This window comes from Polypterus senegalus, chromosome 8 (genome assembly GCF_016835505.1).
Source record: "Polypterus senegalus isolate Bchr_013 chromosome 8, ASM1683550v1, whole genome shotgun sequence".
In the NCBI taxonomy this organism is placed as follows: Eukaryota; Metazoa; Chordata; class Cladistia; order Polypteriformes; family Polypteridae; genus Polypterus; species Polypterus senegalus.
The window spans coordinates 115,318,591-115,606,948 of record NC_053161.1 but is presented as its reverse complement, the minus strand read 5'-3'; the positions used below and the strand labels follow the sequence as shown (position 1 = coordinate 115,606,948).

Here is a 288,358-nt window from a genome sequence, read left to right as displayed (position 1 = left end):
CAAACCAAATGATTCATGAATCTAACAAGCTGAATTGAAACTCTCTAATAGAGGAGTGTGGATGCATCGCCTAAAAAAAAGGTAACGGCAGGATTAAATTAAGTACAGTGAAATATTCTGGTCTTTTGTGGCTTATTATGTTGTGTTTTCCTGTTTTATAATAAGACACTTGTTTAAAGAACAAACCCCTTTTGGCTATTACTGGTATTCTTGCTTGTGTTAAAAAGGGTGCCACAGCTACTTGAGGGCAACATATGACAAATGAGATAAGTCTAATTCATCCAGAAAATGCCTTAGTGCTACCCAATTCTATTCAAATTTAGAATATAAATACATAAAGAATAAATACTTAATGTTATTTATATCAGTATGATAGTCAACACTATGAAAACAAACAAAATTACTGCTTAAGGAAACTTGTACTGCTTAAGGAACCTTGTTGGAAAACATTCCCAAAATATCTGAAACCCTTTTTTTTGACTGTTTACAGTTCCACACATAATGATATGAACGCCAAGGTGGGTTCATGAATGATTTCACGAAGAGCGACTTGATCATTTACTTTAGCTTATCTCACTTTGGCAGAATCCCACTGTTAAAGTCTTTATCTTTAGTTTACAATATATTGCAACACAGAAGAGTCTTAATTAAATTATGCAGTTCACATTACTAAAAAACCTCTTATTTATTTTCTAATTTTCTAAGTGATGAATATTAAACACAGTTGCAGTGGTGTGAACATTAAAGCAGCTTTCTCTTAAATGCAAAGAAATGCACATTGAATTAAGAATATGCTCTCTATGTATTTATATTTACTAGTGGCTATGACTGTGAGATGGACACACATCCAATCAAGAAACTGGTCCTACTCTTGCTACCAGTATATAATGACTTTTATGTTTATCTGATTTGTTTTATACTTATTACTTATACTTACTGGTCTGCCTAGCTGTTTAAATTCATATTTAAAGGTGTTAATTATTCCAGATACAGTGGAACCTCGGTTTACGAGTAACTTGGTTTACGAGTGTTTTGCAAGACGAGCAAAAATTTTTAATAAATTTTGACTTGATAAATGAGCGATGTCTTGCAATACGAGTAGTATGGATACACATTGTCTGCTGAGCGTCATGTGATCACAACTGAGCTGATGGTTCTTCTCTCTCTCTCCTTATCTCGCTCACTCGCTCGCCCAGCGCGTCTCTCTCTCTCTCCTTATCTCGCTCGCTCACCCAGCGCGTCTCTCTCTCTCTCTCTCTGGCAATCGTCTCCTATTCTCCGTCTGAGTCTGTTTGCCTCACTCATATAGTCAACATCTGTTTACTACAGCATTGTGACTGTGTGTGTGTGCGCTGTGAAGTGCGAGTTCCCATCTTGCTCCCCAAAACACGAAGCTGAGTCTCAGTACTTTAACACCAGCTTTATTCAGCTTGAAACAGCAACAGCGCTGTTATTTATTGTACCGGGATCTTTATAAGGTTCCTTGTATGACCCATTGACGACACGCGCTTATAGCATGTCTGCGATCTTTTTGGATGCGCTTATACGGCGAACTGCTACAGCGCTGGGAGACTGCGATTGCTTTGGGTCGCTCTTCCGCGTATTGTCCCGTTGGGTGGAATCCCACATGAGTTTAGAAACTCACACCAGCCATAATTCTTTTTAAAGGTAAAGTGCAGGTTAATTTGTTTTATGTATTTTTACTTTATATTTTGTATTAATCATTTTTATGTGAAAAGTTTTGGGTTGTGGAACGAATCATCTGAGTTTCCATTATTTCTTATGGGGAAATTCGCTTTGATATACGAGTGCTTTGGATTGGGAGCACGTTTCCAGAACGAATTATGCTTGCAAACCGAGGTTCCACTGTATATTATAGTCGCAAGCTGGACAGGGGTGAGAACTAGATTATAATGTACTTCCTGGACGGAATGCATCTACCTGGCCTGGACAGCAGGTTGATAAGTCCTCAGTAAAAGTGCTTTAAAATCAGAGACTGCTGCAGAATTCTGCCACTGTGGTCCCGGGCCCTGTAGAGACTCCTAAAAAATATAAAATGGTATGATACAGGAAGAACTTCCTGAACTAGGAGGACAGGGGTGCTTGCCTCCTCAATGGATAAGCTGGGTGTTTTTAGAGGTGCCGAAGCACCAGACTGTTGTTTCAAGTAAGACTGGCAGGTAGAAATAGGCTACCCTCTATTTATGTAGATGGCCAGAAGAATTTAAGAAGTCCCAAGGAGGCCTGGCCTTAGTTGTTTTGTTATGTCCTGTGTAGAGTGTTTTCTCCTTCTGTTCACCCTTGCTGATATAGTTTTACAATCAATACCACACCAAGTCCTCCTCCTGTCCAAATATCCACATCTTAGAAAATGTACAAAAACGTGGTTATGCAAATACATATTCACACTGTAACAAATGTTTAGTATTTCTGTCACCACATTTGTTCTAAAGGAATACTCCACCTAAAAATGATATACTTTTTTATATGTTACGTAACCTAGTTTGTTTGTATTGGCAGCCGAGAATTATTTATAATCTGACATTTTCATGGAGAAAAAAGTTAACTAAGATTCAAATTAAACAGAACTAAATGGTGACCAACTATGGACAGTTGCAAACAATGTGAAATATGTTCATGGAAATAAGAAAAAAAAAACTTTTCAGGTATCTCATGTTGCATAATGCACATGTCTGGTTTCCATTCACATGCTCAGAGAGTGCAAAATGCATGAAATTTTTGCTGAAATACTATTGAAAAGGAAAGGCACATTCCTACAACACAAAGAGTTTCAATTGAAGACAGGATTCTTGACCAATGATTGAGGAGGAGAGGCAGATCTTCAATTCAAATGTAGTGGATTGCAGAAATGTGCCTTTCCTGTTGGTCTGTTATGATAAGTTTTAATAGTATTAACAGTATTTTAGCAAACAATGCATGCATTTTGCACATTCTTAGAATACAAACATGGTAGAGCCTTACTGAAAAAGAAAATGATAATGCAGAAAAACAAACAATATTACAATTGTTGAAAATGAAACTTAAAGTTGAAACTGATGTTTTTAATGTTTTAAAGAATTTCTGATGCTTCAAAATCTCTTATAGTAAAAGGAGGAAATAAAAAAACAAAACAGAACTTAAAAAATCTAACAAAGTTAGTCAAACACTACAGTAAGCGAGGAGTGTAATTGTAAAGTTGTCCCCAATTAACAAATTAGAAGCAGTAGAAAATGAAATAATACAAAATACTGAACTAAAGCAATTACTAATAAGAAAATTGAGGACAGTACAAATAATAAGTGAAATGTGCAAATAAAAAGGAAAAGATACGAAAAAGATACAAAAAAAGCCTAATCTTAACATGTGCATTTTCATAGTTTTTCAAGTTTTTTTTATTCTAGACACATTTCACCGTATTTCTTGAAAAGGAAGGCTTTAAATGCAGTATAATATTGAAATAAAAGAATTCTGTTTTGTAATTTGATGAGTCAATTTACTATACATCAGCAATTACAATACTGTAATTCCCAGGTTCCACAAATATTCTGCACAACAGGTTCTGCTCAGTGGTTGGTAACTTGTTAAAACATTCAGGCATTCAGGTACAGAAAGGGAAAGAAAAGTTTTGTCACATTATGCCAGCTTTGACAGTTTTACTTTTAGACAGATGAAAGACAAAACTGAAACTGAATCACTAAATGGAACTTGCAGATTTCCCTCTTATTGAAATGATAGTTTTAAGACATATACTGTATATATTAGCCCATAAGTAGAAAGTTAAATAGGATGTACATGTACAGTATAAAGGAAAAACAGAATTATCAATACACACAGAAAATATAAAAAAGATCAACACAAGAATGACAGAATTCTGAAGGTAGGAAACCTCAATAATAATTCTAGTGATTATATTGAACTCACTTGCAGATAGAAGGAAAAAACTGAGAATCCAGTCAGGATGACCTTCATGTTTAGTCACTGTACATGTTATAAAACAAAAATAAAAAATAACAGATAACCTAATGGAGTCAAATAGATAGATAGATAGATAGATAGATTTCATTTGTCCCCAGGGCCGAATGTGGATACATACAATATGAATTAAATACTATTAATGGTACAATAGTCAAAGTTTTATCTTAGAGGGAGAATGACTATGGTGAATTCCCAATCGAAAAGCATACAAATATTAAAATATTTATCCGTTGATTAAAGTCTGTCGCAGCAGCCACGAGCAAATTGGTATCCTCTGTCAATATACCAGTGTGCAGTAGCACAGTGCGACCACAAGCACACAGTGTTATCAAGGTAATTTAGAGCTGCCAATTTAACAACTACATGACTTTGCAGTATGGCAGAGCATTAGAGCACCAACTTAAAAAATACAGTTAATTTAAGTCTAATGTAATTGCAGAATTACTTATTGCATTTTATTTGAAAAAATATGTAGACATGTTTTTAATCTAATAGGAACTAGACATTTTTGTACAAATTTCCTAATTCATTCTTTTTCCTATATATCATTAGATTGTTTCAGAGCTATTATCATCTTATTGACTTCATCTGTACACAATTTTTTATTAACTTACTTGAAATTGTAAAACACGTACATTTTTTTGTGGTGTTTAATTCTGACTGGCAAGTTGAATTAAGTACAACAGAGGAAACATGCAAGCTCCATATAGACATTGTCTGGCCAAGAACTGAGCCCTTGCCCCTGGGGCTATAAAATATCATTTTAAACACTGCAACTTAAAAAATTTAGCCTTATTGTTGTTTAGCAAATGTATTCAGAAGAAAACTGTATAGCATCCATTTGGCTCTGTGGAGTGGTCTCACCATAGCCTTTTATTCCCCTCTAAACAATGAATATATACAGTAGTTTAAAGATTTCCTAAATTATGATCAATAAGTACACTCTCTAATGGCATGAAGTATGCATTTTTCATTATGTCATTGCACTACTTAAAGGAATGCCTTGTTGTCTCGAACGAGTAATACTGTGCAATATCCAGAACTGTCAAACATATGGACACTAGGAGCACATACTGTATAAATCCTGAACGTGAGGGTTGATTTTTTTGTCTCTTTTACTGCTATACCTCTCCAATGATACGGCACCTGATTAAATGTAAAATCACCACGGAGCACCACGCTAGATTACAAATAATTCCTTTAGTTATTGCTATTACAATAAAATGATATGTAGAATCTTAACAAACTAGAACAAACTATCAAGCACTGCACTGCAGGCAAAAAAAAAAGAACGGGGAGCACTCCCAGTTTCCTTTGGGATTTTTTTTTTTTTCAAACTCTTGCATGGGAAAAAAGAAATGATGTCCGCTTGTTAATGTACACCATAATGTACATTTATCGGAAACTGTAATTGGAAACACTTTAATTGAAAAAATAATGGTATATTAACTTTCTCTCACTTAGCACACCAATTTAACCGAAAACTCACCCTGTGGACTGACAGGTAAACTTTGCCACTAATCAGAGTTTTCTTTTTGTTTTGCCTAGGAACCAACCTTTCCATATACTGTTACTTGTTGAAACCCCTTTGAATGTGAGCACGTCTTCTCTAATTTTGCATGACACCACATTTAATTCTGCGTGTCACCTCTTTTGAATGTGTGCGTTACCTCAAGTGTGTGCGTCAACTTGTTTAATTGTGCGCGTCACACCTTTACATTTTTCGTCAATTGCCCTTTGGGGCCACCATAACAACCTGATGGAAACATTAGTCACCAGAAAAAAATAGGACAATATGAATTTAAGACAATAATTATTCAACTTCAGTAAAACTATCACTCAGATGTCAGCTAAGAGGTCTGTCTGGAAAATATCCAGCCATGTATGCCACCTTGACAGGATCCAGCAATCAAGCATTTGTTTTGTGAAGGAGTTTTTCTTTCTTAAAAGAATTTTTTGTTTTTATGGATTTTCTGGTTTCTTTGACTTATGTTGCTTCTATCTCTGGTTTTCTCTTACAAATTTTTAATCTGGACATGTTTGCTTCAGGAATATTTTTCTTGCTCATTTTGTGGATTTTCTTGTATCTTTTATTTTTTGTTAATAAATCTTCTATTTATGAACATTTTTAGGGTAGAAGCCAGGAAGCAATATTAGCAATCTGTCTGAGTTGAGGTGAGTCTCTTCTGGGCAGGTCCTGGCTGCCTTTATAGATCTTTTGGAGGCCTCTCATCTTTACACCATATTTGGAACTTCAGATCACAGCACACTGAAATATGGTTTTATAAGAAAATCAGCCTCTAGTGTATTATATGTAAGCGGAGAACTTGTCCAGTTCTTCTGCAGGCTTTGGCTGTCTAGCTTGCTTTTGTCTCTCCAGGTATTCCCACACAGCCTTTATGATGTTAAGATCAGAGCTTTGCATAGAACACACCAACTGTTGCAGAACTCCTTGTTGTAATTTTTGCAGAATTTGGTTGTTTATGACCATAGCTGTATGTTTATCATCATTTTTTTGCTGCATTATGTAGCTAGGACCAATCCGACACATTTCTTTTGATACTGCGTGATTGATAAAAACATTCTTCTACTTCTCAGCTTTGAGAATTCCATTAATTCTAACTGGACAAGAACTGTAGTCTCAAACCTATAGAGAACCTCAGTTGTGCTTTATTTCGTGTGTTTTCATGTGCTTCAAAAACACAACTATTCACAGAAACCTGATTTCTAAATGACATGTTAACCCTTATTCCATTTGCGGAAATCAGGTTACTGGCTTTTGAGAAACCTAATTTGTATAAGTAGATAGCTATGCAAATAATTCAGAGATGTGGCCATGTAAACCCTTATCCAGGTTACAGTTAAGGCTTTTGTAGTCTGCGCATGTCCATTGTTCTCTGTCAGAATGAGCATGTATTTGCTGTGCACACACTTTAAGAAGCCAATGCTGGAAGCACCTACAATATAATTTTCCAGATGGAGATGTTTGGGCAATTAAATCATTCCTTCTTCTGGCTGCAAAACTCTGACTCTATATTTCAGAAATCGCTAATATTTATGTTGATGAGCTGAACATACAATACTTAGCTCAGCACCACAATCTCCAGAGCAGTATGGGAACACATTAAAAGTAACTTGTGTATGCAGTATGATCACTTTTTAATATTACAAATAACTTAGTGTTTATCTTATTGAAGTAAAAATACCTGCATCATTATTATTATCAAAGCAGCACTGTGTGTAAGGCATGAAGCACACATACCTGCTCCACTGCAGGGCTTAGTCACACAGTCATGCAGAAAAGTTTGCTATATGCAATCCAATAACAGAAACCAATGAATAAAGTGCCAGGTTCACTAACCATATTTGTAAAACACAAGAAAATGATTACAGGCTTTGTTCTTGCTTTTCAATACACACAGGCCAATGATTACTGTATATAATGTGGAAGACGAATGTTCTCTTCGTTCCCTTGTACTAATTCATGTCTGAGAAGTAAGCTTTACAAAACCATGTAATAGCATGCTTTGTTTTAGCAAACAGAAAAATATTTGTGCAAAGGACTCAAGGTCTGAGCATTCTACACATGAGTCTGCCTTATCACGTTTTCCCTTAACTTACATCTGAACGCCATAACAAAAGGGGCCAAGAAATCAAGTTGCATAAGGGGCGTTGAAGGGGCTCAAGGATTGTGTATAATAAAGTGTTGACTGTTACATTTTATAATGATATTAAATCACGCATTCTAGGGGTATAAAACTGGACCCCACCCAACAGACGGGGTTCAGAAGAGCCCTGACACTGTCATGTATATTTGATTGTCTGCTTTTCTGAAAATCTCACCGTGACTCTGAAAATAAAGCTGCTTTATAACCGCACCTGCTGTCTGGTTTGAGTTTTCGTCCACAGTTTTGGCGCCCAACGTGGGGCAGGAGACGGCAGACGGCTCCTCGTGCAGGATCGTCCAGAGGACCGTGGTGGAGCCCAGCTTCGGTAAATGTAGGATTGGCCTGCCTTGGGCGTTTCCTGCGTGGGGAGTCCCTGACCTCCTCCTAGCCGATACGAGGCACGACTGGACGGGCATTTCCAGGCAGGTGGACGGAGTCATGGTTAGTTTGACTGGTGTGCTGGAAGTAATATGAATATAGAAGGGAAAGGAATAAAAAGCATATGCAAAATAAAGAATAAGAAAGCATACTGTATGGAAAATACATAGGAGGGTTCTAGGGGCTCACGGAAAGTGGCTTTGGGACCCTACGGAAAACGGCACAGTGTGAATGTTAGCTAGTCACCCCTGTGGAAAGGATTAGAAAAGGGGCGAGTGGCATGCTCCTATAATAATTTGAGGAACGGGGGTGAAAGAGCGTATTTAGAGAATGTGTGTCTAAATAAACGGGAGGTCGAGTTTTCATCCGCTGTCTGGTCATACTCTTGTTTCAACGGGTTGCTAAGGTGACGGAGACAATACCCTGGCAGACTGACGCATACAAACCGTCTGATGAAGTGATCTGGGTAAAAACCTCCATATCCCGGACTCCATGGGGCGTATTGATGTAGGATTCTGCTGATGCAAATAAACGGACACGAAGTCACCTCAAGCTGTAATCCGGGAATAGGAGAGGATGGCGGGTGGAATGGGGTTTATCGAGGGCTGAGTCACTTTCTGCTGAGATTCTGCCACTCACTATGGGAAAAACAATCAGCAAGCCAGTCAAACAGTCCCCCAAGAGTCCTAAAAACCTAATGTTAGAAGGATTATTTTCGGGGGATCGCCAGGCTCCTAGTGCGCTGTCGGGATCGAAAGGCGGGTCCCCTAGAAAGCTCATTCAAAAGAAGACAGGATTAGATTTAAAAACATGTAGGAAGTGGAATAAGGACAGTGGAGGTAGATGGCCAGTGGAAGGAATTGGAGATATTAGTGAGATACAGGGGATTAGAAAAATACTGTGCAGAAATACACAGGGTTGTTGTAATGGAGGTCCTTATTGGATGGATACGTATGACAGATGGGAATTGGTTATTAAAGACCCTACATTGGAAGCGGCACAGAAACGGAATGAGCTTTTAGTTGCTGAACTTAAGAATAGAAAGGTAAAAGAAGAGCTGCTTATAGCTTTACAGAAAGTGCAGGCTGATACGGGACCCCAGTCTGAAGGAAGGAGGAAGAGGAGTGATAAAAAAGACCCTTTATATCCCATGCTCTCTTCCCCAACACTTTACCCACAACCCCTTCCACGCCACATTCACTCATTGCCCCAACGGCTCCTGTGGTTACCGATGCCCCAGTTACTGATGATTTCTTTGATGAACAATATCAATGCGACCCCTTCTCACTTACAGATCCTGATGATGAGACTGACGGCCACTTGTTAGGGGCTATGGGAGGCTCTTCTAACTTACATAAAAAGCCCTCCATTTCACAACGTACTAGAAGCAAGACCCTCAGAGATAAGTCCCCTGAAAACCTTACCCCGTTTAAGTCCCCAAAACCTTTAGCACCCACATTTTCATGCCCTTTAATTGAGGTCCCTAACCCCCGACACGATTCCACACAATCCCCAGAAAATGCTTACCCCACTACTGTAATGATACACCGTAACTGGGATATTCAAGAGCTGAAAGACATAGTGTTTTGAATTGCCTGATCGTAAGGTAATCGGTGGGGTGAAGTTTGTGGAACAGATGCAGCAGCTAGATAATATGCACAAACCCAGTGCAGCCGAGTGGACCCAAGTGCTACGCAGAAAGTTGGGCACTACTTGGGCTACTGTCAATCATGGGCAGCATAACGGAGAACAGTGGCAGTGGAATGAGGCATTGCCTCGTGGACAAAATAATGAGGGTCTTTTCCTTGCCAATGGGAACACGTGAAAACTGCAATAGCTGCAAAATATAAAAAGGGCACCGACTGGTGCCTTATTTCAGCTGCCAAACAAAAGAAAGATGAGACGGTAGATGAATGGGCACACCGCATTCAGGACTTGATGACAAACCATTCTGGCTTAGACAGCCCAGACGACCGTGCCAAGGCAGCGGTTCCTCCTTTTGTGTCAGGACTCAGAAGTGATATCCAAAATAAAGTACGCACGTCCTGTATTTGGATGGGAAAGTGCCACTTTTGATGAAGTTAAATAAATAAATAAAAAGACAAACGGAGCATGCTGAACGACAGACTAAACAAAAAGAGTCAGACACTCAGACCAAGTTAATCGCGGCACAAATGAATTATTATGCAGGTGGAGCTGCCACAGGCAGGGATCGAGGACGTGAAGGACGTGGATTTTTCCGAGGACAGGGGCGAAGCCGGGGGAGAGGTCGTGGATTTTTACTCCTAATCCGAATTCTTCGTCTGCTCAGCCGCCTCTCCCCTCAGATCAAGCACCTACACATCTTGCCTGTTACGATGGGACACTTCTGCCACAATTGCCCACATCAGCTTCCTCCCCCGCCTTCCTTACCTGAACCTGAGGATATTCCTTTCACAGGGACCCCAGCCACTCTCTTCAGTTGCCTTTGCTCACTTGCCATGCGGACACAGATCCTTTATTGACTTTGCTGGTAAATGGCACTGAAACTGCTTTTCTAGTCTGCCTCGAACGATACACTGACTGTACTTACTGCTTCTGGACAACCACATGTTTTGCTGGTGTCTAAACCTCTTCGGGTTCAGCTTCATTTCAGTGGTTCCACTTTGATGCACCGGTTTTTATTAAATCAGCTCTGCCCTGTTAATCTGTTAGGAAGGGATCTGATGACTAAGCTCTCCCTCTCTATTTCTCTAACCGAATGAGGGTTTTACTATTCTATTCCTAAATTCCTGTGCCAAACCTCCCCCCACACTAAGCCCTCCTCTGCAGCTCGGACCCTGAACATCTCCTCACACACCATTCTCCTTAAAGCCCTACACTCTTTTCCTTTATATTCTTTTCCCCACTTGCAAGTCCCCAACACCCTCCACTGCACTGCCCAGTACTTCCCTGAAGTGGACACACCTTGGTTAGAATCTTTTCTCTTTTTAGGTACTAGCCCAGAGACCCTCCATATCCCTTGCATTTTTTTTCTCATCCAACAAAGCTGCTGCTCCAGTGCACTCACATATTCACAAAGCGTTTTCTATTTAGGAGATTCAGTTCCCCATGTTTTCTTTAGCCAATTCTAGCACCGTTCACTGAGTTGAAATTGGGGATTGGGTGGAACAATGTTTCGATAGGACGGACTGGCTGCACGTTGTTCCGGGTATTTTTGATACCTCAGATCATTTGATAACTAAAGTTGTGATTTTTAGTATATCGTGCATTGTGCCGTCCTTCCCTTTCTGCTTTTTCATTGCAAACCATCTCTCCCTCTTGGCTTTCCTCACTTCCCGATGCACTGTGGTCCCAGGGGAAAAATGATTATGGAAGGATAGCACACTGTGAGCCACTGGTGATTTACCCAAAATCCTCCTTCCGCCCGCATCGCTCCCAGTATCCTCTATCTCCAGCAGCAGAGGCTGGCATCTCCGTCGTACATTCCGATCTCGTGAAACGTGGAGCAATCATTCAAATTAAACACTGTCCAGTCAACTCCCCCGTTTTACCTGTTTAAAAGGCTGACGGTTCATGGCGTTTTTGTTCAAGATCTTCGACACGATAATTCTGCAGTTTTTCCTAGGGCACCTATTGTTACTAATCCTTCCACTATTCTTTCTACGATACCCTCGTCCGCCTGTTATTTCTCTGTTATTGACCTTGCTAACGCTTATTGTTGTATTCCTTTGCACCCCGACTCTCAATTCTGGTTTGCTTTTACTTTCTAAAACCGCCGTTGGACATGGACCGTTATGCCTCAGGGATATACTGAAGCCCCTTTTGTATTTGGACAAGCTCTTGCTCAAAATTTAAAAGGCTTTTGGCAGGAAAGAGACAGTGTATTGATACAGTATGTGGAATGTTGTGTAGTACTACGGAAGCAGATTGTGCACGGGATACTCAGCAATTGTTATAATTTAGCAGAAAATGGCCTTGCAATCTAAATTGGCTAAAATCTGTGAGCAAACAAACTTAACTTGGCCTGATGCTCTGCCTCTGGCCTTGATGGGATTAAAGGGGAAGAACACATCGGCAGTTAGGGCTGTCACCATTCGAAATTCTGACCGGACGGCCCATGCCAGTTGGCATGGTCATAGGTAATGTTACACTGCCTTATCACGTTTTCCCTTAGCTTACATCTGAACACCATAACAAAAGGGGCCAAGAAATCAAGTTGCATAAGGGGCGTTGAAGAGGCTCAAGGATTGTGTATAATAAACGTGTTGGCTGTTACATTTTATAATGATATTAAATCACGCATTCTAGGTGTATAAAACTGGAACCCACCCAACAGACGGGGTTCAGAAGAGCCCTGACGCTGTCATGTATATTTGATTGTCTGCTTTTCTGAAACTCTTCTCACCGTGACTCTGAAAATAAAACTGCTTTATAACCGCACCTGCTGTCTGGTTTGAGTTTTCGTCCACAATACTCACGTATAAGTCGGGTCTTGAAACCTGAAAAATCGATCATAAAATCAGTCCCCGACGTACGGCCGTTCAAAAATATGACACTTAATTTAAATTTTTTTTACATCTTCTTGCCCCCTTCAGACACATCGAATTTTGTTGCAGCAGCGCAGTTACCAATTTCTTTGACCACTTCAACAACTTTTAATTTAAAACCAGCTTCATATTTTCTTCTGACCAAACGCTCCATCGTAGATAAGGGATCCTCTTATGATAAAAGGGTATGAGGGTGTGAGATACAAAAAACACAAAACAGTGCAAACGTCACTTTAGAATAGTTTGGGTATTACTGTGTGGTAACGTAGGCGCAATACATAGAAAAAAATGTCTGTGTGCTCCGTGGTTACTCTCTCATTTGGGTGTTAGCATATCATAATCTCTTGGACCAATATTGTGAGTTTTCCGGATTCGACTTATACGACCGACATTATAAAATACCAGAAATTATACAGTAAAATCAGTCCCCGACTTATCCACAGGGGAACTTAAATGCGTGTATATACAGTATGTATAATTCTTTTTCACGCAGTTTAAAGATGTCAGAGCATTTTACCAAAGTAGAGCTCCAGACAACTCATCCTTGAAGTACTTTGCTATGGCAAACCTTTTCTTGTCTGGGCTAAAAATGTCAAAATTTGAATTGTGAGTTCAACATCCAGCCATTGCTTAGCACCCTGGTCCTTGTGTTTTTTATGAGTGAGTATCTTGGCTTTGAAGGAATGGCTTTTTAGAAGTAAGTGTTACATGAATACGATTTCTAACAAGACTTCTCCACACTGTAGAATAGTGTATTTGAGTATCAGTTATTTCTGTAAGTTCAGAACTAATAACAGTGTTGAACTTTTTCCAATCTCAAAGAAACATAAGTTTGATGTATGTCTCGTCGGCTGCACTCAGTTTCAGTGGCTGACCACTATATTTCTGGTCCTCAAACTTGCCTGTTTCCTTATACTTCATCAGAAGAGACTGGGTACCACATCGTGACCCAGTAGTTTCTCAATTTGATTCCTTCTACTCCTGTTTTTTGTTTCGGTTTATCAGCTTGGTTCATCATTTTATTCTTTCACTAATCATTAGCATTGGATTGCTATTTTTGGGCTATAGATGTACAAAGCGATCCAGCTTTTATCTGAAAAATTTACTTTTACTTGATCTGCTACTTTATTAAACCAAGTGCTATTCTTCTCTATAATGTTTACATTTTTTGGAAAATGTATATTTCAAAATTGAAATTTGCCCATTCCTACAGACACACTAATGCAGAAGACAAAAGAGCTAATATTAATATAAACATATCTAGGGTGTGTGTAACATTTGCACAGCACTATATTTACTAGTATATACAGTACAATTTAAGTACATACTGTATATAGTAGTACATAGGTACTAGTAGATGGCACATTTTAACAAACAGGGAATACTTGTATACTCATATATTAAAAGACTACTATATATCTTCCAAAATTCTTACAAAATTAAAACTGACAACCATGATTATTTTTACTCCAATGAGCTCCATTTAAAATGGTTAGAAAAGTGGCAACAACAAAACCAGTAGCCATGGCTGCACTTGATTGAATTTCTTAAGGTTTATTGTGCCTGTGTACGCACACATACATACTCAAACACTGAGCACGAAAGTTGCATTGAAAGTGCTGCATTTTTACTGTGACAGCTTTATAGCATTCTTAAATAACATTTTACTGATTCTCATTCTGAAAATGTCACATTTTAACGTATCTCCTTTTATTCTAGAATATCATGAGAATGCTATATTAATGTATTTCTTAGAGGGATGTTTGCCCTTTTTAATAGAAGCAATATATCACAGTGAGCACATTTTCTGCCAGCCTTCCATGATAAAAGTGTATAGCAGTACACCAAATGTCTAATGCAGTAAAACTGCTTAGCCGTCCAATAAATGTTGTGTTTTTTCAATACGGTGTGCATTCTAATCATCAGACTTTCATTTTCTTGGATAAATAACAAGCCTATAATATTTTACGTATATCAAAGCAGGATGATTATAGTAGTAATTATTGAAAGGTTCAACGTGGATAGTTTTCCTGGTACCAACAGCATCAAGAAATAGAGACCTGGGGCTTTCTTAGAACGTATTAAACCAAGAGCCGCTTTTAGTTCTGAATGTGAGATCGGAGAATCCGGTAGAGCATCATAGTTAACTAGATAGGGCCTGCTTATCTAGAAAATAGTGAAGGGAGTATGACAGTTTTTACAGGGAAAGCAAGAAATTTAACATCTTATTAAAGAAAGAAACACCCTCTATCAGGACAAATTAGAAATCAGGCAGGAGAAAAGTTGTTCATTGTATCTTTTAATTACTCCTTGGCAAAATGCCTTAGAGGGCATATTCTTCAAAAGCAGTCCATTATAACCTGGTCAGAATAATCAAGGAATAGAGGTTAATTTTATAAACTATTGAATTTACATACAGTGTCAATCAATGCATATCTTTTACACTTGCTGGTTCACTGGTTTATACCCAAATGACTTATATAAAATAAAAGTCTATTATAATATATTCTGGTTTTTCTTATGCCTTTGAGCTGAGTAACCACCCTTGAATTTTCTGTACATATAATAACTATCCATTCCTGTTGTTTACAGGACATCAGCTCATTTCTTAGTCATCTCTTAGTCAACTTTCAGTACATTTTGTTGTTCACTTGACCTTTATCTGGTTTTCCAACATTTATTACCACTTTAGATAGATAGATAGATAGATAGATAGATAGATAGATAGATAGATAGATAGATAGATAGATAGATAGATAGATACTTTATTAAGGCTTTATACTATTTCATTAAGATGAATGCCATGTTACCCTAAAATTATTCTTCCACAATGGATGCAAACAATTCACTTTTCCACAAACATAAAGAATAGCTTAAATGGTAAGTTATTTTTTCACAATCGTGGTATATATTAGTTTGCAATTGTTATGCAGTATCTGAAGTGTAGTTGTTCAAAGGAGGCATACATATTATTTATTTAGAGATGTGCAAAGATTTGTATGTGTGAAATCTTGGTGTAATTTTGAATTCAGATCTGAATTTCAACAGGCATGTGTTGGCAATTTCATAATCACCCTACTGCCATCTTAAAACATTGTTAGAATTAAAGGATTATCTCAACTCAAACAAACTTGTTCATGCATTTGTTTTTAGAAGGCTAGATTACTGTAATAGTGTCTCCACATGGCTCAGGCAGATGCAGCACATTCAGAGTCCTCAATAACACCACGGCAGTGGAGCCCATTACTCCAGTCCTTAAATCACTGCACTGGCTCCCTCTATGTCAAAGGACTGATTGTAAAATACTTTTTATTTGTACCTAAAACAGTAAATGGTTTTGGCCCAAATATATATTTCTAATTTACTTATATGAAGCAAGCCCCCTCACTGTTCCTGGGATCAAAACTAAGTAAGGTAAAATAGTGTTTAGTTTCTATGCCCCTGTGGATCAAATTTCCTGAAGACCTGAGGTTTATATTAACTGTCAGCTCATTTCAGTAATGGCTAAAATCATACTTACTTGCTGTGGCTTATCAATAAATTACATCAATAATAATTTTTTCTTGTTCTGTAATATTGATTTAGTCTTTCAATTATTTGTTTCTTTTAATAATTTTACTTTATTTTACATTTATATGTTTGTTAATGTTTTTCATTTCTTTGTAAAGCACTTTGAGTAGCCTTGTGATTGATTTTTACTATAAAAATATACTTGCCTTACCTTGGTAATTTCTGTGAATTTAATACACTATAGGTTAAAGGTTTTTTCAGTATTTGATTGCCCACCATTTTAAGACTAGCCCGCCTAGTTTCCCCTCAAGTTCTCTGTCTCTCTATTATATAAAGAAATACTGGGACGAGATGAGACTTTTTCAGAGAGATAATTTCAAGTCCCATGAGACAAGACTTTGTGTGAAGAAATGTAACCACCCCCATGGTCCACTCGCCTCTCATTCGTGTGAATGCTATTGTCAGACACAGTTCCTGTGCTCTCAGCTCTTATAAATTTTTACGTTTTCCTCATTTTAATAAAAAACATACAATCTATTTGTTTCCATCGATGTAGTACTTTTCTGGACAATAATGTCATACTGTACAATCTAGATGAAACGTCAATGACTAGGCAAAGAAGAAAGGGCAGTGCATCGAAAAGAGGCCAAACAGCATTTGAGAGAAAAGAATTCAAAAAAGAACAATAATAATCTAAGTGCAAATTCGGAAAATAAGGAAAGTTATAATCAGCCTGGTAACTATGTGGCATTGAAAACCTAATAGGTCCAAGCAGGGGTGGAAATAAAAGATAAAGAGTAGAAGACAAAGTAGAAAGTCGTAAAGAAAAAATGAAAGTGCTAAAATTTGAAAGTCTTAAAAAACTGATAGTAAAGATCGTATTAGTGCAAACAAACAGAAATTATTACTCGGTGAAACAACGGAACAGTGAAAAGAGATCCACTATATGGACATTGATAATATGACAGAAGTATGTAGATATTGTTCGGCTTTAAAGTTTAAGTCGGAGACTTGTAGATCGTCTAATTCGGGTTGCCATCAGGGAAACGTAGTGTTTCTTCCCAATGAAGAGGCATATCTTCGAGAAATAAAAGATTTATTTGGTGAAAGTGAAATCCACAAACACTACAGGCAAAATATCTGAATCTACAATAATCTGTTCACGTTCGCATCATTCAATGCTCAAAATGTAGGATTACACGGTTCAGAACCATACGCTATAAGAATCTGTGGTCCTGCAACAATTAAAGCTACTACAAGTTTAATTTCAAAGAAACCACAATTCAGTCAGGTTTATATTTATGATCACGCAGAAGTGATGCAACATATAATTGAAAGAGTTAAATGAAACGTATTAGAAATTCTACAGCCAATAATGGCTACAAATCCATATGTCCAGAAGTATCGCATTTTACACAAAATATATCTGAAAAACATGGACAAAGAAGATTTCTTGGATTTCTATATGAATCTGAAAGATCACACTCGCATGTATAATAAACCAACAGGTGACGAATTGTCAGCGATGATAGTTTCAAAAGACTGAGTTGATATTCATGTTTATCCAAAAGAACAGCATGATTCGTCGCAAGCGGCAGATCCAGGAAATGACTAGCGCTTAGGGCCCACACGGGAGTTGGTGAGTGAAGCGAGCAGGGGGCAGAGTCCCCTAGTTTTTTTAACAAAATTGTGTTTAAAAAGGTTATGCTTTATGTAATTGTTGGATAACAGCATAATGTAGCATTTGCATTATTGATTTTATGTATTATAAATAATTTATGATGAAAAGCACAGCTGTTACTGTATTTTTCTTTATTTTTTACAATTTTGTTATCCATGTCCATCAGTTCTAATCATACATTTTGTTAGATACTTTGTTTTGATCACAATGCTGAAAGACTAAAAAAATGTATGCTAATTTATTATTAATTAAAAAAAATGTTTCATATAGAAGAATATAGCATGCTAGGGCAGCTAAAACCAGAAATACATAGTTTTCCTCTCATGGCCTCATATTACTTTTATCATTTTTTATTTTAATTCACATGTTTAATGTGGCTACCGCAGACAAATATGATTTTCTTGATTAAACCAACCGTGATAACTAGCTAGTGAAAAACACAAAATAATAACCTTTGCTTGCTAATCAGCCAAGTATTTGGTGATTGATGTAATGCAAAGTCATTCAGTTTTAGACTAAGTTTGCAAAGAAAAAAATCCAACTGCACTACTGAAAGAAATGAAGGGAAAATGTAATCATCATGGTAGTCTAACACCAAGTCAGTTAATCTTCAGGTATATCAGTCTGTCCATTTAGGAAGCACAAGCGATTGTGATTCAACTTCATCTGCTTTGATACAAATGAAAGTGACGACCAGTGCACTGGAGAGGCAACAGCAAGACAACCCCCTAAAAGGTCCACAGACATTTGCTCTCACCTTATCCTTCCTGCCTGATTTGTCTCTAGTTTTGTGTTTTGTTAGTGTCCTTGTCATTAGTGGTAGCATGAGGCGGTACCTGCAGCCGATTCAGGTTGCACAGTGTTGTGATGTAAGATTTTGCGTATAACTTGATAAATGTTTTGTATGTCTTTATTTATAGTTTAGGCAAAGCAATGTAATTTAGTGTTACTTTGGTGAGAGTCATTTGTGTTTGCCCCACCCTTACGACTAAGACTCTTTGTAATTTTACGACAGGATTTGGGAGATGTGTCTTAAACCAGTTTGGCGAGTGTTTCTCTGCTAAAGTCTTTCAACCCCCCACAAGGAAGCCAGGATGTTTAACATATGGTTTGGGGGGTGGCAGGTGTTAAGATGTTCTATTTCCCTCATTGTCTGAGGTATGGCTGTTTGGAATTGGCTTGTCTCAGAGGCCTTTAAGTACCAGAGATATCCTATTGGCTGTAGGGGTTGGACAGAAAACCCATAAATTTGCTTGCTCAATCGCATTCTCTATCTTGCTAACCTGTGATGATGTAGAAGTATCTCTCTCTAACTAACATCTGATGAAGACCATCACACCATGAACTGACAAGAACAGCACAATGAAGAGCACAGCTCAGCAGACATATTGAACAGACATGTGGCTGAAAGCTGAGCACCAATGATGCCTTAACTAGAGACATTTTAAGTAACTACAAGTCTGTGTGCCACCTGAACAACACATCACCATTTAATCAAGTTGTATGGTTGCCAATATTCAAATGTACTTTGCATTTTGTTATTATTTCTGAATATTATCAGTAACTAGCAAAATACCCGCGCTTCGCAGCGGAGAAGTAGTGTGTTAAAGAAGTTATGAAAAAGAAGAGGAAACATTTTAAAAATAATGTAACATGATTGTCAATGTAATTGTTTTGTCACTGTTATGAGTGTTGCTGTCATATATATATATATATATACACACACACAGACACACGCACATATATAAGCATATATACATATCTACTGTAAAATAAGGACAGCATAAAGGGTTGGGGTTTCCGGCCCCGTATACTGTAAAGTAAGAAATCAAATTCCAGGTCAAACTTATACAAACAAAACAATCGTTCATACGCGCGACAACTTCACATGCATCTGTGGCCATTTTTATATAGGAGGAGCCGGAAGTGGAGGAATGCTGGGAAGGAGGCGTGAGGGATGACGGGATTCCTGACGTCAGAGAAGATGGCGGAGGAAGGGCGGAAGTGGACGTGCTGCGGTCAGGTTAAGATGGCGGAGCGTCTTTTTTCCTAGAAGAGAGAGCAGAAAGGTTAGTACCCCGCCATTCCCTACCCGTGAACGCCCTTCGAAGCGATTTCAGGTCCGTCCGCGGCCTCCTACTCGCGCCTGCGTGACACTACATATACACATATCTACACATACACATATCTATATATATATACATATACACATCTACATATATATACACATATCAACATATATTTACACATTGTGGTAGATAGGGAGCGCTCTCGCTCCCTTGAACACCTGTCCACGACTCCAAACACCAGGTAAAAGTCCAATACTTGACTTTATTAAATCTCCACAGTGCACAAAGCACCCTCTCCTCCACAATACTCATACAAATCACAAATAATCACAAAGAAACAATCCTCCAACTCCCTGACGCGTTGCCACCCTTCCACCCAGCTCAGCTTGCTGTCTGGGAGCACCCACAGTCCTTTTATATCTCCTGACCCGGAAGTGTGACTCTCAATCACTTCCGGGTCAGGTACAAGTTCTTTTCTTTACCCCGGAAGTACATCATTCCTCTTGTCGACGTGTGTTTCCGGGGCTTAGGGAAAATATCCATCACTCCTCCCTGCAGCGTCCCCTAGTGGGCCCCATGGCATCTAGCAGGGCTGTGCATAAAAACTCTATTGTCCATGATGCCCTGCTGGTCTTCTGGGGACCTCCATGCTGCAAGGAGGGCTCCACCTGGCAGCTTGGGGGTATTGGCCAGGATAAACGGCCGGCCATCCTCCACAACATACATATACATACATACACACACACATATACATAAATACTGTGAACTTGGCCCGGACACAGACAGGCGGACATGTTATCTTAAAACCACCACACGTTTATTAAACACAATATTTACAATAATAGGTCACTAAGACCCCAGCCAATGGTCACTCAGACCTCAGTCACGTGCACAAAACCCCAAAACAGTCACAGTCCTGGCCACAATGCCTTGTCTTCGGGCCGCCTCCACAGCTCCTCTTGCCTCGTCCTCCTTCCACCCGACTCTAGCCTCGAATGAATGGAGACGGCCCCTTTTATAGAGGACCCAGATGAGCCCCAGGTGTTCCTGGCATTCCTTCGTTGGCCACGCCCCAGCGTGGCGGAAGTGCCGGCTGTCCTCCCGGCTGCTCTCCGGGCGCCGTCATAAATCTTCCCCCCAGCACTTCCTGATGTGGCGGAAGTACTGGGGCAACAAGTCTCCAAGACATCGGGGTGCCTCCTGGCGGTGACCACGGGCCCCTACAGGGAAAGGCTTCCATGCCCTTGACCCGTGGCCCCCAAAGCAACCCGGAAGGCAAACCCCACGTGATCCAGGCAGGGCTCTGACCCTCTTCCGGTCCCTCCTGGCGTCCCGGCCGAGTCATGGCCCCTGGCATCCCTGACAATACATACATACATACATACAGCTAAATATACATATATATACACACATACACATATATATATATATATATATATATATATATATACACATACATACACACACACACATATATATATACACACAGACACATATATACAGATCTACATATATATACATATCTACATATACAAACATACATACATACAAACATATATATCTGCATATATATATACTGTATATACCAAAATCCCCGCGTATACCACGTTGTCAGTTCAGCAGTCCGGTTGTAATATGACCAAGCTGTGCACTGAGATTACTTTTGAGAATGCAACGTCTAGTTTTGTCCAGGAGGAAAGCAATGTTGCCTCAAATCAATGGCAACCTTTTTGGGGTATGTCCCTGAGACTTATTAATTGTCATCGCGAAGCAGAGTCTTACTGGAAATTTGAGGCATTTGAATTGAAATGGGAGATCAGAGGGTATAACGGTGATGCCAGGAATACATTCAGCGTGTGGCGCTCTGCTGTTTTTTTGTGTAGCTGCCTTCACACAGCTTCCCCGCTGCTTTATAAACGAACGCCATATAAGGCCATCGTTTCTCCTTGCTTTGCGGTTCTGTACTGTTTTATTATTCGTTTATTACGATTCTTATAGCTATTGTGTAGCTATTCGAGACTTACTGTACTGTTCAGGTACCCATTTCCTTTATTTAATCCGCGGCTTGTACGCTATTTTTTGTTCGTTTATCACGATTAGAGATATTTATTGATTCCCTTCTTTAGCTGACTGCCTGCTCATATAAGGCGCTCCACTGGCTTTTTGTGAAGCAGCCTTTACACAGCTTCTCCGCTGTTTTATAAACGAATGACATATAAAACCATCCTCTTTCCTTGCTTTGCCAAGAAAGCTGCCTTTTTATTTAATCCACGGGTTCTCCGCTGTTTTATTCTTCGTTTATTACGATTATTATAGTTCTCTTTATATATCACGTTGTCAGTTCAGCACTCTGGTTGTAATATGACGAAGCTGCGCGAGCTCACTCTTGAGAATGCAATGTATAGTTGTCCAGGAGAAAAGCAATCTTGCCTGAAATCAATGGCAACCTTTTGTTGGGCCTGTCCGTGAGACTTCTTACTTCTCATCGCGAAGCAGAGCCTTACTGGAAATTGGAGGCATCTGAATTGAAATGGGAGATCAGAGGGTGTAACGGGGATGCGAGGAATACATTGAGTGTGGAGAAACAGCGAGAGAGACAGCGTGTGTATTAACTTGTGGATTTTTCTGTGAGTATTTGGTGGCAGCGTGACAAAGTTGCTTCAACTCTGCGTTAGCTGCGGAGCTCAGCTCAGAGCGAAATCAGGTGAATGGAAGGGGAGAGGATGACTTCACTCCCCCACCCGCCTCAACTATCAATACCCCCACAAACACAGTCTATCGGAATTTGCATAAGCACAGCCCTTCACCAGCAATTTTAACTTAGTTACAAAGTGATCAAAACTCTCGTTTATACCCTGCGTCCTCTCATTAAACTTGTATCCCGCATTAGTCGTGGGCATGACAAACGCCAGCGGCAGCCTGTCTATGAACTTAATTTAAACTTTAGGTTTACACCGTGCTTTGTTTCTGAAGTAGCTGCAGTAATGAATATGCTTGTATGCGTCACTGTGCATGACAAACGGCAGTGGGAGCGTGTCTATAAACTTAATTTAAACTTACGGTTTACACCGTGCTTTGTTTCCGCAGTAAGAACTAACTTTCTCTCTTTCTTTCCTAGGTGACGAAGCGGAAGTAGAAGCAGACAATGGCCGACAGTGGGATGAATCGCGTTGCCGTCGTTGTCGAGGAACTCCAGGCACTCGACAAACAGATTCAGAAACTCCTGTCCAGACGAAGGTACCTCAGAGACTTGAAGACTCGGCTGCTGGACAAACCACACCAAACAACTGAAGTTGGCGTAACATCAACCCCACCTCGTGCCGCTCAAGTCCAAGGGCGAGTAAGCTTCACCCCCGCGCCTCGTAGGAACAACGACAATGCTGATGAAGACCTCGACGGGTTTCAGCTTTGCAGGCGGGGGTTCAAGGCTAGAACACCTCCAGCGGCACAGGCGAGCATTCAAATCCAGAACCGATTCGACCCTCTCCGCGTCCCCAGTCTGCCTTCAACCCCGGGTGATGTAATCGTGGTAGGTGATTCGATTGTACGAAACCTGAATATCACGTGCCCTAATCAAAATCCTTTGTTTCTTGTTTTCCCGGTGCTCGAGTTCGAGATGTGATGAGGCGGGCGCCGACCTTCTACCAGAAGCACAAGAGGGCAATTGGATCCATCATTCTACATGCCGGCGTAAACGACACAAGGCACCAAGAGTCAGAGGTTCTCAAGGCTGACTTCGCAGCACTAGTTGAAGACACGAAGGAGAGGACCCCATCCGCAAAAATCTTCATCTCGGGTCCACTACCTCTCGTCAGACGATCGAATGAATACTACAGTCGTCTGCTGGGTTTAAACAACTGGCTGAGAGGCTTCTGCGAGAATCAAGACATCGGGTTTATAGACAACTGGGATCTTTTTTGGGAAAGGCCGCTTCTTCAAGCGGGATGGACTGCATCCGAATAGTTTTGGCGCCCGGGTCCTCTCCGAAAACATCGCTAAGGTAATTCGTCTATCTTGACTGTCTACTTCTACTGTTAACCCCTTACGTAATGCTACTGGTTTGATAGGACATAATGGCTTAACAGAGTCTTCCGTTAAAGTGCACATCATTAATAATCTAATAACAAATCTTAATGCACGTAAAAAATCTAGGCAGTGCGGCATAAACACCAATAATTTAATTGAAATTACTACTTCAGATCAACACTGCATTAAGACTATAAAAACGGATTGTAGATTACATAAAAAGTACACACAGAGCGGCGTTAACAAAAATAACTTAATTTTTGTTCCGATTACCAATAACACGCATAAAATTCAGCTCTGCCCTTCAGAAACATTAAATATGGCACTATTAAATGTTAGAGCTTTAACTAACAAGACATTTTTTATAAACGATCTTATTAGTGATAAAAAGATTGATTTTATTGCGCTAAATGAAACATGGCTTAATTCAATGGGGCGGCAGTTTTAATCGAATCTGCCTCCGGATTACAGTTTTACTCGTGCGACCGCCAGGGAAAAGGGGGCGGATTGGCAAACATTTACTCGAGCGATTAAAATGTAAAGATGTTAGTTTTGGTAAATTTAAGTCCTTTGAGTATCTCGCCGTTGTTATTCATGGAGATTCTCACGTTCTCATATTATCCGTGTATAGACCTCCTAAATATAACGCGTCTTTTCTTGAGGAATTCTCTGACTTAATGTCAATTTTAGTTACAAACTATGACGCACTCTTAATAGTTAACTTTCATGTCGACAGTCAGTGTGACCAAAAGGTAAAGGAATTCATGAACCTCCTGGACTCTTTTGATTTGAGGCAGCTCGTAAATCAGCCTACACATAAAGCAGGTCATACGTTAGACTTAGTGATTACTAAAGGACTTAAAGTTGATATAAAGCAGGTCACTGATATCGGTCTATCAGACCATTTCCTTCTACTATTTAATATAGAAATAAAGATAGAAAACGCTCATGAGAAGCATTTTGTTAAAAAACGCTTCTTTGACTCATCAGCAGCTTTAAAGCTTACAACTATTCTAAGCAATCAGTCCGTTTATAATGCCAACTATAATACCGAGGATAATGTAAATAGTAAAGTGGAAAACTTTAATTCTAAAGTAAGAACTGCTGTTGACATAGTTGCACCTGAAAAGACAGTTAAAAAATCCTCTAGTATTGTTATTCCATGGAAGACCCAAAGAGTGTCTGATTTAAAAAGAACATGTCGTAGAGCTGAGCGTAAATGGAGGAAAACTAAACTAACTATCCATTATGAGATATTGAAGGCTAAAATAACAGAATACAATAACACAGTCCGTCTTGAGAGGCTGCTATTTCTCTAATATTATAAATAACAATGCTAATAATCCCAGAGTCTTATTTTCAACAATTGATTGTCTGTTAAACCCAGGTAACACAAAGGAATGCCCCCAGAATACTTCCAGTGAAACCTGTGAGAACATTGCTGTATTTTTCACTCAAAAATTAATGATATTAGAGATAACATAGTATATCTCCCCAACACTGCAGAACCTCCAAAGCCCGGTACTCCATTAAAAACAAATTAAATGCTTTCACCAGGATAGATTTACCTGAATTACATAGTATAATCTCTCAACTGAACCCTCCACCTGCGTCCTTGACCCAATACCAACCAGGTTTTTCAAAGAAATATCAGGCGTGCTAATTGACAATATTCTGGACATAGTTAATTCGTCATTAGATACGGGGGTCTTTCCAGACTGTCTTAAGACTGCTGTAGTTAAACCCCTGCTCAAGAAAAATAATCTTGACCCCTCTGCCTTTGAAAATTTTAGACCCATTTCTAACCTGCCCTTCTTAAGTAAAATTCTAGAGAAGGCAGTCATTATGCAGTTAAATGACCACCTCAATAAACATGCTATTCTTGATACATTTCAGTCAGGCTTCAGAACAAATCACAGCACAGAAACTGCACTCGTTAAAGTAGTAAATGACTTGCGGGTAAATGCAGACAGAGGCCATTTATCTGTTCTCATCCTCTTAGATCTGAGTGCTGCATTTGACACCATTGATCATAATATTCTTAGAAATCGCCTTAGTCAATGGGTGGGCCTCTCTGGCAGTGTCTTAAATTGGTTTGAATCCTACCTGGCAGGGAGAAAATTCTTTGTGAGTTGTGGTAATCAAATCTCAAAGACACATGATATCCGATATGGTGTTCCACAAGGCTCTATCCTGGGTCCGCTGTTATTCTCAATCTACATGCTTCCGTTAGGTCAGATTATCTCAGGTTACAACGTGAGCTACCACAGCTATGCTGATGACACACAGCTGTACTTATCTATAGCACCTGATGACTCCGACTCTTTCGATACACTAACACAATGTCTTACTGGTATTTCTGAATGGATGAATAGTAATTTTCTCAAACTAAATAAAGAGAAAACTGAAATTTTAGTAATTGGCAATAATGGATTCAGTGAGGTTATATACGCGTTATATTCCAAATCGTAACCTTAGATCTTCAAATGAGTGTCTCCTTAGAATTCCAAAAGCTAAACTTAAAAGAAGTGGTGAGGCGGCCTTCTGCTGTTATGCACCTAAAATCTGGAATAGCCTGCCAATAGGAATTCGCCAGGCAAATACAGTAGAGCACTTTAAAACACTGCTGAAAACATATTACTTTAACATGGCCTTTTTATAACTTCACTTTAACTTAATACTGATACTCTGTATGTTCAATTCTTCATAATAATTATTCACAGTGGCTCCAAAATCCGTACTGACCCCAACTCTCTCTTCTGTTTCTTTTTCCGGTTTCTTTGTGGTGGCGGCCTGCGCCACCACCACCTACTCAAAGCATCATGATGCACCAACATTGATGGACTGAAAGCCAGAAGTCTACGTGACCATCATCATCAGGTCCTTCCATGAAAACCCTAAATACAAAGAGGACCGTTTGACTTATGTTAGGTAGATTGCCCAGAGGGGACTGGGCGGTCTCTTGGTCTGGAACCCTACAGATTTTATTTTTTCTCCAGCCTTTGGAGTTTTTTTTTGTTTTTGTCCACCCTGGCCATCGGACCTTACTCTTATTCTATGTTAATTAATGTTGACTTATGTTTATCTTTTATTGTGTCTTCTATTTCTCTATTCATTTTGTAAAGCACTTTGAGCTACATTTTTTTGTATGAATATGTGCTATATAAATAAATGTTGATTGATTGATTGATTGATAGCTGCACTTATGAATATGCTTGTATGTGTCACTCGCTCGCTTCACTGCCTTCTCAATTGTATACTGCATGTTTTCTTCAGCGCTTTTTGTAGCTCTTCCTTGTTTTCTACGTATTGCGCTCACAGTCAGTTCACTTGATTATGTGGGAGACGTGATGATGTCACGCGAAACTCCGCCCCCACGGCCATCGTGCTGAACTCCATTACAGTATATGGAGAAAAATAGGATCCAGTTATGACCATTACGCGTAGAATTTCAAAATGAAACCTGTCCAACTTTTGTAAGTAAGCTGTAAGGAATGAGCCTGCCAAATATCAGTCTTCCACCCACACGGGAAGTTAGAGAATTAGTGATGAGTGAGTGAGGGCTTTGCCTTTTATTAGTATAGATACATTTTATGTGTAACTTAACTCCTGCTTGTCTTTTTACTACATCTAATTGCCTATAGATATAGAAGGGAAGGTGGGGATAAGTTATAAACAATAATACCTTATAAACAGTGGTAAGTCTGTGAGATTAGCCATTCTAAGGCTACATATTAATAATACAATAGGGGAAAGTAGAGCAATATATATATTACTCTGCCAAGATAAAACACACAGGTAGTCCAGCTACTCCAAAATGACACTTCTGGACGGATATAATTATGTCTTTATGTTTTAAAATTGATCTTTATGTTATGTACTTCTGTCCTCTTTCACCTCACTTCCAAGCTGGGAACTGCAAATTGAAGGAAAAACTAAAATTTCATTTGTAAGAAAAACATTCTACTCTGTGCAGCTCAGTGACAGAGTGCCTTGCAGGGTTGTGCCATGAGTTTGAATGTTTTTTTTTCCTGAGTCCGTGTGGTTTTTCTTGCAGGTTCTCCAGTTTCTCTTTCACATTTCCAAAGACATAACTACTTGGTTCTCTAGCAAATGTAAGTGGTGGGGAGGCATTTTGGGCTGTTTTTACTCTATTATTAACATGCATTGTACCATTTTTAACAATAATTGCTTCAATAATTATACATGCACAACAATAATACTACTATGACTAATAATAATAATAAAAAGGAGGCCACTATAAACACAGACACCTTTATCATATCAAGGGCGGAATTTGTTGAAACAATATATAGAATTTCTTACAAAGGTCATCAAAGTGGCACAGTAGTTAGCATTTCCTGCCGCACAGTTCCATTGTTGTGTGTTCAAATGTGGTACCAATTGCTGTATGTGAGAGACTTGCAAATTTTCCTTATGTGTAAATGTTTTTTTTTTTCAGGTTTTCCTGCTAAATTACAAAGATGTGTCTTTAGGTTGCTGATTCTAACTTGTCCCCATACTATTCTGTTAGTGAGTGGTTGGTACTCGAGCCAGGCTTGGTCTCTGCACTGGCTTCTGTACCACTGAGATAGGCTCCATACCCTTACAATAAGCCTGCTTTAGAATGTTAGGTTAATGTATTGCAGATCTGAAAAATAAAATCTTAATGACTCCATTGCTAGATAACTAGTTTTGTTTCTGAATTCTAGTATAGCATCCTAAAATATAGGCCACACAATATAAAAGTCACGTGTGCTTTGAGGGTGAAAGCCAAAAAGTGTTCCTACACTTAAGAAATCTAAATAAACAAAGAATTCAAACTCTCAAACAGAAAAAAATGAAATTATGGTCAGAATTCTAAATCTAGACAGTAAGTTTTTAAACACGTTTTTCTTTATTTTATACACACTGTTTTTTCTTTTCTGAATATTACATTTTAATTTTCTCCCAACTATTATTTTCTTCCTATTCCAAACCCAGTTCTTATACAGTGAGCAAAATGTCACCTTTCTTTTACATAGCAAAATTTCCATAATAATGCTCTGCCTGTCACAAGCTTACGGTATACAAAAATGGTGCCTATGACATCAAGCTATTCATCCAGACTTGTGCTACTCATAAGAACAAAAGAAATTTGACAAACAAGAGGAGACCATTCAGTCCATCAGACTTATTTGTTTAGCAAATAGCTAAACTGTCCAGATATCTCATCCAGATTCTTCTTAAAGGCTGTCAAGGTTTTTGCTTCAACTACATGCCTCAGTAGTTTCTTCCAGATTCCCACAACTCTTTGCATAAAGAAGCGCTTCCTGAGTTCAGTCCCAAATGCATACCCCCTTAATTTCCACTTGTGTTCTCAAGTATGTCATTCACCATTAGGTTAGCAAAATTTTGCTAGACCTGCTTTATCAATGCCTTTGAGAATTCTGAAAACCTGAATTAGGTCCCCAGGCAGTCTACTCGGCTCTAGACTAAACAGGTTTAATTCCCTGAGGCTGTCAGAGGAGGACATGTCCTTAAGTCCTGGGACGCACTTTGGTTGCTCTCCTCTGCACAGCTTCAGGTGCTGCTATGTCTTCCGTGTAGTGTGGTGACCAGAACTGCACACAGTACTCCAGATGGGGTCTTGCTACTCTGGGCATAGCGTCCCTTGATTTATATTCAAGAGTTACAATGAAATAACCTAACATTTTATTTGCCCTTTTTAATCACTTCAGTACTTTATTAAAGTTATGAAAATGTGTCAACATAAACCCCTATATCCTTCTCAGAGGTGGCTTCTTTTAGGACAGCGCCCCACATCTGATATTTATAAAATTGAGATCCAGTTTTGTAGGTTATCTCTGATGCCTTCAGCTTCTAGTTTTAGAATTAATCTCCAGAGTGAGACTGTATTCACAGGATAGAAGACGATGCCCAGGATTTATAAATAAAAGCAAACAAAAAGAAAAAAAACAAAACAAACAGCAAAGGTTAAAAGAAGAGTATTCAAGTACCAGTGGATCCTGACTTTTGATTTTAGCAGTGGAGCAATGAAGAGGCAACTTGAGAACCTAAACAAGTTATGTTAATGTGCAGTCCTGTGCACAAGGGAGTATTGTTTAAAGAAAGACATCAAATTGTAAATGTAGGCAGGTATTGTCACAGTGAGGATCTTTGTATCAAGAGACCTCATGCTGTTGTAGTGTGTCAGTCAATCTGCAGCTGTGTGCCTGTTCACCTACAAAAATACTGCAGACACTAACATCCAGTTGCTCATTACATCCTTAAAATGCTTAACAGATGTGGCAAAACAAAGAGCTATTTTTTTATTAAGGATTCCAGTATTTAATCAAGCACTGCATCAGATTCCAGCTCTTAAGTAGCCCGATGGTTTCTGCCTTTCTTTCTATCCATTTTTGTTTTCTGGGTTCACTGCTATATTTGACTAAATTCTTGCCTGTTTTGTTTGATTACTGTAATTCTCAGTTTGAATAGTCTATACTTTTTAGGTCCTTGCAAGTAACCTGTCAAAATAATGAGACATACTCAGATAAAGGTTTGTGGCAGCCTCCCGTATAATCTGGTATCCTGGCTGCAAAGTCGTTTTTTATGAAAATAAACAGCACTGATGTGCATACAAATGAGTCCAAAACAAGTATGAGGATTTAAGGAAGAGAGACAGGCTTTTAAAGGGGAAGACAGGAAGTGAGATCATAATGATCATGCCCATGTTCTTTAGCCATTGGTTCGAGCCCGGACGTGACATCACAGGGGCCAGAGCTGGTAAGGTCTCCTTCCATTGGCTCGAATCTGGAAGTGACATCAAGAGGGCCAGATGGAATCTCCTGGGAATGGTCTACAGGAATGAGAGAAAAAGAGTCAGTGCACTCTGCCAGCTCCCGGCATGCCTCAGAACTGCCGTCACTCAAGCTGTTCAGCTGCCTCCCATGCGCACGTGTGTGACAAGGCCCCCCCTTAGCCCAGACCCGTCGGGTCGGGCGACCCTAACCGAGAGGTCATGAACCCAAGAAAGAGCATCAGCATTGGCATGAAGAGCGTCTTGGCGATGAACGAGCGAAAATTTATATGGCTTTAGGTCAAGAAACCACCGGATGACCCACGGATTTGACTCCTTGTGCAGGGCCATCCACTGTAAAGGTGCATGGTCTGTGACAAGGGTGAATTCTTGGCCTAACAGGTAGTACCTAAGCTGAGTAATCGCCCATGTAATCGCCAAAGCCTCCCTTTCCACCGCTGCATACGTGGTCTCCCGGTCCAACAGTTTCTGGCTAAGGTACATGATGGGGTGTTCCACACCATCGACACTTTGGCTCAGCACGAACCCAGGCCTGTGTCCGAAGCATCCATCTGGAGGATGAAAGGCAAAGAAAAGTTAGGTGCCATCAAAATAGGTGCAGACGTAAGGGCCTGCTTTAAGTCACCAAATGCAGCGCCTGTCTTCTCAGTCCATACCACAATGTTCGGGGCCCTCTTCTTTGTTAAATCAGTCAAGGGCGCCGCTCTCTCCGACAACTGGGGCACAAACCGGCGGTAGTACCCCGCTAACCCGAGAAAGGCTTTGACCTGCTGCTTGGTTCGCGGACGGGGCCATTTCAAAATGGCATCAACTTTGGAGCACTGTGGCCTTACGGTACCCCGACCCACCAGGTAGCCTAAATATTTGGCATTTCTTGGGATTAATCCGGAGCCCGGCCTCACCAAGTGTCCGCTCGGACATGCTGTGGGTGTTCCCTCCATGTGCTGTAGTAGATGACCACGTCATCCAGGTAGGCAGCACTGTATGAGTTATGAGGCCGGAGCACTTTGTCCACCAGACGCTGGAAGGTTGCTGGAGCCCCGTGTAATCCAAATGGAAGGACACGGTACTGCCAGTGTCCGCTAGGGGTACTAAATGCGTTTTTTTCCTTCGCAGAGTCCGTTAAAGGAACCTGCCAATACCCTTTTGTCATGTCCAGTGTGGTCAAATATCGAGCCTGTCCAAGCCTCTTGAGGAGGTCATCCACTCGTGGCATTGGATAGGCATCAAATTGGGAGACTTGATTAAGCCGACGGAAGTCATTGCAAAACCTCCAACTCCCGTCAGGCTTACCGACGAGCACAATGGGACTGGACCAGGGACTACAGTAATCCCTCGCTATATCGCGCTTTGACTTTCGCGGTTTCACTCTATCGCGGATTTTAAATGTAAGCACATCTAAACATATATCACAGATTTTTCGCTGGTTTGCCGCTTTCTGCGGACAATGGGTCTTTTAATTTAGGTTACATGCTTCCTCAGTTTGATTGCCCAGTTGATTTCATACAAGGGACGCTATTGGCGGATGGCTTAGAAGCTACCCAATCAGAGCATGTATTGCATATTAACTAAAACTCCTCAATGCTATAAGATATGCTTCCCGCGCTGTGCTTGTTTGCTTCTCTCTATCTTTCTCGCTCTCTCTGCCTGACGGAGGGGGTGTGAGCAGAGGGGCTGTTTGCACAGAGGACACGGACGCTCCTCTACAAAATGCCGCTTTATCGTGGTGCTTCTGTATACTTAAAAGCATGTATTGATTTTTTGATTGTTTGCTTTTCTTTGCAGCTCTCTGACATTCTCTGCTCCTGACGCGCTCCTTTATGACGGCGCTCCTTTGAAGATAAGATATGTTTGCTTTCTTTTAATTGTGAGAAAGAACTGTCATCTCTGTCTTGTTATGGAGCACAGTTTAAACGTTTGACTAAAGGGTGTTATTTCATGTCTAGAGGGCTCTAATAATGTTAACAGGGTGGGAGAGTTTATAAGGGCTTAAAATATATAAAAATAACCACACAAACATATGGTTTCTACTTCGCGGATTTTCACCTATCGCGGGGGGGTCTGGAACGCAACCCCCGCGATCGAGGAGGGATTACTGTATAACTTTCCTCAATCACATCTAGTTCCAGCATGCGCTTGATCTCAAGCTCCACTTCAGCCCTTTTTGCCTCGGGAAGATGATACGGGCATTCTCGGACAATAACCCCGGGCTCTGTCACAATGTTGTGCTCAACCAGAGAGGTCCTTCCTGGGTTCTCACTGACTACCTCCCAAACGGATAACTGTTTCCAGCTCCTGCTGTTGTCTGGGACTTAAGTTAAGGCTGTGTCTGTGAGCGAAGAGTGAGAGGGGCTGGCCAGAGGAGGGATCGGGATCCCTGTCCATCCACGGTTTCAGTAGGTTCACATGATAAACCCTTCAGCCAACGATTGGGTTGACTCACCAAATAGTCGATGAGTCCCTTCCTCTCCTTAACTTCGTAGGGGCCTTGCCAATGGGCAAGCAACTTAGAATGGGAGGTAGGCACTAAACCCATGCCTAATCTCCCGGGTGGAACTCCCAGAGAGACGTGCTGTGGTTGTAGTAACAGACCTGTGCTGCTTGAGCCTCTTCCATGTGACTTTTAAGGAGGGGCTGAATCTTTCCAAATCTATTGCGTAATTGTGTGATATACTGTAATATGTTTGTAGAGGGAAGAGCCTCTTCTTCCCATCCTTATTTTAGAATATCTAATATGCCCCGGGGTTGTCGCCCATACAGTAACTCAAAAGAAGAGAACCCCGTGGAGGCTTGTGGGACTTCCCAATAGACAAAAAGGACGAGGGGGAGGAGCTGATCCCAGTTCCTTCCATCCTCGCTAACCACCTTACGCAGCATTTGTTTGAGAGTCTGATTAAACCTCTCCACTGAGGATGATACACTGCGGTCTTTAAATGCTTTATTTTCAGTAATATGGCAGTCTCCTTGAACATCTCTGAGGTGAAAGGTGTTCTCTGGTCCGTCAGGACTTCCTTGGGGATACCCACGCACGCAAAGACTCCTAGTAATTCCCGTGCGATATCTTTTGAGGTAGCTGAGCGGAACGGAACAGGGTATTTGGTAGCATAATCCACAAGGACTAGGACGTACTTGTGTCCTCTGGCTGAGGGCCCTAGAGGTCCGACTTTATTGCCCCCATTCGATGGAAGGGAATATCAATCAGGGGAATAGGAACAAGAGGAGTGAGGTCCTTTCTTGGAATTTGTTGCAGTTGACACACCGGGCAGGAAGCGCAAAAAGCAATGAACCTCCTCATTGATTCCCGGCCAGTAGAAACTGAGCTTGATCCGCTCCAGGGTTTTTTCGGTGCCCAAGTGGCCACCTAGGAGGTGGGCGTGTACTAACTCGCAGACCTGCCGCTGGAAGGTCCGCGGGATTAGCAGCAGCCTTCTCTCCTGCACGTCATGCATTGCTACGCGATAGAGAAGGTCGTTGTCTAACAAAGTGAGGACCCTGTGGCATTGACTGGTTTGTGCGCTGGCCATTGACTAGGACCACTGCATTTTTTGCAAATTTCAGGGAATCGTCACTCCACTACACCCTTTTAAAGGAAGCCGGCGTGTCTCTAAATTGGAACCATAAAAGGAAGAGAGGGTCTGGACTGACCTCAATAGCCGTGGTTTCCTCCCGCTCCGCCGTGGCGCTGGTGGATGATGTGTCAGCACGCGACGGCCCGGGAGTTGCCACGTCACCCAAGACAGCCGCTTCATCTCTTTCTGCCGGCTGATTACACAACAAGGAGGCAGCTTGAAACGGCTCATCTCCGTCCATAACTAGGCCCAAGTTAACCCCAGGAGTGGTATGTGTCTCACCGCTTTTGATATTAGGCCATTCCCTGCCCAGTATCACCGGGTGTGGAGGATCAGGGAGGATTGCCACGGTTAATTTCTGAACTGATCCTCCGTAGCTGATGACACTAATCGCGGTCCTGTACCAGCAGGTTTACCCATGGACACAGGTTATACCGGCTTTAAAGTTCAACCACTGTTGCGGTAGCACAAATCGGCGAGCAACAACGGAAATGTTGCTGCCGGTAACGAACAGAGCAGAAGTTTTATAACTGTTAACGATCACCACGCCTGTGTGTGGGACCGCCAACGGGTTTGTCAGAGCGCACCAACCCCTCTTCCCCCTCCACCTGCATTCCACCTCATTCCAAAGCGGTTTGCGTGCCCGCGGGCCTCAGGGACGTCGGCACAAGTTCTGGGTTGTACAGGGGGGGCTAGGTTTAAGACGTACAGTTCAGTTCGGCCAAGGGACGATTCAGCTCCCCCAGATTGTGAGGCCATCCTTTGTCTTTCTACGAGCTCTATGAGCTCTGCCATGTTTCTGAATTGTCTACCCCAGAACGGCTGGGTGAAGCCCCGGGGTAGTGTGTCCAGAAGCAGATAGCAAGCCACTTGCTCTATTATTTGGAAGGGCTTGAGTCCCTGTGGCCGTAGCCACTGCCCTATTTATGCCCATAGGGACCAAGCTTGTTGAGGGGTCGGCCGCTCTGGGTCGAACCTCCAGTTTTTCAGGCTACTCACCTGCCAGACTGGGGCACCCCTAGATGGAAATCGGGGCTCTGGCTTCACAGGGAGGTGGGCATTCTCCTCCGAGAGAGCATAAACAGCCCTCTTTGCCTCCCCCTTCCGAAGCAGCCCAATTCAGTGAGCCACTCCCTGGCCTGCCTAGGTTGCCTAGTGGAGCATGCCGGGAGCAGAGCCTGTACCGGGCCACTCAGAAACACGGGACACCCTCCCCACCTGGAAACTCAGCCCCGGTACGCTCCCACCTGGATGTGTTGCAGGTCCTGTCCCCTTTTCTTCCAGGACTTCTGGATCCTGCCGACTATGCCAATGTCACAATAATGAGACATACTCAGATAAAGATAAAGGTTTGGGGCAGCCGCCCGTATAATCTGGTATCCTGGCTGCAAAGTCATTTTTTATGAAAGTAAACAGCACTGATGTGCATACAAATGAGTCCAAAACAAGACTGAGGATTTAGGGAAGAGGGACAGGCTTTTAAAGGGGAAGACAGGAAGTGAGGTCATAATGATCAGGCCCATGTTCCATTGGCTCGGTCCCGGAAGTGACCTCAAGAGGGCCAGATGGAATCTCCCGGGAATGGTCTACAGGAAAGAGAGAAAAAGAGTCAGTGCACTCTGCCAGCTCCCGGCATGCCCAGAACTGCCGTCACTCAAGCTCTTTAGCTGCCTCCCATGCGCACGTGTGTGACAAATCCATTCCATTTTTTTGCATTATTTCTTTTTGTATGACTTATGTTTATTTCTTACCTTTATTCTCTTTCAGTAAACAATTTATTTTCTTATACTATATGGCTTTCAGTTTACATTTCCTAAAACTTTCTTGTAAATGTAGATCTCCTAATATAATCATTAACTTAATAGGTTCAATCATTGCACTGGGTGACATTTATTGTCCATTACGGTAAGGGCTGTTAGCGCACTTGGTAAGATATGCATTCTGTAGCTTAGACAGATGGCAGGATTAAAATGATTTTTATACTGTTCAGAATATAGAAAAGTGCATTTATACAGCAGGATTTCTGTAATTGTTTGGCATTTCATGACTGTTTTTACTACTGAAACCCCCAAATAAATTAAAAATGAGCACCTCAGTTTGGATTACTTTTCACTTAAACATGGATGGGGATTTTGTAGTTTATGACATAGACACACCAACATTTTAATGATCATGACCACATACTCCATTAAAATCTTTTCCTTTAGCGCTTGGAGATCAAAATCAGAACTATTCAGGTTTAAAAACAATTGCTGGTCTGAAGTGTAAAGAAGCTTATTTTTGCCACTCAAAAATGTAATTGTTTTTATTTTGCAATTGAGTGGATTATTTTTGCAAATTGTGTAATTTTAAAAATATGATTGTATTAATGGGTAGCACGGTGGCGCAGTGGGTATCGCTGCTGCCTCGCAGTTAGGAGACCTAGGTTTGCTTCCCGGGTCCTCCCTGCGTGGAGTTTGCATGTTCTCCCCGTGTCTGCGTGGGTTTCCTCCGGGTACTCCGGTTTCCTCCCACAGTCCAAAGACCTCCAGGTTAGGAGGACTGCCGATTCTAAATTGTTCCTAGTGTGTGCTAGGTGTGTGTGTGTGCCCTGCGGTGGGTTGGCGCCCTGCCCGGGGTTTGTTTCCTGCCTTGTGCCCTGTGTTGGCTGGGATGTGACCCCAGTGACCATGTAGTTAGGATATAGTGGGTTGGATAATGGATTGTATTAATTTGCAGATATGATATTTGGCAAACATTATTTAATGTTTTAATGCTTGTTTTGCTGCCAGTAGCACTTTAGACATAATTTAGAACAAAAGAAATAAAAGGAAATTCATCTTGTGTGTACTAGGTAATACATAAATCTACATTTTATCATGTTATTTTGGACATATACAATGTTTAACCTGTTTAGTACAGTTGCCAGTCTTTATGGACTTTGCCCGTTTTTCCTTGTCTATACAGATTTATTGCTATGAGTGAGTATGCATAAGCATCCCCTATAAGTCATGTTGTATTGTCTCAACAAGCAGGATCGAGAGGTGACATTTAACACATTTTATAAAGTTAGAAAAAAGTATTTTTTTTCATTTTCATGAATACACCCATCACTCCATTTATTAAAACCAGAGAGAACAACAATAAAGAGTTGAGGTGCCAAACTAGCCACCCTATATAATTGGTTTCAGCAAAAATCAAGAAAACACGCAATTATTGCAAAATTGTCTCGCAGACATGAGTTCAAAACAGAACTGTCCCAAGATGGCGGAGCTTCCAATTTTGGACATTTCTGACAGGAAGTGGCGAATCCAGGTGGATGGACACCAGATTTGACATAGGGGTTTTCTAACCATCGATCAACTGAACTGCAGAAGAAGGAAGAGAGAAAGGCATTAGGACACAGCACCAAGCCCTGGAGCATTACTAGGATTGCCATCACTAGAGCCCTTCAGCTGTCCCCTATGTGCATGCACTTGACAACATTTATAAGAAATAAGTGTCCAAGGGTTTCAGAGCCTAACTGAGAAGGAGGATGAGAACAAAGCCCAGACTCGGTGCCTGCCATATATATTCAATATTTAACATTTTAATAGAATGATTGGATTTAATGATGGTGCCCTGTAAAGGTTGTACCAAAAATGTCAAACAGAAAATATTCAAACGTTTGTTTTCTCCATTATTTAAGATTAAGATGCTCTGTAGTCTAAAAAAATATGGGAAATCCATCTCCTGTATACTATACAGTATGTAGGTTTTATTTTGCACTTTAGTTTAACAGGTAACTTCAGCTTCTTTCAGTTTTAATAAATATAGAAAGTTCCTCAGCCAGGGCTGGTTCTTGCCTTGTGCCAGTGCTGCAAGGATGAGACCCTAGTACTTTGGATTTCATTAAATGTGTTTAAGCAATTAATCAATATAGATTTTGTCTAGGGTCAGCATAGGCCATCAGGAAGCACTTACCCTCTGGTCTGTGTGTGAATCCAGATGCCCCAGTGCACTGGCAGGCACATTGTGCTGTAAATATGGCGCTATCCTTCAGATGAGATGTAAAACTGAGGTTCTGACTCTCTGTGGTTATTAAAGATTCCTGGGCATGTTTTGAAAAGAGTAGGGTGTATCCCCACCCTAATTGTATCTCCAATTGCCCACCATGGTCTAGTCATTCACCCACCCACCCAATGTTCCTCTGTCTCTAACTGGTTATCTCCTTTACCACTTCAGCACCTAACAGCTAATGTGTGGTGAGCATACTGGTGCAAAAATGGCTGCCATTGCATCATTCAGGTGTGTGCTACATATTGATGGTTGCTGAAATGGTTCCCCTCTGTCTCTGTAAAGCATTGTAATAGTGAAAAAAGCAATAGTTAAATGTAATTAATTATTAGTACAGTGGAACCTCGGTTCACAACCATAATTCGTTCCAGAACTTTGGTCATAAACCGAGTTGGTCGTGAACCGAAGCAATTTCCCCCAAACGACTGTATGTAAATACAATTAATCCGTTCCAAACTGTACAAACTGTATGTAAATATGTAAATATATGAAAAGATTATGCACAAATATAGTTAATTACACCATAGAATGCACAGTGTAATAGTAAACTAATGTAAAGACATTGAATAACACTGACACAAAACACCCAGGCTCCCTGCTCAGCCTGCTCGTGTTCTCTCTCTCTGTATCACACACACACACACATACACCACCCACCCCCTCCCTCCTCCCTTCCCTGTCAGCAGCACGTGCTTGCTCTCTCTCTCTCTGCGCTTGCTTGCCACGCGCTCGCTCTCTGCGCTTGCTCGCTCGTGTTCTCTCTCTCTCTGTGTAGCGCACACACACACACACACACACACCACCCACCCTCTGTCAGCAGCATGAGCAGCAGTTTTTTTTAAAATGAGTGTTAAGCACAGTGGAAAAAAAGGAACATTAGAAAAAATCGGAACTTTAAAAACCAACCACAAGCAACCAAAAAAAATTGCAGGAGTTCATGCTAATAGCCTTACAGCCCGATCGCTGTAAACACTTTTTTAAAAATGAGTTTTAAGGAGTTCATGCTAATAGCCTGAGCATGCTAATGAGTTTTAAGCACAGCGGAAAAAAAGGAACATTTGAAAAAAGACAAAAGTAACATTGCAACTAATTGCGCTATGAACAACTCCATCTGTAAACACTTTCATGAGTTTTAAGCACAGGGAAAAAAGCGAACATTTGAAAAAGAGAAAAGTAACATTGCAACAATTCACGCTACGAACTGAAAAATTAACTTTTGAAAAATCCGTAATACAAAAACCACCAAGAAAACTAACCTTGCATGAGTCGAGTTCTGGCATGAAGTGTTTTCCTTCAGGTGTTTTTTCTCTCTTGTGATTTCTTGGGTTTCTGGTGTTTTTAGCTGTTTAGCTGGTGGGAGCGAAAGCCTCATGCAGCCATTCCAAAAAGAAAGTTCTTGTGACCCAACCCTTCGTGTTTGCGCTCCACATTACTGGCAGTCTGGCTTTGTTTACATTGTGCTGCTTGAAAGCACGAGGGTTCTCAGATTGGTAAATGAGTAAACTGGTAAACAGTTTTTCCACCTCTTGTAATTTCTTTCTTTACTTCGATTTCAATTTTCTTCAGAACTTTCTTCTCACCACTCTTCACTTGCTTAGAAGCCATAGTTAACTGCAAAAGCACACAAAATACTGTAGAGCACAAAGAGAGTGCACGTCTGACTGAGATCAATGAATAAGGCTCTTGCAGGCATGCGGCTCGCTCGCTTTCTCTCTCTCTCTCTCTCAGCCTGCCTGTGCCAGGGTGAAATTGGGGGGATGGTTCGCTTGCCTGTACTGCCTGCAGATAGGCAGACAAACACGTGCAGCAATCTCCCTCTCCCCCTCCCCAGCAGGCACGTGGTTCGCTCGCTCGCTCTCTCTCTCTCTCTCAGCTCAGCTCGGGCAGGCAAGGGAAACTGGCTTGTTCGTATACCGAGTGTGTGGTTGTGAACCGAGGCAAAAGTTTGGTGGACTTTTTGGTCGTGAACCGAGTTGTACATGAACCGAGACGTTCGTGAACCGAGGTTCCACTGTATTATTATATCTTGCTCGAAACTCAACACATGCCTCCAAAGCAAAGATCTTTTGATACTTCAAAAATTAAATCAATTTCAACTTAGTTTTTTTGTTAAACTTCTCAATAAATATTTTAAACAAATTCTCTTTCATTGTCCTTCAAAAGAAAAAACAAACGTATCTGTACGGGTAGCTTTTCACTCAGTAAGTCCATATTGAAATCATGGCTATTTATTTTTTAATTCGACTATAAATTTACAGTTTTGTTTGGGCATTATCAGACATGTGCGAGTAGGAGTTATTCTCAGTGGTCTTTTGAAAGTGTTATGTATAGTGAAAGAGGGAACACTTGCCGACTCCTCCCTTTTCATCAGTAGGCATGAAGAAGTACCATGACAAAGGGCACAGAAACCCTGCCCATACGGCCCCACCAGTATGTAACGACAAGTCAGGCTGGAAGTTCAGTTGAGAACTGGCATCTGTGAGAGACACTACTCCTCAACCAAAGCACAATTATATCAATGGACCCCGAGGGTCCACTATTACCTATTCTGACCATTATTGACTGTTTAGATTTTTTTTTCATTCATTAAATGGGGATTGTCACAGAAATTTTATCGTGTCTGTTTTGTCTTGTTTTACAGTCTATTCTGTACTTATGATCTGGTATTCAATAGTAATGCAGCTCTGTCAAACTGCAAGCTGAAAACTGCCATGCATGCTTTTTATTAAACAAACCCCTCTGCGTTTCCCAGCAGCATCTGCTACACAGTATGAACAGTAAGAATTTATACCGCATTCAAAACATTTAATGGAAATGCATGGAGCAAACAAAAATATGTACTGTAGATGCAAATTTGTTTTCACAAATGTGTAGTGTAAAAAGCAAAAGAGAATTCTATGCAGTTTCAGTATTTTTATAAATTTTAGCTTGACAAATATTTTAAGCCACAAAAAGAGGGCATTTCCAGAAAAAAATAAGTCTGGGCATCTTATTTTTGTCAAAAATACTTATATCAATATATACAATAACGATAACATTTAATTATCATATATCAATTAAAACTTACCTAAAAATGAAAAGGAATTCAGAAAACAAAATAAAAGTTCTTAAAATTCTTAAACCTAATAATTATAGCAGTAGTTTAATTAGTGGGTATCTAGTCATGTTTAGTCTGTTTAAGAATGGGACTGAGGTGCAAGACACACAGAGGCCATCAAAGACTATTGTGGCCTTGGATCTGCTTCATAAGCCAAGCCTTTATATGTGAGAATTTAACAAGGGAGTGACCACAGAATAGTTTAAATGGCCACACCTTTGCTGATGGAGTCTGAGATCAAGAGTAAAGTTAAAGAAGTGACGTAGAGGAGCTGAAGGAGCATTGCATTGATTGTGCTGTCAAGCAAATTCAATGACCGGAGTAAGAAAAACATTAGGAGTTTCTTGCTTTGCTTTTGTTTTTGTGCAAATCTCACACAATTTCTTCCACAATCTCACATATTATTATTATTATTATTATTATTTTTATATTATTAATGCATTCTATAAATTCAAAATATAATTTGTCTCATTACAACTGTAAATTTACCAATGAAAATGGCATTTTGAAGTGAACCCAATCTCTTCATATTACTGTTTTTCTATTTTTAATGTTCATATATAATAAGCAATTAGAGCTGAAGCTTTAGTTCAAAGCTCTGGTAAACAATAGCTCTGCACATGAAATAAAGCACTGATGACCACGCTAAATCATGTGAGGACCCACTTCAACGCACTGCAGATCTCTTTGAAGTTCCCACAGCCTCTTCAAAAATTTTATCTACTTCTAATTTGTCCGATCATATTGTTTGAAAATAAATGATCTCTGTAGATGAATGGATGGATATTCTTATTTGTTTTTAAATCAACATAAATCATTAAAATGTCACTAGTAATAAAATGTAATATTATCAAGGTTCCCGCCCGCCCCATCATGGTTCAGGATCACAAATCAAGCTCAATTAAATGTTAAAAGAACTCAATATGAAGGCCTTACGTTCAAACCCAAAAGGACTTGCTTTGCAGACGTAAGTGCCTCTATAGGTAACTAACTTTAAAATGTGCACAAAGAAAATGTCACACTCCTAGAACTCCAAAACTTTTGAAAACAAAACTGTTTAAAAGTACAAAAAAAGAAACAGTTGTCTATAAAAGAATGAGGAAGAGACTATCAAAATGGTTCCTTTATATAAACAGCAATACACTAGCATAATGCCACACTGTGACTGTGACAGCCATTCTTTTTAAATTTTCTAACTTTTTAGTCATTCTGGTGTGAAGTCCAGAAGTCCATGTGGCCATCACCATCAAGTCGTTCCATGAGAACCCTGAATACAATGAAGACTGATTGAGATCATTTATGTTAGGTAAAATGCAAAGAGGGGGTTGGGTGGTTTCATGGCCTGGAACCCCTGCAGATTTTATTTTTTCTCCAGCCGTCTGGAGTTTTTTTTTTTTTTCTGTCCTTCCTGGTCATCGGACCTTACTTTTATTCTATGTTAATTAGTGTTCTCCGATTTTAATTCTTACTTTGTCTTTTTTCTCTTTCTTCATCACGTAAAGCACTTTGAGTTACACTATTTTTATGAAAATGTGCCATATAAATAAATGTTGTTGTTCAGACAATAGTGTGTATATATAATATAATGGAAGGATAAGGGAAACATTCTATTCAGGACATTGTCTCTCCAATCTGTTAGGTGGCAGAACCCTGGCTTATGATCCCACTACGGATACCCACAGGGCACTTTGGGAAGTGTAGTTACACTGGCTGTTAAAGACTGGAACCAAATATATGTTTTTATTTTAAAATAGTAAGAATACAAGCAGCTCACTTCTCAAAACAGACTCGTCGGGGATCAAACCCATGAAGTTTTGATTACCAGCCAACAGTTAATACTGTTGCACCACTGAAGCGGTTGTAGCAAATGCGTGTCAATGTCGCACCCTAATGCTGGTTCTTTTTCTGTAGTTATATTTTTGAATAAAAGCGCACTTGTTCTATTATATTTGTACCTTTTGTGAAAGTGTTTCTTTGATATTTGGAATTCAGGCTTCACACATTATACACTTCATGTCTACATTTTGTCAATTATTACTAAAACATTAAAAACATTTCTGTTTTAACAATATGTTTACATAGATCGTTGTAGACACGGAACACACATGAAATGCATGTGTTCCAAATAACGATATAGTATTTATAAAAGGTGTCATTTTGCTTGACTTCTCACTCTATACAGCTCTAAGCAACTGACACACAGGTGAACAGACTTGAGCTGAGAAAACTGTGTGGGGTGGGGGATGTGATAGCAGGCTGCTTGCTGTTTGCTGCTTATCCACACATTTACAGGACAAAAGACGCTGATGGAGAGGTGCGAAGCGATTTAAGGTGGGACGGATCTACGAGTTTTTTCGTAGGCTCTTGTAATTCTAGTGCTAAGTGAAGGTTTATGGATGTGGTGAGAGAGGACATGCAGGTGATGGGTGTAACAGAACAAAATGCAGAGAACAGAAAGATATGGAAGAAGATTTTCCGCTGTGGCAACCCCTAATGGGAGCGGCCAAAAGAAGAAGAAGAAGAAAATAAAAAAATGTTCAACAGGTTCAGGTTAAACACATAACTCACTTTGTTTCTTTTCTTTTCTGACTCATCTTGAAGGAATACTCCACCCAAACATAGTTTATATGTTACTTTCCCTAAGTAGTCTGTAGTGGTGCCTGAGAAAATATTTTAATGTCAAGTTTTCATGCAGAATGAAGATAAAGAAGTTTATGACATAATAGAATAAAACAGTGACCAATGCTATACAATGGAAACTATTGTATAGTTACTTCCAGAATTTTCAGCACACACATAAATAGAACACTTGAAACCTAATGGGGAAGGACTTTTTGAATTGAAGATATGACTCTTGACCAACAAATGAGGGGCAGAGGGAGATCTTCAATTCAAAAAATCCTTCCCATGTTTTTTTAGATTTCTCATTTATGTGCCTGCTGATAATTCTAGACATAATGATTTTGCACATTTTGAGCATACAACTGGATAACAGACATATAGATTATACTATATAAGTAACATGAGTTTGTCTTTTTTTTGCCCTTTTATATTTTCTGCATTGTTTGCAATTGCACATCATTGGTCACTGTTTATTTCTAATATGTCAAAAATGTCTTTCTCTCCATTCTGCATGAAAACCTGAGAAATAACGTACTTCCGGGATGAAAAGAAGACTTTTGATCTGACCCGGAAGTGATAGGAAGTCACATAGACTGAGCGTACGGAAACACTTCCGGGTCAGAGAATATAAAAGGACTGTGGGAGATCCCAGTCATTGAGCTGAGCTGGGTGGCAGGGTGGCAACGCATCTGGGAGTGGACGATTTATTGGTTACTAGCAAAATACCCGCACTTCACAGCGGAGAAGTAGTGTGTTAAAGAAGTAATGCAAAAGAAAGGGAAACATTTTGAAAATAACATAACATGATTGTCAATGTAATTGTTTTGTCACTGTTGTGAGTGATGAGTGTTGCTGTCATATATACATATATATATACACACACACATATAAACATATATATATACATATCCATACATATACACATATATATATACACACACACATATATACATACATATATATATATATATATATATATATATATATATATATATATATATATATATATATGTATATATACATATACACATACATCCACATATATATACATATTGTAAGATATGGCCGGCCATGTACCCCGGCCAATACCCCCAAGCCGCCAGGTGGAGCCCTCCTTGCAGCATGGAGGTCCCCAGAAGACCAGCAGGGCATTATGGACCATGTAGTTTTATGCACCTCCTGCTGGATGCCATGGGGCCACGAGAGGGAGCTGCAGGAGGACCAAGAGTTCTTCATGCCCTATGACCCGGAAGTTCGTCATAGGAAGAGCGACGGCTTCCGGGTGAGAAAAACATTATTTACCCTGACCCGGAAGGAATAAGGACTTGTGGACTGTTGGGAAGGAACACCTCCGGGTCAGGGAATATAAAAGGACTATGGGAGCTCCCAGACGATGAGCTGAGTTGGGAGGCAGGGTGGCTATGCGTCTGGGAGAGTGGAGGATTATTATTATTATTATTATTATTGGAGTATTTGGGAGTGGAGGGTGCTTTGTGCACATCATTGATATAATAAATATCATTATTGGACTTTTACCTAGTGTCTGACGTGGTGTCTGAGGGTGCAAGGGTGCGAGCAAGCATCTTATTCTGTTACAATTGGCGTAGCTCGGCAGGATTCTCTGGCCGTCAGTTTGGCAGAGGACCTGTATTTAAAAAATTTTATTGTGGACAGAATACCCCGGGAAGACAGCGTCACGACACACATAGGAAAAATCGCCAGAAACCTCACCTTTATCAAGTCCATCATGGGGAAGAAGAAGACAAAGCAGAGCGCCAGCAACAGCGGAGGTCTAGCGCTGACATTGCTTACGCCAAGACGAGCCATGGAGCAGCTACGAGTTTCGGGAGAGATTTCGAGGAAGACGCCTCCGACGCAGGTATGTGCTGGGAATGTACTTTACAATCTTTTAATTTAACACATGATGTCCCATGTACATACCTCCCAGATGTCCATCCGAAGGCTCTGCGGAGGCAGAAGACAAACCCAAAGCGATGGCGCTCTCGTTCAGGCAAACGAGCAACCCGAAGGACTTCCGCATTACGGGTGCCGGCAAGGGACACGTGACCTACCACGAAGGATTCCAGGAAGGTGACGTTCCATGTTCAGCTGTTTGTGGCTTCACCCAAGAAAAGACGGACTTGGTTTTTCCGAAGGGGAAAGGGAGATGAGCGGCACCGCTCTCCCTACAAAAAAGTAAGGAGGTCCGGGAAATGACTGATCGGTCTGTCGACAAATTGATGCAGACTGATTGCAGTCAGCCAAAAGCGCACCGCGTCCTCCAAAAGAACTCCAAATCCCAGGCTCCCTTGCGGGACCTGTCGAAGCACGCGCCAGGAGCGGCCGTGTTTATTGGCTCCCAGCCGGAGGGTAAGGCTAATGATGGCTTGAGCGTGCCTCCGGTTGCATTGAATAAATTTTTGGACGTGCACGAGCTGGAGAAGTTGCTTCAGCCCGTGCACAGTTTTTTACAGGTGGTGCAAACAATCCAGACGATCGTTGCAGACTTGAGAGGAGCGCTGAAAAGCCTATGAACAAATTAAATGAGTACCTGCGGCGATTGTCTCGGGAGCCACCTGTCTTAATTGATTTAGCGGTACAGGTAGGTAAAGCCGGTACCGTATATAATGAAATAGGGACGCAGAGTGACATGGGCCCGCGTTTAATCCATAGCGGGTGCCAAATGGATGCGTGCCCTACAAGAGAGGCCGGTACGATAACCGAAAGTGGCCAGCGGAAGGGCTAATCGATCCGGGCAGCTACACAGTGCTGACTCCCGGAGCGAGACAGCCCTAAAGACGCCGCCACCGGTAACTTATAAAGTAAAAGGGGTGCAGACAGTAAAGGGTCTCTCTTCATCTAGTAGAAAGACTCAGACTGTGGACAAGCCCAGATCAAGCAGGAGATCCCAAAATAAAACGGGGTCTCCTGACAAAGAAAGAGAGAAAGCACCATTAGAGGCGGCAGGGTTTCACTCCCAGCAAAACAAGGGCGGACCTAACATTTCCTAATTGTTTTCAGTCCCGCAGGGGGAGAATACCAGGAGGACGGAGGCAGTGCTACGGGTGCCGAAGGTTGGGCCACATTTGGCGATACTGTCCTTGGAGAGAGGGGGACAAGATATCAAACTGGAATAATATTCCCCCTAGGTTCTCCAAGGACCAAGATATTCAGATTAATCAAGGCTCAACCGGAATGTCCTCTTGGAGGAAGACTTCCCTCTCGGGGCAGGCGCCCAATCTTTATAATTCGCCGCTGGGGGAATACTGTAAGATATGGCCGGCCATGTACCCCGGCCAATACCCCCAAGCCGCCAGGTGGAGCCCTCCTTGCAGCATGGAGGTCCCCAGAAGACCAGCAGGGCATTATGGACCATGTAGTTTTATGCACCTCCTGCTGGATGCCATGGGGCCACGAGAGGGAGCTGCAGGGAGGACCGAAGAGTTCTTCATGCCCTATGACCCGGAAGTTCGTCATAGGAAGAGCGACGGGCTTCCGGGGTGAGAAAAAACATTATTTACCCTGACCCGGAAGGAATAAGGACTTGTGGACTGTTGGGAAGGAACACCTCCGGTCAGGGAATATAAAAGGACTATGGGAGCTCCCAGACGATGAGCTGAGTTGGGAGGCAGGGTGGCTAAGCGTCTGGGAGAGTGGAGGATTATTATTATTATTATTATTATTATTATTATTATTGGAGTATTTGGGAGTGGAGGGTGCTTTGTGCACATCATTGATATAATAAATATCATTATTGGACTTTTACCTAGTGTCTGACGTGGTGTCTGAGGGTGCAAGGGTGCGAGCAAGCATCGTATTCTATCACAATATATATATATACATATCTACATATACACACATACATATACATACACACATACATACATACACACACATATAATACACACAAATATATAACACACACATATATAAATATATACAGTAGGACCTCGGTTCACGACCATAATTCATTCCAAAACTCTGGTCGTAAACCGTTTTGGTCGTGAACCGAAGCAATTTCCCCCTTTGGACTGTATGTAAATACAATTAATCCATTCCAGACCATACGAACTGAATGTAAATATATATATTTTTTAAGTTTTTAAGCACAAATATAGTTAATTAAACCATAGTGCTGTAAATATGGCGCTATCCTTCAGATGAGATGTAAAACTGAGGTTCTGACTCTCTGTGGTTATTAAAGATTCCTGGGCATGTTTTGAAAAGAGTAGGGTGTATCCCCACCCTAATTGTATCTCCAATTGCCCACCATGGTCTAGTCATTCACCCACCCACCCAATGTTCCTCTGTCTCTAACTGGTTATCTCCTTTACCACTTCAGCACCTAACAGCTAATGTGTGGTGAGCATACTGGTGCAAAAATGGCTGCCATTGCATCATTCAGGTGTGTGCTACATATTGATGGTTGCTGAAATGGTTCCCCTCTGTCTCTGTAAAGCATTGTAATAGTGAAAAAAGCAATAGTTAAATGTAATTAATTATTAGTACAGTGGAACCTCGGTTCACAACCATAATTCGTTCCAGAACTTTGGTCGTAAACCGAGTTGGTCGTGAACCGAAGCAATTTCCCCCTTTGGACTGTATGTAAATACAATTAATCCATTCCAGACCATACGAACTGAATGTAAATATATATATTTTTTAAGTTTTTAAGCACAAATATAGTTAATTAAACCATAGAATGCACAGCATAATAGTAAACTAAATGTAAAAACATTGAATAACACTGAGAAAACCTTGAACAACAGAGAAAACTAACACTGCAATAGTTTGCGCTATAACGCTACCAACCGGCAGCTAAAAGCGCTTTTTAAATGAGTTTTAAGCACAGGGAAAAAAATGACGATTTGAAAAAATCTGTAATTTAATAAACCACCAAGAAAAATAACATTGCAACAATGCACACTACGAACAGATCGCTGGAAACAGAAGTGAAAACAAAATCAAGCCCAGTGCATTTTTAACTGCCTTCCTACCTTGATGCGCCCAGCTCTCTCTAGCGCTGCCTGTGTGTCTGCATCTCGGGCTGCCTCTGTGTGTGTGTGTCGCAATCTGCTGCTCTCTCTGGCGCTGCCTCTGTGTGTGTTTGTGAGTCTCTCTCGCACTGCCTGTGTGTGTGCGCGGGCCTCTCTGCGCTGCCTGTGTTTGTGCGCACGTGCGCCTCTCTGCGCTGCCTGTGTGTGTGTGTGTGCGCGCCTCTCTTGCACTGCCTGTGTGTGTGTGTGCCTCTCTGTCGCTGCCTGTGTGTGCCTCTCTGCGCTGCCTGTGTGTGTGTGTGTGCCTCTCTCTCGCTGCCTGTGTGCGCCTCTCTCTCGCTGCCTGTGTGTGTGTGTGTCTGTGTGTCGGGCTCTCTTGCTCTCTCTCACTGCACAGGAAATGCACAGGGAGAGACTGAACATATACAAACTGAAAGGGAAACTGGCTTGTTCGTAAACCAAGTGTGTGGTCGTGAACCAAGGCAAAAGTTTGGTGGACTTTTTGGTCGTAAATCGAGTTGTACGTGTACCAGGATGTTCGTGAACCGAGGTTCCACTGTATATACATATACATACATATCTACATATATACATATACACACACACACACATATATATATATATATTGTGGAGGACTGCCGGCTTCCCATGCTGTTCCTCACCCCCAGGTCGCCAGGAGGAGCTCTCCCGACAGCAGGATCACGCTCCGAGGTCCAGCAGGGCCTTATGGATTTTGTAGTGTTTATACACAGCCCTGCTGGATACTTTGGGGACCACCAAGAGTCGCTGTGGGGGGTCCTATGGGCTCTGTGATGCCCTATAACCCGGGAGTACTTCACGGTCACGTGACGGGAAGGAACGACGTGCTCCCGGGGTGAAGAACAGGACTGTTTGCCCTGACCCGGAAGGATAAAGGAACTGTGGTCTAATTGGACAGGAACACCTCCGGGTCAGGGGCTATAAAAGGACGGTGCCTCAGTCCAGACACTGAGCTGTGCTGGGTGGGAGAGGAGCAAAGTGTCTGGGCAAGGAGGAGTGATTAGTGTTTTGTTATTGGTGTTTAATAGTGATTTAATAGTTAATGAGTAGTGTGGAAGGTGCTTGGTGCACTGTGGAAGAAAATAAAAAGTCTTGGACCTTTACCTGGTGTCTGGAGTTGTACCTGAGGGTTCAAGGGAGCACTAGCTCCCCCTACTGCCACAATATATATATATACAGTATATATATATATATATATATATATATAGTGGTAGATCGGGGGGCGCTCTCACTCCCTTGAACCCCTGTCCACGACTCTAAACACCAGGTAAAAGTCCAATTGTTGACTTTATTTTGTTGCCACAGTGCACAAAGCACACTCTCCACCACAATACTCATATAATAACAATAACTACAATAATAAACACAATAAAACAATCCTCCAGCTCCGAGACGCGTTGCCACCCTTCCATCCAGCTCAGCTCCCATCTGGGAGCTCCCACAGTCCTTTTATATTCCCTGACCCGAAAGTATTCTCAATCCCCAGTCCATGTGATCAATCACTTCACTTCCGTGTCAGGTAAAAGTTCTTTTCTTCACCCCGGAAGCCCGTCGCTCTTCCTATGACGAACTTCTGGGTCATAGGGCACAAATGAGTCCTCGGTCCTCCCTGCAGCACGCCCTTGCGGCCCCTGAGGTATCCAGCAGGGCTGAGGATAAAAACTACAGCGTCCATGATTCCCTGCTGGTCTTCAGGGCACCTCCATAGTTATATATATATATATATATATATATATATATATATATATATACACAATCTTTGGGGTGCGAGCAACTGTTGCTGGGGGTGCCAGAATCAATCAAGGAAGAAAAATGAAAAACATTATTTGTACAAAATCTTAATTTATTTATCCATTCCTAAATAATTAAATGGGCAGGCTATTTTGTATCAGTGCAATACGCTGTTTTTTAAAACGGATGACACCCGCTTTTACATGCAAGTCTGCATATCTGTTCAAGTTCTATTTAAATTTTGAATAGAAGGAATTTTTATTTAGTCGACAGAAATATCTTTGGTAGGAATGTAAGTTAAATGTAGGCATCATTGCATAAATTTTTCTTCACCATACAAATGTAAAGAGTAAATTCGCCTTACATTCCAACCAAAGATATTTGTGTCGACTAAATAGAACTTGAAAAGATATATTTTTTCGAATGTGATCGCGCAATTCAGATCGAGTTGACGTGCACCGAAGCATTGGAGCCAGCGTGCTATTGTGGTTTCACCTGCGTGCCTCAATAAGTCACCCTCCCCTCGCTCTTACTTTTTTACCGTTCATCTAATGAATACACTGAGTATGGCTTTACCAAAACAATCATTGATGGCGAATAAAGTATTCATTATTCATAAAGCTTCAATTGGTGATCTGTCTTTCTGCGTTAACCGCATATTTTTTCATACGTCTCAAACCAAGGGGATGCGAGGGTAAAATAAATCAGGAAGCGCGTGTAAATACTCAGTGCACCCCCTCTCGGGAATCGAACCTCGGATGTCGGCGCTAGTGGCAAAGCCTCTGCCATTGTGCCACCGCATGTGGTTCGTCTATTTGAGAGTATGTAGATCGGGGTATATATATACATATATATATATATATATATATATACCCGCGCTTCGCAGTGGAGAAGTAGTGTGTTAAAGAAGTTATGAAAAGAAAAGGGAACATTTTAAAAATAACGTAACATGATTGTCAATATACAGTAATTGTTTTGTGAGTGTTATGAGTGTTGCTGTCATAAAGGATTTGATTATCATTATTTCTTTCAATCAGGTTCGTATTTGTAGGATGTGTTGTGTTCAAGTTACATTCCGTGTTAGTCAATCGTTGTAAAGATAACAGGTTTCATTCATCGATTTGTTTCTTACTGCATCAATAAACAGCTCGTGCTCCTCTTTATCTGAGATGTGACACACTGCATGCATGGGTTTTTTTTTACACTGTCTTCCATTAGCGGGACATTGACTTTTTCCACCCCACGGCTGTATTTAATGTTAGCTAAGACCCGGCACTTAAAAGTTTCTGTCGCAGTTTCGCTGAGTTTGTGCCAAACACCACCCTGACTATCTCATCTTCGTCTGCATAAGCACAGTCCTTCACCCGTGAATATTTAGCAGCAGTGTTTGTATTGGATTGCCGCTGACGGACGGCCTTATATGGGCAGACACTAAATTACGTGGGAGGTGTAACTCCGCCTCCCACGGCCATCGAGCAGAAGTCTATTATAGTATATGGATGAAAAAATAGGTTCCAGTTATGACCATTACGCGTAGAATTTCGAAATGAAACCTGTCCAACCTTTGTAAGTAAGCTGTAAGGAATGAGCCTGCCAAATTTCAGCCTTCTACCTACACGGGAAGTTGGAGAATTAGTGATGAGTGAGTGAGTCAGTCAGTTGTGGGAAACGCTTGCTGAGAAGAGTTTTTCACACAATAAAACACTCTTTGTGCTTTTACCTTGTGTCTGTGCCTGTTTGTGTTGGGTGTTTGGAGAGTTAAGTGCCCCCTGGTTTCCAAATAAAGCTAGTAATCTAGCTGTGTTCCCAGGCTTAGTTTGTAGAGAGAAATGGTTGCCATTATACATTGCACTTCAATACAGAGGTGAACAACTGCAAAATGAAATGTCAATGCCCATTAGAATCTTAATCACAATTCTGTCCTGAATTTCAGGAGACAATAACAAAGTCAGAAAACAAAACAATATGAACTAAATGGAAAAAATTGTAAAATATGAATCAGTTGATATATCTGACATATTTACAAGGGAATAACATGGTTTTGTTCAAGCTGGCCTTGAATTATGAAACTGGAGTTAATCAATTACATATAATAAATGTTTTAGTGAGGGTTCAGGTTGTGTTATGTAAAACAATTTACCATCTAAACAGATATGTGTTCTTCAGATCTGTAGTTAAATATTCTACAGTACATACATTTAATTGGACATGTAGATAAATAACAATCATTTAAATAGTGAAAGAACTCAGTCCAGAGGTAGCCTTACTGAGTCTCAGGTTAAATGGTTCTGATTGTATACAGTTTGTATAAACTCCTTGCTTTAGGGCTGAAGCACAATAACTTTATCCACATGGTCACTTCAAGTCTAAATTTGAATCTTTTTAACCATTACATAGACTGATTAAATTAATGGTGTCATGGCTGAGAAACAAATGACACATATGAGTGTTTAAAGCACAACTGAAGTCTTAAAAGTTTGTTACTTTATAATTGTGTCTATTGGGAAATAAAAAAGTAAATCAGAAATACATTTACTATCACCCAAGCTGGGTGCATACAGAGAGTACATACAGCCAGGAGCAGTTTGTTTTCATGAAATTATTCAAATATTAAGGCAAAGTCCACTAAGGTCAGAAATTACTTTGAAGGCATAGAAATGATACAAATAACAATACCAATAATAGGGTTAGTGATAATATGTCCCATATTAATAATAAACAGCAAACAATAAGGTGTTATACCAGGTTTGTCCAATTTTCATTCTAACAATCTTCTTAATTAGCGACCTGTTTTTACTGCTGATCAACTTGTTTTGCCTTAGTTTTACTTGACGTGACTCGGACCCCTTAGTTGTTCTTTTTCCTTAATGAACAGCCAAACAATAATGAGACACAAAACAAACCTCCACATGACCAGCTAACCTGAAAATAAAGAAAGGTGAAGGTCTCAGTCATGTTGGTCTGCTCAGGTCACAAAAACATCTTGACGGTAGTATGAGAACAGAAAATCAACAGTCTGCTGTGGCAGAATGAGAGCAGCAAGAACTCATGATTTTCAATAACGGCTTTAATTAACAGCAAAAATTGACTTGAGTGAAATTGGCTGGAGTTTGATGTTCCAGTTTAGCTGGTCATCTGGTGGCTCGTTTCACGGGGGTATTTTCCGTACGTCGCTTAAATCATCCGAGATCAGATGCCTCATCTTGGTGAGTTAATGCTGGTGAAACTCATCCGGGATAAGTCGATTTTTCAAACGCAGCCGTGTAGTAGATTAGTCTAGCTGGATCTAATCATTCAAGGTGATTGCGTGCGCCTGCGCTGATTGAAAAGCCCATATATATTGAGTCTAGAAAACATGATCAGCAAGTCTTTGATAGTCTGTAGAAAAATGACAAAAGAACGGGCACATTTTTTTCACACAAGCGGAGCAGGACCTTTTACTCAAAGGATATGAAGAATTTCAAGATTTAATATGCACAAGGGGTAACACTGCAAAAGCAGCCCAAACCAGAAAAGACGGCTGGCAAAAAGTGGCCGACAAATTAAACGCATAAGTAATGTGCATTCTACTTACTGAATGCAGAGTTTCATTTCCTATGTGTCAGATTAATTATTATTTAATATGTCATAATTCCAGATCAAACGTGAGCACAAGGAGAACATGGGAACAGGTTAAAGTGAAGTATAAGAATATACTTCAAACTAGTAAATATTGGTATATAACTATTTAAAGAATTGTTGACATAAAGAATCACATATAATATAAAAACTTTAATTTTAAAGCTAATAAGAAGGCAGACAAGCAAAAAACATGTGGAGGTCCACGCGGTGCAGACCTAACCCCTGCAGAAGAGTTGGCTCTCCAGCAAAATGCCCATCGCCCTGTTTCTGAGGTATTCCAGGGCGAAGCTCCTCCTCAGAACCAGTTGTAGGATGCAGTGGTCACTTTATTTCAGGTAAAGAATGGTCATTGCATATATTTGTCCTCAGTGTGTGCCATAGGTAGGTTCCATATAGCCCTCTTTTTTGTTGGGTCAGTTGCAGGGAATGTCATATTGATAGAACCTGTGTCTGACCAACGAGATATTGGCAAAGGTCAAATATTTGATGAAGACACTGTGTCTGATTATTCATCAGGAGTAGAGTTACATTTTCCAAATGTTTGATCAAACACGACTCTGCTCAGTCCCATGTGCCCCAATCACATTTGGAAATCCTGGGTAATGAGAATGTTAGGCAGATTGTGAGTTTCTTTATGGAACTGTGGGTGTTTTTGCCTGTATAATACCTACCTGCAATGGCATGAAACGCCTCTTTTATTGCCTGCACACGCAGGTGTCCAGGAAACACTATGAAAACCTGAAGAAAATATTTCAGAGCCAAACGGACTTTACAAATTGCCTGGCAAACTGCACTTTTAGATAAATTTTCCACATCACCTACAGAATATATAAAAGGGCCGCTTGCAAAAAACCTCAAAGCAATGCATACTGTCTGTGTGGTTGTGAGATCCCGACATCGCCTTGTTTGACCTTGAATATAAGGTGCTAATAAGTCTTTGAGGTACAATATGCCCCGCTAAAGCGGCATCTTTCGAAAAGAATTTCCTCTGGGAGTAATAAAGGATCTTGCCGATCGAGTAAAACCCTCTCTATATGAAATTCTCTTCTTATAATTTGCGCACCAATATCAATTGGTAGCTCATTCATGAACGGTGAAGCCATAACTGAATGAATTCCATGCACGGACACTGATTAAGTGTGTGAGCTAATCCTTGTTTACACAGAACAAACCTGCTCCGAGCAGGTTTGAGGATTTGGATGTGCTGCTATGACAACACATACAGCAAGAGTTTAGAAAAACCGACAGATCCAGGATCATGCCAGATCGTCAACAATTACATCGGGCTAAACAAGCCATCCACGTACGAAAAATACCCCCCAGCTCTGCGCGTTTCAACTGTTGCTTGTAAACAGGGAGGAGCAGCACAGAGCAGTGGTCTGACTGCCCGAGGTTCGGCCGCGGGAGTGAGCGATACACGTTTTTGTGTGCGGTGTAGCAGTGGTCCAACGTATTAGCACCCCTGGTGGGACAGGAGACATGTTGGTAGTATTTGGGGTAAACAGACCTGAAGATTGCTTTGTTGAAGTCCCCAGTGATGATAACCAGACCTTCGGGGTTTGTGTTTACACAGTCCATGATGAGGCCGTACAGTTTATTAAGTGCTGTGCTGGTGTTTGCTTGCAGGGGGATGTAAACAGCCGCCATGTGTACAGCTGCAACCTCCCTAAGCAGGTAAAGCGGCCGGCACTTGATAATCAGACACTCCAGGTCCAGTGAATAGCTTTACGAAATGACTTCCACATCCGTACACCATTCGTTTTTTGATGAGGAAGCATACCCCACCACCTCTCCTTAATTCAAATGCTGAATTTAGCATGTGCTTACTAAAGTCTACGATAACCAGAGATTGAAAGGATGGTCAGTTGGCCTACTGTATATTAGTAAAACTGTTTTAAATCATTTTGTCTGTTTTTAAATAACAGTGGACACCCAAAAGTCTGTTCACTCCAGGACTGCTTTTAACTGAGTTTTTTGTGTTCCTCCCTTTCATTGTCAACTGAGCATATCTCAATATCTCTACAGAAATCTTTATTAGCGTGTCTTTGTTATAAACACTATTGGACTGCTGTGACTGATTTATGTTGTTCTTTTAATATGCGTTTATATACAGTATGTAAATTTTGCAAGTTTTTTTCCCACTGTATTCATATTATAATTATAAATACCTTTAAATGTTCTGAGTCTGAATTTAGTGAAGAATATATACAAGAATAATTTAAAAGGTAAAATGCAACTGTTTTCCAGGTAAACAAATTTTTCTGTCAATTGTTTGGTTTCACTGAAGCTACATTCAGGTATCCTACAAACAAAAAACCCATAAAGACTTAAATAAGTAAGTTGTTTTTCTCTAATGCAGTTTGGCAGGTCTGTAATTTTTTTCCTGCACAGGCAGGGTCTGATTGGAAGCGTTCAATTGTGAAATTTCTCAAGTGCCACAATATGAATACCTTGGAGGACAAATAATAATAATAATACATTTAGCACTTTATTTATATAGCAGCTTTCCCATGCTCAAAGCGCCATGATCTGTTCCCAGCTACAAAATGAATCCAATAGAGACCAAAAAAAATTTTAAATAAAACTTTATTATAACAAATATATATGAATTTGTAAAGTGCTTCCGAGTATGCCTGCCCATTTAACTAAGACATTCTCTAAAACTTGTACCCAGAACAGTTACCAAGGGAACAATGCGATAATGACAAATTAACACTTTTTATTGTGTCCTTTATAATAATTTAAATAATTTGCATATAAGCAGAGCTATTCAATGAACCAGATATTTGTCAAAGAGTTTTAATCTGTTTAAATATTTTGGGACTGTGACGGTGCGGGTCAGCTCCATGCTCCCACTCTTGTCTGGGATCCTCTTGAACCATCAACAGCATAACTAGATGAGCTGGCAGGTGAGGATACAACACGAAACAAGGGGTAGGTGCAAATTTTTATTAAAAACAACAAATCCAAACAGTGTCCAAAATAATCTATTTTAATGTTAAACAGTATGGAGGTTAAAATCCAATAAATAAACATTCCTTTAAAAACAGAACAAAACTCCAAGTAGAGACCATCTTTTACAAACACACAAGCCCCAAAGTATCCTTCTTAAAACTTTAGTTTCCTCCTCTCTTCCAATCCAGACCTTACAGTGCAACCAGTCGTCGAAAACCAGGTGCAGTCAACTTTTAAGTCAAGGCCCGTATCCCCATTGGCATTCCTCAGGCAACACACTGAGCCACACTCGTCTCCTGCAGCTCACGCTCAGCCCTTGTGGGAGACATTTCCGTCAGGCCGCTCCTGCTCCTCGGAGCTGACACATTAGGAGCACCTCATCTCCAGCCCCTGGATTCTTCTTACCCTGAGGCCCCGATCGTGACCACCTGCTTCCATTCTGCTGCATGAGCTCTAGCTCTCCTGTCTCTCTTTTCAGTACTCTCACTTCTTTTAACCTCCTTCATCTCTCTCGCTGGCCAGTCTTTCATCTCCTTTCCTTCACTTTGCTTTTGTTCTCCCCCTCCAGCACTTGCGCTTCTCTTTTAAAATGTGGCATGGCTCAGCTGTGGCAATCAGCACCACCTGGTGCCAATTTGGGTGCCAATCCTTTGTGTATGCACTAAGTGTAGGGCCATCCATCACGCACAGGAACCGCTCTCGCCATGCTACCACGTCCCGTCCAGAGACACAAGTGAGGCAATTAATTATTTATTTAAAATACGCCGACCAGCCACAGACCTCATTTTACCACAGGGACCTTCAATATTAAGACATATCATATTTAGACCATTTATCTGTATATTGATTGGTGTAAACTGAAATGCTTCTTTTTTATTATTTTGTTGATTTTATTTGAAGAAAACATTCCATACAATTGTTTCAAAGTTAAAATACCAGAATGTTTTATAAACATTTTGAACAGATCCTCTAAGCAAGAATTACATTTTTTCCCATTTCAAATACAGGGAGATTCACTCGAAAGAGGCCCAGGATATTGTAACTCTCGACAAAGCAATATGAACGAACAACGTGCAATGTGCTCCTCAGTATATGGAGCTTCGAAAAAGCCGGAATGCACCTGCGTTGGAGCGATGAGGTTAGGTGCAGGCAATGTTTAACCTCCGTTTTCAACTTCTGAGTGCATATCGCCTGTACCACTTCACTCAGTCACTTGACTTCTTATCAGGAGTGATGTCAGAAACACCTGGATAATCGTGAGTTAATGGAAGGTTACACCCACCAATGTGTCACACATTGGCAAGGAGCATGGCAGAATTTGAGTCCTTCTTCGGCAACAGGGTAATTTCAAAGGGGCTTTGGCCACCACGGTCACCGGATCTGACACCTCCCAACTTCATCCTTTCGGGTCTGCTCAAAGACAAAGTCTATCAGAACAAGCCTTGCACTGTGGAAGATTTGATGGAAAACATTCAACGTGAAATTGCTGCTAGTCCCCCCAAGACGCTTGCCGATACGTTCAGGAATGTGGAGCGCTGTGTCGAAATGTGTCTAGCAGTAAACGGAAACCACTTCCAGCATTGCATGTAATGGAATCGATTACACATGCGTCAAGGTATATAGCATATTTTTTTTGGTTCACATTGCTTCATCCTAATAGGAGTTACAACAGAATATCTGAGGCCTCTTTCGAGTGAATCTCCCTGTAGTATAGAACATCAGTTACCTGCTGACTGAGAAGTGGCAGAGTAGGATTCTTCCAGTTGAGCAAGATAAGTCTACGTGGTAGTAGTGTAGTAAAGGCAATTACAGTTTGTTTGTCCTCCATTTTAAGGCCGTCTGAGAGTACACCAAACACAGCTGTTAATGGGTTCAGAGTGATTGTGACCCCAATGATGTCTGATAGACATTCAAATTTTTTCGTCCGGAATGCTGTTAATTTGGTGCAGGCCCAACCAAAATGCTTCTTGACTGCATCATGTAAATTAACCCAACTTATTTAAGCCTGATGACTTATTAAAGTAATCATTCTAGCAACAATACACTGAGATTTGCAAATGGCAGGCTCCATCAGGCTTGATGTAAAAGAGGATGCTCATCTGGGAGATATTTGGTAATGTACACTAATTTTTATTTATAGAATATTTTTCCTAACAGAAGTAAAGAGGGAGTTAACCACCAAGTACAGCAAAGAAACCCAGTTCTCCATTGGAAGCGAACCCTGCTGGTCACATTACATGAGATTCCTTCACACCCAAAATCTTTCAGATTTGGTTACAAGTGGCTGTATAGTTGTCGTTTTATTTGTTTTTATTTCTCTTTTAATCTTAGTCCTTCCCATGCACCTAGTTGTAGTTTCAGCTGTTCAAATGGTATTTCTAATGCCTCTTCACCTTCATTTTTGATTATTTGATTCCACTACATTTTGAAAAATCACTTAAAGAATCTAGTAATTCAGAGTATGATGAAGAAATGTCTCTCACTGGGCTATTATCAGGTGATAATAACAGAGATGTTAGGTAACTGGGTCATTGTCTGTTTAAAGCTATACAGGTATATGAAGGTTGGTCGGTGGTGGCCTCCACTATAGAGTCCCTGGACTCCTCAAAATAACTATTACATTTTCGGAGTATTTTTTCTCAATCGGTGCCATTTTGTCTGAAGTGCTACATTATATGGTTACAGTCTATGGATACATCACACTTTTCTTGGACACACAGAGTTTTTTTTTTTACTAATGTCTGATTACACAATATTAATTCTAAAGTGTTAATTTCTTTAGAAAAATTACCAAAAATAAATCCTTGCCTTTGAGAGGTGCTGCTTTACACATCTTTATGCAAGATCAAGATGACGTCGTCCAAATGACACTTTTCTGTTTAGAGTCCTAAACTGAGTATGGATTTGCGTGTATTTGGGCCAGTTTAGAATTTCCAGTTAACCTGATATGTATGTCTCTGGGGAGCTGGGAGGAAAACTGGAGCACCTAGAGAACACCCTCCTCAGACAGGGTGAGAACATGCAAACCTGACATACTGTAGACAGCGATCTGAACCCTGGACACTGCATCAGTGAGACAGCAGTGCTGACACTTACTTCACAGTGTCTCCCACAATAAACATAAAATGAATAAAAATGTTCAATGATCTGAACTTTGGCTTTATTTACTCCACGTTGTCCCGGTTTTGTTTTCATGCAATTCACTTATAAGCTGAACAAAAAAGAAACAAAGGAAATAAATTATTTTTTTAGAGATTTTACAATATCAATTATTTTACCCTATTATTCAACACTTACATAACTTTTGTTTTAGAATTCAAGTGGTCAAAATTGGAAACCTGCCTGGTTTTTAAAAGGGGGGTAGAGTTCACCTTGACGATTCTGGAAAGCATATGGGACTGACTTTATTTGAGTGTGTTAAATGCTAATCCCTCCATCTCTGAGTATAGTTTGAAGAGTGATACGGATGACTAATGTTAATGCTTTCACATTTAAATACATATCTTTCACCTAAATTGTATTTAATATTCATCAATAAGAATAGGTTGGTAAATTGAACTGAAGTTAAATGATTTGCAATGAATGATTTTACTGGTTAGCTGTAAAATATATCATGTGATTTTAAATGAAGCTTTGATATTCTTTAAAACACACAAATATTTCACAGTCAAGGGACTTGTCCTCTAGTCAGCAGAGAAGAATGAAGAAGTAGCTAATGATGGCTTTCGCCTGGCAATGTGGTGAACTGTCCTGCCCTAACAGAGTTAGATGTTCCCCAAGTGGGACAGCTGTTTACCTCTGTGTTCTCCTGACACACTTCATTTTTGTATTTGTTGAGCCCTTTTTCCATTTTCATAAATTTATAGCTTTTCTCTTGTGATTAGAATATCTGTAATGACACAATTTTTGTACAGTTCATAATTTAGTGAATTTGCATATTTGTAATCAATCATACAGATCACAGTAAATATTAGTTCTGATTTCCTTCTACTTTGTAATTTATTTTTTCAGAGAAATGATGTATACCCTTAGATATATTTCTCACAATGTTCCCAGAAATAATTCTGAGCATGCTTTAATCTGTATGAAAATAACAATTTGTGAAAAAAGTAATATAATGAAGTCTTTTCTTGCTAAAACATCTGTTTAATCGTCAATGTTTAGTTTTATCAGTCAAATGTAGTGATGTAAGTTAAAAGAGATAACAGGACCGTATTCCAAAATGCCAGTCACATCATATTTACATTATTTAAGAAAAGGCAAACATATAGTCATGTTGTGAATGACAATGGTGTGCTGTTGAAAAAGGGAATGTCTCTTCAAAGAAGCATAAAGGTCTGCTTGGTTATGATCCTTACAAAAATATAAGAGAATTGCAGCACAATTAAATGTTTCAGGCACAGCTTTTGACTGTATGTCTAGATTAGGTTTTGATACACAATTGCCATTGTAAGCATATACAGTAATTAGAAATTAACACTAAGACTTTAGTTATATTTGATATTGACCAGTATTATTATTAATATTATTATTATTTTAGGCTTCTTTAGTTTGCGTACCACCATAATATATCTGCTAGTACCTCAATAGCTACAAAGGAAATTTCCCTGAGGATCCAAATGTCAGCTCCTTGGGTCTTCTTGTTACAGCCAGAATGAAACATTCGACTAATCCAATCACCTTTCAGCTGCAATTGATCCCCTACTGTTTAAATGTGTTAGTATATCTGACCTCATTGTGTTTGCACCAGTACCCCATAGACCCCATTTTAAACTGAATAAACAAAGTCATTTTTAAATGTATTATTTAGTACATTTATTATACATAAGAACACACATTCCCATGGTATGATTGTGAAAAAATAACTCTGTCTTGAAAAATATCAGTTATTCTTTCAAATATGCACTTCCATCAGTTCTGTTTAGCTGAATATCACATGCATGTTGGCAGAGGTGGGTAGTAACAAGTTACATTTACTCCATTACATTTACTTGAGTAACTTTTTAAAAAAAATTGTACTTCTAAGAGTAGTTTTACTGGACCATACTTTTTACTTTTACTTGAGTACATTTGTGAAGAAGCTACTCGTACTCTGTTACATTGGGCAACACTCGACTCATTACTTTTTTCCATTTATACATTAAACTATATTTTTGCAAGAGAGAAGTTGCCAGTGGATCTACTGCATGACTGTTTCACCAATCAGACGTAGCCATGCAGTCACATGACCACACACAAACTTCCTGCGTCTTGCAGCCTGTGAAAGACTTTTTAGTCATGCGGGGCTCCTGTTCACTGCTAAATGGTTACAGCTTCACTGTAAGAACCAGATCATCGTTCCCAAGCCTGCCTTTCATGTCTTTTAACCTCGTGTCTTTTCTCCTTTTCTTTGATTCCCCCTTCTTTTTTGTGCTGACCCGTATATATACACTCCCGTTTCCGTGGGCCTTAATCACACGCTGCAGGAAGCCAATAAATCAATTAAGAATGATGGGACCCGCACATGCAGGTGCGACTCACTCAAACTACCTCATTAACTCCCCGCAGTCATGCAATTGCTCCCACAGAGAGTGACACGGCTTTATGGATTTTATACTGGCCTTTTTTTTTTTTATTGTTTTTGAATCTGTGGTCCCGCTACACCACAAAGTGCACATGCAGTATTATGCTGTCAGTGTACAGTATATCTCATCACTGTAAATAGTTTGCACTGTTCAAACATACATGTTACCTACTGTAGGTATCGGCTTCAAAACCTTTGTTGTGAACAACTGAGATTTGGAACTTTGTGTTATTTGTGCATCTTTATTTTGTAAAGATGTTATTTACTTTTACTCATTTTTTATTTTATTATTTGCAAATTGCAGAATTTGCACATTGTTTTATATTTTTGTCTGTCTTTTTACAACATTTCTAAAAAATAAATCATTTATTATGTTCAAACAGTTACTCAGTACTTGAGTAGTCTTTTCACCAAGTACTGTTTTACTCTTACTTGAGTTCAATTTTTGGCTACTCTATCCACCTCTGTGATTCAGAAAGCATTCAGACCTCTTCATTGTTTGTACCATTAATTATGTTGTAGAGTGAATTTTAAATTAATAAATTTGAAATTCTTCTTATCAATCAACACTCAATAACCCATAATGACAAAAGTGAAATCATGATTTCAGAAAGTTTGGCAAATTAAAAAAAAAAAAAATCAATGGAGGAATTCAGAGCTAATAAGATAAGTAACCTAACAAGTATACATTGGATTATATGAATACAGGAAAAAAAAATAAAAGTTTGCCTATATCCTATTCAAATTAAGAAAATTGAGACAAGCTGCACAAAAGTCATAAAGGCAACAAACAAAATGGAATTAGAAGGAGGACTGCAGGAAAGGCTCAGAGTTTTGTTTACCTTGTTTGGTACCAGAGAACTGACTGAATCATGACTCTCAAATGAAAATGCCATGACATGAATCCAACATATGCAGGCTTAAAAAGAACACTTAATAACAAAATTGATATAACCCCCCACTCCGCCCGCACATCCATCCCCTCATTTACTGTCTACTGCTCTACTGCCTTTGATTCTTGCATGTCTAACCATTTTCCTCTGATGAAGACACCAAGTAGGTTGTCAAAGCTTAGGAATACAAAACTATTCCAAGATAATGTGACTCATTTTCTCTCTTTGTGGATTACTAGCTGTAATGGATGCAATATATGAGGCAAAGATTAGATGCATTGATTCATCCTTCATTTTTCTAAACCATTTGAATTTAGAACTGCAAATAAACCTTACCTGCGGTGGGTTGGCACCCTGCCCAGGATTGGTTCCTGCCTTGTGCCCTGTGTTGGCTGGGATTGGCTCCAGCAGACCCCCGTGACCCTATTCGGATTCAGCGGGTTAGAAAATGGATGGATGGAAATAAACCTTACATATGGAAGGAAATGGGGGGACATGTAGAAATATCATGCAAACACAAAGAAAATGCATTCACCAGTTAAGGCCCACAGAGTGGTTTACTGTGCTGCCTGATCTGAAACACAGCAAACTCCAAAATGACTCTAGTGCCACACAGATTGGTAACTGTCCTGCATTAGAAACGATGGGCAAAGATAACAAAGCTAATCCTGCGACACTGTGAGCCAACTTAAAGAAAAACATGCACAGATGTTCAAGGGGAAGTGACTGCAGTCGTTTTGAATCTTCGTCATTATACCATGGAGAGATTCCAAGCATAGTGAAACAATCCTAGTAGTGGCCAGCTTTCCAAACATCTTAAATCACATTAATAAACAGTCATCCTGCACTATACAGCTGTCATTCTATAAATGAAAACTGGCAGGACTGTTTGATAATTATATGCAAAATAAATAAATAAGAGGTGTACTTTTAAATGGTGATTAATTAAATACAATGGATTGTACCTTTGTTTTTCAAGCACAAAACTGATCTTCTAAAACTACTCAACAATGACTGCAACTATTCCTTTTTATCCCAGCTTTTCTTTATCTTATTTTTAACTATAATAGCTCTTAGTTTTTTTTCGTTTCGTTTTTTGGAAATTTTCGTTTCCAGACAGCTTTTTCGTAATAAGGCACTTTTCATTCTCTATGGCACTAAATAAATTGTAAAATTCACACTGTGCTACTGCCGCTTAGCTTTATGACACACATGCACAGCACCTCATGCTTTCTCTCAGCTGCTCCTGCGCCATGAGCTTTGAGCTGCGTCCTCCTAGGTTTGTGCCTCAATTCATTCAGCAATGATGAACTTGTGCAGTGGCTGCATTTATCAATAAACAGCTACGTAAGCACAAACAAAAGCAGTTGGCAAGATAAAATGGTTTCTTTTTTTATTCTACATACATTGTATACGTACATTTTGCCATGAGACAAGTCCACTGTGCTGGTCTTCTTGGTAAGCAAACCTTGTTTCTGCCATATCCCACATGTAGACCAATGTGTAGAAACATTCCCATTAACTAATAAACTCTTTTATGTCATGGAGGAATCTCCTCTGATTATTTATTTTCTAACCCATTTTCAGGAATGAATTAGACTATTATATAAAGGGAAATTTCCACATAACATAGGGGTGAACCACTTTGCCAGTGCTGAGGCAACTTTAAAAGCCAACAGTTGCAATAATGTGCTTTCGTAGCCTGGCTAACAACAATTTAGGACACATGGGTGCTGCTGCTTGTGATCTCACAAAGAAATTGGTGTTTATTCAGTGAATTTGAATCTGCAGTACTCAGTCTGATCTGCAAAATCATAGTCTTCTTGCTGAGACAATCAGCAAAGTGACATTATGTGGATGGGTGTTGCTAGTGATATTTTTCTTGCTTTTTTTAAAAATGTTCTTTGTAAGTAGTTGGAAGGCATCATTTAAGTGAATAAAACAGGCACATTTTAACAACATAGCTTGATTTCATTTGAAATCAAAGAATTTACTAGTTCATTAGAGAGTTACCGCATATGCTCACGTATAAGTTGGGTCTTAAAACCCAAAAAATCAGTCATAAAATCAGACCCCGACTTGTACGGCCGTTCAAAAATGTGACACTTAACTTTTTTTAACATCTTCTTGCTTCCCATCCTGGGTATGACATTAATCTGCATCGGCCCCTGCATGTAGGCCCTCCAACCTGCAGGGAAAAACTTGGAGGTTGGTGGCAGAATTGGCACTCCAGCCACCGTAAAAAAACCTCACACTGTTCCACTCCATCTGAACTAGTGTGGTGCTGAGGTGTCACCCATCGCATGGCGGCACTCGGGTCCTAATCTGGATCCTGAGTTGGTTTGTCGTGTGGTGGATGCGGCAATGCTCTGTATCAGTGCGTGCTCCTAACCTCCTCCTCCTCCTTCTTGCTTCCTCCAATCTTGCACCAGTTTCTCAGACACATTGAATTTTGTTGCAGCAGCGCAGTTTCCAATTTCTTTCACCACTTCAACGACTTTTAATTTAAAACCATCTTCATATTTTCTTCTGATCAAACGCTCCATTGTAGATAAGGGATGCTCTTACAATAATGGTGTATGAGGGTGTGAGATACAAAAAACACTAAACAGTGCAAACGTCACTTTGGAATAGTTTGGCTATTACCGTGTGGTCATGTAGTCATAATACATAGAAAAAAAGGCAGTGTGCTCCGTGGCTACTCTCTCAGGTGGGTGTTACTATATCATAATCACTTGGACCAATAGCTCGAGTTTTCCACATTCAACTTATATGAGCGACATTATAAAATACCGGAAATTATACTGTAAAATCACTTATCCGTGAGTATATACAGTAGGTCATTGATGAAAATAACAAATCGAAGCACAACGCAAGGTAACAAAGTGAGTCAGACATACTATACAAAAAAACACATGGTGGTGAACATAAATTGCTCAAAAACCCTGAGAAAAGACAGGTTGAAAATATTACCTAGATAGTCTTTAGGTCAGAGTTTCCTAATCTATGGGCTGTGACTCTTTTTGGGTCGCGTGATATCTATATTTGGGTCATGGTGAGTGGTGAATTACTATTGTACTGAATGAGAAACAGTTGTGAAAGGTTTGCAGATAGCCTTGGGAAGGGTCTCACCTCTTGCATGGCTGAAACAAACCCCCCAAATGACGATTGGTGGTGATTTTCCAAGGGGAACCCTCACCTGTGAACGATTGTTGAAAGCATTTCACCGAGGGGGAATGGGATGATGATCGGCTGCTGTTCCCAAGTGATTTATTATCCCGAAATAAAAATATATAGCCTGTGATAGACGACCGGGGTCCAACAGCAGTACCTCCCTGGGACACAACAGGGAAGCTCCCCTGGGTTGCATTGGGGCCATGGGCTTGGACCTTAGAAACTCAACCCTGTTGGGGTGTGTGGCCACCGCCAGGGGGCACTTGGACAGCTCTGGAGCTGTGGTCTGCAGCACTTCCACCACACTTGGAAGTGCTGCCAGAAGAGTAGCTGGATTCCCATGCAGCACTTCTGCCATACATGGAGAAGAAATGGAGAAGAAAGAACAAAGAGTGGAAAATATTTAAGGTAATGTTAATCAGGAACAAATTTGGAAAACAAAAGGTCTATTCCAAATTCAAGAAGCCTAGTTTCAATTTATAGTTACTAACAGAAAATCAAAGTTGAGAGAACAGAGCATAGGATTTGTAACTCAAATATTCTTTGACTAATAAATATCAAAGCTGTTTGTGCAAATATCCATAATTGTTTCTATTTTGTATTACTTCTTCTAACCTGATATACTGTAGATATATATTCAGAAATAAAAACCCTGTAAATTATTTATTTTATGATGTGTTGTGTCCTCTCCAGACTTTTGAAGATAAATATTTTAACTGTACATTCAAACAAATGACAGATTAAATATTATTAACTATGTTTTATAATGGACTCTCACCTCATCCAAGGTGGCTGCTTACTTTACATCTGATGCTGCAGGGATATACCTCAGGAACTGGATTAAATGTGTTTTAAAATTAATGATGGGACATTTTTTACACATAAAAACAATGCAATACAGAACGTACCTTTCTGTCTTTAACCTAAATTTTATGTGATGTTATGCAGCTTTGGCAGATCTTAAACTGCTTTTGGACTGGATCTGTATACAATTTCTCATCAGGATCAGTTTAATTAATATGCTTAGCACAACACAGGAGTCTGCAAACAAATATGAAGAAAAAATTAATATTCATAACAAGTTCAGAAATTGGATGAATGGACGTAATAAAAATGTATTAGCAAGCATTGTCAATGTACTCATTTCAGTTTGATTTGGCATTTTAGAAAAACACAACCTTTTCGGCAAGTAATCAAACCAAGTGGAAACTTTTCAAGAGTTCGTCTACATGGTATAGTAAAATATGCCTGAATATCAAAAATTACACCAATGTGGTTTGTCCAGATTTTGTCAATACATCTTCATTTGTTACCCAGAGTGTACTAATAATGTAAGAACAGTTTTGATAAGAATAGGTCATTCAGACCAACACAGCTCATCAAATCCTCTTCACCTAACATTTTCAGAATTTCACTTGCTATTATCTTCATAATGATCATTGACCTTCACAGTACAGAGGTGGCTGCTATTCTGTCTCTGCTTCCAGTTATGTCAGAGCATTGCAATCTTCTTCTGATTTGATCTGTCCCTGCAATTTTTAACTTTTATTTTTGCTTTCCACAGTGAAAAGATCAGTTGTTTTCTTTAGCTGCACATTTTACAGAAAATTAGATCTTAATCCTGATAGGTATTCTGTAAGTGTTTTTGAACTGAAATTGTTTTTGTTTCTTGGTGTTTTAAGTCACCACAACCCCTAAACCAGGGGTTCTCAACGTCGGTCCTGGGACCCCCCTGTGGCTGCAGGTTTTTGTTCCAACCGGATTCCTAATCAGTGACAACACCTGATAGCACTGATCTCATTTAATTAGCTGGTATTATTTTTCTTTTATTTGACATTCAGAAAAGCACAGCTGCATGATTTTTACATTTATAAGACATTTATAAATATTTCTGCTTTTGCCATAGATTTAAATGCTTAACTTTCTTTTGTTGATTTCATTATACTTTGCCCCTTTCTCTGTGCAGTTTTTCCCCCTTCGTTGTATCTTATTAATGACAATTTAAAACGAGCAGAGCAGACACCCAGGCAAACACTGAATTGTGAAAGGCTGCAACTACTTTAGAGTCAGACGCACTAATTAGTAAATAATGGATTAATTAAACAATTAGAACACCTAGAAAAGTAGAATGAAAATCAAAATGAAAATACTGTTAAAAAGAATAAAATACATTATTCCTATATACCTGCTTGGTACATTTTAATATTTTTTGTTTTTAGCAAACTTAGTTTTCTAATTAATATATTGTTCCATAAACAAAGAACTTGGGAAATATCAGTTCACTTAACTAGCCCAGGAGTTCAATTAAAAACAGAAGCTGGTTGGAACAAAAACCTGCAGCAACAGGGGGTCCCCAGGACCGACGCTGAGAACCCCTGCCCTAAACAGAATAGTTAAATAGGAAAAATGTTGTGAATAAGAGTTTGATCAAAGAGGACCATTCTCTTTGTCGTCTTCTTCTTCTTCTTCTTCTTCTATTGGTGTTATCCTGTCACAAACAAAATCTTACTTAATTAAAGATAGACTTTGAATTCTCCTGTAACTGCTGTGAACTTTGGTCCCAAAACATGGAGCCAATATGTGTAAGTTTTAAATTCTAATGTCTCAGACTACAAGCTGCAGTCATTGAAATAAACTCAAAGCATAAATTGTAGAATAATGTTTTTCTGAATCTATATTGGATCAGCACATGTATTTTTGTGTGAATATATTTTTGTTTTTCCTGGTATAATTAATGAAAAAATTTAAAGGCAAACCTTATATTTAAATTCACGCTTGCTTCATCGTTTTCATGTATTTTTAATAGTACTCTTGTGTTGTACCATGTTAGCTATTATGAATGTACAGAAAAGCCAAGCAAAATGACACCTGTTGACACTTTTTCTATAGTGTCGTTTCTTGTGACTGAAGACAGAGAGATATAATTAAAGTTAGTAAAAAATCTTTTATTAATACACACCAGGCAAAGGTAAGATGACAGAGAAGCACAGTCCTAGGACACCTGCCCTTCATCTGCCTCGAGGGGTCGGTGTCCCAAATCTTTTATAGGGCCTTTGTCTTATGACTTTAGTTGCACAAGAATTTCAAACCGTTACATCTTACAACATTCTGCTTGGATCAGCATTTACCACATCCTTTAAGTTCATCAGTTGATCACTTGTGGTTTTAGTTCATCAGTTGGTCACTTGTGTTTTTTTGTTCGTTAGGAGAAACAAGAAGTTGCACTTGTCATGTGCACTATAGACAAGACAGGGTCTGCATGGCTTTTGTCATGTACACCAGATTGATCAAACTATTTATTATTTTTCCACACACCTTTTATTGGCTAACTAAAAAGATTACATATCATCTTTTTAGTTCGCCAATAAAAGGTGTCATTTTGCTTGGCTTTTCCATGTATTTTTAATGTAATTATTTTAAGCTACACATGTGGATGTAGAAACGCATATTTGATTTGTGTAATGCATCACTAATGATGCACTTTGGGGTGAATGCTGAGTGGACTGATGGACCTATGAACGGAAACTTTAGTGCAGAATGTAAGAAGTTAGCTATTATATGCAAGGTGGATTAGATTTTATCGGAGTAACTAACAGAACACAAATCCAGAACAGCTGGAATACAATAAAAAAATAACCCAGTAAATATGAAAATATATTTGGTATAAGAGGTCCTGATGTAAAGTGATTTATATCTTCTGAGTACAGTAAAATTTAACAACCCAATTTCTGAAAAGTAAGGTTAAACAGAACTTAGCTTTTATACTCACAAGCACAAATTTGGCTACTTGGCATATGCCTACTTGTTTCCATACTTTGATATTCTGTTATTAGATGAAATCCACTAGTATATTATAAAGTAACCAAATTACACTAACAATTGTTTCAGACAGTTAAGTTATAACTTATATTGGGAATAAAATAATAATAAATGATATTCATAGCAATGCTGACTGATATGTCTATGCCCTAGCAGTGCTATTGACACCAAATGTTTCATACCTCCCACAGATTAATTTACTCTGTATCAACCATTTTTGTTACCTTTACCACATTTAGATATACAGATGATTAGATTTTTTAAACCATAATGCTCATGAAATGTGGTTGCAGAAGATCATATTCCTGTGCCTAAGCGTGTCTGGGGTCTGTAGTAGATCAAAGCTGGTGAAAGATAATCTTTAAAAATGTTGCAACTCAGACATTGTAGGTGTGGGCTTGTGCTAGAAGAATGAGCGGCCGCAGGTCACTTAATGAGGGAACGGATTAAGAGTAGGAGTAATCATGGGCTCTATGTTTATTTATGTACTGTATTTTTAGTTAATATATAATAATTACATGTATATACAGTATATATATATATATATATATATATATATATATATATATATATATATATTGTGAGACTTGCCCGGATACCATCAGTCGGAAACTACATCTTTATAAATTCCACATGTTTATTAAACATAATAAGCACAGTCCCAAAACACCACACAATGCACAAAGCAATAATCACCCCAATAAAGTCCTTTCTCTCTCAGTCCTTGGCCGCCTGTCTCCTCCTGGGAGCTTTGTCCAACTCCCACTTCCGACTCTAGCTCCTTGAGTGTAAGAGGACGGCCCCTTTTATTCCCACCCGGATGTGATCTAGGTGGCTGATAACGGCCTTCCGGAAGCACTTCCTGGTGTGGCGGAAGTGCTGCCCTTTGCTCCGGAAGCACTCCGGGCGTCCCTGGTAGTATCATCCGCCATCTTGCCTGGTGTGGTGGAAGTTACAGTTTTCCAAGACCCATGAGGTTTACATCGCCCCCTGGCAGTGGCCACAGGTCCCAACGGGTCAGAAGCTTTTCTTTCTTCTCCCGTGGTCCTCTCCTACTCCAGGGCGGTTGTCCCTCATGACCCGGAAGCTATTAATGTCTCCTTCCGGTCCTTTCAGGCATCCTGGCTGGGTAAGAACCCCAGACATCTGTGACACTGCCCCATCACCAGTGAAGAACAGTCCTTCGTAGCGGCCAGTCCCGCGAGTGTATATTTTAGTCGAAGCGGGCATAAATGGTTGTCTCCCAGGGCCTGTTCCTATAAAAATAAAAGAGACATAGGGGGCGGAGTCATTGCCCTGATGCCACTGTCTGTCTGTTTACTAGCAGGTTATCTCCTTCTAATATTCTTACTCCCCCACCAGAAAATGAAATAAGAAAATAAAAATCTAGATTTTCATGTTTAAATCTTTTTAACTGGAAGAGCTACAGTCCAGGGATGAAACCTGGGTGTTCAACAAATGTATACATGCAGATATTCTTTTATGCCAAATTTCACATGAAACATCTACAGAAGCTCAGTCATATCCAGGGTACTGTCTTAGGATATTGATGATGTCATGTCATTTTCTAACCCACTTAATGTAGACCAGGGTCGCAGCGGTTGCTGGAGCCTATCCCAGCTAGCAAAGGGTGCAAGGCAAGAAGAAACCCTGAATAGGGTGCCAGTCCTTCACAGGCTGAACACACACACACACACAAAATAAACTTATTCATTGCTCACACCGAGACACAGAACCTTCTTATTAAATTTCACCATACTCAGTCTCCCTTTCATAATATCACATATAAGCATTAGTAATTAAGTATTATACATGTATATAAAAACAGTTTAAATATGTACACCATGAATACGTATAGCAAGACAGATGTACAATATTTTATTCACACACAAGTCAACTACAATTACTATACACAAACACTTGTCCTTGTGAAATGAAATGTGCTAGCTTCTGCATGGATACACTATTTGAACTGTAGCAAAGCAACTAAGTAAGGCTAACCAGACAGAGGTCAGGCCTAGTTGGTTGTACTTGTAAGTAAGGATTTCAGGTGTACGCATGACAATTCTTCGACAACTACTACTATAAGGAGGACTGCTCTATGAAGTATTTCCCCCTAAAAATCTGGCTCATGAAGATACACCAAAATGTCCAAAGAAGATACACTGAAGAGAACAATATCCCTTATCAGGACCTCATTTACAATCTCCAGCGCTCCTTCTCTGTTACCCTTAAGACCATAGTTGTACTAATCCAGATTTCCGCATAACAGGTATTATCTATGGAGGGCCCATATAGTCAAAGTTCTAGAGCTATGTATGCTTTCCTTTCATGATATTGAGCATGCAGAAAACACAAGTACACTCATTATCATGACTACATACATTCAAAATCTGTATAATTTTGTTACAGATGCTTAATATGTAGTTATTTTACAAGTGTCTACAATTGTGATCAAAAATGATGTTGGTTCTCTATTAATGATGATACATCTATGTAGATGCCCCATTTCATCGATATTATTGACACAATTATTAAAAGTTAATTTTTAGCAATATGAACAACCAAAGAAGCAGCTCTAACAAGAATATTCTGTGAAGAGAAAGGGCCTCTAATATTGGCAGGTACATCAAGAGTGTGGAGGCCCTGTAAATAAAAATTCTGTGTTCAACAGTAGTTTAATTTGGAAGTTTTAAGAAATTCTGCATCTTGTTAACAAAATATACACTTTGAAGCATTATATACTCATAAAACATTATGTAAGGAAAGGGCTACATGACTTAGCCTTATGTGATGTTTTTGTCATGAGTTTATGTGTCCAAGGAGAAATCAATTCTAAACTTACAGTAACATGAGGAGAAAACTGAAGTTAAAGGATTGCTTGTGTAGATTCTACTAATGATCTTTCTGGCTGTGTTTTGAATTAGTTGTTTAATAATTTCAACTGCCTGACAGTAAAAAATTACATCAGTAACTTCTTTATATAAATGAATGAGGTTCCTTTTCTATATTGTATCTTGCCTGTTAAAAAGCAGCTTTATTTTAAACTATTTCTGAAACTGAGAAAGGAGATTTTAGTGTGGAAATGTGACAACTATATGAATCTTGTAGATGACATGTAAAGTCTGTGTGGATTCAGCTGAACTAAAGTTCAATCATTTCCTTTTAGTCATCCGTATAATCTTAAAATTTGCACTAAAGCTGTTGTCACGTAAGGGAGGAAGTGTCATTCAAATGTATTACTAAATACTGTATACAGTAGCTAAGTTATCCTAGTATACTGTAAAATTACTGTTGTAAATGTTCTACTGTCAAAAAACTATGCTTCTAATTATTAATTTTATTTAATATGCTAAATATGGAATATACATTTATCCACTTTCTGTATCTCCTTACATATGTTAAGATTAGATAAATACTTTATTAATCCCATGGGGAAACTCAAATGTATACAGAAGTAGAAACATAAAAAACACGAATATAGACTAACAGGACACAGAGTCAACTAATTGATCAATCAATCAATAAATAAATAAATAAACTTAACAAGTACATCGGGTGGAAGTATTGAATTGCTTGATAACAGTGGGCAGAAAAGATCCCAGTGGCACTTTTTAGTACACCATAGTAGAATGAGGATGGAGGGGACTTTTCATGATGGTATCCAATTTTCCTATCCTTCTGTTTTCCGCAACAGTCTCCAGTGTGCCCAGGGTTCACCCTGTGATGGAGAAGGCTTTCTTGATAAGTTTGTCAGGCATTCTGCTTCTTTTGTGCTCAGGCTGCTTCCCCAGGAGACTGCAGCATAGAACAATACACTGGCTACGATGGACTGGTAGAACATTTCCAGCAGCTTGATGCATATATCAAAGGACCTGAGTCTTCATCGGAAGTACGCTCTGCTCTGACCCTTCTTGTACAGTGCCACTGTGTTGTCAGGCATGTTCCGTTTTCTGTCTATGTGAAGTCCATCTCCAGTTCTTTTGTCTTGCTGATCCTGAGTTGCAGGTTGTTGTTCCAGCACCACAAGAAAAAAGTCCTCCATTAATTTCCTGTACTCTGACTCATCTCCATTATTAATACAGTCGATGAAGGACAAGTCATCTGAGAATTTCTGTGGATGGCAGGTACTAGTATTATGCTGGAAGTCTGTTCTGTACAGGGTAAACAGGAAGGGAGACAGTAGAGTTCCCTGTGATGCTCCAGCATTAAACAGCGACATTTCTGAAACACAGTCCCTGAGCCTAACAAACTGCTGTCAGTTGGTCAGATAGTCGATGATCTAAGATTCAAAGTCTTGATTTTTCTCCAGTCAATGAGGCAGAATGGTGTTAAAAGCAATTGAAAAGTCAGAGAACATTATCCTGACTATGGTGCCAGCTTTGTCCAAGTGGGAGGCTCTGTTTAGCATGTAGTTCAGAGTATCCACCATACCTATATGTGCCTGATAGGCAAACTGCAGAGTATCCACATGTTCTGAAACCAGGGATCAGCGTTGTTGTAGGACCAGCCTCAAAAATGGTCTTCATAATGTATTAATGTTGTAATGATGTGTTAATTAGAACTTGTATAATAGCTTAAGCAGGTGAAGGCACTATAATGGATATATGTCAAATACACAAAACTGAAAGTCCACTGTGTGTAAATAATGTGGTACAGTGGTAAAAGGAGTCTCTGATCAGCCACCCAGATTTCATTGTTCCTTTGTAAAAGTGACAATGACAATAAAGATCTATCTATCTATCTATCTATCTATCTATCTATCTATCTATCTATCTATCTATCTATCTATCTATCTATCTATCTATCTATCTATCTATCTATATGATTTACATGAGTTGTGCACTGTAGACAGAGGATGAAAGAAAGAATCAGACCACCTCATTAAATGCTAACCATAAACTTTAAAGCTTCACATCAAAGGCAATCATTATATTTTTCCAGTGTCATACATTCTACAGTATAAATTTAAAATGAGACAGATGGCTGTGAAGAGCAGTCACCATGGATGCACATGTATGGCACAACGTTTATGTAGCAAAAACAATGCATGGCATATTATTTAATACATGATTTCCACCAGACTTGGTTCATAATGAAACTTTCTATATTGTGCTCTCTGCTCTTCTGATGATATGGTCACTGATCACAGGCACTGGGCTTAAACTTCCAGATAATCTAAATGTAAATAATAACAGATATTTCAAAATCAAAAATCTGAAACACATCTTTCACTGGGGAGGCTTGGAGTTTATGGTCTTGTGCACCTGCTGAATATTTCTGTATTAAAGAAAGTAAATCACATTTGGAATTTGATGATTTTGATTCTCTCTTTCAAAAGGACAACAGTGGATACTATAGCAGTAGGGGGCACTGTCGGTCCCTTGAACCCTCAGGTACCACGTCAAACACCAGGTAAAAGTGCAATAATTCTTTTATTATAATAATTATGTGCACTAAGCACCCTCCATTCCACACTATACTCGCAAATAAACACAATAACACCAACAATAATGAATCCTGCACTCCCAGACGCGTTGCCCTCCTACCACCCAGCTCAGCTCGCCGTCTGGGAGCTCCCACAGTCCTTTCATAGTTCACAACCCGGAAGTGCTCCTTAACATGCAGTCCATGTGACTTCCTATCACTTCTGGGTCAAATCAAAACTCTTCTTTCTTCTTCAGCCCGGAAGCACTTTATTCCTTCTGTCCTCATGACCTGCAAGTACTTCCAGGCTGTAGGAACACCAGATGTCTCTGTGCCTCCCTGCAGCGTCCCATGGCAGCCCCGACGTTATCCAGCAGGGCTGTGTATTACAACTTCAAAGTCCATGATGCCCTGCTGGAATTCGGGGCATCTCCACATTGCAGGGAGGGCTCCATCTGGCGGCTTGGGGGTCTTGGCCGGGATAAACTGCTGGGCATAGTCCACAATACATTTGTCATATTTTTTTGTTTTATATCTAATAATAATTGAGCTAGAATTGCAGAGCATACACCTTTCATGAATACAAACTCAATCTTTTTTTTCACACAGATAATTATCCAAAACATGACAAGATTAAAAAATAAAAAGCTAAACAATAGCCCTCATACCGTGTTTAGTTTCCATGGTACCACTAAAATAACCTTAATTTTATTTTTTTTTTATCAAAATCAATAGTTTCAAAAAAATAATTAGATGTTGTCGGCAACTTTTGCATTTCCAAAACAGCATTGATGTTGAACAATAAAACTGTATAGCAGACTTCAATGTTGAATTACAAATAGAAATGGTTTCATGCATTATTTGGTAATGCTTGGCACAATGCAATTTCAAATGTATTTATGCTCATTTTTGAAGTAGTCTTTAAAATGTACATTTCACATGGTTTGTTCTCACAGAATTTTCCATTCATCCACCCTTGAGTTTTTAGTCCGAGTAGCAGGTGCTTATCTCATCAAGAAAGGCCCAGAATAAGAAAGAGCCCAGTCAATTATTTAGGAAATTTCTGTGTATGTCACTCCTTAATGCTGATTAACCTTATGGATGGCATCTTTTTGAGTTTAATACTCCCCAAATGAGATTTCGATCAGTCATTCAATTAATTACCATATTATATAGTAAAGTTCACAGAGCAAAATTCATTATTAAGAGTACTGTATCATTCAAGGCGATTCACATACATAATAAATAAATGAAAAAAAATAAAAGCCTGCAAATCTGAAGGAAGTGGGATAGTGACCTACTCTTTAGTACCGTTGCTTCATGGCTCAAGGACGCTGGCCCAGTATTCGATTTTCCCTGTTCTTCCAGTGTCCATGTGGGTTTTGCTCTGGGTATCCTGGCTTTACTGACATATGCTAAACATGACTGACTGCAGATGTAGACAGGCAGATACACAATGGAGAGATGTGAAATAAACAAACACAGCCATAGTCTAAAACTTATGGGACAGTACTGACTTGAGTGTTAACACTGATGGAGTGAAAATGACAAACACAGCAACAAGGGTCCAAAGATAAGGAGAAACACAGCAATGAGAAGTCAAGTCAGGTCAAGTTAGGTTGGGCAGCATGCACTGGTACAGCACATCACCCACCACATGACAAAACAGCTCGGGATCCTGGTCCTCAGCAATAAGGATCCTGCAAGCCAGATTACCCTTTTAGAAACACACATGGCTGTAGTGTAACTGACACTCCCTCACAATGCAGGCACAAAAAACTCCAGATGCATAAATCTGTGCGTTCACCAACTTCCTCATACTTCCGCTCCATAAATCCCGGTCAGCATGAAAAGTAACGCACGTGCACACGCCTGCTGCCACTCCCCAAACTCCTCCCAGAATTACACCTCTTTAAATATGCAAATCAATATAAATAGCCCTTAAGCTCAGCGCTCTGTGAAAATGAAATGGCAAAAGCACGGGGGAAGTAGAAGAATTTCAGCGATTACCAAGTAGAGGCAAGGAAAAACATACTATTTGTTGGTTTAAACAGTGGTTGAAACAACAAAAGGAAGTTGATCGAGTGACATAGAGTGTCGGAGAAACTCGAAAGCTCAAGTTCACAAAGTCGCACAGTGCCCGAAATAAAAAAAAGTTGTCAGATATCAAAGTCGCCGTGAAAAGGTGAGTCGTAGCCCACCGCCTGAGTGTCACATGAAAGCTTATTAGGGTACAGAGAAAAGAGAAAAAAACAGGAACACAGTGGGGAAAAAAGCTCAAAATGCCAATTTTTATCTCAAAATTTCCACTTTAATCACATAGTTTATTTTGTCATTAAAGTAGAACATCATAAACTTCATCTTAAAATCATTTAATTTACTAGTTTCTCAAATCCCATCATAACTAAAGTAGCACGTTAAATGCTTTGTTTTGTATATGTTCCACTATGTGCTTCTGAAATGGGCTTTCTCTTCCTCTGACAGGACACAGAATCCATTGCATTTGTGATATTACAGCTCTCTGAATAATTAAAATACTAAGATGTATACTTGATATAATTTTCATGATGATAGGTATTAAAGCATGTATTAAACATGGGAACATGATGGAGCAGTGATATTGATGAGCTGGTGCCCTGACGCAAGATGCTTACTGCGCTGTGCGTGACCTTGGATGAAATAATTTATTGCAGCAGCACTATCTCTTTCAGATGTACTAACCCCCAATTCCTGTCCTTGCTTTTCTTTCTCCAAGTAACCAATCGCCACACAAGCAGCTATGTAATAGACATTAAGCTATCTGTAAGCTTAGAACACAGATTCTTCAAAACTTTTAAGGAACATTGAAATATCTTTAGTATGTGCTTAATTATTCTATCCATCTATCCTTGCAGTGTCGCTCCAGCCCCAGCAAGAATACAGCGTGAGGCAGGAACAATCCATGAACAGAGCGCTAGCTCCTTGCTAGTGCTGCGGCACCGTGTCCTCACATGTTTAATTATTAAAAATAAAGATTATTTAAATGATGTTAAAATTTTATCTTTATAATGTAATAAACATATTTTGCTGAATTTCATCTTAAAAATTATATAGTCATCATATGTAAATATGCACTTTATAAAGTGGCTCAGGTTGTGCAATATTATAACTGTAGTGCAACTTTACAGTGAGGTAATTATACTAGTAAGTGCAAACAGTTCTACAAGGAGCACTTGATGGACTGATTGATTGCGTTTATAGTTCTTGGGATGAAACTGTTTCTGAACTGCGAGGTCCATACAGGAAATGCTCTGAAGCGTTTGTCGCATGAGAGCAGTTCATATAGGCAGCATGGGAGAGGCAGCGTGTGCTGGATGCTATATACCGATAATTCTCTTTCTGATCAGCTGCTGTAGATCTTTGATTCCCCACTCAGAATGGGACAGTGATATAAATACTCCGAGTGGTGCAGTTAGAGTAATATGGAAAAAAGATGATCCACTGTGGCAACCCCTAATGGGAGAAGCTGAAAGAAGAAGAAGAAGATGCAGTGAGAGTAACAATGCTAAAGCAGCTAAGGTATTTAGAATAGTTTGGCTACTCCAAGGACCATTATATTGTTACAGGTCAATTACAATCAGATGCCTTGAACTAATAAACAATATGCGGTTTGTTTTGGTGTATATGATAAAGCCACGTCAGGGATGTGGATCTAAAAAAGAAAGGAAAACCACACTGGAACAAAAGCACTACTCTGACGCTGGGTGCCGCTAGTTTGCAAAACCAAGTGGAGAACTTGCGTACCCCAGGGTTTGAGCGCTATCATGAAAATGTGCGTGGCTTTACACCAAGTTTAGGTTTTATACATCGAGATTTGAGCGTGGAAATGGGACTATGCAACATTTTTGTCTGTACGCACAGTTTCTACATGAGGCCCCAGGACTCTAAAGACTTGGACCCTCATCTTTTTGCAAAGATATCTGGAATACCACAAACTCCTTTCTAGTGACTTCATGAGCCCCCATACTCTCCCAATTCACTGACTTCATAGGAAGAGTCACCAGGGACATGAATGTCGCTGCTGAGGTAAGTAAACCTCTTAATGAGCTGTGCTCAAGAGGTCATTAGAAGCCTGGGTCTTGGTTTTTGTCCAGGACACTTGCAAATCCAGACACTCAGACTCCTCGCTCAGTCTCTCGAGAGCCCCGATCAAAGCCTCTATTGACTCCAAGAAGATCACAACATTGTTGGCAAAGTCAAGATCATTGAATCTTTCTTTGCCAACAGATGCCCCACAGCTGCTGGACCCAAAGACCTTACCCAACACCCAGTCCATGTAAGCATTTAAAAGAGTAGGAGCAAGAACACAACCCTGATGAACCCCAGAATCAACTGTGAAAAATGTAGAGGTTCTGCACCCACTCTGCAGCAGCACTCACAGTACCAGTGTACAGTCAGGTATTGAAATATTCCACGTGCTTGACTGCAAGGTGCTTACCAACCCACTTCTCTAACAAGCATGGCCTCATATAGTTGGCATTTCATCAGAAGAGAGAATGTGTGGTGATGCAGCACAGCTGCTCATGTGCACCAAAACAGGAATGTAAATCTGGATGAGCCCAAAATTGATAATGGTTAAAATTACTTAGGTCATAGAAAAAAAATAGTTTTAAGGTCAAGATCCATTCATACAGGCAGACCAAGTATGGTACACAGGGACTAGGTTGCATTTAGAAACCATTAGCCTAACAGTTTGGAGAATGGGACAAACTGCAGTGTGAGCATTGTGCTATTCTTGTTGGAAGTGGGGTTTGAGTTTACTGTCCTTGTTTGGAGACCAGAGAGGGGCATTGTACTATTCCTACTATGAAACTGAATCCTTACTTTCCTTGTTTGGAGACCTGAGAGGGCCCTGCACATGGAGAAGACAGTATTAATACATGGAACAAGCAGTCAAACCCTTTGAAGCTGTCGGGCGGAAGATTATGTCAACCCTTTCAGCGTGGTGACAAAAGATGGCAGACTGTGTAGATCAAGACTCCCACACCTTGATAAAGTCTGTCATAAGCTTCCCATCTGTAACCGCGTAAAAAACCATCAGTAAAGTAAGCTAAAGTATATCTTTGTCTCTCATGTGATGTCTGTACCACCATAATCACGATGGGAGGGATATTGCCTTTTCTGTTATATTTCTATATTTTTTGGTTACTTAACATGCCACATTGTCAAAAGACCACATTTCCGGAGAGCTAATGCCTCCTCAGGAAACAAACACTAAACTAAAATCAAAGGCAACACTAGGAATATGGCTATTCTACAGTATATGATCCAGTAACTCCATTATCATAGACTCCCACTTGTATGTTCCACTGTCTTTAGGTAACAAAAATTGATATCCCACAGGCCCAAAAGGCAGTAAAATGGCAGCTTTCCTGACTTTTCACAAGTTGGCAAAGGCAAAGCAATGATGACAGGTAATTAGGGGCAGGTTTTACCTCAAGCTCATAAACAGAAAAAAGCTACAAGGGTCAGTTTTGAAGGCTGTGTCAATGTCGTATGAAATACTACAAGAATCAGAAATAATGAGGAGTGTTAATTGGCAAATGACTTTTTTTTGCAGTGAATATGCTGAATCCTTGTTTTGAAAAAATATTTACCTGGAGATTCGACATGACACTGACTAATACAAGCATTTTTTCCCAGTGCTCCATGATGCTTTGTGAGACCTGCATGACATCACTGAGCTTTAGCAACCATGCACACAACTTTCATTAATGTTTACATGGCTGAACTTCTTCAGGCATGCCTAATGTCACCACTCAATCAGTATTCCAGACCTCCATCCTGCACGATGCTGCATGGCTAATTTACGTGCATAACTAGCCATGTGCTGGAGCTACAACCCAAAACAAGACTTAAAGGAGCTCTCCCCTTCCCTATGGAAGGAGGTACATATGACCCTGTTAAATAATAATTACAAAAGATTTATTATTGTTCACAAGAATACTGTTTCTATGTTATTCAAGAAAGAAAAAAGTGCAAAGTATCTGCACAGATACGTGGGAGACAAAAAAGACATTTTAGTTGCTCCCAGAGATATGACTTAAAAAAACTGAGTCAGTCCCACGCCGCTGCTTCATCACACTGCAAATCTGTGCCCCAAGACTGGAACTCTGTCAGCGCAATGATACGAGGATAAATCAAAAAGTAAATGTAATTGAAAAATTATACACAATATAACATGTTCACAGTGGCTTATGGGTTCTTCAAACACACACAGTGCAGTGCTCTGCCATTAGTCCAGATGAATCCAAGGTCAGATGAACCATTGTTGAACAACATGCCGTACTGAAATTACTTTTGGCAGAGGGAGTAAAACCTTCTGCAATTCACCAAAAGATGTTATACATTTTCTTCTCTCAGATTTCAAACTTATAATAAAGTAAAATTTATTCTGCTCTACAAAACAGTGTACATCATGCCAAATCAAAAGAAATAAACTTTCAACGGTTTGCTAAAAAAGAAAAATCTAAATTGTTAGATCTAAAATGTATTTACACCCTTTGTAAACATGAGGCTAACTTTGCTCAGGCGCAGTGTATTACCTACCCAACACAACCAATTTGTTGATTATCTTCACCTGTATAGGGAATGGGTGGATCACCAGTTCTCTGTTAATTTGTAAAGTTAAACAGTGCCCTCTCTCGTTGAGATCCAACAGAGTCGTGGAGTAAGTCAAAAGAGAATTCAGAACAAGTCAGGGATATAATTATAGAGAAGAACAGATCTGAGGAAGGTTACAAGACCTCAGATCTCAGTGGCACTGTGCAGTCCATCATACAGAAGTGGAACAAAATAAAAAACTCTACCTAGGTCAGGCTACCCATCTAAACTCAGACATTGAACAAGATTGGCAGTTATCAGACCATGATAGAAATTGTAGCAGACGTACTGTGACAGACATTATCACTTTGACTGAGTCTCAGAAATTAGTAAATGTGAGGATAAAGGATATGCATAACTCATCTGCAAAGTGTTGAACAAAAGAGCCCTAATGAAAGACTGGCAAGGAAGAAGTCCATAAATAATATCCAAAATGGCAAAAAATTAATTAAAGATCTTGATACCTCATGAAGCTAAAGTGGAAATTTTTGGCTTAAACGATAAGTAGCATTAGCGGCATAAATCACTGCAAATCAGCCCAGTAAATCCATCGCAGCATCACATTCTAGAGATGCTTTTCAGCAGCAGGAAATGGCAGGCTGGTCAGGATTGAGAGAAAGATGAATGCTGCACAATACAAACCCTACTCTGCCAGAAAGCTTCAACTGGGGAGGAAGTTTGTATTTCGACAGGACAATGACTTAAAACATATCACCAGAGAAACAGTGGACTGGCTTAAAATGAAGATGGCCCAGTCAGTCTTGATGATAAGCCCATCAAACAGATGAGGTGAGACCTATAGGTTACTGTCCATTGCTGCCTCCCCACTACTTTGGCCCAGGTTGACCAATTTTAAGGGAAGAATATTCTGCTGCTTTGCTTATTTTTTCTCCAGCCGTCTGGAGTTTTTTTTGTTTTTTCTGTCCCCCCTGGCCATTGATACTTACTCTTATTCGATGTTAATGTTGATTTATTTTGTTTTATAATTGTGTCTTTCATTTTTCTATTCTTTAATATGTAAAGCACTTTGAGCTACTGTTTGTATGAAAATGTGCTATATAAATAAATGTTGTTGTTGTTGTTGCAAAATTAACAGACTTATCTAAAAGGACTGCTTGCTGTAGGAGGTATGAGAGAAGGCTCAACTAAGTACTCAACAGGGGAGTGAATAATTACAAATTGTTGGCAGTGCAGAATTTAATATTTTTATTGATTTAAATCTTTTTTTTTATAAGCACTTTGGAAAATAATATTTGATTGACAAATTTAAAATACCCAACAAATTTATTAAAATTTCAGTTTTTGAAAATCATATATGTATAAAAAGGGTTGGATATTTTTTCAAGGCACTTTAAACATGGCAACTATATTACGTGTTAATCACTGCAAGCAAATCTCTCTCTATATAGAATTCAACGTCTGTCTGTTTGTATGATTGTCCACTTTTTCGCGAGAAAACTAGACGGATTTTGTTTGGGTTTTTTTCTATAATTTGCCTGAACATTCCGATTGATTTTGTGACTTCTCTCATTGCGTTATGTATCATAGTTCACTTGTAGAACCAATTTACTTGCGCGAATCCGAGAGAGACGCAGTGGGCCAAGGGTGGGGGGTGGGGCCCTCTTCAGTCACATGCCAGCCTCGAGGCGTGTACCTCACCTCTGCTTAGCTGGCGAATGAGAGAACTACTAAACAGATTTAGATCGGGTTTTTTTCTATAATTTGCTTGAACATTGTGGTTGATTTTGCGACTTCTCTCATCGAATCATAGTTCACTTGCTGGAGCGATATAGTCTAGCTAATCCGAGACAAAGGCTGCAGGCCGAGGGGAGGTGGGGAAGCGTGACGTCAGGAGTGGGGAGCCGGGCAGGGCCCACCTCACTGTCCTGTTTCACTACTACATAAGCGGAGCCACAGAGTCAAAAAGAGTAAAGAGTCAGAATAATGTCTCTGACAGAAAAGCAACTTAATAAGATTGTTGCTGCAGTATGTTATTAAATTATTATGATTAATCAGTATGCCAATGCAATGGGACCATCAGAACTGCTTAGTAAAACAGCTTGAACCAACAACTAAGGTCTTTTCAAATTTAATGCATTTTGTATGCAACCATTCTCTCAATATATATTGTATATAATGTATTTCAGAAAGCACACCATCAAAAGGTGCTTTGCAAGCCAAGAACATTTGGAATAAATTCAGCTCTGATTGATTATGCATTGTCTCCTTTCAGCTATTAACATACACAACACAGAAATTCTCCAAGATGTACAACTAGAAATCACTGAAAGTGTCATTTTATTATGAAGTAATATTTCTTTAGGGAAACCATTTGATCGAGAATAATACAATTTCCTATCCATCAATACAACCGTATTGCTATTTTTATTGTTTCTTTACTAAATAAAAACAGCACTGGCTAACCTTGCTGACCCTGTTTATAGAATGCATATTTTCATTTGCAATGAAAGTAAATAGCTTTAGACTTGCAAGGAAAATCAAATTATTGTATTGATCTTGTAGTCTGCAAAAGAGCAGAAGAGGAACGTGCAGGGAAATTTTAATTAACTGAACTGCTTTTACTTACATAGCAATCATAAAAGCGGTAAAGGAAGAAATATGTGAAATTTTTAGAATTTTTTTTATGGAACATGCCATAACTGCCAGCAATCAACACATGCCAATACAGTTTATATTTAAAATTAATTTACAATAAATTTACATAATATATATAAAGTATAAGTTTAAATGATTCTTTTCACCATAATCCACAAAGGGTGACTAAAGAGAAAATGTCTGTAAAAACAACAGATTTTATTAGCCACGTTCAATATGCAAGACACCTCAAATTATATAATAGTTTAGAAAAGCAAAAAGTGTTAAAATTAACAGCAAGGTAATTTTCAAATACACAAATAGTGACTTGTATGGTCAAGTCAAGTAAGTCCAGTCTGTTTCTACACCATGTTTGACATGCTAGAAAAACAATAACAGTCATCTAGCACTCGCATCTGTGGTGGGCTGGCGCCCTGCCCGGAGTTTGTTTCCTGTTTTGCGCACTGTGTTTGCTAGGATTGGCTCCTGCAGACCCCCGTGACCCTGTAGTTAGGTTATAGCGGGTTGGATAATGGATGGATAGTACACAAAGCAGATGCTTTGTGGGAAAATGTTAGTAAACTTTATGATTTGGTAGCTTGCAAATTCAGCTTTAGTAGCAATAACTGGAAGAAATCATTTGGTGGATGAGTGTAAGAGGTTCTTCCATCGAATAGAAAGACTTCTGCTCCATCATGGGCACTCAGACAACCAGAAAAGGAAGTCACACACAAATCATTTCTAGAACTATCGAATGACTTTGTCTTCACCCACTAGGTTTTGATTTCTTATTCTAAATGGCAGAACGCACAAATTACACACACTTTATGACTCAGACTGCACGCTTCTCTTCTGGTAGCAGCACAAACTATCATGTGGCCAGGCATTTGCTGGTTGGAATGAACCATTTTCTACATACATACCTATAGTTTCCACCCCAGGATTCTGCAGTTTTTTTGAAACAGAAGCATCATGCTGATGGCTTCTCTTTCTCCAAGAGGGATGAGCACTCATAGACTTCCTTGGTTGTTTTTTTTTTCAAATATAGTGCAGTCCTTCTCAGCAGTGGGTGAAAATCAAGATGCAACATAATGTCTTGTGAATAATGCATTCCTGATATTAACCTTCTTTCATTTTGTTCACATTACTGTCACAACCTTTAAGGGATCAAATGGCACTGACCTCAACTGAAGTGCAAACATGCAGTTAAAGAAGCAAATGGCTGTCCTTATTTTAATATGGGTGATGACTGTCACTATCCTGGAACATTTTAATTGCACACACAATCAAGCACATAAAGACTACTGTAGGGTCAAGTCGTCCAGACCCTCAGCTAGAAACAGATTTACAGCACCCAGTATGAAGACAATTTCACATGCTAGAAGAAGCAAGATTTTTCTAGATAAGTAATTACATTAATTATATGACATAAAATTGCAAACACATTGCCCAAGATGACAAAGCTGAGGGTTGTTATAAACATTTTAGGAGTAAGTTCAATTACTAGGAGAAATCTTATAACTCGTTTTACATAATATTTGGTGGGGTTTTGGCCCCTGGCCCTTAACACAGAAACACCACTTGTTTTAACTATAATTCCACTGAGGATTCACCTTTAAAAGTCCCAAACGTAAACAGCTGACAAAGATACAGTTGGTGCACTAAAGCTGGCATTATAAGACTGAGGGCTAAAGGCAAAATGTGCCCCAGAAGCACCCCTTAGCAGATTATGGTGGAATGAGCTGGTGGTGTAAACTGAGGACAAAGCACAAGGACAAACAAAAAGGTTTGGGGATCCACCTAGTATACTTGGAAAAATGGTTGGTTATTAGAGAAGGTCTTTACAGGCATGAGCTGCAAACTGAACCGATTTGTTTTTACAAAATAGCTGCTATAAATATATGACAGATAGGAAATGGTGACAGAGATGGGTATTGTCTTGGAACCAGAAGTGACATCATGAGTAGGTGGGATCTGGTGCCACGGAAGAGGAAGTGGTAGGTAAAGACGTCTGGGGATATGAAGAGAGCTTAGGATGCTTGGGCTTCGGTAGGTCTGCAGGGTAAAAGGAGAAAGAGTAGGAGTACAGTGCCAACTGCTGGTCTGGCATGGAAATACAAGTATTCAAGCATGTAAGCGGTCTCCCATGTGCACATGTATGACAGTGGCTAAAGCTACTCCAGAATAATTCATTATGGAGAGAATGGGAAGCATTAGACCTGCAAAACAGCTGGATGACCTGGGGCCTCATGTATAACGCAGTGCGTAGAACTCACACTATAACATGACGTAAGCACAAAAGCGGGAATGTGCGTACACACAGAAAAATCCAGATGCAGGAATCTGTGCATATGCAAACTTCCAAGTTCTTCCACTAGATAAATCCGATCAGCATGAAAAGTAACACATGTGCACTCGCCTGCTGTCCCGCCCCAACTCCTTCCAGAATTATGCCTCTTTGAATGTGTAAATCTATATTAATAGCCCTTAAGCTCAGCATTCTGTGAAAAGACAATGGCAAAACCACGAGGAAAAATAGAACAATTTCAGCGCATACCAAGTGGAGGCTATGAAAAACATACTATTTGTTGGTTTAAACAGTGGTATATAAACCTGTCAATCATGGAGAATTCACTGCATCCACTGAACAGTGTCATCTCCAGGCAGATCAGTAGCTTCAGTGACAGACTGCTGTCACTGTCCTGCTCCACTGACAGACTGAGGAGATCGTTTCTTCTCCACACTATGCGACTCTTCAATTCCACCCGGGGGGGTAAACGTTAACATTATACAAAGTTATTGTCTGTTTTACATGCATTTTTATTACTCTTTAATTTGATATTGTTTTTTGTATCAGTATACTGCTGCTGGATTATGTGAATTTCCCCTTGGGATTAATAAAGATTAATCTATCTATCTAAACATGAAAAGGAAGCTGATCGAGTGACATAGCATGTCGGAAAAACTTGAAAGCTCAAGTTCACAAAGTCACACAGTGCTCGAAATAATAAAACAGTCGCATATCAAAGTCACCATGAAAAGGTGAGTCATAGCCCACCATCTGAGTGTCATATGAAAGCTTATTAGGGTACAGAGAATAAATAAAGACACACAGTGGGGAAAAAGCACGAAATGTCAACTTTAATCTCGAAATTTCCACTTTAATCACGTAGTTTATTTGGTCATTAAAGTAGAACATCATAAACTTAATCTTAAAATCATAACAGCTCTCTGAATAACTAAAATATTGAGATGTATATGTGATATCATTTTCATGATGATAGAAGTTAAAGCATGTTATTAAACATGGGAACACGGTGGCGCAGTGATTGTGTGCGACCTTCGATAACATAATTTATTGCAGCAGTACTGTCTCTTTCAAATGTACTAACCTCCAATTCCTGTCCTTCCTTTTCTTTCTCCAAATACCCAATCGCCACACAGTCAGCTCTGTAATAGACGTTAAGCCATCTGTGAGCTTAGAACGCCAATTCTTCAAAACTTTTAAGGAACACTGAAATATCTTCATAGTACTTGTTTAATTATTTTGTCCTTCACACCAGTCCCAGTGAAGCATGCAGTGCGAGGCAGGAACAATCCGTGAACGAAGCGCCAGATCCTTGCTAGCGTAGCGACGCCGTGTCCTTTAATTATTAACATGGATTATTTAAATAAAGTTAAAGTTTTATCTGTATAATATAATAAACATATTTTGCTGCATTTCATCTTAAAAATTATATTGTAATCATATGTAACTACGCCCTTTATAAAGTGGCTCAAGTTGTGCAATATTATAACTGTTTACAGTGAGGTGATTATACTTATAAGTACAAACAGTTCTACAAGGAGCAATTGACGGAGTGATTGAGTGTATTTAGAGCTCTTGGGATCAAACGGTTTGTGAACCGTGAAGTCCATACAGGAAAGGCTCTGAAGCGTTTGCTGTGTGAGAAGCAGTTCAAATAGGAAGCATGGCTGAGGCAGCGTGTGCTTGGTGCTGTATACCGATAATTCTCTTTCTTAACAATGGCTCCGAGTGGTGCAGTGAAAGTAATATGGAAAAAGATGATCCACTGTGGCAACCCCTAAGGGGAGCAACTGAAAGAAGAAGAAGAAGGTACAGTGAGAGTAACAACGCTAAAGCAGCTATGGTATTTAGAATAGCTTGGCCATTCTGTGGACCATTATATTGTTGCTGGTTAATTACAATCAGATGTATTAAACTAATAAACAATATGCAGTTAATTTCAGTGTATTTATAAAGCCGCGTCAGTAATGTGGATCTGAAAAAGAAAGATAAACCACATGGGAACAGTAGCACTGCTTTGATGCTGAGTGCCGCCAGTCTGCAAAACCGAGCAGAAAACTTGCGTACGACAAGGTATGAGGTACCGTTTAATAGTGCTTGGCTTTATGGCAAGTTTAGGTTTTATACATCGTGATTTGAACATGGAAACGTTCTTACGCAACATTTCGTGGCATACACACCGTTTATACATGAGGCCCCTGGTCAGTTTATTTTGGGGTTTGGCATCTCCTAGCAGACCAATATAGAAAAGTACCCTACAGACTAGTACAAAAAATCCTGAAAAAACTCAAGCCTCCTCAAGGAGAACATCCTGTTGTAGGTTTAATGGGAGTGAGATAAAAACTACATTTGTTCAGATTTCACAATATCTGTCAAATCCATTTTCTGAACCTGTTGAAAGTACAGTCCTAAATATCTATTTTCCTTATGTTGCACTATTTACCAAATAAAGTATTATATATTTTTACTAACTGAGCTATTTAAAGTGTTTTGAGCTATTAGGTTTCGAAAAATCTCATTAAGGCCACAAATTCATGTTTTCAGTTTAAATGCTCAAATAAGTTCTTCCACGTTACAATTCAAAATGAGTTGAGAAAATAATCCTTTAATTAAACCTTTACTATGACTAAGCATCTCCTCATAACTAAATAAATATATTAAATGTATTAAGACATAATTTTAAATCTGCATCTGAATACAGCCTAAATTAAAAATGGTACTAGAACTCTGAGGTCACCATTTTCTATATAGTAGCTTTAATTAGCCGATTAGAGTATGAAAAAATAAAACATCATTGACTGTAATTATTCTAATTGCTTAGGATATCTAAAAAAATAGCAAATTAAAGTATGATTTAAGCCATTCTATAATAAGTGTTGATTACTCTGGGCTTGTAATATGATGATTTAATTCCTTATTTTTTACTTTTGCTACATAATATAGTTTGTTGTCAACAATGCAAGAAGATACAAGAAAAACTTTAAATTTACATAAAACTGTGCAAACAATATGGCAAAAAATTGTTTTTGTATAGCCCAGAATCACACAAAGAATGCCCCAATGGGCTTTAATAGGCCCTGTGTATTTGTCAGCCCACCAACCTCGACTCTCGAAGAAGACAAGCAATAAACTCCTGAAAACAGTTGCAGGAAAAAAATGGAATAAATCTAGGGTAGGACAATTCAGTGAGAAACCCCCTTCCAGGTAGGAATACAGAAGTAAAGCACTCCAAAATATTTTAATTGTTCTTACATTTATGTGTTTAACATTGTACTTTCAGTGATTAGCTGCTATACACTATTATTATACCTCAAAATAAAAAAGATCATTATAAAAATGTGTTTGTTAAAAGTCCTTTTACTGATATAACTATAAAGATATTTTTTTCAAAAATCTGTGGATCATGTGTCATGCATGTGTGGATGGTGATCATCTTTGAGGCTCGATTGTGGTATTCAATAACACTCTGGGATGAAAGGAGGCGCTGTTGCTAACGATATCAACTTTTTTTCACACAGCTCAGGGAAGGTGCCTGTCAAAGGCCCTCAGTCCTGACCATAATAGAGGTCCCTTCTGGTCAAGGGCACCTTAAAAAGAGAAGGCCACAGAATGCATGAAAGATGAAAACACCTGTGCAAGATTCAATCGATATCTTTAATGACAAAGGACTCTATTGTGTTTGATTTTTAATTGAGCATTTTATTCTTTGTGCCTCTGCACACCGTTTTGCTTTTTGATTCAGATAATTAAACAGGGTTACCGAGATGGCACCCCAAAAATTCTTTCTGTCTCACAATGGTTCCCTACTGCAAGTTGTACATGTTTTCATTTGTGATAAAATTTTAATAGTTGCAATTATGTATATTTTTGTCATTGGCTAATATATTTCATACAATTTATTTCTGCTTCCTAATACAAAATCTTAACAGATAAAATCTTGGCAAACACGTATTTCAGAATATGTCATTAACAGTACCTCTGATCTTTCTTTATTAGTGCATATAAAATATGTTTAGTTTCAGGAAATTTTTCTGTACAAATGACTTCTCCTTTATTGTTGGATTGTGTCATTTAAAATAGAATGTATGCTGTCTTGTTTTTCAAGGTGTACCATCACTACATTTGTGCAGTTTAAGGTCAGTTCCTGCCTGTGTTACATTTGAGACTTGTTGATCAAGTTTATGAAGCTTGCCCTGGACACCAAGCATGGACTCGCATCCTGACTAGGAAGGTTCAAGGGTCCTTACCCCCGGGGAGGCCAGTTTAACAGAAGGATGGAGGAAGACCGGCACACTGAGCCATTTGCTCCCCTAGTCTGACACTTGGCAGCAGCGCTGTGGTGGGTTTCCCACATACACTCCCATAGGGCTTCAAGGGAATTGGAGTTCCAATGAGCAGACCTGCTATGGCCTTGTGTGAGCCACCAGAGGGAGTTGTGTGGAAGAGGTTTCCTTCTTTAAGGGCGGTTCCACCTGACCTGGATGTGCTTCCTGCATTCAGTGTGGCAGCACCAAAAGTACTTCCAGGTTCAGTATAAAGGACGCCACTATTTCTCACTCAGGGAGTCAGAGTTGGGTGGAAGAGGACGACGCTCACGTGGAGGAGAGGATGGAAAGGAACGACAAAGATGGAGAAGATTATTGTTTGGATTTTGTGCATTGTGCAATGTTTGAGAGAAGCCTATGAGAGATATTTATGGAAAAACCTTTATTTGGACCTAGGACACATATTTGTGTTGGTGTGTTTGGGGCTTGGGGCTCAGTGGTGGCCCCTACTAGTCACAAGCTACAAAAGGCAATAGGAAAGGAAGTTTCTCCATTTTATTGTAGCAATGATGGACACATCACACACTGTAGATCAAAGAGTAATTTAGCAGTGACTTACAAAACAAGGTTCTCCTGGGCAAATCTGGGTTGACTGTGTTGGTACTTCCTACATTTGAAGATAAAATTGTAGCTATTGGCTGCAAGAAAAGGAGAGGTGTTAATGACCAGGTTTTGTTTTTACTTCTATGTAAATGGAACTTTGAATTAAATTCAGCATGCTGATTCTATGATGTTAAAAATGGTGAGAAAATTAGATTTTAGTATGGTGTCCGTGCGTGTGTGTGTGGACAATAGCCAATAAGTGGAGAAGCAATGTTGGGTTTGGCATGATAAGTGATGATGCAAATTCCTTGAGTAACACTGTTACAGGTAATTGTTAATAGCCATCTACAGGACAAATATATGTACTTGTCTGATCAAAAGAGTCATCTGCTTCCTTAGGAAATGTTTCTATTAATTTGGTTTGAAAATTAACGCATTCTGGGGATTTTGGTATCTAATCAACATACAGTGGTATATTCACTTCTTGACAGTTAGCAACAATACCATTGTTTACCAATGAATATGTGTATACACTATTATTATGCTAAGGAAATTGGTATGTACCATTGAGTAACCAATCGACATGCCGATCTAAGCAAAGACAAGTCAAATCAAATCAGTGTTTACACAACAAAATTACGTCAGTAACTACTCAAGCTAATGACAAATACATTAGAACATTATAACAATCTAGATGAGGCCATTCAGTCCAACAAAAGCTCAGCATTTATATAATAAACACTTAAAAAAAGAAAAATACAATAATAGAATATAACATTAATTACAAGAAATACTTCCGCACTGCATAATGTCTGGTTAAATACTGCACACATATCCCATATTTATTGTTATTGCACTTAAAATATTTAAACTTCGTTATTCAAAAAAAGGAAATTCATTATTGCACCATTATTTAAATTACATCATTAGAATTCAATTGAAAGATGTCCCTTGGATTAAATTGTTTTTGAACTTGCTTGGGCTGGCATGAATTTTTCTATAATGCCTATTAGACGGCAGAAGATCAAACAGATGGTTACTATGGTAAAATGGATTGTTAATAATGTTAAATGCCCTCTTCAAGCAGTGTGATCTATAAATGTCTTCAATTGCTGGAAGCTGTGTTCCAATGATCTTCTGTACTGTTTTAATAACCTCCTAAAAGCTCCCTGTTCCGCTTTGGTACAACTGCTGTACCAAGCTGTGGTACAGTAGGTTCACAAGCTTTCTATAGCACATCTGTAGAAGTTGACCAGTAGCTTCTGGGGCATGTTTACTCACCTCAGGTATAGTGAAATCTTTTCTGTGCTTTCCTTACTATAATGGAGGTGTTAGTAGATATCTCTCCAGTAGAGAGATATTCTGCAATGCTAACCCCCACAAAGTTTAAAGCTGGACACTCTTTCTATGGGTTAATTTCTGATCATAGTCGATCCATGTTCTATCCTTCAAGTTTTCCAAAAATCAATAATGATTTCTTTTTTTTTTTTTACGTTAAGATACAAATCATTTTCTTCATACCACCCCAACTCCTTCTGCACCTCCATCCTAGAGCCGTTTCATTATTATTGGTGATTAGACCCACCCCTGTTGTGGCTTTCATAAACTTGATTATGATATTTGATACGTAACCGGAACACATGGGTACAAGGAGGGCATCAAAGTGGGGACTGAGCACACATCCTTGCGGTACTCCCGTTCTCAGAGTTAAGGTCAAGTAAAAACGTGTACTTATTTAAATAGTCAAGAAATCTGCTATCCAGTTACAGTTATTTGTTTTTAAGCCTAAACTATACAATTTAGAAGTCAGCTTTCTGGGGATGACTTTGTCAAATGCGGAGCATAATCAATATACAGCATTCTAACAAAGGCATCCTTATTCTCAAGATGATTTAAAACAGTGTATATACAATAGAGATGGCATCCTAACCTAGCTACAGGGGATGAACAATGCAGTGTGTTTCTATGTGATGGTCCCAAGCTCGGATAAATAGGGAGGGTTACGTCAGGAAGGGTATCCAGTGTAAAAGTTTGCCAGATCAATATGCAGACAACAATACTAATTTCCATACTGGATCGGTCAATGCCTGGGTTAACAACGGCCGTCACCAGTACTGTTAGTCAACAGGGTGCTGGCGGAAATTGGGCTAATGTTGGCCAAAGAAGGAGAAGAAGAGTTGGGAAACGTGTCCAGAGGCAGGAGGAGAGGAGGAAGGTAAAGAGAGTGGAACTTAGGGTAGGAACTTTGAATGTTGGTAGTATGACTGGTAAGGGAAGAGAGTTAGCTGATATGATGGAGAGAAGGAAGGTTGATATATTGTGCAGGCAAGAGACTAAATGGAAGGGGAGTAAGGTCAGGTGGATCGGAGGTGGATTTAAATTGTTCTATCATGATGTGGGGTAGGGGTTATTCTGGAGCAGTATGTCAAGAGTATTTTGGAGGTGAAATGAGTGTCAGACAGAGTAATGATTATGAAGTTGGAAATTGGAGGTGTGATGATGAATGTTGTTAGTGCATATGCCCTGAAAGTTGGGTATACGATGGATGAGAAAGAAGATTTCTGGAGTGAGTTGGATGAAGTGATGAGCAGTGTACCCAAGGGACAGAAAATAGTGATTGGAGCAGATTTCAATAGACATGTTGGTGAAGGGAACAGAGGAGACAAGGTGGTGACGGGTAGGTATGGTGTCAAGGAGAGGAATGAAGAAGGTTAGCTGATAGTGGATTTTGCAAAAAGGATGGACATGGCTGTGGTGAATGCATATTTTAAGAAGAGAAAGAAATTTAGAGTGGCATACAATAGTTGAGGAAGATGCACACAGGTAGATTATATCCTATGCAGGAGGGTCAATCTGAAGGGAATTGAAGACTGCAAAGTGGTGGCAGGGAAAAGTGTAGTTAAGCAGCATAGGATGGTAGTCTGTAGGATGACTTTGGAGATCAAGAAGAGGAGGAGAGTGAGGGCACAGCCAAGGATCAAATGGTGGAAGTTGATAAAGGAAGAGTGCAAGGTTGAGTTTAGGGAGGAGGTAAAACAGGCACTGGATGGCAGTGAAGAGTTACCAGACAGCTGGGCAACTGCAGCAGAAGTAGTAAGGGTGACAGCAAGAAGGGTGCTTGGCATGACATCTGGACAGAGGAAGGAGGAAAAGAAACTTGGTGGTGGAATGGGGAAGTACAGGAGAATATACAGAGGAAGAGAATGGTGAAGAAGAAATGGGATAGTCAGAGAGATGCAGAAAGTAGACAAGAGTACAAGGAGATAAGGTGTAAGGTCAAGAGAGAGGTGGCGAAGGCTAAAGAAAAGTCATATGATGAGTTGTATGCGAGGTTGTACACTAAGGAGGGGGAAAAGGACCTGTACTGATTGGCTAGACAGAGGGACCAAACTGGGAAAGATGTACAGCGGGTTAGGGTCATAAAGGAAAAAGATGGAAACATACTGACAAGCGAGGAGAGTGTATTGAGAAGATGGAAAGAGTACTTTGATAATCTGATTAATGAAGAGAATGAGAGAGAGAAGTTTGGATGATGTGGAGATAGTGAATCAGGAAGTGCAACAGATTAGCAAGGAGAAAGTAAGGACAGCTATGAAGAGGATGAAGAATGGAAAAGCCGTTGGTCCTGATGACATACTTGTTGAAGCATGGAAGTGTTTAGGAGAGATGGCAGTGGAGTTTTTAACCAGATTGCTTAATGGAATCTTGGAAAGTGAGAGGTAGCCTGAAGAGTGGAAAAGAAGTGTACTGGTACTGATTTTTAAGAATAAGGGGGATGAGCAGAACTGTAGTAAGTATAGGGGGATAAAATTGATGAGCCACAGCATAAAGTTATGGGAAAGAGTAGTGGAAACTAGGTTAAGAAGGGAGGTGTTGATTAGTGAGCGACAGTTTAGTTTCATGCCAAGAAAGAGCACTATAGATGCAATGATTGCTATGAGGATGTTGATGGAGAAGCATAGAGAAGGCCAGAAGGAATTGCATTGCGTCTTTGTGGACTTTGAGAAAGCATATGGCAGGGTGCCTCGAGAGGAGTTGTGGTATTGTATGAGGAAGTCGGGAGTCGCAGATAAATATGTAAGAGTTGTACAGTATATGTATGAGGGAACTGTGACAGTAGTGAGGTCTGCGGTAGGAATGATGGATGCATTCAAGGTGGAGGTGGGATTACATCTGGGATCGGCTCTGAGCCCTTTCTTATTTGCAATGGTGATGGACAGGTTGACAGAAGAGATTAAACAGGAGTCCCCGTGGACTGACGTTTGCTGATGACATTGTGATCTGTAGCGAAAGAAGGGAGCAGGTTGAGGAGATACTGGAGAGGTGGAGATATGCTCTAGAGAGGAGAGGAATGAAGGTTAGTAGGAACAAGACAGAATACATGTGTGTAAATGAGAGGGAGGTCAGTGGAATGGTGAGGATGCAGGGAGTAGAGTTGGCGAAGGTGGATTAGTTTAAGTACTTGAGATCAACAGTACAGAGTAATGGGGATTATGGAAGAGAGGTGAAAAAGAGAGTACAAACAGGATGGAATGGGTGGAGAAGAGTGTCAGGAGTAATTTGTGTCAGATGGGTATCAGCAGGAGTGAAAGTGAATTTGTACAGGAAAGTAATGAGATCAGCTATGTTATATGGAAGATGGGGACACTGACTAGAAAGCAGGAGACAGAGCTGGAGGTAGCAGAGTTAAAGATGCTAAGATTTGCATTGGGTGTGACAAGGATGGACAGGATTAGAAATGAGTACATTAGAGGGTCAACTCAGGTTTGATGGTTGGGAGACAAAGTCAGAGAGGCAAGAGTGCATTGGTTTAGACATGTGCAGAGGAGAGTTGCTGGGTATATTGGGAAAAGGATATTAAAGATAGAGCTGCTTGGCAAGAGGAAAAGAGGAAAGACCTAAGAGAAGGTTTATGGAAGTGGTGAGAGAGGACATGCAGGTGATGGATATAACAGAGCAAGATGTAGAGGACAGGAAGATATAGAAAAAGATGTTCCACAGTGGCAACCTCTAATGGGAGCAGCTGAAAGAAGAAGATACAGAGATGGCATCATCAGTTATCCTGTTACTTCTGGGCAAATTAAAAAAAAACAAATGTTCTGAGATTCCTAACTGCTACACCCTGTAGCTACAATGCTGTGTGCCTGGGCCAGGTTCCCTACAGCCTGAGGACAGTAGCCCTGAACAGATGGCTTGGTCTTCCCTACAGTCTGAGCAGTGCTGAGTATGGGAGCAGTAAAATCTTACAGCTTCCATTTCATGAGCTGGCTGAAAAATTCTACATGCCACAAATACTGTAAGAGAGATTCTTCAGTACAGAAATTCCAGGGACCACAATGAGATGTGAACGGGCAAGAAATGGAGGGCAAATGAAGTCCTGGAGGTGGCTGAGTCAAGGCTGAGGCAGAATGTGGAACCAGTACGAATGGGCCTAGGCTATTCCTGTAACCAAAGCTGACAGGGTCCAGTGGAGAGAGTGAGACCAGCTGATTTAAAAGAAAGTATACTGCCAGCAAGACGCATGAACAAAACGGGAGGGCACATTGCAGAGAAAAATCACCTGATCCAATATCTGGCAAGCCAAGTTTCATTGTGTCCAATTCTTAATCCAAGTAGTCTATAATGCTCTTCCAACTTAACCTACATGTCTGGGGCAAAAGTGAAATACCATCTTTCTCTTACAGTTCTGGAAGAAGGTCACTTTAGCACCTGTTCAGTAACTGCTCAAAAGCTAGAAGACCAGGGGAAACATGTGTAAATGGTGCATACGCACAGAAATGTTGCTTACGCCTGTTTCTACGCTCAAATTGCGATGTATAAAAACTAAACTTGACGTAAAGCCACGCACATTTTCATGCCAGCTCAATCCGTGACATACATAAGTTCTCCGCTCGGTTTTGCAAACTGTTGGCACCCAGCGTCAAAGCAGTGCTTTTGTTCCAGAGTGGTTTCCATTTCTTTTTTAGATCCACATCCCTGATGCGGCTTTATCAGATACACTGAAATTAACCATTTATTAGTTTAAGTCGTCTGATTATAATTAACCTGTAACAATATAATGGTCCAAAGAATGGCCAAACTATTCAAAATACCATAGCTACTTTAGCGTTGTTAAAGTCAACGCACCACTCAGAGTATCTATCCCATTGTATCTTAGTGTGGAATCACTGTATCGGAAAGAGAATTACCAGGACACACCATCAAGCACACGCTGCCTCTACCATCCACACAGTCTATTTGAACTGCATACATACAGCAAATGCTTCAGAGCCTTTCCTGTATGGACCTCGCGGTTCAGAAACAGTTTCATCCCATGAACTATAAACGCACTCAATCAGTCCATCAAGTGCTCCTTGTAGAACACCTCACTGTAAACTTGCGATACAGTTATAATATTGCACAACCTGAGCCACTTTATAAAGCGCCTATTTACATATGGTAAGATGATCATTTTTAAGATGAAATGCAGCAAAATATGTTTATTACATTATACAGGTAAAGTTTAACATCATTTAAATAATCTATATTGTTAATAATTTAATATGTGAGGACACGGTATCGCAGCGCTAGCAACGAGCTGGCGCCCTGTTCAGGAATTGTTCCTGCCTTGTGCTGTATTCTTGCTAGGACTGGCCCGATACTGAATGAATAGATGGATAGAATAATTAAACGTACTAGGAAGATATTTAAATGTTCCTTAAAAGTTTTGAAAAATCTGAGTTCTAAGCTTACAGATTGCTTGACATCTATTACAGAGCTGATTGTGTGGTGATTGGTTACTTGGAGAAAGAAAAGGAAAAACCGGAATTGGGGGTGAGTTCGTTTGAAAGAGACAGTACTGATGCAATAAATTATTTCACTGAAGGTTGTGCACGTCGTAGTAAGCATCTTGCAGGAGGCAGGAACAATCTTTAGACGGGATGCCAGCTCATCACTATCACTGTGCCACCGTGTTCCCAATGTTTAATACATGCTTTAATTCCTATCATCATGAAAATGATATCAAGTATACATCTCAGTATTTTAATTATTCAAAGAGCTGTAATATCACGAGTGTAATGGATTCTGTGTCCTGTCGGAGAAAGAGAAAGCCTGTTTAAGAAGCACGTAGTGATTTACACACATAGAGAACATAGAACAAATACAAAACGAAGCATTTAACGTGCTACTTTGGCATTTGAGAAACTAGTAAATTAAACGATTTTAAGATGAAGTTTATGACATTCTACTTTAATGACAAAATAAACTACGTGATTAAAGTCGAAATTTTGAGATTAAAGTTGAGATTTTGAGCTTTTTTTCCCACTGTGTGCCTATTTTTTTTCTCTGTACCTTAATAAGCTTTCATATGACACTCAGACGGTGGGCTACGACTCACATTTTCACAGCGACTTTGATATCTGACAACTTCTTTTTAATTTTGGGCACTGTGCAACTTTGTGTACTTGAACTTTCGAGTTTCTCCAACATTCTATTTCACTCGATCATCTTCCTTTTTATTGTTTATATCACTGTTTAAACCAACAAATAATAAGTTGCCTCCACTTAGTATTCACTGAAATTCTTCTATTTTTCCTCGTGCTTTTGCCATTGTCTTTTCACAGAACGCTGAGCTTAAGGGCTATTTATATTGATTTGCATATTCAAAGAGGCGTAATTCTGGGAGGAGATGGGGCGGAAGGCAGTCACGTGCATGTGCATTAGTTTTCACACTGACTGGGATTAATGTAGCAGAATAATGTGGAAGTTGACGTACGCAGATTTATGCATTTGGGTTTTTTGTGCATACACACATTTCCTCTTTTGCCCGTACACCATATTTTAGTGTGAATTCTACGCACGGCGTTATGCATGAAGCCCTAGGTGCTTAAAGTAGTCACTGACAGTGTAATCACAGTTCTCAACATCAACTGGCATTAGTGCAGCTTAAGAAAGGCTATCAGATTTGTTGAAACTAAAGGGGATGGTAGCCATTTTTCTGCATAGAACCTCATTTCCAGGGGTTCAAAAGTACAAACTAACATAATCATAAATATAATGGTCATTTTTAATATTTGGTTGAAAATATTTGTTTTTTAATATTTGGTCTGAATCTTGGTCTTGACTGACGTCAAGATTTGATCTCACATGGCTTATGTTGTGGAGGAAGAAGAAAGGGCATGGCTTTAAGTGAGGAAGTAATGTCAGTAGTCCTCTCGATAGTTCTACTCCATTCTAAAGCAAACAGAAATTGGACTAATGGTAGTGTCACATCAAAATCTGTCCTTGTGCTTAAAGACACACCCACACCTGTGAGACATGCCCAACTCATGACAATACATACATACATGAACAGTATTGTTATTATGACTACTACTCTTATCACCTGTGGAGAAGACCTGTCTCTGAATCTACTGGTATGACTGCCAATCACTCTGCACCATGTGGATGGGAGGAATGAGAAGAGTGCCTGTGCACGATGGCTGAGGTCTTTAGTAGTACTGTTTGCCTTTCTAAGGCTGGTAATATTCTGAGCTGCCTTCACCATCCTCTACAGCAGCGTTTCTCAACCTTTAAGTATTTGCGAGTTTTCATAACAGTTTTAATCGTGCCCCCCAACATTTTTTTGAAGGGAGCCCATAAATACCAATTTGTCCTTTTTTAATTAATGATATATCATAGATGCATATTTTATTATACCTACTTAACTTTTATCAACATTTATCTAACTCTATTTTTCTAGTATCAGAATGTAGTTTAAGTTAATTTGTTTTGGATTCAATAGATGTATTTTTTATATTTTTGATTCTTGTTTTCTTTTTTTCACATCTTTGTAACTCCCTTTTTGTGACTTTGCAACCCGCTAGGGGGGCCCGCCCCACAGTTTGAGAACCACTGCTCTACAGTGTTTTACATTCATGAGCTGAGCAGGTGCCATACCAGGGTGAGATATAGCCGGTGAGGATGAACTGGACTGTTCATCTGTAGAAACTATTGAGAATAGGTGAAGATGTTTAAGGAACTGAAGGTGTTGGTGAGATATCTAAATCTAACTATCAGCATGAGCTCAAGCGCACGCAGAAGGAACTCTGTCCAGCTCAGGGCGATGAAGGAGCAGTACAGGAGAAAGCTGGAGCAGAAGTTGCAGAATAACATTATGAAGGAAGTGTGGGATTGGATGATCATCACTGGCTGCAGCTCGAAGCGGGGTGCCACTATCGAGAGAGACGTGGAAAGAGCAAACCAAATGAACAACTTCTTTAACAGGTTTGACCACCCTAACCCACTGTAACCTCGGAGTACTGCATCCTCCAACCATCCTTTTGCTGATACCAGCATAGTAGAGACATCCCCACCCACAATTACAGCAGCGCAGGTGAGCAGAGAGCTGAGGAGACTTTGTGCCAGCAAAGCAGCGGGTCCAGACGGAGTATCGCCACGACTGCTGAAGGCCTGTGAGCTGGAACTGGGGAGTCCTCTACAGCACATCTTCAACCTGAGCCTGGAACAACGGGAGAGTCCCGAGGCTTTGGAAAACATCTTCTATCACCCCAGTTCCAAAGGTACCATGTCTTAGTGAGCTGAACGACTTACGGCCTGTTGCTCTGACGTCACATGTGATGAAGACCTTGGAGCGGCTGCTGCTTCACCACCTGAGGCCACAGGTCCGCCACGCTCTTGATCCTCTGCAGTTCGCATACCAGGATAAGGTGGGAGCGGAGGATGCCATCATCTATATGCTACACCGATCTCTCTCCCACTTGGACAGAGGCAGTGGTGCTGTTAGAATTATGTTTTTGGACTTCTCTAGCACCTTCAACACCATTCAACCTCTGTTCCTTAGGGACAAGCTGACAGAGATGGGAGTAGATTCACACCTGGTGGCATGGATCATGGGCTATCTTACAGACAAACCTCAGTATGTGCGTCTCGGAAACGGCAGGTCTGACATTGTGGTCAGCAACACAGGAGCACCGCAAGGGACTGTACTATTTCTCCGGTCCTGTTCAGCCTATATACATCAGAGTTCCGATATGACTCGGGCCACGTGCAAAAGTTCGCTGATGACACTGCTATTGTGGGCTGCATCAGGAGTGGGCAGGAGGAGGAGTATAGGAAGCTAATCAAAGACTTTGTTAAATGGTGTGACTCAAACCATTTACACCTGAGCACCACCAAGGAACTGGTAGTGGATTTTAGGAGGCCCAGGCCTCTCATGGACCCCATGATCATCAGAGGAGACTGTGTGCAGAGGGTGAAAACCTATAAATACCTGGGAGTGCAGCTGGATGATAAATTGGACTGGACTGCCAATACTGATGCACTGTGTTAGAAAGATCAGAGCCGACTATACTTCCTTAGAAGGTTGGCGTCCTTCAACATCTGCAATAAGATGCTGCAGATGTTCTATCAGTCGGTTGTGGCGAGTGCCCTCTTCTACGCAGTGGTGTGCTGGGGAGGCAGCATAAAGATGAAGGATGCCTCACACCTGGACAAACTTGTTAGGAAGGCAGGCTCTATTGTAGGAATGAAGCTGGACAGTCTAACATCTGTGGCAGAGCGACGGGCGCTAAGCAAGCTCCTGTCAATCATGGAAAATCCACTGCATCCACTGAACAGTGTCATCTCCAGGCAGAGGAGTAGCTTCAATGACAGACTTTTGTCACTGTCTTGCTCCACTGACAGACTGAGGAGATCGTTCCTCCCCCACACTAGGCAACTCTTCAATTCCACCCTGGGGGGTAAACGCTAACATTATTCAAAGTTATTGTCTGTTTTTACATGTATTTTTATTACTCTTTAATTTAATATATTTTTTTTTCCAGTACTGGAGTTTTTCCCTCCAGTACTGCATTTGAATTTCACCCACCAACTCACTCCTTTTCCTCTTTTCAGCTTCCTACCTTCTCAGAAATTTCAGATCTCATCTGTAAGGCTAAGCCATCCACTTGTCAACTGGACCCAGTCCCTACAGTTCTGGTCAAAGCTTGCCTCCTCTCTCTGGTCCCTGTTATCTCTGCTATAATACACTCTTCTCTCACTACTGGTACTGTTCCTTCATCTTTTAAAACTGCTGCATTAACCCCAATACTGAAAAACCTGGTGCAGATCCGACTAATTTCAGTAATTTTCGTCCTATTTCTAATCTACCCTTCATTTCCAAAACTCTTAAAAAATAGTGGCTATTCAACTTCATTCTCATTTATCTAAAAATAATCTATATGAACAGTTCTAGTCTGGTTTTCATCCCTTCCACAGTACAGAAACAGTACTTACTGTATAAAAATTACTAATGACCTCCTTATGGCAGCTGATTCTGGTTTAATTACTATTCTCATCCTTCCTGATCTGAGTGCAGCCTTTGACACTATTTGTCACACTACTCTTCTCAATAGATAATCTTCGATTGGCATTACCCACACACCACTATTGGTTCAGATCCTACCTCTTACGCCGCACTCAGTTTGTTCAGCTTAAAACTTTCACATCCCAACCCACCGCTGTTAATTCAGGTGTGCCCCAGGGCTCTGACCTGGGGACCCTTCTTTTCATTATTTTCCTCCTTCCCCTTGGCAATATCTTTCGAAAATATAACATTAGCTTCCACTGTTATGGTGATGACACCCAGCTCTATCTCACTAGCAACCCTACTGGTTTCTTTCCACCCTCCACCCTTACTAATTGCATAGCAGAAAGCAAATCCTGGTTTTCTTCAAACTTTCTTAAATTAAATAGTGACAAAACTGAGGTTCTCCTCATTGGTACAAAATCATCATTATCCAAAACTGATCATTTTTCATTTGTTATTGATAATTCCTCTGTCTCCCCTTCCCCACAGGTTAAGAGTCTGGGTGTCATCCTTGACAGTACTTTATCCTTTCAGTCCCACATCAATAACATCTCCCGGTCTGCATATTTCCAACTGCGTAACATTAATCGTATTCGCCCCTCCCTAACTCCCCACTCCACACCACACCACTGATATTCTTGTTCATAGCCTTGTCACTTCTCATCTGCATTATTGCAATTCCCTTTTCTTTGGTCTTTCTCGCAAATCTGTTTATAAGCTTCAACTGGTCCAGAATTCAGCTGCCCGCATCATTTCTAGAACCCCCTCTATTTACCATATCACTCCCGTTTTGCAGCAGCTTCATTGGCTTCCAGTTCAGTTCCAAATTCAATTCAAAATTCTCCTACTAACTTTTAAGGCTATCCACAACCTTGCCCCTCCATATCTGTCTGACCTCCTCCATGTTGCCATTCCCTCCCGCACCCTCAGATCCTCTTCCTCCATCCACTTGACTGTCCCCTTTATTCGTCTTACCACTATGGGGAGCAGAGCATCCCCAGCTTTGGAACTCACTACCGCCTGAACTTAGAAATATTGAATCATTTTCACTTTTCAAATCTATACTTAAAAATTATTTGTTTAAGACTGCTTTTTCTCTTTGATTACAATTGCTCTGTCTGCTTTTAACTTCTGTATTTTACTTTTGTTTATAATCTGTGTTTTGTCTATTGTTCGGTGTCCTTGAGTGTTTAGAAAGGTGCCTACAAATAAATAAAATGTATTATTATTATTATTATTTATATACAGTATTTCCTGTATTTTAAGTAACATGGACTGCTTCCTGAAGTATATGACCTGCTCCTTTGTTTTGCTGACATGAAGGGTGAGATTATTATCTTAGCCCCACTGGGTCAACACATAGACATCTTCTCTGTGAACCTTCTCATCATTGTTGGTGATCAGTCCAGTGATAGTGGTATTGTCAGCAGATTTAATAATGGAGTTAGAGCTGTGTGTAGACAGTTTTCTGTGTTCTTTTTCCTTCCACATTCTAGAGACATGTTAGATTACACAAGTAATTCTAAACTGGCCACATTTGAGTGGGTGAAGGACTGTCCCATCCAATATTGGTTTCTGTGTTGCCCTCAATGCTGTGCCTGCCCCTGCATCTCTGAATTGGATTAAGATGGTTTCAGATTGGTCTGTTAAATCAGTTTATGTTTGCCATCATGATAGTACATAATATGAACTGCCCCCAAAGAAACAAACTGGTGTCACAGAGCTTGACTGTGTTATAAAATTGTGGATTAGGAGAAGGGAAAAAACTGTGAGCCTCAAATATCTTGCAATTGGGTGATTTTTTAATTTCAGTTGTCATTAAGGCACAGAAGAGCACAGGATAATGCAGCAAAGACTCTCCTTCAAACAAAAAAGAAAAGACAAGCATCCAGTACTTGTTAATGTAATGATAACAACAGCTCCCAAATGACAAGCAATAAGGAAATATTTGATTTCTTTACCAAAACAGAGTAATTACTCAAAATGGCGTTCGCTAGAAATACCAAATGCTAACAATAACAGCTAATTCCAAAGGGGAAAAGTACAACCCCAGAAACAAAATGTCTGCATCACAAAAGAAGAAAACAAAATCAGAAAAAAAATCTCCTTTACTCACAGAAGTGATTAACTCACAGCAGGATGGGAAGCCATGAACAAAGGGGAGAACTCATAGCCGCACAGTCTGACTGATCATGATGTTCTGTCCATTGGGTTCAATTACACAAAATGAAAACGGATTAAAATACAAGCAGGTGATATCAGAAAATCAACTAAATTAAACCAATTTATCAAATATTAATTGAAAATAATTATTAACATTAGACACTGTGTCCATAAAGAAGTGCCACTGAGTTCCAAACCCCAGACACAATTACATCCAACAGAGTCATGGGTTCAAATAAAGGTTGTACATTTATACAGTACCTTCACTTATCAGACAATCACATGGCACATTATAGTTGTAGCAAAGTGTAATTTGTCTTATTATTTTTTGTAGTTTTTATTTATGAACTTCCTCAAAATCAGTTAGTAGGCTACCAATTGCATGTTATAGTATGAGTGCTAATTAATGTTACACCACACAGACTGTATGCACTGGGCTTCTCTGGTAGTTAAGCCACCAGACATATAACGCAAGGGGTAAGTCATATTTTCAGATCTCCCCAAGCCTGTTCAACTTTTATTTTATTTTATTTGACATATATTTTATTTGGAAATGCTCAAGTGTGTAATAAGTATGTTGGCCCCAAAGGGCAAGTGACAAAAACTGTAAAGGTGTGATGCACACAATTAAACAAGTTGATGCACACATTCAAAAGAGGTGAGACACAGAATTAACTGTAGTACCGCAAAATTAAAAAAGGTGACTTGCACAATTAAATGTGGCGCCCACAATTAAACAAGGTGACACATACATACAAAAGAGGTGACACAAAGAATTAAAAGTGTTGCTACACTATCAAGCACCTCACTGCAGGCAAAACAAAAAAAGAATGGGGAGCACCTCCAGTTTACTTTCGGATCGTTTTTTTTTTTGCATAACTTTTGCATCAGAAAAAAAAAAGAAATGGATGTCCGTTTGTTAATGTACACCACTATGTACATACATTGGGAACTGTGAACGCCAACAGTGTAATTGAAAACAGAATGCTATATTAACTTTCCCTAACTCAATCGGAAACTCCCCTTGTGGGATGACAGGCAAACCTTTCCACCAATCAGTGTTTTCTTTTAGTTTTGCCAAGGTACCTACCCATAATTACTCTTTCCATACACTTTTACTTGTCGTCTCCCCTCTGATTGTGATTGCGTCATTTCTAATTTTGCGTGGCACTTCATTTGAATGTGCCTGTCACCTTAAGTGTGTGTGTTTCCTTGTTTAATTGTGCGTGGCATACCTTTACATTTTTTGTCACTTGCCCTTCTGGGCCACCGTAAATAAGTCATGTAGTTTTTTCCAAGTTCTCACATGTAGTTTTTGTATGTTTAATTTAAAAAACTAAAATTTTAGCGTTTATTCTTTTAGAGTAGGGACATGGTGTTTAATGTAATTCGGAGCTGGTGTACAACATGGCCACGTGTATATTTTGGATTTTAATTTCTATATTAGATTTTATTCATTTTGTATTAATAGTTTGTGTTTATAATAATTAGTAATCAATTTGATTTATTATTTAATAGGCATTGGCAAAAAGCTGTTTGTATAATGCCCTGTCCTTTTATTTGTTTCTGGAAAGGGAATAGGAAATAAACTTCTGTTTTGCCTCTAGTTGACTTCTTTCCAATACAACGCAGAGGAGGATGGATTCCAGTTGTTACATAGTAACCTCAATTAATGAAAGTTTCTTTCCTCTCTTTCCACTCCTCTGGTGAGTTTTACCCTCTGCCTTCTTTGGTCAAGGTGAAACGGCTCCTTTTACCTTTGACCCGGAGGTACTTTTGGTGCTAGGACATGGTCCGTCGGAAGCAGTGTTGGGTCAGACGGAAATCCCACAAAGTACATTTAACATTTACAGTCATGTGAAAACATTAGGACACCCTTTGAAAGCATGTGGTTTTTTGTAACATTTTTAATAAATGGTTATTTCATCTCCGTTTCAACAATACAGAGAGATTAAAGTAATCCAACTAAACAAAGGAAACTGAAGAAAAGTCTTTTCAAGATCTTCTGTAAATGTCATTCTACAAAAATGCCTATTCTAACTGAGGAAAAAGATAGGACACCCTTGCCCCTAATAGCGAGTGTTACCTCCTTTGGCTGAAATAACTGCAGTGAGACGGTTCTTGTAGCCATCTACCAGTCTTCGACATCGGTCTGAGGAAATTTTACCCCACTCCTCAATGCAGAACTTTTTCAGCTGTGAGATGTTTGAGGGGTTTCTTGCACGTACAGCCCTTTTCAAGTCACCCACAGCATCTCAATGGGATTCAAATCTGGACTTTGACTTGGCCATTCCAGGACTCTCCATTTCTTCTTTTTCAGCCAATCTTTGGTTGATTTACTAGTATGTTTTGGGTCATTGTCATGTTGCATGGTCCAGTTCCGCTTCAGCTTTAATTTTCTAACTGATGGTCTCACATGTTCTTCAAGCACCTTCTGATACACAGTAGAATTCATCGTGGATTCTATGATGGTGAGCTGACCAGGTCCTGCTGCAGCAAAGCAGCCCCAAACCATGACACTTCCACCTCCATGCTTCACAGTTGGTATGAGGTTCTTTTCTTGGAATGCTGTGTTTGGTTTACGCCAAACATGTCCTCTGCTGTTGTGTCCAAATAATTCAATTTTGGACTCATCTGTCCAAAGAACATTATTCCAGAAGTCCTGGTCTTTGTCAACTTTATCTCTGGCAAATGTCAGTCTGGCCTCGATGTTTCTCTTGGAAAGCAAAGGTTTCCTCCTTGCACACCTCCCATGCAAGTTAAACTTGTACAGTCTCTTTCTGATTGTAGAGGCATGTACTTCTACATCAACAGTAGCCAGAGCCTGCTGTAGTTCTCGAGATGACACTTTAGGGTTTTGGAGACCTCTTTTAGCATCTTGCGGTCTGCTCTTGGGGTGAACTTGCTGGGGCGACCAGTCCTGGGCATGTTGGCAGTTGTTTTGAAAGCCCTCCACTTGTAGACTATCTTCCGGACAGTGGAATGGCTGATTTCAAAATCTTTGAGATCTTTTTAAATCCCTTCCCAGACTCATAGGCTGCTACAATCTTTTTTCTGAAGTCCTCTGACAGCTCTTTTGTTCCCACCATGGTGCTCACTCTCACTTCAACAGTCAGGAGCACACCAAACTAAATGTCTGAGGTTTAAATAGGGCAAGCCTCATTCAACATGCAGAGTAACGATCTACTAATTATGTGCACCTGGTGTGATATACCTGTGTAAGATCTGAGCCAATTTAAGAGGGAATACATGTGAGGGTGTCCTATCTTTTTCCTCAGTTAGAATAGGCATTTTTGTAGAATGACATTTACAGAAGATCTTGAAAAGACTTTTCTTCAGTTTTCTTTGTTTAGTTGGATTACTTTAATCTCTCTGTATTGTTGAAACGGAGATGAAATAACCATTTATTAAAAATGTTACAAAAAACCACATGCTTTCAAAGGGTGTCCTAATGTTTTCACATGACTGTACTTATTTGGCTGACGCCTTTATTGAAGGCGACTTATAGCATTCATGACACATGTGGTTACATTTCTTTTGATTTTCCAGTTGGAGCACAGGCATGTCAAGTGACTTTTTCATGGTCACACAGTGTCAGCAGTGGGATTTGAACTTACAAACTCAGGGCCTGAAGATAGATAGATAGATAGTCTATCTATCTATCTATCTATCTATCTATCTATCTATCTATCTATCTATCTATCTATCTATCTATCTATCTATCTATCTATCTCTGATTAAAGGCTCTTTATGGATGAACAGGTTCTTAATTTTCCTCAGGCCATATGCAGTAGCACCCACGTAACTCAACAGGGCTGTACTCCGGGACTCCAAATCCCATGATGCCCTGTGGGTATTTGAAGAGTACCCAAATCCCTGAGATGCTGCCCCCTAGCGCATCAGGGAAAACAGAACACATATGCTGTTGTCTCCCTTACAACGTACAACGTAATCCCTGCTGGGTAAATATTCCTGTTCCCATCTGGACGGAAAGCCTGTTTTTCAACTCTCTTTTATAGTGGTGTCCCATCCGGGCAAAGAACAACACACATACAGATAGAAATAATTAACAAAGAAAAAGACAACAAACAAAAACTAAAGTTTGAGCCCCTGCTTGATCCTAACAGACTATGGCTGAAAAAAGACTGACCATTTGGTCCCATAAAGCAAAACTTTTTCTCCAGCAGAGATAGTTTAAAATTACTAATGTAAAATTTTAAATTTTTACATTTTAAATCTTTTCTGATTTCTTTAGGTTTCTTTCTGCTCTCTCTATCATGTCTTATTTGAATCTAATTTCTGTTTCTAATTTATTCCTAGGAGTCCAAGCAGTGTCTTCCTGCACTGCACATATAATTATGATGAACTGTTCTCTTCTCTTTACAATGTCTTATCAAAATGCTAACATTACTTGCAATCTGGCACAGAGTTAAAATTAATTAGTAACCAAGTAAGGAATCATGATAAAACCTACTGAAATGCTAGATCTGTTGTTTAAACTGCTGGCTTCATTATTGGTAATTTCTAAGCAAAAATCAGTAACAGAAAATCAAAACAATTGTGCTAATTGTGCTCATTTTCTTTTGGTGGCAATTGATTGAATTCCTTACTAACCTTTCTTACATAATTGTTATTTTAAATGGCCTGCTCCTAATCTGTTACTGCACTTCCTTCAAAGTGTGGTCACCCATTGATTGGCTTTATGTTATGTTCAATAATAAGGTGTTAGAGCTCCAGGCATATTAATAGCAGAACAGACTACTGAAGATTCACACCAACATGGCAGTCATGAGGCAGGGGTAAACCAGTGATATTATGCTGCTTAAAAAGCAGTTAACAAGTTCTTTACAATTTAATTTCATTTTAAAACTTATGAGTCGGTGTACTATAAAGGACAGAAATATTATTTACCTCCTGATAATTGAAGCTCACTAAGTTATGACAAAAACAGTATACAGTAGTACAGTATTTTAATGTCATGCCAGGGCCATGGGCATAGCCACCTATATGCCACCCTCTTGAGTTGGTATCATGCAGTTTTAGTTAACAATTTGAAACTGCATCAAACAAGCATTTCAGTTATTTTGTTTTTGTTTGTTTGTTTGTTTAATTTACAGTATCTTTTCTGTTTTTTTTTTTTTTTTACTGTTTCTGTTTGAAATTTTCATTGTGTTTTTTACTGGTTTGTTATCATTTAAACATTACTTTTTGCCTAAACACAGAATGCAAAGTAAACAACTCTTGCCACCGGATTATGGCTGGTGTTTTTAATTTGCTTATCCTATTAAAATTTATATTTTTACATTTTGGGAGATCCTTCTTAAGTTAGTTTCAATTGTCAGCACATTTGTCACCATTTTGGTTTCTTTTATGTAAATTCTGTCAATTTGTATTATAGAAACAAAATAAATTAGACAAAGCTAATACCCTGAAATGATTTTTGATAGATTTTCCCTCCCACTGGCACCTTCTTCCAAAGACAAGTCTCCCCACACCATCCCAACTAGAACTCCTACCACATCAACTGGAATGGCCAATGACAAGTCCATCACTGACCATCAGTGTGGACTCTTCATACCTAAGGACCAAGTAAGAAGACAAAGGAAGCTACACACATAAAACGCTGTGGGACCAGATGGAGTCAGTCATATAGTTCTTAAGGCCTGTACTGACCATCTTTGTTGTGTCCTCTGTCACCTACTCAGTCTGTCCCAAAGGCTTCAGAAAGTGCCACTGCTGTAGAAAACATCCTGCATTGTCCCTGTTCAAGAGAAAGTAGGTACCTCTTCACCTAATGACTACAGACGAGTGGCACTTACATCTCACATCATGAAGACATTTGAGGGACTGGTCTTGGACTATGTGAGTCCTCTTGTTTTAGACCACCTGGACCCACTTCAGTTTGCCTACTGAACAGACTGGAGTGGAGGAAGCAATTATCTATCTGCTTGACACGGTTTATTCTCATCTGGACAAAGCTGGCAACACTGTGAGGATAATGTTTTTCGATTTCTCCAGCACCTTCAATACCATCCAGCCACCACTGATAAGGTGTAGTCTCAGAGATATGCAGGTGGATGAGCCTATGGTATCCTGGGTAATGGACAATCTGTAAGGCAGGCCACAGTTTGTGAGACTCAAGGACAGAGTTTCTGATATGGACTTGAGCAACACTGGAGCACCACAAGGAACAATCCTGTCTCCTTTTCTCTTTACACAGTACACAACTACAAATATAACACCAATTCATGTCAGTTGAAGAAATTTACAGATGATTCTGCACTTATGGGAATGGAACAGAGTATAGGAGTGAGGTGGAGAAGTTTGTTTCTTGGTGCAAAGAGAATTGTCTGCAACTTAACATCAGCAAAAACAAGGAAGTGGTCAGTAACTTTCACCATACCAAAAAGTCTCAATGTCTGGTCACTATTCAAAGAATGGATATAGAGGTGGTCCACTCCTATAAGTACTTGGAGTCCTTGGAGTACTGGTCTCATAATACAGAGGGGGTGATTTTCTATGCTGTGATGTACTGGGCTGGTAACAAGAGAGGCTTACCAAATCAAGAAGCTAATTAAAAGGGCAAGTTATATATTTATGTATATATTTTATATATTTATTTATATTTAAATATCTATATATTTGTGGAATGACAAATTTCCCCCTGGGGACAAATAAAGTTCTGTCTTTCATTCTAAAGATATGTATTAGTCCTTACCTTCCCTGCTAATCCAGTCATTTCTGATGACTGTCTCATCATTGATGCATGACCTTCATTATTTTTCTATCGTTAAAAACAGAACAATGCAGATAACATTGTGCATCAAAACCAAAATACAAAACCCACCCGTATTTTTGATTAGGAATACATTTGGTTCTTAATCTAATTATGTTAGTATAGAATAAATGTAGAATAAAATAATGATAATTGGCAGAAAAAATGATTTTGCTTTTATCAGCTGACTGGCAGCATAAGAAAGAAAATGACGATCACCACAAGTTGGTCTTTTTTTGTCATCACAGCTTCTTTTTAGCTGCCTTGCAGTAATTTATTTTGAATCAGATTTTTACTTGAGATTCCATTTAACCTGAAAATCAAAGGATTAGAGTTTAAAAAGTAGCAGGTGTTTGTTCAGAATCTACTAATGCATTCTATTCACAAATGGAAGTCCTTATCTGAATCAGACATGTTTCTTGTAAATAAAGGTTGACATGGATAAATAAACTCGTGCTTTAAGGCAGTACACCAAAAATAGTTAAAGGCTAATTTTGAACAAAAAAGAGATTTTAAATCCAACTGCTTTTTAAATGGAGTGCATAATGTACGTCTTTACATACAAAAAAAAAAAATGATGAAACCCAGAGGTCTAAATCTTTTAATGTACACAGGGAGGTTTGAATTTGGGTGTAATGCTGTTTTTTTATTTATTTCTCCCTAATCCAACAATTTTCCTAGGAATAATATAGGTGCTGTAAGCTAGTGGTGAAAGAGCTGGACTTTAATTCAAAAGGTTGAAGGATCACAGTCGTTCCATGTGACCTGAGACAGGTTGCCAACCAATTACTAGAAAACTGGGTGATTGTCCCAAATTTCACTTCCAGACAACTCATGAGTTTTAGTTCTCATGACAAATGAAATTCAGCCAGAAAATATCCAAAGTGCAACAAGTGGAATCAATTGAATTGGTTTTCGGGCAAACATTTTTCTGCCTTATGTCACTAATTCATTCATTTATTTTAAAGGAGGTTTTTCCCAGTCCGAATTGTAAGAAACTTTGTGTGTGTGTGTGAGTGGGGGGATCAGATATTAAAATCTGCAATTGACTGCACTTAGAACCTCGGCTCCAACAATAATGTTTTAATTACTCAGCAGTGGACCACATTCTTTGTCACACTTTTGCTGCATCTTTCCTTTATTTCATCATACTTTCTCTTTATTTGTGTATGCTTGCCTGTGTGGAAGTCTATGCTGTTTATATCAGTTTGCATTCTCAGGGAATTGTTGCTTTTACACTTTGTATTATTTAATCTGAGGATCTACCTGGGATGCATTAGCTGTGCCAAATGCACAGGATGTGAACCTACATGGAAATTAGACATTCATTTGTCCCTGCAGCAGTGTTATTGTGCAGTCACCTACCACCATATCACCTGAAGCAAGTGTGTAGAGCTGTGAAACAAAAAGGTGGTCTTTCTGCTTGACATGCAACTTATCTCACGTGTTGTGTAAGTGGACATTTCCTGCAACCCTAAGTGGTTAATTGTTTTCCTGCTGGTTTCATTATCATGGTACGTTGACAACAGGCTAAACGTAAAGCTTCCACAGCAGTCCTGGAGTAGCTCGATGACTCAAGTAGTAAGATATATTTGAATCTTTCTGATTAATGTACACTTTTTTGTGAGTCACCCTGCTGTAGTTATATAAGGTATTTATTATATTTTTAGTATTTTAGTAGTCAGAGCCTCAATCAATAACACAAAATTAAACACTAGGGATAAGCAAAACCCACTGAATTAGCTTTGCCTCGAGTTCTGTGAAACCGCAGAAACTAATTATAATGGTGCAATGGACATTTAAATTTCTCGATGTTGGGGTGATTATTGTGGCCAAAATAAAATCTGTGCTGTCAAGCAGCAGTGCCAACCACTGCGCCACCGTGACTTCCTGGGATAAAATTAATGCAATTAAATATCAGAACAGTAGCATTTCTTGCACACAGCGGCAACAAGCGCAGGAAGTATGAGTTTGCTAAGCTAAGGCTTGTCCCTCTTAAATTCTATTGAACCAAAATGTACTTTGGATTTTTTGCTCCTCATATCTTTTTACTCACTCACTGTCAAATCGACTGCACAGCACTCAGGAAATTACAATTAAAGGGGTTGGCTCACGTATCACACCCAGGTCAATTACAAACCCAAACAAAAAGATGCTACCATTAAGACACCAATACACCAAACACAATTCCAGATCCTCTCTGCGTGCATGTTTTGTGTTTAAAAGTAATTTTAAGTTTTACACTAGTTTTTAGCCCAATACTAGGATCACCTATACATATTCATTTTAACATATGAAATTTACAAACAAGTGGAAACATTTCAGTCCATCAGACTTGTTTGTTTAGCTATTCACTTGACTACACTGTCTCAATATCTCATCCATATTCTTCTTAAAAGTTTCTGCTTCAACTGCATGGCTTGGTAGTTTGTTCCAGATTCTTACAACTCTTTTAATAAAGAAGTATTTTCTATCAGTCTTAAATGCATGATTCAAGTTTAATTTGAAGGAATTCTGCTGGATATACTTTGGGTTCCCACTTGGTCTCATCTGCTTCAGAGTAAACATGTTTAATTCTCTGAGTCTGTCAGATTATGACATGTCCTTGGGATGCACTCTCCTCTGCACAGCTTCAAGTGCTGCTATTTCTTTTTTGTAGCAGGAAGCTCTGGGTGCTGTTCCAACTAGCATTCAACATTGGGTGGAATGAAAAAAAAAAATTTTATAAGATGGCCACACAATGAATTTTCAAGAAAATATGAGAGGAAATCAAAAGGTAAAGGCAATTTAAAAATTAAATGTTAACTGCAACAAATAGGTGGCACAATAAAACACATTTGCAATGGCTTATGGGTAGCTCAGACACACACAGCACAGCACTCTGCAGCTAGTCTAGTTGAATCCAAGATCAAATGAACATGGATGCTCTGCTGTGGGATTGCACCATTATTGAATAATGCATCATAGTGAGATTTATTTGGGCAGAGGGTGTGAAACCTGTCGAAATACACCACATTGCCCAAAGAAATCTGACTACGCCGTGTTGTTCAACAATGATGCCATCCCGCAGTGGAGCATCTATGTTCATTAGACCTTGGCCGTCACAAATGTGCTGTATTGTGTTAGCTTCTATCTGTTGCAGTTAATAGGTTTTTTTAGATTTCCTTTGCATTTTGATTTACCCTTGTATCTGGAAAACAAAAACACCAATTGACCTTAAAAATCTGCGCAGAAAAACATACAGAACTGAAGAACATTGCAAAGTTCCAAACAAAAACACTATTTAAAAACCTTAAATATTAAGTAGAATTGGTGTATAAGTTTACTACATAATGTATTACATTCACAACTTTTTTACACCCAGAATCTGAGAACAGTCTTTAAATAGCAAAAAGCCCTCTTTTAATAAGCAAAGTTTGAAAAAATTACATTGTAATACAATGCAGTCATTCTCATATAAATCAGCAGAAAAAAGCGGATTGGTGAGCTCAGTGGTCTGGTTATGAGCTGGTTTAAGAACTTGCAGTACCAAGGATCAATGCATCAGGGTGGCCTGAGTTCTGCCCGCAGCAAAATGCTTGACCAGCAATATCATTGACTTGCTCTTTTCTGACAATTTATATGAAAACAACTGAATTGTTTCATGATGTGATCCCAGTGACAGATAGGCAAAGCCCTTGTATTGTGTATAATTTCCTAAGGAATAACATAACCGGCCATTCTGAATTGTATACTTTGACAGAATCTGAAATTGTTGGTACAAATCTTTGTATGGTAAATGAAAGATATAAAGTCTGTATTAAAGATATTAAACATGTTAAGCATACAACAAATTGCTTTTTTTTTTAACATTTGGCAGCCATGATTTATTACTGCCAGATTTTACTATATAGCACATGGGCTTGAAAATATTAATAAAAAAACACCCTTTCCAATGGAATCTGCATTTATTTCAGGATTTTGACATATAAACTCGAATGATAGTTAATAAACTAAAAAAAACAAATTAAATTTTTCTTCTTTCTTTAATTAGTTTTCATCAAAATACATAAGAAACAGGTACAGTAAAATAATTCAAATGTTACCTATGAATTATTACAAAAGTTATCACAAACTGTACACTTAATAACATTTTAAGCATTTTTCATCATTACAGAATATATCAGATCAATTTACAGAAAGAAACTCTTAAAAATGCTATGAAATGGAATGTGTCTCATGAAAACTATGGCACACACACAAATATATATACAGTATATAATTATTGATCTGTATATCTCACAAAGGCTGCATATTTTGTACAAAAATACAAATAAATAAAAAGATATGCTACACAATTTTGAAATTCTCATTATGGTTTCTTTTAACACAAAAATAATCTAATGGAAATAAATTGTACACAGTCTACACATTATATAGAAGTCATGTTTTATAGTTGTTACACCCACACACAGTATTTACATTTAAATAACAATAATGTATACATCTTTTAATTAAATTATATTGTTAATTGAAATAAAAAAACTAAACTTTAAAAACACTAAGTTAATAAGAAACTGGATCTGAATCAATTCTACTGCAGCTGCTCCTTCAACCTTTGACTGAGCGGGGCACTTTCTCATGTCTAGAGTTTAAGTTACATGAAAGGTTAAGTTTTGTTAATTGGAAATGTGTTGTTTCCTTCACTTACATAATGTTAACTCTTGAAAAAGAATAATAATTCTGATATAAATACAACATTATTGATCTAGATTTGCAACAATCCATCTTAATGAAAAAAAAAATCAAAGCTATGAAACACATTCTGAAATAATAAATTACGTTATTTATTTTTTGAATATGCAGAACATTTCTGAATATGCATATGGACCCAGGTTGAGGTCACGTATTGAAGCCCTTTTGGACATTTACTAAATAAATGTCCATGTTTGACCCTGCTGTAGAGGTTATCAGGAAAAATTAAATCTTTAAATTTTTTTTAAGGAGAAAAGCTTTAACCACAGAAATAAAGTATGTGATAAAACAATGAGCAATATTTAGAGTTTAGCAGATATTCATTATTATGTACTACATGATATTATAACATAAATGTTTGTTGTTTTTTAGTAAAGTTAGCAAAGGCTTCTTTGTCTCTATAAACATTAAAGCACCTCTGTCTTTGGATAAGCTTGTCTGCATCACAACATTCTACATTAATTATGGTATAATTACTTCAGAAAAGCAAAATGTTATATTTATTTTGTCTAGGAACAGGGAAGAACTTAAAAAAAACAAATAATTTTATTATTTTATATATATAATACTTATATATGATACAATTTTTAACTTTTATACTTTAGGTTTTGGAGAGAACTTAATGAAAAGTAAACAAAAGACAAAACATGTTTTTCTACAGTTATACAAAAAATAAAAACATTTAGTATTTTGTGTACTTGCATTTTATTGCACACATACTTTTGCTCCACATTGGCGTCTCAAAACACGTAATAATGTTAATTTTGCAGCTGTTCCCATAGATAATCAAATTTTGTAGGCTCTGGAATGGCAGCATTTGATTTACTTAATTACAAATTGTGAATCTTTCTTACAAGTTTGCCAGATAAAACACTTACATATGCCAGAAAAATAGTAACCCTATCATTTCAAATTCTAGACAGTATTAATGAATATTTTGAAAAAGTTTCAATTTTAACACGCAAGACTGTTAGTACACTGTAATGCTCCACCACTATAATAAATATTCATAACCATAAAATGTCAGTAAATGCACTTTTTCTGCAGAAAGAGGTATTCTGTAAATAATTAGTTTAGGAAATCATAAAAGGTTATTTCTTTATTATAGCAATAAAATTAACTTCATTCACAGTTAAAATTGCAATACTAAACCACAGTAAAGTGATTTTAAGCTTTCAAATGTTTCACTAAATCACTAAATCAGGGCACAGATAATGAAAAAGGGTATACAGCCTTTTAAATAAAATTAACATAACATTTTTGAAACAAAATAAAAAAAAAAATTAAACAGAAAAAATATTACTATATTACGCCAGATATGTAAGACGATTTTTTTTCTGATCCTCAAAACAGAAAATGTAATAACTGAATGCTACCATTTTCGTGAATTTCTGTGTAAAGGATTTAAAACCAGATAACTACTATACTTTGACTTTCATATTACTTAGGAATAATAAATAATTACTTAACATATACAATTTCTTGCTATGGTGTCATTGGTGGTTTTGGTGATGGACAGGATCCTTGACTATCAAAACTTGTCGCTCGGCCTGGCCACTGTAAAAAAGGAAACAGAAAAAAAAATAAATCCATAAACTTAGTTACAGGACATGTCTACCTGTGGCACAAAAACATAATACAAGCTATTTTAATAAAATATCAAACTAGCCAGTACATTTTATTGAGACAGTTACTGTTGTACCATGTGTTTGTTATTGATGTACCAATTAAAAAAAGTTTAACACATTAATTCAACTTCTATTTTGACACACTCTGAATTCTACCAAACTTCACACAGACAAAGACCCAGTCTGAATTCAAGCCAGAGACGGGACAAAATGTTTTTTTTAATACTTTCATCAAAAATGAAAACAAGGCAACAATATGAAGAAATTAATGTCAAAAAATTGAAAACTAGAAAGCAAAAATGATTCCTATTCACAATTTAGTCTGGAAATTAAGGACTTAAAGTTACTTATTTGTAATGTGCAACAGATGAATACAATATGTTTAACTCAGCTTTGCATGTTAAGTCTCATAACCACTCTAATTTGCCTGTTTAACTTACTTGAAAGGTCATCTTATAACTATTTAAACAGTAAATACATGAATAAAAGATAATTACGGTAGCATAAAGCACATTTGCTATGAAAGAAAATATGCAGTGAAAAAGAATCTTTAAAGACAACAACACTCTGTTCAAAAATAAGTGCACGATATTAGTTATATGGACTGTTATTGGTTCCTGTAGTATGAAGTAAATTTCCCAGTAACCTGGGATATACAGCAATACTTAAAGACAGCTGACGATAACACTTAAAGTCAACTAGTTTTAAGCGTATCTCTGTAATAATATTTCTAGTTTTAAGCAGATAAAAAGTCCAGTTTTTGTAGAAAAATGTACATATTCGCTCATTTATTTTGCTGAAACAGAAACAAAGGAAAGAAATGTCATTATTTTCCACTCTAAATGGAATCATACATGAAATTTTGATTGGTTTCAAATTTAAACCAAGTCCCCAGTCCCTTAAACCCAGTAGTGATCATCAACTTCCCACTATGCAATTTCTTACATTTGAAATTAAAACTTAGTAGGACCCTATGACTTCCCTAAATTAGACAGAAAGTCTACAGAAATGTTCTAAAGACCTATTGAATTTGTTAATCACAAAAAGGGAGTTCATATAATAAAAACAACATGTAGCCAATGCAAGCCACACAGTAGGACTGTAGAATTTGTGAATTAGTTTGAGTACAGTTTCTTAGGAAATGAAAAGCGACATGCTCAATGAACTCTTTACAGACTGCCAGAGTGCATTTGTTGGGACTATCTTTTAAAAATCTCATTGTGAAAGTTATTATAATTCCTCTGCATGTATGTTCAACTATTTGCACCTTCAGTGACTTTAATATCTTTCCATCCATTTTGCAATATGTTTAATCTAACTCAAGGATTACAGAGGCAAAAGATTGTCTCAGTAATATCTGCCAGAAGGCAAGAACAAATTTATCCTCCATTTCTTAAACCACACCTTGCATTTTGGTTATGTGCATTTATTGCTTCTTTATTGGGAGTTACATATTGGTACATACCAAGGTTACTTGTGCCTGTTTTAATTTAAAGAAAATACATTATGTCAATATTAACACAGGCAGAGTGCACAAAAATCGAAGCCTGGGCAATTCAACATTGAAAGATTAGTTTGCATTTTCTTGAATGTTTATTAGAAAAAATGTGCTAAAATTCCCCTATTGGTTTCATGTTTTTTATGTCCTGTGATATCATCACTAAAGATATTCATAGACCATTTGTCAGTGTTTAATTTTGTGCTAGCTAATAACTTCTACAGCAGTTCATGATGATATGGCAAAGCAAAATTCAACTGGCAAGTATTTTAACAACAAAATAAATTTGAACAAAAAAGTCATAATGTATCCAATGAGCAAACAGCAGAACACGGCAGATAAAAGATTTGGTCTAACTACCTTCTGAAACATCAAACGCTTAGAAACAATCTTTCAAAATGGCAGCCAGGAAAGAGAAAGAATTTTCCATGATGGAAGGGTAAGCTGCTCAAGATTATTCTAAGCAATTATAATTATCAGAAAAGCACACTATTTTCATCACACTAGTTAGTATAAGAAATATAGTTGTTTGACTAGAACACAGCAAGAGAACAGGCACTCAGCAATACTCAGTGGTATGAGACTGAACTATGAGACTTTCTTAATCATGACTTAGAGACCATAATAGTCTTCAACAGTAAGCCCCTTCATTTCACACTTACAAGGTCAGATTTCATTGATTGGGAAGTATAGATATTTTCTTATTCTCGGCTATTCTAACCAATGTGTACTAAAATGTCCCAGACTTGGCCATATTTAAGACACATGTCGTGCTGTAGAATGGTCTTCATTGCTTTAGATCATATTTATTTGTTTGAAACTATCTACAGTAATTAATTTTCCAATTACATTTTAACATTTTCCCTTTTTACTTGAGGTAATTTCCTTTTCACATTGAAAATGATCTAATTCAGAAGTCAACAAACATTTCTAGTGCAAAGGCCATTAAAAGGTTTTTATGATTCTTGCTTTTCTGAGTGAAATTCTCTAGAAACCATTAGGTGGACTTCTGTGCTTGCTTTTTAGCAACTTAAGAGCCAATGTCGATGCTTAATTTGATATGAGTAAAGTATAAGCAAGCATGAAGATGATCATCACAGATCTAATTCTGGATCTGGTATTTTTTATCTATCAGAATATTCACGCATGTTATACTTATACGGTGATGAAAAACATATGCAATTGTTTTCAGGGCTAAAATATTGTCACTTGGAAGTTTCTTATAAAATGTAACAAGAAAACACTGTGTATTTGTGCCCAAGGGAAGGTGGGGCCTGAAAGGAGTAATTTTCACGTTCATGAAAATACTTAAAATCACTGAAAAAATATTCTGTCTTTTGGACAGCTGGATTTGCTGGAAAACCTGGGTCAACGTACACTAGAATTCTTTGTGGAAGTTGACCACAGACTGGAAAATGCGGCTACTGCTTCACCACCTGAGGTCACAGGTCCGCCACGCCCTCGACCCTCTACAGTTTGCATACCAGGAGAAGTTGGGAGCGGAGGATGCCATCATCTATATGCTACACCGATCCCTCTTCCACTTGGACAGAGGCAGTGGTGCTGTAAGAATTATGTTATTGGACTTCTCTAGCGCCTTCAACACTATCCAACCTCTGCTCCTTAGAGACAAGCTGACTGAGATGGGAGTAGACTCACACCTGGTGGCATGGATCGTGGACTATCTTACAGACAGACCTCAATATGTGCGTCTTGGGAACTGACATTGTGTTCAGCAATACAGGGGCGCCGCAGGGGACTGTACTTTCTCCGGTCCTGTTCAATCTATATACATCAGACTTCCAATATGACTCGGAGTCCTGTCACGTGCAAAAGTTCGCTGATGACACTGCTTTTGTGGGCTGCATCAGGAGTGGGCAGGAGGAGGAATACAGGAAGCTAATCAAAGACTTTGTTAAATGGTGCAACTCAAACCACTTACATCTTAACACTAGCAAAACCAAGGAGCTGGTGGTGGATTTTAGGAGGCCCAGGCCCCTCATTGACCCTGTGATCATCAGAGGTGACTGTGTGCAGAGGGTGCAGACCTATAAATATCTGGGAGTGCAGCTGGATGACAAATTGGACTAGACTGCCAATACTGATGCTCTATGTAAGAAAGGTCAGAGCCGACTATACTTTCTGAGAAGGTTGGCATCCTTCAACATCTGCAAAAAAATGCTGCAGATGTTCCACCAGACGGTTGTGGCAAGTGCCCTCTTCTACGCGGTGGTGTGCTGGGGTGGCAGCATAAAGATGAAAGACGCCTCACGCCTGGACAAACTTGTTAAGAAGGCAGGCTCTATTGTAGGAATAAAGTTGGACAGTTTAACATCTGTGGCAGAGCGACGGGCACTAAGCAAACTCATGTCAATCATGAATAATCCACTGCATCCACTGAACAGTGTCATTTCCAGGCAGAGGAGTAGCTTCAGTGACAGACTTTTGTCACTGTCCTGCTCCACTGACAGACTGAGGAGATCGTTCCTCCCCCACACTATGTGACTCTTCAATTCAACCTGGGGGAGTAAATGCTAACATTACTCAAAGTTATTGTCTGCTTTTTTATTTATTTATTTTTTTTTCATTTTTATTACTATTTAATTTATTATTGTTTTTTGTTTTGTATCAGTATACTGCTGCTGGATTATGTGAATTTCCCCTTGGGATTAATAAAGTATCTATCTAAAAATTATCAAACTATTGCTACATTTCAAACCCCTTCACACTGATGTACAAATCATAAATGAGGTTCCCCTTGCCCTATAAACTGGCATTCAGTAATTTATATGTTAAGTGAGATCAGGTAACTTCTCATTCCATATAAAATCAGACATTTCCTTAACAGATGTATGAACATGTTGATTTCAGAGTACAGGTCAAAACAGCTCTTCTGTTCTCTGGCTTGACTGAGTCACCTTACTTTGCTATAGTAGGTTACATCAATATAAAGTGTGTCAACTTCATCCAAAACAATGTTGAAACTGCCTGTGATTACGTATTTGTGAGCGCATAAAATTTCCGGTGGACTGCCCGTTAATTGTCATCACCTCAAGATTGAGTGCTTTTCCACATACTGACTGCTGATGGATAATACAGTGTAAACACATTGATTTCAGAATGCTCAATGATTCAGTGTTACAATTAATTCTACCCAGTAGTTTATATTTTAATTCTTTTCATGTTCTTGGCACCTTCTGTTGACAGATTTCAGATTTTTCCACTTCAAATAAAACAGCTCAAGTGTTTTGAAAAAAAAAAAATCATACTCTTTTTCTTCTCCAGTTATAGTGCCCTTCATATCATGCAGCTAGCTCCTTATATAATATAATATAGCATAATGTATAATATAATGGTGTGCCTTATTTTTGATCAGAGGTTTCTCTGAAATTTCTATAATTATTTACTGCTTTTTTTGCTGCTATTTTGAGATATTTGCATGGTGATTTCTGTGGCAATCCTTGCCCTGATGCACTAGGAATGCATGACTTGTGACATCATCAGTGTGATCATATGAATGTCACTGTGTGCTTTCCCGTATTATCAGAGATTTATATAGAGATTTTTCATTTCTTATTTTGTGACTCCTGGCAGTGGAAATTAGCTCTGCACTTTTAACCTTGATTTTTGGTTAGAGATTTGGCTTTGCAGACTTTCTTTCTGACTCGCAGTGTTCACCCTTGCCTGTTTTTTTCACCATGTCCTTTTTCCTTATCATCACTTTTGAAAATGTTGACTACCTTTTCAGTCAGTACATAATCTCAGATGAGTGACCCGAGAAAGACAGGGTTTTTTGGCTATAAAGGAATAAAAGGGGGAAGTAAAGATTTATGGGAAATAGTATTTGAAATTACTTCATATTTTCTTTGGCAATATTTAAGATGTCATAGTCTCTCTAGATAAAGAAGTCAATATACTTAAGGGGAAAGTGGGGTACTGAAAAAAATGATAAGACTACACACAAGAGCAACTTATCTGGCAAAGGGTATGACTTTGGGAAAATATGAAATATTCAGGTGGCATTGGGAAAGTAAGTTTAGGGAATAAAACATTTTGCAAAAGTCTGCTTATGGTGCCAACAATCCATAATGACATTTAAATGTCCACACTTATTGATGGTGATGGAACAGAGAATTTCATTTCTGCAGCTTTATTGCAAGAGCTTGGTATACATCCAATGTCATTAAATGTTAAAACCTGGGTGATGACAAACAATGAAAAGCCTATTGGTAATGTATCGTTAGAATTAATTTTCCTCAATTTAGTTTATTTCATCTCACATGGCTACTGTCTTAACTCTTATAAATATTTATAATTGTCAGAATTTTTGATTAACTGTTACCACATGTGTCAAAGATACTGTGCATCTTACTTAAAAAGCAATTGAATTGGGAGGATGCACACCTGTGTGTTATCGCTTTCAGAGTGTAAGATTTGGGGGTGTGATCATCAGTCAGACAGAGCACTGATATTTGTTTCTTGCCACTTGTGTATGCATTTTGATAGACCTGTGTGCAAGGGAGGCTCTGAGACTGAATGAGATGTAGGCTTGCTCAAACAGACTCGTAATTGTGCAATTTGTTTATGCAAATTGTGTTACATTTGTACCTAGGTGTTCATGTTTTTAATCTTTTTATTTTTTTTAATTCTCCATGTTAACCCTTGATCCATTAGGCTGGGAATTAGGCTTTGTAATTACTGACAGCAGATGCTTAGCATGACTACAACAGCACCCACAATTTCACTTGTACAGTATTTACAGTTGTTAAGACTGTTATTAGATTCCATGATTCATACCTCATGTGAATTGCTCCAAGGTTCACTTGGTACTGTACCGAGACCATACTTTGCAAAGGGTCTTGGTATAGATGTTTTGGTCCTCATCATAGTGTGATTGGTATATTCACATCTACCTAAACTAACCAGATTTCTCTGGGGAATCACAACAGAGATAAAAAAAAAACATTTTGTACAGAAGTGATATTGAATTAAATACGGAGGCCCGAAATGGAAAAATAACAAGAGTGTGGGAACATTTATTTTTTCCAAAAAAAAGGTAAATACTCTGCTATTCGTCTATAGTGAATCTTATTACACATCATTAATACTATAGCCTGCTGTAGACACATTTCCTAATCCCCATTTTACACTGTCCCTTTTACTTTGACCTGTTCCACATACAAACTCCTAAACCCCATTTTGATTCTCCTTAGCCCCTTAGTACTATTAATCCAAAAACACTGATGAGAAAATATAATCTATACTAATAAAAGTAACCCTAACCCTAACCCTCACTCACTCACTCACTCACTCACTCACTCACTCACTCACTCACTCACTCACTCACTCACTCACTCACTCATCACTAATTCTCCAACTTCCCGTGTAGGTAGAAGGCTGAAATTTGGCAGGCTTATTCCTTACAGTTTACTTACAAAAGTTAAGCAGGTTTCATTTCGAAATTCTACATGTAACGGTCATAACGGTTGACAACGTCCGCCATGTTGAACTTTCTTATTTATGGCCCCATCTTCACGAAATTTGGTAGGCGGCTTCCTTCCGCTAACCGAAACCGATGTATGTACTTATTTCGGTAGTATGACGCCACTGTTGGCCGCCATATTGAACTTTCCAACATCACTAACTCTCCAACTTCCCGTGTAGGTAGAAGGCTGAAATTTGGCAGGTTCATTCCTTACAGCTTACTTACAAAAGTTAAGCAGGTTTCATTTCAAAACTCTACGTGTAACGGTCATAACGGTTGACAACTTTCACCATGTTGAACTTTCTTATTTACGGCCCCATCTTCACGAAATTTGGTAGGCGGCTTCCCTGCGCTAACCGAAACCAATGTACATGTAGATAGAAGGCTGAAATTTGGTACTTATTTCGGTGGTATGATGCCACTGTCGGCCGCCATATTGAACTTTTCAACGGTCTTTGTTATTTATGGGCCCATCTTCAAGAAATTTGGTACACGGGTTCCCAACGCTAACTGAATCCTACTTACGTACACATATACGTCCATAGCCTGCAGCTCGGTCACCGTGTGAGGCGGCATTGGGTCCCCCATCCCAACGCCTCCCACGTTGTTAGCTGCCTGCCTATATAAGACCGTCCGTCGCTCCAGTCTCTACATTCCCTTCCTTGCTTCACCACGGGATTCACGTCTCCCTGCTGATAACTACAGCCTTTTTATATAATCCACGGCTTCTCCGCTGTTTTATTGTTCATTTATTACGATTATAGTTATTGTGTAGGTATTTTAGACTTACTTTACATTGTTCAGGTACCCATTTCCTTTATCATTCCAACCATATCCCCATTAACATGTCTATCGAGGTGATCACCATCGATCAAAGAACTGTCACTTACCGAGTGGTTTCCATGCCCGGAGATGGCACCTTCCTTTTCCATTCTCTTTGTTACATATTGCACGGCCATATCAGGCTCACTCTTGATATCCGGAGGAACATTGTGTCTTATGTATTGAATGACTGGGAGAGGTTCAAGGTATGGACTGATGATGGTACAGGAGATAATTATACTACACAGGAGCACAATAAGAGTGAAATACTTAAGCCCTTCACCTATGCATCTGCATGTGAGTTGATGGCTGCCTCTGAATTGTTCGGTTGTCGCTTTCAAGTGTACCGAAATGGCCAAATATTTAACACCTTTCGACAACCGCCAATGCCTCTTAAACATCTTAGATTCACAGGTGACGATTTCAGTAATGGACACTTTGATGTTTATGAATGTTTAAACTCTCAAAAGCTGGATGTGAAGTTATCGATGAAACCGGTTGTATACTTACAACGCTTGACAGATGCCGAATGTCTCTTCAACACAAGTCCTGCAAATACTGTCGTAATTGAAACGAACCATGAAACTCAAACCGATTATGACAGCAGCAATCCAAGCTGTAATATTTAAAACAAGATAACTGTTCACTTGGTCATCTGTACGTTGCATGCTCAAGAGTACGCTCAGCGCACAGCTTGGTCATATTACAACCGGAGGGCCGAACTCACAATGTGGTATACAAAGAGATCCTTAACAAATAATTATTGGTATATTTTCCCTCAGTTTAAAAAGGTTTAATTTTCTTCTTAATAAAAATTTTAAGGCAGTACTTCGCCGCTGTGAAGCGCGGGTATTTTGCTAGTTGTTTATATTGCCTCCAAACAAAAATTCTCTTATATGTAAAGGTTGGTGGCTAATAATGTACCCATAATAGTTGCTGTCATGGCAACAAATTATATCTTTAGATTAACAAACTGTCACACAAAGTAACATTTTTGCAGATGACATTACTAGGCTTTTAATGAACTTGTTTTGAAAATATGTAATCAACAAAGGTTTGTATGCATGCTTTCTCCACTATCTCCAGCTGGTCGATGTCATGATTTCTGCAAATCACTAGATGTCATTATTTTAGAAACTCAAACTTTTTCTGGTATAATCAGAAAGAAGTTTCAAAAACATCCTGAGGCTTCATCCACCCATCACTAAACACAGACCTTCATTAAATAATATTTTATAAACCTCTTTATCTAGACTATCATTTCTAGTTTCACTTTCAAAGGAACAACCTTCTGTTTTTCTTGGGCTTTTAGAACTAGTTCACAATCTATTTTGGACCTGGGATGTCCAGAAAAATAAGAAGATATGTAAGGAACACACATGTCAAGGTGAATGAACTACAGAATGTGAATGCACAAGTGCACCTCGATGAGACCTGTAGTTATAGCCTGACCTCATTTGGCAGACTGACACAAGTACAGTGTCTGAACACAGGAGCTGTGTAACTGAGAATTTACATTGCATGTTCCTAACATCCATCCCCGTCCCATTGCACAAGCTGCAGCGAGGTGTACTTGGAATGACTGCATAGTGGATACAGCACATATGATTTTTGTATTTGTAAAGTTTGATATTTTTTTCTGGTTTAATATGTCTATATATATCAAACTAAATTTGTCTATTTCCATTTGACAATTCAGTGAAGTTAAAGTAGACAGAAAAATTATTACTCAAGTAAAGCAGAAATATTCTCAAAACATACTCCAGTACACTAACAAAGTAGTTCTTTATCAATAATATGTAACACTGGTATGCATGTTATAAAGTAAAACATCTGATCATAGTGGTATACTGCACACATTAAGATTCATCTTTGAAAAGGTATCTTATTAAGATATCACCGTATTAGAAAAAACTGGAATTCAAGGCACAGTGTGTGCAGGTAGGTGGAGAACTGACTTAAACATAGAAAGCAATTAGTAGTAGTATTAACAGCAGTAGCATGTCACGTATACAGTGTACAATATAATTCTTCTTTGCATGTACAACTGGAGGGAAATAGGTGAAGTCAAAAGTGAAAAAGCAGGTTGTTTTTGTAGATGATTCTAAGGTTGGTGGACAGAAACTAAAGTCAGGAAGCTTTTTGGTAAACATAGATTAATAAACAAAGGAATTTAAGACACCAGTTGTAATTATCTAATGTGACAGGCCTGGGAATTTTAAAGTGCACTTTATAAGAAAGACTTGGGAGATCTAGTGAACTTCTTGCTGTTCATAACCAGACAGTAATTAAGATGGCTAATTGGATGTTGGGTTAAACATCATATTGTACTAAGCACAAGTCAAGGTAGGAAAGGTAAAGCTTTATAATACTCTTCTGTGGCGTTATCTGAAATATTATGTGCAATTTTGGCCTCAATGTTATAAACAAGACATAACAAGTTAAAAAAAGTCCTGAGATAAACATGCTAGACTTATTCCAGGACTGTGGATTTTCACCCATAAAGAACGATTAAAGTAGTTGAACCTCTTCACTTTAATCACATAAAATAAAGAGCAGACATGTCAGAATTGCTCAGTATTATAAAATGTGTTAGTATGGTAGATGGGAGTTGTTACTTTACAATGAGTTCTTCAACAAGAACACAGGATTACAGATGAAGGTTAGTACGGTTAACATTTGGCACAATTGTTAGGAAGTATTTCTTTACACAGAGAACCAGAGATACATGGAATCAGTTACCAAGTAGTGTAGTACTGCAGATAGTAGTACTTTGGGGACCATCAAATCTCGACTTGACAATATTTTGCAAAAGTTAGGTGAATATAGATTGAGGAGCTATGTTGGGCTGAACGGCCTGTTCTCATCAAAAATTTTCTCAAGTCAAACTCTGCAAAAAAGGTATGGAAAGATCAACATGAAAGGGAAAAGACTTTGTGAAGAAGAAGACTTTACAGGATTTTTTAAATACAGATGGAACAATTTGCAAATAAATATTCCACAGATGAAAATCCATTTGAGAACAGAAGGCATGGAATGCAGCTCTACAACATTCAAGTCAACACTCAAGGCAATGAGACAAATATCCCCAGAACAGTTGCAGTGTTATCTTGTCATTTTTACTGTTGATTTAAACGGTAAATGGTGTAAACATACACTGTATGTGTGGTTTGGGGCACTCTTTCCTTATTAGCTGTAGTCAGCATAAAAGTCTAGCGGCATCTCAGGACTATATGTGTGTATCTGAGGTTCTATAAACTATTTTTTGTAGAGTATTTTCACTAGCTGGTACAAATGTATCCTTCTCATTATAATGAATTAATTGATATCAGGTCACATCAGCTGTAAGAAGATTATAGCATTCTCAAACATGCTAAAACCAATACAGGGTTGAACAGGAGAGACCCGTCTTGTCTGGCCTAAGCACAAAACAGGAACCAACACCGAACATGACCCACTCAGACAGGGCCAATTTAGAATAACCAATTATCATACCAAACTTTGCAGAAGTGGGAGGAAAACTGAAGAATCCTGGAAAACTCCCATGCAGACATAAAGGGAAGCTGTAACCTCTTAACACACAACAACTGTGTGCAGGTGTTCAGCAAAGGACACTGGGTTCCATGAGGCAACAGTATTAAACTCTGCACCACAGAGTTGCCGAAATATTGTGACCTGTCAGTATTCACATTTTCCCTGTTGTGATAAAAGATTAAATTGTCAATTAAGATTTTAACATTATTAATAATTTAATTTTGTCTTGCTTGTGTTTTCTTTTAATTTCATCAGTTTTGTGTAAAAATAGTATATTAGTTATATTTCTATTTTTATTTCTTTCTCAGCTGATGTAATTGTTTAAAAAGTCTTATACTTTACTATTCTTTGGCAGCTATTTGAGGTCATAAATGATAGTGACTTTTTAATATACAATTTAAAATCAATCCTCCAAGTCGCTGCTAACTCTTTAGCTGGTCCATTTCTTTTCCAACCTCTTTGACTTATGGTTACATTTTAAGGCAAAGTTTGTTAGATAAAAATTCTTAGCTTTTTTTTTTTTTACAAAAAATAATTTTTTTAACGTATATTATACCCATAGCAGGAAGACATAGAGTACTTTTTACAGTTTATTTACTGTTGCTGCATAATTTTCCACAAATTGTAAATGTAAATTATATTATAGTCTCTGTGACAAAAAACAGTACCCAATCACAATGGCTTAAGTTGCATGAAAGTGGGCAAGGGACATCAGCTTGTAAAAGGTTTAGCATCATCATTAAAAAGGAAATGGCCAAGCAAAAAATGATCATGACCTTGGAACACTTGTACTACAACTAAAACTAGCATAAACTTCTTCATCAATATTTCTGACATTCATTTAAAAAATTGTTTAACAAGAAACAAATGTTTGATCTTAGCAAAGCTGGTTGGTCTTCTTAAACATATGATGGCCATGTGACAATACCTGACCAGACATAACAGCCATCTGCCATGATAGTGGATCTATAGGACAATAATCCTTACACTTACCCAGTTTTTTAAGAAAGAAATGTTTCTTCTTTAATGGATGTTGGAAGCCTTTCTACCTTCTATGTCAATTGTTTTATATGTTAATGGAAGGAATTATTAAGGATAAGATTGAGCAGCACATGGCAAGTACAGGAGTTTTTTCTGAACAGTCAGCATGGGTTCAGAAGATGGAGGTCATGTTTTACTAATGTGCTGGAATTCTATGAGGAAGCAACAAAAGGATATGTTCAAAGTGGTGTACGTGATATTATTTATCATGACTTTGAGAAAGCATGTGATAATGTGCCTCATGAGAGGTTGGGCATCAAACTAAAAGAAGTGGGAGTTCTGGGTGGTGTTTGTAGAAGGTTGCATAATTGGCTCTGACATGGGAAGCAGAGGGTTATGGTGTTAGGAACCTTATCAGAATTGGCTGATGTTATGAGTGGTGTTCCACAGGGATCAGTGGCAGGGCAGCTGCTATTTCTAACATATATAAATGATTTGCATAGGAATATAAGTAACAGGCTGGTTAAGTTGGCAGGTGATACCAAGATAGGTGGACTGGCAGATAATTTGGAATCTGTTAAATACAGTAATTACAGGAGGATTTGGACAGCATATAGGTTAGGGCAGATTTGTGGCAGATTAAATTTAATGTCAGTAAATGTAAGGTATTACACATCGAAAGTAAAAATGTTAGGTTTGAATACACAAAGAGAGGTCTGAAAATCGAGAGTACACAAATGAGAAGGATTTAGGAGTTGTATTGAATTCCATGCTATCAACTTCCAGAAGCCATTAAGAAGGCAAACATAATGTTAGGTTATATAGCATGATGTGTGGAGTACAAGTCTAAGGAGGTTAGGCCCAGGCTTTGTAATGCACTGGTGAAGCCTCATCTGGAGTACTATGTGCAGTTGTGGTCTCCAGGGTACAAAAAGGACATAGCAGCACTAGAAAAGGTGCGGAGAAGTGTGACTAGGCTCATTATAGGGCCTCAGAGTTTGAGTTATGAAGAAAGATTAAAAGAGCTGAGCCTTTTCAGTTTAAACAAAAGAAGATTAAGCGGTGATATGATTGAAGTGTTTAAAATTATGAAAGGAATTAGCACAGTGGATTGAGACTGTTATTTTAAAATGAGATCATCAAGAACATGGGGATACAGTTGGAATTTCACACAAACATTAGTAATTATTTCTTTACACAGAGAAACATAGACGCTTGGAATAAGCTACCAAGTAGCACAGTAGACAGTAAGACTTTAAGGACTTTCAAAACTAGACGTGATGTTTTTTTACAAGAATTAAGTGGACAGGACTGGCCAACTGTGTGAGGCTGAATGGCCAGTTTCCTTCTAGATTGTACTAATGTTAATTTTCACATAGTTAGACCTTTTCTTCAGACTAGAACTATTTTCTTGTCACAGAGTCTATATCAAAGTGTCTGTTTTTTAGGAAAGAAGGAAAATCCTGTAAATGTGTACATGTATGCACTTTCTAAAGGGATTGTGGTATAAGAATATCTTTACCTTACTTGGTAAATGACTTAGATATGAAGTTACTAAACATTTAGCGTTATGGTGTCTGATGGTTTTTTAACAAATTGAGTACAAAAGATCCTCAAAATTAATATATAAATTGTATGTACTGTAGCACAAACACTTTACATTAGTTTTTTTTTCTATCATTCCTTCTTTGTAGGTAGTGCACATTGGCTTCATAAAAACAAGAGACGGTTATCAAAACATTTCATAAATAGCACATTAGTAAAGGAAATTATAGGCCTGGCTTGTCAAATGCCATACCATTTTAACAATGAATATTAGTGACAGTGCTTGATAATGTTATGATACATATAGTAACTTGCTACACATGGTCTGGAAATGTTGCCAGAAAAAAAAAATATGTTAACAGAATTACCTCTACCAGTGGATGCCAGTGAGTAATTGGTTTGCGTGGATATGCAAGCATTTCATTCCAGTGATCTCTACCAAGGCCTTCTGCTTCTGGCCCTGTCCTGCAGACTCCAATTACTTCATTATGACCAACACTTGGAAACAAAATGAGGAAATATCTCAAAAAGTAATTATACACCTTTGTCTTTAAAACATGCAAAAAAAGACTGAACAGACTTGCGTGGTCGTTTTGAGTCCAACTAAATTTCTTAGTTCTGAGATTTGATGAGTGTTTTTCAATACCTTGGCTGACATTCATTGAGTTAAACTGGTACTGTAGAGTACACGGTTATAAAGTAAATATCTGTTAGGTGAGATTTCTAATCTTACAACCCCAATTCCAAATGAGTTGGAAGAGCATGGAAAATGCTAATAAAACAAACAGGAGTGATCTTTAAATTTTATTCAAACAAAAATAGTATAAAGGCAAGCTATTACACTGCAATGGGCTGGCGCCCTGCCCAGGGCTTGTTTCCTGCCTTGCATCCTGTATTGGCTGGGATTGGCTCCAGGAGTCCCCCGTGATCCTATAGTTAGGATATAGTGGGTTGGATAATGGATAGATGAACAAGCTATTACATGTTTTACAAAATCAACCACAATAAAGGTATATGTTTATTCTGAAATTGATGACTGCAAAATGTTCTGTAAAGTTGGGACGGGGTAGTTTAGGACTAATAATAATGTGACAAGTTGAAATAACAAGGTGATGTGAAACAGGTGATGTTAAACAGGTGAGGCAATGGTGTTATACTAAATAAGGAGCCACCAAAAAAGGCCTAGTCCTACAAGAGTAGGACTACAAGAATAAGGAAGGGTTAAGACTCACCAATTTGAAAAAAGATAGTGTCCAGCAATTTCAGAACAATGTTTCCTAAAGGCAATCATGTTCTCCAGGCCAAAGAGGAAAAGGACTATCCACGCCTCCAGGTCTTCAGGTGCAAAAGTAAGCATCTGTCATGCAATAGGAGCGTTTCACTGCCTATGGTATTCTTAACATGCCCGTCTTTGAGGGCACCACTAATACAAAGGGATATATACAAATTTTGGAGCAATATATGCTGCCATCCATGTGCCATATTTTTAAAGGGATATCTACAACACCAAACACATTTTGCCTGGATTATAAGTATGTGACGGTGTAAGCAGACTGTTCAAGTACTAGGTTGGTCTGCTTGCAGTCTTGACCTGTCTCTGAATGAGTGTGACACATTATGAAGCGTAATATATGTCAAAGAAAGCCCCATACAATTCTGCAAGTTAAGATCTACAAAATGGTTTCAGAATTTCCACTTACTTAACTTAACCAACTTGTGTCTACAGTGCCCAAAACACTTAAAAAGTCTTATAAAAAGAAATAGTGTGGCAAGCATTCAACATTCTCAACTTTATTGAAGCATTTTGAAGTATTCAGATTTGACGTGTGCATATTAACAAAAAAACAAAAAAAAAAAAAAAACAAAATTCACAAGTTAAAACATCAAGTAACATGTTGTAGTGTTTTCAATATAGTACAGGGTGAACAGAATGTATAAATCACTCCTTTTTGTTTTGTTAACATTCTTTATATGACCTTACTTTTTTGGAACATGTTGTACATAGCCCTAAAATCAAAAAAGAACAAAAAGGAATAGATTACAGTACCATGAAATAAACTCATTAATATATGGGGATAACATACAAACATGATTCAGACTGGGCTGAAGTTTAAGCCTTTTCTCCAGCTTTGCCTACAGAAACAGCGAGACCAGTTCTAACATTATTGATTATTGTTGTAAATGGATTTTATAAGAGAGAGACTGGGAAACAGTCATGATATTTAGAAATAAATAATCACTTTTAACTTTTTTGAAAAAGATTTTAAAAAGTATTCAAAAGTAAAAGTTAATAAACAGAGTCATATTTTATATTAATCCCAAACACAAATTCAAAATTTCATCCAACCCTGTACAAAGTGGACAGTAAATTATAAAAAGGGGTTACACTGAATTTTTTAATACAATTTTTCTAACTGTTAGAAGAGATATTATTTAATCTTAGAATGGTCTAAAATTGCCACAACAGTAGATATATGATTTAAACGTTTCAGATGAAATTAACTTCATCTGGTTAAGGCACTAGACTATATAGTTAACGTGACTTTTCATTGCAACTGAAAAAAACTATAAATGATGCTTTGTCACAAGACATGTTCATTAAGATATTTACTCAAAAAATACAAAGCCAATTATTTATATTTTGAGAGTAAGGCATGAACATTTATTTTTGCCTAGTTAGGCATTGTAATTTGGTGAATAATTAATATGTAGTACAGTGGTGTGAAAAACTATTTGCCCCCTTCCTGATTTTTTATTCTTTTGCATGTTTGTCACACAAAATGTTTCTGATCATCAAGCACATTTAACCATTAGTCAAATATAACACAAGTAAACACAAAATGCAGTTTTTAAATGATGGTTTTTATTATTTAGGGAGAAAAAAAAATCCAAACCTACATGGCCCTGTGTGAAAAAGTAATTGCCCCCTGAACCTAATAACTGGTTGGCCCACCCTTAGCAGCAATAACTGCAATCAAGCGTTTGCAATAACTTGCAATGAGTCTTTTACAGTGCTCTGGAGGAATTTTGGCCCACTCATCTTTGCAGAATTGTTGTAATTCAGCTTTATTTGAGGGTTTTCTAGCATGAACCGCCTTTTTAAGGTCATGCCATAGCATCTCAATTGGATTCAGGTCAGGACTTTGACTAGGCCACTCCAAAGTCTTCATTTTGTTTTTCTTCAGCCATTCAGAGGTGGATTTGCTTGTATGTTTTGGGTCATTGTCCTGTTGCAGCACCCAAGATCGCTTCAGCTTGAGTTGACGAACAGATGGCCGGACATTCTCCTTCAGGATTTTTTGGTAGACAGTAGAATTCATGGTTCCGTCTATCACAGCAAGCCTTCCAGGTCCTGAAGCAGCAAAACAACCCCAGACCATCACACTACCACCACCATATTTTAATGTTGGTATGATGTTCTTTTCTGAAATGCTGTGTTCCTTTTACGCCAGATGTAACGGGACATTTGCCTTCCAAAAGTTCAACTTTTGTCTCATCAGTCCACAAGGTATTTTCCCAAAAGTCTTGGCAATCATTGAGATGTTTCTTAGCAAAATTGAGACGAGCCCTAATGTTCTTTTTGCTTAACAGTGGTTTGCGTCTTGGAAATCTGCCATGCAGGCCGTTTTTGCCCAGTCTCTTTCTTATGGTGGAGTCGTGAACACTGACCTTAATTGAGGCAAGTGAGGCCTGCAGTTCTTTAGACGTCCTGGGGTCTTTTGTGACCTGTCGGATGAGTCGTCTCTGCGCTCTTGGGGTAATTTTAGTCGGCCGGCCACTCCTGGGAAGGTTCACCACTGTTCCATGTTTTTGCCATTTGTGGATAGTGGCTCTCACTGTGGTTCGCTGGAGTCCCAAAGCTTTAGAAATGGCTTTATAACCTTTACCAGACTGATAGATCTCAATTACTTCTGTTCTCATTTGTTCCTGAATTTCTTTGGATCTTGGCATGATGTCTAGCTTTTGAGGTGCTTTTGGTCTAGTTCTCTGTGTCAGGCAGCTCCTATTTAAGTGATTTCTTGATTGAAACAGGTGTGGCAGTAATCAGGCCTGGGGGTGGCTACGGAAATTGAACTCAGGTGTGATACACCACAGTTAGGTTATTTTTAACAAGGGGGCAATTACTTTTTCACACAGGGCCATGTAGGTTTGGATTTTTTTCTCCTAAATAATAAAACCATCATTTAAAAACTGCATTTTGTGTTTACTTGTGTTATATTTGACTAATGGTTAAATGTGTTTGATGATCAGAAACATTTTGTGTGACAAACATGCAAAAGAATAAGAAATCAGGAAGGGGGCAAATAGTTTTTCACACCACTGTATATACAGCTCTAGTATAGATATTAATAAAATAAAAAGGTGCTATATAAAATAAAGGTTGTTTGTTATGTGACAGCGTTTCTTTCAACAAACTGTCAGTTAATGAAAATTTACAACAAATAGCAATCATTTAATTTTATTTATGTTTATAAAGTTTTATTTAAAATTTTAGGGGCAGCTAGATTTTAGGGTGACTCTGAGAAGTTGAGTGTTGAGTTTTTGTAAACACAAATGCTTTGTGCTGTTGTATGTAAAGGAAGTTCTTTTTTTTTTTTTTTAATTTTAGCATTTTTGCATTATTACAGGCCAAAATAAAACAACACTGTGTGTTTTGCTGTATAAAGTGTACACTCTTTCAAAAGTTACTTCATTTGAAGAGGTAATAGATTTCTGAAAATATTTTGTTAAAGTACTCCACACACTAAAAAAAATACATAACCTCAAAACAGAGATACAGTCTGGAGACATCCTCTACTTTACCTATTATGCATATTTCTTTTCAAAAACCAAGTGGAACCTTCAAAAAGCATGATTTCCATTAATCCTAGACCATACCATAAATAATGATGCTTTCCTTGTAATGTAGTATAAAGTATCAAGTGTTACTATTTCTTAATAATATAATGTTGTTTTATTAGTTAGATATGCTTCTTATATTCTATCATGAACTTTTATGAATGGTATCCAGAAAAAAATAACTTTAATGATAAGAAAAACCTGCTTTTCTTTCATTACTGTTATGCATGGCAGAAAGGAAAATAAGCATTATGCATCATGGGAATTGTTAAATGTTCATTAAATGAATCATTACTAATGAACAAAGGTAAGGCATTCAATCCAACAGGCATTAAATCTGATCATTTTTCTAGATATTACTTACCGGTCATAGTCCATTACCATGATGGATAAGCTAACTTGTTCCACATTTTCTGGAGGAATATCAAAGATGATTGCCTCATTGTAAACTGGATTTAATGTATTTTTCTTGGTTGTTGTTTTACGCTTTTTTAATCTTCTGCCATCACACATAAGGGACACTTTAACATAAGGATCTGAAATTTAAAGTGAAAAAAAATTAAAAAAAATGGTTCCTACTGTTCTCTTTAGTGATTACTATTTTTAATTACAAATAATAATGCAATTACAAAAATAAACAAAAAACTGTAGGTTAGATCAATTATCAACTTCCAAATTTTTTGTTTTTGTAATATTGTACGTCTATGTGTAAGGCACGAAGCTCACCCAACTGTTAAAGACATATGCAGTATATCAAGCACTGTTTTAGAAAGGTAGAATGGTACAGCACTCTTCACATTCACATCAGTAGTTTTATGGACAGTTTCTATTCACAGGTTACACAATAACAACACACAAGATATACAAGAGTGGGTAAAAGTAGATTTACAGTTGTGAGTACAAGAAACAGGAGTTGATTCTTGTATAATTGCTTTTTTATTATTATGTCCTATTTATTTGTTACAGATCACTTGTATCTTAGTTGCACTGTGCCATTGTGACATTCTTTTGACTTATTAATGCTATATTAATAATATAATAATAATACATACATACATACAGTAAAACCTCGATTATCTGTCAGTTGTCGGGACAGAGGCCATGATGGATAAGAGAAAAGACAGATAACAGAACAGCTACTTTAAAAAATGATATAGAGTAGATTAGTTTAGTGAGCAGTTATATTTATTTACAAAACTAAACTATACTAACAAAATTAATGAATTAATATAAAATTTGTAACAACCGTTGTAATACGCAAATACAACTTGGAGGTACTAGACTTTTACTTATGATTCTTTGTTCTGTAACAAATGGTGCCCTTTCTTATACATTGTTATCTGAGTTATGGAGTACACCTACAAAACAATAAAAGAAAGCTTTCCTTACCAATCAGTTTATCTCCTGCCACTTACATTTTGTTTCACTAGATCGCAAGCACTCCTGACTCCCTATTCAAAACTTCCTTAACCGCACCTTCCTTTTTTCCTAACTTCCCCTGTCACTCATCTCCTACGAGGTGTGCCCGCACCTTAAAGAAAAAAAGCGTTTCACCCACTCCCATCACTTATAGCATTCATTCCACCCTTTCTTCTCCCCTACAGTGCATCACAAGTTGCCTTCACTTCACAATATACTACTACAACATAATATAACAGAATTTAAAATTACAATACAGAAGAACATAAACATTAATACAGAATAACATTACCGTCAGTGGTATCCATTTTCACACAATTTTGTCTGCATCACGCTTTATATCATTTACTGTTCTTCCTAGTCCATGAATTGAAGCAATACTTGAACTACTTTCACCATTTAATAAATGTTTAATAATTTTGATTTTTGTGACAATTCTAACACCACATGCTTATGTTTATTGGCCATAACAATGTATAGCAGATTAATAATATCAAAAGAGAAAAGTTACGAAACACTATTAAAACTGAAGGTACATAACTGACACTGTGATGCTGGGGAAGAACACTACACACTAGCACAAGGGAAAGTTATTCCAATATGCAAAGCTCACAGCGTATTGCACGGCAGTAGTAGTACAGTGATACGTATACCCTGGCATGTGCAATGTTTATATATATATATATATATATATATATACTGTATATATATATATATATATATATATATATATATATATATATATATATAAATAAATAAATATATATATTGTAAAAAGAAATCCTGGAAAGCAAAAGCAAGGCGACGAAAATTGATCTTCTCGGAAGTTCTCAGTAGACATTTAAAAGACCCGCGAGACAAAAGAGACTTGCCACAGAGCATCTTGCGGGGACCGTAAACATGAGACTTGGTGCCAAGAGTTTGTCCCAGAGCCATCTCGCAGGGACAGGGAACATGAGATTCTTGAAAGACATGCCCTACTTACAAAAGATATCATATAAGAACAAACCCATCAAAAAACAGTCAGTCGCAGTAAAAAAATGTCAGTGGCTTCCACCTGTTAAACCATTCCTGTTTTGGGGGTCATCTCATTGTTGCCCCTCTAGTGTACCTGTTATTAATTTCATTAACACCAGAGCAGCTGAAACTGATTAACAACCTCCTCTACTACTTAACTGACCAGATCAATATCCCAGAAATTTCATTGACTTAATGCGATACTCTGATTAAAAAGTGTTCCCTTAATTTTTTTGAGCCATATGTATATGTACTGTTAGGGTCCATCGGCTGTGGGGCATCTGCTGGTGAACAAAGATTCACTAATGTTGACTTTGCCAACGATGCTGTGATCTTCATGGAGTCAATGGAGGCTCTGAAAGGGTCTCTCAAGAGACTGAGTGAGGAATCTGAGTGTCTGGACTTGTGTGTGTCCTGGATAAAAGCCAAGATCCAGGCCTTTAATGACCTCTTGGGCATTAATGTCGTAATGTATTGTATTATTGTCACTATTATAAGTAAGAATTTCTTTGTACTATGTACACATGAAAATAAACTTGAATTTGTGATTTACTGGACTTTCATTTAGGGCTGGTTTAAACATTGTGTGATGCTTGATGCAGGGAAATGGTCTGTATTAGATTAAGTAGATTTGAGAATAAGAGTACATACATTTATGTATAAAGATCGCAGACTGCTTCTGAACAGGGGATTCCTCTCTTTGTAGTGTTTAAACAGTGTTTCATATTCTCTCCAGCATCCCAAAGATGTGCATGTATGGTTAGTGATGATATATGCAATGTGTGTTTTTAGTCTTCTTGTACATCCACTTTTGGCTTTGTCTCCTTTTTGTACAATTCTCTTAAGAGAAGATAGAAAGGTTTGAAAATAGTATTCACAGTAATACACTGTTGCTAAGCAACAGCTTTTATTAAAAATTACATTCACAAATATGTGCAATGAGACAATTTAATTCTCTCTTTGATGAAAATTTATTTTAAACAAGGTTTATCTCATTTATATCATTAAAAATCTTAAATTCAGAAGCAAAACATGAAATCTTCCTGGGTAAAGCAGCTTTATGGGAGAACCTGGCTGTAAATGGTCTACTTTCCATTGTTTTCTTTTAAAATCATGTATTTTGAAATTTATGCAAAGTCTAGATATGTTTCACTATATTATGTGCAATCTTGTTTTATTAATTAATTTTAATTAATACCATCATTGGCTATAAAAGAAACTATACTAATAAGAACATTCACAGTACTTTAAGAAACCTTCCACTATCCCACAATATCACAGTTCTAAATGTGTTACTGAAATTCTAGCAGAAATGTAGATATCAATTGAAAATTAAAATCAAAATAATGGCAGCATAATATGAACTCATATCTATGTCATATCTTCCACTGGGATGGCTATTTAAGTAATATTTTAAAAACTAAAACCTATAAACACTACTTTTATATCAAAGAGAATATGAATATACTAAATATTCACTCACTAGGAATTAAGCTGTCCTGCCTACTGAAATCTTTAACACAAAGTCAGACATCAGTTTTTTTTTACTGAAACCCAGTTGAATATATAGGCTGGTCTAGATCTAATTATGCAATTTTCATTACGTTATAACTGTCCTGGGGCCTCATGTATAAACGGTGTGTACGCACAGAAATGTTGCGTAAGAACTTTTCCACGTTCAAATCGCGATGTATAAAACCTACACTTGGCGTAAAGCCACGCACTTTTCCACAGTACCTCATGCCTTGTCGTACGCAAGTTCTCCGCTCGGTTTTGCAAACTGGCGGCACCCAGCGTCAAAGCAATGGTACTGTTCTTGTGTGATTACTCATTATTTTCATGACGCGGGTTTATAAATACACAGAAACTAACCGCATATTGTTTATTAGTGTAATTCATCTGATTGTAATTAACTCGTAACAATATAATGGTCCAGGGAACAGCCATAGTATTCCAAATACCATAACTGCTTTAGCATTGTTACTCTCACTTCTTCTTCTTCTTCTTCTTCTTTCAGCTCCTCCCGTTAGGAGTTGCCACAGCGGATCATCTTTTTCCTTATTACTCTCACTGCACGACTCGGAGTATTGATATCACTATATCTGAGTGTGAATCAGAGCAGCAGCTGATCGGAAAGAGAATTATCGGTATACAGCTTTAAGGACACGCTGTCTCAGCCACTGCAAAACGTTTTAAAACCTTTCCTGTACAGGCCTCGCGGTTCAAAACAGTTTAATCCCAAGAACTTTAAATGCACTCAATCAATTGCTCCTTGTAGAACGGTTTGTACTTATAAGTACAATCACCCCACTGTAAACTTGCACTACAGTTATAATATTACACAACCTGAGTCACTATATAAAGCGCGTATTTACATATGATGACGATATCATTTTTAAGGTGAAATGCAGCAAAATATGTTTGTTAAATTATACACATAAAACTTTAACTTCATTTAAATAATCTATATTCTTCACTGGGAGTGTCGTGAAGGATAGAATAATTAAACATGTACTGCGAAGATATTTCAATGTTCTTTAAACGTTTTGAAGAATCGGCGCTAAGCTTACAGATGGCTTAACGTCTATTACAGAGCTGATTGTATGGCGATCGGTTACTTGGGGAAAGAAAAGCAAGGACTCTTGGGCGGCCACGCCAATATATATTGAATATAAAACAGAAAGAGAAAATAACAACACAGCTAAAAACGCAGCGACAAATTTCGACAAAAGATAAATGCTTGTCATGAGCACGAGGCTCATGAAACACATGTTTAATAATGTGCTTTAGCTCCTATCATCATGAAAATGACATCACGTATACATCTCAGTATTTTAGTTATTCAGAGAGCTGTAATATCACAAATGTAATGGACTCTGTGTCCAGTTGGAGGAAGAGAGAGAGTTTAAGAAGCAAGTAGTGATTCACACACATAGAGCACATACGAGTAGATCAAATACAAAACAAAGCATTTAACATGCTACTTTAATTACGATGTGATTTGAGAAACTGGTTAATTAAACGATTTTAAGATGAAGTTTATAATGTTCTACTAAATGACAAAATAAACTACGTGATTAAAGTGGAAATGTCGAGATTGAAGTTGACATTTCGTGCTTTTTCCCCACTGTGTGCCTTTTTTCTCTGTTCCCTTAATAAACTTTCATATGACACTCAGACAGTGGGCTTACAACTCTTCTTTTCACGTCAACTTTGATATGTGACTTCTTTTTTATTTCCGGCACTGTGTGATTTTGTGAATGTGAGCTTTCAAGTTTCTCCAACACGCTATGTCACTCGATCAACTTCATTTTGTTGATTATCCATCCATCCATTTGCTAACCCGCTGAATCCGAATAGGGTCACGGGGGTCTGCTGGAGCCAATCCCAGCCAACACAGGGCACAAGGCAGGAACCAATCCTGGGCAGGGTGCCAACCCACCGCAGGACACACACAAACACACCCACACACCAAGCACACACTAGGGCCAATTTAGAATCGCCAATCCACCTAACCTGCATGTCTTTGGATTGTGGGAGGAAACCGAGCGCCCGGAGGAAACCCACGCATACACGGGGAGAACATGCAAACTCCACGCAGGGAGGACCCGGGAAGCGAACCCGGATCTCCTAACTGCGAGGCAGCAGCGCTACCACTGCGCCACCGTGCCGCCCTTTGTTGATTATACCACGGTTTATTTGAACAAATAGTATGTTTTTCCTTTGCCTCCACTAGGTATTCGCTGAAATTCTTATATTTTCCCCGTGCTTTTCCCATTGTCTTTTCACAGAAGGCTGTGCTTAAGGGCGATTTATATTGATTTGCATATTCAAATAGGCGTACTTCTGGAAGGTTTTGAGGCGTTACATAATGCGCGTGCACGAGCGTTAGTTTTCACGCTGATCGGGATTTATGTAAAGGAAGAACGTGGAAGTTGGAGTACGCACAGATTCCTGCATCTGGATTTTTCTGTGCGTAAGCACATTTCGGCTTTTGTGCTTACGCCATGTTATAGTGCGAGTTCTGCACAGCGTTATACATGAGGCCCCAGGACTGTCGAGAAGTGTGCGAACTGACGACATGAAGAATCGGGGCCCTCCTCACTCACGTGTCTGGCTCAGAGCATAACCTTAACACCGCTTAGTTAGCGAACGAGAGAACTACTTAACAGATTTAATTTTTTTTTTCTATAATTTGCTTGAACATTCCAATTGATTTTGCGACTTCTCTCATTGCACTAAGAATCACAGTTCGCTTGCAGGAGCAATATATATTTGTACTAATCCGAGACAGAGGCTATGGGCAGAGGTTAAGGAGGAAAAGTGGCGTCAGGAGTAGAGACCTGGGTGGGGCCCTCCTTACTGTCCTGTTTTACTAATATGCAGGTTAAGCCGCGGGGGATGGCTAGTAACAATATAAAATGCAAGTATAGATAAGTAAATGGGTCACGAAATATGCCGTTTGTTCCTTATTCCTTTATGTCACTCAGTCATTTTCAATTGGCTTTTTATTAATACCGCCAAAGCACCTAACCTGCATGTCTTTGTATCATGGGAGGAAACCTTGGTAGACATTGGGAGAACTTGCAGAATTCCATAATTAATTTTATTATGTATTTATTGTCATATTTCACAGTTCTTTGGTTTATTTTGCTTATTTATTTTTGTCTAAAATATTCCTCTATTATAAGGGTGTAACATTCTCTACACTCAGTAGGTAATCTAACTCAGTGCTTCCATATCAAAATCATAAGAGCTAAAATAAATTCGCTTAAAAGCAGTGCCATCATGAGGGGAGCTGCTTCAGAAGTTTATATTGTGTAAAGCCCCCATGCTTTACGTCTGTTTTGTGTTTTTTTTATTTATTCATATCCTCCTGGGGGCATCATAATTCTGTGTCTCCCACTTCCCTCCCAAAATCCGAAGGTTGGGGACATTCTGCAACATCTTTCTCTCCTATACATGTATAACAAACATCTGGACACTCAGCTAAGACATTATATAAAGTTTAAAATACTACACCGTAAATTTGTTAATTTCATACTCTCACTTTTTATTTTTAATTGCATGTTGTCACTGTTTAATTAATTTCATTATGTCTGTTTTATTTTGTTTTTTGCGTTTTGCCCTTTGGAGCCACAGTAAGAGGGCTAAGTATGAAGTAGCGATTATCTTGTGCATCCAAGGACATATGTTTGACAGTTTATTCACGCATGAAAATTGTACTCGTCATTTTCAGAATAAAGCGTATGTTTCAGAAGTGCAAGCGTATTTTTAAGGAGAAGGGTAATTTTCAGAACCACAAGCATAATTGACACGTGTGAAATGTAACTTTGACTTAAATTATTACAAGTTATTTATACTCCGTAATCAGTCCTCTCCCAATTTCTACCACATCTTGCTATCAGTTGCTGGTATTTGGTGTACCTTGGAGTGAATGTAGCATCACTAATGACCCATTGTCAGATGTTCATGATTTTCTAGGGTAATTACCACTATTCTCTGTGCTGTAATCCATTGATTTAAGACAGTGCAATCCATGACTAACATAAGGAAGAAAGAATTTTATCATTGAAAAAATTAAAACTAAACGTATACTGTATGTTTTTATGTTTCAAAACTTCATTTATTTTTTTTCTACTGACATTTCAGCATTATGTTTTATGTTGTAGTGATGTCTATATCAACTATATCGGTAATTGAGTAATAGACTCAACAATTAGTCAAGTAATCTGGTAAACAAATGATATATTAAAAGTCAATGCAAGTAAATTTATTATTATGGCCCTCGTTTGTCTTCACAGCTTGCCAAAATGGCTGCTACACAAAAGAGAAGATGGAGTATCTTACTGCTTAACTAATAGCCTTTTATCCAATAAAAATAATACAGTTGCTTGTTTGTAATACATTTAAATGTATTCAGCGTAGCTCTAGCTTTTACTAATTCAATTGCATGCTTTCATAAAGAAATTCATATTAAAGCAACAACCATTCTTCTACAGTCAAATATCTCAAATCTGACCTCAATATCAATTTTCAAAACACTCTAAACTAGTGAGCTATGCAGATAAGCAGCCTTCATTATAACCAGCAGTTCAGGCTGTCAGTAAATGGGTACATGTTTTATTTGCATTCTCTAAAAGATTATGCAGAATTACTAAAGCGAAGCCCTGCAGTTATTTTGCATACAGGCATAACATAAAATCCTTTATCTAGGCACCTTGTCTGCCTTACAAATGCCCCCCATGCATAGCTCTGTGAGAAGTACATTCAGACTAGTCTTGAGCCATCTGCTGGCATGTCCTGAGATTACAGAAGTCAAACAATACTTTAAGTTAGGAAATATTTTTGAAAGCCTGTACTATTTAGAGCTGATGCTGATTATTGAATTAGTTAGGTGATTATATCTTGCCTGAAGAAGGGGCCTGATTTGCCTCAAAAGCTTGCATATTGCAATCTTTTTAGTCAGCCAATAAAAGGTGTCATTTTTGCTTGACTCCTCACTTAAGTTAGGAAAGTAATTAAGATGTGTTCATGTGTTATGGAAAGTTTCAGAGAACCATTATACATATTTATAAGGTTGGTTGGTAGAATTTTGCAACCTGGTGAAAAAAACAAACAAAATAAAACAGTTGAGAGCCTGTAGTAGGAAATAATGATGATTTGGGGTCAGACAACCAGCGAGAAGCTATATTTTTTCCTCAACCATGAGGCTAGAATCCATTCATTAGCACATGAAAATAGTTTGTCAGGGATGCCAGGGGCAACGACCTGGCCGGTACGCCTTGAGGGACCGGAAGAGGGTCTATGTCCACCCTGGATCACGTGGGGGCCGCCATCCTGGTTGCTTTGGGGGCCACAGGGCTTACAGCCCAACCCTGTAGAGACCCGTGGTCACTGCCAGGGGGCGCCCCAATGCCTTGGGGACCCTGGACCTCAGCACTTCCACCACACCAGGAAGTGCTGGGGGGGGAAGAGGAGCAGGGACACCCGGAGAGCTTCCGGGAGAACAGCCGGCACTTCCGCCACACTGGAGTGTGTCCAGGGAGGAGTGCCGGGATACACCTGAAACCCATCCGGGATGAAATAAAAGGGGCCGTCTCCCTTCATTCGTGGCTGGAGTTGGGTGGAAGCAGGACAAAGCAGGAGAGAGAGTGGAGGCGGCCCGAAGAGGAAGGCATTGTGTGGCCAGGACTGTGTGGGGGTTCGTGTGTGCACTTGAAATTATTGTAGTTAATATTGTGAATAAACGTGTGGTGGTGTTTAACAACACGTCTGCCCGGGCCGCGTCCACAAGTTCTAAATGTGTATGAATTTGCTGTATTGTTAAAGCTAAGAGCATTGAGAACAGAAGGAAATATCTACAGTTGGCATATATTCATGCCAAAAATAACTTGACAAATCTGTAAAGTAAGTAGAATAATACAACTATACACACAGTTTGAAGTTAGCCAAAGCTCCACTTGCATCATTAGGGAAGTTTTAGGTGAAACCTAGATTTGACTTTTTAGATATTGCTGCATAGTCATTCTATGTTGGGAAGTTAATTTAGTTTTGCAGTGTTGGCAGACTACATAATTCTCTCTACAATGAAATGCTACAAACACTCTGACACTTTATGACACCTTCAGATGGAAGCCTCATCCATGCTTTATTTGCCTTCTGCCATTTCTCGACTACTCAAGGAGATAAATTTTAATTGAGGACTTTTTTTAATCAAGTTACCTGATTACTTGTGACACCCCTATTTTATAGTATGTCTTTTTGCTTTATTTTTGAATGATGTGGTATTTTAATTAGTGTACAGCTTGGGATTTTCAGGAGAGGTGTGCTCAGAATAAATTAAAATTAATGACTTAAATTGAAAATTTTTTGTTTTGCCACATTTTCACCCAGATTTATTATTCTCCTTCTTATATCAGATTTGAGTGCTTGATACTTTAATCAAGAGTGTTACTCTTTTTATCTTGTCATATCTGACAGACAGCTTCCTTGACATTACTCTTTTGACACGTTAAGGGTATGTGACTTCTGTTATCTTAAAAGTCTTCCCTCTTGGCTGTTTCTATTTCATCTTGCAGGTCTTATGAGCATGCTGCTTATAAGGTTCTTGTTTTTATTTTTATTCTTTCTCCTTGTTGTGATCTACAGTTCTACTCACTAGAACCTTGTCCGCACCTTTTAATTCATGGAATTTCGTTATGTACTATTCTAATTGTTAATGACTATAACATTAACGTTAGCTCCCCTTGTGTTCTAGCTGAACATTCTTTTATGCTCCTCACATTTTTCATCTCAATTAGACACAATATTCTCTCATTCAATCTGCCTGTCACACTTATGTTTCAAGGAAATCCTCCTACCGACATTACATCAGAAAAACATCACAGTCTTTTTCATTTTTTTTCAATTGAGTTGTGTTTATCCTTTCTCCTCTACTATGACAATAAGTACTGTACGAACAGTAATTTTCATATTAATTAGTTATGTGTTATTCTGTAAAATACCAACATTATTAGTGCTTTACCTGTAATAAGCATACTCTAATATATATAATGCTAAATTATTTTATGTATTTTAAAGATTCATTTCTTTTATTTTTCCTAATTTATTAACGGCAGTCCAAATGAGTCTACCAGGGTATTTGATATGTAGATATTTTCTTTTTTTTTTATCCTTGCCATTTTCCTTTTATTTCAGTTACTTTGAGAATTACTACTGATTTTTTCCCCACCAACTGAAGCTGCTTAACACTGTACTTATAAAATGTCAAAGTAAAACCCACCCATCCAACCCTAAACTACTTCTTGTGCCTACTTGATCCAGCTTAGGGGGGGCAATAAGTTGGAACCTATGCTGGCAAAATCAAATGTAAGACAGGAATCAACCCTAGACAGAGTTCAAGTCGACTCTATGAAATGATAGACTACGAGAGACACCCATTTTTTCACCAATATTGAGCCAATTCATATTTGGAGAAATTAACCAAACCTGCATGTCTTTGGAAGGTGTGAACAAGTTCCATGTGGCCACAATCAGAATGTGCAGACTTACTGTTTTCAGAATGACTATCAAAGTGAAATGTAATTATGAACTCATGTAAATAATTTCATAAGAAGATATTGATTTTCTGCCAGAAACACTTTTATATAGGAGATAAAAATATAGAATTTAGAGAAGCAAAATTAAATAAGGCTGGGATAGATAAATCTCCACTCTAAACCTTTGGGGGTATGTCTATTCATTTTCCTGTGTATTATTCCTTGATAGCTTATTGCTGGCTACATAAAATGGCCTGTATTTGATATAGCGCCTAACTAGAGTTCAAGAACCCCCCTAGGCGCTTTACAACACAACAGTCATTCACCCATTCACACACACATTCATACGCTGGTGACGATAAGCTACTATGTAGCCACAAGTAAAAAAAAGTTAGAAAACTACATGAAGCATTGCTAATTCTAGATTTTCAAATGGGACAACAGTAACTTTAGACTTAGTAACTTAGTAAATTTTATATGTCCACTCAATTAGTATCCAGTAATTCCTAATTTTAGGATAAGTACAATAAATCTATCTAATTTACGGTCTTAACCCAACCTCAAAATTGCTGGTCCTCGATGTCAACCTTACATTTTATGCCAGTTTAACCAGAGATTACTTAAAGGTTCATAAAGTAACCCACACATGGTTATTTTTTAATTGACACTCCAAGGCGGAACTCTGTTTTCTTTAATAAACCACACTTACTCCCAAATTGATAATTTCTTTTGTGTTCCTCTGCCATTTTAATTTCAGACCATGTTCTATTTATTCTGAAAATGACAATCTTCCTTGCACATGATCTCTTTTAAGTATGTCTTGACTCTTAACAGATAGATTTCGTTTTTATTGAGAATAACTTCACAACAGGTATTTCATGCACAGGAGTCGCTAAAGGAATACCTAAGAGGACAGGTATACTGCTCCACATAAGAGAAGAAGCAACAAAGAGAATATTAGGATTGATAGAGCTCATCTCAAGACTTGAAGAAGAATATTCACAACTACCCTACTTGGATCATTATGAGAAACATCTGGCACTTAGACTGAGTTTACTTTTCTTCTAAAAAATAGCTGTATGGAATAATTAATTTAATATTATTTACATTAAAAATATGGTGGAACATAAATGAGATTTTAGAATTACAAACACATATGAGGGAGGGAAGTTGGTAATCTTACTCCTGAAATTAGTTCCATAAATGGATAAGAAACTACAGTACTAAAGAAAATTAAACAATCACAGCATATTATGGAATATTGGTTTTATTAAAAGCCAATAGTAACCAAGTTTAGATATATAGTTTCCTTAACAAAAACCTGAAGGCTATCAATCTTATAAGCACATTTGCTTAGAGTTTAGAGATGAAAAATTCTATCAGAAAAATCAAACTTTCATGGATATGGCTCTTTTTCCATCCAGGGAATATTAAATTATAGATTTGGCAGAATGTGCTTATGCTGATATGTTACTGCCTCTTTAGGTGCATGCAGAATATTCTGTTTCGTAACAAAAGAAGTTCTCGGCTTACTGTCTTCTATAGTGAATCACAAACATTAGTGCTTGATATACGTCTTTTTGTTGCCCCTGGGATGGACAATTTGCCGCAACTACCAACCACAAGCAATGCATTTAAAGAAGCATGCCATGATTTGTAGAATAGCTGGGCTTATCTAATCCCAGCCAACACAGGGCACAAAGCAGGAAACAAACCCCGGGCAGGGTGCCAGTCCACCGGAGGGCGCGCACACACACACACACACACACCAAGCACACACTAGGGACAATTTAGAATTGTCAATGCACCTAACCTGCATGAGTACCCGGAGGAAACCCACGCAGACACGGGGAGAACATGCAAACTCAAACCCGGGTCTCCTAACTGTGAGGCAGCAGCGCCACTCACTGCACCACCGTGCCGCCTTGGCTTAACTCAGAACCACATTTCACTTTTCAATACCTATTCACTTACATATATTACAGATTAATAGAATGTTTATTCATCTATTCACTTATATTCTTGTATTAATATGATCCTTATCTTTATTGCTTTGTAATCACTTTGACAAGTTATATAACAGACTAAAAAATACATGAAAAAATAAATAAAATAATACCTGAAGAGCCAGTGATATCCATTGCCTTAAGATTTCTGCATTTAATCACAGTCAATGTCATTCTACCAGCAGTTGGTAGGTAGCACAAAGAATACATGATTTCTCCCAAATCAACACTTTCCTGCAACCAAAAAAGAATGTATTATCATTAAGTGTATTGACTGTTCCATCTGTGATTATTCTGAAGTAGACTAATTACATATAAATAGTACTTAAGTATATTAATTGCAGATTGTCTGGTTTTATAAATACAGTACAATATAATGTAAGGAAGGCACAGTGGCACAGCAGATAAGTGTTAAAAAGATCAGAACAATATATTTCAGAATATAACTTTATTTAAAATTTTACTTAAAATATTTTTTAAATTCTTTTTTCACTATTCTAAATTAAAAGGTCATACTGATAATATATACTGTCTAAGCCATTTGGTGTGTTTGACCTTCACAATAGATAAGTGCTTCTCATTTTCTGTAATATAAATGTTATGTGCTGTAGTTTTTTGCCTTTTTTATTCATTTCTCTGTTGTAGGAAGGCTAAACATTTCCTTTATTGCTGTTATAGGCATACTGCATTTAACATTCGAGCCTAATGGCTTTTTTACTTTGAATTATCTCAGTCATTGATAGTTCTAATCCTGCCTTGACAGAGTACACCAACCTAAAGCAGGAAAGAGACACATCACAAAAATGAATTTGTATAGTACAATAAACACAACATCAACACCTCTTCATTGGTTACTTCAAAACATGTGACATTATAATTTTAATCAAGAAAATATCCATCCATCCATTATCCAACCTGCTATATCCTAACTACAGGGTCACGGGGGTCTGCTGGAGCCAATCCCAGCCAACACAGGGCGCAAGGCAGGCAACAAACCCTGGGCAGGGCGCCAGCCCACCGTGGGGCTCACACACATACACATTTAGAATCACCAATACACCTAACCTGCATGTCTTTGAACTGTGGGAAGAAACCCACGCAGACACGGGGAGAACATGCAAACTCCACGCAGGGAGGCCCGGGAAGCGAACCCGGGTCTCCTAATTGAAAGGCAGCAGTGCTACCCACTGTGCCACCATGCCGCCCAGGTTTGAATAAATGAGCAAATGAGTTACATTTGCTACTGTTGAAACCTCCCAGAGCTTTAAGCCCAAAATAGCTCTGATTTCAAATGCATTATGTCATGGCTTCTTTTAGGAGCATTCGCATATAATAAGAAAAGCACATATTGTAATATACTGTATTGTATCTGCCTGCATAAAACAACTCATCTTGCAGTGTACTGATTTTGTTCAAATCTGGCACACTTAATCTTTAAGGAAACTTGTCAGGACTAGCAATGTCACAAAAACTGATACTTCAATACAAATTTGGTGCAAACGTTTAGAAAACATAATGGCACCAGCTTTTTTACAGTATCGGTAACATCAAGAAAGTTGGTACTACATTCATGTGTTCCTCCAAGTCGACAAATTACTTCAGAAGACATAATAATACATTAGAATAAAATGAGTAAAAGTTATATATAAAAAGGATCACAATGGTGATAACTACAGAACAACATCAACACAAGTAGACAGCAGAAAACATATCTAGGAATGCTGTGAACATGTAGAAATGCTTAGTGTTCACGAAGATGAATTTCAGTGCACTACTAGAAATGTACTTATTTAAAAACACACACACACACACACAGAGGCTTCGGTTATTGCTACGTTTAATCCATTACGGAATCCATTCAGACATAGATTTGTATGTGCTTTGAAACTGAAATTATTACCAGTCAAATGAGGTATAATCGTTTAGCTTGTCACACATTTGTAAGAGGAGATGAAAAGATAATAAAATAATTCTTGATAAATGGAGACTTTTGCATTTATTCTCTGATTGTAATGAACACTTCTACATCTGTCCAGTTGGCTTAGAGTTCAATGTTGCGGATTAGCGAGAGGGAACCTCACACACATCCACAGTTAAGAATATAGGACTGTGGGAAGAATGGCAGTGCTAACAACAGCTGTAGCATGTAAACATCAATGCAAAACTCAAACAAAGTGCCTATTTGGCTTGTCTACACTGGCAATGCCCCAGTTTAATTAGAAATTAAATGCTTTGAAGGACAAGGGACATCTCTCTAGTAATACATTTACTGTATTAATAGAGACGTGTAACTGCTGAAACATGTAGTTAGTGGGACAAAGAAAACAGCAAAGTTTATTGCTAAATAAGAATCTGCAAACACTGAATCTGTGTCATTCATTTGGTATTTGAAGGCAAACTACTGTTCATTAGTATAACCCATAAATGAAAGCACATCATATACAGTATGTGAAAGGTATGCTGAAGAATGTAATGCTGCCTCACAGTTATCTATATAAAAGCCAAATACCACTGACTTGAAATTTGGAATGTAGGTTACCCTTGGCACATAGGTGTTTGCTAAGAAACGGTTTTAAAAATTTAATGGTCCAAGCGCAAAATTCTTTATAATTTTTTAGACCTGTTTGTATGTCTGTCCGCTTTTTATGAGATAACTACTTAACAGATTTAGATTGGGTTTTTGTCTATAATTTGCTTGAACATTCCGTTCATTTTACAACTTTCTCATTGTACTAAGTATCATAGTTTGCTTGCGGTACCAATTTATTAGTGCAAATCCAAAAGAGACTCATTGGGCTGCGGAGAGGGGGGCAGGGCCCTCCTCACTCACGCGTCTGCCTCAGGGTGCAACGAGAGAACTACTTAACAGATTTATAGCTTTTTTTTCCCATAATTTGCTTGAACATTCCGGTTGACTTTGTGACTTCTCTTCAGAAGAATCATCATTTGCTTGCAGGAGCGATATATTTGCACTAATCCGAGACAGAGGCTGCGGGCCAAGGGGACAGGGAAGAGTGACGTCAGGAGTAGAGAGCTAGGCGGCGCCCTCCTCACTGTCTTGTTTCACTAATACGCAGGCGAAGCCTCAGGGGATGGTTAGTATTTATAATATAAGTTAAAGGTACAGATAACTATGGCCCAATTAATTTTCTAATTCTAGATTTGTACACAGACATGAGCAATAACATATCATGATCACTTACATAAGAAACCTTGAAAACAACAAAACAAAGGCTCTTCAACTCAAGTTATGAAATAAAGGAATCAAGTTTGATTTTACACAAGAAGCTTAAATGTTGGAACAAATGCAAAAAAGGAGGGACAAATTTGGAAAATTAAAGTAAGTTTCTGGCATTTAAAATTTGAGTCATCTGTTAAATATTACTCTTGAGTAATACTTTTAACAGCTAATGTTACTAACTTAACTGTGTGGTTAACTGATAAACCCGACTTTAAAAGCATGTTGTTACAAAAACTGCTTTGAAGAGTTTGTTTAAATGGAAATATCCTCAATGATCTTCAAATTCACTAATTCAACAGTATTCAGTGTGGAATTTAAGCAGTATTCTTCAGTTACTGGACAGAAAATGTGATAATAAATTTGGAAATGTGCACATACTATGATAAATCAGGATGTTTAAGATGATACCATTATTTATAAACCCAATGCTGAAATCTCTATTTATAAACCCTCCATTTGTTGCTACACTGGGGGATCCCTCCTCAACCACACATTAAAATTCAATCTCTGCATTGTATTTTAATATTTTTCTTTTACTCTTTTGATACTCACTCCTGAGGGCAAAAGAGTGAAACATTTCAAATCATAATTGTTAAAGCAAGTAACACCTCACTGCAGGATATAGGATGTGGCAGTATCAGATGTAGGAGGGACTGAGTGCTGCAATATAAGAAGGATATGAAATTAGACGTGTATTTATTTATTCAGCTCACTCATAAAGATATTCTTTGTTCAACATGGTAGTAATGTTGTTTATTTATTCAATAGCTGTGCTACCTGGCTTTGTAAGGGACATCTTCTAAGTCAATGGGCCTCTGTTATATCACTGTTGGTTAACTGGATGCATTATCCATCCAATTATATCCTAACTACAGGGTCACGGGGGTCTGCTGGAGCCAATCCCCACCAACATAGGGCACAAGGCAGGAAACAAACCCTGGGCAGGGTGCAAACACATACACAACCACACACTAGGAACAATTAAGGATCGCCAGTGCACCTAACTTGCATGTCTTTGGACTGTAGGAGGAAAGCAGATTACCCAGAGGAAACCCACGCAGACACAGGGAGAACATGCAAACTCTACGGAGGGAGGACCCGGGAAGTGAACCCAGGTCTCCTAACTGCGAGGCAGCAGTGCTACCCACTGTGCCACCGTGCCACCCGGGTTTCAATAAATGTCTGCCAAATAAATAAAAAGTTACTAAATACTTTTTCTCACTTAAAAGCACCATCCTGTTCTCATCTTATCGTATTCTGAAAACAGCATCTCCATCAGTTATATATAAAAAACACTGCACTTAATAATCAGTTATGGCTTGCCTCCATCAGTTAATTTGCATTTTTTTTTGCCATTTGTTTTTCAAGTTCAAAAACTGCTAATCATTGCTTGTTATTGTGAGGATATTCAGGTGAACACCACTACTGGCTGTTTTAAAAAAATACTGTTTTCAAAAACTCAAGGCTGTGCATTGAAAAAAAATAGTGTAATTAGTTTACCTCTAAACTTTTTTTTTTATATATAGGTGACACAGCAAAATGAAGTGCATACAGTACATGACAAAGGAATTACACTACCACTGTCTGGTTGTCTGTAACTCTCGTTTTCTAGATTATGTCCAATTTAACATCACAATAGGTAATGATAAGAAAATCTATATAAATGCTGTCAGCATGTGTGGTAAAAAGGGTATGCAGAGAATTACAATTTTCCACTATTTAACAATGACAAATATCAACAAATAAAAAATGTGTTGGTTAATATTCTTTTTTATACAATGTCAATTGTCAATCAAATCTGATGTTTTTCTTTTGGCAGGTTTTTTATTTTACTCCTAAATACTGATAAATCGAAATGTCCTTTCTTAGTGGATACCAACTGTCCCAGATGTTCCATCCTACGAAATTTCAGATTTTTAGCTAAACAGGAAAGAGTATTATTGATAATGAGTGAGTGAGTGAATCTACTTTGCACATTATATAAATGTGTGTGTGTGAACAGATCACCTATACTGTTCCAGAATGCAGAAGCAGGACTTGTTATATGTTTATAGCTTTATTTTTGGCTCTGCACCATCCCACAGCTATGAAGCGATTTACACAAACATTAGTCCCAGAAGCTCACATATCCTGCTCCTTGAAATCAAAGTGGGTAAATGATGTGAAATGAAAGTAATCATAAAAATTAAAAGTAACCTTACTTATGTAGAAATGTATGAAAGATGGCTACAGTGACTAAACAAGTACTCAGGATTTTCATCACACAAAAAACTCCCTTATGGATACATTGTGTAAAGTTTTTAATGATTCATCATTTTACTGACAATATAATTTATTGGCTAAGTGCCACAATGATCTGCTATCATGCTGGAATGAGGTCAACAATTGCTACTTAAGGATTCTGGTGCAGATTTTAAATCTCCATTGGTTACTTCTTTGAAAAATTTTAAGAAGTTTGAGGTAAAATTAGTCACACATCTTCCACATCCAACAGCTAACAATAGCACATGAATCTTTACATCACTTGACTTAGAATCTGCTGTCTATAAATGTAATTTCAGCCACATGATATTATAAGATAGTATTAAAAATATTTTACGTATACTATTAAAACACGAACATGCATTTTAACATCACTAACATCTAACATCACTGTTATTTCTGAATAGGACTCATTGTTAAAAAAATATGTAATGAACAAAATTATGATAACTAACTCTTTGATAAGTGACCAAAAATTTTTAAAATACTAAACAAGACTATGAATACACGTATGTCATTTATACATTTTCTAGCGTGTTTTTTTACAGCACCTCTCCCAGAAAACAATTTAGGTTTATTCATTTTTTATTACTTTTTATTTTACCTTATTGTCATACCAATGTAAGCTGCATGAAGTTTTTAGCTTATTTTTTTAAGCTAATACAAATGAAACTTCAAAGCAGATATATAAAATAAGGAAAACAATTTTCAACATTTCCCATCTTCCCACAAATGACCAACTTAGTAAAACACACTTGAACATATGTATCAAATCTTTTGGTCAAGATGTTAAGTGCATTTCACAGCTTGTAGGTAAGTACTGTTATGAAATATGGTATTCCAAGTCCAGACCTAAGTTGTTTGCCATATGGAAAGAAAGGGTACATGGTGTCAAAAAGTGCAATAGGCTGGTAAGATCTTAATGGCTATACATTTCAGTCCGAAGGAGCTATGGTAATTGATGGTGTGAATGTGGCAGCCAATGAATTTAGAAGCACCATGAATAAAGAAACAATCTATAGAAACGTCTTTTCCTTTTCAGAATTGCAATTCTGATCCATGATAGGGAAGGTTAAAAACACTTTATAAAACACTTGATGAAAATGATCATTGCTTTCTTTGTCATTCTTAACTTTTCAAACTAATTCAGAAAAAAAACATTCTGATGAAATTTCTAAATCACAACCAAATTGTTTACATTCCATGACTGGGTGCTAGAAATGATGCTGCTTCCAGACCTAAAAATTGTTTGCCACTTCTACAACTTGGCCATTACTACATAAAAGGGAGTGTAAAGTTTTGCATTTTCAAAAGTCCACCACCAATTCTTTTGCTTTCTTATTAAAATTTACATTAATTAGGATACATCTTTTGTTCAACTCTACTACAACAGTACTTCATGCAGACTCGTCATAATTTGTGATGAGCCCCTCAAGAGTGGTGTCAGCAGAAAAATTGACTATGCTTGCACAATTTGTTCATGGACAACAAAACAAAGGAGCAGTAATAAGATACAATCCTGAGATGCTCCTGTACTTAGAGAGAGGGACTTCAGATTCACCATTTGCTTCATATTTGAAAGAGTATCCAGCAGCCAATAAAAGAAGAAGTGATGGATACCGATTTCTATTAGCTTGACAGAAAGCTTGAGAGAATAATTTTGGTCTATGAAGTAAAAACAAAAAAGTCTCTAATTATGTCATAATAAACTGACATAACATCTGTGCAATTTTGTAAAGAAGTGATGCTAACACAGGGATTGTGAAAAATACTAGTTTTTCATTTATAATTTAATTATAACCTCAAGAAAACCACAAAATTAAGTGAATGATTATGTTAGTGAATTCTTTAACTAATCCAAAATTCTATAGTATCTGAAGCACTTTATTGAATAGCAATAGGCAACGAATCCATTCAATTGAACTCAAGATGAACATTTGACTGATACTACACTATTTCTGAATGTGTGGCACTCCATTTAGCATTTTTGTACAATTGATCCTGTCAACAATAATATACATACAGTGCGATTCATATTCTGTGAAGCAGATCATACACAAATTCTTAAAAAAATAATGAAAGATTGGTTCAAAGAATGCTTCAGTGAAACAAATCAATATTTTAGGACACACATTTAACACATTCACAAAGTACTTTATAAGTACATAGAACATATAAAATGTACGTGACCAAACAACAAAAACAAAGGAGATAAAATGGAATAGCACTAGATGATACTAAAATTGACATATCAAGCCAAATGGTCAAATTGGTTTGTTATGAATTCTATCAATATTCATCACTCTCATGTGACTAATATGCTAGTGGGTACTTACTAAGCATATTAAACATCTAGTCAGTTATTTAGCTGTGATTCAATGACTAGTAACAATGCTCAGACATATCAATGCTTATTAAGCATTTATGGAAGTGTAATAAACAGCAATATAGCTTTACCTCATGGATCTGAATTGGATAGGTTGAGTCTGAAAATGTTATCTTATTGTAACTTTGTTTTAGTAATGTAATATTTAAAACATAGTTAAACAAATATATTTTGAAAATCAAAAAAGATGTGTATTTATGTATTGGACAGTTAGTGTATCTTATGTATTGACCTTTAAATTAGAAGGTTTCCTGCTTCTGACTTATTATACAAACAGAAGCAAGTCACTAAGCCTGTATGTCCTCAAACTGTACAAAATGCACATGAAAAATTAATATGCATTGATCCTTCTAATGTGTTTGGGATGGTGTTCATTGTAGAAAAACATTATGTAAATTATGGCTACTTGAAGATGTACATTATAACTGATTATGAATTAATATGACTTAACCTAACTGAGCCCTAGCCTTAGCACATTGGAAATTAGAACATATTAAGAAATCAAATTTATGGATTCAATTTCTTGTTTTTTTTTTAAATCATTTACAAAATTACATTCATTTATCCAACGTGTTAAATGAATAATGTTTTAGAGTGTGCATATCATAGCAATAGGTGCTGTGAAGGACAGCCGGGTTCCATGCCCGGCAGGGACGCCCCTGCTGCTTATGTTCCGGGGGAGCCGCCATGGGCAGTCCAATACCTCCCCTGAGACGCTTGGTGGCAGCCTCCCGGGCCGACGGTGATTCCCCAACCGCCCGCAGGGCTCCATGGGAGATGGAGTCCTCCACAGCTGGGTTGGGGCCCAGGGTGGCCGCTGGGGGGGCTGTCTGCTTCCCACAGGCCGGCTGGACGAGTCTTCAGCCCCACTCAGGAGTGCAATTAGGACCAGGTGGTTAATCACCTGGAACACTTCTGGGTGGGCTATAAAAGAGCCCAGCCACCACCACTCGGAGAGCCAGAGTTGGGAGGAAGGAGACGAAGCTTGTCTGGGAGGAGTGGTGGAGCGAGGTGAAAAATTGTGTTTTGTGCTTGGTGATTTTGGGACTGTGTTTGGGCTGTGTGGCACGGGGAAGACGTGTCCCACAGCTGAAGAAAAATAAAAGTCATTGTACTTTTTATACGTGCCTCCGTGTCTTTCTGTGTCGGGTCAGGAGCCTATATAGCGCCTTTGTTACAGTGCTCATTATATTATCCCTTAATAATAGTTTTATCCTTCATTAAATCAATGCTAGTAAGTTTTTTATACATTCAAGTAGGCTTATTATTTACCTATTTGTCCATTGCTATGTAACTATTAGATGAAAAACAAAACATATGGGTGACCAAGCAGATATACAAATCATTATTTTACTGATATAATTTAATATTCATCTAGGTTTGAAGATATCAGGGTAATGGGATGATTTCCAATGTATTTGGAATTAAAATGTATCCCATCTAACTGAGCACCAAGTAATGTTAAATACATTTGTTTTACAATCCTAGTGCAGGCTGAAACATTTATTATATTGTATCAGTGCTTTTTTTGTCCTCCGTGCTTTCAACACTAAATAGAGCACACATAGTGGAAGATTATATGCCCACAAAATACACTTTACATTGATAGATTTACATTCCTGCTTTGGAGAGTTCTGACTCTACAAACCTGGAATCTCATAAAATTTCTCACAAGGAATAATTTGACTTCCAAACAAAAAGGACAGATGACAGTGAAGTTCAACTTGTCGTGACAGTTAGTGCATTATTCAAAAACAGCTTTCCAGGGATAATTATTAATGTACTATCAAAATACCCATGCTTTGCAGCGGCGAAGTACTGCCTCAAAATTTTTATTAAGAAGAAAATTAAACGTTTTTAAACTGAGGGAAAATATACCAATAATTATTTGTTATGGATCTCTTTGTATACCACATTGTGAGTTCAGCCCTCCGATTGTAATATGACCAAGCTGTACGCTGAGCTTACTCTTGAGCATGCAACGTACAGTTGGCCATGTGAACAGTAATCTTGTTTCAAATCTCACAGCTTGGATTGCTGCTGTCATAATCGGTTTGAGTTTCATGGTTCGTTTCAATTACGACAGTATTTGCAGGACTTGTGTTGAAGAGACATTCGGCATCTGTCAAGCGTTGTAAGTATACAACCGGTTTCATCGATAACTTCACATCCAGCTTTTGAGAGTTTAAACATTCATAAACATCAAAGTGTCCACTACTGAAATCGTCACCTGTGAATCTAAGATGTTTAAGAGGCATTGGCGGTTGTCGAAAGGTGTTAAATATTTGGCCATTTCGGTACACTTGAAAGCGACAACCGAACAATTCAGAGGCAGCCATCAACTCACATGCAGATGCATAGGTGAAGGGCTTAAGTATTTCACTCTTATTGTGCTCCTGTGTAGTATAATTATCTCCTGTACCATCATCAGTCCATACCTTGAACCTCTCCCAGTCATTCAATACATAAGACACAATGTTCCTCCGGATATCAAGAGTGAGCCTGATATGGCCGTGCAATATGTAACAAAGAGAATGGAAAAGGCAGGTGCCATCTCTGGGCATGGAAACCACTCGGTAAGTGACAGTTCTTTGATCGATGGTGATTACCTCGATAGACATGTTAATGTGGGTATGGTTGGAATGATAAAGGAAATGGGTACCTGAACAATGTAAAGTAAGTCTAAAATACCTACACAATAACTATAATCGTAATAAATGAACAATAAAACAGCGGAGAAGCCGTGGATTAAATTAAAAGGCTGTAGTTATCAGCAGAGAGACATGAATCCCGTGGCGTAACTTTTGTAAGTAAGCTGTAAGGAATGAGCCTGCCAAATTTCAGCCTTCTACCTACATGGGAAGTTGGAGAATTAGTGACGTTGGAAAGTTCAATATGGTGGCTGACAGTGGCGTCATACCACCGAAATAAGTATGTACATTAGTTTCGGTTAGCGCAGGGAAGCCCCCTACCAAATTTCGTGAAGATGGGGCCATAAATAAGAAAGTTCAACATGGTGGACGTTGTTGACCGTTATGCGTAGAATTTCGAAATGAAACCTGCTTAACTTTTGTAAGTAAGCTGTAAGGAATGAGCCTGCCAAATTTCAGCCTTCTATCTACATGGGAAGTTGGAGAATTAGTGACGTTGGAAAGTTCAATATGGCGGCTGACAGTGCTGTCATACCACCGAAATAAGTACGTACATCGGTTTTGGTTAGCGCAGGGAAGCCACCTATCAAATTTCGTGAAGATGGGGCCATAAATAAGAAAGTTCAACATGGAGGACGTGGCGGACCGTTATCAACCGTTATGACCGTTACGTGTAGAATTTCGAAATGAAACCTGCTTAAGTAAGCTGTAAGGAATAAGCCTGCCGAATTTCAGCCTTCTACCTACACGGGAAGTTGGAGAATTAGTGATGAGTGAGTGAGTGAGTGAGTGAGTGAGGGCTTTGCCTTTTATTAGTATACTGTAGATTAGTTATCACACTGACTTCCTATGTACAGTGGCGGCAAGTTTTCATTTCAATTTGATTTTCTACTGCTAATGGAAAAAAATGTTTTTGGCTTAAATTTACGTCACATTCTTTTAAAATAAAAAAAATAATAATACTTCTTTTACCCCTGAATATCCATATTCAGAGCTGACTATGACATAAAGGTGAACTAGGTGGTCACCTAGGGCGGCAATCGGTTTGGGTGTTAGTAATCTGTCAATCCATAACAAATTCTGCAATACTAAAGCTCTGACAAGATCCCCCATGGTTTTAGATTCAACAGACATTTTTACAACTCATATGAAAATCCCAATACCTCCTTTCTTTGATTTAATGTACACTTATACAATCCACACAGAAACTCCAAGGGGAACCATCTCTCTAAGGTTCTTAGTTTTTAATTCACATCTACCACACTCACTGGAACAATAACCTGTGACCAATTTTGTAACAGAGAAAAGCTGGTCAGCTTACACAACCCCAAGCTCTTCCATGTGATATCTGTGAAGCAAATTACTTGAAGACTGTGTTGTTTGGGTGCAACATTATAACCTTCACCTAGGGCAGCAAAAAAGCTAGAGCCAGTGCTGACTATATTCTAATAACTTTTTTTTAGCTAGCTGCAAATGAACAATGAGAAGAATGTAACAAGGTAATCAGTAATTAACCTGCAAACATGGGCTTGGTTGCATTTATATGTTCACTATCAGGGTCACTGTTTCATTAAAACATTTGTTCTGAACAAATATTTCCATGAATGCAGATGATACGCTACATTATACTTTTGACTCAAATTTCTCATTTTAGTATGTTTCTTACGAACACACTTATTCATTTGCCTAAATGTTTTGCTCTCTATATCAAAATGTTTTACTTATTTAGGAACCAACATTAGACAAACTTTTAAACATCTGTTTGAGTACAATTATTTACCCCTGGATAGTTACAAGCAAGATCTTGTCAACTGAAATAGTTGTAGACTTAATATGGCTATCTTTGCAAGGGGTAATAAAAAAAAAAATCAAAAATATATCACTAAACATTTCACTACAGCTCACTAAACTTTTATTTCAAGGTATTTAGATTTATAGGTAGGTGCCAAAATGTAAGTTATGCTGCTTAACAATATGTCTTCCCTCAGAATCCCATGCCTCCTATTTAATTTAAATCTTGTATTAGCATTTCAGAACTAAACAATTTTTAACATATTATTGGTGGATCAAAAGTTTAATAGGTAAAATATTGTGAAAACAGCATTTTAATGAACTAGTCCATGTTCCCCCTATGCAGCCTCCAGAATGTACAAAAAAAATGTAACATTATGATCTCAGTTGTTGGCTGCCTATGAACATTAAGGCACATCTCATGAGAATTCACCCAGACCTGAGGTAACATGATGTAACCATGTAATACTGAATCTCAATACTTACTTTATAGCAAAACATAAATATTACAAATATTATTGTATTGTGATTGTACTGTGGTGTCCTTGGCAATTGCTATTTGAAGTAGGCTGCTCATTAAAAGGATTTTACAAATCATTTTAAAGAGCACTGGAAATGATAGTTAAAATACTTTACTTAAATCTGTAGCTTTGAGACACACAATGGAGGAAACATTTGTTGTAACTGACTGTGCTACTCTTCTCCCTTATTTCATGAAAATAATCAGAAAAAGGAAACTGCTTATCAATGACAAAATAAATCAATTAAACTCAGCTTTAAGTCTGAATACACCTTCCACTAAACTATATGTTGCTATAATTCTTCTACCAAATTTTAATGCTGTACTGTATTCTGTTTATATATTTAACAGTAATGATCTTGAATCTACTAAACAGTGGAAAATTGAAATATATTTGTTTTTGCTGAAACATTTATATATATGCTTTTGTAAGCACTTTGAGGTTAGGGTTGTGTTTTTGCTCCCCATTTTCAAGCATTTTGTGCTCCATTTTTAATCATTAAGACAATGACTAATTATTTCTAAAATGAATTTAAGAAAAAATTCTTTTTTTGATAATATTGTACACTCAAGATGTGCAAATTCTGATAATATCATTAATGGTGCATGTGTCCTTTTTACTAAAAAGTTTTAAATGTGTTAATGTGTCATTTACTTTTATATTGCAACTTTACTTTAGAAACAATTTTTATAACATTTGATTTAGGACATAATATGAATATGTAGAAGTATGGCTATGAAATACAATTATTTTTTATGGTTTTGTGCATTTCTACCCAAACCCTAGGGCCAAAATGTAAAACTCCACCAATGCTATCAAATAAAAAAGGAGGGAAAGTCAACAGCAATGTTACCCTCTTAGGAACGGGTTAGCATGAGCAAAAATTTGTCTCTGTGAGGACTACTTATTATTATGCAAAATCTATTTGTATGCAATAATCTGAAAGGTTTATGCATTACAGAACTACACAAAATGTATTTATTAAAACTGCATAACCTTCTTCTTTCAGCTGCTACCATTAGGGGTTGCCACAGCGGATCATCTTTTTCCATATCTTCCTGTCCTTTACATCCTGCGCTGTTACATCCATTGCCTGAATGTCCTCTCTCAACACATCCATAAACCTTCTCGTAGGACTTCCCCTTTTCCTCCATTCTTAACATCCTTTTCCAAATATATCCAGCTTCTCTACTCTGCACATGTCAAAAACCAACATGATCTCACCTCTCTGACTTTGTTTCCAAACTGTCCAACCTAAGTTGACCCTCTAATGTACTCGTTTCTAATTCTATCCATCCTTTTCACACCCAATGCAAATCTTAGCATCTTTAACTCTAACACCTCCAGCTCTGTCTCCTGTTTTTTGGTCAGTGCCACTGTCTCCAACACACATAATAATAAAAAAAAATAATACATTTTATTTATATAGTGCCTTTCCCTTGCGCAAGGCACTTCACAGAGTTTAAGAAAGAACTGCAGGGTATACAGTATATAGCATTGTATTAAACCAGATAAATACATAAAGAAGAGTAAGATAGTAAATTTAGAGAAAAAAACCTAACAGACAACATAATGGATGGTCTAGCACATACACACAGGTTACATGAGCATCTTGATATAGAGGTGAACTGAAAGAAGGGTAATAAAGTCAAGTAGAGCTAAAAGCCTTCCTGAACAGATGAGTTTTGAGTTGTTTTTTAAAAGAATTCATGGAGTCAGCTGATCTAATTAATTTCGGTAGGTCATTTCAGAGTCTGGGCGCTATACAGCTGAAGGCCCTGTCACCCATGGAGTGTAGATTAGTGTGGGGCACAACAAGATTGCTAGAACTAGAATCAGAGGACCTTAGTGGGCGGACAGGCACATAGTGATGGAGAAGGTCACTGATGTAGTTTGGCACAAGGTCGTTTAAGGCTTTGTAGGTTATTAGTAGAATTTTATATTCAATTCTGTAAGACACAGGGAGACAGTGAAGGCGAAGTAGGGTGGGTGTTATGTGCTCGCTGCTGCTGGTCAGTGTAAGGACTCTTTCAGCTGAGTTTTGAATAAGCTGGAGCTGTGATATAAGATTAGAAGGGGCGCCTGCCAGCAGCGAGTTACAATAATTGATGCAGGATGTGATAAAAGCATGTACAAGTTTCTCAGCGTTAGAAAAGGAGAGGAAGGAGCGAACACGTGATATGTTATGGAGGTGAAAGTAAGAAAGTTTCTTAATGAGATTTATGTGGGCAGGATAAGAAAGGGAGGAATTCAAAATTACACCAAGATTCTTTGCAGTAGAAGCAGGTCTGATGAGATCACCGCCAAGATTGACTGGGAAGGAGCTCATTTTATTAAGTTGCACTTTAGTCCCAATTTGCAGGAGTTCAGTTTTGTTGCAATTTAATTTTAAAGAGTTCTACTCTATCCAGGTTTTAATTTCACTGAGGCAAGTTGTGAGCTGAGAAAGCTCTGATGAAGTTCCACTTTCAACATTGAAATAGAGTTGAGTATTGTCTGCATATAAATGATAACCCAGTCCAACGCTACGAATAATTTTGGCCAAGGGGAAGCATATAAATACAGAACAGAAGCAGGCCAAGGACAGAGCCCTGAGAAATTCCTTGTGTGACTGGTGATATGCTGGACCTGCTGTTGCCAAGACTAACAAACTCTTGCCTATCAGTCAGATAAGACTTGAACCACTGGAGGGCAGTACCAGAGATACCCAGCATGTTCTCCAGTCTGGACAGTAGAATGGCATGTCTGACAGTGTCAAATGCTGCACTGAGGTCTAATAGAATTAATATGCTAGTTTGTCCAGAGTCTGCTGCCATCAGCAAATCATTGGTTACCTGTAGAAGAGCAGTTGTGCTGTGCTCCGAAACCAGGCTGAAAGGGTTCCATCAAATTATTAGAAGTTAAGTAGTTGGTAAGTTGGGAAGCTACAACACGCTCAAGAAATTTTGACAGAAAGGGTAAGTGGGACATAGGCTGAAAATTGATAAGATCGTCACCATCTAGACCAGACTTTTTTTAACATTGGGGTTGCAGAAGCAGTTTTAAAAGTGAGCGGCACAAAGCCAGTGTCAAAGGATGAGTTTATTATTGTTGTAATAGTCAGGATTATGGCATGAAGGCAGGATTTAAGAATTGTGGTGGGGATGGGGTCCAGTACACAAGTAGTTGGCCTCATCTTACAAAGCAGGTCATTAACAAAAGCAGATGTGACTGGTGAGAACTTAGAGAAGGAGCTGGATGGAGTGGGAAAACAGGGAAAGATGTAAACAGATGATGTATTTATGTTAGTTGAATTATTTAGATCTTTAACTTTGTTACAGAAAAAGTGGAGGAATTTCTCATAGACTCCCAGTGCCTGTCTTACTTCCTCCCTAAACTCAACCTTGCAGTCTTCCTTTTTCAGCTTCCACCATTTGATCCTTGGCTCTTCCCTCACTCTCATACTCTTCTTGATCTCCAACGTCATCCTACAAACCACCATCAAATGCTATCTACCCATGTGCATCTTCCTCCACTCTTCTGTGTCACCCTGTGTTCCTCTCTCTTCTGAAAATATGTATTCACCACAGCCATCTTTTTGCAAAATCCACTATCATCTGACCTTCTTCATTCCTCACCTTGACACCATACCTACCCATCACCTCCTCTTCCTCTCTGTTCCCTTCACCAACATGTCCATTGAAATCCACTCCAATCACCACTTTCTGTCCCTTGGGCACACTTCATCCAACTCACTCCAGAAATCTCATTCATCATCACACCATCAATTTCCAGCTTCATAATCATTACTCTGTCTGACACTCTTTTCACCCCCAAAACACTCTTGACATACTGTTCCTTCAGAATAACCCCTACCCCATTTCTCCTCCCATCCATACCATGATAGAACAGCTTGAATCCACCTCTGATTCATCTGGCCTTACTCCCCTTCCATTTAGTCCCTTGCATGCACATTATATCAACCTCCCTTCTCTCCATCATATCAGCTAACTCTCTCCCCTTAACAGTCAAACTGCCAACATTCTAATTTCCTACCCTCAGGTCCGGCCTCTTTACTTCCTGCCTCCGGACATGTATCCCCCGTCTTCTTCTCCTTCTTTTGGAAAACAGTAGCCCAAATTCCGCCAGCACCTTGTTGGCTAACAGTACTGGTGCTGGCTGTTATTAACTCAGGCCTCAACCATTTAAGTATAGAAATCTGTATTGTTGTCCGCATATTGATCTGGTAAAGTATTACACCGGATGCCCTTCCTGACATAACCCTCCCCATTTATCCGGGATTGGGACACGCCTTAAGAAACACAATGGGTGCATATACTAAATGCTGCTCATACCCAGAAGTTAAAAAAAAATATATATACAATTATATAAATTTAAGAACCCTCGTCATCACCTGAGTTCAACTCTGCTATAGCGCGACTTTATGTGAAAACAGCAGTATCAGATTGGGGGGAGTGTGAACGTGACAGGGAGAATAAAACAATAAAAAAAGCTAACCTTTACAAGTACCATATATTTACACCGGCTGTTACAGACTCAAATCAAATGTATGTTTTTATTCTAAAATAATAAGAATAAGAACAGCTTGCTTTTCAAAACGGAATCGTCCGGGGTTGAACTTGAGAGTTTTTGATTACCAGTCAGTGGCTCTTACCGTTATGCCACCAAAGCAGTCGTATTAAAGATGTTCCAATGTTGCACCTGTCAGTGATGCCAGAGGCGACGACCCGGCCGGGATGCCTTGGCGGACCGGAAGAGGGCATGCGCCCACCTTGGACCACGTGAGGGCCGCCACCCTGGTTGCTTTGGGGGCCATGGGTAGAGGGCTTGGAAGCCAAACCCTGTGGGGTCCAGTGGTCACTGCCAGGGGGCGCCCCGATACCTTGGGAACCCCGGACCTCAGCACTTCCGCCACACCAGGCAGTGCTGGGGGGAAGAGCAGCAGGGACACCTGGGGTGCTTCTGGGAGTATAACCGGCACTTCCGCCACACAGGGGTGTGTCGGCAGGAGATTGCCGGGAAGCACCTGGAGCACTTCCGGGTACGGATAAAAGGGGCCGCCTCCCTTCATTCGGGGCTGGAGTCGGGAGAAGGAAAGGACTGAGCTTGCTGGAGGAGGCAAGGAGGCGGCCTGAAGAGAGTAAGGCGTTGTGTGGCCAGGACTTGGGGGTTGTGTGTGCACTTGAACTTTGTAAATAACTGTAAATAAACATGTGGTGGTGAAAATACAACATGTCTGCCTGTCTGTGCCCGGGTTTCATTCACACACCCTAACGCAGGTTCCTTTTCTGTAATTATATTCTTGCACTTGTTTTGTTATACTTGTACCTTTTGTGAAAGTGTTTATTTGATATTTGGACTTCAGGCTTCACACATTATATGCTTCCTGTCTACATTTTGTCAATTATAACTAAAACATGAAAAAGTTTCTTTTTAAACAAAGTGTTTACATAGATTGTTGTAGACATGGAGCACACATGAAATGCATGTATTTCAAATAATGATATAGTATTTACTCTATACAACTTTTAGCAACTGACACCCAGGTAAACAGACTTGAGTTGAGAAACTTTTGTGCGGCGGCAGGGGGATGTGATAGCAGCCTGCTTGCTACTTGCCAACACATTTATAAGACAAAAGACGCTGAGGGAGAGGTGCGAAGGGAATTAAGATGGGACAGATTTGTGAGTTTTTTTGTAGGCTTTGGTAATTCTAGTGTTAAGCACTAAGTTCGGTTGAGTTATTCTGTTTCAACAACTATTGGCCTATAGACCCAATGAGCTAGTTCTGTGAAGGAATCTATGTTCTGCTAATGGGAAGTGCAGTAGGCCAGTTCCTTTATGCCAATATTTATTAAAATTAACTTAGAATGTAAGTTCTTCTTCAAACAACAGGCTCAAATGCAAGTAAAATGGAAGTAACAGAATGCCCAAAATCTTTTTCTGGCTTCTTGTCCCTTATTTTTACAGCTCTGTTGGTGGCACTCATGGAGCAGGTCCAATTCCTACAAATTCAAGTAGCCAATCAAGACAATAGCCTTGCAGAGACTGAGCCTGAAGAACAGCCAGAGAAGAATGTGCTCTGGGACCTTCACAGATACTAATGCCTTTATGTCCAAGAGAATATGCTGAAGTGTTTCTTTTCAATTTCAACAGAAAAGCAACAAGACACTGATGGTCGAAAGCAGACTGGAGTCACATCATTGCTTCATTTCTAACAGGCTAGGCTCAAAAGGATTATTATGACCTGGACGAACAAAAGAACTCAGACTATAATCAATTAAAAGCATGGTCCTGCCAAGAATGGCAGTTCGACCTTTAACATTCTACCAGTGTCCAGGCCTTTGATATTTGGGTCAAATAGTTAAAGCTGGGGGAAAATTCTGCATAGACAATTGTTGAGAATGTTGCTTGTGATTTCTTTGTAACTGCCTACCAGGTTAGGCACCAAACATGAACTAGTATGAACAGTCTTATTGAAAACCTGGAGAAACATGAAGTGTTCAAACTTTGTGAGTACCAAGGGACAGATCAGAGGAAAAGAAAAGGCTGATGCCACAGCAAACCGTTGCTCCAAGACCATAAGCAAAGGGCCGAATTTGGGGGCTCGGTCGAAAGGTAAGTCACTGCCTCCAGTCCTCTGCTTTGTGTGGTGAGCTGGGACAAATAATATCACTCTAGCCTTAACAGGATGAACCAATGGAATGTGGATGGCCAGTTATTGTGCTTTGATGGCTATTAACCCTCTTACTCTCCTGTGCATGGGTTGTAGTTAATGGTTTCAAGGTCAATGCTTTGATAGAGTCTGGAACCAACATTTCCAGTGCTGCTCACCGATATGTTTTTCCACAACACATAGAAAGACCAGTTTTACCTATATCCACATGGAAATCCACTGTGTCTGGTCTGCTTCATGTGTAACTTCATAGGTGCTGACTACCCTCAAACCTACCGCAGTCATTATTGGTCAGCCTCCATACCGCAGAATTGGTCAAACATCAAATTTGCAAGAACTGATACCCAATGAAAACATAGACCAAGTCATTGACAGGGATACGCTATTTCACAATGCCTCTATGCCATGCTTAAACATAAAAAGTGCAACACTGAAGATCTTGGGGCATCTCTGTCAGAGGGATCTGACAAAGCATTACAGGCAGCAGTAATGCCTACACTGGTCTGTGCTGAAAATTTGCCAGAAATGCAGTAATTTCAGTGAAGGCCAACCAAACACTAATTCCATTCCACAAGCGCCGTACTTCATATTAGAAAACAATCTGTTTTATTGAATGCCTGAGCATGCGGGTAAGGAAGCCACTGCTAGTCTCACAAACTTATCTGCAAGAGGTTTGTGTATTAGCATATGCCTACCACTTAGGCCGGGTTTATACTTCATGTGATGCATGCATCTGTAACGCTGTTGCCACACAAGCGGTGTACTGTTTATACTTGTACGCGTACTTTAAGCAAATCTGGTGGATAAAAACCGTAAATGATGAGAAACTCAGCCAAACCTTAGTGAATGAGTGTGGCATTGTTATCAACCATGGGATAATTGCCCAGGAACACTCCTATCAGCTCCCAGATGCCAAAATACTGAAGGCAGAGCTCAAAATTAAAAGAATGTTGGACCAAAGGGTGACTGAGGAAAGTTTTATTCACTGATCTAGCACAATCATGTAAATAAAAAAGCCTTCCATTGGCTCAACCAGGTCTCTTGTTTTGATGATAACCCCATTCCACATGTGGAATTCCTCAAACGGCTGCATAAAGTACACTTTCTATCCATCTTGGATAAGACTAAGGGTTACTGGCATATTACTTTAACAGAATCTGCTAAAGAAAGACCACCTTTAGCACTTGTAGTGGAGTGGACACTGGCAGTACCATGTCTTTCCATTTGGTTTGCAGAGGACACTAGGCAGCACAGTGGTAAAACCACAATGTTCTAAAGTTGCTGCTGTAATAAACTGGCCCTGTCCACGAACCAAGTGACAGGTGCAGGATTCCTTGGGGCTTGTGGGGTACTATCACTGACTCATGCCCTTGACCAACAATGCTCCTATTACAGTGGCATGGGATTCTAATATTGAAGCAGATTTCTATGAATTCAAAACTGCTCTTACATTGGCACGTGTATTAATGTAGCCAGATTTCTCTGTGCCATTTATTTTATAGAACAATGCTTTAGATACCAACCTAGGTGCTGTGCTGCGCCAAAGCATCAATGGTGTTGACAACCCCTTGATATATCTAAGCTAGAAACTGTTGCATTGCGAGAACAGGTATTCAGTGGTGGAACCTGAAGCCCTGTCAATCAAGTGGGCCATTACACAGCTGAGGTACTACCTGTTGGGTCGGGAATTCACCTTGGTGTTTGACCATGTCCCTTTACAGTGGATGGAACTGCTGATTCTTGCACCTCCAGATGGGTACATTTAAGGTCCAGCACTATTGCGGGGTCACTTCACAACAACGATGACAAATTATCACATTCTCAAAACATCTTTGTTTGGGTGGCCCGACCTTTTGGTTCTGGGCTGAAGTGAGGTCTTGACATGCATGTGTAAGTAGGAGGCATTAAAAGAGCTTGTGTAATGTTGATAGTTCCCACCCTGAGTCGGGAGGAGGCACTATTATTCATAACCTTTCCTTTTTAATCAATAGACCAGGAGCTCATAATTTCAAGCACTCGCAATGTCACCTTTTGGTCCAGCCTCCTTGTCACACCTCATTTGCTCCTGAGGATATAAAACACTCTGCTTGCCACCATGGAGTGAGTCAATATATAAACTCATATCTGGAGATCTAATAATTTACTTAAAAGATCTTTGTTCCTTACAATATACAGGGAAGACCAGCTGGTGCTCCAAATATCTTTCTGACTTATTTTTACTATAATTCATGTTATTTCTATGCATCACTAGCAGCAATCACATAATTAAAACATTACACTGAGTGCAAAATTCAGATATAACTACTGTAACTACTGCAAAACATGCTTTGAAAGGATGAACACAAGGAAACATCGCATTTTATGCAAATAAAATAAATCAAATCTCTTGACCATTCAAATACTCCCTATAATAGTGTTAAACCACTCTTTGCCAGTTGGAAAGGCTTGTCCACAAGTCCACCAGTCCACCTAACACATATCTTCAGGCACTCATTTCTTCATCTTCCATCTCTCTTTCTTATTTTTCTACTGCAAATGATACTAGTCACTCCTCCATCACTCAATGTGCTCTTGCCCCAATTTACCTCCTCTCTCTAAGCTCAATAGATTTTCTTGATTGAGGCAGCTTTAAAATTAAAATTATGAGACTCGAGCATGATGATTCCTTATACAGGTACATTATTTAGAAGTGTGAATGTCATCATCTATTATAATTCTTGTAAAATGTGTGTTTTAGAGTACAGTATGGGGTATCTGTTCATATTTCCACTTATGAAGTCCAGGACACATCTCATAGAATGTGTTTAATCATAATCAATGGCCAACACCAACAATCCCTCCCCATCCAACTGCAAAAACACCCATAACAACTCACCAAAATCTTTTAATTCTATTCTCTGTAGTCCTAGGAACCCTGGAGGGGACCCATTCCTTACATATCCTCTGTCTCAACCTCTAATCACATCTTTTTCAGTCCCTGTCTGGGCCTCATTCCTTACACATCTGTCTTGGTGCACCTCTTCATTCAATTTTCCTCTGTTTTTTTTTTGCTCCACATACCCAAACCATCTTAGTTTTTTAATCAGCACACCAAGTTTTCCTCTTAAATGGGAATTCCTATTCCTCTCACTCTTTGAACAAGTCATATATTTATCTACTTATTCTTTTCTCTGTTTTTCATGTTTTGCTTTATGTACCATTTGTGTATTTGTTATGAAAAAAACTAACTATGCTGATTAATTAATTTATAACCAGTAATTTACTAAGCATCCTGTTACCTTTTTAAGAACACTTAACAGTCTGATTCTGCAGATTTGATAAGCTTTCTGTGTGTCTTTAAGGAAGCAAATCAATATTTAACAATCGTAATATTCCATATTTATGAAAATCATTGTGATTGTATCTTGTACTTACTGTATCTAAGCAGTGGATGAGGTGAATTACTTTCAAAATGCAGGGTACTTTTATAAAGTAAAAAGTAGATGAAAACATCATTTTCATAGCATTTTTATGAGGCTCAGTTCACTACACTTGTCCCACTTCTGTCCTGGTAATGAGTTTGTGTTCATATCAACTTCCATCAAACACTGCATGGTTACAGGAACTGGTGCGGCTGTAATGTCTGCAAAGCATAAATATCTAATTTCAATAGGGTACTGTGTAAAAACATTTATAATATTTTTAGTTTAAACTGGGGCAGCACGGTGGTGCAGTGGTAGTGCTGCTGCCTTACAGCAAGGAGACCTGGGTTCACTAAATGAGTCCTCCCTGCATGGAGTTTGCATGTTCTCCCCATCTGCATGGGGTTCTTCCGGATGCTTCGGCTTCCTGCTACAGATCCTGAATTTTTGCTTGGTGTGTGGATGTATGTGTGTGCCCTGCAGTGGACTGGGTCCATGCCTGGGATTTGTTCCTGCCTTGCACCCTTCGTTAGCTGGGATTGGCTCCAGCAGACCCCTATGACCCTGTGTTAGGATATAGCGGGTTGGATAATGAATGGATGGATGGATGATTAAAACTGTCTTAAAACATCGCCACATGAACAATGGAAGCAGATACTGAAGCTCAGTAAAACCTGTTAAAATGCATGTTTATAACGTTAAATTATTTTTTAATACAAGACTGCCAGGTTGAGAACAGAAATTTTATATTTATGAACTCTAACAAACTATGTTTAGCTAATAGTTATTTAGGGTATTCTTAGGGACTTGTATGTATGTATTTATCTATTTTTTATTAATATTAATATGACTTTAATAAGAGTATAATTTTTTTACTCCTTACTCTTTAGAATTTATAAAATTATGTTTTTATAGAAAATATATTGATGTTCTAATGGTATCAATGAAGATGGGGGTAAAGTGCAAACTGACAACTCAGTCAAAGAATAGTCAAACATTTCTGCTGATTAAGATGACTGTAATAGAGCAATTTGCCGACCAAAGCAGTTTACAACAACAAAATAAACAAAAAAGCAGGCCAACAGTTTCATCTGTTTGATATGGTAGAACTTTAGGCACATAGCATAGTAACAGCAAGAGTAGTTTAAAAATTGTAGTGAAAGGTCACATACTTTGTTATTCTGTCTAAGATGCTAAATTACTTTTTTTATTCCTCCACTAAATAGATTTAAACTTTACTAAAAGTAGAAAAATACTATTTCTTAGAATGAGCTTATTGGGTGTGGCAATTTCATGAAACATGCCCAGAAAAATAATGTGCCTTTTTGCAAAAAGTTTGTTTATTTGTAGGACAATAAAATACTACAGTTAGGGATACTGACTCCTTAAATATGTTACAGATCATTTCAGTTGTTTCAGAACATGTTTCTAACATGTTGGTTAGAAATTAAAAAACACATTCACTGTAACTAAGTTCAACTTTAGATTCTTCTATAAAGTTAGTTAATGCTTAGCTCTCCGACTCAGAAACCCTGGCAACATGAGTAAATATCCCCAGTTGTATAGGTATGCAGCTAACTTAATTCAATACATGTGTCTGATAAGGTAAAAGCAGTTAATAAGAAGCTGTGCTGTGCATGTACATGTAAGTATTGTTTAATTAGATGTCAATAATTTAATGTTTGATCTTAGACTAAAAAAAAACACAGGGACCCAAACTGCAAAATTTGACTTAATGCAGCCCTGAAGAAGTTGACAAGTTACATAAACAGTCACAGTAGTGATAGTTTGATAGACCTTAGCGTCTAGACAAACTCCAAGGAAGCAAATTACATATTTATAACCAAAAATAATCAAAAAAGCTGATGAGCAGAGCACAACCAAAGTACATACCTACAAGGAAACAAACATCTCTCTTTCTCTGAAAACACTGGACCTATGCACTTTTGAAAATCCAACATATTTAAGAAAATCATGTTTATATGAAAATGTAAAACTGTGGATTTTATTTGATTGGTAAAAATGTAACATTCATTGATACTTGTGAAAGGGAGCATGAGCACTTTGCACATTGATACAAAATAAAACACTTCATTTTAGTGAGCATACTGCCACTCAATACATTTGCTAAAGATAAACTTCATAAACCATCCATTTGGCTCTACTATAAACACAACAGATATATTTTTGATGCAATATTAATAAAGCAATCAGACCTGTGCATACTCAGTTCTCTTGGGCTTAATTTAAAATGTTCTCTTTTCACAAATGAATAGTTCATTCATTCTCTAACCAACCTAATTCAATTCAGAGCCACTGGGAGGTCTGAGTCCCTCCCGGCAACAGAGGGTGGAAAGCAAGAAACAGCTGTAGACAGTTTATTGCAAGTTCATTTATATATACTACCACACAAGGACCTTTTGCCAAATGGCTTTACCTAAATGTATTTGATCATATGGGGTGAAAACCAGTACATCCCAAGGAAAGCCAATGGAGACATGAGGAGAATGTGTGAACTCCACTCTCACCAAGTTGCTGAACCCAGAAGACTACAGCACTACCCAATGTGCTACCACATTCTCTTTAATAAATTACTTGTTAGAAATGCATTGTACATTTGTTGAAATTATTTACATTGCAGGGTGGTTTTAAATTTATGAAATGCAATGCCAAAATAAACAATATTCAATTTTTTCAATGTAAGGTTAAATCTAATTTTAGCAAGTACTGTATGTTCATTTCTATGTGAAAGGCTGCTCTTTTTAGTAAATAAATGCTATTTACATTTAAAATTAACTGATAAGTTAAATTCTTTAACATCTTCAAGAGAAACCTTTTCTTCAGTTAAAACATTTGACATGTGTAAAAACAGTAAATCTTATAATTACTGACTTTTTCGTCACAAGTCTGTGTTTATGGGCCACATTAACAATCATCATTCATGAATTTTAAGTCTCCCTAAATCACTTTAAAAATGTAAACTGAAGATCGCCTTTGGTTAAAGATGTCCTTACATTCTGTTAGTAACTAATACATCGAAAGTCTTCCTTTGCAATATGCCTCTGGACAGATAAGAAATTAAAGATATACAACAGAACTCTCACCATCCATCCATCCAAGCACCCGCTTTCTTAACCCACTTAGTCTAATTGAACAAATTAAAACTACAGAAGAATGTGTGAATATGTGTTTTAATAACAAGGAGTAATAAATGCATTAAAGCTGACTATTACGTAAATTACATCACCACCAAAATAACAGAGCATTAATTTGTTTTTCAATAAATTTATGTCACCACCACTCCAAAAATAACAAAAGGCAGTCTGTCATTCTCTAACCCACTATATCCTAACACAGTGTCATGGGGGTCTGCTGGAGCCAATCCCAGCCAACACAGGGAACAAGGCAGGAACAAACCCTGGGCAGGGCGCCAGCCCACCACAGGGCACACACACATACACACACACACATACCCACACACTAGGGACAATTTAGGATTGCCAATGCATCTAACCTGCATGTCTTTGGACTGTGGGAGGAAACCAGAGCACCTAGAGGAAATCCACGCAGACACAGGGAGAACATGCAGACTCCAGGCAGTGAGGACCCGGGAAGCGAACCCAGGTCTCCTTACTATGAGGCAGCAGCGCTACCACTGATAAAAAAAAGTTTAAAAACTAAATGTAAAATATGTGTGGAAGACAAGGACTTTACTGGAGTTTCTGAATAAACATCTGAAAGGATAGCAAGTACTTTAAGAGGAAATAAAATCTGGAACAATACATTTTTAGTAGCATTTGTATCACAGGGCACCAAATACACTACAGTGCAATATCAACAAAATGCAGAACAGTATGCAACATACTAATTGATTAGATGACAAAATGGAAAGCAGGTGTTTTTGTCAATACGCCTGCCACAATAACAGGAACCAACCCTGAAAAATCACCTCTTATACATCACACTTCACACCTGCACACTCAACCATACACACACACTGCAAAAGTGTTGACCTAGTAAATTACTTAATATGAATGTCTTTGGGTAGGGAGAAAAGAACCATTTTGTCTGGACTCTGGAAAACCTACCACAAACACAGAGAGAATGTGTCAACTCAATACATGTAGGGTTTTAAAGATGTGAGGCAGCATACCTAACTCCTGTGCCAACTTGCCACCTGTTAATGGATCAATGATGTACAAAATTACAGTGGTTAATCATGTAAGTTGTTACAGATTTATGAGGCATGTCAATACAAGTGTAGAGTTTTGAGAGAATAATTCAGGATTTTATTTTGTCATACACAGCATATACAATATTTTGTATGTAACAAAGAGAAGATTAAAACCAAAACAAATCATACATAGTTTGACTGGATGTTTCAAGTTATGATGGAAAGTTAAGTGGGACAGTCTATATCGTGGAAGAGCAAAAATAATGAGAAAACAGGAGTACAGTGAAAAAAGTGTGTAGAAAAATGCAATCATACATTAAAGAAAAAACCCAAGCATCTTAAAAGTGCTTATTTATGATAGTTCTATGAAACAGTGTTCCTTTTCTGTCCCTGAGCTATGGACCAAAAATAACTGTTTTCAAACAAATGGTACAGTTGAATTGGGAAGCTAGTGCAGGTGCCTCACATGCTTCTGCATAAGACCCCCCTACGACATTCTGACAGCTTCCCTTCACATCACACATGGGCTGATATGCCACACCAAAAGAGGCTCAACAGTGGACTGATATAACACAACAGTCATATGTTCGCATCAGTTCACAACATGTTCATTAAGCACATTTTGCAACATCTTCATCTGTCTCAGGTATTGAAGAGATATGAATCCCAACAGACAGGACGATCTCTGCAGACACAAGACTAGATTAACTCTAAGAGTAAGAGCCTCTATACTTTGGATGTACTTCCAGAAAGCACACCCAGAATGGTTCCAATGAGTTTCAAACCCAAAGATCAGGCTGTCTTTTGTTTTGTGACTAACTGCAATTTTCTTAGAATTTTAGTGCTAGACCCAAACGTCCCCAAAGCACTCAAAACATTATTTGCCATTGTTTTCAATTACTCTGTTCATAACTAAGCTTTTTAGGAAATAGTTTAGAAAATATTTTCAGCCAAATGCTTGTTCTGGAGGGTTTTGAAAGTGTTTTACAGGAAGTTACTGCCTTTACCTGGATGAATCAGGAGTGAAGCAGCTTACGGAAACTAAAAAAAAAAAGCTGGTTTTATCATGCACATGTGCGTTTCAGTTGTGCAGTGACAGCTATTAAGGGGCAGAGTAAGGAACCCATATAGCTTGCAATTAAGTGACAAGAATTCCACAAAGGTTATAGGCATACATTTAGTTTACATTTACATTTTAGTTTTAAGGTTTAGTACAGTTGTTTTAAAATATAGGCTGAGTGGTAGCGCAAAGCTTACAGGCATCCCATTCTTACAGTGCCAAATGTATTGGGTTTGCATGTTCTGTCCGTGCATTTCTAGATTGATTGATTGCGAGTATTATTTACCTGTTTTAACACTGAATAATGGAAAGTGTGTCAGTAATATTTTTCAATTAATAAAATATGTTTATTTCTTTGTGATATAAATAACATCCATCATCTTTTTCTATCCCCAATCTGTGTCCCTTGGGGGAACATTGGCCACTCTGCCACCAGATCATAGTGTTTCAAATTACAGTAAAACTCCACATCACAAACTTAATTTGTCCTGGAAAACTGGTTGTGGACTGGGGCAATTAATCCCATAAAAAAATAATGGAAATAGAATTAATCTCTTCCAAGACACCAAAGACTCCCATACATAACCTATTTAATACCCGTATATGCAAATTAAATTATCGTTTTATGGAAAAACACACAAATAAAGAATAAATTGTACACAGCAAGAGATTGACATAAGAATAAGCATAGCATAGCCTACACAAATGAAATTAAAAAAGAAAATTTACTGTAACAAGACATTACCTTGACCATTGGCATTTTGTGTGACTGGTAATGGAGGGGAGGAAGAGGAGGAAAGGAGTGAGGTTATTGTTTGGAAAGGGAGCCCCCTAATAATAACTGTGCGTAGCTGATCCTCATGAATTTTTTGTCAGGCCTACTAGGTGCAGTCTGTAAAGCACTGCCAACAGCTTCATTGGGCTGTGACGATGTGGGTTTGGCTCCACGCTCCCATCGCTATTCAGGAGCCCTTGAACCCAACACCGTCGGTAATGTCACCGATGAGCTAGTCAGTGGAGGCAATAACAATCGAGCATGGGGATGGTACAAAAAGTGCAGAAGTGCTTTTATTAAAGAGACAATCAAAAACAAAGTGTTCAATAAATAAAGTGCAGTGAGTCCCAAAATCTTCAATAAATAAGTAATCCATAAAAGAAATGTGGAGGTAAAAACACTACAAAAACACAATCCTTTAAAATGAGGTTAAAACGATCATCAGGAAACAGTCTATAAAAACAACAAGCCCGGTGCTTCTTTTATAATGCGTTTAGCGTTGGCATCTCACCTGCTTCTCCCGGTTGGGCTTTGCAACAGGTGAGACGCTCTCTCTTTGCAGCTGACCTTTATGCCTGCCTCTGCTGTCAGTTGCCTTACCGATCCTTGGCTCCGGTCGGCTCCTCCGGACAACGACTTGGGAATTCGCCATGACCAAGGCTCTCACGCAGGGAACACCACGTCCCAAGTCCCGACTCCCACAACCTTTGTGGAGAGTCCTGCGCCTTCCGGTCACTCCCGCCCTTCATAAAAACAAATCTACGGGAGCGACCACAACCACTACTTCTCCCAGGTGTTGGCCAAACACCCAGGCTGCCTTCAGCTGCCTGTGAGCATTCACTTGCTCACTCGCCCGCTTCCTGCTGCACCGATTTGCTCGCTCTCTCTCTCTCTCCTTACTGCTTCCTGCTGCAACCTCTGTTTCCTTCTCTCTTTCTTTCCTGTTCGTTCTTTTTTTTTCTTCTCTATCCAACTCGCGCTTCTTTTTGTATACCGAGGGGCCATAGCAGCTGCAGCACATTAGCCACGGGAACAATCACGGATGTGGGCAATCCCTCACCTGTGCACTCGGTGAGAAACACCCACACCGCAGATCGCCCCGTGGCTTGCTACGACTCTACGCCCCCTCACGAAGCCGCGAGCGCGGTGATTATTTATTTAAATGGCCTTTACTAAGCGAGCTGTGGACCCATAACACCACATGGTCGTCAATCTCTTTATAAACATATCCATAGTTGTTTGCCTCTGCCTGTGTTTTAATAATTGCCTGAAGAAGTTCATTGTGCCATCATTGAACAAGTCTACATTATGGTTGGTCCTTTCTTTGTCAGATGCTTTTCAGCTAATGTTTGCAATTCTACCCGTTTTGCAAGCATTTCTTTGACTACTGAAGAAGGAATCTCCTCCGTCACCTCTTCATTCTCCTCCTCTGCAGAGATCTCCTGTTATGCTATCCTCTGTTGCTTGGCTAAAAGTTGCTTAAGTTCATCAGTGGACAGCTCCTCACTTTGTTCTTCCACTAACTCCGCCACATCATCACAGTCAACCTCCAAACCCATGGACTCAGCTATAGACACAACCACAAGGTCATTCTCAGGTGCAGCCTCAGGGTCAAATCCCTCAAGGTCTCTTTTCTGAACAATTTTAGGCCACAGTTTCTCCCAAGCTGACATTAGTGATCTTAAAGTTACTTTACTCCATGTCTTTTCTATGAGGTGCAAGCAAGGTAGGATATTAAAATGTTAATTGAGTTTCACTGGTGATTTGGAAGCACTTCTGGAACAGTGCTTTTGTGTAAAGTTTCTTGAAGGAAGCTGGTCCATGGGCTAGGGGAGAGGAGTTGTATTGGGTGGTAAAAACTCCATGGTGAGCCAGGGGAACACTTCTGCCAAATTTTCCTTCAAGTCTTTGGAGTGGGCGGGGCATTGTTAGTAAAAAGGAGTGCCTTCAGTGGCAATTGTTTTTCCTCAAGGTAATTTTTCACTGTAGGGCAAAACAATTAAAAAAAAAAAAACTGTCTGATTACTTTGGTAACTTTGGAAGCTTTGGTATTAGACATTCACATGACAGCTAACTTGCTTTTTATAATGTCAATGTGAAATTTATTTATATAGCATATTTAAAACAACATAGGAATGCTGTGGCCAAAGTGCTTTACAATAATAGAATAAAAGAAAAACATACAATTAACATGAATAACATAAATAGAAATAAAATAAATGAACATAAATAAAATAAATAATAAACATAAGTAATGTTACATAATCACAATGAGGAAACCATCAGTATTACTGAAGGTCACGGAATGCAAGTGAATAGAAATGAGTTTTTAATCTTGTTTTGAACAGTTCAATTGTAGATGACTCCTTTATGTAATGAGGTAAAGAGTTCCACAGGTGAGGAGCAGCAGCTGCAAAAGCCCTGTCCCCCTTTGTTTTACACTTAGTACGAGGGACAACAAGAGACAACTGACCAGAAGATCTAAGCACTGGATGGCTGGTGTAAAACACACAATTCGGATAAATAGGCAGGAGCAAGCCCATGTAAAGATTTAAAAACTAGCAAAAAGATTTTAAAACCAATTAGAAAACTGAAAGGCAGCCAGTGTAAAGAAGCTAATATTAGAGAAACAGAATTAGACTTTCTTGCCCCAACCAGAAAGCGAGTGGCAGCATTCTGGACCAACTGTATCAGCAATTTGCTAATCCCAGAATACAGCGAGTTGCAGTAATCAAGAAAAGATAAAAGCATGAGTAGCTTTCTTAAGATCCCTAGAAGATAAAAAAGGCTTGATCTTACCTAATAGACGAAGCTGGAAAAAGCAACTCTTGACTACAGAATGAACCTGTTTCTCAAAAGAGAGGTTACTGTCAAAGATAACACCTATATTGTGGACTTGAGGTTTGCAAAAGAGAGCCGAGAAGTCCAAGACCAATTTGGGCTTTAGCTGATGGACCCACTATAAGAACCTGCGTTTTATTTTGATTCAGATCAAGAAAATTATTAGCCATCCAGGATCGTAGTTCAGAAAGACAGTTGTGCAGTTGATTTATTGCAGAGTTGCAGACAGGAATATAAACCTGTGTATCATCAGCATAGCAGTGAAAAGAAAGGTTAAATTTCCTAAAAATAGCTCCAATAGGGTGAAGGTATATAGAGAACAAAATAGGACCCAAAATGGATCCTTGAGGAACACCACATTTAAGAGGAGCAGTAGACAAAAAAGAGGAATTTAAAGTGACTGAAAAGTGTTGTGGTACATGACCGGCTTGTCATCCCAGCCAATACCCCCAGGCTGCCAGATGGAGCCCTCCCTGCAGTATGGAGGTGCCCCGAAGACCAGCAGGGAGTCATGGACTTTGTAGCTTTTATTCTCAGCCCTGCTGTATACCACAGGGGCCGCAAGTGGGAGCTGCAGGGAGGACCGAAGACTTCTTTGTGCCCTATAACCTGGAAGTGCGTCAAAGGAAGAGCGACTTTTTTTTTTTTTTTCTGTCCACCCTGGCCATTGGACCTTACTCTTATTTTATGTTAATTAATGTTGACTTATTTTATTTTCTTACTGTGTCTTTTATTTTTCTATTCTTCATTATGTAAAGCATGTTGAGCTACTTTTTGTATGAAAATGTGCTATATAAATAAATGTTGTTGTTGTTATTGTTGACGTGCTTCCGGGGTGAAGAAAAGTATTTTTTACCTGACCCGGAAGTGATACAAGATCACATGGACTGGGGTTTGGGAACACTTCCGGGTCAGCGAATATAAAAGGGTTGTGGGAGCTCCCAGACGGGGAGCTGAGCTGGGTGGAAGGGTGGCAACGCGTCTGGGAGTCGGAGGATTGATTTATTGTGTATAATTATGATTGTTTATGAGTATAGTGGAGAAGAGGGTGCTTTGTGCACTGTGGCATTTAAATAAAGTCGATTATTGGACTTTTATCTGGTGTCTGGAGTCGTAGACAGGGGTTCAAGGAAGCGATATCGCCCCCTATCTGTCACAGTGTCTACCAGTTAGATATATTATAACATTATGTGTAAGAGCCATTTTCCTAGTTCTATAAAATGTATGAATATTTATTAGATGATAATACATAAAACATGGGAGGTTCCTAAAACCCCCGTGAATAGAATTAAATTGGTATTTTCCTGTCTTTTCTTAACAGCTTTGAGTAAGCAATGTTCTCCAGTTAGTGTCTAGCCTTGCCTTGTGTAAGGTACAGAGGCACACGGTTTTTTAACCGTGTCCTTGTTTGTGTTCACGTTCGTGCTTGCTCACGTGACCATGCCTGGGCGCATGTCTATGTGCCAACGGCCTACGGGCCTTTTGAGTGTGAAGTAACATGTAAAATAAAAGATTTAAGAGTTGAACCGTATGTTTAAAGCATACAGAAGAAGAAATAAATAACCTTCAAGTATAGAAATAACCAAAGCTTCTTAAGAAAAGCTAAGTTTATAGAAGATACATTTTTTCTTTTTTTGCCTTTATTCTAAGTGTGTAACTATTTTTCCTTTTATTCTTGTATGGATTATTTGCTTTTAACTTTCACTAAATATTTTTAAAACAAACTTTTGGACTGAGAGATTTCTTTGACACGCGTCTTACCCATGCCTGACTTCTCCTTATACATCGGCGGCTACATTATGTTTTCCAAAAAACACGAGGATTCTCTGAATGTTAAACCAGGAGAGCCTTCACTTTACAGTTACCACTTGGATTTACAAATAGCAATAAAGTCAGCATTTCCTTCATTGGCTTGTGTCCTGGCTTTTTTTATTCTTTTGTTATGTAGGTTCTCCTGGGCATTTTTTTCCAAAAAAGTCCAGTTTTGTTGCAGTTAAAAAGTTGATGGGAACAAAATCCATTGCAAGATAAGAGTCGTTCAAACTTTTCGACATAGGCTTCAGCAGCCCTTTTATCAGCACTAGCTGCAACTCCATGCCTAGATTACACTATGAATTTTAGTTCTTTCTATCAAACTAACCCCTACTAGCCCTAACTTCATTATCAGCACTCCCTCAAAGATAATCATTAGCAATATCAGCATGTATTGTCCTTTCCTTTTCACAAATAATAGCCTCCGATAGGCTATCACCAGCACACTGTCTTTCAGTTATTCAAAGTAACAATAATCTTTTTACTTCATCAATTGCTGGTAGTCTGTTTTTAGAGAGTACACGTGTCACACCCTTAGAAACCTCAGCTTTTTTAATTTCTTCTTGGTTTTTCAAAATAGTAGATATAGTAGATTTACTCATGCCATACAAAGCTACAAGATCAGTCACCCATATAACTCTGTTCTATTTTTTGATAATTTCTTTTTGTTTCTATTGTTATTTATCATTGTACCTTCTTTGGTTTTGTGCTTACCTCTCTAGCTTTCTTTGGACCCATTATTATTTAGTAAAAAGCACAAAATAATCACTAAATAACAGTAATATCATGGGCACAGTATAGAACGTTGTTTACAAAGCACTGGGTAATGCCGCACTTAACGTTTTAAGGTTTTCATTATGACACGGAAGGTGCTCATGTGATCAGAATGTGTTTACTTCTTTGGTTGTTCTTCGGGATCTTGGTCATGTTCTAATGCATTTTTTGGCATGAAAAAACGATCTGCGGTGGGTTGTACGTGCATAGGTACATTTGTGCTGTGGGGTTTTACTGCATCTTTAGCAAATAACCAAATTAAAACTAAACAGATATTTTATTTATTAATTTCTGTTTCAGGATTGCATGCAGCACACTCTTTTCTGATTGGGTGTGCGTTTGAGCCTTGAAAACGTGCTCACCTGTTCCCTGAAGAGAACATGCTAATCTTTTCTAGTAGATTAAGACTTCAGAGTTAGAGGTGCTTGTTCTCATTCCATCCTCACCCTACTCAAATTATTCTAGTGCATTCCTCAGATCACAGTCCACAGTCCAAAATGGCTCAAGCTATTTTTACAGTTCTATCATGACATTGATGTAGAGTACATTAATATTAAAAATCATAATTATGAAGAAAAACCTCTGGAACATTTGGAAAAACATACATAAATATTTACTGAAGATATTTAAATGCATTATTGCAGTTTATTGTAGGCTACTAACATTTGTTCATGTAGTCTATGTTTCAACAATATTTTCCAAAATTATTTAACTTTAACAATACATCCAGCACATTTAATTAATTTATAAATGCAAAAAACAGAAACATTAAAATGTTTCTTTTATATTAAAAGTATAAATAGAGCTTATAAACACAAAAATACAATTACTACTAAAAGTCAATTTGTAGCAGATTGTATTTTTCAAAATGAGTTTACATTTTGATAGAAAATGTGCAAAACTAAATAAATTCAGTCATAGCATGGTAGCAAGCAAAACTGAAGTAGAAATTGCATTGAAAAAATCCATTTACTACTAATAATAACATATCTACTTACAGACCATTTTAATTCACATATACAGTAATCCCTCCTCAATCGCGGGGGTTGCGTTCCAGAACCCCCCGCGATAGATGAAAATCCACGAAGTAGAAACCATATGTTTGTATGGTTATTTTTATATACCGTGGTGTGAAAAACTATTTGCCCCCTTCCTGATTTCTTATTCTTTTGCATGTTTGTCACACAAAATGTTTCTGATCATCAAACACATTTAACCATTAGTCAAATATAACACAAGTAAACACAAAATGCAGTTTTTAAATGATGGTTTTTATTATTTAGGGAGAAAAAAAATCCAAACCTACATGGCCCTGTGTGAAAAAGTAATTGCCCCTTTGTTAAAAAATAACCTAACTATGTTGTATCACACCTGAGTTCAATTTCCGTAGCCACCCCCAGGCCTGATTACTGCCACACCTGTTTTAATCAAGAAATCACTTAAATAGGAGCTGCCTGACACAGAGAAGTAGACCAAAAGCACCTCAAAAGCTAGACATCATGCCAAGATCCAAAGAAATTCAAGAACAAATGAGAACAGAAGTAATTGAGATCTATCAGTCTGGTAAAGGTTATAAAGCCTTTTCTAAAGCTTTGGGACTCCAGCGAACCACAGTGAGAGCCATTATCCACAAATGGCAAAAACATGGAACAGTGGTGAACCTTCCCAGGAGTGGCGGCCGACCAAAATTACCCCAAGAACGCAGAGACGACTCATCCGAGAGGTCACAAAAGACCCCAGGACAACGTCTAAAGAACTGCAGGCCTCACTTGCCTCAAAATTAAGGTCAGTGTTCACGACTCCACCATAAGAAAGAGACTGGGCAAAAACGGCCTGCATGGCAGATTTCCAAGACGCAAACCACTGTTAAGCAAAAAGAACATTAGGGTTCGTCTCAATTTTGCTAAGAAACATCTCAATGATTGCCAAGACTTTTGGGAAAATACCTTGTGGACTGATGAGACAAAAGTTGAACTTTTTGGAAGGCAAATGTCCCGTTACATCTGGCGTAAAAGGAACACAGCATTTCAGAAAAGAACATCATACCAACAGTAAAATATGGTGGTGGTAGTGTGATGGTCTGGAGTTGTTTTGCTGCTTCAGGACCTGGAAGGCTTGCTGTGATAGATGGAACCATAAATTCTACTGTCTACCAAAAAATCCTGAAGGAGAATGTCCGGCCATCTGTTCGTCAACTCAAGCTGAAGCGATCTTGGGTGCTGCAACAGGCCAATGACCCAAAACACACCAGCAAATCCACCTCTGAATGGCTGAAGAAAAACAAAATGAAGACTTTGGAGTGGCCTAGTCAAAGTCCTGACCTGAATCCAATTGAGATGCTGTGGCATGACCTTAAAAAGGCGGTTCATGGTAGAAAACCCTCAAATAAAGCTGAATTACAACAATTCAGCAAAGATGAGTGGGCCAAAATTCCTCCAGAGCGCTGTAAAAGACTCATTGCAAGTTATCGCAAACGCTTGATTGCAGTTATTGCTGCTAAGGGTGGCCCAACCAGTTATTAGGCTCAGTGGGCAATTACTTTTTCACACTGGGCCATGTAGGTTTGGATTTTTTTTTCTCCCTAAATAATAAAAACCATCATTTAAAAACTGCATTTTGTGTTTACTTGTGTTATATTTGACTAATGGTTAAATGTGTTTAATGATCAGAAACATTTTGTGTGACAAACATGCAAAAGAATAAGAAATCAGGAAGGGGGCAAATAGTTTTTCACACCACTGTATTTTAAGCCCTTATAAACTCTCCCACACTGTTAACATTATTAGAGCCCTCTAGACATGAAATAACATCCTTTAGTCAAAAGTTTATACTGTGCACCATGACAAGACAGAGATGACAGTTCTTTCTCACTATTAAAATAATGCAAATATATCTTCTCTTCAAAGGAGTGCGCGTGTCAGGAGCAGAGAATTTCAGAGAGAGAGCGCTCGCTAAGAAAAGCAAACAATCAAAAAATCAATACATGCTTTTGTGCTTTTAAGTATGCCGAAGCACCACGATAAAGCGGCATTTTTTAGAGGAGCGTCCATATGCTCTAGGCAAACAGCCTCTGTGCAAACAGAACCTGTGCAAACAGCCCCTCTGCTCGCACCCCCTCATCAGGCAGAGAGAGTGAGAGAGACATAGAAAAGCAAACAATCAAGCACCGCGCGGGAAGCACATCGTATATCATTGAGGAGTTTTAGTTAATACGTAATACATGCTCCGATTGGGAAGCTTCTAAGCCATCTGCTAATAGCGTCCCTTGTATGAAATCAACTGGGCAAACAAACTGAGGATGCATGTACCATAAATTAAAAGACCCATTGTCTGCAGAAATCTGCGAACCAGCGAAAAATCCGTGATATATATTTAGATATGTTTACATTAAAAATACGCGATGGAGTGAAGTCGCGAAAGTCGAAGCGCGATATAGAGAGGGATCACTGTAATCCTCAGTTGTTCAAACAAAACAAATACATATATTTCCTACTTTTTCTTGTAGAGAAAAGCCAAGAAAAATGACACCTTTTATTGGCTAACTAAAAAGATTACAATATGCAAGCTTTCGAGGCAACTCAGACCCCTACTTCTTGCCTGAAGAATGGGCCTGAGTTGACCTGAAAGCTTGCATATTGTAATCTTTTTAGTTAGCCAATAAAATGTGTCATTTTGCTTTGTTTTTTCTCTACATTCATAATGGCTAACAAGGTACAACTCCCTAGTACTATTTTTTCTTATAATACTTATCTAGAGGAAACACCATGAAAAATGAGGTAATTAGCAAAAACAAAAAATAATCTAAAAAGGTAAAAGCTGATGGATATATTAGGAATATTAATTTTGCAATAGTATTAATTTCCTAGATTTTAAAGTAAATTATATCAAGAACAAACTATTCAGTACAGCATAGCTTGTAAAGTTCTAATCACCTAGCCTTGCTTAAACAATATTAAATTGAGATTTGAAAATGCTAGTTTTAATCTCAATTTTAGTTAACCATTTTAATGCGTGAGAGGTTCGCTCCATAAAAAAATATAATTTATGCAAAACTTACTTGTAACCAGCTTCCAGATTTGTTACCATGTACTGTACATGCTAATTCATCACTTATTTATATTATAGCCAGATGCCTATCCTGACACTAACCTACCCAGCCATTTTCTATACCAACTTATCCAAGCAGGGTCAAAGGGCAGCTGGATCAAATCCCAGCTTGTATCAGGCAAAAGGCAGGAACTATACCAGGACAGGGCACAAGTTCATTGTAGCTAAGCACTAACATTCAGTTTGGGGTCAGCACCAAAGGCTGGTTTACCCCCTTGTTGCCTATATTCTACAGTGTACATGACAAAGAACCCATAGTTAGGTTGGATATTTACTTTTTTCTTTTATAATTTTACTATCTTCTGTCAAGTTTTTCCTATAGTTTATAGGGTGTCTATGCAAAGTTTGCTTTTTCTTTTTGTGTCTACTACTTTCGTCTTAGAGTACTAGTTTTCCTTCCACAACCCAAAAACATACAAATGTTAGGTACTTTAAACTGACCCTATATAAGGATGGGTGCCTTAATATGTCTGACAAATTGTCTATTAGCCTATCCAGTGTTAGTTCCTTCTTTGTACTGTCACGCACGAGCGCATCAGGAGCAGTTGACGGATCTGATGCGCATCGCCAAACAGCCGGCCGGGGGACGAAGGCAACGTACTAACCTTTCTCTCTCTTGTCTCATAGAAAAGACAAAGCGAAGCAGCCATAAGCCAGCCCAGACTGAAAACAGAACAGCACTTCCGGGTTCCCTTCTTTCCTTTGGTCCCCCGATGATGACGTCAGGTTCCCATGCACCACCACGCCTACCCAACCTGATTTCCGGTCCCTCCTTTTAAAAATGTCCCTCCAACCCTCCATTTTGTCTTGTAGTGATCCATGATTTTGTTTGTGAGAAAACAGCAAAAGACCTTTAATTTCTTTTTTGACAGTATACGGGGCTCACAACCCCAAAACTTTATGCACTCTGCGTTGTCTTTCTTTACCGTACCTAATACTGCCAGTCTAAACTCTGGCACTCAAGAATTTGAATCAGATTAAAGAGGTTCAAGAATGGACTGAAGGATGAATTAAAGCATTTTTTTTCAAAAGGGGTGATGTACTTCTTGTAATAACTGCAAGTGGTTTAGATGTGGTTCCATAAATGCATTATACTACTGTATAACAGCACCAACTCTTGTATCAGTCTGGTGATGACATCAGTGCTAAATCAGCACCAGCTTGACCTGGTCACATTCAAATGAGCAGCTTCAATGCCAACCACAGGGGAAACTATAAAAAAGGGTAAGCCTGCCACAATTACACAATCTCCATTCTAGACTCGGCAAAGCAACTGCTACCTAAAAGATCCATGAAAGAAGCAAGAATCTATTGTGTGTGCCTCAGCAAGTACCGCAAAGGGCTACAATACATTCTAAAAATAAGTCTTCACTTGCACCATACACACAATTTGTTGAAGTATACTTATTTGTAGCACTCATTAATCATCTATTTAAGGATAAAAAGTAATAGGTTGAAATACACTTTCATTCCAATTTCTATTAATCTTCTAATCTTCAATTTTAATTAACATCCACAGATTTAAATGATAGGATGAACAGTTCATATTTGAACCAATCATCAGTCTGCTTGAAATACTGGTTTCATCTTTATCTCTAATATGTTTAATCTTATGTTTCAGCATGCTCACTCCCATTGTTTATTCATTTGTGATAAGTTTATGCTTTATGGTTGTGTTCTTTGTTGATGTGGATTTAGTGTTATGGCATGGTATTTCTGTAAAACATGCTGACAAACCAAAGTTCCCACTTGAAACAATCTGAATTCATGTATAGATATTATTTTAATAACGTTTCCATCAAAGCTGCTTTTTTATTTCGTTAAGTAATTAGGCTGACTAAAATTTTTTAAAACTTCTTTGAAAGCTCAGTATTAAATAACCTAAAATAAGTCATTTTTTATGAATTATATTTAAGAATCATTGTCTTAAATATTGACTGTTACTCTCCAAAGTATCTAGTGCAGGGAGAGCCTTAAACAAGCCTGTTTCTTTGAATATATTTAGCTAATATGCAGATTCCTCAAAAACTACAAATGACTGAATCAAAGTAATGGATCCATCTTGATATTAGCTTTTGTGTCTTAACTACATGTTTAAAAAAAAAAACACCACAGTTGTGAACTTTACAGGTCATTGGAGAAGTCTTTCTACTGTGGATTGAGAGTTTTATTTTGTGGAAACCAAAGCATGGGCATATTTTCCTCATCTTAATTCCCTCTGTCATTGAACATTTTTGACATTTAATGTTCCCAGTTCTTTATTTTAGTTATGTCATTCACTGAATGAAGAAAATTATCCAACACCAGTTGGCACTGATAATTGCCCCATACATTTAATATTGTGGCATCTTTAGCTTCAATGATGTCAACTAAATACTTAATTATAATTCAATATCAGTCTTTTACATTGCTTTGGAGGAATGTTAGCCCAGCTTTCCTTTTCAAACTGTTTTGAGTATATATTTATTGATAGGCTTTTGAGCATGAACTTCATGTTAATTGGGTTCTAGGACTGAGATAGATCAGTTCAAAACTTCACCTTTCCTCTTTTGAGCCATTCTGATGTCAGCTTTTATTTGTGTTATATATCTTTGTCTTGCAGCATTACTCAACTTCCGTTTCAGCTTATGATACAGAATAGGCTGCCCTCATAAAATTTCTGGCTATGTGGATTACATGTTTCATGTCTTTCTTGTAGGTGCTCTCTCAGACCATCCCCAAATATTTAATCTAATTGATTTGGAAGCGTGTAGTAATATAAAATACATTAGTTGAACACTGCACTCTCCCACTAAACTAGAGTAACTGTGATTGTCATAAATTAAATAATATGGGAATTAATAGGTCATTATCACTTTTGGATATTCATTAATATTCAAGAACATCAAGGAGTCTCTTACTTCTTGGTCTTCTCTACCTTTATCATTGAATTCTAGACTAGTTATTATCAAAATTAGCATACAATAATTATTTATTTCAATTTCTTTAATGCTATGCCATCTCCTTCTACTCTTACTAAACACTGATGGAATGGGATGTTGTTGGTTTCTGAGTTTTCAAGACAATGCCAAAAGAAGTTTGTTAAAAACATAGTTTTGAGTCAGGGCAGATGGGAGGACAAAGTATGTTTGCTAGATTTGGAAATTTATTTCTGGGTATTCTCTTTATAGCCACTATGAAGCTAGCTATACTTTCCAGTTAATTTTACATCTGATTTTGTACTGAATCCCATGCTACTCTCAGTTCATCCATTTACAGATTCTTAAATCCACTCCTGCTAGATTGCATTCCTTAGCTTCATATGCATTGGAAACATGTCATAAAGTGCAAAAAAGTGCATCCAGTCTCTTGCCCAAAATGGTATTTGCAGTCCCGATCTTTAATAATCCAACCCTTTGTATTGGTTGTAATCCCATATCCTATCCTTTTTTGGTCAATGCAGGGAGTTATGACTCTCTGTGATGGTTTTTACTAACCCTGGGTTATAGATGTGCCAACTTCTGTGATCCAGCTGTACAATTCCAACTGCCACTTTTTCATATTTTTGCAAAATAGGTATTTTCTTAAGGCTTGTTGTGCACCACAGACTTTCCACTTCCTTTTTTACTCTCTTTTAAATATCTATAGTTCTCTGTCCTCTGCCTCAAAATCTATGGAAACTATTTACACAGTTTAAAAAAAAAACCCTCCTAAAAACATACATATTTACTCATAGTGATAGCAAGGCCTCTCTTTTACACTCCCAGTCTTTTAAGAATCTGTTCTAAAAATGTCCTATTGCCCAATCTAAGTTTGTATATTTTTCTCTTACATTGTTATTTCTCCTTTGTAGCTAGTAATGACTATCCATACTTTATTTAATTGTTTACTGGTTGTTGCTTGTTTCAATAAACATTTGATCATAAAAAATAAATTATGATTAAAAAACATCTAGGTCTTGAAGCAGAAGAGCATTCCCATGTCATTGCATAGTACCGCCATGTTTGACTGATGATCTTCCTTTGGAATGCTGTGTTTGACCATACTTGAATTACTGGGAAGTTTCTTTTCCAAAAAGTTCAATTATATCTTATCTGTCCATAAAACATTCTTCCAAAAGGCTTGGGGATGATCAAGGGGCTCACTCACAAATAAAAAGTGAGAATTTACATTTATGTCCGTTAGCAACAGGGTCCTATTTTTCCCCCAAAATGTTTTTTATTGTGGGTGTAATGCACACTAACCTTTGCTGATGCAAGAGAGACTGACAGTTCTCTGGATATTTTTCTATCCTTTGTAACTTCATGAATAACTATAGCTGAATCCTTGGAATAATTTTTTCTTCTTGTTTTCAACTTGGCTATGATGGCTTCCACCATCACTCAGTAGAGTCCCAGTGCATTAGGAATGGCTTTATGGCCCTTTCTGGAATGAATTCCTGATCTCTTGAGGATTTTTTTTTATCATGACATCATGTGTTTTATGAATGTTTGTCTTGACATCTTGACTGTGATGGTAAGCGTCAAAATGTGACACATTTATATTGTGCAAGGCTGATTGTAATATACCCTGGTTGTGTTCAGTCAGCTGAACATTAGTGATAACCCCATAAGATATAAATAAGCTAAAAAGACATGTCATTTGTTTAGTCAGATGTATTTAGTCTAATATCACATTAACCTATATTTTGGTAGAAAATCAAAAAACATTCAATATCAAAGGTTTACAATAATATAGGAAATAAGGAAAAGGCAAATACGTTTGCACTGAAATGTGCATGAAACTAACAAGGTCACCATTAATGCGTTTCCTTCACTAAAAATATTTATTACATGTTCATACATTCTTCATTTTACAGCACTCCTGTTATCAAAAGTACACATTTAATTCTCACAAATCACTAACAGCTATAAAATAATTAATCATCAGTGGAAAATACTTGTCAATCTCTTCTTTTTTTAAAGACTGAATTGAGGGATTTTGCCTTTTTTGTTCTGCCTATAGAGTTTTGTTACAATTGAAGTTGAATTTTCACTTTATGGGGTTAATGTTAAAATGGTTATAAGGAAGAAATGCATAGAACCCACAAAATATGAAAGCTTAGTTTTCAATGTTGTCTTTTGAAAAATGTGTAAAATTTTAAATGAATATTTTGAGAAAAAAAACAAACAAAAAAACATTGTTTTTCAAATTCCCTACAATTCCAATACTTCGGCTTTCTAACTTTGGTCTCCTTATAATTGAAACTTTAACTGACTTTATCAACCATCAACTAAATGAGGTTTTGTTAGTTTTCATATAACCTTAGAATTAACAGTATGCTTCATGCGCTCCACATTAAAATTTTGTTCTGTCATTTAACTTAAATTCTAAATCACGAAAATGTGTTTTATTTATTTGAGTACCTTAGATAAATTAACCTTTTAAATAAATAATGATAAAAATAATGAAGCATTAGGAGAAATTTTTTTTTACTACTTAATATTTTCAATTGTAACATAAACTCAACATTCTTAATCATGTATAATCTAATTTGGTGGTGTCATGGCCTATCCTGGTAACAATAGGTCAAAAGGAGGAAAATGCCCAAGACCAACATCATTTGTAAAAGATTCACAGTTTTTCAGCTGATATAGTAGAGATTGGCAATGACATAACAGACAAAGTTAGCCAAAAGACACAAAAACTGTGCCTAATTATCTGGTTTCACATTAATTATAAATTTTGTGTGTACTCAGAATTTGAATCTATACAGAAATACAAGATGAACATTGTAAAAATCCTGAAAAAAAACTTAATTGAATTCTTTAAATTTTCAAACTGTAATACACATTTGAATACAATCAAAATTCAGATATGACTGTGGCAGATTCACTCATTAGTGTATTTGTCATCGGAGCAGCCTGAAACCTAGGTCAGATAATTACTTTGTTGTAGTATTAGAAGAAGAAGTTATTGTTATTTTCATGCGTACATAGTACACTGAAATTCTTTGTGGCACTTTTTACTTCAATCAAAATACAAGGCATAGCCACTGTCCAAGAATATATTAAAATGAATAATCCAGTTTTATTTCATACAAAATAATGAGTGATACTGCTGCACAATTAGTTATTTGTTATTTTGTAAGACATTAGCTTTTTATTGTAAATACTTTAATTTTATCTGAGGCTTTAGTTTATAGACCCTTGAATAATGAGACATGCTGAGATGTTTCTGATAATCATTAGGTGATAAGCTTGTTTACAAGGATTGAGCAGATATGGAAGATATAAATGGGTAGTGAGGAACTGCTGAAATGGGTAGAACATGTCACTGCTCTTAAAAATGTCAGCTATCAAAGGAAGTGCTCCTCCTGTATTATGGAAGAGGGCATGGATAAATAGTCTGAACACACCATATTTAAGACCTCAGAGGTGTAGACAGCTGCAATTAGCTGTGGCTCAGGATTACTTTCATGGCAGTATTCTGTCACTGTAAGTGACAGGAAAGGTGGTAAATTAGCAAGAATCAGGAGTTGCGAGACAGAACATGGTCTGAACCAAAAGCAAAGGCCAGATGCAAGTGAGACAAAAGAATGCCAATTGCCAAAACCCATTATGTACACCAGCAAAAATGGTCAAAAATAAACAAGCCAAAATTCCTAACTACTTAAAATGATTCTAGAATAACTAAATGCACAAGAAGTTGTTTTAAAAAATTCAGAAATTAGACAGAAACTAGCCTATCACCATCTTATATAGACAAGGAGTAAAGACATAATACAATACATCAGGGGTGCTCAATGTGTCGATTGCGATTGACCGGTAGATTGCAAAGGCAGGGCAGGTAGATCACGTTGCATTCAAAAATATATTTTTTTAAACGTTAGTCTATCATATATCCTCCCTATGGCATTTGCCACTTGATTGACATACAGGGTGGCCAGTCTGAGATCTCCTTTCTTCGAACACGCTGATCATCCCGCATGCACGACCAAACGCACTAGCTACTGCAAAACTCTGGCTGTCTAAGTGATCTAGTTAGCCTTCCAATTTATATCGACTAAAGGGATTTTAAAAAAATTGGGGAGGGTATGGGCTTTATGTGGAATTAGAAGAGTATTTTTTTTCTCACAATGTCACAATCGAAGTGCGTTTGTCTGATCTGTTAATCTATCATTGCTGTTCCAAAGAAGGAAAATGTGGAGAGGCACTTTCGAACTGTTCATAAAAACTATGAAACTGACTCCCTTCCGAAAAGCGGTCTGAGAAAGGGAAAGGAGAGGGAATTAAAATCGCAGTTAATCAGACAGCCCTCATTTTTCACTCGTCTGAATCTAAAAGCTCCTTGACTGCATTATTCGGCTATACTTATTTATGCGAGTCAGCCTTTTTCCACTTGAAGATTATTAAATCCAAATACTGCAGTGTCCGTAAATGTATTGAATTGTTATTGTGCCATAAAGGTTATTCAGTTATGCAAGGTACGACAACATATATTTTATATATAAAGTATAGTCAGTATATATATTGTCACACACGTGTGCATGGGAGGCAGCTAAAGGGCTTGAGTGAAAGCAGTTCTGAGGCATGCCGGGATGTGGCAGAGTGCACTGACTCTTTGTCTCCCTTTCCTGCAGACCATCCCAGGGAGATTCCACCTGGCTCTCTTGACGTCACTTCCGGGACCGAACCAATGGAAGGAGACCTTACCAGCTCGGGCCCCTCTGATGTCACATCCGGGTGTGATCCAATAATTGAAGACCACGTGCCTGATCCTTATGACCTCACTTCCTATCTTCCCCTTTAAAAGCCTGCCCCTTTTCCCTTTCCCCTCAGTTCTGTATTGGACTCGGTTTTGAGCACAACAGTGCTACCATTTAAAAAAGATGATTTGCAGCCAGGATACCACATTATACGGGTGGCTGCCTCAAACCTTGATATGTCTCATTGTGTGCTTTGTGACAATATATATATATATAGCATTTTTAATGTAGGTAGATCATTTTGACCTTTTAAAAGTAGCTCATAAGCCAAAAAAGAGTGGGCACTCCTGCAATACATGATCAGTGTGTCGCATGACTGGCAGTGGGACTAGTGACTGTAAATATAGCATATGGCTTTGCAAAAAACACACTGCATGGCAGCCAATGTTATTCATATTATGATACAAAGATGACATTAAAACATTATAATAATCAAAAAACAAAATTATCAAAATATTCATGAAAAGAATTATGTAGGTGGAAAAATTGAAATGTAACATGAAGTAACTCTGGGATCCAGTGTAAGACACCAATAGCGTAAGAAGTTATCATGTTAAAGAAACAGGACTTTCAGGAAACGTTAGTAAGAGCATCTCCAAATTTGATTGAGAAGCAAATGTGGGCATGACATTGTTGTGTTGCACGTAAAAATTTTTTCAATTTTCTAAAAGAGAGGGAAAAAATATGACCTTGCAATGCTTCGAGAATGGCAGACTGGAGCAGTGGTCAGAACTTTTAAAATGGGAAAGGACAGTAGTTTTTATCTGTTATTTTCTTTTATTTAAACAAGGGATCACACTTTCTTTAGAAAAGCTTAGTAACAAGAGACTTTATACCTAGAAGGAACAGTGCAGAATTTGTTATGGTGATTGAACAGCAGATAATCTTTTCTTGATATACAAATGTTGGAGGGATCATGCAGGTTTATAAATCCTAAATGCATATTCTTAAAAAATATTTAGATTGCTTATGGACCCTGTACCTTTGAAATGTGCAACAAGAGTATTGGGTTCTAGGATCTCTGCCGTCATTTGTTCCCTGCATTTTACCTGCATATATAGTCTTATTGATTGCTCCTTCCTAAAGGCTTAATTTTTAAGAGCTGTCCTGCATTTATCATTTGAAGTACATTTCTTATAACAATGTTACGAAAAGGTTTCCATTACATTATTAAAAAAAATGGCATGTATACTCTCACTCAAACTATAAAATATGTCTTTTAAACATCATGATAAATAAGAATTAAAACAGGAAGTACAACGTATTATAAATTAGCATGCATACTGTATGTGGAATATCATACTTACTGTAGTGGCACAATGAATGTCCTTCCAAACTGTTGTCTCCCTGGAAAGATCAGAAATTTCAAATAAATTGTCCACAATAACTTCTCCAATCATATCATGACTGGTGAACCTGTCAAAGTCATAGACACTGAAGTGCAGTTTTCTGCTTGTCAGCTGATCATATGCTACAGGAAACTGAAAAGTTTCATCGAAAATAGGATCAAGAGTCTTCCGGTGCACTCGAGTTTGAAATTTCTTTTTCCTATCAGGAAGCAGATAAATTTTAACATAAGGATCAGATGTGCCTGTAATGTCCTTAGCAGGTAACTCCAATGCTTTGACAATTCTTACAACCAGCATTTCATTTTCATAGTCATATTGCAGGGTAAAATTTAGTTTCCCACAGGTCTGGATGTCTTCTTTCTTGCTGTCATCAGAATCAATGGACTTTTGTTTGTAAAGTTCTGGCTTAATGCGTCCAATACTGGTAGTTGTCTCTCTCCTCTGTAAGCCCTCAATGTTTAAATCTACACTAGACACGTGCATCTGCCGTGGCAAATGTCTTCTGAATGAATTGTGTCTGTCAGGAGAAAAAAAAATATATGAAAAAAATCCTAAACAGGCATTGCAAGCATTTTCATAGCTTTTATTTGGGCAAAGTTGCCCTGATACAGCATCATCAACATAATTTAAAATGATCAATTTGAATATGTTATACATGTAATGCAAATGTTGTTGAATGTGATTACATTATGCTTAAAAGTAAATAAATAATAAAACTTGGATTAAAAAAATGTTAAAGTTTTATTTTATAGTGAATGACTCATGGAACATTTAAAATGTTAATCATTATCTGTTTTAACAGAATGACAGATTTGATAAAAGTGAAATGAGAAACCATTACCATTAGATTGCTTTAAGCATAGTTTAATAAAAACTGCTTTCAAAATAATGTAATAGCTGAATTTTCAGAAGAAATCTGATACTAACACATCAAAATTATGACTTTCTTTCTTCATTGTTGGTGCATTATGTAGATGTAATTTCCATCAATTTTTTGGGGGGATTTTTTTCAATTCATATTGTCACACTGTGTAGACTTAATAGTAGTCACTGGTTTAAAGCTGGCAATATAACCCTGGAGTTATTACACATTTGTAAAGAAATAAAATGTACTTCTAAACTGTTTTTACTTTTTTCACAAATAAAGCAATACATACAATCCTGACTCCAGAAACCTATACTGTTTTCTCCTATGTGTAATATAGAGTAACATGCAGTTTAATTTTGTATAGTCAGATTTGACTAATCTGCATTAAAAAATTACTGATACATGTGTACTCTGCTGAAGCTGTAAAACTTAGCCATGGCACTAGTAAAGTACCTGAATCACTGAAATATTTCACAAAAGTGGACTACTTTTATTTTTTGAAGTAGTTTAAAATTTATCTGAAAATGATTTTAAAAATAAGTTCAGTATTATAACTGGTAATATACTGTTGATTTGATTTTACTTAGAAACCGATGAATTTATCAGGTAGTGTTAGTACGCAGTGTCTTGTACAAAATACTCATTATATATACTGTAAACTGAGAAAATCTGATTCGCAATTGAAATTTCTATTCTACCACACAAAAATGTCAAAAATCATAATTGTCTATGTTATAATAATTGTGCCATAAATTGGTACTGGGAAAAATGTTAATCATTGCAATCCCAGCAAATTCTGAGAAGCCCAAAAGACTAATCTCTTTCTTTCTGCAAAATATATTTAATTCCTATTATTTCAAATTTGCAAATTTGAGAGGTTCAGCCTGCCAGCTGCCTATTAATGAAACTATGATGAGAAAGAGAGTTGAACATAATGAGCAAAACTGTCAAACAAAAGGGAAATTTTATAATATTACCCTGCAGTTGTACAGGTTTATGTAGCAGCATTCACATTACAGCAATTCTTTCTTTTCCATTCTTGCTTCATTTCTCCTTTGATTCGTATGATTGTAACTAAGACTTGTCCTGACAAAATATCTTATGCTCAAACTCATTTTGGTTTTGATATTATAGCTAAACAAAAACCTATTTGAATGGGTCTTGAAAGCCACTAATTGTATAACTTATTTTATGTATTCCAAACATATTCTTCTACATTTCTAACTGGACATACCAATCAATAAATCAATTTTTATTTATTAAAATGATTCTGCAATAAGTCAGTTTACTCACAACTTAATAATTTATTTGTTGCCCATATCTAAACCATGGGCTTTAGAAATGCTCAGTTTCTGAATTCAAAATGAATCTCTAGTGGTATGTAGCAAGTAAATATCAAAGTTAACTACAGGTCTGGTTCCTTGCACCTAAATGTACTTATTAGTTTCTGGCAATGTTTAGGTTAGATAAAGCTTCCAAAAATATCTGATATATATTTATATATCTGATATATATATGATATATATTGTCACACACGTGCGAGTAGGAGGCAGCTGAAGAGCTTAAGTTATGGTAATACCACATCCGACCTGAGGGCGGTGGGGTGCACTGACTGTCTTTCTAAGTTCCCTGCAGACCTTTCCTGAGAAATCCTGCCAGGTTGCGGTACCTCAGAAGATGTCACTTCCAGTCCAGGTGATGTCACTTCCGGGTCTGGACCCTTCGATGATGTCACTTCTGGGTCCAGGCCCTTCGATGATGTCACTTCCAGGTTCATCCCCTTCGATGACGCCACTTCCTATATGGGCCTTTAAAACCGCCACCTTACCACCAAGGAATCAGTTCTGTTTTGTACTCAGTGTTGTGAACAAATCTGTCAATTTCAAAACCTTTTGCAGCCAGTGATTTTATAGGGGTGGCTGCCCCAAACCTTTTTATTATGTCCGGTCTGTGTTTTTATCACAGTGGCGTAGTCGGCAGGATTTTGTCCCAGAAGAAACTGAGACAGGACCTAAACTTCAGCCAGGTAGGAAAGTATTGGGGCCGAGTTTCTAGGTGGGGAGTTCATCCGGTGGTCAGGAAAGGCTCGGTACAGGCTCCGCTCCGTAAGTGCAACCCCGGGCTATTATCTTACCAGAAGGAGAGTGTAGAGGAGACACACAGACATAGGTTGGTTTCCGGGGATGAAACAAAAAGGGCTTATTATGTTCTCTCTGACGAGAGAGCTGAGCCGCCCATTGGGACCAAGGATCCAGTTAAAAATGGGTTAACCCCAGACCAGCAGCCAGGGAGAATAAAAACTTGGAAATTCGATCCTAAAGGATCAATTCGGGGGCAAGCTATGGCCCTCTAGGAACAGGCGGTGTTATGTCTAATGAATTAACCCCCTTCCAAATAGTGCAGCAAATAGCCTGCTTTACTTTTTTTACAAGTGCTTCCCCAGCACTTTGCCTAGCCAGTCTGGGGAGAATTTCATTCAATGGAAGAGCTGATACGTCTCATAAAAAGACCTAAGTCAACTCGAAATCTGGGAGAGCAGAACGGTCATCTAGTGGAGATTACGTCCTACATCATAAGTCTCTTCCACATAAACCAGAGCCTGTTCCGAAGTCCCCGGGCCGCTTGGCGGATAACCTATCCGGGAGCGAGGCAGAATCCAGGCGGAGGTCAGAGGGCGGTTTGTGTGCCTTTGCTAATTCCCTGATGGTTTCACATAAGGGACAAGTAGTCGTAAATGGTTACAAACTCCATGCATTGTTCGACTCCAGCAGCAACTTTTCCATTGTTGATTGCCTATATGTCTTACTGCGACAATGGATGAAAGTAAAGACCAGTATTAAATGTATTCACAGAGAAGTCCATACCTATAAACCCGCCCTAGTTTTCATTTCTCAAGGAGGATCGCTAAAAAAATTCCCTGTAGCGGTCCTCCCCAATCCACCTTCTCCAGTAATTCTGGGGCAGGACTGGTCTGATAATAAATGCGGTGACCTACAGTCTACTCCCGATCCACACTTGGGCCTAGTTATAGATAAGGATGATTCATCTCAAGCTGTCTCCATGCCATGTCTTCAGCCGGCAGAGAGAGGTACGGAAGCCTGTGAGGAGGATGGAGAGACTACGGGACCGTCGCAGGTGGAAACGTCATCCACCCACACCGCGACGAATCAGGACGAATCTCCGCCCCGTGAGGTCAATCCAGATCCTCTCTACCAAATTCATTTTCAATTTAGAGAAATGCCGGCTTCTTTTAAAAGGGAGAAATGGAATGATTTGCAAAAAACGCAGTTGTTCTTGTTAAAGGCCAATGCACGCATCAGTCCATGCCACAAGGACCTAACACATGTGCGAGTAGGAGGCAGCTGAAGGGCTTAAGTAATGGTAATACCACATCCGACCAGGAGGCGGCAGGGTGCACTGACTGTCTTTCTAAGTTCCCTGCAGACCCTTTCTGAGAAATCCTGCTAGGTTCCGGTACCTCAGAAGATGTCACTTCTGATCCAGACGACGTCACTTTCGGATCTGGGGCCTTTGGGGATGTCACTTCCAGGTCTGGGGCCTTCGATGACGTCACTTCCGGGTTCATCCCCTTCGATGACGTCACTTCCTATAGGGGCCGGTAAAGCCACCATCTTACCACCAAGGAATCAGTTCTGTTTTGGACTCAGTATTTTGAACATCTCTGTCAATTTCAAAACCTTTTGCAGCAAGGGATATTATATGGGTGGCTGCCCCAAATCTTTTTATGTCTGGTCTGTGTTTTTATCATTTTATATATATATATATATATATATATATTGTATTTATATATATATATATATATATATATATATATATATATATATATATATATATATATACTGTATTTATATTTAAACACACACGTTATCAAATATGGACTTCAGATTCTTGACAGCTTATCAATTTTGTTGCATTGAATACATTTTAGGTAGACTAAAGAGAATCTCTGTTTGTATTATCCATGTAAATCTATATGAAGTAATCAAATTTGTGGTGGCAAGTGTCTACAAAACCATGAAATGACAGATATTAGAAAAATTATGAAGAGAACAAGCCATTTAGTCCAACAAAGCCCACCAATCCTATTCACCTAATTTCACCAAAATAACATCAAGCTGAGTTTTGAAGGTTCATAAAGTTCTACTCTCACACTACTTGATAATTTATTCCATGGTTCCCTGTGTGAAGAAAAACTGTGTCAAGAAATATTTGTGTGAAATTTACCCGTGGCAGGTTTCCAACTGGGTAACAAGCTGGATCCACTGTACTAATTCCTTTCATAATTTAAAAAACTTCAATCATGTCACTTCTTAATCTCTTAATATGAAACAGTTCAACTCATTTAATCCATCCTCATAGCTCATTCCTCTCAATCCTGGCATCAGCCTAGTTGCAAGTATTTTATAAAGCTTAAACATAACCTCCTCTGACTTATACTTTACACTTCATGCTATATAACCTAACATTTTGTTTGATTTCTCAATGGCTTCTATACACAGATTAGATGTAGATAGTGATGAGTGTACTATGACTCCTTGGTCCTTCGCATACACAGTGTACTATCAAGTTTAGATCTCCCCTACCGTATTAAAATTTATCATTTTTATTTCCTAGAAGCAATATCTCATAATTTCTTGTATTAAATCTCATCAGCCACAAATTCACCCAAGCCTGCATTCTGTCCAAGTCCCTCTATTTTGATTTGACTGATTCTAGATTATCTGTTTTTCCACCTAGTTTGGTATAATCTGCAAACCTAACTAGCTTGTTGTTTATATTCTTATCTAGATTGTTTATATAAGTATTAAAATAGCAACAGACCCCAGCACTGACTTATGAAGGAAATCACATTTAGTATTACCAAACTCTGATAAGTTTGGTCACATTATGCCTGCTTAAAAAATGTTATAGTTATAATTTTGCACCCACAATACATCGTTTATGTGCATAGAAATTCTAACATTTTCAATAATTACATATTTCAGAAACCACTTAATTTCAGATGTTACCAGATTACAGAAACATGTATAACAGATTTGATAAATGTGTTTGTAATAAAGAATGAGTGTATCTCATAGAAATGGCACCTTTCTGCAAAATACTCATCTCAGTGTAATATGCACCATGCTGGTGTTGTGATGGGGGAACCAGTTCTAGAACATTTACCATATCAAATTTGCTATATAACACACAATGCTCATGCCAGGTATAATGATGTCATTGTAGACTACATTAAATAATTTATGGATAGCATATGTAACTTTAATAATTTAATAATTAATTTTTTATTATTATCATTATTATTTTCATGTTTACAATTATTATTACTATTATTATTATTATACATTCTTAGCTAAGATTTTCAGTCAGCTGGAGTAAATCCATCCTTAGCCAGCAAACAACATTGGACATGGTGCCAATTCATCTCAGAGCACAGTGATGCTGTATCTGTGAAGCAGTAATACTAATCACTGTGACACTCTACTGTCTTCAATACTGTAATTGCTACAAAACTTACAAATTGTTGAATCATAAAGTTGTATTTTATTTGTATTTATGCATTCCAATAATAAATCATTTGTTGTTGCATTAAAGTTACCTATTAAATGAGCATACTGTAAGTCATCTTTTTATTAAAAAAGCACACTTTTCTCTGTCATCGCACATTCAATGTATTATCAACTTACTGGAATATTCCTCATGACTTCTTTGAATTAAGCATCTTGTGTCCCCAAACTTCGTTACATACACTTATTAATTACTGACTTGCAAGAAACAGTTTAATGCACTCTGAGCGGATTCAATGCAGTCTGATGCTGCTAAACTTTAACCAAAATGTGATCCGCATGTATCACAAAAAAAAGAAGACAAGTTTCTTACTTTTCATTTGCATTCTCAAGCTTTAACTCATCCCATAACTTGCATGAAGAGCCTTTTAATGAGGTTTAATCATGAAAAGATTATGAATGGACATGAAATTTCTTGTAATATTATTCTTATAATACCTGGATGATGAAGTAGGTTCTGTAATCTGCCTCTGTATTTTGGAATGTTTCAGAAGGTGTTCCTTGAGAGCAGTCTGAACCTCTGCAGGGATGTCTGGGGATGTCTGACTAATCTTCATGGCAGCCTCCCGAAGCTTCACTGAGCTTTTACCATTTTCAAGTATTTCCTTTTTTTCATCTTTTTCCACCACCTCTGGAGGGGCAGTAGGAGTATTCTGAGGGATGTTATTGGCATGAGATGTAAGAGCCTTGCTCCTCCAGCATGGCCAACACAGCTTCCAAAAGACAAAGAGAGAGACTACCAACAGAGCAAGGCCACAGAAACTGACAACTACAGCAAGAAGACTGACTGAGATGTCTACACATAACCAGAAAGCAAAGTTAAGTAAGTAGCATGGAAGACAAACATGACAGAAACAGAAAGAGAAAAAGGAAATACAGAGAGAAAGAGAGAGAAAAAGGGGAGAAAGGAAAAAGGAAAAGTAAGCCATGAGAAAGCAGAAGGTTCAGATATCATAAGAAAATATTAATCATTTAGATTCTATAGTTCATCGTAGAGAGAGATACATTATAGATTGTTCAAGGATATTCCTGAACTTAACCCATCATCCAGTTCCAAGAAATATTAAATTACCTTCAATACATTTTTTAACATTTTCTTCACTTGCTAAACATTTTAACTTAACAGTATCAAACCCATTAAAATCCAGTTCGGGGTGGTGGGTGTCCAGAGTTTCTGAGAGCAAGGCAGGAACCAAACCAGCAAAGAGCATTAGTCCATTGCATGGACCATAAAGATCATGTTTCGTTAAACATTTTCCATAACTGATTTTACATTTTAGGCAATGAATGAAATATTACATATTGAAATACCAATTAAACTACTGATTATATCTTTTAATTACTAATATTTTCAGAAGTATTCAATTGGTACTGTGCATCCAATGCTCAACTCAAAAAAATACTACAAAATTGAGATCTTATTTTTCTTCTAATATTTTACTCCAAATGTAGGATGCAGCAAACACAAGTAAAATCCAATTAGTTACAGGAAATTCAATCAAATAAGTTACCAATCATGAATTTTGATGTGCTTGACCATAATTTTTACCAGATGTTAATTAAAAGAACACTATATTTAAATTACTACTATAAAAAATAAAATATGCCATAATGTGCTGGGTTTATCAAAAATGCTAGCAGTACAATACAAAAAATGAATAATATAATGAATTATCTCAATTAGCTTAACTGTGTTTGTTTATTCCAAAAGTTCAAATTCCACTTTATGCATTAATAAAAAATACATCTTAAAAGTAGATATTGTTAAACCTGTGTTAAACCACAGAACCAGTCTTAACTCTCATTTTAAATTGTTTTCTTATATGCATTAATGCATGTCATTTTCAAGTACTATTGTATTGTATTATTACTGTGTTCTGTTCTATGAATTTTATTGACCCCATTTTTTTGATACCCACTACACGCCCCAACCTAACTGGAACGGGTTCTAACTCTGAACTACCTTTCATAAGGTTTCTTCCATATTTTTCATGCAAGGTTTTTTTTTGGGGAGTTTTAGCTTGTTTTCTTCGAGAGTGAACACTGGGGGGCTGTCAAAAGAGAGGGCCTATTAAAGCCCATTGCAGCACTCCCTGTGTGATTTTGAGCTATGCAAAAATAAAGTGTATTGTATTGTAAATTGTATTTCAAGTTGTTATGTTTGTGGATCTAAGCTCAGCTATTGATACTTTTGATCAAAGTATTTTGCTACACAGACATGAGGAACTGGTTGAAGTATAAAACTTTCTTCTTAGATAGTTTACTTCATACTCTCCACATGTTTTCAAAATGGACTGAACAGTGAAGACTGCATCCATTCATTCATTTTAGGAATGTAGGTAATTAATCTGTTTATTGCTTACATTATTGGACAGATTTATTACACAAAAACTATTTAACAGGCCATGGCTGAATAATGCAGGTTATTTTTCCCTAGTGTAGAAATAAAGCATTTAATTTAGGAAAAGATTTTTCAGCATATTTGTAAATAGAAAATAAAATGTCTAAAATTATCATACATGATAAATTCTAAGTATTGTGTCACACATGAAAGTATGGGAGGTCTCTTATGTGGACCCTTGCAGGAGTAATAGCAGAGAACTGCTAACTCAGTATCGATTTCTCTCCTCTCTAGAATGAAGGGACACCAACCGAATGTGTATGGAATTGCTTCCAATCCACCCATTCTCTTCTGTAAAGAATAAAACTGTCCTCCTCCTCCACAGCCTGTAAGTTGACCAGCACAAATTGAGAAGAATGGATCACACCCCTGCAGCAAAGTACTTCTCATATTAACGTTCAACTTTCTCGGTATTACCAATACTGTAAAAAAGCTGGTACATTACATTTTTGGAAATATAGTATCACCTTGGTACCAAAATATGAATTGTTCTATTATTCATCCTAATCCTAGCAGTATTGTTTACAGTTGGGTGGGGGGTTTGGGCAGGTCAAGTGAATTATTCAGCCATTTTGTCAAGAGTATTTTGAATCAGCAAGTGTGTGTTTACAGATTAGTGCCATATTTATCAGTTCACTCTGCATGATCAATGTGTGCAAACATTTAAAGCTTTGTAAATATCCCGTTACTTTACAATCAAAATTTGAAACAACAAAATATGAAAACTATAGGTGTCTGAAAACACTTTCAATTCATTGTGACATTATACAGATGATAAAATAGAACATTTTTCTTCCATTTGAAAATGCCTAACCATTTACCTTTTGCTAAAAGACAATAATAAAAACTCTAGCAAGAAGACCTTATTTAATTTTAAAAAAATTAAACACAAATTGGAAGAAAACAATTCTGTTAAATACCATTTGCAAATGGAAGAATTATCAGCTGCAGAATGTCACAATGCCCTAAAAGCATGGTTTCTGGTTTCTCTTACTAAGGAGATGTGTCCAGAAAAGGCAGACTTATTTAATGTGATGAGTCTTTCCGCACCAACAATTAGACGTAGGGTGAAAGAAATGGGTGACGATTTTCTTATGCATTTGCAAAGGAAATCTAAAGGCATGTGCTGTTTCTTGCTGGCACTTGATGAAAGCAATGATGCCCGCAATACGGCATGACTTTTGATTTCATTCGGGGAACCAATGAGCAATTCAAAATTACAGAAGAACGTGCTGCACTGAAGAGCATCTACAGCATGATAACAGGAGAGGACAGCTACAAAAAAGTCAGTCAATCTGTTCATAATTTCAGGCTCAACTGGTCTAATTTAACCAGCATGACAACTGTTGTTACCCTTAGCATGCTGGGTTCTGTGAGAGATGTAGCTGTACGCCATCAACAGAGAGATGGACAAATGGAGTCACACGAGTCCGACTGCAATCCACTGCTTGATCCACCAGTAAGCACTGTGCTCCAAATCAATTAAGTGGGACTCATGTGCTGTCTTGTGTTAAATTCATTTGAGCAAATCAACCATAGACAATTTCAGGATTTTATCAGAGATGAATACTGCATATGGTAATGTTCTGTATCACACAGAGGTGTGTTGGCTATGCTGGGGTTTTTTATGACTTGATCCTGGAAATCAACACATTTCTGTAGTTGAAAAACTTAGTAGTTCCAGAGCTTACTGATAAAGAATGGAAATGGCACTTTGTTTTTTTTAACAGATATAACAGAGCAACTAAATGTATCAACATGCAGCGTCAATGGAAGGGGATTCTCATCAGTGACATGCATTCACATGTAAAAGCATTTGAAGTAAAATTGAGCCTCTTTTTATTTTGACTTATTGATTTTATTAAAATCAAATAACATTCCATACAAATAACTCAAGTTTTACAAAATTAGGTTCAAAACAAATCAACCCCCATCCCTGAGAAAGACAGCTAGGCCAGCAGAGTAAGACTTCAAGCTAGTAAAAATAAGTAAAAAGATAAATGAATAAATTCATTCTCAATGGCCTCCGTTCAGCCAAAACCGGGTCACTGCTTGCAGCATCACTAGCCACTCACTGAGAACGAATGGGGCAGCTGTTCGAGGATCACTGCAAGGCTGAGGGCAGTAAAACACCCCCCTCCACCCCATCAATCCTCCATTCTGCACACGAGCGCTTGTCGCGCACCCAGCCGCCCACTGAGAATGAATGGGATGCGGCCCCCACTGCCCCATTCATTAACCAGAGCCATGCGAGGGACACTACACTGCGAGAGCAGCAAAACAGTCCCCCTCCAACCTCCGTCCAGCCAAAACTTGCAGTGTCCCCAGGCTGGAGATGACGGAGCCTGCGTCTTGTCCCCCAGACAGATGAAGTCCCCATTCATAAGTCGTATGTTGGATGACCGTAATTCAGGGACTACCTGTATTACAGAAATGGTGTCTGAGTCCTCAAGACTGATCAATATTTTTTTCTGGCATAGAGGTAGGTGGGAGGTGAGGAAAATTGGGTAGGTTCTGTTTAACAAAGTTTCTAATTTGAAGGTAGTGAAAGAAATATGTTGCTGGAAAGTTTAATTTGGATTGTAATTATTTGTAAGATGCAAAGACAATGTCTATGTACAGATCTCTAAGTGATTTAATCCTGAATGTTTTCCAAAATTAAAAACTGCATATGTTGGAGAAGGTGGAAAAAGGTGGTTCTCGTGCAGAGGTGCCACAGATAAAAGCTTCTCTATCTTAAAATACTTCCTACATTGGTGCCATATTCTGAGTGAGTGAAGCAAAATTGAGTTGTTAGTATATTGGCGATAACTTGTATTTATTGGGGTGCAAAGCATGGAATATAAAGAAGTACTGCAGGATTTTATTTCTATTGCGGACCAAGCATGTGTGTGTTCATCTATTTGTGTCAATGTCCAGGTTTTTATAGCTTTTATATTTGCTACCCAGTAATAAAATTGAAAGTTAGGTAGAGCCATGCCACCTTCTGCCTTAGGTCTTTGTAGGGTTGCCCTTTGAATACGTGGATGTTTTGAATTCCAAATAAATGAGGTAATGGTTGAATCTAATTTCTTAAAACATGATTTATTGATGTATATTGGAATGTTTTGAAATAAAAAGAGGATATTCATCTTAACAATGTTAATTCTTCCAGCTAAAGTGAGACCGACCATCTATGCAAGTCTTGCTTAATTTTTTTCCATACAGACGGCAATATTTTGTTGATATACAGTTTTATGCTTACTTGTAATGTTTACCCATAGGTATTTAAACTGCTCTGTGATGATGAAAAGGAAGGTGCCCAATCTAATATTGTATGCTTGAGAATTCACTGGGAAAAGTACACTTTAATTTAAATTGATTCTGAGAGAAGAAATCTTTTGAAATTCTGTTAGTGCTGTTAGGACTGATGGCCCAGTATTTTGTGGATCTGATATATACAGTACCATATCATCTGCATATTGAGAAACTTTCTGTTCCAGTCCTTCTTTGATAATCCCCTTTATCTTATAAGCATTTCAACAGCAGTCCATGCACAAATGTCCGGGCCAAATCCAAATTTCTCCAATGTAGTGAAAAGGTAGTTCCATTAAACCACATCAAATGCTTTTTCTACATCCAATGATAATAATACCTCCTGTGTTTTTGACTTTGTGGGTTAATATATTACATTAAACAGGCGTTGAAGATTGGAAGCTAAGTGTCTGCCTTTAATAAATCCAGTTTGGTTGTGTGATATTTCCGAAGGGAGCATTTTCTCCATCCTTCTAGCTAGGACTTTGAAGAGTGTGTTAACAGCATTATTCAGAAGTGAAATTGGTCTGTATGATGCGCATTGTAATAAGTAATATTATAATATATATTAGTAATATATGTAATATTTTGTTTAGGAAAGATGGTAATTAATGCTTGGCAAAAAGTTTGAGGTAGAATTTTATTGTCTCTAGCTTCTGTAAATGTTGCTAATAAAAGGGAAGCTAGCTGAGTTGAGAATTTCTTATAAAATTCAGCAGGAAAATTGAGCAAGCAAGAGAGGAAAGCTTCTGCCATCTTCCCAATACTCAGATCAGCTGAAAAACCACCAGTTGTATTCCCAGGTGAGAAATGTGTAGAAGCCTTGAAAATGTTGCAAAATGAGTTATAGAAATAATTTTGAGAGGTTCATGTACATGCAAATCAGATTTAATTGTTTCATAACAATGTTGCACTTTTGCCGTGCTGTACTTTGTATATAAAAACCAGATCGAATGTCATTTACCTGGATTTATTTACTTATCTTCCTACAGTGTAAAGTCACAAGTAGACTGTAGAGCTTCCTGTGTTTGATCATTTGAGTTCACCTTTGTTAAGGCACGTCTTTATGTGAAAGCAGCAGTGTCAGATCGGGGCGAGTGTGAACGTGACTGGGAGAATAAAACTGAATAAAAAAAAAAAAAAACGCTAACCTTTACAAGCACCATAAATTTACACCGGCTGTTACAGACCCAAATCAAATATATGTTTTTATTCTATAGGGTGGTCCAGATCTAATTATCTAATTTTCATTATGCTATAACTTAAGTTTATTACATAGAGAATTCACAAAATATTCTTTTTGTTGCCGATAGATGGCAGCATCTGCCCTACATTCCAAAATGGCGGGGAGACAGTTGTCAGTCTAACAGCGGATGCAGTGTGTTCGCCTTTTCATAATTGCATAATTGGATCATGACGACCCTGTATAATATTAAGAATAAGAGCAGCTCACTTCTCAAAACAGAGGTGTTTGGGCAGCAGTTCTTACGCTGCGCCACCAAAGCGGTCGTATTAAGGGCATGTCAATGTCGCACCCTAACGCAGGATCTTTTTCTGCAATTATATTCTTGAATAAAAGGGACCCCCGTGACCCTGTAGTTAGGATATAGCAGGTTGGATAATGGATGGATGGATGGAATCTGTCTTAAATTGACATCTGTGGGTCACCAGTGAAATTGAAAAGGCAGAACTAGGATGTGACAGACCAGAAATGTGGAGAAGCATTGATTTACACTACAGAATAGTGCCATTGAAAATATTTTTAATTGCATTATTTCACAATTATGATTTTGTTTTCACAAATGTATTATTTTCTTGCATCCATCAACATTGTATACGTTTGTGCTTTCTTCCATTGACAGGTATGATGTCCAAAATCCAAAACAAAAGTGAGTTCTGAAGAACAAAAAGGTAGAAAAGGCAAGAAATAAATAGTCAAAGGATTAAAAAAAAAATACTGAAAAGAGCAAGCAGGGGTCTGAGCCAAAAACTGACCCTAGCCAGAAAATCAAATCAAAAACATAGACAAAATAGTGGATCAAAAGAATTGACACGAGAGGTTCTAAACTAACTGAAATCCCTTCCCTAACTAATACTGAAGTACTTACAGTTGTAGAACATTTTTACTACCAAAAAGCTTGTGTACCGGGAGCTATGTTCTGTCATCTTAAACAACCTAAGTATGATGAGATCATGTACCACATGCGTGGCAACTGATTATTGATGTCAAAAAAAAAAAATAGGGCTGCAACTGCACAAAAATAATTCAAAATGACAAACACAAAATGGTACTGAAATGACATCAGAAATAGAAAAGTAAAAATAAACAATACATAACTAGCCAACCCGCGGCGTACCATACGCTAATAATCAGGCCGGATTTTTAAGCACAGGGAGAAAATGAACATTTGAAAAATCAGAAATGTAATAAATCAGCAAGAAAAGCAACATTGTAACAATGCACGGAACGAAGCAACACACAATCGCCTGTGTGGCGCTCAGGCGCGGAGGGTGGAACGGGAGGAGAGAAGAAGGACGTCCACTCCGCTGCCTCCGTCATGCTAGTCTGCTGATTTCTCGTCCAGTATGCACTGCCTGCTCATGTTCCCACCTTTAACTCGTCACTCGAGTCGTTGTCGTCTGTGCACAGTCCAGATGCAGCTGTGACTCACATAGGCTTTTCATTGCTCTGTGCGGTTTTGGCTGCCTTTCTATATATAATCAAGCAAGACACCCGACCACGGTGGTAGCGAGATGGAAGCGTGGTGTGTACAAAGTGCAGCAGTATCAAAGAAGACGCATGTTTGTCGCGGATGCGAATTGCTGCATGTAGCGTGTAAAATAGTTTGCTATGGTGCACGCGGTCGTGCGTCGTAACCGAAAACTCGGTTTTTAAAGACTGGTTACTTCATTGTGTATGCGACTGTAGGTGAATGAAAAGATGTAACTCTGGAGAGGGCAACATACAATACAGCATTTTACACACTGTATACAGCGATTTACATCCGCAACAAATATAAATCTTCTTAGATGGTGCTGTCGCGTCCACCCACGCTCTCGAAGCACACACACTGCCTGGTCATGTGCCCGCTCGCAAGAGCAACTAACAGGGACTCGCCCACCAACTGTAAGACCATGGGATACCCCTCGCAAACTGCTCTACATGCCGCATACAGCAATTCACATCTGCGACAAACAAACTGTTTTACACAGTGCATACAGCGATTCACAGCCGCGACATGATTTTTCTTAGATGGTCCTGTCGCGTCCACCCTCGCACTCGAAGCATACACACTGCCTGTTCATGTGCCCGGTTGCAAGAGCAACTGACAGAGACCCGGCCACCGAGTCTAAGACCATGGGAAACCCCTCGGAAACTGTTTTACACGCTGCATACAACGATTAACATCCACGACAAACAAACTGTTTTACACGGCGTATACAGCGATTTACATCCGTGACAAACATGCCTCCTCTTAGATAGTCCTGCCGTGTCGTGTGGTGCCTCTGTGTGAACCGGTCAGGCACAGAGAAGGTCAGCTGTTGAGAGAGCATCTCGACTGTTGCAGGACTTGCAATGGTGAAGCAGGTGAGACGGTAATGAAACAGAGGCACAGGGCTTATTGGTTTTTAAAGACTGCTTCCTCATTGTGTTTTAACCTCAGTTTTAAAGGATTGTTTTAAGGATCCCATGGGATACCCCTCGCAAACTGTTTTACACGCTGCATATAGCGATTCACTTCTGCGAGAAACATGCCTCTATGAACAGTCAACGTGGCTCAGAGCTACATGTGGACTCTACGACAGACGAACATAAATGACACCATTTTTCCTGTGTCGTCACGTCCGAGTTGGTGGGCGTGGTTCTGCGAGTTGTCGTCGTATCCAATGGTCTTAGAGTTGGTGGGCGTGGCTCCTTCCACGTGCGCCATGGGCGTCTCACTTGTCGACGGCTTAGTGAATCCACACCCCTTCCGGCGTGCTTTCCATGGTTGTCTTACCTTAGCGAATTATATATATAGATATTGTATCTTGTTTTTATATACTTTATTGTTCCTTGTAATAATTAGAAACACAAAAGTCACTAAAATCATATATCAGGTAGAAAGAGATTTAACAAGGATTGATGTTGCAATTATGAAAAAAAAACTCTATAATGAATTATCGATTTAGTTTGCCACAGTGTTTATGCTTGAGAGGGAGTGAGATTTATACTGATACTGATACACTGTTTTACTTTCCAAGTTTCATTTCTACTCTAGGTCTATGTTGTACACATATGTGGTGTGCCTTTCCGGTAACATTGCATACATGTTCACTTTTACCCCACAGGAAATGTTATTATGGAGTTATGTAAATGATGCAAAATGTTTTTGTTCAAATATACAACAGCATGCTAAATTATATGGCAACAATTGCTTTCCTATTTCATTAACACAGTTCAAGTTAACACATTAAAGTTTTTTAATAATTCCCTTTCGAAAACACATTTTCTAGGTTAGAAATAGACGGATGGGTGCATGAGTTGATGAATAAACAGGTGATTGCTGTAATGGCACTGTCAGCTTCAGCAAATATCAAAAGCCATTACAACAATACATATTTATTACATAAGTTTGTAAATATAGCCACCAGAATAAAACCATTGAAACGTAAATCAAAGAATTGTTGGTGTGGCTGCCTCAGAGATCTAGAAGTCTAGGCTCAAATTCCAGCTCAATCACTGGACAAACAATCTATGAGGCAACAGTGGTAACCAATGTGCATTTCAATGTCTATAACGTTCTCTGTATAACTAATTGCATATATAGACAGATTTTTACTTGCCCCCAGGGGGAAAGTTGGATTTTTACAGAAGCTCTTTAAAAAAATAAATACATAAAAGGAAAGATAAATAAATATATGCACGCACACACACACACACACTATGATCTGAACACACACCAGAATAACTAAAAAGGACAGAAAATTTAAAAAGAAAGAAAATTTCTGACTTGGAAGTTACAGTCACATTATTGCAGACATACTGCTGTTGGTATAAAGTAGCCCCAGTAGCATTTCTTGACACATTTTGATGGATAACAATTCACTGGCTGAAAGTACTCAGTGTTAGGGCTCATTTATACTTCAAGCTCAGAATGCGTACACGCACGCATCATGGCTGCCACTCGTTCCCAGCGTTCATTTGATGAACAGGTCCTCAGAAATTAATGCGACATGTGCGCGAGTTGCAGTACCAGCAAAAAGTCGGGGGGCACAGTGTGCTAAAAGTTGGAACGTGACGTCAGAGTCTCTGTTTACTGTCTACATGTGACAGAAAACCTCTACACGGATCCTACGGGATAGATGTGTGCGCTTCGATGTTTGATGAATGGTTCGATGTGGTAAAGCAAAATGCCAACATACAGATGCATTCATGGTGGTTTTATATTCAAGCATCACATATTCTTGATCGTAATTACACGATACATTTTAAAAGTTTCACATACCATCTTTTGTGCCGTCTTTTTTTTTTTTTTGCAACTTCACAACAGTAATATAATGCACAGCGCTGTATTTGAGCCACAAAGAAAAAAATTAAGGACATGGTGAAAACGTGTATTTAGTGATTAAAGTGGAAACTTCAGCTTTAATCTCAAAATGTCCACTTTAACCTTATAGTTTATTTTATTGTTAAAGCAGACATTCGTAAACGTCATCCCAGGTTTTAATCATTACAAGCTTCTTGGACTTGACAGCAGCGGCAAGCAGCAATAGATCACCACACAGAACACATTAAATGTAACACGGTGGCAGAGCGGTAGCACTGCTGTCTCGCAGGGAGTCACGTCGCTGGTAGTGATGAGCGAGCGTGCTCGGAGCTTGGAGCTACTCAAACGAGCACCACATGTGCTCGTGCGCCATGCTCGAGTCTCTGCCTCTCACGTTTTGCGGGTTGGAGACAGCCAATCAAGGGGCAAGTAAGTACTGCCCTCACTGTAATGCCAGTAGCCATGTCAGGTGCTGGCATTACAGTGATTGGCAGGCCGGAACACATCATCGGGTGCTATATATGCAGGCACTGTCATATAATGTTTTAGAGCATCATTTTTCCTGTAAAATTTATTTTTTGGGGGATTTTGGGCGTGTTTTTTTCAGTCTGTAAAAGTGGTGTACAACTCGGACAAACTGGTTCCCAGCAGCGACTTGGGAGTCCAAGATGCATCCAGACATCATCCCCATGTTTCTGTCACTTTCTGACCTTTTCCAATGAACCAGGCACCCTCCCCTCATCAGAGCAGGGGGTGCCTGGTTGTCTCCCATTGACTTACATTATACTATATAACATCGCGATGTGTTCGGACCGAACACCCGAACACTTTGGTGCTCGCTCATCACTAGTCGCTGGTATTCCCTGATTGGAGTTTACATGTTTTCCTGCTGGGTTTCCATACTGTGCTCTGGATTCCTTCCAAAGACATGCAGATTTGGGGATTTGGTGCTGCTAAAATGACTCCAGTGTAGGTGTGTGCTTGTATTCACCTTGCGATAACCTGAGGCCCTGTCCTTGGATTATTTTTGCCTTGTGCAGGATCGAACCCATGAAGTTTTGATTACCAGTCAACAGTTGATACCATTGTGCCCCCGAAGCGGTTGTAGTAAATGCATGTCGGTGTCGCACCCTAACGCGGGTTATTTTTCTGCAGTTATATTCTTGAATAGAAGAGCACTTTTTCTGTTATATTTGCACTTTTTGTGAAAGTGTTTATTTGATATTTGGAAATCAGGCTTAACACATTATACCCTTCATGTCTACATTTTGTTAATTATTACTAAAACATGAAAAACGTTTCTGTTTTAATGAAGTGTTTACTATACATAGATTGTTGTAGACACGGAACACACATGAAATGCATGTGTTCCAAATAACGATATAGTATTTATAAAAGGTGTGATTTTGCTTGACTTCTCACTCTATACAACTCTACAACTGACATGCAGGTAAACAGACTTCAGCTGAGAAAACCGTCCGCCGGTGGAGGATGTGATAGCAGGCTGCTTGCTGCTTATCAACACATTTACAGGACAAAAGACACTGATGGAGGGGTGCAAAGCGATTTAAGATGGGACGGATCTACGAGTTTTTCTGTAGGCTCTGGTAATTCTAGTGTTAAACATCCTTTTCAGAGATATTGCGGTAAGGTGTCATCGGAATTTAATGGATGTTCCAGGCAATTCACAACACAGAGAAGCCAAACCTGTTCCCACTGTGATAATATCTCGCACTGCCACCTGCTGGATTCTTCCAGATTTACGTAAAGTACGTGGCGCAAGTATAAACAGTCAAACGCTAGTGTAGCATTAGCGTCCTCTGCAGCATGCGTCACGTTAAGTATAAACCCGGCCTAAGTGTGTCAAAGAGAGGACGTGCATCATTGTTCATAATGGTACTCAGTTTGTTTTAATTGTTTCCTTTGCTACTACCTCCAAGTATCCAGAGTATGTCCCATAACTGAGCCTACCCTTTAATTAGTGAGCCTCTTTTTAAGTGATGTTATCAGCAAAGTCCACCGCAGTGTACAAAATTGCACTGGCCATCACAGAGTTGTAGAAAGGTGTCACTCTTAAGGCTGTCACTATTCACATTAAAGGCTTAGGCTTTTAAGGAAGAACAGCCTTTATTGCTATTAGAACACAGTATGTACACCAAACTGATTGAAGATGAAACTGAACACTTTCGGAAAAGTGGCATTTCTGAACACTTTTAAAAAAGTTTACTGTAAGCATTCAAAGAAAGAGCACCCTTCTAATGTGAAAATAGTACATAATACACTAGTATTATACCTCAGGTGCAAAAGCCAAAGAAGCTACATATCACCATTAACTTTGGGAATTACAATATTTGGCATGTGTTAAAGCATGTATTAAATCAGAAGGAGAAATGACAAGTAAATGCCTTAACTTGCTTGTGCTAAATCAAAATGGGCACTGAATTCCTATAGGCACCAATATCTTCATAATACTCCCAATTACTTTTCTCTATTTATATTGTGGCAGACAACCAGGGATCCTGCCCTGTCGGGTGGAAGGACTACTCTTCCCTGGGCACCTGGACAGTCCTAGAGCCCTGGAGGACAGTCCTTCCGTCACACCAGGAAGTGCTGCCAGACCAGAGATGGTGTACGCCCGGAATGCTTCCGGATGCAAAAAGCAGCACTTCCGCCACACTGGGGAGTGCTGCTGGAAGTTCGTCATCGTGCACCTGTTCACATTCAGGGTAAGATAAAAGGGGCCACCTCACTCCATTCACGGAGCCAGAGTCAAATGGAAGAGGACGGAGCTTGCGAGAGAGGAGTGGAGGCGGCTGAAGGAACAAGGACTGAGCAAAATCTGTAAATAGTGTGTAAATGATGTGAATAAAGCATGTGTGTGTTTGGACGTTCTGGTGTTGTGTCTGTCTGTGGCCAACCTATCTTTTACAATATCTGTTTATCTGAGAAAAGAATTATATTTCTTTGAAAGGTTGTGTTTTTAGTGTTAATTCCATTTAAAAGCTGCAGTTTTCATCTTCCTCTTTATAAATAACTGTTAACAAGTCATAAGCATTCCAATTTTTGTGGATTACAGTAAGAAAACAATAACATAACTAAGAAAAAAGAAGAAATACAGAAAGGCATATATTGTACAATGTAGCACATAGTACATTTAACCTACATTTAAATATATTAGAAAATATACAGGTACAATTCCATTACAACTCACTCAGGGACCTAAAAAATATTTCGGAATGAAAATTTCATAGTAATGAGAGTCTGTATTTGTCACTATAGTGCTTTCTTTAACTTGCATCCAGGCGTTTGCAATCATTTCAATAGCTTCTTTCTCATTAATTTTAATCTCCTACTGTCTACAAATTATGCTGACGAGAATTTTTCTCAGCATTTCTTTGTGATAATACACTTTCCGGGTGCAAATGATGCCCAAATCCAATGGCTGAAGCTCTGCCATGCAATTGGGTGGGAGGAATTCAACACGAACATTATCTAAATGTGGAAACATGTTGTGGGCAGCACAGTTATCAATCAGAAGCCGAATCATCCTTTTCTTCCTCATATTGTCAGGTTTCTGAATTCTTTTGGGACCACCTCCACTCCCGACCCAACAGGACAACACACTGAAGTGCGTCCCAAAGCGCAATTGCCGCGCCTGTGTACGATTGTTTGTCTGGGGCAGGGCAACAGCAGGCTCACAGCGGTGCAGTGAAACGCCACTGACGCAAATCCTAAAAGATCGTGGTCACGCTGTAAGTCCCTGTCTTGCACCCCAAAACACAAGGCTGAGTCTCAGTACTTTAGCAAAATCAGGTTTATTCAGCTTGAAACAGGAACAGCAGGGTTCTTGTTTATTGTAGCGTGATCTGCCACTCTCTTATACATAAACACAGCAGTCAGGCAGGGTTGTGGCTAGGTTAATTGTCAAATAATACTGTTCCATCCATTGAGATCTTTTCTGTTTGTTTCACCGGCCAGCCACAGCAGAGCTGTGAGCCTGGTGTTGCCCCAGCAATAGAAAAACTGTCTTCCACAGACACGGTGATCACACTTTGTGATGCTTTTCGCTGTGTTGTCCAGTTGGGGGAGGTCTCAATAGAGTTTTGAAACCTCACATTTTATTGAATGAGTGCCACATTAAAAGGAATGTTTCTTGAACAAGTTAAATGACATAAAATCTGCTTTTTTGACATCTTCAAATTCAGCAGCTCTCATACATTTGCAACCCGAGATTTTTCTACTTTTTTTCCTCAGTCTTTCAAGAAAATTGACAGTGTCGATGGTGAAATTCCGAATTCACTGGCAATGTCTTTTTTCTTTTTGCCGGTTAAGAATAATGGAGATTCCAAACTACTAATGCACGTTTTAATTTTGACGCATTTTCAAAAGATTCTGCATCAAGTTAGTACTTTTGATGCTTGCCATGGAAGAGATGCATTGACTTCATAATCTTGTGAAAATAAAGAATTTGCACTACTTCTACCCCGGTGGTAGCTGCAAATGCATATAAAAGAGGGAATATGTTATTGCACATAGTATTTATTTAATACCAGTATGATGCCATTCAAATGACAGATGCTATAGGATTCGGGTAAATCTTATTTCATAATGTTACTCTCTTGTTATCTGATTTATAGTGAAATTAATGTGTCCAGCAAAATTGAAAAAAAGTTTTAATTTGTATGGCCAAACAGTAGGGCATACATTCAAATGAGTACATCTAGTTAAAAGCTCACACTTGGTATAACTTACATAAGTCGGAGTCATTAGGCAGAAAGGGGGAAGGAAGCCAAATGCTTGTCTGCATTTAATTTAGACTATATACTGTAAAAAACTTTATCAATCACACTGTCAAGGTCATGTGCTTATTCATCCGGTGGTTGAACTGCTATATGAACAGACCTCCGCAGATCTTATTTAAAGAAGGTGGAGTGCTCTTCATTTTACATCTTAACATTTATTCAAAAAAGTGAGCACAAGTATTTGGATTTCTCATTGACCGAAATTAAGCATCAGGTTCCAGTGAATGTCAGATGATAATTCAACAACAGGATAGCTTTGACTTTAGTGAAGGTTCCTTTTCTGTTTATGTTTTCTTGGGGCTTTGCATATGTATATTAATACACTCTTTATTCTTCTCTGTTTTCTTAATTGTTAAGCGTGCTAAAAAGCTAAAAAATACTACACAAAAATTTACTCTATTTATTCTCCTTGAAATAAAATGGACTACTGTGTTGCTATCGTTTTCCTTTTTTATAGTTTTGTGCAAATATCTTTGTTTCTGTCTTTCTTCCCTCTGTGCATTGTGAGCCCTCCAGTTCAAAGTTACTTATTTCCACAGTCCAACATATGCTCTGCCTATACCTTTTAGAAATTAGTACTTTAAATGCCTTGCTTCTTGTGATTGCTTGTGTTTAAACCCACATCTCGGTTTTGTGAACAAATGGTACTGGCCATTTGAGGTGACTGAGCAAAAAGGTCTCCTGCCCATTTTGAAGTTTGTCCACCAGACCAAGTTAAGTAAACAAAATAAACTTTTCATAGTAATGTTTTGAAGCTATGACAACAAAGTACATGCAAGTCTTTTAAGTCTTTACCCTATAGAGTCCAGAAAAGGAATGGAATCCTTCTGGACACATCTGCAAACATGCACCACGGTAAGTTTCCTTTAAAAGAGACGGTGTAGTCTGATATGAAAGGAAGAATGGACTGTGAACTGCAAATAAACAATTTTTTTTTTAATATCAAATGTCTTTGTTTTCATTTTGCAGGTTAACCTCGAACAGAGGTCATGGGTGTGAAAGGTGCTTTTTTGGAAAAACTGGAAAAAATGGATGGGACGTTGCCAAAGCATAGTTTTAGTGTAGGCAATTCTTCAAAAAGGGATTTGCAGGTCTGGGGGGACTGCAATGGAACAACAAAGGAGTGTGGTAATTAAGACTCCTCGACGTGTGGTTCCAGGTCAACATTTTTAGCCAAACCATGCAACCTAGAATTTAAGGGGTGTGGTGTGTGATCGCTGTGCCATACTGGGCAAGGATGTCTGTGTGGCCACATGATTCGCGGCAGAATAACCAGCTGAAAATGGAGGCACATAAGCCAAGCAAAAAGAGCAGCCATAAGATCAAAAGGAAAAGGGAAAAAGATGAAAGCAACTTCAGGAAGCTGTCTAAAGATGTAGGGGCATGCATGCATGTGTGTGTGTATGAAGCTGCGCGCAAACACAACACAGAAGATATACAGAGGCTTACGCCTAGATTGAGGCATTGGGGTGGTAGGTCACATGTGACAACACTGACAGGTTGATGTGTGACCAGTTTTAATGAATGGCCATGTAGATCGGCTTGGCATATAAAACTGAGAAGTACACAGCAGGGGTCATCTTTTGACCGTCTGCCATTGGAAAGGGAGGATAGGTAAGCGATTTATATATAGCAATCCTTACTGAGCATCCTTGTGTATAGAGCGTTACTTGATTTTTTCACTGATTTATTTGTATTTTTGTGTTTATGCCATTTTTTTTCACTTTGGATTATAGTAATTTTTATCTGTCCTATTGATTTTTGTCATGGGATTTGGAAGAAGAAGAGTTGTTTAATCATGTGTTTTTATTTTTTTCACACCTTCATTTCTGAGCCATGTTAATACTGTACATATTCACCTTCACTTATTTTTATTTAATGTTGTAGATCAGGGATTTCCAACCTTTTGTCCCCTGAGAGCTACTTTTACAAAATGAAAATGGCAAAGAGCTACTCATGTTTTCTAATGTTTATTCTCATAGCTTATTTCAACCCAAAGAAACTGAATAAGCTTGTTTTGCCTGAACATTTACAAAATGTTGCAGTCTACAACTCAAATTTTGCATTAAAACATCACAAAAAATATTTAGTTCACTTGCAAGTGCATTTTGTATGTCTGTATGCATTTTCACACTATTGAATTAAAACATGAATGCTGTCAAAACAAAACAACGCAATTACAAATACACAGATATTACTTATTCATTTGTCATTTTGTTACATGTCACTGTTTCACTTCACAAGAGTATTCACATGTCCAGTTGCATGTGTGATGTGTTTTTTAGTTAGATGACTGGCACTGCATGGAGTCAACAACAGCGGTGGATGGTGAAGTGTAGCCACTTGTAGGTTCACTCTTATGGAGTCATTTAAATGTTCATCGGTCAGTCTTATTCTGAACTTTAATTACATGACATTCATGTCAGAAAAGGCAGAGGTATGTAGACCCAAACAAAGCAGATATTTTCAGAGCTGCTTGGTGAAGATTCTTATAGTTATCTGACTGTACTAAACTCCAGAAATGCTGAGAATGCTGTTGAGACTTTAACTGTACATTATTTTGAAGGTTTACTAATATATAATATATAAAATCCAATGTCTGTCTCTCTGTATGTCTGTCTGCTTTTCACAAGAGAACTACTTAATGGATTAATGGATCGTTTTTTTTTTTTCTATAATTTGCTTGTGCATTCCAGTTGATTTTGCGACTACTCTCATTTCACCGTGTATCATAGTTCGCTTGCACTACCGATTTATTTACGCGAATCCGAGAAACACGCAGAGGACCGAGTGAAGGGTTCTTTCTCACTCACTAGCTTTGGGGCGTGTTCCTTAACTCCGCTTAGCTAGTGAATGAGAGAACAATTGAATTCAACTTTGTTTGATATTTAAAATAAAGTGTTACTTAGGTAAGTCTGAGTCCGGATATTCTCTTAAGTGTATGCCACATTGAAAAGACAGATTGCAATTCTGATTGTGATATGATTTTTTAGAAAGATCGTCCACCCCTAATTTGACTAATCAAGTTTTCAAATTTATGTAGGATTCATTAACCCTTTGGCGAGCTACTTGGAAAGGAATTGCGAGCTAGCGACGTGTTGGAGACCCCTGTTGTAGATATATCTTTATCCTGTGTTTCTGCAGAGGACTGCAATTAATTTGATTTGTAGGACACTGGGATTTTCTTTTTGTTGCAAGCACTTTATTTAAGATTTGTTCTTTATGAATATTTTAAAATCTGCTTATTCTGTTATATTATTCCACTAGGACCCAACTTATTCTAAACAGAAATAGGTGCAAAGCATGAACTAATTTGGCACAAATTTAGATTCAACCCTCATCCTAATATGACTTTGAGATGCTGGTGGAAAATGGAATGCTTAGAAAACCCACAAAAGCAGACATGAGGCAAATGTGCTTAACACTTTGCTCTAGAATTCAAATCCAAAGCTAGATACAAGGAAAATTCATTAAGCAAAAACACAAAAAATAGAGCAAAGTTTTAAAAACTCAAGCTTACTTAAAAAAAATCACAAACTGAAAGATATGAATGACTTTTTCACTGGGTAAGGTGTATATTTAGAATTTTATCCTGGTGACTATACGTAACTGCAATTGCTAAGTAACTTAAGTGGACGGTGTGTCTAAAAAAAAACAGCATGTGGAGGCATAACAGTGGGCATATGAGAGAAAATAACAAGGCAGTACAGTTTCATCCTATGTAAGATGTCTTTCAGATATACCAAAAGCTCCAAAGTTACTACAGCGTTTGGGCAGGATATTAACAAAAAACAAGAAAACCTCAAATAACTTCACCGCAGCATCACTCAAATCCACATTTAATTAAAACTCACAATGGCTTTGTGCAAAAAGCATACTGAGGAAAACATTAATTGAAACTCATTTTAACTTCAATTAAGCCACTATAGACTGCCTGTAGAGGAGAACTGTGTACTTATTATCATTACCGGTTTAACTAACATTGTTTGAGTTTATCGATGTTAGCCAGTTACTCTCAAATCATTTTCCTTCACTCTCCATTGTCTTGGGATTTTTTTGGAGTATAACTAATACTTTGATATTGTCTATCACCACTTTCAACCAGATCCTCTTGGGACTCTCTCTTCACCCCACTCCCCCCCCCCAAAACCAACCCAACCCCGATCTTAGTACAATGGTCTTTTTCCAATATTCCTCAGTACACTTACTGCTTCTACACCAACTCCTTCTCTTAACTAGGTATTTGTATTCCTATCACTCCTTGCATTCATCTGATCATTCTCATCTCTGTTCTTTCCATGTTTCCATCCTGTTACACATTCATCAGCCATGTCTCACAACTATAGAGCAGAACATACCACCTCTCAAACAGCTTTAATAAAATTTACCCGTCAGTGTTAGGGAGAAATCAGACCAGGGGACATCTCCAGGAGATTCTTCCACATACCTTTCAACATCGCTATCACTCCTGTGCTCACAGCATCATCTTCATTCAACATCACCTAAGTAGCAGAACTTCTCAAATACTTTCTCAAAAAAACTCCACTGTCAGTATTTAAAATTTATAGTTGCTACAACAGTATTCTGTAATCCCTCATACCACTTTCTGCAAGCAAAGTTCATGCTGGTCACTTTGAAGACTACCTTTCAGACTACTACATCAAATATGCACCAACTTATACAAATCAGGTACTGAATTGAGGTTCTACTAATACTCCTACTACATATGCTGCATGGTTATGTACCCACCACTTCCTGACATTTTCCCTTCAACCATTACTTTGCTCTTTCCTGCATTATCATAACGCCTTTTTGCTCCAAACTAACTTCCCATTTTAGCATCTTCTCCTTCAATTCCACTTTACCATTTGCAAACAAAACAAGATCAGCACTCTCCATAGCCTGCTCCAAAAACTTGCTTGTTCAATATTACACACACTTCAATGGATCACCCTTTCTTTAGCATACTGGAATGAGCACACTTCTTTTCCAATCTTCAGCAATCAATCCTAAACACAATCACATTGCACAGGTCTGTCAACTATTCAATTCCAGGACATTCTTCTGCGTTTATAGCAACACTCCATTTGAGTGTGCTGCTTTACCTTCCTTATTTTCAGTCCTTTTGCAATCTCACCTTTAGAAAATGTATAGCTTGGTCATTCTATTTTGTCACAACAAATATCACAATCTCATTCATTCTCCTTATTCAGTACCCTTTTCATGTAGGTCTTCCAGTAATCCAAATCTCAGTACTATTAATCAAGATGTTCCCTTAAGCATTTTTCCAGCAATTCACATATACTACATCCTGTCTTTCTTTTAACATCTTCTTCACAATTCTGGATACAAAAATTATTTAATGTAGGATAATTATGCTTGCAAGGAAAAAAAGAACTAAAATTTATCAGGAAGAGATTTTAAAAAGAGACATTTCAAAAGCAGGATGTGGTTGATGGACAGCCGTTTATCCCAGCCAATACCCCCAAGCCGCCAGGTGGAGCCCTCCTAGCAGTATGGAGGTCCCCAGAAGACCAGCAGGGCATCATGGACAATGTAGTTTTTATACGCAGCCCTGCTGGATGCCGTGGGGGCCACTAGGGGATGCTGCAGGGAGGAATTACGAGTATTTTCCCTATGCCCCGGAAGCACACGTGGACAGGAGGAATGACGTGCTTCTGGGGTGAAGAAAAGAACTTGTACCTGACCCGGAAGTGATTGAGAGTCACATGGACTGGGGATGGAGAACACTTCCGGGTCAGGAGATATAAAAGGACTTTGGGAGCTCCCAGACGGCGAGCTGAGCTGGGTGGACGGGTGGCAACGCGTCTGGGAGTGGAGGATTGGTTTATTGTGATTAGTGTTTGTATTTAATGAATATAGTGGAGGAGAGGGTGCTTTGTGCACTGTGGCAATTTAATAAAGTCGAATTTTGGACTTTTACCTGGTGTTTGGAGTCGTGGACAAGGGTTCAAGGGAGCGATAGCGCCCCCTATCTGTCACAAGGATTAGAAGTGCATTTTGTAAATGTCCCACTCCAATGAGTAAATCCAGATAAAATTAGGTTAAGTAGTTACCATAATTCATAATGAAAACAGCCATGAAACTGGACCAGAAATTGACTTACTTTGAGAAACTAGAATTACAGTGGCTCTGATTCTTCCTGAAACAGAAGCATGCAATTGTAAAGATGACACAATTTGTAATAATTGTTAATTCACTGTGTTTGTATCAGGTATATGTTATTATATGTACTGTATATGTCCCTCTAATAATTATAGACCCAGTTCAAATTACCCTTCCTCTCTAAAATACTTGAAAAGGTAGTTGCCAATCACATTCACTCCTACCTTATACATCACAATTTATTTGAGAAATTCCAGTCTGTGTTAAAAATGAGATTATGATATCCTTCTACAAAGGAAATTCCACTGTAATTATGCTGTTACATTAAGTGCAGTGTTTGATACCACTGACTTACTACACAGGCTGAAAATTGATGTTGGTCTTACAGGCAATGTCCTTGCCTAGTTTAGTTTTTATTTATCAAACCAATTCAACTACGTACAGAAATGTGCTGACAGTACCCCATTATTATACACAGAAAAGAGATATGGCATCCCGCAGCACTTAATACTGGGTCCTTTACTGTTTTACATTTACATGCTTCCACTGGGAATTATAATTAGGAAACATATTGTTAATTTTCACTTGTATGCAGATGACACCCAGTTAAACCTTTATTTTTAGACAAAATGACGTTTCTCCGATGTTGTCATTAATTAGATGAGTTAGTGAGTTAAAGGAGTGGAATGATGAGAGCTACTTAATTTTGAACACAGATAAAACAGAAATGTTAATTATTGGAGGGAATGATGCTGATCACATCACTCTTATCACTCTTTAATTCAGCTGGAATCTCCATTAGTTTAACTGAATCAGCCCCCCAATCTAGGCATTGTTTTTGACACTAGCATTTAAAGTACACATTACAAAACTATCCAAAACATTTTTTTTCCATCTTAAACATGTTGGCAAATTAAGCCATTTTCTAAATATGCAGGATACTGAGAAACTCATGCATTTATTTCAATGCGGTGTTCGCTGGCTGCTCAAATCGTTCTTTATACAACTTTCAGTTAATTCAAAACACTGCTGCAAGAAGTATTGCAAAAACAAAAAAATACAAGCACATAATTCCAGTTCTTAAGTGCTTACACTGGCTCCCACTAACATTAACCTTAAACAGCCAAGGCCCTGCTTATTTATCTGAACTTACCATTACTTATAAGCCAGAGCGCAAATTAAGATCTCAAGATACCAGTTTGCTTATGATTCCAATGATTAATGAAATAACAGTGGGAGTTCAAGCTTTTAGTTACTGGGCCTTGAAGCTGTGGAATGGTCTTCCTGCTTCTGTAAGAGGTATCTCTTCAGTCTCAGCTTTTAAATCCAGGTTGAACACTCACTAATTTAGTTTAGCATTCTCTGAGTAGAGCTGGTGATTAGATATGCATACTGCAGCTCTGTTGTTAGTTATTAGTACTAAAACATAAATAGTATATATTTATAAACTGTTACTAACCCACCAATATTCTGTTTCTCTTTTCGGTATCCTCATACTGCCAAATTGTTTGCCTATCTGTGGAAAAGTCATCTTGGATGACAGAGCACTGGAATCATGGGATAGAAGCGTCTTTTCATCAGACTGGCTGGCCCAGCACTGACTCAGTTGAAGAATGGCCAGTAGAGGGGAGGTGGCTAGTTGGCCAAGGTCTCCAGGACTCTTACTGTGTCTGGCTTGTCTGACTTCTTTTCAATAAGGCATCGATTCTACAATTAGCTGATGGACAGATATTGTTGTTTTCATTTATGTAAACTAGTTTCTACTTGTTTTTGATGTTTTTGAACAAATTTGCATCCTCATATGTGACAGTTCTGTATTTAGTGTGTGGAATAATCTACAGTATTTTTGCAATTTTGTAATTTGTATTATTGTATTGCATTTCTGAGGTGGCAATGGCAGATTGGCCACCTAGCTCTGTAAAGAGGACTGCTTGGTTCTGTTTTGCGTATTGCATTTACCCCAGCTTTTGACACCCATTGTACGTCCAACCTCTCTCTCTCTAAACTGCTTTTCCCAAGATTTCTTCCATTATTTCCCCTACAGGGGTTTTATTTTTAGTTTTTTTCTTGTCTTCTTTAGGAGTCAAGGCAGGGGGGACTGTCAAAAAACACCATGTTAAAGCTCACTGAGGCATTTCCTTGTGTGATTTTGTGCTATGTATGAAATTAATTGTTGCTGTTGTTATTATAATGTCAAGGTTCACTCTAATAAAAATGTATAAGAAAAGGCTCTATTTTCATCTCAGTAAAAATGAAAGTCTGTCAATGGAACCATTGTCCAGGAAATCAAGGAAATGCAAAGAACCAAGAACCAAATCCAATAAGATCATTAAGAGACATGACTGTCACATCTTGCCATGAAATGGGCTACAAAGGGGTTTGGACTTCTTTTAAGTATAAGCCAAATAAGGAACTCTGACATAATTGCTGCTGGTGAAAGAAAATGGATAAAATCCTGATCCCTGGAATAGACCCCAATAGACTCTTTAGAACAGTCTGTGACCATTTTAGAAAGAGCAAGAGGAGTTCTTAAATGTTTTATGGACTGATATTTTTTCATTTGCCTTTAAATAAAAACAGGATATTAAATATATGGGATGAAGTGTGGTCTTGGTATATTAACGTCAAACCACCATCACAGTATAGGCACACACTTTAAATGGGAGCTCAGGGTATGCATTTTGGTTACAGCAATCAGTGTAGTAGAAAAATTAATAATGCTCACCTACAAAAAGAGAATATCACTGCATGGTCAAGTAGAGTTTATACACTCTACCTAAACAACCAATCATTTTTATATGTCATAATTGTATTAATTACCTGTATAATGTGTTAAAATCTGTGAGTTCTTTTTGATAACCCTCAAGCACTATTTAATCAGTTTATTGCTTGCTGTTTTCTAAAAGTCACTGAGGCCAATATAAAGCTCCTGAAATTGCTCCACTTTGGACACATATTCCTGGCATTTTTTGTGATATGAAATGTGAGATACCCTCTGGTGGTGACCAATAAATTTGCAAGCTTAACAGCAAACAACATTGGGCTTTTTATAGATGACACCCAACAAATATCATTAGGGCAATATAAGATACTTATATGGCTTAACCAAAACAAATGCAGTCTTTTAAATTCCTTTACTCCAGTCATAAATTACAAAATAATATTTCTTAAAATGTATGAATTAGTCTGCCTGCAGTTATAAAGGGAACTTTTTGATGCAGTAACATTTTATCTTTTACAGTTTTAGTCTTGTATCCCAATAATTTAATCAAGGTAATTCATACAAATAACTAAAGCATTTGTTTAAATACAAAGCCCACCTTCTGCTCCGAGTCTCCAAAATAAATAAAATACTCTGTTCTTTTGAATAAAACACTTGCACGTCTGCAAATGTTTCTGAAAATCAGACTAATACAACTAGGTACTTCTAACTGCAGGCATGTGAACCAAAACCAGATTATCTAGTTAAAACAAGTTGTTTAGATGTTAAGAATTTGTGTCAGATTAATTAAATTATTGCCATGAAAACCAATGAAAACTGTTATTTTACAATATGAAAAAGAACAGTATCTGATAGACCTTTGTGTCATATTCATGTTTCTGCTGTCAGATAACAAAGAACAGGCAATTAAGCTGAAAAACTATACTTTAAAGGAGCAAAAAAGTATGTTTAACAATTTAAGTACATTAACATGTTAAAACAGTAAAAGAAATATACTGTAACTTGACAGGTGTACACATTGAACAAGTATAGATACAGCAGTTACTAAAATTATATTTAAGGCAATGGAAAAATAAATATATTAAAGGCTATGGAAAACTAAAGGTACACATTCATTAAGACAATGAATAATCAATAGCATTGAAACTGTTTTGTACTTTGCATAAACAAATAATTCTGCAATAAATATGTCTGAAAAACATCAAAAACAGGATATTACTTTACACAGATCAATGAGCAGTATTTTTTGTAGTTTATCACTTCAGTCAAGTCAATAGATAATTTTACATACTGAGCTAAAGCAAATGTAAAAAGGTAGCAGTCACTGGTAAGTAAAGAATAATAGGTGCAAATGCTACATAATTATGTTTTTTGCATGATTATAAAGTACTTCATTTTCAAAATGTTACATCAGTACATTCAATGGCAGAGTATTATTTTATTCCATTGTATCAAAATTAACTAATAAAAGCATTACTGATTGTATCTTTTTAATACATATGCATAACACAAAACATGCATGATCACTGTGACTGTCAAGTTTTAACTAATTTTAAATATTGCAAATTGTTGGAAGGGAATTGAAAAAGAGGGCACTAAAGTATCCATAGTAACAAGTGTCCACAGGAAAAGCAAATGGTGCATCAAATGAACATGTCAGGTCTGCCAGATGTTTACAGATAAGCTAATTATTTCCTCCTCCCTAATAGTGACAATTACTAAGCACATCTCAAACATGAAAATTCAAGGTACAGTTGATTGCTGACTCTTTTCTCCAATATAACCCTGTACAGAACAAATATTATATTTTTCATTCTTTTAAATTATTATGTTAAAACGGTATCATTTTGTTTATTCTGAGTTAATTAGTAATTGTAAGGCTACGTTTCCAAAACTTCAGGTAGGTTTTTTAAAAATTAATAAGCAATCCCTCCCATGCTGACTTGAGTAATACTAAAAAGGAGAATTCATAATGTAATGTGTTATCTTTAATTAAATGATTTGTAGTGTATTTGTTAATTAATTTTGTTAATTATATATATATATATATATACACACGCACACACACATATATATATATATATATATATATATATATATATATATATATATATATATATATATAGTGTGTGTGTGTTTGTATGGAGAGATCGCATATATAACTTAACATGTAAAATAACCAAGACGAAGCTGTCTTGACATATGCAAATTATATTAAGCAGCCTATACATGACAGATAATTTCTATATGCACGTGATGCATGATGAAATATACTTAAATGTCTTTTGTTTGATTGAAAATTAAAAGTTTATGCAGATATGACAATAGAGTTTATAATCTCAACAATATCTTAAAGCAACAAGTACACAATACAGTATATGGAATGGTTTTAATGAGCGTGTGGCTCATAAATAACCACTGATTTACCAAGTACACGATGTGTATTGAAATATCTACATAAGAAACTTATCACATTGTCAAAAATATGAATACGGGACGATTTAACTGAATAGTAGTGCATCCACTTTTCTTATGTCAAATGACGCTTCTTTTTCCAAGGTCTATCACATCCAATATATTACACTGCATAAATTTATGTGACACAAAATAAACGGAATAAACTGTTGTAAACATGTTAGAAATAAGTGTAAAAAGCAAACTGCCATCGGAATGAAAGTTCCACATAATTCCTCATTTCAAAATATAAACAAATTAACGAAAAAATCGATGAACATCGAATTAAAATTTCCTGCAAAAATAACAGCATAGGCACGCCTGCGGGATGCATGAATGGCTACATACCACCATTCAGATTTTACTATGGAAACGATGCCTCGGAGTAAATTTACAATCCACCTACGACAAAATTCAGATATAATAGTAAGCTGTCATGCTATCTTGTTCAAGATTCTGCTTATTATGTAATTGCAAAAACGAGCATTCACCACATATCAGAAAGCAAAAGCAATCGAGAGAGATGCGCAGCTTCGTGAAGCTACAGGTGGAATCCATCCTGCTGTAATATTGTGTTGCCTATTTAGGAGTTTTCAGAAATCAAAGTCGAAAAGGTGCTCTTTCGTGATACAAAGTTACGCAGAGACAGTCTCGCTAACCATTATTTACTTGTATATTTGCCCTTTTGTGCACGTCTGCGTGCTTGTCCATTGGTCCGCTTTTCATGTTTTGATCAGTAAGAAATAGAGTTAGTAGATACCATAAACACAAAATACAAACAAAAGAATAAACCTTCACCTTAAACAGCCTGTTTCTGGCTGCTGAAGCACTCGTATACCTTCGAAAAAGGTCGGCTGTCCGAATAAACACAAGGGATGCGCTCTGTCTTGCAAAGGATTTTTTTTTTAAAGTTCAGCTTTTGGACGCCCACGCGTTCAGTTGATGCGCTATTAGTAGTGTTTTACACACAGCTCCCACACACAGCTTAGCACAGTTTACGCCACCGAATGAGAAGCATAATAAAATTAGAAGTGGGGGAAGATAAGTAAAGCGGGGGTGGGATAGAGCAGAAGATTAGAATCCAGTTTACCTGTGCTGTCTTTACCTGGACTGGTTCTTTCTAGGAGGATACTTGAACATTTTTCCCACTCCACTTGCCCTCCTAGGCAAAGGTCCGACACGATCTGCAGAGCCTTCTGACACAGGCTGATGCTTTTCTCTGATCTGGTACCCATGGCTTCCACCTAAGCCATGGCGTGCAAGAAGATTCTTTAAACAAACTACTGAGTAAATTTGAAAGTCCCCGAAGAAAGATGTTCAAGGCAGAGACAGCGCAAAAGCAAGACGTGGTAGTGGTAGTAACAGCAGCAGCAGCAGCAGCGCGGGCAGTTAGCACAGAGGATGCTCCCCAGTCTCACTGTCACAGTGTCCATGGAACAAAGCGCACTCCCGGCGCGCGCTGCCTCTGCAGCTGCTTTTGAACAACGAGCGTTCAGAACCTCGAGGGCTTCCGTAGCGGATGTGTCCAATCAAAAGTCACTCAGCTGGACTGGGCGGGAGACAGGTGCTGATGGGGTGTAACTTGGGGGGGGAAAAAAAAAAAAACATGAATCATGTTTGGCTTACCGTAGGTTTCGCTGTAACACTGCAATTGTCCTATAATTAATTTCCTACAAATAACGGAAAGAAAAGCCTTTTGGTGAAAGGTATTTCAGTCCCGTTGTCTTTAAAAAGTGCATAATTTTCTCATTAACCTTGTTAATTTTTTGAGAATTTTACAACATGAAATGACTAAACTTGTACATGTTTTTAATAATGCAGTTTAGCTATTTCAGGTTTACAGTTTTACACTTTTATAATTATGTTGTGCAAAATGATTTATATCTAAAAGTTCATCTACAATCTTAACATTACATTGAGATGACCATTCCAATTTATACCTAAGGCTATACTGAAAATAAAAATTCTGACATTTCTATTCATTGTCTAGTGGATTTAAATTCCCTCTTTTAGCTTCTTATAGACTTCATGCTTTTAGGCATTTGTGTATAGATAAATTAGTTTTGCTCATTAAATCTGACGAATGTAAAACAGAATTTTTCAAATATATTATATTTTAAAGTTTTTGCAGTGATTTTTGTTCCACATCCTGCTGCCACCTATACTGGTACCACAGTGGCATAATGGTTAGTACAGCTGGCTCAGAGCTGAAGATTCCAAAGTACAAATCTCAGCCTAGACACTGTCTGTCAAGTTTGAGCACAGAAATTTCCTTAGATGCTGTTGGTTTCTATCCACACTTCAAAGATGCTTGTTTGTTAAACGAATTGGTAGTTCTAAATTTTGCCAGTATTAGCTAGTCTGTATGACCACTTTGGTGCTACAATGACGTCAAATACAGCTTTGGTCCTGAACCCTTAAGCGGGTTCAATAATTCATTGCTGCCTGCCATCCAGAACAAAGCCATAATAGTGTTCAATCCTTTTTATGACAATATTACATCAGATAACAAAACTATATTCTCACACAATTGATACAACACTGCTTAAATGCAAAAATACATTCATACTCTTAATCATTTTTAGTCGTCAATTACACTATTGCTCTTGTACTGTTGAAATATACATTTACAGCAAGAAAAAGCACATGCACTAGCTCAACTACCTTAATGCCTCACATAAAGTTGCATGACAACTAAATTAGCAGAAAGACTAGAAAAGCAGATGCTGAAAAAAATCATTGTTGTGATCGACCAGTTTGCTAAGTCTTTTTGAGTAAAAATGGGACCATTTAGATTGGCAGGCAATTAATTGGAATATCACTACAGAAAACATAATTGCGTGTAAAGAAATATTACCACTGGAAAGTACACTAAGGAGCTTTTGTTATCTATTGGCTCTTGAAAGGGATGTAATGCAATGATCCTTGTTATTTTTTGTTGTTATTTTAATAGAAGGTTAGCTGGGTTTCTAGCCAATAATTACACTGTTATGTTTCCTGCTTAATCACTTTTTAAATCTTAACATGTTATGTTCTCGATTACTTTGCTTGACCTTGACAACAAATTTTCCTTAGCACCTATGAATTATTTTCATATTTTTGGTAGCTAAGCCTGACTCTTGACAACATTTGAATTTCCCTATGGGATTAATTCAGTTAATCTAATCTAATCTAATATTGCCATATTTGATACACACCTGGTATGTGTTTTAGCTTCTGTCAAATCTCAGTAATATGTCAATACTCTTAGTTTATTTGCATGCAGCCCATTATTTTTGTCACTGTTGTTATTTTTTGTTTAACTCCATGTCAGGCTAAAGTCATAATTGTCACTTATTGATACATTGAAGAATGGATCAGGTTCACAAAATAAATTGACTTGTAAGGTATCAAAGAACATATTATTTACTATTTAAAGGGCGTTGTCTTTATTTTTAAAGAGTAAAGCAGAGACTGAAAGGAATCTGTTTTCACACAAAGGAAAAAGAATATGGATAGATGGACAAAAAGAGACTTTAACAAAATACGCTTGAACTTAACTTACTGTTCACTAAGGAGGATCAGTTATATATGTCTTGAAATCAGACTTCTCAGGCCCCTATGCATTTTTCTGTGTTCAGCTGGATGCTAATTGTTGTTAGAGAATATACAGAAATAAAAAGAAGCAACATTCTTATTCTTAATAAAACTTAACCTGCGATGCTTTATCCATATAAATATTAGTACACTTCCCAAGGAAGCGTGATGATAAGGCACATAGCTAAAGACATAAGGTTTATTATTTTAGCCATTCTACATGATAGCAAGGTGCATAGGCGAGGTCAAACAACAGTAAGAAGGCAAGAAAAGGTTAGAATTGTTTACCTTGATGTATGCATTATTCTTCTCTTTTTAAAATTACAACATACATTTAAACAATAGCCATCCATCCAACTTTGTCTAGTTCATGTTTGTGTGGGCTTGAGCATATTTCAGCAGCAACTGGTTGCAAGGAAGGAACCATCACAGAGCACAATCATAAACACACCTAATCTAGAACACTTTTACAATATGGAAGGAAGAATAGAGCACATGGACAAAAATATCACACAAACACATAAAGAATTTGAATCTCGATAGGATTCAAACCTGGGAGGTGTGAGACACCTAACAACTACAGTTGCATCCTATTCAAACGTTAATCAATATAAATTCACCCAGAGTGCTTGTTTTTTTTTTACAATTTTTATTTTACATTATATTGCCTCTGCTATCTTTACAAAGTTACGAATGTCTGTTCAGTCTCCTTTATATCACCAGGTAATCTCCCACTGCTTTCTTCCACTCTTCTCCATGATTTTAACCTCCCAGGAATTCTTACTGCTGGTTTCCTGATGTATGACATGCTGCATATGTGTGCCACTCCACTGTTTTATAATACATTTGTTTCTTAAAGTTTAATTGTGCCTTATATTTAATTTTCAGTTCAATTCAATTTGTGTTTATTAAGGTCACTTCCACTTATAAGATCAGAGTGATAAATAATTACAAATATAGTCAAAGAAATACTGTATATATGTATTAACAAAAAATACAATCATATAAGAAAAGAAACATACATAAAAAATGATAATTTTGAAATATAAACAGTGAAACATCATAAGTCAATATTCCCATTTCTCTGCGCATCTTTTCTTTATATATTGTAAAAGAATGAGTCTCAACACAATAGAAACATTTGGGGCAGCCACCCATATATTGTTCCTGGCTGCAAAAAGGGTTGTAAGAAAGGCACTGATGTGCATAGGTTGAGTTCCAGATTGAACTGATTTGGTTTAGAAAAGATGGCGGCTTTATAAGCAGAAACAAGAAGTGATGTCGTCTTGGGCCAGAACTGGAAGTGACATCAGCCTGGTCGCCAGAACCGAAAGTGACATTGTTGATGTTGAATCGGGCAGGTTTTCCCGTATTTGGCCTGCAGAGATAACAGATGTAGGTTTAGTGCACCCTGCCACCCCCTGGCCTGGCGGGTAATTACCTCCACTTCACCCACTTTGCTCCCTCCTAATCACACATGTGTGACAATATATACATTTATCATTGCAACTTCCTCTTTTTTCACCCCTGGAGTAGGATAAATAAAGTTTTCATTTTCTGCACTCCTTAAATATGTTTAGCATTACATTGTATCAAAGTGCATATAAGACAAAAAAAAAATGGACACCCCAATCGGCAGTGCTTAGCAAGATGAAATATTTTCTAAGCTGAGTTGAACACTCTGTTTTAGTCAACTATTTCAGAAGCAATTTATGTTGTATTTTCATAGTACTTTATACCCTAATATTTTTAGAGGCAGATCTGTTCTTAAAACACTTACAGTGGATTCAGAAAGTATTCAGACCCTTACATTTTCTGTATATTTTATTGTGTTGCATCAATAACACACTGAATAAAATAAATTTAATATTAGTAAATATTTCAAGGAAAAGGCCAGAGAAACATAAGCAGTGGTGCTGCGCAGTAAGCCAAAAACATTATTCTTTTATTATTAACACTAGGGGGCTCTGCCCCTTGCTCGCTTCGCTCACCAATCCCCATGCGGGCCCTATGCACTAATCATTTCCCGGATCTCCCGCTTGCGACAAATCCTGCTGTGCTTATGGATAAACACAAATATCAACTCTGTCTTTTATATCTCCGTCTTTCGAAGCTATTATCGCTGACAATTCCTCACATGTTGGTTTATTATATATGCAAGTATGATCTTTCGGATTCATATAGAAGTCCAAGAAAACTTCTTTGTCTGTGTTTTTCAGATAGATTTCGTGTAAAGTGCAATACTTTTGGACGTATGGATTTGTATCCATTATTGGCTGTACAATTTGTAATACATCCGATCGTTTAACACTTTCGATTCTATGCTGCATTGCTTCTCCGTAATCATAAATTTAAACCTGACCGAATTGTGGTTTCTTTGAAATTAAGCTTGTAGTAGCTTTAATTGTTGTGGGATCACAGATTCTCATAGCGTGTGGTCCTGAATCGTGTAAATCTATGTTTTGAGCATTGATTGATGTGAACGTGAACAGATTATTGTAGATTCAGATATTTTACCTGTAGTGTTCACCAAATAACAAATCTTTTATTTCTCGCAAATACACCTCTTCATTGGAAACAAACACTACTTTTACCTGAAGGCAACATGAATTAGACAATCTACAAGTCTCCGACTTAAACTTTAAAGCCAAACAATATCTACATACTCCTGTCATATCACCTGTCCATATATTCAATCTTATTTCACTATTCCATTATTTCACTGAGTAATAATTTCAGTTTGTTTGCGCTGTGATGTTTACTATCAGTTTTTTTAGACTTTCGAATTTTTGTACTTTTATTATCTCTAACCTGCTCCGCATGTGTATCGCGCCAATGTTTTTGAACCTCTTTACGATGTTCTACTTTGTTTTCTACTCTTTATCTTTTATTTCTGGCCCAGGGCATGGTTAACACTAGAATTACTAGAGCCAACGAAAAAAACTCGTAAATTCAGCCCACCTTAAACCCCTTGGCACTTCTCCGTCAGCGTTTTTTGCCTTCTAAATGTGTCGATAAGCCCAAGCAGCCTGCTATACCATCCTCCCCACCGCCTCAGAATAGGCAAGAAGTTCTCCTAGTTCCTGCCTTGATTGATTATAAGGGAGTGAGCTACCCAGAATTGAAAGGGGAAATAATTTGATGTGTGTTTTGTGTCTACAACAATCTATGTAAACACATTGTTAAAACAGAAACGAATCTCTTGGCACAAAGTCTTGTTTCACAGGACTTGAAATTATCTCTTTGAAAAAGTCTCATCTCTTCCCAGGATAAAAAGTGTCTCATCCCAGAATTTTTTATATAATAGAGAGATATTATTATTGTTAACACTGATTAGGAAAGCTCAGGAGAAAGAAAATAATAACTGGCAATGACACCTTTTAAAATGGTTACCTCCTGTCTAGATGAGAAATGCTTCAGAGACAGTTCTGGAAGTGGTTACCACAAAAATGCATGAAATATTCATTGACAGTAGTACATATTAGTGAGAAAAATTACTCTAAAAACTATCTTTTTAAAAACTAGTAAGGGTGCCAACAATAGTTAAAATTGTAGCCAACATATGTCTTCTGTCTATATCCTTGTTAATGGCTTTTGATTAAACTTTAAGAGCGCTTAAAGTTAAATCACTTAACTTACTATTCCCAAAAATCATTAAAAAGAGCTCTAAAGAATGACAAATTTAACAATTTGCATATCATAATATATTAGTTGAATACAAATTTAACATTCACCGAAATAGTTATTAGATTCTATGTTTCCTAAGAGGGATAATAGAATGTACAGTAATTATTTTGTGCCATGACATTACCCTATCATCATCATCACCATCATCATCATCATTTCCACTCCACTCACCTTGAGCAGAGTCATATTACGAACATGCTATTTTCACCAAGTTCTTTTTATACCTTGTTGAGAATTTCCATTATAGATACATACCTCTTATTTTTATGTTACAGCGTCTGCTTTTCTTTTCTTTTTATAAGGTATGCACCGCTTTTCTTTTCTTTTTATTTTTATGCTTCCTAAATCTGGGAGAAAGCATTTTAGGCTTTGCCAGGACAAAAGTTGAGAATGTTCTGTTTTTTCAGACATTCTAGAAATGGGCTGGTTAAGCTGCTAGTTTGGCACTGAATAGTTTATTATATCAAAACAATATTATCCTAAAGTTTCAAAAAGTGTTATCTGTAAGCCACTAGGGGGCATGCTGCCACCCTAAGCTCCAACACAGACAGGCAGGACACAGGTTCAATTCAACACCCATGTTTATTTACAGTTTGTGCACACATTACCAACACTGTAATATACAGTCCATTCCCTTCCTTGCCACCAGTCCATCCGCCTCCAGTCCTCCTCAGGCTTTGTCCACTCCTTCCTCCCAACTCTGGCCCCTCAGTAAAGTGAGGCGGCTCCTCTCATTCAGGTCCAGGGAGTATTCCAGATGGCTCATCACTATTACCTGGAATCACTCCCAGGTGCACTGGAGGTCCTCTACAGGGTTCTACAGCTCCCCCTGGTGACCCCCACAGAACCCAACAGGGCTTCCCCGAACTCCAGTTCCTGTCATGCCCTGTGGGAATCCGTGGTGTCACAGCCGCCCAGGAGGGCTGCCCTCTAGTGTCCCAGGGGAGTTATTGCCTCATCAATGCCCTTTCCCTTGGTCCTTCCACCCTGCTGGTGTCCCAGCCAGATAGTGGCCATGGCCGTCCATCAAATACCACATTCTGGAATTTTTAGAACCATACCACTGCTAGACCCTAAACACACTGCAGCACCTAAAACAGCTAAAAGTGGGAGGAAGAGAGAACATAGTGAGCAATACAGCAACATTCATCCAGATATTATTCAATTGGTATTCATCTAGATATTTCTTACCAGTATCATACTCTGAAAAAGTCTTTTAATACAAGCTAAGCATAAAATTATTATTTGTGTTATGATGGTTCTTCCTGTTGTTGTGTTGGTTATTTTGTCACCACTGGGATTTTGAGACAGCACAGTAAGCAGAATAAACCTTTTTCAGTTCAATCCCTAGCACTGAACTTGGTCCTCCTGAGGACTTAGCACTCTCTTCCTTACAGGACACATTTTAGTGCTTGTCCAAAAGGCTCATTAGCATCTGTACTTCCTCTTACATCCGAGGACAGCTCACATTTCTGCACCTGTTGTTACAAACTTCTGCAGGCACAGAGTAGAGTCCATCCTCACTGGGTGCATCACATCCTGGTACTGCACCTGCTCGGTTCAAGATTATAAAGCACTCCAGATGGTGACAGAGGCAGTACACAATGTTACAAGCACACAACTGCCTTCTGTTCAGGACATTTACAGCCTTTACTGCCTTAAAAATTCAAAACGTATTATTGCTCACTAGTAAATGGTACACAGTCATTGTCTTTGGCACTCAAACCAGTAAATTCCACCCATAAGGTTACTGAATAGTTAATCATAAGAATTCAAGTGATGTAACATAACAATATAGTACTTGCAAATACATGTTGTATATATCATATATAATTGCATATATGTTGCATGCTAAGATTTTTATTTATTTTTTATGTAGTGTGCTGTTGCCAACTGTCTGAGGAGACATGCAGGTATGAATTTTATTGTACTATGTACACATAACAATTATCTTGACTTGACTTGAATGCAAATGTAGAATTAATCCATTGTAACACAGGGAGTACTACGAGAAAAGGCTTTCACAGGCTTTTAAAAGCTTTTTAGAGTGTCTATTGTACTTTCCATTCCACATTGAACAGATGTGTTAGGTAAAACACCTTACAGTACCCAATGCTTTCAGCCATTCTAGTTTGATCTCATCCAAACCTACATATATTCAAACAATAGTCAAATGTTTCCTCTCTGCAACTTTAATTTGCATTGGGGTGACCCTGTTATCCAATGGAACAAACTGGAACTGTAGGAGCTTCTCATGTGAGGCAACATCAGACTAGGGGGTCGAGAGAGAAAGAGGAAGAAAGTACTCTTGTTGAAGTGTGGTTTCAGGGCAAATTTTGTATGTATAGGTGAGCCCAACTATATCAAATGTTGTTTTTCATCCTCATCCACAAGCTCCTTCCCCTATTAAACCCAAGCCAGCTTCGGTTGCATGAATCTATCTATCTCTCGCATGTTGTGCACATTGAGGTTCCACGTGCCTTTGTCTGACTAAGCATGTTTGGGATATTTGAGCCACCTGTCCACCAGACACTCACAGTTCAACTCTAGTCTGAGCTTTTGCTCCAGGAGTATGTTTTGTTATCCCTTAGAGCCCTTGATTTTTTTTTTTATTTATTTGAGACTATTATGAGGGCTGTTAATGGATTGTTGTAGACTTGGTTCCTCCCTTTACACCAGTTCGGTGTGGGTTATAGTACAAGGAGAACATATCTCCAGATAACATTGTTCTAAGGATCATTTAGGCACACAAGCCATCTCATCATGTCTGTATGCAATTCAAAATATTTTTCAAATATGTACAGCATGTTTAATCAGTTTAATGCCACTCAGAGTATATGTAATTTAGTTGTCTACGTGATACAAAAGTTTACATTTATTTAGGATAAAGTCTTTTATTGTGATACTTAGAATTTTCTTGAAAGGTATCTGTTTTCACATAGTTCATTCACAGAATAATACTGTGCTTAGGGTCATGGAGATGTTTACTTCTTTTCATTCAGATGTGTGGGCATTGAAATCCTTGGGCTTTGACACAAGATGAGATGCAGTAAAAAAATGGATTGCATTACAGCTGATTTCATCAACAGATAAACTAATCAAGATGGAAACATGTGTATTCTTTAAATAATACATGATCAGCAGAATAGATTTAACAATATAATAATCTAATAATCAACTACTACACAGGTTATTTACCAAAAAGCTCCAAACTGGAACATGTTCTTGCTTTTAATAATTGATTATCATGAATGCAATAAATAATACACAAGAAAATCCAATTTAGAGAAAGAAAAAATATATAGTTTTCAAAGTTCTACAAGTTTCACATTTACAGTATAATAAAGAATTGTAGCTCAATAAATATTTAAAGAAAGGGGATTCATGCAAATTATTTTGAATATCTGATAATCCCATAGGTGTAAAAAACTATGATTGTTTTAGATAAAAGTGATAGCAAGCAACCCACTTAAGGTCAAGCAGGGAAAGCATTCTGGAGAAAAAGATGCCCTAAATATTTTAACCACTGTCAGTTTGCAAAAATAACAATTTCCTGCAAGTATTATATGTATGATATACATAATGTATTACATTTCATTATTTTAAAAGAATTAAGAAATTATGATCTTACTGATACATAAAGCTCCATTCTATTGTTAAGTTTGGTACTCCATTCCAATCCTTTACCTGAAAAGCAAATGAAGTGTAGGTAGGGATAAGTCTTAGGGATAACCTTTTGTACTGTAAAGCACAAGTAGAAAATTTCAGTCCTTATAACTAAATTACTGAGACTGAGCAAATCTGGGCAGCCTGCTTAACCTGTCATTGTTTCAACTATAGAAATAGAAATACTGTATGAATATACCTACAATATCTAAATAAAAATAAGCTGAAAATAACTTGTGACAGATTAAGGGCTTTTCTCGCACCCTTGTATCCTCAGACCACACGTCAGACACCAGGTAAAAGTCCAAATAATTATTATTTATTATAATAATAAGTGCACAAAGCACCCTCTACTCCCAAATACTCCAATAAATAAACAAATCAATAATCCAATCACAATAACAATCCTCCTCTCCCAGACGCTTAGCCACCCTGCCTCCCAACTCAGCTCGTCTGTCTGGGATCTCCCACAGTCCTTTAGAGTCCTTGACCCGGAAGTGTTTCTGAGTTCTCAGTCCATGTGATTATCCAGCACTTCCTGGTCAGGTAAAAACTTCTCTTTTTCTTCAGCCCAGAAGTATATCATTTCTGTTTCCGCAATCGTGAATTACTTCTGGGCTATAAGGAAAGTATAAGTCCCTGGGCCTCCCTGCAGCATCCTCCGGTGGCCCCCATGGTATCCAGCAAGGCTGTGGTGAAAAACTCTAAGTTCCATGATGCCCTGCTGGAATTCAGGGCCCTTCCATGTTGCAGGGATGGCTCCATCTGGCGGTTTGGGGTTGTTGGCCGGGATACAAGGCCGGCAATCCCTCACAAACTCTAAATGAAAGGGAAAAAAACTGAGGAATTAGCAGGACATTTTACACTCTAAGTGAAATATTTGTTATAATACTGTATAAAATGTTCATCACAGGATTGTACAATAGAATTTAAAAAACAGTGATGAAAGAGTTAATACATTAATAGCTATTTGAGAACATAGAAAAAGTAGACATGATGTAACAAGTAGAATATAGAGTGTAAAGATAGCAATGATTAGAAAAATAATCAAAGGTCAAGCACTGGTGTTCAATTTACATGGTATATGCAATGCATTTAGAAAATATTCAGACCACTTCACTTTTTAGATTTAATTTTAAATGGATAAATTTGTCAATTTTGCCCATATACACAATAGCAGAAGCTAGAACCTGTCCTGGTGTCCTGCAGGGACATTGAACTGTTGGCCGTAAGTCTGCGTCCCTATTACTTGCCCAGAGAGTTTGGACACGTGATTGTTGTAATTGTTTACATCCCCCCTCAAGCGAACCCGGAGATAGCGGGTGACATCATCCATTCCGCAGTTGCTAAGTTACAAGGCGCTTGTGCTAATTGCCGGAGACTTTAACCATGTAACGCTGGATAAAACATTACCTGCTTTCTTCCAGTATGTGGACTGTAACACTCAGGGAAATAGGACTATCGACCTACTGTATGCAAACGTTAAAGACGCATACAGCGCCAACCCGCTGCCTGCGCTTAGGAAAGCAGATCATAACCTGATTCTGCTTCAGCCTCACTACAAACCAAGAGTGAAGGCGCTACCTACAACCACACAATCATTCAGGAAGTGGTCCCCTGAGGCAGAGCAGGCTCTGACAGACTGCTTTGGAACTACAAACTGGGATATACTGCTGGGGTCACATAGTGAGAACATTGAAGGGGCTGTTGACTGCACAACTGATTACATCAACTTCTGTATGGACTTTGTAGTTCCAGTAAGAACAGTACACTGCTATGCTAACAACAAGCCATGGATTACAAGTGACATCAAAGGCCTTTTGAACCAGAAGAAAAGGGCTTTTAAAGACGGTGATCAGCATGAGCTCAAACGTGTGCAGAAGGAACTCCGAGTCCAGCTCAGGGCGGTGAAGGAGCAGTACAGGAGAAAGCTGGAGCAGAAGTTGCAGAATAACAGCATGAAGGAAGTGTGGGATGGGATGAAGATCATCACTGGCTGCAGCTCGAAGTGGGGTGCCACCATCGAGAGAGACGTGGAGAGAGCAAACCAAATGAACAACTTCTTTAATAGGTTTGACCACCCTAACCCAAACTCACCTCAGAGTACTGCATCCTCCACCCATCCTTCTGCTTATACCAGCATAGAAGAGACATCCCCACCCACAATTACAGGAGCACAGGAGCGGCGGCTGTTTCACCACCTGAGGACACAGGTCCGCCACGCCCTCGACCCTCTGCAGTTTGCATACCAGGAGAAGGTGGGAGTGGAGGATACCATCATCTATATGCTACACCGATCCCTCTCCCACTTGGACAGAGGCAATGGTGCTGTAAGAATTATGTTTTTGGACTTCTTTAGCGCCTTCAACACCATCCAACCTCTGCTCCTTAGGGACAAGCTGACTGAGATGGGAGTAGACTCACATCTGGTGGCATGGATCGTGGACTATCTTACAGACAGACCTCAATATGTGCGTTTTGGGAACTGCAGGTCTGACATTGTGGTCAGCATCACAGGAGCGCCGCAGGGGACTGTACTTTCTCTGGTCCTCTTCAGCTTATATACATCAGACTTCCAATATGACTCGGAGTCCTGCTACGTGCAAAAGTTCGCTAATGACACTACTATTGTGGGCTGCATCAGGACTGGGCAGGAGGAGGAGTACAGGAAGCTAATCAAAGACTTTGTTAAATGGTGCCACTTACACTTACACTTACACCTTAACACCAGCAAGACCAAGGAACTGCTGGTGGATTTTAAGAGGCCCAGGCCCCTCATGGACCCCGTGATCATCAGAGGAGACTGTGTGCAGAGGGTACAGATCTATAAATACCTGGGAGTGCAGCTGGATGACAAATTGGACTGGACTGTCAATACTGATGCTTTGTGTAAGAAAGGTCAGAGCCGACTATACTTTCTTAGAAGGTTGGTGTCCATCAACATCTGCAATAAGATGCTGCAGATTTTCTACCAGATGGTTGTGGCAAGTGCCCTCTTCTACGCGGTGGTGTGCTGGGTAGGTAGCATAAAGATGAAGGACGCCTCACACCTGGACAAACTTGTTAAGAAGGCAGGCTCTATTGTAGGAGTAAAGTTGGACAGTTTAACATCTGTAGCAGAGCGACGGGCATTAAGCAAACTCCTGTCAATCATGAAGAATCCACTGAACAGTGTCATCTCCAGGCAGAGGAGTAGCTTCAGTGACAGACTTTTGTCACTGTCTTGTTCCACTGACAGACTGAGGAGATCATTCCTCCCCCACACTATGCAACTCTTCAATTCCACCCGGAGGAGTAAATGCTAACATTACTCAAAGTTATTGTCTGCTTTTACATGCATTTTTATTACTCTTTAATTTAATATATATTTTTTTTTGTATCAGTATACTGCTGCTGGATTATGTAAATTTCCCCTTGGGGTTAATAAAGTATCTATCTATCTATCTATCTATCTATCTATCTATCTATCTGTGTACACAATGCAAAAGAACTAATTTTTCAAGGAGCTCTTTTTACATATAATTGCATTATAGAGCAACCTTATCATTAAGTTTTGTGTCAGCAGCATGCTGATATAAAATTCTAAATGATTTGTCACTAAAGCCCCAAAAAACAAGCATATTCTCATTGTTTTGCTGCAAGAATTTAAATACTTACTCTCACATTCTTGTATAATAGCAGTTTTTGTTGACTGATGGTTCTAAACTAGACTTGTGTGAGAGACTGCAGGTGTGTGTGAGTGTGCCCTGTGATTCTTGCCTTATTGCTAGGATAGCCTCTGGCTTTCCATGACCCGGAATTTGATTAAATGTGTTTAACAATGTTATATTTACTTTAACATTGGAATAAGAAGAAAAAAACCAAGCGGCCAGGGCACCCTTCTGTCTGTCTAGTTAATCATGATGATTTAACATTCGACTATTATTCTGTTGCTGTTTCTACCCTTGGACATCTGTCCTCCAAGATAAGTTACCTGGACCCAGCAGAAGAACTTAACAAAAGACAAAAACTACCTTCACTTTACAAACATAGGCTATTATCTTGAAGATATGTGGCCTTTCTGGGCCTCACCATCTTTTTTTCAAGAAATTAGGCTAGAAATAAAATTAAATTTGATGGTTGATCTGAAATATTCAAGTGTTTTGTTCTTCAAGTCAGTAGTTAGTGTTGCTACTTCACAAACCCAGAGTCTTGGTTTTGAATACAGTAATCCCTCGCTATATCGCGCTTTGACTTTCGCGGATTTTAAATGTAAGCACATCTAAATATATATCACAGATTTTTCGCTGGTTCGCGGATTTCTGCAGACAGTGGGTCTTTTAATTTATGCTACATGCTTCCTCAGTTTGTTTGCCCTGTTGATTTCATACAAGGGACGCTATTGGCGGATGGCTTAGAAGCTACCCAATCAGAGCATGTATTACATATTAACTAAAACTCCTCAATGCTATAAGATATGCATCCCGCGCGGAGCTTGATTGTTTGCTTGTCTCTGCCTCTCTCTCACCCTCTCTGACATTCTCTGCGCCTGACGGAGGGGGTGTGAGCAGAGGTGCTGTTTGCTTAAAAGATACTGACGCTCCTCTAAAAAAATGCCGCTTTATTGCGGTGCTCGGCATATTTAAAAGCACACGTATTGATTTTTTGATTGTTGCTTTAATCTCGCTCTCTCTCTCTGAAGTTCTCTGCGCCTGACGGAGGAGATGTGAGCAGAGGGGCTGTTTGCACAGAGGCTGTTTGCTTAGAAGATACTAACGCTCTTCTAAAATGCCGCAAACTTAAAAGCACAAGTATTGATTTTTGATTGTTTGCTTTTCTTTGCAGCTCTCTCTCTCCCTCTGAAATTCTCTGCTCCTGAAGAGAAGAAGATCTATTTGCATTCTTTTAATTGTGAGAAAGAACTGTCATCTCTGTCTTGTCATAGAGGACAGTTTAAACTTTTGACTAAAGGGTGTTATTTCATGTCTAGAGGGCTCTAATAATGTTAACAGTGTGGGAGAGTTTATAAGGGCTTAAAATATATAAAAATAACTACACAAACATATGGTTTCTACTTCGCAGATTTTCGTTTCTGGAACGCAACCCCCGCGATCAAGGAGGGATTACTGTACTGCCTTGGGCATCTTCTGTTCAAAGTGTGCACTTTTTTTATGTACATTAGTTTCCATTTAGATATTCTGGTTCTGCTACCGCATCCAAAAATTGTGCATACTAGGTGAATTGCTCACTCCAGATTTTCCCACTTAATTTATATTATGCATATTCTGTTTCTGTGTTCAACACACTAGCTCCATATTTAGAACACAGCATAAAGAAAATCATTGTTTTCTCCACAGTTCAAGATTCTTCCTAAATGTTCCCATGTCTGTATATTTCTATGTATGGAATATAATACTGTTTCACAGAAAAGAAAATAATATTTACTTATTATAAAAACCTTGCAAATGTAAATTTAAATTTGATGAAAAAGTACTGTGGTTACTGATTTTCACTGTAGTGACATAAAGTCTTAATAGTTGTTTGGGAATAGAGGCGGTCTACAGGCTTAACTGGGAGCAAGACACAGTGACATGGGTTCTTATATTGTGTTAATACCTTTTCTCCTTCATCCACAGACCAGCAGAAGAAAGCCTGCCTAAGACTCTGCCTATTTCCTTCCAGAATACGCAAGACAACAAGACCTCACTTCTGGCCATGATCCCACCCTTTCCTGTCTCCTCTGTATTTAACCAGAACCATTAATCCTCTTGTTGAGTCTTTTATTTGGACTTGGTCTTGGAATGACGACTTGTTTCGTTGATTTTGCCTACAGTATACGGGGTGGAATCCTAACCTTCATACTATTTTTTGTGCTTTCTTTACAGAGTGATCCAACGTAGAGGTCAAGTTGATTTTGACAGGAACACTGCATTTTTCTCCTGTTTTTTCCCTTACAGCTATGGGCAAATTCCCAACAAAATGACTCGACTGTCTAATAAAATGTGGTACCAACGCTACCCAACACAAGCTAGTGAAACTCTTGTAATCAGTAAGTATGTATTTAAATTTGCAGTAGCAAGTCTGGGTGTGATCAGTTTATAGTAGACAACTCAAGACTGATAAGCTGTGACAAAATTCATTTCTTTCATGCAATGAGCTATTTCACAATAGTTACTTCTCTCTGTTGTTTTAGGATGGTAAAGTGGCACTGCAGCTTGCTATACAAGTCCTGTTTAACTCATCTTGGAAAATAAAGTCTGTAGGAAGATGCCACTAGAAATGAGACAGAAGTCTTGGATTACCTGAGTAATAGCCTGTGTATTATTAATTATAGGATTAGAGATATCTACTTGTCTAGGGATTTGAAAAATGACATACTGAAAGGGAAAGTAAAGGATAAAGTCATTAAGAGGTTTCAGAAATTCAAATCAAGACAATCATGTTTAACATTGTGGTGTCCTCATATTGAGCAGACAGCATAATTTTCCAGATTAGCTATGGAGAAAAATCAACTGGGATTGTGTTAAAGAATGGTTAAGTGGAAAGGATTGAGTAGGTAAGATTTGGGCATTAACATGCCCAATAATGCATTGTTGTTTACAGTGCATATGGAAAATACCCTGCATTGATTTCAGGTCATAATTATTCCAGTAAATGTATTATCCAGGTCATTCATCTCTAGGTGTTGTTATATTTGGGTCAGATTTTACTTCCTTTCAAGATCTTGTTATACATTATAACCTTTAACCATTCCCAAAAAAAATATGCAATGCTTTTAGGATAATACCACCTTAAGGAAGTTGCATGTGTTCTTAATTGATTTTAAATTTCTGTGGCTAACAGAAAACAAAAGAAACCGAAGTATTATTGATCATTGTAAAGCTCTTTCTAATTAGAGCGCAAATTCCACACCAACAGGTCAGTGTAGTGATAGTGAAAACTACTATACAAGGTGGCATCATTAGGTTGTGATGTTCATTTAAGAACTTAAATTTCTATATTCTTTATTAAACTCATAATATTGTAAAGTGTAAGGGTTAGAAAAATGAGAAATTACTTTCAAACATCCATAATAATTTATTTTATGTTCAACATAATCATTTATTTTATGTTCATTGTAGGTTTTAATTTGTGAGCTGAGATATAAAATATGCTCCAACCCCCTTTCCAGCAGAAAATAAAAGGTCAGCAGGTTTTATGTTTTTAAATCTATTTTATTTAAGTAATTGCTAATTATCACATGAGGTACATCATTAAAAGAACACTAGTTTTGCCCATAATGTATTTGAAAGTAGGTTGTTACTAAATATGAATTTTCCCACTTAGAGTTCCTTTCTGCCTGAGTCACGTTTGTGATTTGTGCTTGAGAGGACACCTTATATCCATCCATTTTCCAACCCACTGAATCCAAACACAGGGTCACGGGGGTCTGCTGGAGCCAATCCCTGGGCACAAGGCAGGAACCAATCCCGGGCAGGGTGCCGACCCACCACAGGACACACACAAACACCAAGCACACAATAGGGCCAATTTAGAATCGCCAATCCACCTAACCTGCATGTCTGTGGGAGGAAACTGGAGCACCCAGAGGAAACTCACACAGACACGGGGAGAACATGCAAGCTCCACGCAGGGAGGACCTGGGAAGCGAACCCAGGTCTCCTAACTGCGAGGCAGCAGCGCTACCACTGTGCCACCGTGCCGCCAAAACCTTTTATTTATTTACATAATTTTATCTTGGTGTTATTACACACTTTTTTTATAGGAAATATTAATATTACTGATAACAAGTAAATTAAGTGCTACTTATGTCTTTTAAATTAAAGCACAACTCTTTAGTTGAAATGGTCTCCTTCTGTCCCTTTAAAACAAATACTCCCATCTCCAAAACCAATGTATTAAACATGACAGTTTGTTTTATAATAATAACATTTTGGCTTGCATGCACCACAAAGTTTTGATGTATTGTTTTGATGTTTGAGAGGATATGTCTGGATATAAGAACAGAAGAAAGAAACCTGAGCAATGTCGATACTTGAAGAAAACCCAGGGGACAATATGGAACAATATGTCAAAAAACAACAGCATAATTTCTGATTGAAAGACATTAGTACTTGAATGCTTTATTTCCAGAAGCAACATATTCTGACTCTGATTTTTTTCCATCTAAAAAGACGAACAACCATTGCCACACTCATTATCGATGAAACAAAAGCCCATTCCTATTGCTTAACTTCCGCACTTTCAAAATTATTTAACAACAGACAAATGATCTTTTCTTTACAAAGTGTTTGCACATCAGATACATTTTACACAATAACATATCCTTATTTGGAGTTGCCACACATCTTATCAATACATCATTGCATTAGTTCAGGTTTTGGAATGTTACAGCAGGATTTTTTTTATTTTCTAACCCTCACCAAACAAATAGTGGGCATGACCTCACTCAAAATACCAGGACTCACACCTGTACAAAACTGTGCTTAAATTATTGTCACTGATTCTAGGATGCTGTGAGATTACTCCATCTCCTTCTGTAAGCAGTCTCACAGCTGTACTTGATAGGAACCTGTATCTGTACTTTCTATTATTTATGAGACTTGGCCAGTGGCCAACACTATCGTTTACTATGACATGATCAGGCTATTTTTAACACTTACATTACCTTTAGGTTGTACTACTGCAATTCTCTCTCCCACAGCACATACATGTAGCATATCAGCAAGTTTAAATGCTGCTGCCAGTGTCTTGACAAAATGTGCCACCATCTTTTTAGTTCAAAGGCTCACCTAAACAGGTATCTTACCAGCTACAACATTCTAATTTACAATTCTTTAAACTCCAAACTTAGATTATCCCTCCAAAAACTGCTCTAGTATTAACTTTTGTGTGGTGTTCAAGTCTCTGAATGTCCCATTTTCAATGTTTAGTTAAAAAAAGTAAAAAAAATGATTTCTTCAACCTGAGATTCAATGTCCTTCCTTGGCTCATTTTCTTTGAAGAATATGTTAAAGAATAAATTTTCATTGTGTACATGCTGTGATCCCCCCTAACACGTTGATATTACATTGGTGGTGCTTGGGTCTGCTGGACCTGGGTGCAATGCAGGTGTGGAAATTGACCAAAATAAAGCAACAATAACACTATTTTAGAGGTATTGTTTCCAATAACCAAAGCCTAATTACATCAGACCAATCACTTACATAACCATCAGCAATGAACACCTCCATCAACTCCTCTATGCCATAATTGACCAAACCAATTTACATGCATACTTTGGGCTTCATATACTTGCTTGTGTTCTCAGATTCAATGGGGAATCCATGTGGAATGTAGAGACTGACTGAGAACCTTTCCATGCAATAGTGTCTATGTGAAATGTTTTAATAATCAAGAAACAAGACCAGCCTGACAATAGAGAGACAAGCTAGCTGCAGTTAGGTCAGTGTGGAACAAGTGGGTGGAAAGCCTTTAATTGTGCTAAAATCCCAGGTCCAACATTATTGTTGACGAGCACCTTAAGCTATTTAGGGGCCATTGCCCCTTCAGGCAGTACATATCATCTAAACCTGCAAGTATGGAATCAAGATTTGGGATGTCAGTCATACTGGTTAATCATATGCATGGAACATACAGATGTATACTGGAGGCCTGAAGGAGGAGCCCATGAGAAAAACCAAGGGATGCAGGTTGTCCTGGACATGATACAGAGTTTCCATAGTCACAACATCGCATATGACAATTTTTCTACTTTGTATAATCTGGGACAGAGTAGAGAAAGCTGAGAGGTAGGAACCACAAAAAAATATGTCAGAGATCCCACCTTAGCTGATGAGTACAAAGGGCAGGCCTGTCAATTTAAGTAAGTATATTCACATTTGACACATTCCTGGTGTCTTATATCCCAAAAAAGAAAAAAAAAATGTGACATTCATGAGCATGCTACATAGGGACCAGAGAATCTATGGAGGGAGCATCATAACATGGAAATCATAATGGAGTACAATGATAAAAAGGAGAAGTTAATAACTTAGAATGTATGGTAAGAGTCTAAGTAACACCTTGGAAAGGAACTAGTAAAAACTCAGATCTAGAGAAGACAAGACATCCCAAGACCGCTGCCTCAGAAGCCATTGTCAGGATGCTGGAGCCCACAGGACCTCCAACTGTAGAACCTAAAGTAAGTGTTAGTGATGTTGCCTGATATATATTTTGTCACACACGTGCGATTCCACGCCAGACCGGGGGTGGTGGGGTGCGCTGACTGTCTCACTCAGTTCCTTGCAAACCTTTCTCGGGAAATCACGCCTTCTCCTGGTGCCACTGATTACGTCACTTCCAGTTCCAGAGCCAAACCTATTTTGCAGCCTTGGAACAATATACAGGTGGCTGCCCTAAACCTTCATTCTTTGACTCATTTGTGTGATAGTGGCATAGTCGGTAGGATTTGTGGTATCCAGAAGAAACCAGGACAGGACCTGAAGTCTAACTAGGTGGGAGAGTATCGGGGCAGAGTTTCTGGGTAGGGGGTTTATCCGGTGGTCCGGAGTGACCCGGTGCAGGCTCCGCTCCCAAAAAATAAACCCAGGCTGGTATTTAACCAAAGAGAAAGTGTGGAAGAGACACACAGACGTGGGCTGGTTCCTGGGGGGTAAAAACGAAAAGGACTTTTTATGTTCTCTTGGAGGACAGAGTTGAGCCGCCCATTGGGGTGAAGACCCCAACTAAATATGGGCTATCCCCAGACCAGCATGTTGAAAAAATAAAAAAATGGGAATTCAATCCAGAGTGGTCGACCTAGGAGCAAGATTTTGCTCTCTGGGAACAAGTGGCACAATGGCTGCGGCCATTTGAAGTAACCATGTTCCAGATAGTACAGCAGGTAGCCTGCTTTATAATAATGAAAAGTCTTCCCAAGACTTTTACCCAGCCGATCTGGGGAGACACCATGGAGGAGCTTATACAACTCATAGAAACAACTAAGCCAGCTTCGCAATCTGGGAGAGCAGAATGGTCCTCTAGTGAACTCCATGGGGATTATGTTCCACAAGCTAGGTCTCTTTCACATAAACCAGAGCCTGTTCCAAAGTTCCCAGGCCGTTGGGCGTGCAACTTGCCCTGGAGCAAGGAGGGATGCAGGTGGAGGGGGAGAGGTGGTTTATGTGCACTTATGAACACCTTGACGATATCTCATTCCTCGATTCTGGTAGCAACTTTTCCATTGCTGCTTCCCAATATGTATTACTGTGACAATGGACAAAAGTAAAGACCAGTATTACATGCATACATGGAGAAATCCATAAATATAAAACCGCCATATGTTTCATCAGTCATGGAGGATCACTGAAAAAATTCAGTGGTCTATTTATAGGCGGGATTAACCCGACTCAAGCTGTCTCGCCATGTAATCAGTCGGCTGAGAGAGATTAGGAAGTCCAAGAGGTGGATGGGAAGATTCCTGGACCGTCAACCCAGGCCTCAACAAGCCAGGATGTTTCCCAGACCCTTGAGGCCAGACCGGACCCTCTGTTCGAGATAGACTTTCAATTTAGATAGACACCGGCTTCTTTCAAATGGGAGCAATGGAATGACGACTCCCTGAAATCTGCTAAAAATGCAGTCGTACTTGTCAATGGCCAACACATCCATCAGCCCATGTCACAGGGTCCTCACGTTGTGATAGAAAATTACCTATTATATCAGGTAGCAGAGGGGGAGGTGAGGAAGCTATTGTTAATCCCACAAACCTACTGACAGCAGGTCTGTGAGTTAGTGCACACCCACCTCCTAGGAGGCCATTTGGACACCGAAAAGACACTAGAGCATATTAAGCTCCCATTTTATTGTCCCGGAATTAATGAGGGAGTTTGCTGTTTTTGCATCTCTTGTCTGGAGTGTCAATAACAACAAATTCTTAGGAAGGACTGAGCTCCTCTCGTTCCCATTCCCCTGATTGATGTCCCCATCGAGTGAATTGGGGTTGATATTGTAGGACCCCTAGAGCCCTCTGCCTGAAGACATAAATATATATTAGTCCTTGTGGATTATGCTACTCGATATCCAGAGGCTGATCCCTTCATCTCAGCCACGTTTAAGGCAATTGCACAGGAACTTGTGGGGGTTTAGTTGAGAGGTTCTCAAACAAATGCTTCACAAGGTGGTCAGCGGGGAGGGGAGGAACTGGGGCCAGCTCCTTCCCCTCATGCTTTGTTTATTGGGAAGTCCCACAAGCCTCTACAGGGACATCGGGGGTTATTGGATATTTTGAAAGAAGGATGGGAAGGAGAGACTTTTCCCTCTACCAATATACTGGAGTATATTGTTTAGTTACGCAATAGATTTGAGAAAATTCAACCTATTTTAAAGAGTCACATTGTAGAAGGGGCTAGCAGCACAGGTCCACTATTATGATCATGGGACAACTGTCTTCCGGGGGATCGTGTCATGGTTTTGGTTCCTACCTCCGATTCTAAATTACTTGCCCATTGGCAAGGGCCTTATGAAGTTAAGGAAGAAAAGGTCTCATCAATTATTATTAACAAACCAATCGTCGACCGAGTGAGCGGCTTTATCATGTGAACTTTCTGAAACTGTGGAAGGAAAGGGATCCCGATCCCTCCTCTGCTCAGCACTACTCATTCTTTGCTCAACAGACGGGAGTTCAGTCCTGTCCAGTTCGATCATCTTGGTTAGTAAGCCTGACGGCAGTTGAAGGTTTTGCAATGACTTCTGATGGCTTAGTCAAGTCTCCCAATTTGATGCTTATCCAATGCCTCGAGTGGACAACCTCCTTAAAAGGTTTGGCCAGCCAAATTTTTGACCACTCTTGACATGACAAAGGGGTACTGGCAGATTCCTTTAATGAACTAAGGCGGACAATGGCAGTATCGTGTCCATCCATTCGCATTACACAGGGCTTCTGTGACTTTTCAACATCTGGTGGATACAGTGCTCCAATCCCATAACACGTATAGTGCTGCATACCTAGATGACGTTCATCTATTCCAGCAAATAATAGGAATAGGAATAGGTTAGAGCGGTATTGCGAACGCTATGAGAGGCTGAGCTTCGAATTAATCCAAAGAAATGCTTTGTTGGATTGAAAAAGGTTAAATATTTGGGCTAACAGGTGGATTGGGGCACCATAAAACCACAGTGTTCAAAGGTTGAAACCATATTAACTTGGTCCCTTCCTCAGAACCAAGCGGCAAGTCCAAGCATTTTTCGGATTAGCCGGGTATTACCGCCGGTTTTTACCCACATTTTTGGAGAGAGAGGCACCCTTGAGTGATTTGACAAAGAAGAGCTCCTAACAATGTGGTATGGACTGATAAGATGGATGCTGCATTTTGTGACATCAGCACCGGTATTGAAAGCACCTGAATGAGTGGGTAGGAGGCAGCTAAAAGGCCTGAGTAATAATAATTCCACTCTAGACCAGTGGTGGTGGGGTGCGCGGACTGTCTCTCTCAGTTCCTTGCAGAACTTTCTCAGGAAGTCCCGCCTACTTCCAGCGTCTCCGATGACATCACTTCTGGTTCCAGCGCCAATGATATCACTTCCTGTACTGCCTAATAAAGACACCATCTTACTTCCATACACTCAGTTATGTTTTGGACTTGGATCTGTGAACATCTCGGTTCTAATTTAATCCTATTTTGCAGCCTTGGAACAATATACGGGATGGCTGCCCCAAACCATCATGATGTCTTTTACTCACTTGTGTCACAATACATAATTATGCATATATTTATTTTTAAATATATATGTAATTTGCTGTGCTCATACAAAGAAACTCAGTCCTTCATGTGGTGTGTAGATGCTATGAATTTCTGTTCAATCAATATATTATTTCAATATAACACTGTATGTAAACTTTCTCCTTTCAATTTGTTCAGTTCAAAACAATAAACATCAATAGTGCTGGAAACCTTGTCTCATTTGTATTTGTTCAAGATTAATATGATTTATTCAATTTATGCCCTGATTATATTATTATTGATTTCTAAGCAAAAATATCATTTTATCTCAAGAATAGAATCCACTTTCATTGAAAAATGTGATCTTGTAGAGGTAATTAATAAAAATCAAACATATTGCTGTTTAAACTGTTTGTAAGGTCAACATATTTTGTTTTTGTTGTGTTAGAAGCTAATAATGTTGTGGGTCTACCAAAACCATGAACACAAGGAGCCTCATTTATAAAATTTTTCAGGATTTTGAGTGTGAAAATACATGTATACCAAAAAAAAAAAAGTAAAATGTATACACTAAAAAAAAAAAAATCAGAATGTATTTATCCTGGCATATTCACATTCATATGCAATTTACCATTTATAAATCACTATGATCTTTGTAAATGTGCATTCATGAACGCGCGGCAAGCCCTTCCCAGTTCCATCCTGAAATAACCATATATGAACCAGGGGTGTAGCCAGAAATAGATTTTAGGGTGGGCCTGTGTGAAAATGGGTGTTCTAGTTTTTAGTAGGATATATAAGGGTACTTCTACAGAAAATACATCAATTCATACTATGGTACATTCACATTACTGAATTATTAGATCCATTTAAAAGTTGAGCAAAAATTATCAAGGCAATCAAACATTGTGCTACGGCGCACACACACACAAAATCAGTCCCTGCCTGTCCTGTAAAGTTTCAAGCCAGATGCAGACATCGGGGCTTTGAATTGAACTGGTTCAAATGATAAGATAGTCAAGTGGCTGAGACGAACTGATAACATGATGATCTCAAACGTATCATGATTCAATTTATGGATGGAAAAACTCTCTGAACACTGCAAGTTGTAGTTGGAGGTGTGACCATTACTCACAACAAAACGTTAAAACTAAGGAAAATGTCCATTTGTTTTGCCATATCAGAAATAATTCCTCAAAATAAGAAACTACCTCTCAGTGTTTGTTGAAAGTACTCAATTAAGCAATTTAAAGTTCTGTTAACTCACTAATGTTAACTGTCTACTACCAATCAAGTCACACATACACTGTAACACCGCCACAGTTATTTATTTATTTATTGAAAATTCAGTAAACCAAAGGGATTAACATACCATTTCAAAAGCAAAGGAAAGATAAAATAATAAACACACAATCGACTACATAATTTTACAGAACATTTCATATACAATTAACTATTTCGCTGGGCCTATGGCCTACACCATTGATATGAACCATGCTAATGAACCTCATACATATGCATTCACAATGCTGCACAACTTCATGTGCAGCCACATGGCATATCGTATAATGCAAGATAAAAGTTGTTGTCCCTAAATTAGAGGCACACAAGGAACTTTTGGTGGTCTAAGTGTGGGTGTCAGCAACAAGGGCAAATACAGTATGTTGTATGGCAACATGTTACTGCTGCTGTAAATACCTTGAACGCCAGCCACACCATGCCTGAAATTAAAAAAGGTCCAATCTCTGACAATGTAGCTCATTGCTAGTCATTGCCAGAGTGTGCATGTAATGGAAGGAATAAAAAAACATCTGTGCTCTCTGATTTCGATCTGTAAATGGCTTTTGTAATAGGAGATGTATTTTTATGTGGCATTATGCCAAAAAAGTCCTGACAATTGTCAATTTTATCTTAACTTTCATGTTAATAGAATGTAAATGATTACCGTTAACAAAAATAGCTTCATTCTTGCTAACAGCTCTTATTGCAATATCACGACATTAAAGTAATCCAATTACTTTAGGAAAATAAACACTGATGCAAATTGCCTTTTTATGTTGGTAACAACATGCTATGTTATATGTATTGTACACCATATGAAAACCTGATGTAGAACTTCATCAGTTGGTTAAAGGCTTCCACCACAGCAAGCATGACAAAGAAGTCTAAACTGGTGGGAAATAAAATACATTGTGTGCATTATATTCATCACATCTCAACTTTAATATGTTACATCAATGCACATTATAATAACAGTTCAGTGATATGAAATATTATGTGTGTAAGTTGACATCTGATTTGCATGAATTTCCCTTACTTGATCAAGGGTGTCATCAGTTCCCAGAGTTTAATAAACGTTGCTTACACATGGGTAGGAGTTGCCATAAATATACACACGTTCCCCAACCAAGTTTTCTTTTATAAATCCTGATGTTTACATAAGAAGTTGCATTTCAAGTCTCTTTTTGTGTGAACGTAAGCTTTATAAATGAGGCCCCAGTTTTGTAACAAAAACGCGACCATAACAGTAAATTTAATTAATACTTAGAACACCAGTATTTGCTTATCAAAGATGGTCTATCTGTTAACAAATAAGTAAAAATGATAAGATTGGTTAAAACTGAGCAGAGAAATCAGATTCCAATAATCTGAAAAGAAAATCTGCATTAATATCTTTTAGAGCTCAAAAAGTTAATGTGGAAGGTTCTTTTAGAAGAAAAATATGCAAACAAGACATAGAGTTAAGAGGTTCCAACAAAGTATCCACTGAAATTTATACTGCCTGCATTAAAAACCAGCAGCCATTGCTGAAATCCCAGGGGAAGCATACTCACACTGCTTTAATAAAGTATATATATTTATATCTTTATCTTACCAAGTATGTAATTGCAGCTACAGAAAATAAAAGATTTCAAGCACAAATGAGAGTAATAACTGGCGCAAGACCCTGCAATAAGTTACAGTGTTTATTTAGGTTTAATAATTGATAAAGCTGTAGTCCCATATGTCACTTTTGGCCTGAAATTGTCTATTCACATAAAAAAGACAGATGGTCCAAGGAAAAACACACAAAGCTGCTAGATACTGGTGTAGTAATGAATAATTTAGAGGAAATATGAAATTTAAATTTAATCGAGAATATAATATTTTGGTAAACATCTCATATCATTCTCAAACCTATTTAATCTAATTCAGTGTCAAGGAATTCCTAATTTATTCATACATTTATTAATGTATTTATAGTTTGTTATAGTATTTTGCATTTTAGTAAAAAAGTTAAACAAAAAGGAGCAACTATCAAACCCTCATTTTAATAATGGTGTCACTAAGCTGAAAAACAATAGTATTAATTTTAAAAGATAATTTATTTTGGAAAGTAAAATCTAATAAGGGTTATACATAAAAAAATCAATGTGTTTAATTCATGTCTTGGATAATGAAAATAAAAATGAGTCCATGAAAGTGATACCTTTCCCTTAGGAAATAAAATTTAGATAATAAATGACATCAAAGAGCTGAATACTGTATCCACTTCAATGAATTTAATAACTGCATTATTCAAGAAAACATATTAGTATAAAAAACACAGAGTGGGTTTACCTATAATGTAGATTTATTTATTTTATAAGAAGGAAAATTCTTTTGATCAGCGCTGGAAATGTTCAGTTTCCCAAATCTTCTCTGAAATATCTTTTGCATATTTATATTCCACTTATAATATGGAAATCAAAACCACACACAGTATTCTATATATGGCCATATAAGTGTGTTATTGAGTTAAGCCTAACCACTCCTGATTTGTATTCCACATGCTGTGTTAACCTTTTTATTCCTTTTTGTGCGTTCCTAATAATTCATTTTTTAACAATAATAAGTTCACGTCAATGGCTAAATATATTTGAAAAGTTTAATTATATGTGATGTTTTTTGCTTATTGTACATAAAACCTATGACTCTTTTACATTAAACACTGTTTTGCCTTAGATCAGCCCAAATCCAAATTCTGACCATATTCTTCCAGAGAAATTTAGTGAAAATCAATACATGTGTCTATATTACCCTAGATCTATGTTGTGTAATGAAAAACTCAGACAAGGATAAAGGTTTCAGGCACTTGCAGGCAAACCCCATATGTTTGAAAATAAATGTGAGTTATAAATTTGTTGAAAAAAGCAAAAATATATCTTTATAGACACAAGTCTCAAAGTGACTGCTCCAAGGTGGTGACACTTCTGGTTAAGTACATGCCAGGCAGGAAGAGGTCGGTCCAGGGTGATAGATACTGGAAATGACATCAGAGGTGGTAGGGCTGTCAGTCATGCAGTATGCAGTTAGGAATTGCTACCATCAGAGCCCTTACGCTGTCCTGAAGGTGCATGTATGTGATAGTTGGTAATATAAAAGCTTTAGTAATTGTTTTAAAGAATGAATTAAATAAATAATAAAGAAAGAATGAACTAGCAATACTGTTAAAACCTTTTTTGTATAAACTATTCCAGCAAACTTTGCTTACTCCGTTTGAAATGTATCTGTTATTCCACATGGAATTACTATGTAAGATAACATTGTAACAAAAAATAACTTGGATAACCCAATTAACTGGTTGCAGATTAAAACTGAACTAAATGTTGCATTCAGGTGTGTTTCTTTCATGTGTCTGCTTGCATTTTTTTCAGTGAAACTTGTAAAAAAAGTAAGGAGTTGAGCAATGTTAAAATGTTAATTGAATGGATTACTTTGCATGAATGACATATTTGCATTATGCATTATTTGTAAAGCCCAATTAAAGTATTTAACACTAGAATTACCAGAGCCTACAAGAAAACTCATAAATCCGGCCTACTTTAAATCCATTCGCACCTCTCAGCGTCTTTTGTCCTGTAAATGTGCCGATTAAGACAATCAGCAAGCAGCCTGCTATTCCATCCCCCCACTGACTTAGAACGTGCACAAATTTCTCCCAGCTCATGACTTGTTTGATTATCTGGGAGTGAACTGCTGGAGTTTTAGAGTGGAAATAATAGATCGTTATTTGGAACAAGTGCATTTCATGTGTATTCCGTTTCTACAGTAATCTGTGTAAACACATTGTTAAAACAGAAACTTTTTCATATTTTAGTAATAAATGTTACAAAATGTAGGCATAAACTATAGAATGTGTGAAGCCTGAAGTCCAAAGATCAAATAAACACTTTCACAAAAGGTTCAAGGACAACAGCTTCCGTGGTGTAGTGGTAAGATTTGATGACTTGTAATCCAGAGTCCCTGGTTTGATCCCCACTGCCTCCTGTGTTTGCCATTTTCAGTAGTGAGCTGCTCTTATTGTTAATATTATACAGTACACACATACATTTGGTTTACGTCTGTAACAGACATTTATAGTACTATACTTGTAAAAGTTACCTTTATTATTCACTTTAATTCTCTCACTCATGATCATGATACATACTACCGCCCTACGGATCTGATGCTGTTAGTTTTTATTTGAAACTGGGAGTAACTGTAGATATGAGTGGTGTTTATACCCAGTGTCCCATATATTTGTCTCTTTCTGCCTCTATTTTTACATTTTGCAATGCGCACACTTCTCTCTATGCTGTAGTGTCTATTACATTGAAAGGGCACTTGACAGTGACTCAGTTTACTTTCCTTGGGAAGCGGCTGTCTTGGAAGAGATGCTTGTCGATGTTGCATCCTCCTTTTTCTTTCCATCGCCTTTTCTAGTAAGATGCGACGATGAAGTTCCTCTGCAGGTCGAGCCATGAACACTCTTCTTTTCACATTGGCCCCACGCATCCCTTGCACAGTACATGTGCATTGATCCTGCTGCTCTGAATAAGCTCACGCCTCCTGGTGCACAATGTTGACGTAGCACGGAAAAAAAAAGAAAGAGACAAATATATGGGACATTGGGAATAAATTTATGGTACTTGTAAAAGTTAGCCGTTTTCAGTTTTATTCTCTCAATCGTGATCACGCTCTAACAACCCCCTCCCCCTCCCCGATCTGACTCTAAGTAACAGCACCAGCATAAATTCACACCCGATCTGACGATGTTCGTTTTCAAATAATATTGCATTAGTGCGATGATGTTTTCTGATTGGTACTATTCAGGTCACAAATTAATTTCTTCAAAATGTCACATATATTGTATCTTTCTTTCAAGTGTGTAATAGAAACCACAGCATAGAGAGAAGCGTACGCATTGCAACAGGTACACATGTCGTAAATGTAGGAAAGACGATCCTTGTGTGTGTGTAAACTGTTAACATCTGAATTTGATGATAGCATATAGTGCTGAACTGACCTCATAAAAGGTCAGAAAATGAATAATTCCAAATATCATATATACCTATGTCTCTGTTTTGTTTATTTTTTTGACATTATAAGCCATTAGGTGCATACTAATTCTGCGTGAGCAGGAACACTCAATAAAACTGAATAAAAAAAAATAAAGTGACGGTGAGATACGAAGAAGGCAGATTCACCAGCATTTGTGTGTCAGCTTTTATCCCTCCAGATCAAAGAATGTCCAGTTGCATTGCCTCAAAACACCACTCACATCTACAGTTACTCCCAGTTTCAAATAAAATCTAACAGCGTCAGATCCCTAGGGCGGTAGTATGTATCGTGATTGTGAGTGAGAGAATAAAAGTGAAAAAAACAGGTAACTTTTACAAGTACAGTACTATAAATTTACACGGTCTGTTACAGAAGTAAACCAAATGTATGTGTGTACTGTATAATATTAACAATAAGAGCAGCTCATTACTGAAAACGGCAAATACAGGAGGCAGTGGGGATCGAACCAGGGACTCTGGATTACAAGTCAGCAAATCTTATGTATGTGCACGTTCTAAGTCAGTGGGGGGATGGAATAGCAGGCTGCTTGCTGCTTGTCTTAATTGGCACATTTACAGGAAAAAAAGACGCTGACAGAGAGGTGCGAACGGATTTAAGGTGGGCCAGATTTATGAGTCTTCTCATAGGCTCTGGTAATTCTAGTGTTAAAGAGTTCACTTGAAAAATAGTTGCATTAATTAAAAATAATGTTTTAAATGTGATTGTAAAAGATGACAATTCTCTAAATGCATATGTCAATAGTTTTTAAAATGTTGCTTTTCAAAATTATATTTTGCCTGTATTCTTTGTCAAGCAAGGTGAATATAAACTACCTGAAATTTAGATTTTAGCATTGTTAATTCCAAGTTAAATATACATATATGAACATAGACAAACAATGAGTCATTTCATTTTCAAAAACAAATATGAATTGTTTTTAGAAGTGGTTCAGCTTAGCTCTTTTATAATATTGATTCCTGTAAGAACAACAACAGGCATAAAACTATGGAAGAAACAACTGCCTTCTCATGAAAAAAGTAATACAGTATCTTTGAGACTGCATGCCCCAATACTAATTGTTAGCTTCTATACAAAAGAGATATTGGTAACAATATAAACTACTGCCTAAAACATATATGTTTGTCTCCATATGCACTATGGATTTAAATATCATGCATATATTTATATATATATATATATATATATATATATATATATATATATATATATATATATATATTGAGAGAGAGTGAGAAAGAGTGAACAATTAGTTTTCTTTTTATTTATGCCATATATATAATGGATACATATTTTATGTATGTTTTATTGGTTAAAATTATGTATATTTTTTAGGGTGGTTTTATTTATTTTAGCATTTTTTGGTCATTGAACAATAAGCCTAAAGAATTTAATTCCATTGATACAAATGAACAGGTAACACCTGTGTTCTGTAGTTATACTGCAAAAATACCAAGGATAATACCTTAATGTTAAACACAAGGCTACTACATGGTTATTGTTACAGCAGTTTATAGTAAAAATTTTTAAAAGGATACAGAAAAAAAATGGAATTGGTTAGTTCTAGTAACATGTAATCTGTAATCTTTATTAGCTCTTAAAAACTTACCTTGTCTAGTTCAATATGCCTGCTGTAATAACAGACTGCAAGGATAACATTTTGGCTGTTCTCTGTGAACAAATTGGTGCTGCAACCTCCCACAGTTTGCCAGGAATGTGGAGTGCTATCATTGGTTCTCTAGCTTTGGACACAAACATTCAAAGCAAATGAGGCACTGTACTATGTTCTTTACACTTGCAAGTTCTTTTTAGTAAAAGATGTCGACCACCATACCCCATGAGCTGGCTTGCAGTTGGCATTATGACATTTTTTGGCTTTCAAGCTATAGTACTCACTATCAGTGATTATGTTTACCTGAGCTCCAGTGTCTAACTTGAATCTCAGTTTTTCATTATTTTATCTAATTTATGTATCTGTAAAAGCCTTGTATATATAAAGTTTGTTTATATTTGCAATATTTCTCACTTTGTGTACTACTTTTTATGGACAGACCACTAAACTGTGGCAAAGCCATCTATCATACTGTAGCTCTTGAAAACAATCTTCCACATTCCATTCATTAATTTCTCCCTTTGAGTGGGATAGTGATCCAGCCCCATCCTGGCCAGGTTATGCCTCCTTCCATTCTGTCCTTCCTTCATGTCTTCCTGGCCAGGCAAGGGTCTAACATAGTAATTACACCAGAAAATGAAGAAAAGAAAACACAATCTGCAGGGCTTCAAAGGTCAAAAGACCACACAGCCCCTCCTGGGCATTCTATAGTCCATGAATGTGTCACCATTACAGGATATTCTTGTTGAGCTCTTTCTCTTCATCTTCACAGCATATCATTTAATGAAAAAGGGCCAATTTCCTTCTTCCAGTAAATATGAAGTACTGGTGTAAGTGATGCTAGTAATTTAAGTGACCAAAAAAAGAAAGCTAGATTAAAGATCAAATTAACGGCACTGGCCTGGCATAATTGGCAGACCGGGGTGGTGGTCCCCCTCTTTAAAAAGGGGGACCGGAGGGTGTGTTCCAACTACAGAGGGATCACACTCCTCAGCCTCCCTGGAAAAGTCTATTCGGGGGTTCTGGAGAGAAGGGTCCATCGGATAGATGAGCCTCGGATTCTGGAGGAACAGTGTGGTTTTCGTCCTGGTCGCGGAACAGTGGACCAGCTCTACACCCTTAGCAGAATACTGGAGGGTGCATGGGAGTTTGCCCAACCAGTCTACATGTGTTTTGTGGACTTGGAAAAGGCGTTCGACCGTGTCCCTCAGGGAATCCTGTGGGGGGTGCTCCGGGAGTATGGGGTACCGGGCCCCCTGATAAGAGCTGTTCAGTACATGTACAACCGGTGTCAGAGCTTGGTCCGCATTGCCGACAGTAAGTCGAGTCCATTTCCAGTGAAAGTTGGACTCCGCCAGGGCTGCCGTTTGTCACCGATTCTGTTCATAACTTTTATGGACAGAATTTCTAGGCGCAGCCAGGGTGTTGAAGGGGTCCGGTTTGGTGGGCTCAGGATTGGGTCACTGCTTTTTGCAGATGATGTTGTCCTGTTTGCTTCATCAGGCCGTGATCTTCAGCTCTCTCTGGAATGGTTCGCAGCTGAGTGTGGAGAGGCTGGGATGAGAATCAGCACCTCCAAATCCAAGATCATGGTCCTCAGCCGGAAAAGGGTGGAGTGCCCTCTCAGGGTTGGGGGAGAGATCCTGCCCCAAGTGGAGGAGTTCAAGTATCTCTGGGTCTTGTTCACGAGTGAGGGAAGAATGGACCGTGAGATCGACAGGCAGATCGGTGTGGCATCCGCAGTGATGCGGGCTCTGCATCGGTCTGTCATGGTGAAAAAAGAGCTGAGCTGTAAGACAAAGCTCTCAATTTACCAGTCGATCTATGTTCCTACCCTCACCTATGGTCATGAGCTATGGGTAGTGACTGATTGCGAATACAAGTGGCTGAAATGAGTTTCCTCCGCAGGGTGTCTGGGCTTTCCCTTAAAGATAGGGTGAGAAGCTCAGTCATCCGGGAGGGGCTCAGAGTAGAGCCGCTACTGCTCCGCATCGAGAGGAGTCAGATGAGGTGGCTCAGCATCTGATCAGGATGCCTCCTGGACGCCTCCCTGGTGAGGTGTTCCAGGCACGTCCAACCGGCTCCCGGCTGGCCTAGGAACGCCTTGGGATTCTCCCGGAAGAGCTGGAAGAGAGGGAAGTCTGGGCCTCTCTGCTTAAGCTGCTGCCCCCGCGACCCGACCCCAGATAAGCGGAAGGGGATGGATGGATGGATGGCCTGGCATAAATCTAATGGTAACATATTCCAGATTTTTGGTGCATAGAAACAGAAAGTTGCCTTTCCAGTCGAAGAGGATCTAGAATTACAATTATAAATGTAGGGGGACAAGCAGTACAAAATATAACAATGTTTCTCTTTATATTTAAATCAACACTGTGCGATTAGGCACCCTGGCCTACTGGGGCACTGCAAAATATTCTAATATTAGACATCTTTTGAAACTATATCATCCAAAAATAATTCAGAATACATTGAAATAACACTGTTATAATAACAATATCCAACTCTTTTTCTAAGTTAAGTGTTTCTCCAGTGCTATACTCGGTCTATTCATAATAAATGATGCACCACTGATGAGACTGAATAGTATTGTTTTGAAAACAGACCTGAATTAACTCATCCTGACATCAGGCAATAAGCGTAGTGTGACAGGCGCCTGGCGTCCATGCCCAGTCGGGACGCCCCTGCACACTGTATTCAGGGGGAGCAGCCCTGGACAATGCAATACCTCCCCCTGGACGATAGATGGCCACCCCCCTGGCCTGGTGAAGTGCCTCAGTTTCCCACAGGGCTCCCTGGGAATTGGAGTTGGGGGCAGCCCTGTTGGGTCCCGCACGTACCGCCAGGGGTGCTGTGCTTGGGACTCCTGAGCCCATATGGACAGCAGCTTTATCACACCTGGAAGTGCCACCAGAGCTTGGTGATCAAACACCTGGAGCACTTCCAGGTGACCTATAAAAGGAGCCAGTGACCACCACTCATCGGCCAGAGTCGGGTGGAGGAAGACAAGGTTGTGAGCGAGGAGTGTTTTTGATTGTGCTGCACTGGTGGTTACTGGTGCTTGGGACTGTGTTGTGGCTGGGGGGATTACGGGGAAGACGTGCCCTCCAGCTGAAGAAGAATAAAAAATAATTTTATTTTACACGTGCCTCCAGTGTCCAATCTGTGTCGGGTCAGGCGCTATATAGTGCCGTTTACAGTAGATATGTATGAATCACATGAATATAATAGGCTTGTTCCATTCATTATACATGGACTAGTCAGGACCAATTAATATGTGTAAAAAAAGTCACATGGTTGAAATTTGCTTTTTCTGATTATTGTTTGTACTTGTATATTAATCACTGTGCCTGTATTCTTATTTTTTGAAGATCAAACCCCCTTCATATGGTGTTGTGATCAAAATAATTTTTAAAAGTTGTTCTTATCCTCCTAAAAATGCATAATTTACTATTGAACTTTAGAAAGCACACTATGACTGAAAATGAAGATGATACACCACAAACAAGTGGCGGGTGTGTGAAGAAGAGGAAGTGTATTTAAGTGTAAAAAGAATATAAATTACTTTGAAATGAATAAATTACAGCGTATGAAAACATCAACAAGTATTTAATTTGAAACGGTCAGTCATCATAATCAACTAGTTCAGAAAATTGGCCTTTTTTCAACCATATGGTGCACTTCAGAGAAGAACTGATTTAAAAACTATTCTAAGCATTTGTGATAAATTGTGTTTAACTTTTTTATAACTAATCACCTAAAGCCACCAACTGCGCATTGCAGCTGTCAGGTATGTATTATAGAACTATGAACTATACTATGGTTTAACTTGGGGCACCGTGGAAAAATCTTGAAACATCAAGTGTGCCATGAGCAGAAAAGGTTTTGGACCCGCTAAGTTAAATGATACAGTATATTGTTCATTGTAGGAGTCTGAGTGAGTCTACATTAAGTTACATTTTTCTATCTTCTACAGTATATAGTAATGCCAAGATAGACGCTGCCTCCCTTAATACAAGTATGAAAATAGTGTCTTAGTGGATGTTTCACAGAAGAGCATGGCTTTAGTGCTCATTCACAGGGCAATTTACCCATTGTCTCCAAATTACAAGAAACTATTGATTTTTCACAGGGCTCTAAAAAGAAAAGATAAGAAAGTTTAAAAATGGCTGTCAGCTTGTTGGACTGACATTCCATTGAGAGTTGGTTGCTGTCTTGCTCCTAATGCCACCTAAACAGGATCCTGTCACTTCAGTCCTGATACATGTTGGGTGGATGTGCAGTAAAGCCTTTGTATAAAACTATAAATGTCCATTCATAGAAAGTGGATAGACAGGAAAGATCCACTAACAGTGTAGGAAAGAATAATTTATGAAGCTTTTCTTTGGTGTTTTTTGGGGCTAACAGAAAATGCAGAGACACATCCTTGAAACTGACATTTTTTGACCTTAACAGCATTTTAATGCTACAGATTTGTGATGGTACTCATTGACAAATATGACAAAGCAGAACTGTAGTAGAACGTTAGTAGTCACTTATTTTTAAAATGGTTTCCTGTAGTTTCTATCCCTCCAGTGGTTGCCCCACTCCATGTATGCTACCTAGGTGTCTGGGATGATTATTACCAAGACAAAAAAGGTGTGCATGTGTGAGTAAATGCGTATAGATGGATGATTTAGGAGTCAGGTACCATGCACAACACATATACTCTGTACAGGATGGCAGTGCATTGCAAGGCAGGCTCCTTAAATGTGTTACACACCCACAGTAAGGGATCTTTGGTGGGGTTCCATTTAAAACAGGCAATACCACAGCCAAACAGGAAGGGCCACTGCTGCTAATTGTACCTCTGCTTTCCTGTACAAATTGGATCCATAGAAAATGCCTGGTCCCAACCCTGCTGGCCATTGAAACCACTGTTCTTTCTGTGACTGGCATAATATAAATGGGGCACCTACAAAAGGGATGGTGTCTTATTACCTGCTCCAGATCCAGAAATCTCAATTAACTATGTTGTGTTGAGTGTGCAAGGAATACAATCTTTCTTTTGACTTTTATACATCCTGAGTGACTCTGTTTATTTTGATTAAAAGGGGAGTAGCTGTATTGGCACCCCAAAGATTTACAAAGCCTCCAATATTGTTAGTGTCACAAATGATATATTTGCATTGTTCATACATACTGAAAGGACAGTCGCTAGAGCTGGAGGTCATTGAATTACAGTTTCAAAGCCATTTTTTCTCCTCTAAATCCTGTGAATGCAGTGTCTGAGCAAGGATAAATGCTAGGAATACCACAATCTCACATCAAAAAAGAAAACCCACAAAATGGGTGTGTGTGAAACTTTAATTTTTTTAATAGTGTATAGATACAATACTGCACTGTAGTAATATAAAACACAGATTGCTTGGTGATTTGCATTATATGCATTACCTGTATGTTCTTTTCCCTGTAGAAAATAGGAACAATTTTTACAACATCCTGGCATTCAACCCAACTTGAATTATCAATCACTATTCAGCCTTGGAAAAGTTCACTCGACTTCTGAAGGTTTCTAAAGATATCACTTTCTATAATCCTGCTTGAAAATTTATTCTACATATCTGGGGTTCTCTAAGTGAAGAAAAACTCTATGACATTTGTGCAAAATCTACCCTTAACCAGTTTTCATAAGTGCATTGTAATTTTAGAATTTTGAACCATTCTAACTATTTTCCACATATTGGCTTTTACTTTGAACTTTGCTTCGTTATCATGAAGATACTTTAAAGCCATGTTTATAAAGTTTTAATTCATCCTTTTTGTGTATTGTTTTGAATTGCTGTTTTTGCCATTTTGTGTGTTTATGCCCATTGCTGGTCATATATCGGTGTCACATGACACATATGTCATTGCAAACTGCCTATATAAGATGCCAGCACACTGATTTCAGTGTCCAAGTTTGAAGTGATGGGCACTTCAATCCAGTTTACTGATTTGATTCTTTTGAAGTAACTATTTAACTGAATCAATTAAATTGATTAGTTTGATTCAGCAATAGGATCCTTGCAGCAGTACAAAAAGCTTTCCAGAGGGGGATGTCCTCTTGAATAAATTGCAAATATATGATGAAATAAGTGATAATATATACAATATATTCAGTGGCGTAGCATAGTGGGGGCGGCAGGGGCATCCGCCCCGGGTGGCACTTTTAGGGGGCGGCAAAGAATTACTGTATATTTTAGTCTTTTGAATTGAAATACCTAAATAAGGGGGCGTGAAATTTTCCTCCACCCCGGGCGGCTGACACCCACGCTACGCCACTGAATATATTAAATTAAACATGCTGATAATTCATATCATAACATTATCCTCTTTGACAGCACAACACATGACACCATAGTAAAAATGTATAATTTAAACAGACAGAGTTAAAAGAGAGTTAAAATTGAACAAAAGTTGTTTGAGTTGTTTTCTGGTATTTATTCAAAATAAACAATACATTCTAGCATATATGTGTTCTTGCAGTATTGTTCTTGTATGATGAATGACAGAATCATTAGAGTTCTTATTTGATGGTAGTGATTTAGTTTGACTTGACTAATTCTTTAACTTTAAAGAATCATAAGTGAAGTGAAAAAGAATTATGGATCACACAGTTGATACTGGCAGATGCACTTTAAATGTCTACCTGTGAAACAAAAGATGGTAACAAGTCTTGAATGCGCTGCATCATTCCTGTTAAGAGTTGTTGAAGTGATACATTTGTGCTCATGAGTCAATTAGTATGATTCACTACAAGAATTGTTCCAAAAGAATAAAGCATTTGTGAACTGCCCATCCCTGCAAGTTTCTGGACATTCAAAAAAACTTTATTTCAGAATCATTCCAGGGAGTATCAACTTTCTTATGTTTATTTTTGTCTTTGATTTATTTTTGTAAACTTGCTCAGTCTCACATCTGCCGATTGTTCAACTCAGGTTGACAAGAGTGGAAATGAGAAGTCACAAAATGTATTATTTAAAAGGTCTTTCTAAGTACCCTTCACTGTTAATAAATGTTATGAGATGACTGCTTTAATAAACTCCTGGGGCCTCATGTATAACGCCGTGCGTAGAACTCGCACTATAACATGGCGTAAGCACAAAAGCCGAAATGTGCTTACGCACAGAAAAATCCAGATGCAGGATTCTGTGCGTACTCCAACTTCCACGTTCTTCCGCTACATAAATCCTGATCAGCGTGAAAACTAACGCTCGTGCACGCGCATTATGTAACGCCCCAAATCCTCCCAGAATTACGCCTCTTTGAATATGCAAATCAATATAAATCGCCCTTAAGCGCAGCCTTCTGTGAAAAGACAATGGGAAAAGCACGGGGAAAATATAAGAATTTCAGCGAATACCAAGTGGAGGCAAAGGAAAAATATACTATTTGTTCAAATAAACCGTGGTATAATCAACAAAAGGAAGTTGATCGAGTGACATAGCGTGTTGGAGAAACTTGAAAGCTCACATTCACAAAATCGCACAGTGCGGAAATAAAAAGAAGTCACATATCAAAGTTGCCGTGAAAAGCCGAGTTGTAAGCCCACTGTCTGAGTGTCATATGAAAGTTTATTAGGGTACAGAGAAAAAGGCACACGGTGGGGAAAAAGCACGAAATGTCAACTTCAATCTCGACATTTCCACTTTAATCACGTAGTTTATTTTGTCATTTAGTAGAACATCATAAACTTCATTTTAAAATCGTTTAATTAACCAGTTTCTCAAATTACATCGTAATTAAAGTAGCACGTTAAATGCTTTGTTTTGTATTTGATCTTCTACTCGTATGTGCTCTATGTGTGTGAATCACTACTTGCTTCTTAAACTGGCTCTCTTCCTCCAACTGGACACAGAATCCATTACATTCATGATATTACAGCTCTCTGAATAACTAAAATACTGAGATGTATACGTGATGTCATTTTCATGATGATAGGAGCTAAAGCACGTTATTAAACATGTGTTTCATGAGCCTCGTGCTCATGACAAGCATTATCTTTTGTCGAAATTTGTCGCTGCGTTTTTAGCTGTGTTGTTATTTTCTCTTTCTGTTTTATATTCAATATATATTGGCGTGGCCACTGCAGTCCTTGCTTTTCTTTCCCCAAGTAACCGATCGCCATACAATCAGCTCTGTAATAGACGTTAAGCCATCTGTAAGCTTAGCGCCGATTCTTCAAAACGTTTAAAGAACATTGAAATATCTTCGTAGTACATGTTTAATTATTCTATCCTTCACGACACTCCCAGTGAAGAATATAGATTATTTAAATGAAGTTAAAGTTTTATGTGTATAATTTAACAAATATTTTGCTGCATTTCACCTTAAAAATTATATCGTCATCATATGTAAATACGCGCTTTATAAAGTGGCTCAGGTTGTGAGATATTATAACTGTAGTGCAAGTTTACAGTGGGGTGATTGTACTTATAAGTACAAACAGTTCTACAAGGTGCAATTGATTGAGTGCATTTAAAGTTCTTGGGATTAAACTGTTTTGAACCGCGAGGTCCATACAGGAAAGGCTTTGAAACGTTTTGCAGTGGCTGAGACAGCGTGTGCTTAATGCTGTATACCGATAATTCTCTTTCCGATCAGCTGCTGCTGTGATTCACACTCAGATACAGTGATATAAATACTCCGAGTCGTGCAGTGAGAGTAATATGGAAAAAGATGATCCGCTGTGGCAACTCCTAACGGGAGGAGCTGAAAGAAAAAGAAGAAGAAATAGAAGTGAGAGTAACAACGCTAAAGCAGTTATGGTATTTGGAATACTATGGCTGTTCCCTGAACCATTATATTGTTACGAGTTAATTACAATCAGATGCATTACACTAATAAACAATATGCGGTTAGTTTCTGTGTATTTATAAAGCCGCGTCATGAAAATAATGAGTAACCACACAGGAACAGTACCATTGCTTTGACGCTGGGTGTCGCCAGTTTGCAAAACCGAGCAGAGAACTTGCGTACGACAAGGCATGAGGTACCGTGGAAAAGTGCGTGGCTTTACGCCAAGTGTAGGTTTTATACATCGCGATTTGAACGTGGAAAAGTTCTTACGCAACATTTCTGTGCGTACGCACCGTTTATACATGAGGCCCCTGGTCAGTGGAAAATTTTGTTAGATAAGGCATTTTACAGCAAAATTTCCATAAAACTACAGTTAAGGCTAAGTTCACTTGTTGGTGGACCCATTGGAGTGGTTTCATGAAGTCTATCACTATGAACTGTTTGCTCTCATGAGGAAGAAAGCAAATTAGCTTTTTTTTTAAACGTCCACTTTACCAGTAATTTTGGGATTTTCCCTGGCCCTGAATACAGAATCTAACATTAACTGGTGAATGTTAAGAAGATTTATGTTTTAAGAATTGCTTAGCCAAAATAAACCCACTTAGAATTCATTGATTTTGCAAGGTTTTTCCTTCCCAATGTAAGAATTTTAGTGATGTTTTTAGTAAGGTGCAACCAATGATATTTCCCCATACTTGAACATTGAAAAGAAATGATTGATCGTATATAAAACATTTAAGTGTTTATTTTAAAAATAACTCATCTAGTTTGTGGCTGTATATTAGAAATATAGAAGTATTATCCTGTTAGTTTTAATAATTTATATACAAATAAGCTCATTATTCACACATTAACACTTAGACATTATAAAATGAGTTTCAAGCTCATGCTAGCCTGGCTTTCTTTTAACCTGATTAATTACTTAACATCACAATAAATAAACTAAGTTTACTTCATGTACTGCCTCCACACAATCCTAACTCATTTTTCAATATTAAACGAATAGTTTAGATTTTTTTTACAAGTCCAGTGAAATTATTTGCTTAAGAAGCAACCTACATTAATTACTCCAATATTATACCTTCTCTGCTTCGTCTTCTTAATTATCATTTTCAGTTAAGTGAAGTTTGCTTAAGATGATATATGTAAATAAAGTCTTCAGTTAATAATGTATTACTATGGGTTTCGTAGAGTGTAATATATGTAATTGGTTTAAACTTTTGTATTTGCCCATGTTGTCTTTCTTATATTATAATGAGTCAGAGACTTAGGCCATATGTCTCCAGTTCAGCATTTACACTGTAATTCATAACTGCAGCTGTAAACTACATTATAACCACATTCTAAAGTAAATACTGTAGTTCTGAACAAAAGTAAGTAATGCCATATAATTGACCTTATACTTCTTAATATCCAAAAAAAATCATCATACCCTTCTTTTTAAAGGGTTTGTGGAGGGACCTTCAAAAAGAGCCACAAAGCAGACAGACCAAGGCCTTCACTGGCCAGTCTAAAATAGGGTCACCCTATATCAGCCAGTCCCCCAGCTGCTACCTGCAGGCTTCGGCCTACACTGAGCTGGATTTAAAAGTTTAAAATTTCAATAAAGTCAGTCATTCTCCAACCTGCTATATCCTAACATAGGGTCACGGGGGTGTGCCTAAGCCAATCCCAGCCAACACAGGGCATAAGGCAGGGCACCAACCCATCGCAGGGCACACACACACACCAAGCACACACAAGGGACAATTTAGGATCGGCAATACACCTAACCTGCACATCTTTGGACTGTGGCAGGAAACTGGAGCACCCGGAGGAAACCCGTGCAGACACTGGGAGAAAATGCAGGGAGGACCCGGGAAGCAAACCCAGGTCTCCTTACTGTGAGGCAGCAGTGCTACCACTATACCACCGTGCCACCCTAATTTCATCCAACCATCCATTATCCAACTCGCTATATCCTAAGTACAGGGTGACAGGGGTCTGCTGGAGCCAATCCCAGCCAACACAGGGTGCCAGCCCACCGCAGGATGCACACACACACATCCACACACTAAGGACAATTTAGAATCATCAATGCACCTAACCTACATGTCTTTTGGACTGTGGGAGGAAACTGACACAGACACGGGGAGAACATGCAAACTCCATTTAGGGAGGACCCGGGAAGCGAACCCAGGTCTCCTTACTATGAGGCAACAGCGCTACCACTGTGCCACCGTGCTGTCCTAATTTCAATAAAGCCTAAATAAATTTAAAAAATGCCTTATAAAGGAGAGAAACTATAAAATCCCTGACTTATTATGAAAAGGTCAATGAGAATCTTGTTAATAAAAGAAAATATTTATTGACAGATGGAAAAAGGCAAGTACAACGAATAATGCTCAAAAGTGAAGAAAAGAATTGCCTAAAAGGCAATCCAGATCTAACAAGTCTCAATACACTCAACTGAAGAACCAGAGGCAGAAGCAGAATAATTCAGAAAAATAGCAAATCCAAATAAAAAACAATAGTTACAGTAAACTCTTAACAAAGTCAATAAACCAATAAGGAAATCTTCTTGCTGGACAACATATAAAGTCAGAAAGAGGGTCCAGGATCAGTGACATTTGAGTGGTCCCACCTCCTGTGGCTAGAGCCACAAAGTACAAGGAATAGCAGCACAATAAAAGTAGCAGAGCATAAATAACAAATAATAAGCACAACTAACAGAATCAATATAAAAAAATAATAATTCAAAATTAACAAAAACAATAAAACAGAATAAACACAATCCTTATGACGTAGAAATGTTTTGTTTTTAATTCAAAAAAGTACTACTAAAGTAATACGGAGTAAGCAAATGGAACACCTGACAGCTTTCACATGACACATTTATTTTATTAGCAAGAACCATGCATGTAGCATTGGTTGATCAAGTCTTTTTGTGCAGAATACAAGTAAATTATTCACTTTCAAAATTCATACAAATTTTTGTAATATTTACTTGTGTGTACCTGAAAACTAGAAGTTATATAAATGTCATTCAGATTGCTGGATGGTCCATACATTAGTGCTGCTGCAGTATAAATCCAGTGTTCTAGTTGTGATTTCCAGGGTGGATGTTTTCTATGTGGAATTTACCTGTTCTCCCTGTGTCTGTGAGAGTTTTCTTCCCACAGACAAAAGTCTTAAATGCAAGGTAGATTGTGGATTCTAAACTGGTCCTGTGGATGTGTGCTGAACTGGCCCAGCAATACATTGATGATCCATCTAGGGTTGCTGTCAGTACAGGCCCGGGATTCCTGAGACCATGCATTGGACGATGCATGTTGAGAATATATCATAATATTTTCCAAAGAGCAGACCATCACAATTTACTTATTAAACTTTGTAAACAAAAATAAAAATTAAAAGGCAAAGAAAAAAGGGTGGATTTTCAGGTAATATGTTGTAGTAAACTTTAAAGTTATGTAACTATGAATACTTTATTAAGCAATAAAAACTATTCAGTCATTAGAAATATTTGAAGAAAGCACAGCTGGAGCTTCTAGACTGAAGAGGGAGCAAGGCTTTTGGGGATGTAATTATTGTATTATTGTGAAGCATACAGCCAAATAAAAGTGCTTGTGCACTTAACATATTCCTTTGCCTAATATTTGCTGCTGGCAACTGGTTTCTATTTCACAATATTGCTTAGCGAGTTATGAATATAATATTCTTTTAAAGAGAAGATCAGTCTATGAGGCACACACACAATATGTGCCAAAACCTATTGTAAACTGCCAAATGCATTTTAGATGCATCTGAATTACAAATAAATGCAGAATATAATGACAATTATGGTCAAACTTGATGATGATTTTGCTTTCCACCCGCTGGGAAATATCTCTTTTGTTGTAATAATAGCATTTATTTTCTGTAAGAAAATGTCAGCAGTAAAGTATGAATGTGGGATTGAATGAAATTTAGACATAATTATTTAAATTACTAAACTTCTTGAAAACTGAAAAAGCTCCTATAGCATAGACAATGATATCAACATCTTTAAGTTACCATTTTCTTTATTCTAAAAACTGTAAAATATACCTATAGTTTAGGAACTATAGATATAATAAAATCTGAAAATAGTTTAACACATTAAGGTGTATCTTCATGATTCTAAACTTTGTAGGCAAATACAACCTAAGCAGTCACTTAGGGTCCTGTGGCCATGGGGGCAACCTACATTTAGAAGGAGCATGAAGTGGGATGGAGGCACAAAATAGATACATGGTTTAGGGCCCCCCAAAAACTAGAAATGGCTCTACTCCTGGTGTAAATTCAGGTGTACACTTACATTCAAAATATTCTCAGAAAGATGCTAAAGTTATTTAGTCAGGAAATGAGCACAAAGTTCATAGTTGCATAGTGGTTGGAACTGTCTACTCACATTTTTAAAGATCCGAATAAGAATTGCAGCCAAACAGCTAACTGTGTGGAGTTTGAACATTTATCCTCATGTCTGGTTTTCCTCCTAGGTAGAAAATTTTAATTTTCCCGGGTATGAGTGACTGTGCCGTATAAAAATAGCACACTGCTTTGCTGACCATACCACTGGGATAGACTCTGGATCTAACCTTCAAAACTGAAAGGACTGCCTTTGTGTCTACTTTCTGCTCATCCAGATGTATCCAGCATTGGTATAAAAGCACACTGTACTTGGAAGATATCTGGACAGAAATACTATGGAATCATTATGTGAGAAAGTTACAAAAAGAATAGAAGAATGGGGCACCCTTTTCTCAGTCTTATAGGGTTGAGTTTGACTTGGGAAATTGGAGGTAGCGGAAAATGTTAACCACTCCAGTCCTCTAGGTGTAGCCAAAACATTTGCAGCAACAACAAAAAGTTTCTTTGTTTTTATCCGTGTTAGACTCTATCTTGTTATTTAGCTGTAAGACGACATACTGATGTGCTGACATCATCTTTATAACCGAGAAAGAAGCAGCTGGGAGTTGCTAAAAGTTTCTATTTTTTCTGTGGTGTAAGAGTTAAAAAATACATTTTGATACTATAAAATTGAGTGTTGGTTGTCACTAAGGACCTGTACTGAGAGTTTTTAAAGCTGTTTTTCTGTTTAGAACTTCTTTTTTTTTTGCTTTTTTTCACCTGCACATGAGAAAAAACAGCTGGTATTTGAATTAGTGTCCATGAGGCATGGAAGAAAGCATCTGTAGCTGTTACCAGCAAGTATCCTGTAAGAACCTGTAAATAAATAACCAGCATTGTACCAATAAATAGTTTATAAGTGACAGAAGCAGCAATTCCTTAGTTTAAAAAGAAAAAAAAAGGGCCACGTCTCTCTTCAAAATAATAAAGTGGACGATTTAGCGGTATGTAGATAGGTAGCCAACGTTAAGACGCCTGATCAGACACAAGGGGCAGTAGCAGCGGATAAGACAGCAGAAAATTAACTAGTAGCAGATATTCAGTAAGCAAGTTTTTTTTTTTTTTTTCTCTTAGATTGAACAGTTCTTAGCAGTCAGGAAGTATAGCAGTTAAAAACTGCAACAGGTGGAGAGCTTTTAAGTAAGGAATAAGAGGAACGCTAAGTTAGGAGAACAGGCAGAGAACAGTAAAGTTAACCTCATGGAGACGATTACAGCAATTTAGGGGGCCAGTAGATGTAAAATAGCTGTAGCAGTTCTATAATCTAATTTCTTTGGCTTATTTTTTTTTAGTTTTACCATTTAATTTATCATCGTTTAATTTGAATTTTACATTTTTTGAAAAAAACTTAAGGCAATTTTAGTAATCCTAACTCAAATTTTAACAATGAGGTCAGTGTAATGCAAGTTCTTTTGGATGGTGGATTTTTTTAGATAACGACTTGGAGGAGCCAGTCTTCTATGGGCTGCATCTGCAGGAGATGCCAGCTGATCCAACACCTCAAGCTCAGTGTTTCTGAACTGGAATAGGAGTTGACTGGCTTCTGTTGTAGAAGAGAATTGGCGGACTTAGCCCAGGTGTCCTTTAAAGATACTATGTGTACCCCTAAGGTGGAGCAGGAAGAGACTCCAGACCAAACAGATAGAGAGGGGTGGGTCACGGTCACAAGGCATAAGGTAAAGTGTGCACACTGTCCAGAGAACTAAACCCCAGAATTGGAAGAGTCAAACCATTTTGAGGTCATTGTGGATCTAGAAGGTGTCTGTGAAGATTCTGAGGTTGTAGGCAGGGATGAGGAGCCACAATGGGCCACCTCAAAGGAGTCATAGTGGACTCTATGCTATTGACTTCCAGACAGTGTTCAGAAGCCCTAAAGAAGGCTAACAGAATGTTAGGATTATATAGCATGATGTGTTGAGTACAAGTCCAAGGAGGTTATGCTTAAGCTTTATAACACATTGGTGAGGCCTCATCTGGAGTACTGTGTGCAGTTTTGGTCTCCAGGCTACAAAAAGGACATAGCAGTGCTGGAGAAAGTCCAGAGAAGAGCAACTAGGTTAATTACGGGGCTACAGGGGATGAATTATGAAGAAAGATTGCTGAGCCTTTTCAGATTAAGCAAAAGAATATTAAGAGGTGACATGACTGAAGTGTTTAAAATTATTAAGGGAATTAGTACTGTGAATTGAGACTGTTATTTTAAAGTGAATTCATCAAGAACAAGGGGACACAGTTGGAAACTTGTTGGGGTAGATTTTGCACAAACATAAGGAAGTTATTTTTTACACAAAGAATGATAGACACTTTGAATAAGCTACCAAATAGTTTGGGAGACAGTAAGAATTTAGAGACTTTCAAAACTAGACATGATGTTTTCTTAGAAGAATTAAGTGGATAAAACTGGTGAGCTTTGTTGGGCTGAATGGCCTGTTCCCATCTAGATTATTCTAATGTTGTAAAAAAGTTCACCAAGTTCAATTCACCGAGTTTTGATGCAGCAGCTTTGGGCTATCCTTGGGCTGAAATGGCTCAGAGTCTTTCTTTAGGTAGAACATTTTTAAAACACTACTTAACTTCAGAACAACTTAATGAGTATCTCACCTGATATTTTGATTCCTCAGCAGGAACTATAGCTTCCCCTAAAAAATGAAAGACCCTTAAGCATGACTACCACTGTACAACTGTATCAACACTGATAGACAGATAGAAGAAGAAGATGGGGAAGTGTGTATGGAAACAAGGGGAGAAGAGGAATGTAAAGAGAGTGAAAATGAGGGTAGGAACTTTGAATGTTGGCAGTATGACTGATAAAGGGAGAGAATTAGCTGATATTATGGAAAGAAGGAAGGTTAATATATTGTGCGAACAAGAGACCAGATGGAAGGGGAGTTAGGCCAGGTGTATCAGAGGCAGGTTTAAATTGTTCTACCATGGTGTGGATGAGAGGAGAAATGGGTAGGGGTTATCCTGAAGGAATAGTATGTCAAAACGAGTGTTTTATAGGTGAAAAGAGTGTTGGACAGAGTGATGATTATGAAGCTTGGTGATGAGAGAAGGTTGGATGATGTGGAGATATGAATCAGGAAGTGCAATGGATTAGCAAAGATAAAGTAAGGACAGCTATGAAGAGGATGAAGAATGGGAGGGCTGTTGGTCCAGATTCCTGTGGAATCATTAAGGTGTTTAGGGGAGATGGCAGTGAAGTTTTTAACCAGATTGTTTAATGCAATCTTAGAAAGTGAGAGGATGCCCAAGGAATGGAGAAGAAGTGTACTGGTGCAATCTTTAAGAATAAGCGGGATGTGCATAGCTGTAGTAACTACAGATAAAATTGTTGAGACACGGCATGAAGTTATGGGAAAGAGTAGTGGAAGCTAGGTTAAGGTGATGATTAGTGAGAAGCAGTATGGTTTCATTCCTGAAAAGAGCACTACAGGTGCGATGTTTGCTGTGAGGGTGTTGAGGGAAAAGTATAGAGAAGGACAGAAGGAGTTGCAGTGTGACTTTGTCAAATTAGAGAAAGGATATGGCAGAGTGCCTAGAGGGGAGTTGTGGTATTGTATGAGGAAGTTGGGAGTGGCAGAGAAGAATGTAAGAGTTGTACAGGATATGTATGAGGGTAGTGTGACAGTGGAGAGATCTGCGGTTGGAGTGATGGATGCATTCAAAGTAAAGGTGGGATTACATCAGAGATCATCTCTGAGCCCTTTCTCATTTGCAATGGCGATGGACAGATTGACAGACTTAGACAGATTATACAGGAGTTCCTGGTCCCTGGAGGACTATGATGTTGACGGATAACATTAGGATCTGTAGTGAGATTAGGGAGCAGGTTAAGGAGACCCTGGAGAGGTGGAGGTATACTCTAAAGAGGAGGGGAAAGAAGGTCAGCAGGAACAAGACAGAATACATGTGTGTGAATGAGAGGGAGGTCAGAGGAATAGTGAGGATGCAGGGAGTTGGCAAAGGTGGATGAGTTTAAATACCTTGTATCAACAGTACAGAATAATGAATAGTGTGGAAGAGAGTATAGGCAGGGTGGAGTAGGTGGAGAAGAGTGTCTGGAGTGATTTGTGACAGACGGGTACCAGCAAGAGTAAAAGGGAAGGTCTACAAGACGATAGTGAGACCAGCTATATTATATGGGTTGGAAAGGGTGGCACTGAACAAAAAAAAAGGAAGCAGAGGTGGAGTTGGCAGGGTTAAAGATGTTAAGATTTGAATTGGGTGTGACAAGGATGGACAGGATTAGAAATGAGTATATTAGATCGTCAGCTCAGGTAAGAGATGCTAAATTGAATTGGTTTGGACATGTACAGATGAGAGGTGCTGGGTATATTGGGAAAAGGATGTTAAGGATGGAGATGCCAGGTAACAGTCAAAGAGGAAGGCCTAAAAGAAGGTTTATGAATGAGGCGAGAGAGGGCATGCAGGTAGTGGGTATAACGGAACAAGATGCAGAGGACAGAAAGATATGGAAAATAATGATCTGCTGTGGCGTTCCCTAACAGGAGCAGCTGAAAGAAAGAAGAATCATGACATGTAGATCATGCAAATCTGAATTGAGAAATCCCGCCTGGTGTCATGTTCAGTGTAACTATAATGTAAGTTATTTATTAGACTGCATTTTGTTTGACCCTATCCCTTAGATAAACCTTCTAAAGGCAAATCTATCAGGAGCAATAGGCTTTAGGCACCGTATTTCCAAGCATTACTGGGGCATGCACGTTAATCAATTGCAAAGGAGAGGGATGTTAGTATGTTGTATCTATATATTCCTGCTCTTGCACAATTTAATGCACCTTGAGAAATTAATCTTCACATTCTTAAAGAAATTGCATTTGCGCACATGGTGGACAAAGGAGTCCATCAAATTTTTTGAAGTTAGTGTCTTAATTGGCTAGTGTCTAAACCTGTTTATCAGGATTTGGTTATAATGAATCTAATAGATTTCAATCACTCAGCAAGCCAGGAATGCAACTCAAAACAATGCCAAAATAATGGCAACATTCACACTTGAAACAGCAGGCAGTTGTGGAAAAAGTCAAAAATGTTTGGATTTATGACAAAAAATAAATACATATTGAAGAAAAAGAGACAAGGTAACATATTAGATTACTGTTTATATGCACATTTAGTGTCAAATTTGATTCAAGTTAGTTTTTTTTTTTCTTTTTACCTATCAAACTTTGCCAGGAAATATCGATGCTCCTGCCCAATTAAAAAGTGACTTATCCATTAAATTATAGTATTTTTGTTACTTACTATATTAAGTGGGAAAAACAAGTTATACTCTTAGAAAAATATCTACATATTTATTTTCAACTTACGGAATATACAGTGCCTATTAAAGGTATTCTCCCCCTTGAAGGTATTCACATTTAACTGTTAAACAACCCTGAATCACAGTGATTTAATTTACCTTTTTTGACCAACAGAAAAAAACAATTTAATATCAAGTTCAAAACGGATCACTGGAAAATGATACCAGTTAATTACAGATATAAAACAAAATAATTAATCACACAAGTATTCACCCCTTTAATATGACATATCTAAAGCATCACTGGGGCAGCCAGGTGGTTTTAGAGGTCACATGATTAGTTCAATGGAGATCACCTTTCTGTACTCAAGGGGTTTCAGTTGATGACCCTTATCTGGAAGGTTCAACTTAGGGTTAGTCAGTTTTGTGGCCTAACCTATACAATGAACAGAAAACAACACTCCAAACAGCTCCAAGAAAACCGTGATGGAGACAACAAAATACCCAGATCACTGAATATACAGTTGGCTCAATCATTAAGAAATGGAAAGAGCATGACACAGCTGAAAAACCACCAAGAGACCTATGAGAATTCTGAAGGAGTTACATGCTACAGATGACCGGAGATGCTATGCAAACAACAAGTGCTGCCTCAGTGCTTCACATATCAGAGCTTTATAGGACATGACATCTTGGCTAGAGTTAGCTAAAAGGCACATGGAAGGCTCAGAAGTTAGCCAGAAGGTTTAATGCTGTGATTAAACCAAATTTTGGCTTTTTGGACACCATATTTTGTGTTAACTAAAAACTGGACATTTTCAAAAACACACCATCCCCACTATGAAGCAGCCTTAGTGGATGCTTTTCTTCAGCATGTCTGAAAGGTTTGTGAGGGAGAAGGGTAAAACAAATGCAGCAAAATAAAAAGGAAATCCTGAAATAAACTCTGATGCAGTCTGCAAGAAGCCTTGGGAGTCCAGTCCAATTGAGTATTTGTGGCTGGACTGAAAAAAAATCCCATTCATGTAACCTGACAGTTTTCAATTTTGGCCCGTTGCCTACAGGCTGCTTAAAATAAATACTTTGCTCCTTGTGAATGAATGCTTATGTCCTTGCTCTTTTACTAGAGCTAAGTGTCACTAGTAAAGTTCTATATACCTGTTTATTTAGTTATTCTGTTTGCATATCACTTCCTTCTCACTATTACATTTCAGCTAGTATTTCTACCCTGAATGGGGTTTAAATTAATGTTTTATTTCTTTTTTGTTCATGGTTTAGCCATTTATTTATTTATGTTAATGTTACTTTGGTTAGTTATCTGCTGCACTGTCTTTGCCAATTATATTTTCCTTCTGTTTTGTATGTGGTACCCCAAGAAGCTGCCAATCACTGCCAGTAACTGCTGCTTCTCCCTATAAAATCAGAAAGTCTTAACAGTTCCTGGTGGTTCAACTGAAAGCACCAGGGAGTGGCAACTTCTTGTGCTTTGTGTTTCTATTGTGCTTTTTTGATTTGCTGGATTTTATTTTACTTTAAGCTCTGTTTTTGACTTACTGTATTGCAACTTTGGATTGCTTTATTGTTTAGGCAAATTGTTTGCCTTTTCAGCTCCACTGTTATTATCCATCCATCCATCCATTTTCTAACCCGCTGAATCCAAAGACAGGGTCACGGGGGTCTGCTGGAGCCAATCCCAGCCAACACAGGGCACAAGGCAGGAACCAATCCTGGGCAGGGTGCCAACCCACCGCAGACTGTTATTATTAAAGAACATTTTGTGAAGAATAAATATTTCATTTTACAAAGTTTCCTTTTTATATCAAGCACAAGTTTTTGATTTTGCCCTCTAATGGGCCTTTTTGGAAGTGCTTAAGGGACTTACATGCTTTGGGACACCCAGTCATAATACTTAGTAAGGAAACCCACTTTCTTTTTAATATTAGCTGCTTCAACACTAGTTACTTACTGGCTATCCTGCCAACTTCTTCTCAACTTCTCCACACTTTCCACACTCGGCACATGCATCAAAACACAAGTTCCTCTTCAGATGCTGTCATATTGTAGCGACTAAGGAGGGTGAGACAAAAAAAAAAAGGTGCTAGAAACTTGGTGGTCCAAAGTTGCTGAGTTTATTGAAAAACAAGAACTGAACAGAACAGCAAAAAACATCCCCAGCCCACTGTTTAGGTTTGCAAAGCACACCTGTAAAAGAAGAAAAACGTCACTATTTTTGTCTTTACCCCTTTTTGTTTTTTAATCACTTTCTCTGTTCACTTTCGAGGCTTCCTTTCTTGATCTCTCCATCCACATTACGTATACACACACACCCTTCCTTCCTGTCTCCTCCCCTCCTGTCTTTCTATGTAGTCGTAAGCAACGCAGAGCCTCTCCTAAACACAGTAAATAGAAAATATTGTAAACATTAATTATAAGATGCTACATTTTGTTGTTTCTGTGCATTTGAAAAAAAACTTCAAAAAGGGTAAAATTTGTTAAAAGTTCTACATAGCCCCTTCTTGGCAGTCAAAAATAAAGTTGTCCCACACAGCAGAAACCTGCAATGCTTAACAGGATTCAGCAAACACTTTACTAAGCAAGGATGACTTCAGCATGTCAGTCTCCATAGCATACGATACTCTATAATGTGATACTGTAGCCTACAATCAATATGTGAAGTAACTAAATGCTTTCACAGCATTCCAGACACACAAAAAAAAAACAAAGTCCAGTTCTACTTTTATGTCTTATGTAACACTATACTGTATGAGTTATTTGCAATTCTACTTTTGACACTGAACTAAAAAACATTCTGTCAAGTATTTATAGTGCTGCATTGCTTTGAATATTTTTTGCTCTCCAACACCATACCAGATAAAATGGGAAACAAAGACAGTTCAGGCCATTGCTTAGTAGTATTCATTTATTTCTTTTTTTTCCAAAATAAATATAAAATGCTATAAATTCTAACTTTCAGACAAGGAGTATAGCAATAACAGTTCTGGAATTAAACATTTTGTTACTGCAAGCATGATAAAATCCTCCTGGTTCTACAACCTAAACAGTGTGTTTTTTTAAGATTTTTCGATCAACATGTTCTGAGTTAGTAATGTCACCCATGGTGCTGAACACACACTCAGAGGGTACACCTGTTCCAAGTATGCAAAGATGTGTTTTGACAAGGTTTGGTAAATTTTCCCCCAGTCTAGTATGTTACCATCCCAAAGGTAAAAGTTCACATTCTTTATATTGTACCTTACTACTTCAGCATGTGTTCTCTAGAAGACTTTACATTCCAGTATGTGTCACCATGGAGATCTGCCAGTGTTTTTGTCCTTTTTATAAAACAAAACAAAACATATTCTTGAATGACACAGTAAACAAAAGAAATATTTTTTTTCAAAAGGCACCATTTAATGTGTCTATACATCGTTAAAACTTAATGCCTAGTAGTTAGAATACATCAGTTTGAAGTGGGATACAAGGACTCTGTTGGATGCTCTCTCAGAAGATTGGCCTTCAAACATCCGGTTTGGAGATTCTGGGAAATTTGTGGTGCTGCCTCATTGTTGATATGAATCAAAGAGAACAAGAAAGAAGGAATAAGGGTCAAACAAAAATTGTTTCATCTTAATACGATATATTGTGTGTAAATCAATATACTGAAAAAAAACATAGTTGCTTTATAAAACATTTTAGTTTAGGTTTTTTTTCATTTAAAATGATGACAGTAAGTCTATGGTGTGAAGCAATAAAAACAAAAATTAAAATTAATTTTTTTATCCCAGTATTGCTGCCGCTCATAGATTGGGTCTCTCTCCCATACTCATATCCAGCAACTTCTTAAATATTAGATCTTATGCAGATGCATTATACAGGTGTTGCTGGATCATCCTCATACTCATTTTTAATATCTCCAGCCATCATCTTCCTCACTTCAGTTACATTTCAATTGTTGTAAACTTTTGCTCCAGCATGTTGGCTTTAAGTAGTGTAATTAAAGAACTGATGGGCTGCTTTTCCTAGTGGATGATGACTGTGGTCTAAGTAAATTAATTAAAGTCTTCCAGAGTGGTTAATGCCACTCTCTTTTAATGTGTGTCACTTTGCTTCCTCCCTCAGTTTGCAAACACTGTAGCCTGCTGATCTAAAAACCTCTCTAGCATGTTGAAACGTTCTAAAAGTGTAATCATGTCTTGTTTCAGTTTATGTTCAAGTATATCAAGCAATGACTGTTTCTGTCATAGAAGAGTGGCTATGGTACTTCATTGATATATGATACTTCATATAAATCTGACCAGAAGTTGTGCAGTTCCAGCACAATTCAGTGCTTTCTGTGTTGTCAAGTTAATATTATGCTGAAAGAACTTGATATGCAGTGAAGGTTTTGTTTTTTATCTCAGCTACGCCCATGCTGCTGGCCTTGTCAGTCACCAACATGAGTTTATTGTCTTGTATCTCCCACTTGATTCATGCTTCTGGCAGATGGCCCCCAAGGGTTCTAGGTATAGACTGAATTTCATATGTGAAGCTGACATGCTGCC

The 288,358-nt window shown here is 38.2% G+C and overlaps 1 protein-coding gene across 3 annotated transcripts; it reads right to left on the bottom strand.

Moving 5' to 3' along the window:
* Window positions 1-118,204: 118,204 nt before the first annotated feature.
* Window positions 118,205-234,178, bottom strand: syt10 (synaptotagmin X). 3 transcript variants are annotated; one of them, XR_005634709.1, is made up of 8 exons: window positions 233,832-234,178; window positions 205,850-206,207; window positions 198,914-199,472; window positions 151,523-151,643; window positions 138,291-138,462; window positions 133,456-133,585; window positions 129,770-129,917; window positions 119,091-119,151 (listed from the first exon to the last, which is right to left on the bottom strand). XR_005634709.1 is itself a non-coding variant. In XM_039761662.1 (7 exons), exons 1-7 carry the CDS (start codon window positions 233,974-233,976, stop codon window positions 119,080-119,082), a joined length of 1,557 nt encoding a protein of 518 aa, XP_039617596.1. In that variant the 5' UTR covers window positions 233,977-234,178; the 3' UTR covers window positions 118,205-119,079. The 3 variants fall into 3 exon arrangements, 2 of the variants coding, with proteins under 2 accessions (XP_039617596.1, XP_039617597.1); XM_039761662.1 differs by lacking the exon at window positions 129,770-129,917 and having other exon boundaries at window positions 118,205-119,151; XM_039761663.1 differs by lacking the exon at window positions 129,770-129,917 and having other exon boundaries at window positions 118,205-119,151; window positions 233,847-234,178.
* Window positions 234,179-288,358: the final 54,180 nt, after the last annotated feature.

Bases quoted from the DNA above. Each gene is read 5' to 3' on its own strand.
- syt10 (XM_039761662.1), bottom strand. From the start codon at position 233,976: ATGGGTACCAGATCAGAGAAAAGCATCAGCCTGTGTCAGAAGGCTCTG. The intron at 206,208-233,831 runs GTAAACTGGATT...GGTTATGTGTAG, and splicing joins TCCAGGTAAAGACAGCACAG to ACATCTCAGTCAGTCTTCTT. The intron at 133,586-138,290 runs GTAAGTAATATC...TTTGTTTCCAAG, and splicing joins ATGGTAATGGACTATGACCG to TGTTGGTCATAATGAAGTAA.